We start from the raw sequence: 205,632 nt of genomic DNA, 5'->3' as shown, positions 1-205,632 counted from the left end.
AGTTTTCGTATGACCAAATTTAGTACAGTTGAAGCACTGGATTGTGGGAAAGATATACAGTTCGACAGGCAGTGAGTTGTAGCATGAGAATACCCGTTTTGGTAAAACTTGACCATCAAAAGTTAGGACAACTGTCTCAGAGGGTTGCCACGAAACGGCACCATTAACTGTAACTCTATGATTCAAACGCCGAACTTTAAGCACTTTTCCACACCCAGTGGGCACGGAAATGTTGGACACTATTTCCTCCTCGGACCACTGTGATGGAATACCACGGACTAGGCCCATGCGCGTTACTGTAAATGATGGTATGTATGCTGTTAAATTTTCGTTGTCAAGTTGAGGATTGGTTACAAACAAATTAGCATCGATATGATTTGCAAAAGCCATGGAAATTCTTGTTCTACCAATACGTTTCACGCTGCCATTTATAATATTTTTGAAGCCGTTTTTTACTAAGAACCTACCAAAAGACACCGGGTGCAGAGACGAGTTTGGATCAGTTTGTTTTAATTGAACATGCACCGTAAACGGTGCAACATCAGCTGTTGAAAATAAATTTCTGCCAACTTTTGTTGTTTGAATATCAGAAACTACTTTATTTGTGTCAGTATTTGTTATAGAATGAGCTTGGGTCTTTTGTACAATTTCACACTCGCAAACATATTCCCCACCAGCATTTCGCTTTCTCTTTTTGTTACAATCTTTACACCTCTTATTTTTATATACTTTTCTTTTTAAATCATTTTTATTATTTACAGATGTATCAGTATCCATGCTAGACTCTATTTCAATATTTATACCAACCTGGAGGTTTTCTCCTCCAGGGTCGGGAGGATCATCCTCCCCCATTGTAAAGAATTACAAAAGACTTACCTAATATGAGTGAATGTCACAATATATACAGAAAACAAAAATATTTACATGTAATACTATCTAAAATATATACAAATTACCAATTCCTTGATCTTAAATTGAATTAAATGTACGAGAAACCAAAACACACAACCGCCACGTTTCACGTTTCCCGCGCTTTTTCCTGAGTTGACGTTGCGCTGCGCTTACGCTACCTACCACAGATAAATTACAGCAGTATCCAGACGGGATGATCAAATCGACCGATTTGATCAGAAATGAAATTGGTGTCAATCTTCAATTTAATCACCAATTTTAGATTTATGGGGATATTAGAGCCCTCTAAATTGAAAAAATGGCCCAAAACGAAAATACTGGTGTCACAAATTGGTACTCTTGCGTCGGTCATAATCGGCGGTTTAATTCGGCGAACCAAATTGGCGTTTGCGTCCAAGCGGCCTGATTCGATCGGACAATTTAATCAGATAGGCGAAAAATTTACTCGTCTGGACACGCCTATTGGCCTCTCCAAGCGTCCGATAATCGCATTCGATTTGCGATATATGGCGGCATTTGGTCAATCGATTGAATTCGTTGCTGAGAGTCTAATCTGAAATAATATAACAGATGGATGTATCGGATCGCGACCATGGTCCGGTCCGAGATGGGTCCGAGGCTTGATTGATTACCGATAAAATGAAGTGCGGACGCAAGAATACCAATTTATGACGCCAGTATTTTCGTTTTGGGGTATTTTTTCAATTTAGGGGGCTCTAATATCACCATAATTCTAAAATTGGTGATTAAATTGGAAATTGCCACCAATTTCATTTCTGATCAAATCGGTCGATTTGATCACCTCTGTCTGGACACGCCTTAAGTTTTGTTCGATAATTATAGCTGGTCAAGCAGATCTTGTCAGTAGAAAAAGGCGGTAAATTTGAAAAATGTAGCCGCGAAGGGATATCATCCCATAGAAAGTTTGAATTTCGCGCTTTTTTTTACTGACAAGATTTGCTTGACCAGTTATATAGATTTTTTTTTGTCTATACAGTCTTTGGAAAATGGCGGAGCCATGGGCGGGCTTTACAGCTCAGAGCCACTAGTATTTACACATACATACATACATCACTCAGCACAGGCTCAGTGACCCAAAGAGGATCTTGGCCTCTGACACAAGAGAGCGCCACTCTGCCCTATTCTGCGCCACTTCACGCCAGTTGGGTATTCCGCGGGTGGGTACTAGTATTTAAATAGTTTCAATTTGAAAACGCTTCGTATATCGACATACTTATTTTAACCTTTTCGACGCCGTGTCAAATACAAAAGCCATCACTCGGACGCCACGTCACCGAAGTGTCAAAACTGAAATTGAACTTTATGCATATGCACGTAGGTTTATGACCGATTAATGTCTTTGGCGTTGAACCTGCGGTGCGGATATATCGGTCATTGGCGTCCAGAAGGTTAAAGAGATCATTTACAGGGTAAAAACGGGACCCTATTACTAAGACTCTACCGTCCGTCAGTCTGTCACCAGGCTGTATCTCATGAACCGTGATAGCTAGACAGTTGAAATTTACACAGACGATGTATTTCTGTTGCCGCTATAACAACAAATACTATAAAGTAAGTTAGTAATTCATCATATTATCATCAATGTCAGAATATCCGACGATACGTATAGTGTATGAAAGAAAATACGCTATTTATTACATAAAAATATATTTCACATTAACAACTACAAGCTTAAATGTAATAACATAAGAAAAATACAGCGGAGTTTTCATACCAACTAACGGTATTCAATAGAATGAATTTTCATACAGTAACGGCCCATACAACCATTTCCAGTCGCCGTTACGACGCGGTGTTGACACATCTTGTGTCGACACCGTCTGTTTCGGTCACAATTCCAGTCGCAGAGTCGTCGCCGTGTCGACACAGTTACCAGAAATGGGGAAGGGTCGACACATGACACAAAGTGACATAAAGTGTGGTCGCCGTGTGCACACATTGTTTCGGGTTTGCGACTACTTTATGCCAAAATCATTCGTTCATTCGTTCATTTTGTTCCTGTCAAATGGAAACTGTCAGATGGAAAAATACTTAAATAAAAATAAGTGACATTAATACGCCATCTCTAAAACGGATTACAAGACGTAATTATATATTGTTTGCATTTATATTACAATATGACTTAAATTATTATGGGGAATTAAACTGCTCGAGTGATTTGATAAACTAAGTGTAATATAATCAACGCGCCACCACATTGTTTTAGTTTAGCCGGAAATGAAATTGTTTACTTCTCAGTGCCTGTGTTCATAACTATATTATTTGATGCATTTTTAGTACTTCGATGCGTATACTATACTTAAATAACAGAAATAACGCTTTACATACTAAGAAACTTGTTAATTATGATGTATAAATATGGTTTAAGGCTGAGAAATATTGCAGTCACAAAGTAGTTGCAATGTTTCGACTTTGTGTCGACTCTGTGTTGACACATGACACGCGCTGTCAAAAGTAATAACAAAGTTACTGGTATGTTACTGGATTTGCAAAATGGCTCCTTGTGTTGATTTGCTTTCAGATATTCTCAAAGTGTAAAAATGCCGTGGTCAGAGATGGGCATTAATCGATTAACTGTTTATTCGACTAATTAATGGAATAAAAAAAGTTAATTCTCAAATGTTAATCACGATTAGTTTAGTCGACCTAACATAGATTGAAATTGAATTAATCTGAATATTAATCGAATAAATTATCGATTAAATCTCGATTGAAAGTTGACAGGGGGCCATTTTTGTACGTAAAAATAATAGAAATGTCTTGCATGCAGATGGTAGCAAAACACTTTGTCATAAAAGTCGAGATGGGTGTCGATATATAGGTTTTAGGGAGTGCCGATTTCGAAACTAATGACCATTTTGGAATCCGAAATGGCGGCCATGCACTGTGTCATAAAAGTCGTCATGGATGTCGTTTTATACGTTTTAGGGGGCCCCAATTTTGAAAATGATGACCATTTTGGAATCCAAAATGGCGGCCATGCACTATGCTATAAAAGTCGTCATGGGTGTCGTTTTATAGGTTTTAGGGGGCGCAGATTTCGAAAATGATAACCATTTTGGATTCCAAGATGGCGGCCATGCACTATGTCATAAAAGTCGTCATGGATGTCGTTTTATAGGTTTTAGGGGGCCCCGATTTAGAAAATGATGACCATTTTGAAATCCAAAATGGCGGCCATGCACTATGTCATAAAAGTCGTCATGGGTGTGGTTTTATAGGTTTTGGGGGGCGCAGATTTAGAAAATGATAACCATTTTGGATTCCAAAATGGCGGCCATGCACTATGTCATAAAAGTCGTCATGGGTGTCGTTTTATAGGTTTTAGGGGGCGCAGATTTCGAAAATGATGACCATTTTGGATTCCAAGATGGCGGCCATGCACTATGTCATAAAAGTCGTCATGTATGTCGTTTTATAGGTTTTAGGGGGCCCCGCTTTCGAAAATGATGACCATTTTGGAATCCAAAATGGCGGCCATGCACTATGTCATAAAAGTCGTCATGGGTGTCGTCTTATAGGTTTTGGGGGGCGCAGATTTCGAAAATGATAACATTTTCAATTTAAAAATGGCGGCAATGCACTATGTCATAAAAGTCGTCATGGATATCGTTTCATAGGTTTTAGGGGGCGCAAATTTCGAAAATGATGACTATTTTGGATTCCAAGATGGCGGCCATGCACTATGTCATAAAAGTCGTCATGGATGTCGTTTTATAGGTTTTAGGGGGCGCAGATTTCGAAAATGATGACTATTTTGGATTCCACTTTTATGACAAAATACGTAGCCGCCATCTTGGATTATAAAATGATCATCGTTTTCGAATTCTGCACTGCCTAAAACCTATAAATCGACATCCGTGACGACGCAAGTTATCTTTATTTTCAGATCTAACAAATTGCTACAGAATACAAAGGACAAAAAAGAAGCGAGGAGGTAATGAAACAAGCAAAAATACAGATGATTCCTCAACGCAATTGGGTGATTCTTAAATTGTGTCCAGATTTTTTTTGTCATAAAAGTTTATATTTTTCACATATTACTCTCACAAGTTCCGTGACATTTCGACCTTGTAATTTTTTAAGTAAATGTTTTTGTTTATCTATGAGGATCTCACTAGAATAGTATAATCAAGGTATGTTTATATTTGATGAATGAAATAGTAACGCAAAAAAAAATATATTTGTGTTTTATATTCCTGCCGAAGACTTTTATTTTACCTTTTCCTTCTACACAAGTTTGGCCAAGTAATAAGAATTTAGGGCTCTCAATTTTATTTTGACTTCTACAACAGTAAAGCTACGAGGCCATGTTTGGTATCGTTTTCGTATAAATTCGCAGTACCAAATTTAGTTAAGGTATCACATTGACACCATTCCGAAGTAAAAACATATAAACTTATTAAAATACTTTCTTTTAAACTCCTCTTCACGCTTAAACTGCTGAACAGTTTTAATTTAAATTTGGTACACATATATTTTGAGTCCCGAGACAGGATATAATAAGTTATCTCAAAAATCATCCTTTAAAGGTGTGAAATGAGGTGTAGGGGGGAATTCAGAATTGACTTCTTGAAGTTAATACTGTTTAAGTTTAGGTTTGAAGTCATGTTTTTTCATCATTTTTAACTAAATCAAAGATGTAGACCATCCCAAATTTCATATAAATCGGTTCAGCGGTTATTGATTTCCCATACAAATTTCCACGCCACTTTTCACACCTTCAAAAGATGATTTTGGTTATAAGATCTATCCTATGTCCTGTTCCGGGACGCAAACTATTTCTATACCAAATTTCAACGAAATCGGTTCAGCGGTTAAGCGTCAAGAAGAGTTTCAAAAAACCGGCCAAGTGCGAGTCGGACTCGCGTATTAAGGGTTCCGTACATTAAGTCCGACTCGCGCTTGACTGCACATTTCTAATAGGTTTTCCTGTCATCTATAGGTAAAGAACTATTTTGTGTATTCAGACGGACATACATACAGACGCACGAGTGATCCTATAAGGGTTCCGTTTTTTCCTTTTGAGGTACGGAACCCTAAAAAGATTTATTTTTATTTTGTGGAATGGTGTCAATGTGATATCTTAAATGGATTCAGCACCCCAGATTTATACGAAAACGATACCAAACACGGCCTAGCACCTTCACTGATATAGATATATCAAGATAAAATTGAGAGCCCTAAATAAACTTTCAAGAGCGGATATCTCAAAAACTATTCAACATATCGAAAAAATTGACTGAATAAACTTGTAACAAATTAAATTAACTTTCATTTTGTATAAGTGGCCATGTCGCTGAGATGCATAGTTTCCGAGATATAATCGAAAAACGGGAAAATGGGACCTTCAAAGCCCCCTCTCTCCCCCCCGCTCAAGGGCTACGGCCGGGGACTTTTGATATGTTCACCTCCTAACTTGTCAAACCGAGTTACGGAGTCAAAAATTGTGTTCCGAGCATTTCCCTCTACAACTTTTGGAGCATTCGTTGCCTGACCTAAGTAGCTTATTGAATTTCTTTAAAAACTTTTCTGTAAAAGGTTGACGGGTGTTGGGTGTTTATATGGTTTCGGTCGATTATTATCATTTGCATTGCCCATGATGACTTACTAGAATTACGAGCACACGAGACACTAATAGTAGTTTGACAAACCTTGGTTTTCAAGAGGTATTTTATATTGACATTTGCTGTCACAAATTTGCTGTCAGATTTAGTCGCAAACCGCACGCAAAGTGCACACAAATGTGTCGACACCTTGTTACGGAAAAGTGTAGACACGGCGACGACACTTTGTTTCGAAACAATTCTAGACACATTGTGTGGACTCTGTTACGACACATCTGACATTTAGTTACCACTTTGTGATTCTGCGACTGGAATGGTTATATGGGGGTTGTATGTACGGGTCGCAGTGTGTGTGAATAAATACTGTATGACTCTAAACCTTTAGAAAAGCCTCCGGTTACAAGAACGTGTTACGCGATCAATAGATAATGCATAAACGGTCAATATTACTGCGCAATATTCAAGCTTCAAGCCGCGTAATGTTACAATATTACCCGACACTTCAACGCCGCGTAATGTTACAATATTACCCGACACTTCAAGCCACGTAATGTTACGATATTACCCGACACTTCAACGCCGCGTAATGTTACAATATTACCCGACACTTCAAGCCGCGTAATGTTACAATATTACCCGACACTTCAACGCCGCGTAATGTTACAATATTACCCGACACTTCAAGCCGCGTAATGTTACAATATTACCCGACACTTCAACGCCGCGTAATGTTACAATATTACCCGACACTTCAAGCCGCGTAATGTTACAATATTACCCGACACTTCAACGCCGCGTAATGTTACAATATTACCCGACACTTCAAGCCGCGTAATATTACAATATTACCCGACACTTCAAGCCGCGTAATATTACAATATTACCCGACACTTGAACGCCGCGTAATGTTACAATATTACCCGACACTTCAAGCCGCGTAACGTTACAATATTACTGCGCAATATTACCCGACACTTCAACGCCGCGTAATATTACAATATTACTGCGCAATATTACCCGACACTTCAACGCCGCGTAATATTACAATATTACTGCGCAATATTACCCGACACTTCAACGCCGCGTAACGTTACACTGACAAAATAACAAGGCAATAAAATTGTAAAAATCAACGATCATTTCTATAATATGGAAAGGGAAACAGGATTGCAGGGCATTGTTCGAACACAGAAATAGTTATTTACGATACAAGTGCGGAAAAGAGGAAATTCGAAACGAGTCGCAATAAATTAAAACACGACCGAAGGGAGTGTTTTAATTCGACAGGAGTTGCGAATTACCTTTTCGCACGTGTATCGTACGACATTTTACAGCACATATCGCCCTTTAAACTTTTGATATACGCACGAAAAGTGCTATTTTACGCACTAGTGCGGGAAATAGGACCATATGTACTTTAAAAACGTTATTCAGTGCACGACGTCAAAAATCGCTCCAACATACAGTGCTCTAAAATATCCGAACATGAACTCTAAAGCCTTGACAATAGAGTCGTGTTCAGATATTAAAAACTACTTGTCCGCTCCGATATCTGATGGCCTAACATAGGGTCTCTTGTAACCTGTGCGTGTTGTATGGACGACAATGTAAGTTACGCTAGCCTTGATATTGTTGTATGAAAATACATTGATAGTACCTATAGGTATGTCTTTAGGTATTTTAATAAAAGTAAACAAATGATTTGTACATTTTGGGGTACTTAACATTTATTGGTCAACCAAATACAAAACCCTTCGAGCAACACCGGCTTCCGACACATCGGAAGGGAGGGGCCCAAGCGATATCTCACCGTACAAATCTTTCTGCCATTTTTCGCGGGGGGGAAAGGTGCACACAGACGCACTTCTCACACACTTACATACAAAATCCAATCTGTAATGACGACACAAATAGATAGAAAATGACACACGTCAAAGACAAATCTTGCAAACCTCGATCTCTTTTTGTGTACGGACGAGTGACAAGTGTCACAACACGCACACTAACACATTTTCGTTGAAGTATGTTATTGTATTCTGAGAGATGAGAAGTCGGATTTGTCGCTCGACCGATCCGCAATTTGTACTGAGCGAGCAAAATCGATAAATCCAACAATTACATGAGACTAAAATATAATAATTGTGTTTGAATGTCATTAAACGTATGATATGTAAAAAAATATTACATGTGAAATGTAACACTTTCTTTTTGTAAATTTGATGTCCCCGACCTCTTTTTATAACAAATAACCGAGCAAACAGGCATTTTTGTGCAGCAGTGTTAACGCGCGCGTCTGGACTCGGTCTAGTGAAAAATCCAAGTGCAACTAGTTTTATTACCCGCGCTAGATTAGATTGACGCGCTAATCTTGTACCTCGGCAGAGGGGAAATAGTGCGAATGCCGCCTCCCTTCCGTGTTGCTCGAAGACAAAACCACCTGGAACTGTCCCTGAACGACCTGACTTCAACCTACATTATTTGATCGTGTAATGTTTCCATCTACCCTCAACTGGCTTAAGGAGACATTTGAGGGTAGATTTTGTTTACTTTTTAAATACCTAAAGATACAGAGTATAATCGAGATACTCGAGCGAAGTACAATCATATATATCATGTTTAAAGTAGTTTGTCAGTGTGTTTGAGTTCGAATAACTATTAAAACTTGGTTGAAATTTAGTACATTACGATACAGTGCGAAAAATAGGAAATTCGAAACGATAAATTAAAACACGGTCGAAGGGAGTGTTTTAAATCGACACGAGTTGCGAATTACCTATTCGCACGTGTATCGTACAACGTTTTACAATACATATGGCCCTTTAAACTTTTGACATCGCACGAAAAGTGCTATTTTACGCACTAGTGCGGGAAAATAGGACCATATGTACTGTAAATTACATTTCTGTATCTTCGCTCAGTTCTCATGATTTTTCATGTTCAAACGCTTATTATGAATACATTTTAAAACTTAAATACTAAGTGTTACTACGCGAGCCGACACGACTCATATTCTTGTCTTTTATTTAAAAAAACTGGCATTGCGATACAGCGAGGAAATACCGCCAGCATCCTTGGTACAATGCCTCAAGGGCCTATTTTAGATTTAAGCTAGTTATTAATTTCGTTTAGTAGTACCACTGTATATATATTGTATGTAAATAAATGATTATATATACAAAAAACTGGCTGTATACAGGACGTCCCACGGCTATGCCACATGGAGGGAAAGTACCTTGAATATTGTAGATGGAACGTTTTACTGAAAGAAGACATTATTAAATATATTAAAAACGGGTCACTCACGTATTTTAAGTCGAAAAACGCTCGACATGTTTTACTCCGTTTCGACGTTTCGTGTCGAGCGTTTTTCGACTTAAAGTACGTGAGTGACCCGTTTTTAATATATTTAATATGTCTGTGTCTCACGGAAGTTTTGTTATTAAAGAAGACATTGTTTTAATAAAAAAAAAAAACAATTTAAATTGCATTCATAGATTTTTAAATAATTACTGGTTGAACCGGGAATCGAATCCGCTACACGAGAAAAAAATTACCGTGTAGCTTTATCATACCGATCGAAAGGCTTCATCATAAGGATTATTTTTTGCTAAATAACATAGTGTCAGAAATAAAAGGAAGATGTCGGCCGACCAGGTCCGCTCGTTTAGCAACACTACAAATTATGCATACAACATACATATTACGTGGTTTACATACAAAATAATATCTTATATTACTAAAATTATTGTCGATTATTGCTTGGGAATACATTTTTAAAACCGACTTAAGAATTGGTCCCATTTTGTGACATATTCATAAAACATGGGAATGTTTTTTTTAATTGGTCCCTGATGTTCAATTTTTTTTATAACAGCAACATAAATCTGTTACTGTATTTTTGTATATGTAAATAGATACCAAATATGGTATATCAATAATAATTATGTAAAAAGTAAAAAGGCACGATTTTGAAGTTAAGTAATAACAAAAAACTATATACACGATTTAACGTTACATTATTAACAAAACTTTCATATAAAGTAACGACATAGATACAGATGTTATGCATAATTATTTTCCATCGTATTTTCACGGAAATATACGAACGTGTCTTGCTATTTCGGTCAGTCTCGGTACAAAAAGTACTGAGGTTGACTGAAGTAGCATGACAAAAACGAACGTTTCCGAGAAAACATGATGGAAAACAATTATGCACTACAACTATAGGGTATAACGCAAGCATTCGGCCTCGTTAACAAAAACTTGTGTCATAAACATAGCGTTAAAAGCAAAAATAATTAATTAAAAATGATTTTAAACGATCATATAAGGTCGATGCTTTATTCTATACTTTAAAAAAATTACGTTCATTATTGTCATCAAATCGTAAACGTTTGTATACGATTTATCTTGAAATTACTTTTTTTTTCTCCAATCCTATCGCTATATTATTCTTTGCATACAGGGTGAGCGCCAATAACCCAAAATAGTTGAAACTTGCTAATGATATTACAAGTAATAAATGTATCATCATTAGTGTTATCATTGTGTTTTTATCTAGAAGAAATAAATTACTAGATTTTTGTGCCTCAGCACCTGTACGGCTAGAGTTAGACCAAAAAAAGTCTGCAGCGATTTTGATAGCCCACGCAGTGCAAGTGTTATTTATAAGGCATAATTTCATAGAAGTTTAACGTTTAAAATGACACTTGCACTGAGTGGGCTATCAAAATCGCTGCAGACTTTTCTCGGTCTGACTCTACCACCACCAGTTTTGACATTGACATATTAGCTCGCGTATACGTAAATTACTTTCTATACATCTCGCATGCACTAATATGCGAGTTCTATTTTTTGACTGTATTTAAAATAAATGATTCTGTTAAATATAATGATTTAGGGTTTTTCATTTCCTTCGTAAATTAGGAAAATCTCGTAGAGCACCTAAACAAGTTTTGCCTATAAAAGCATGTAGGCAAAAAATACGCATTACATTTTTTTTAACTTTTAGGAAGGTTAATCTAAGTTAGTTATCGGGCCCACCCTGTATACACGGTGTATATTGGTTGACTACATGTAACTGCTGCGTTTCTTGCGGCTGAAGAGGCCACCGAAGACTCCTTTCTTGTCCTTCTTCTCCTTGGAGACTCCGCTGACGGACAGCTCGGACTCCCCTGACGATCTGCCGGGATACATTACAATATTACTTAAATTACACTATTTGTGTCCATTTAAAACTACAGCTTGGCAAAAAAAAGTAGAAATAAAAAAATGGCAATACTGTAGTGTCGTCCCATTTGCTTATACCGGGTGTGGCCTGTAACACGAGCAAATAATTAAAACATAGATTGTACTCCTCAAACAGTGACACTTTGTTCAACAGCTTTTAAAAATTATGAAGTATTTAGACTCCCTATTTTTCATACAAAATAAATATTATCTTCAATGGACGCCATCGCCACGCCATATCATTGTGATTGACGTTGCTTGTCACGCCATAAACATAACAAAATTCGCAATACATTGCATCTTAGAATAAAGTTTAAAGTGTATTAAAAATCAAACCACAAGTTATTTTTAAAAGTCGCTGAACAAATGTTGGTCAGTATGAGGAGTACAGCCTACAGTTTAATTTTTTGCTCATATTACAGGCCACACCCGGTATATATTGGTTTGAAAGAAACGACACTACGGTGTTGCCACTTTTTAATTTCTACTCTTTTTTGCAAAGCTGTAGCTTTTGCCCGCGACTTTGTCTGCATGGAATAAGCGACAGCAGCTAAAATAGGTATAGCGCCTGGATAATGATAATAGCAATCATTCAATTCGCGCATTGCTTACTTCAATTACTAGGCAATGCATTAACCCTTTCAATTCCACCCCCCTTTGCACTCTCTTCAGGGATGATTTCCGAGATAAAAACTATCCTAATTCCTTCCCCAGGATTCAAACTATCTCTATGCCAAATTTCAACTAAATCGGTTCAGCGGCGTAAGCGTGAAAAGGTAACAGACAGACAGACAGACACACTTTCGCTTTATAATATTATTATAATATTAGTATGGATGTAAATAACCTTGTAGAGGTAGGGTTGTCACTGATATAAAAAATATTTCATTTTAATGATTTTGTTTCACTTTTTAATCCAGCTTTATTTAAGATTATAATAACTCGATTGTAGATCACTTACATAACACTACCCTTTCAGCTCAGTCTCTAGAAATGTTCCACCCTGTATAAATATGTATATTTTTGAAGTGAAAACTTCTTTAGCGGCGCTGTGCACTTTTTGAGGTGGGGAAAAAATGTTAAACTCGAGACAGCGTAAGGCGTAAGACGTAACCCTCTCTTTCTACCGCGCGGCGAAAATGTATGCCTGAGCCTGCTGTTTCGTTAAGGCGGCGCAGGGCGCTTGCGTGACGTCATGTGTGACGGACAATGTCATTGTGTTTTTCTTTTTTGATTTAAATGCCATCTAGTGAGTTTCCCTCAAACTGGTATTAATATAACTGTAGTACTCACAGTGATGTGCTTAGGGGTTTCAAGTAATGCGACGAAATAACGCTAGATGGCGTTAACCTCAATTATACATAGTGGTGCAGACATTTTGCACTAGATGGCGCTGTTATTAATATTTTGAGTTACAATGCCGCCGGCACTCCCGGAGTGCAATCCGTTGTATTTTTGTTTCCACGCCAGTGCAGTGTAGTGTTGCGTTACCTGGAGGCGGGGCGCTGGTCTAGCGCGGGGGAGCCGCCCGCCACGGACGCGGGGCGCTGCGAGCCCGCACCTGCGCCGGCGCCGCCGTACGCTGCAACACAACAACAGGTTAGTCTATAGGTAGTAAACGAACATGTCTATGTGTAGTGATACAAAAAGACAGGAAAAGGTCAGGCAGGTCAGTACTACTAGATCTACTGTAAAAGATTTTACAGTAGATCTAGTAGTACTGACCTGTAATAGTAGATACTATAGTTCGTTTTTTTAGCATTAGAAAAAAGGTAAACAATCTTGATGTCTTTTAATTGAAAACCACGCTTTAAAAATAAGTCACGGCAAATATGTAACAATTATGAATATAGTACAATCATTTATATCCTTCTGCGTTCATAAGTAATAGTTACTGATTTTTAAAAAGCGTTTTTCAATTAAAAAACATGTCAAGATCGCTTACCTTCTTTCTAATGCTAAAAAAAACGAACTATAAGGGCCGATACAGACGTACTGCAACTTGTATGGGAACTGCACGCCAACTGCAACGTCGGCGTGCAGTTCCCATACAAGTTGCAGTCGGGTCGCAGTCGGCCCTAAGCTAACTCTACACACAAATTGTAGTAACAAAATGTATAGGAGCCATTTAGTTTAAAGTTGTCCCCAACACTTTTTTTTCAAATTTGGGTTTTTTTATGTTATTTCTACTCCGAATCATGAGCTCTTTTGATCCTAATAGGAGAAAAAAAGTGTCCCAAAATGTCCATACAATTTTCGATCTTTCCATTCCGTGACCGCCATACAAAGTATATGAAAAATGGTAACGGAATGGAAATAAACACCTTGGGACACTTTTTTTCTCCTATTAGGATAGAAAGAGCTCGTGATTCTGAGTAGAGCATAAAAAATCCCAATTTTGAAAAAAAAGTGCAGGGGCCTTTAAATAAAATTGCCCACATTAGAAAAAAATGCACTATTTATAATCATATTAGCTTAAACGACTAAAGATCAAATTGCTGAAAACCAAAGCTGAAAAACAAAGCACAGACAAGCACACCGCCACCGCAACGAACACACAAACATACATATAGTTATAACGTATAATATATCTAGGCAGAGAGTTGGGGTGGCATGAAAATACGTTAACAAATTATATTTTCCTGCCGGCGTATTATGGATAGCTTTATCCATCTTTATCCACGTGATAAAATAACTGTCACTTTTTAACACCGTGGGATAGAAAGTGACGGACACCGTTTTATATACGTGTAAGATAAACGTACTAGTGCTCGACATGCTAATGCCCAATGGATGACACCTTGCTGTCACCTCTATTGACAATGACTTAAGTTTCAAGATGACATGTACTGGGACCTCGTCGAGCACCAGTACGTTTACCTTAATGTAAGTAAGAAAAAATATCCTAAAAAAATTTACGTATTTCCGTGCCACCCTGTATAAGTCTATAGAACATACATTGAACTCTATGAAGTACATAAAGAAGATGGCTGGATCCTGAATGCATGTAAATATATAAAAAGAATATATTATACTTAAATATTAAAGTAGGTATATTTAAGTAGCCGTAAGGCAAAAAAATGCTCCATACAAATTGATTAACCTCATGTCTGTGAAAAAGGATTTTTAGTCAAAATTTCACGATTTTTTCTGTTTTAAGGATGACTCACGCTAGACCGGGCCGAAGCTTCCGGCGCTTCGTTTTCCATGGAAAGCACCACGTGATCACCGATCAGCCGTCATAGAAAATGATATGCCGGACGCCTCGGCCCGGGCCCGGCCCGGTCTAGCGTGAGTCATCCGTTATACAGCACCACCGACGTTTAAATCCACGATTTTGAACCACACACAATATGAAAGGGTAACATTTTTGCCTTACTCCACAGTTTTCATCCTATACTCTGTATTTTTAGGTATTTAAATAAAAGTAAACAAAATCTACCCTCAAATGGCTCCTAAAGCCAGTTGAGGGTAGATGAAAACATTACATGATCAAATAATGTAGGTTAAAGCCATGTCGTTTAGTGATAGATCCAGGCGGTTTTTGTATTTGGTTGGTTAACCAATAAATGTTATAACTACCAGAAAATGTAAAAATTGTTTCTTTACTTTTATTTAAATACCTAAAGATACAGAGTATAGATCTGACGCGACAGCTGCCAGATGCATCGAGCTACGATGAAAACTGCACATTATACAACATCCTTGTAAATTAACTACGAGTACATATATGTATAACAGATTTATAAAAGAGGAAGAAAGAAGGCTCTATACACTACTTAAGCCTTTACCTCGTAAAGCCCACCGTGCCGAATTTTACTATTACTGAGCGTTTCTTTTATTTTTTACCATTTTTATATATTGTGACCTTTTTTGCCACTTTTGTGTTATTTATAGTCAACATCGCGAGCCCTTTTCATCCTAATAGGAGAAAAAAAGTGTTCTGGTAAAATTTCCATACATCACTTTCCTTTTTGTTACCGCCATATAAAGTTTATATGGAAATGGTAACACAATAGGAAAATAACTCTGGGACATTTTTTTATCCCATTAGGATCAAAAGAGCTCGAGATTCTGAGTGGAAATAACACAAAAGTGGCAAAAAAAGGTCACAATATATAAAAATGGCAAAAAATAAAAGAAACGCTCATTAAAAAAAAGAAATGCTACTTTGTTTTATGAAAGGATCTTATTTGATTGTAAAGTGTAATGCACATTGAGTGAGCCTTATGAGGTTCAAATATACTAATAATTAGCACTAATTAATAGGTACTAAAAAACAGAATGAACAATATGTTTAGAGGAGTTCTGCGTGGAATTCACATTAATGTAATACCTTACATAAGTAATCCCCATTTCTACAATGAAAACCAATTAGATGCATTCGGGTGATTAGGAATATGTACAGAATGTTAGGTAACTTCGAAAATCGCCCTTAATTCCATCAATTTAGAGTCCATTTTCGGATTACTTGACAATTTTGAGTATTCGTATTTACCCGAATATACCTTACCGATTTCTACAATTGGATTTAGGCCAAAGTTAATATTGTTCATATCTGATTAAATATTACAAAAATACTAGTTTGATTAAGTCTACAAAATGTTAGTAATAGAACTAAATCGTTAAACAACCATAATTTAGGCAAAACTGCCATTCAGTCTCCGGCATATCACAAAAAATAAAATAATAATATTAAAAAAATTGTGTTTCTGAGCGTTTCTTTTATTTTTTGCCATTTTTATATATTGTGACCTTTTTTGCCACTTTTGTGTTATTTCTAGTCAGGATCGGGAGCCCTTTTCATCCTTATAGGAGAAAAAAGTGTCCTAAAATTTCCATACATTTTTCAAACTTTCCTTTTTGTTACCGCCATATATGTAAGTATATAGGGAAATGGTAACACAATAGAAAAAAAACTCTGGGACATTTTTTTTATCCCATTAGGTTCGAAAGAGCTCGTGATTCTGAGTAGAAATAACACAAAAGTGGCATAAAAGGTCACAATATATAAAAATGGCAAAAAATAAAAGACGCTCTTCTCACTAATGGTTGGTACTATAGAATAATATTTTTATAAGCATATAAATATACCGGAAACTCAGATTATGGCAAGAAAAGGGTATCTAAGGCAAGCTTAAAAAGGGCTCCCGGCTACCACTCAGGCCTTCAATGTTTCATGTCATAAAGCAACAGGGAGACGAATATGTCAAGAAAAGACTTAGGTTGAAAAAAATTCATGTTATAAATTTCTAGTATCGTCACAGAATAAATAATAGTACTAGGTACAGAAGATTCATGCTCTAACAAAACGCGTCTGTTACGATCAGGACAGATATGGCCGCTAGGCGGCGACAGCGCAACGCGCGGTTTATGGCTAGCCACCAAAATTGGTGTGAGACGGATGTACTTGTAGCTACCTGTAGCAAAGCGACGAAATCGCGGAGTGAGCCACGCCTGGAATCGTTTTTTTGTGAAAAATTAACCTTTAACTTTATTTTTATTATTTTCTGATACAAGTACATACAAAGTCTTGGTTGGTGTGGTATAGTTAACCTTTTAAATGAAATAGCTGTCTAAAATAATAGTGTAATAAGTTTTTGGCAAAAATTTCATTTTTGGTACAAGCTTTTATCGCTGACTGTACTTTTCTTTCCACAGGCAACTAATACTCATCGAGACAATTCTAAAACCCCCAAACGCATTTAGGTTTCGTTGTTTTATCACAGAGTTCCTATGGCCACCTCCTGTCTCCATCATCAGATCAGCTCGATGGTACCATAATATTGCATTGTCACCCGACTTACATATGTATGCAAATTTTCAGCTTCATTGGAAGTCGGGAAATGGGTCTTTAACTTGCAAGATTTGACACGTACAAACATAGTTACATACTTACATATTTCATAAGAGCGTTTCTTTTATTTTTTGCCATTTTTATTTATTGTGACTTTTTTTGCCACGTTTGTGTTATTTCTACTCAGAATCACGAGCTCTTTCGATCCTAATGGGATAAAAAAATGTCCCAGAGTTTTTTTCCTATTATGTTACCATGTCCCCATACACTTTGTATGGCGGTAACAAAAAGGAAAGTTTGAAAAATGTATGGAAATTTTAGGACACTTTTTTTCGCGGGCTCGCGATCCTGACTAGAAATAACACAAAAGTGGCAAAAAAGGTCACAATATATAAAATGCTTGTATAAATACGTTAGCAAAAAGCTTGTAACAAGCGGACCCCATCATGTCGACTACGAAATAACTCGCGTTTTGGTAAGAAAACTGATATATGGAGTTACCACTCTTTCCTTTCTTATATTTCTCTATGTCTATACTGCTAAAAGCTTAATCAAAACCAAAATATTACTTTGTTAATCCGCGACAAGATAACGTCCTATAGTCAATCAGTGCTAACCCGTTATACTTACTTGCGTATTTGCCTGAAGATGCCTCGTAGAGAGGCGAAACACGTGTCGAGTATTATTCTTTTGGTGGTGGTTTGTTATATTTTTTTGCGGTGGGAGGGTGGGAACATTAATTGCATGTAAAAAACCGGGCAAATGCGAGTCGGACTCGCGCACGAAGGGTTCCGTACCACAATGCAAAAAACGGCAAAAAAAAAAACGGTCACCCATCCAAGTACTGACCCCGCCCGACGTTGCTTAACTTCGGTCAAAAATCACGTTTGTTGTATGGGAGCCCCACTTAAATCTTTATTTTATTCTGTTTTTAGTATTTGTTGTTATAGCGGCAACAGAAATACATCATCTGTGAAAATTTCAACTGTCTAGCTATCACGGTTCGTGAGATACAGCCTGGTGACAGACGGACGGACGGACGGACGGACGGACGGACGGACGGACGGACGGACAGCGGAGTCTTAGTAATAGGGTCCCGTTTTACCCTTTGGGTACGGAACCCTAAAAATACACAAGTATAACGGGTTAGCACTGATTGACTAGCACGTTATCTTTTCGCGGATTAGCAAAGTAATATTTTGGTTTTGATTAATATGGATTTCCGCAAAGTAACGCCTGATTCTATTCACTACTAAAAGCTTGGTACGTGTCATCTTTTCTTGACAATTGTCAACGTAGTTGATTTAATGAAAATGGCCAGGCATACTACTTCTCGGCGTCTGGTCGTGACAGTTTGGGTACATTTAAAATGGCAGTTGCACTTGTAAGTAGGGACACAGCTATACTACAGAATGAGAGAAGAATATCGTTATCTCATTCTAACAAATAGCTTTGTCCCTACAAGTAAAACTTACAAGTGCATCTCGGGCCTCACTTCAGTATGCATCATGCACAAAGCCCAGAAGAAATGCGAGAAGGCTAGGCAAAAAAGAAGAGGCATCTAACTGCACCACGAGCAATTTATTTTAGACATCATACTCGAGCGATCATCAGACCCACGTTCTTTCGAATTTTATAAAAAAAAATGGCTGTCTGTAAAGTCGGTTTACGGACGATAACGTCATAACAAAACATTACCATTACATTACGTAACGTTACCATGGAGATCTGTCCACAACGTTACCATGGAGATTTGTCCACAACGTGACACTTTTTCTTGCATGCTACCGGTGTTCATCGATTTATAAGACGTTATCAAGTCAAAAAAATCAAGTTTAATGAGTTGCAAAATTAACTATGCACCGATTTGAATACACAGTTAGAGAGTGTCATTATAACCGTCATATTTTTTATAAAAACTTGACAATAAAGACGACATCGTCGCACTAGGTAATTGCAAATGCCTTATTTATGTATTAAAAATAACGAAGCGATAAAATAAATGAAAGTAATCTTTCTCATAACCACGACCGACAATACATAAGACCTTTCAGAAACACTTGAATTTGATGAAACCTCTATTATAGTTCGTTTCTTTAGCATTAGAAATAAAGTAAGCGATCTTGACATTTCTTTTATTAAAAATCACAATTGAAAAATAAGTCAGAGCAAATATGCTAGAATTATAAATCATATACGATCTTTTACATGCTGTTGCTTTCATAAGTAATTAGAGTCTGTGCGGAAACAGAAGAGTCGTGGATTGTATGCGGCCCAATACATTCCACGACTCTTCTCTTTCCGAACAGACTCTATAAACTAATTTTTGACGTGATAACGTCTAATAAATCGATGAACACCGGTAGCACGCACGAAAAAGTGTCACGTTGTGGACGGATCTCCATGGTAACGTTGTGGACAGATCTCCGTGGTAACGTTACGTAATGCAATGGTAATGTTTTCTTATGACGTTATCACGCAAAATTATCGTCCGTAAACCGACTTTACAGACAACCATATATTTTTTTAAAGCGTTTGTCAAATATTTTAATAAAAAGACACGTCAAGTAATGTAATGTAATGTTTTCTTATGACGTTATCACGCAAAATTATCGTCCGTAAACCGACTTTACAGACAACCATTTTTTTAAAGCGTTTATCAAATATTTTAATAAAAAAACACGTCAAGTAATGTAATGTAATGTTTTCTTATGACGTTATCACGCAAAATTATCGTCCGTAAACCGACTTTACAGACAACCATATATTTTTTTAAAGCGTTTGTCAAATATTTTAATAAAAAGACACGTCAAGTAATGTAATGTAATGTTTTCTTATGACGTTATCACGCAAAATTATCGTCCGTAAACCGACTTTACAGACAACCATTTTTTTAAAGCGTTTATCAAATATTTTAATAAAAAGACACGTCAAGTAATGTAATGTAATGTTTTCTTATGACGTTATCACGCAAAATTATCGTCCGTAAACCGACTTTACAGACAACCATTTTTTTAAAGCGTTTATCAAATATTTTAATAAAAAAACACGTCAAGTAATGTAATGTTTTCTTATGACGTTATCACGCAAAATTATCGTCCGTAAACCGACTTTACAGACAACCATATTTGTTTTTAAAGCGGGTGTACTTTCGTTTGGGCCAAATACCTTTCGCCAAATTTCACTTCCCAAGAAACTTATCGCAATAGTTTCATTTCCCAAAGGAACCTTTAGCAAAGTTACACTTCGCATATAATTTATTTACCGTACCGACTTCTTTATAATAAAGTCCCAGCTCCCTTTATGCAAGTAAGTTATGCTTAATGATATAATGATACATTTGACTAAATAATACTTGGTAAAATGAAACTTGTCCAAGTAATTATTTGCTAAACAATAACTTGCCAAAAAAGACTATTGCTAACTGAAAAATTGCGATAAGTTGTTTTGCCAAACATTTTTTTGGGAAATGATAATTTGGGAAACATAGTTTGGGATGTGATACTTTGGGAAACGTTTTTGGCCCATTCGTTAGTAAACCTTTAAAGCGTTTATCAAATACATATTTGAATAAAAAGACACGTCAAGATTGTTACTACCCATGTAACTAAATAATGTAAGAAAGACAGGTTACTTTGCTTGCAACATAGTGTCGTCAAGATTGTTTACCTTCTTTCTAATGCTAAAACAAACTATAGTACCAAACTGCACGACCAGCACCCTACTCTTACAAGCCCACTAACCCAGCTCGCTCGCCGAGTAGAAGTGTGATGTCTCGACGCCCCAGTTGTTGTTGGCCCTCTCGTGGCCCCACTGGTTGCGGTTCTGGTCGCGCGCGCGCTGCTGGTAGCTGTTGACCAGCGCGGAGACAGGCTGGCGCTCGGCGGCGCCGTGTTGGCGCTCGGTGGCGCCGTGTTGGCGCTCGACGGCGCTATGTTGGCGCTCGACGGCGCTATGTTGGCGCTCCGCGGCGCCATGTTGGCGCTCCGGCAGCGCGGGCGGGCGCTCCGGGGGCCCGGACAGCGGCAACGGCGGCGCGCCGTCGGCTACTAAGTTTTTAGGTTGTGTTTTAGCGCGTATACTTCAATATTACGCCGTGTACGATTGAAATTAACCCTTTAACGGGAATAATCATTGTGGGATATATCCTTAAAATCCTTAATGGTTCCAAATATGTAGTGTTTAATATTTCAGTATATGCGCTTTAAAAACTAAAAACATATAGATGTCGTAGGCCGATCGTAAGATCAGGCAGATCGTAATGTTCCTGTGTAATGTTTTGACGATAGTCACATTAAACCAATATATAGGTAGGATAGGTTCGTTAGGTTGCTTCAGATGCCCGAAGGGCTAACTGCCCAGAAATAGATTTTCACGTTTCACGATATGCCTGATCTTACGATCGGCCGCCGACATAGATAAGCAGTATAAAATAAAAAGAAAACAAACGAAACATAAAGCTCTCATAAGCTCGACGACACAAAAGCAAAAAAATTAACTGAAAATTAATATTTCAATTCAATTAGTATTGTGTTCTTTTAATATTTTTGGTGGCAGCCATTTTAAAATGCCTGTCAAACACAACAAAATGTGCTGGTAGTTTTAACTCTTTCCTGTAATGAAATAGTATTTTATCATCGTTCACACGGTCCCTGGCAAACAAAAAGTCAATCCTTATATTAGGTCATTACCTATGAAATTGGCGTTTTGTTCGGAGAATTTCAACGAAACACGAATTTCCATACAATTAATTTTGCGGATATTTTTTTGATGGCTAATTCAAACCAAACAAAATTTTTCCAGTAATTTTTGACACCTTTAAGGTATGTTTTCAATATCTCCATTTCTTGAAAATTGGTACCATTAGAAAAATATAAGTAATTTTAATACTCGAATCGACAGCACATGAAAAGACCTATTTTCAAGGCTTAATTCTGAACACTTAACAATAAAAAATAACAATTAATTGTATGTAAAATCGTTGTTTATTGAGTGCACTGTAGTTTTATTGTAATTGTGTATGTACTTTTGTAAAAAAAAAAAACTAGGATCAGACTTATATCTATGAACAAAAACGCCAATTTCATAGGTAAGGACCTAATATTACGAGTAGATAAATACAGTCAGCAGCAGAAGTTGGTAAGCGGGTGAGGTGTTCAAAATGATCTTGACGCGACTTTATTGTTAAGAGCGTAGGAGCGTGACAAGGTAATTTTGAACACCTCGCCCGCTTAGCAACCTCTGCTGCATATAGCCAATAACTTTTCGAAGGGCCACACGTGCATAGAGTAATTATAAGTAAAGAGTGGTAACTCCGTACATCAGTTTTCTTACCAAAACGCGCGTTATTTCGTAGTCGACATCTAGCGTCAAGTAGCGGAATATATCAGTACTGCTAGTCGACAATAGATGTCGCGGCGAACAAAAACTCTAATGCACAACGATTTTCAGCTAATATTATAACCGGATTACTCGAAACTCTATTTTCAACTCCTTCTGCTTCTAGTATTAGTTGTAAATTGTTTTAGCAGTACATTTTTCGTGAGAAGCGACACTTGTGCCGTCTGGTGTCAAGTAGCGGTACTGATAGTTCCACTACTTGACGTTAGATGTCGACTACGAAATAACGCGCGTTTTGGTAAGAAAACTGATGTATGGAATTACCACTCTTTATTTAATCCCTCTCCGAATCGCTAAACTTAAGTGGCAGTGGGCGGGGCACATTGCCCGTAGAACCGATGGCCGTTGGGGCGGAAAGGTTCTCGAGTGGCGACCACGTACCGGAAGGCGCAGCGTGGGTGACCCCCCACAAGGTGGACTGACGACCTGGTAAAGGTCGCGGGAGTCCGCTGGATGCGGGTGGCGCAAGACCGGTCATTGTGGCACTCTTTGGGGGAGGCATATGTCCAGCAGTGGACGTCCTCTGGCTGATATGATGATGATGATGATGATTTACTTATATTACTCTATGCTACGAGTATATTCATCTCTAGTTCTTGTTAACACGTGTGTGTATCAGGGATGTTGCGGATGCAGATTTTTTGACATCCGCGGATGCGGATATTTAAAGGCTCACATCCGCGGATGCGGATGCCAAGATTATGTACTTAAAAAACGTCAAATACTACATTTTTAGTATTTCTTATTAAAAAGAAACGATACGTTTAGTATTTGAGCAAGAATATGGGTGCGTTATATTTAATAAACAGTAACTTGGCCGACTTTTCTGGATCTAGACGATTTCGTTATAGGCAGTGGTTATAGGTAATGACGAAATTACCTAGCACTTACGCCGCCGCGACTTGTTCGACATCCGTATCCACATAAGCTCCGCATCGATTTTATGCGGATGCGGATGCAGATGCGGGTGTTGAAAATAATGCGGAAGTTCCGCTGTTGCGGATGCGAATATTCGCAACATCCCTGGTGTGTATGTGTGTGTGTGTGTGTGTGTGTGTACTTACCGTCGCGTTGAGACTTGATGAACTCGGAGTTGACGTCGCGACCGTTGGAAAACCGCGAGCGACCCCACGACGACGACGTTTCAGAGTTTCTGCAACACAAACAAAAACATCACCTATGTGATTAACTAAAGGACCATGGGCAACTTTGTATGGAGCCTGGACCCAACGCCAACAGAAATGATGAGTAAGATCATTAGATAGGTATTTCTATGTACTTCATTTTTTTTTTGGGGACCAAGCGGAATTCCATTGCAGAACTGATTGTGAGATATTGGTATTTTAGCCAAAATGTCGTCACCCTTATTACCTAGAGAATAGAGTCCAAGTAAGTAAATTAATTGCTGCAGGGTAGATGTTCCCGCACCGCCGGGCGAGCACACTGAATGATTTGCCGCGCTCGCCCGGCGGTGGACTCTATTGCCTAGGTAATAAGGGTGACGACATTTTGACTAAAATACCAATATCTCACAATCAGTTCTGCAATGGAATTCCGCTTGGTGCCCATAGAACGAAATGAAGTACAGAGAAATACCTATCTAATGACCTAACTATATATATAAGTATGTATTTATCTATATAAGTATGTATATCGTCTCCTAGCACCCATAGTACAAGCTTTGCTTAGTTTGGGGCTAGGTTGATCTGTGTAAGATGTCCCCTAATATTTATTTATTTATTTATTTAACTCTCATTTCTGTTGGTTATGGGAAACATTGTCTATGGAAATATAGTTTTAAAAAGTATATGTGACAGGCCACCTGTTTGTTTCATATTTGTCTATTGCTAAACATATCTATAGTCTAGTATAGCCTGTATCTTTAGGTATTTAACAAAGAGTAAACACCATCTACCCTCAAATGGCTTCTTAAGCCAGTTGAGGGTAGATGAAAACATTACATGATCAAATAATGTAGGTTAAAGTCAGGTCGTTCAGTGACAGATCCAGGCGGCTTTATATTTGGTTGGTTAATCAATAAATGTTATAACTACCCGAAAATGTACGAATTATTTGTTTACTTTTATTTCAGTACCTAAAGATACAGAGTCAGGCGTGGCTCAATCCGCGATTTCGTCGCTTTGCTACAGGTAGCTAAAAGTACATCCGTTCGGTCCCAATTTTGGGGTTTGCCATAAGCCGTGCGTGGCGCTGTCGCCACCTAGCGGCCATATCTGTGCTGATCGTAACAGACGCGTTTTGTTAGAGAGTGAGTCTTCTGTACCTAGTACTATTATTTATTCTGTGACAGAGTGTAGTGACCGTATGTAAGTTAGTGACGATATTACCTCATAACGACGTCGGAGTCATCCTCCTGGCTGGCGCCGGGCGGCTTGCGCGGCGGCAAGGACGGTAACACTGAAGATTCTGCAATACATAATCATATTTTATTTATAATTTTAAACTTTCTCGTTTTGAACACATATTAACTCACATTTCTGTGGCCCTAGTGAAAAAGGGTACAAGTCTTCCGCGGCTTAGGTGTAAAAGGGCATAAGTGTTACGTGGGACTTACACCCTTCTACACCTGCGCTGCCCAAGACTTGTACCCTTTTTCACTAGAGCTACAGATTTATAGACGGGTCTAACGCGAATTTTATTCAATTACCTTGATTTACCGACGTTCACGTTAGACCCGTCTATAAATTTGAGTTAATATATTATATTTAAAGGCTCCAAATCTCATAGCAAAAGCGCTGGTGGCCTAGCGGTAAGAGCGTGCGACTTTCAATCCGGACGTCGCGGGTTCAAACCCCGGCTCGTACCAATGAGTTTTTCGGAACTTATGTACGAGATATCATTTGATGTTTACCGGTTGCTTTTCGGTGAAGGAAAAAATCGTGAGAAAACCGGACTAATCCCAATAAGGCCTAGTTTCCCCTCTGGGTTGGAAGGTCAGATGATTTAGATTTTAGATTTAGATATTAATTCTCATAATATTAAATTACATTATAAATTATGCTAGACTAATCTACATGAATTTATATTATGGTCGTCATTCATATTTACATAATATTATTTAATAAATACAAATTAAAAAAATGTAGTTCCTTACAAGGGTGCCTGGGTTTAACTCCGGCCAGTAACCGTATCGCACGTTTCTGGAGTATTAATACGTGATTTGCATCCGTGGAATTGCCCCAAATAACCGTACCATATGACATCAAGGAGTGAAAATGCGAGAAATATACGGCCTTCAGTGACTTCCTAGATATCAGTGGTTGTAGTTTTTTTATAGCGTAAATAGCACTACTCAACCTATTACATAGCCCGTCAACATGGCACGTCCAATGCAGATTCGAGTCAAGTGTAAAACTAGAAATTTGGTCTCGTTACACCGCATGGCAGTCGCTTTCGTAAAAACTAGTGCCTACGTCAATTCTTGGGATTAGTTGTCAAGCGGACTCCAGGCTCCCAAAAATGCCAGGATAACTTTTTTTTTTTTTTTTGCTTGCATCGCCTGCAGGGCCTGATTATGCCGGCCAAGCGCGTCAAAAATCCGCCAGCTGTGACGCCGGCAGTGTGTTGGAGCCTTTACGATGAAATTACGCGTAGTATACTTCTAATAGTATTGATTGGCAGCGCCATCTCTCTCGCTAACTCGGTATCACCTGAGACGATCCAGTTAGAATGTCCGAACCATACTGTTCTACCTTAGGGATGGCCAGGGGGCGCCATAAGCCTTCAGTAAGAAGTGCATATACTTGGAAAAATTCGACCTATGCCGCTGTGGCCGAATGGCACAGGCACCTGCCGCGATAGCAGAGGACGCTGGTTCGATTCCAGCCTGGGGCACTGGAGGCCTTGGCCACTTTTTCTTAGTATATGACATTTATTTCAGTTTACGCATAGTATGTTCTAAATACAAACAGGGAGGTCAACTATTGTTACCTATATTCCTCTCCTGTGTGTCGACGCTCCTGCGGTCCTGGCTGGCCCGCTTGGCCTGGCAGTGACGGTGTAGCAGGGAGTGTACTATGTTACCTATATTCCTCTCCTGTGTGTCGACGCTCCTGCGGTCCTGGCTGGCCCGGTTGGCCTGGCAGTGGCGGTGTAGCAGGGAGTGTACTATGTTACCTATATTCCTCTCCTGTGTGTCGACGCTTCTGCGGTCCTGGCTGGCCGGCTTGGCCTGGCAGTGGCGGTGTAGCAGGGAGTGTACTATGTTACCTATATTCCTCTCCTGTGTGTCGTCGCTCCTGCGGTCCTGGCTGGCCGGCTTGGCCTGGCAGTGGCGGTGTAGCAGGGAGTGTACTATGTTACCTATATTCCTCTCCTGTGTGTCGACGCTTCTGCGGTCCTGGCTGGCCCGCTTGGCCTGGCAGTGGCGGTGTAGCAGGGAGTGTACTATGTTACCTATATTCCTCTCCTGTGTCGTCGCTCCTGCGGTCCTGGCTGGCCGGCTTGGCCTGGCAGTGCCGGTGTAGCAGGGAGTGTACTATGTTACCTATATTCCTCTCCTGTGTGTCGCCGCTCCTGCGGCCCTGGCTGGCCCGCTTGGCCTGGCAGTGGCGGTGTAGCAGGGAGTGTACTATGTTACCTATATTCCTCTCCTGTGTGTCGCCGCTCCTGCGGTCCTGGCTGGCCCGCTTGGCCTGGCAGTGGCGGTGTAGCAGGGAGTGTACTATGTTACCTATATTCCTCTCCTGTGTGTCGACGCTCCTGCGGTCCAGGCTGGCCTGCTTGGCCTGGCTGTCGCGGTGCTCCTGCAGGATCTCGGCCTGCGTGCGCGAGCGCCGCTGCGGCTCCGGCGACTCGTTCGAGGACGATGACGCGCTCCTACACAAAACATATAAATAAACATTAGTATGACAACATATCAGAAAAACGATAAACTTGAATTAAATGTACGCGGTAATATATTAACTCGTTCATAGGCACTTTTCGCTACATACGGGTTTTTCCGCGTTATTGGCTACGCTCGTATCACGTAGCTCGCGATGAAATTTTAACCTTTTGGACGCCAATGACCGATATATCCACACCGCAGATTCAACGCCAAAGACTGATTAATAGGTCACAGACCACAGAGCAACATAGACCTACGTGCATATGCATAAAGTTCAATTTCAGTTTTGACACTTCGGTGACAAAGGCAATTGGTCTCACTCATATAAATTGATCCTAAAAACAAACCAGATCGATTGATAACATAAATGAAAATTTGTCATCTAGCCTGATAAAACTATATTTTCGGACTAACCTCTGCAACCTCCTCTTGAGTTCGGCGTTGGGCGAATCAGGCGGCGCGTACGGCGTGAGCTGTAGCTCCGGCGGCAGCGCGGCGTGGAACGACAGCTTGGCCACCCACTCCTGCATGAGCGCGGGGGTTGGGCAGCCGAACAGGTACTCGGCGCCGTCCGCGCACGACAGCCGGAACACGTTCGCGCGCTTCGTGTAGTCGCCGGCCGGGTCGCAGCGGGCCTAAGGGGAAATGCGTACTTAGTTCTGCTAATATTACAAATCCATTCTAATCCATACTATATATCCATGACGGGACGACCTAGACACCTTTCTCAGTAACTGGCCAGAGCAGGCGCTATGTCGGGAGTCGTGGAAGACAAGGGGAGAGGCTTTTGCCCAGCAGTGGGTCACCTTAATAGGCTAGCACAAAAAAATCCATACTATCTATACTTAATATTATAAAGGCGAAAGTGTGTCTATCTGTCTGTCTGTTACCTCTTCACGCTTAAGCCGCTGAACGGCGTTTAGTTTAATTATTGGCATAGAGATAGTTTAAGTCCTGGGGAAGGACATAGGATAGTTTTTATGTCGGAAATCATCCCTGAAGAGAGTGCAAAGGGGTGTGGAATTGAAAGAGTTAATGAATTGCCTAATAATTGAAGTAAGCAATGCGCGAATTAAATGATTGCTATTAGCATTATCCAGGCGCTATACCTACTTTAGCTGCTGTCACGAATTCCACAAAGACGAAGTCGCGGGCAAAAGCTAGTATTACAGATTCGGGAGTAACTCTGTCTGTCTGTTACCTCTTCACGCTTAAACCGCTGAACCGACAAATATGACATTTGCCATGGAGATAGTTTAAGGGCCGGGAATAGACATAGGATCATTCCAAGTAGACGAAGTCACAGAATAAATAATAGTACTAGGTACAGAAGACTCACTCTTTAACAAAACGCGTGTGTTACGATCTGGACAGGTATGGCCGCTAGGTGGCGACAGTGCCACCAAAATTGGTGAGGAACGGATGTACTTGTAGCTACTTGTTGCAAAGCGACGAAATCGCAGAGTGAGCCACGCCTGACGAACTTGCGGGCAAAAGATAGTAAAAAAAGAAGGTATACTCACATTGAGGATGGCCTGCGGTGGCGCGGCGGCCTTGGCGGCGCTGAAGTCCAGCTCGTCCCTGAAGAAGCACAGCAGCTGTCCGCACAGCACGCAGTAGTAGGAGCGCCACGAGCGCACGGTGGCGCGCTTGCCGCCCACGCCCGACTCCTGCTTGCGCTCCAGGTACCCTGCACGGTTACAAAAAAAATAAAAAAAAAATAAAGCGTTTATTCTCAAGCTTACTTACAACTAAATACATGCATTCTTCTGCCAAACCACAGAGCGGTTTTTTGGCAGACGAGGCTCCTATAAGATTATGAGTAAGTCTAAATCAGGGATGTTGCAAATATCCGCATAAAATCGATGCGGAGCTTAATGCGGATGTCGAACAAGTCGGCACAGGAACGTCTTAGCGGCGGCGTGCTAGGTAATTTCGACATTAACTATAACGAAATCGTCTAGATTCTGAAAAGTCAGCCAAGTTACTGTTTATTACATACAACGCACTTATATTCTTGCTCAAATACTAAACGTATCGTTTTTATTAAATAAAAATTACTAAAATGTAATTCGACGTTTTTTAACTACCTAATCTTGACATCCGCATCCGCGGATGTGAGCCTTTAAATATCCGCCTCCGCGGATCTCAAAAAATCTGCACCCCCAACATCCCTGGTCTAAATCCCCCCATGTAAGTTCTTACTTGCACTCTTGTAAGTAAATGTAAACACCTCGTATCAGATTGTAAAATGTAAACACCTTGTGTAAGTGAGTGCAAATGCAAACCCCTCCTGTGAGTGTAATACCCACATTAGTGAAAGTGTAAACTCCTCGTGTAAGTAAGTGTAAACCACTTATTTATGTAAATATAAATTAGTAAACAAAAGTATAGTTAAGCCCTCATGTGTAAGTGTAAACCCCTTGCGAGTGTACACCCTGCGTGTAAGTGCATATAAAAAAAACCGGGCAAGTGCGAGTCGGACTCGCGCACGAAGGGTTCCGTACCATAATGCAAAAAAAAACGAAAAAAAAAAGCAAAAAAAAAAACGGTCACCCATCCAAGTACTGACCACTCCCGACGTTGCTTAACTTTGGTCAAAAATCACGTTTGTTGTATGGGAGCCCCATTTAAAGCTTTATTTTATTCTGTTTTTAGTATTTGTTGTTATAGCGGCAACAGAAATACATCATCTGTGAAAATTTCAACTGTCTAGCTATCACGGTTCGTGAGATACAGCCTGGTGACAGACGGACGGACGGACGGACGGACGGACGGACGGACGGACGGACGGACGGACGGACGGACAGCGAAGTCTTAGTAATAGGGTCCCGTTTTACCCTTTGGGTACGGAACCCTAAAAACAGTGTAAGGGCTGATTTAGACGGCGCGCGAACTAGCATGCTATTTTAGTTACATTGCGGACTGTTGGTTAAATACGTCCAATTCAACCGACCGATCAAAACCCGCAATGTAATGAAACTCGCATGCGAGTTCTCGCATCGTCTAAATGATCCCTAAATATAAAAGCGCGCATTAGGTTACCTTCTATCTCCACGGGGGGCAGCTCGACGTCGCCGCGCCGGTGGCGCCGGAAGCTCTGCGTGCGGCGCCGCGTGGTGAACGACGGCGTGCGCTTCGGCGTCTTCATCACCTGACACACACAACACACACTGCTAAGCGAATGGCGTCAAAATGTCACGTATGTGTTACGGGACAAGGCATACGAAAGGATCATTTTAACAATTATTAATTAAAACTTTTTAGCGCCATAGAAATAAAACACGACTTGGAAACCGCTTTTGTTTTTATTTTTATTTTATTTATTTCCACACATACAAATATCATTACAGGCAGAACCCAATGCGATATTGTTGCAAAAAAAAAAACTCAAACATAAACAGACAAACAAAAACAAGTACATACTACCTATATCTAACAAAAACATTTTTTTTTTTTTTTTACATAACATACTAATCTATTCACTATTATAACAAAGAGTTAATAATGCGTCTTTTGTGAATTCACTCATCGTACATGAGAATAGGTCTATATGCGTGGCTATGAGGTTCAGGGTACGCACGGCGCGCGTCATCGGCGCCTCGCGCAGCAGGTTGGTGCGCGCGCGCGGCACAGCCAGCAGCCCGGGCTGCCGGCGCGCCACGCAAGCGCGCGGAACACAAATACCCACCGACCCCAATATATCCGCATTGTATATCTTTCCTCTAAGCAGCTTAAAGATATATGTAACGAGTGCTAGCTCCCTTCTGACTTTCAGCTGATTGTATCCGACCATGCCTAAAATAAACAATGTCGGATACATCAGCGGATAAAACGGGTAGACACCGTATTGCCTCATATACATATACCTAATAAACTTATTCTGTATCCGCTCTAACATAAAAATATACTTTGCTTCGTGTGGAGCCCATATTTCAGCATTGTATTCCAGCTGGCTTCTAACCAATGCATTATACAAAGATGTTATAGCCTTCATATTTGTGAATCCATTAGCCATCCTTAGTACAAAACCTAGATTCCTGAATGCTTTTTTACAAATATTCGAAATGTGATTTCGAAACGTTAACTCAGTGTTAAAACTAACTCCTAGATCCCTTACTTCTGTGACTCTAATCATTACATCTCCATCTACCTTATAACTATTTTGAATGGGAGTACGCGCCCGAGAGAAAGAGATAGTCATACATTTTTTGATATTAAATTGTAAAAGATTTTTCTTGCTCCACTGTACGACTCTGTCGATATCCGCCTGCAAAGTTTTACAGTCATCCTCACTATTTACCGCCAGGGACAACTTAAGGTCATCTGCGAATAATAAACACTTTGCATCTTTTACTGTTTTAGGCAAGTCGTTTATCATTAATAAAAATTCAAGAGGCCCTAAATTACTGCCCTGGCTTACGCCTGATCTAGTAAAATAAGGTTTCGATCTGTGCCCTTCATATTCTACATATTGCTGTCTGTCCCTGATATAGTCTGCAAAAATAGTCTGCTGTTTGTTTTAGTTTACTTTTCAATACGTGAATAAAGAACATTAATAGATGAATATCGGTATGGAGACATGGGGCTCCGTGGAAGGTTATGATAGTTTTATGAATCATCCCTTAAGGGGGAGTTACAATTTGGTATAAAGATAGTTTTAGTCCCGGGGAAGGACATAGGACAGTTTTTATGTCGGAAATCATCCCTGAAGAGAGTTCAAAGGGGGGTGGAATTGAAAGAGTTAATGCATTGCCTAATAATTGAAGTAAGCAATGCGCGAATCGAATGATTGCTATTAGCATTATCCAGGCGCTATACCTACTTTAGCTGCTGTCACTAATTCTACGCAGACGAAGTCGCGGGCAAAAGCTAGTAATAAAATGTGTAGTGTCACTCACGCTCATGCTCTCGGCGCGCTTGACGGGCTCGCCGCGCGGCAGGCGCTCGAACTGCGGCGCGGGGGACAGCGTCTCCTCCGGGGACGCCGGCGCCGGCGCCGCCTCCGCCGGGCCCGTGCTCACCTGCAAGACCACACAAGCGTTACGACAAGCCCAACGAAAAGTGAAAATAAATCGGGACCAAGGCTCGGAACCGGTTTTTTCGAAAACCCTATAATAGCCCAATTTTTTTAAATTATTTTTGCTCTTTACGTACGACTGAGTCATGTATTTAGGTAACAACTTTGTGTTATTAGATAGTTACATTTAAAATAAAATAATAAACCAATGAACGAAAAAGAACGTAATAATACCGGTATTTTTTGTATGAAGAAAAACCGGTTCCGAGTAGGGAATGCAATCTCGCACCAAGATTGGCGATTCGAAATCTCGCACAAAAAATCTGAACCGAGATAGGGTGTTTCGAGATCTCGACCGTCACACTTTCGAGATCTGTTCCGTTCGTTGACTACACCAGCCAGCAGTTACTGCAGCAAGGACGCAGAGGCGTTGGTCACCAAGGAGAGGGAGGGACGGAGAGGCTCATCGAGCTTGCTCAAACGCACGCGCTGGGACGATACAGGCCGTCGGTCAGAGGCGTATGCTAGGGTGTGCTAACGACCTCCGTCCAGACAAACCTGTTCCGAGCCGGGACGTATATTCGGGCCTACTCGTGTACTCCTCCCATCATCTGCCGCCCCGGAATGCTCAACAGACCCTCCTGCCCGAGACACCGGCGAGCCAATAATACAGGTGGGGAGTGTGGGGCGTGTGCAGTCAGAAGGATTGGGATTGACGGGAGTGGAAGAACCAGACCGAATATCGTGCCCAGTGTATATGGAAGATAGATAAATATTTAGTGTAAATATATAGGACAGTGAGTGCGATTAAGTTGTCTTCAATATTTAATATTTTTGTAAAGCGGCAGGGCTTTCTCCAGTATAGGGTTTATCACGTAGGTTGTGTTATCACAGGACTGTCGTTCTCGTCAGGCTCGGATTCTGTGTCTGTCTCTGGTTGGTCGTAAATCTCAGCTACTTTTTTCTTGATTAAGTCTCTATCCTGAGCTATGGATTCCCAATAGGATTGGTTCTTTCGAGTCACACTTTCGAGATCGAGATTAATCTCGACGAGATCGAGATTTGACAAAGTAATTAAAAATGTTTTATTTTGACCAAAAATCTCAAAGCTCCGTATATAATAATAATTCCGTATATAATACTACTTATTTAGAGTACGTCATGTTTTATTTTGAAGATAAAAACAACAAATTAATCAACATTTTATAAAAAAACAACTTTATTAAAAAAACAAATACGATTGTAGAGTCAGACCGTGAAAAGTCTGCAGCGATTTTGATAGCCCACGCAGTGCAAGTGTCATTTCAAATGTCAAACTTCTATGAAATTATGACGTATAAATAACACTTACGCTGCGTGGGCTATCAAATCCGCTGCAGACTTTTCTTGGTGCTACTCTAGCTCTAATTTGCATGTAATTATGAAAAAGTGGTAATAATGATTTTTAATTTTAAAAAATTGTAAGCAGAGACAGTAACATGCTTAGTTGATATTTTTGACAAGCACTCAGCAACTTGCAAAAAAATGTAGGGTAAGCGAGCAAACATTATAAATAATTGTGACTCGGTACGTCAAGTTCGTCCGATTTTTCCGCACAGAGCGCGCCACAGTGCTTTTATCGTCAGTTCAAGCCGGCCGCACACAATAGCACTGTTTGAACAACATGAACCTAAGGTCAAAAAGATTACTCAAAACAAAGTAATTCACACGGATGAATCTTTCAATCTCGTTCGAGATCTCGAAAATATTAATCAAGATCTTGACCGAGATTGCTAAAATCGAGATTTCCTGTTAACGAGATTGAATCTCGAAAATTTGTGCGAGTTCGAGATCGCATTCCCTAGTTCCGAGCCTCGATCGGGATGACAGATGCTACGAAGTCACGGGAATAGTTCCTCACTTATTGACAGACAAGGGTTACTCCAGCGGCCGGCGCCCCCGGTGCTATTACAGAGAAACAGTGTAAAATGGGCGTACCTGTGTTTCTAATATGGGAGCGGTGTCCCTCCTCCGGAGCTCGGCGATGCGCTCCACCTCGCGCTGGCGCTGCCGCTGCGCGCGCTCCGCGGCCTGCGCGGCCGCCGTGCTAGCGCGCGCGGCCTGCTCCGACTCCTGCTGCTGTTTGTATGTAAGTACCTGTGTTTCTAATATGGGAGCGGTGTCCCTCCTCCGGAGCTCGGCGATGCGCTCCACCTCGCGCTGGCGCTGCCGCTGCGCGCGCTCCGCGGCCTGCGCGGCCGCCGTGCTAGCGCGCGCGGCCTGCTCCGACTCCTGCTGCTGTTTGTATGTAAGTACCTGTGTTTCTAATATGGGAGCGGTGTCCCTCCTCCGGAGCTCGGCGATGCGCTCCACCTCGCGCTGGCGCTGCCGCTGCGCGCGCTCCGCGGCCTGCGCGGCCGCCGTGCTAGCGCGCGCGGCCTGCTCCGACTCCTGCTGCTGTTTGTATGTAAGTACCTGTGTTTCTAATATGGGAGCGGTGTCCCTCCTCCGGAGCTCGGCGATGCGCTCCACCTCGCGCTGGCGCTGCCGCTGCGCGCGCTCCGCGGCCTGCGCGGCCGCCGTGCTAGCGCGCGCGGCCTGCTCCGACTCCTGCTGCTGTTTGTATGTAAGTACCTGTGTTTCTAATATGGGAGCGGTGTCCCTCCTCCGGAGCTCGGCGATGCGCTCCACCTCGCGCTGGCGCTGCCGCTGCGCGCGCTCCGCGGCCTGCGCGGCCGCCGTGCTAGCGCGCGCGGCCTGCTCCGACTCCTGCTGCTGTTTGTATGTAAGTACCTGTGTTTCTAATATGGGAGCGGTGTCCCTCCTCCGGAGCTCGGCGATGCGCTCCACCTCGCGCTGGCGCTGCCGCTGCGCGCGCTCCGCGGCCTGCGCGGCCGCCGTGCTAGCGCGCGCGGCCTGCTCCGACTCCTGCTGCTGTTTGTATGTAAGTACCTGTGTTTCTAATATGGGAGCGGTGTCCCTCCTCCGGAGCTCGGCGATGCGCTCCACCTCGCGCTGGCGCTGCCGCTGCGCGCGCTCCGCGGCCTGCGCGGCCGCCGTGCTAGCGCGCGCGGCCTGCTCCGACTCCTGCTGCTGTTTGTATGTAAGTACCTGTGTTTCTAATATGGGAGCGGTGTCCCTCCTCCGGAGCTCGGCGATGCGCTCCACCTCGCGCTGGCGCTGCCGCTGCGCGCGCTCCGCGGCCTGCGCGGCCGCCGTGCTAGCGCGCGCGGCCTGCTCCGACTCCTGCTGCTGTTTGTATGTAAGTACCTGTGTTTCTAATATGGGAGCGGTGTCCCTCCTCCGGAGCTCGGCGATGCGCTCCACCTCGCGCTGGCGCTGCCGCTGCGCGCGCTCCGCGGCCTGCGCGGCCGCCGTGCTAGCGCGCGCGGCCTGCTCCGACTCCTGCTGCTGTTTGTATGTAAGTACCTGTGTTTCTAATATGGGAGCGGTGTCCCTCCTCCGGAGCTCGGCGATGCGCTCCACCTCGCGCTGGCGCTGCCGCTGCGCGCGCTCCGCGGCCTGCGCGGCCGCCGTGCTAGCGCGCGCGGCCTGCTCCGACTCCTGCTGCTGTTTGTATGTAAGTACCTGTGTTTCTAATATGGGAGCGGTGTCCCTCCTCCGGAGCTCGGCGATGCGCTCCACCTCGCGCTGGCGCTGCCGCTGCGCGCGCTCCGCGGCCTGCGCGGCCGCCGTGCTAGCGCGCGCGGCCTGCTCCGACTCCTGCTGCTGTTTGTATGTAAGTACCTGTGTTTCTAATATGGGAGCGGTGTCCCTCCTCCGGAGCTCGGCGATGCGCTCCACCTCGCGCTGGCGCTGCCGCTGCGCGCGCTCCGCGGCCTGCGCGGCCGCCGTGCTAGCGCGCGCGGCCTGCTCCGACTCCTGCTGCTGTTTGTATGTAAGTACCTGTGTTTCTAATATGGGAGCGGTGTCCCTCCTCCGGAGCTCGGCGATGCGCTCCACCTCGCGCTGGCGCTGCCGCTGCGCGCGCTCCGCGGCCTGCGCGGCCGCCGTGCTAGCGCGCGCGGCCTGCTCCGACTCCTGCTGCTGTTTGTATGTAAGTACCTGTGTTTCTAATATGGGAGCGGTGTCCCTCCTCCGGAGCTCGGCGATGCGCTCCACCTCGCGCTGGCGCTGCCGCTGCGCGCGCTCCGCGGCCTGCGCGGCCGCCGTGCTAGCGCGCGCGGCCTGCTCCGACTCCTGCTGCTGTTTGTATGTAAGTACCTGTGTTTCTAATATGGGAGCGGTGTCCCTCCTCCGGAGCTCGGCGATGCGCTCCACCTCGCGCTGGCGCTGCCGCTGCGCGCGCTCCGCGGCCTGCGCGGCCGCCGTGCTAGCGCGCGCGGCCTGCTCCGACTCCTGCTGCTGTTTGTATGTAAGTACCTGTGTTTCTAATATGGGAGCGGTGTCCCTCCTCCGGAGCTCGGCGATGCGCTCCACCTCGCGCTGGCGCTGCCGCTGCGCGCGCTCCGCGGCCTGCGCGGCCGCCGTGCTAGCGCGCGCGGCCTGCTCCGACTCCTGCTGCTGTTTGTATGTAAGTACCTGTGTTTCTAATATGGGAGCGGTGTCCCTCCTCCGGAGCTCGGCGATGCGCTCCACCTCGCGCTGGCGCTGCCGCTGCGCGCGCTCCGCGGCCTGCGCGGCCGCCGTGCTAGCGCGCGCGGCCTGCTCCGACTCCTGCTGCTGTTTGTATGTAAGTACCTGTGTTTCTAATATGGGAGCGGTGTCCCTCCTCCGGAGCTCGGCGATGCGCTCCACCTCGCGCTGGCGCTGCCGCTGCGCGCGCTCCGCGGCCTGCGCGGCCGCCGTGCTAGCGCGCGCGGCCTGCTCCGACTCCTGCTGCTGTTTGTATGTAAGTACCTGTGTTTCTAATATGGGAGCGGTGTCCCTCCTCCGGAGCTCGGCGATGCGCTCCACCTCGCGCTGGCGCTGCCGCTGCGCGCGCTCCGCGGCCTGCGCGGCCGCCGTGCTAGCGCGCGCGGCCTGCTCCGACTCCTGCTGCTGTTTGAAGGCTTGCTCCACCTACGAATAAAAAATAGTACATTACTGCAGAGGCCGTGAAGTAAGGGATTGCAGGACGAGATTGCGGATAAAGTGAGTCTTGCAATCCCTGTTCCGGCCAAGGATTGTATAGTGCTATTCTCAAACAATGTAAGAAAATATTATAATTAAAATAACTACTAAGTAATCAAGTAAATAAGTTTGTTTGCTTTTTTCCGGTAGCATATTACGCACAGCTAAGTTGGCTTCCTCTCTTAAATTAGGCGGAGTACAGTCCATAATTTCCCTACCGCTCTCGTCAATTGATGTCATTTTTATTTTTGGTGATATAACAATCGGAACGAACGAGAATAAATAAAAATGTTTAAATTGTCGCCTTTTTTTGAAAAAGTTATTCGAGCACCATGTTTAACCGCTTATAAATAAGTACCATAGATTTTGTGTTTTTTTTTTATGTCGCAAGTATGCTTACAGAGAGAGTGGTGGTTGACTGTAATATTTTCTTTGTCAGTCTAATCTTAGTGAGCAAATTTAAAAAGTTGGAGCAGCGGACAATAATGTACGTTTCATACTAACTCCCTACGTTACTTCTTGGCCTAGGTCAAGATCGGAACCAATACAAGTGTATCGACAATATTAAAAGGGATTACAAAATTTGTCATCAGGGGTCATCCATTAATTACGTCACACGTTAAGGGGGAGGGAGGGGGTCAAGAAAATGTGACATATTGTGACATGGGGGAGGGGGGAGACACAAACTTTGTGACGTCACTTTAACTTCATCAGTAACCGAAATTTTTTTTTTTAATTATTTTATTCGCTGTACATTTAAATAACAAGTTTTTAAAACGATAATCGTTTTTATTCTTTTAATTTTCTTTCCTAAGCAGTTTTGGGTTATAAAATTACTAATATTTATATCGTCAAAAATATTTTGATAAAATATTAATAATACTTAGGTACTTACTTAATTCGATTTGGCGATTTCGTAGAAAAAATGTGACGTCACACTAGGGGGGAGGGGTTTGCCAAATGTGACCAAATGTGACAAGGGGGGGGGAGGGGTCAAAAAACCTAGAAATTCGTGTGACGTAATTAATGGATGACCCCTCAGGCCAATAAATGGATGACCCCTTACGAAGTATCGAACTCCAGTTTAGGTACTTACGAGCGTGATCCTAGTGAGTGCCTGGGCGCGGTCCTGCTGCGAGTGTATGGCCTGCTCGAGCTCCGCGTGCCGCGCCAGCAGCGCCTCCACCTGCGCCACGCTCTCGCCCACCTTGCCGTCGCGGACCAGGGGAACCCTGAACATAACAAACAATACTAGATTGTTAACCAAGGGATGAAGGGCACTCATTTCTGTCGAGGTAGTTTGGCGCTCGAACGCAGTGAGAGCGCCAATAGTCCGAGGCTAAAATGATGCCTTTCAGTGAGTTAAACACTCTACTTTTCATTTCGAATACGAGGACAGTAAAATGCATGTGTTTTTTTTTTCAGAGAAAAAGGAACTGGCCACACAGCAGCTGTGTGTAATATTACACGAAACATTTCGAGCTACTTTTGACCCTTTCCTAACTCAAGACCTATCAGCTTCTCTGGTAACTATGTATAGGGCATCTAGATGTTGGTGTTGAAAGGTCTCTTGCTGCCCAGGCCGGCTCGACCTGAGCTCGGCGAGCTCGCAACGTAGCATAACGCATAACTCACTTGTTAGTGATCCAGTTGTCTAGCGCGTCAGCGTCTCTCCTGAACACCAAGGCATCCAAATGCTGATGGTAGATAGTGTCCCTCGCCGCCCAGGCCGCGTCGAGCTGCGCGCGGCGAGCTCGCAACGCCGCCATGCGCTCGGCGACGTCGGCGGACATGAAGTGGCCCTCGCGGACTAGTTTTTCGCCTGTCAAACATAACCAACGTTAATTCTATTGTCAGGGGTGCGAAACTCCTGACTTCGGCCACTAATATTGTTAGTTAACGAACTGTCAAATCGTATGGGTTGCCATGACAACACACTAATAATATTAGACTAATATCTTTCGAGAAATGGGCCCCAGTATGACCAGTATTACAGAAGCGCATACCGTCGGCATAGAGGGCGTTGAAGGCGTCGTCCTTGGCTTGCACCTCGTCTCCCAGCTCGCGGTGCCGCGCCAGCAGCCGCTCGGCGCCGGGCACGTCGTGCGCCAGCTCCGGCGCAGTCACTGCTGCGATCATCTCGTTGGTCCATGCTCTGAATTAAAAATGGAAGTATAAAAAAACAAGTTTATTATGTACGTTAGTTTGGGTTGTGCAAAACAAAAATGTCCAGGTGCTGGTACTGCTGAAAGTCTGCAGCTGTCCAGACTGCTCCAGCTGTTTCTGGCGTCTGGCCGCGCGCGAGGACAGCGCCTCCAGGGCTTCGTGGACATCTCCTAGTGTGTCAATACTTACAGCAGGTCCTGGTACTGCTGGAAGTAGGCCTGCAGCTGTCCAGACAGCTCCAGCTGTTGTTGGCAGCTGGCCGCGCGGGAGGTTAGGGCTTCCAGCGCTTCGGAGACATCTTCTAGTTTGGATGTCACGTGCTCGCGGGCGTCGGGGAACGCTTCACCCAATCTATAAGAGATAAAAAAAGTTAAAAAAGGCGTCACACAGGAGATGTAGTTTTGTTATTGAAACATTTGGCATTTTGCCGAGCATTCCTTGAGGAGGTGTTCACACAAGAAAAGGAGACTGATATGCCACCGTTGTAACTCTATTTTATAAAAGTACAAGTATGACATTTAGCTTACATATAATCTCCCCGATCAACAGAGGGCTTAAGGGGCCCACTGATTAACAATCCGCCGGACGGTATCGGCCTGTCAGTTAGAACAAAATTTTGACAGTTCCGAACAACTGATAGGCCGATACCGTCCGGCGGACTGTTAATCAGTGGGCCCCTTTACCACGAACTACTTCATTCGTTAGTATATTTGCCTAGCTGGAGCGATAGGAGTGATTCGCGTGAGGTGCTCAAGTATGATGAGGCATGATATGTTCTTCTTCTTCTTGCTCAGCGAGTATGCGCCCACTGTTGGGCATACACCTCTCCAAATCTCCTCCAAGCAGCCCGATTTGCTGCTTCTCTCCTCCAGAGTGGGCGTGCAATCTTTTTAATATCATCCTCCCATCTTGTTGGAGGTCTGTGATCTGGTCTTTCTGAACGAGGCCTCCACGCTAGGACACGCTTGCTCCATCTCTTATCATCTCTGCGACATATGTGCCCGGCCCAGGCCCATTTCAGAGTAGCAATCCGATATGTTATTGTGTACTAACCTCTCAGCCTCCTGCGTGAGTCTCTCGTGCTGCTCCTTGATGGCAGCCAGGTCATCCTCGAGCGCAGTGAGCCGCCTCCGCTGCGCCCTGAGCGCCTGCAGGCTGCGGCCGGTGTCGGCGCGCAGCGCGGGCTCCTTCTCCGAGATCCAGGTCACCGTCTCGTCGTGTACTAACCTCTCGGCCTCCTGCGTGAGTCTCTCGTGCTGCTCCTTGATGGCAGCCAGGTCATCCTCGAGCGCAGTGAGCCGCCTCCGCTGCGCCCTGAGCGCCTGCAGGCTGCGGCCGGTGTCGGCGCGCAGCGCGGGCTCCTTCTCCGAGATCCAGGTCACCGTCTCGTCGTGTACTAACCTCTCGGCCTCCTGCGTGAGTCTCTCGTGCTGCTCCTTGATGGCAGCCAGGTCATCCTCGAGCGCAGTGAGCCGCCTCCGCTGCGCCCTGAGCGCCTGCAGGCTGCGGCCGGTGTCGGCGCGCAGCGCGGGCTCCTTCTCCGAGATCCAGGCCACCGTCTCGTCGTGTACTAACCTCTCGGCCTCCTGCGTGAGTCTCTCGTGCTGCTCCTTGATGGCAGCCAGGTCATCCTCGAGCGCAGTGAGCCGCCTCCGCTGCGCCCTGAGCGCCTGCAGGCTGCGGCCGGTGTCGGCGCGCAGCGCGGGCTCCTTCTCCGAGATCCAGGTCACCGTCTCGTCGTGTACTAACCTCTCGGCCTCCTGCGTGAGTCTCTCGTGCTGCTCCTTGATGGCAGCCAGGTCATCCTCGAGCGCAGTGAGCCGCCTCCGCTGCGCCCTGAGCGCCTGCAGGCTGCGGCCGGTGTCGGCGCGCAGCGCGGGCTCCTTCTCCGAGATCCAGGCCACCGTCTCGTCGTGTACTAACCTCTCGGCCTCCTGCGTGAGTCTCTCGTGCTGCTCCTTGATGGCAGCCAGGTCATCCTCGAGCGCAGTGAGCCGCCTCCGCTGCGCCCTGAGCGCCTGCAGGCTGCGGCCGGTGTCGGCGCGCAGCGCGGGCTCCTTCTCCGAGATCCAGGCCACCGTCTCGTCGTGTACTAACCTCTCGGCCTCCTGCGTGAGTCTCTCGTGCTGCTCCTTGATGGCAGCCAGGTCATCCTCGAGCGCAGTGAGCCGCCTCCGCTGCGCCCTGAGCGCCTGCAGGCTGCGGCCGGTGTCGGCGCGCAGCGCGGGCTCCTTCTCCGAGATCCAGGCCACCGTCTCGTCGTGTACTAACCTCTCGGCCTCCTGCGTGAGTCTCTCGTGCTGCTCCTTGATGGCAGCCAGGTCATCCTCGAGCGCAGTGAGCCGCCTCCGCTGCGCCCTGAGCGCCTGCAGGCTGCGGCCGGTGTCGGCGCGCAGCGCGGGCTCCTTCTCCGAGATCCAGGCCACCGTCTCGTCGTGTACTAACCTCTCGGCCTCCTGCGTGAGTCTCTCGTGCTGCTCCTTGATGGCAGCCAGGTCATCCTCGAGCGCAGTGAGCCGCCTCCGCTGCGCCCTGAGCGCCTGCAGGCTGCGGCCGGTGTCGGCGCGCAGCGCGGGCTCCTTCTCTGTGATCCAGGCCACCGTCTCGTCCGCCGCGCGGTCGAACTCGTGCACGCGCCGTGCGCCTGCTAGCGCCTGGGGGTGGGGGGGCAGACAAGTGAGACAGATACTACCAGGAGTGACGGAGAACTATGCAAGTTTTTGGCATAAAAAAAAATTTAGTACAAGCTTCAGTCGCTGACTGTACTTTTCTTTCCACAGGCAACTAATACTCATCGAGACAATTCTAACAACCCCAAAAACAGTGAGTGTTGTTTTATCACAGAGTTCCTATGGCCACCTCCTGTCTCCATCATCAGATCGGCTCGATGGTACCATAATATTCTATTGTCACCAGACTTACATATGTATGCAATTTCAGCTTCATTGGAAGTCGAGAAGTGGGTCAAATTTAACTTGCAAGATTTGACCCGTACAAACATATAGACCGCGGGCCAGGAGCAAATATCGTCAGTCATCGCCTCCCGCTTGATACTTTGCCAGATGATAGTTTAGATGATAATAAAGGTCACAATATATAAATAAATAAATAAATAAATATTAGGGGACATCTTACACAGATCAACCTAGCCCCAAACTAAGCAAAGCTTGTACTATGGGTGCTAAGCGACGATATACATACTTATATAGATAAATACATACTTATATACATAGAAAACAGCCATGACTCAGGAACAAATATTAGTGTTCATCACACAAATAAATGCCCTTACTGGGATTCGAACCCAGGACCATCGGCTTCGCAGGCAGGGTCACTATCCACTAGGCCAGACCGGTCGTCAAAATATAAAATGGCAAAAAATAAAAGAAACGCTCATTATGCGATAACAATTCAATTATATCATTTTTCACAGCAGTAAGTTGAAACTTATAAAAGGACCCGGAAATATAAACACACACACACACACACACACACACACACACACAAAAACAACACACACAACAAGCCAACAACAAGTATTACCTCTTGTCTAGCCAGCGCCAGTTCCCTGAGGTCTTCCCACAGTCCCTTGATATCGTCGACTCGCGTGCGGACTCTGTCGGCCTCCGGCGTGTTCTCCTCCAGCAGGGCCGCGCCGGCCTCGCACACGGCCTCGATGCGGCCCTCGTTCGCTGCAACGCACATTTTTTGTATGGTAATTTTATGTTGTATTATTTTGTGTTGGGGTCACCTGTATGTAAGCCCGCAAGAGTTGTCCGCATGAGCATAGACAGATTGTCAAAATAAATTATGTAGCCACTGTAAAGGACTATGCGTCAAAATTGCCCCAAAACCAACAGAGTTGAGAGTTAGGTCATTAGATAGGTAAACCTAGGCAATAGAGTCCTCCGCCGGGCGAGCGCGGCAAATCATTCAGTGTGCTCGCCCGGCGGTGCGCGAACAATCTGCCCTGCAGCAATTCATTTACTTCATCATCATCATCATCATCATCATATCAGCCAGAGGACGTCCACTGCTGGACATAGGCCTCCCCCAAAGAGTGCCACAATGACCGGTCTGGCGCCTCCCGCATCCAGCGGACTCCCGCGACCTTTACCAGGTCGTCAGTCCACCTTGTGGGGGGTCTACCCACGTTGCGCCTTCCGGTACGTGGTCGCCACTCGAGAACCTTTCCGCCCCAACGGCCATCGGTTCTACGGGCAATGTGCCCCGCCCACTGCCACTTAAGTTTAGCGATTCGGAGGGCTATATCGGTTACTTTGGTTCTGCTGCGGATGGCCTCATTTCTGATGCGATCACGCAGAGAGACTCCCAGCATAGCCCTCTCCATTGCCCTTTGGGTGACTTTGAGCCTTCTTATGAGGCACACAGTAAGCGGCCACGTTTCAGTTCCATATGTCATCACTGGCAACACACACTGGTCGAAGACTTTCGTCTTGAGACACTGCGGAATATTGGACAAAAAGATGTGCCGTAGCTTCCCAAACGCTACCCAACCGAGTCGGATTCGTCGATTAACCTCTTTCTCGAAGTTGGACCTACCTAACTGGACAGTTTTTCCTAGGTATATATAATCGTCTACAACTTCAAGTGTAAAGTCTCCGATTGTAACAGGAGTTGGTTCTACACGGGCATTTGACATGATCTTCGTCTTGTCCATGTTCATCCTCAGACCAACTCGCTCGGAAGCTTTACTGAGGTCATCGAGCATCATACTTAAATCCTCCGTAGTCTCAGCCAAGATTACTATATCGTCCGCAAACCGAAGGTGAGTGATGTACTCGCCGTTTATGTTGATGCCAAGCCTTCTCCAGTCCAAAGTCTTGAAAACATCCTCCAATGCAGCGGTAAACAGTTTAGGAGAAATAACATCCCCTTGCCTGACTCCCCGCTGCAACGGAATAGGTTTCGAGTTCCGGTCCTGGATTCGGACTGACATAGTGGCGTTCTCGTACAAACACTTCAGCACTTCGATATAGCGGTAATCCACTTGGCACCTTTGGAGAGATTGTAGTACAGCCCAGGTTCGAAAACTTTCTCGTAGTCCACAAACGCTAAGCAGAGAGGCAGGTTATACTCCTCAGTCTTCTGTATTACCTGACGGAGCGTATGGATGTGGTCTACGGTACTAAAGCCTCTTCGGAAACCGGCTTGCTCAGGAGGCTGGAAGTCATCTAGCCTGCGTGCGAGACGGTTCGTAATGACTCTTGGAAACAGTTTATAGACATGGCTCAGAAGTGAGATGGGTCGGTAGTTCTTGAGTAGGGCATTGTCACCCTTTTTGAAGAACAACACCACCACACATCTGTTCCATGCCTTAGGCGTTCTCTCTTCGAGTAAGACGGAGTCGAACAACTTCTGAAGGGCCATAAGGACCGGTTTACCACCCGCCTTCAGAAGTTCGGCTGTGATTCCGTCTTCACCGGTTGCCTTGTTGTTTTTGAGCTGTTTGAGAGCCATTCTAATCTCGTACAGGCTGATGTCCGGGATGTCTTCAGTTTGGACACCTCACGAAAATTCTTATATACTCTTGCTCGAAAGGGTTCAGAAAAGGTATTTACGTCACTTATACAAAAAACAATTTACTTATTATCCATACATGTACCCGACGCGTTTTCTGCTAGGCATGCTAGGGTACGAATCACTAGAAATCAGACGACACCTAGCAGTAGCGAAGCTCGCCCTAGGCGTCATCCATAATAGGGTGGATTGTGTAGAGCTGGTGTGTGAGGTAGTAAGACTGTATGCACCTGATGCGCGCGGGCGACTGCGCAGCGCGCGGCTGCTGGCAGCGCCGCCCGCGCGCAGCGGCCTGCTGCGCCAAGCGCCGCTACACACCGCACTCACGCTGCTCAACTCTGTGCTTAATATGGCACCACACATTGATGTGTTCGCATCCAAGTGGTCACAGCTTGTAAAAGAATGTAAACGAATATTTGAATCGCTGTATTAATTAAGTAGTATAGTGTAGTGAATTTAAAAATTAGGTTAAGTAATGTTGGTTAGTATTTAAGATTGTAATGTATTGGCGAACGCTGTAATTACAATTTTTTTGAATAATAAACAATAAACAATAATAAACAATAATGTCGGGTCAGTCTAGCTCTAGAGTCTTCCGCCAGACCAACTTTGGGACTTTTAGTCGATGTGTATAGCTGTCCATAAAAGCTCTCTATCTCACCCAGGAGCTCGGGTCTGGATGAAACGATTCTACCATCCTCAGTTTTTAATTTGGCGAGCTGGCTTTGCCCAATAGACAGATCTCGTGCGAAAACTTTAGAGCCCTTATTCCGCTCGATGGCCTCTTCAATACGACTTGTATTGAATTGGCGCAGATCACGGGTAAGGGACTTAGAGATCCGTCTATTGAGCCGCCGATATAAAGTCGCATCTTCTGTAGATTGTAGAACCATTCTTCTCCTTTCCTCCAAGAGTCCCCGAGTAGAGTCAGAAAGCCTTTTGGTTCTGTTTGTCCGCTGGGCCTTAAAGAACTTAGACCCCGTGCTATGGACAGCTTCCACAAAGCCGTCGTTGAATTCGTCCACATCGCCGCCTAGGCAATCGAAACGGTTTTGGAGTTCCAGCTGGAAGCTCTCGGGGTTTTGGATTTGGACTGCTGCTGGACGGAGCGTAGACCTCATCAGTCGAGAGCGCTCTAACTTAACAGATATATTCAATGTGCCTCTCACCAGACGGTGATCACTTCCGGTTTTGACCATATTGATCACAGAGACATCATTGAATATATGCTTCTTTGTCGACATGATGAAGTCAATCTCGTTTTTAGTTGCACCGTCGGGACTCATCCAGGTCCACTTTCTGTGCTCGCGTTTTCTTTACTTTCGTTTCATTTACTTACTTGGACTCTATTGCCTAGGTAATAAGGGTGACGACATTTTGACTAAAATACCAATTTCTCAGTTCTGCAATGGAATTCCGCTTGGTGCCCATAGAACAAAATGAAGTACATAGAATACCTATCTAATGACCTTACTTTCATTTCTATTGGCGTTGGGTCCAGGCTCCATGCAAAGTTGCCCATGGTCCTTTACTGCCTTCTTTCGACAGAAGATAATACTGTTAGAACGCCATTTGACTTTGATCCTTACTCTTTCACTGATATGTGTAAACTTATTAAATATTAATATTAACGCCATCTACCCGACTATAAATAGGCCAAAGGTATGGTGCAATCTTTTCGAGCGATGGCGCCATAACCTTCAGCCTACTCTCGAGTAGATGGCGTTAATATTAATACTCGTATTTAACAAGCTAACACATATCAGTGAAAGAATAATGATGAAAGTCAAATGGCGTTCTAACAATTTAATCGTCTATCGTAAGATGGCAGAAAATGTACTGTAGCTACATAATGAGGGTTTCCGCGATCGAGATTTTCACTAGATGGCAGCACCGTGAGACGAGAGGTCTTTTTGACAGCTGCTGTCAAAATGTACCAATAAAAAAAAAACATTGTTGGTGGATTATAAAAAAACTCGATCGCGGAAACCCTCATTTACCATGACAGTAACTCTCTATTTCAAATTCTCTTTGTCGACACCAAATCGACCGGTGAATGGACGGTGTGTGTGTGTGTGTGTGTGTGTAGTTACCGTGCAGCTGCGCCAGGAAGTTGTCGAAGGCCTGCTGCAGGGTGTCGACGTGCTCCACGTCCAGGCCGTAGTCCTCGCTGGCGGCGGCGCCCATCTGTTCGCTGATCCACTCCTGCGCCTCGGAGCATTCTTGCACGAACCTGACATACAATTTAAATGGTTATTCCCTAATAAATAAACACACACATAAGGGGTCGTGCAGAAATCATGTGATCATAATCATATTTGGCCTATTTTTGCCAGGCCCACGCGCTCCAAAATTTCGTAAAATAGACTCGCTATTTTGAAGTGTGCAGTGAAGATTTATGTTTAACGAAACCGAGAAAAGGTATCTACTCATGTGGTAGGTATTTTTTCTTAGTTTCGTTCACTGTAGAAAAATACATGTGAGGTCTCCTTAAACCTCCCCTCCCCCAACGTGATCTGTCGTGCTTTTTTCGTGACCCCCACCCACCCTCTCGAACCTCGCGTGATTTGTGCACAAGCCCGGGAACTGGGTACTTACTTGAAGTATTTGAGGCTCTGCTCAAGCCTCTGCTGCCGCTTGGCGGACAGGAGTTTCATCTCCTCGTACAGTTCTTTGAGGGACTCCGCCTGTTTAGATATTTCTGCCGCATCCTCGGGGTCGCGATCCTGTAACAGTGCCAAAATACGATTATTTTTCGCTGTGCGTAATAGTGGCTAACCATTTGGTCATCAGAAGCCTCTATTAGGAGCCCCGACGAAACTTTATACAGAGTGTTCCTTAAACCAACGCCAAGACTAAAAGGGCTTATAGAATAGCTGATGGGCTACAAGAGCAAAGGACCATGGGCAACTTTGTATGGAGCCTGGACCCAACGCCAACAGAAATGAGAGTAAGGTCGTTAGATAGGTATTTCTATATAGTTCATTTCTTTCTATGGGCACCAATAGGAATTCCATAGCAGAACTGAGATATTGGTATTTTAGCCAAAATGTCGTCACCCTTATTACCTAGGCAATAGAGTCCAAGTAAGTAAATTAATTGCTGCAGGGTAGATGTTCGCGCAACGCCGGGCGAGCACACCGAATGATTTGCCGCGCTCGCCCGGCGGTGGACTCTATTGCCTAGGTAATAAGGGTGACAACATTTTGACTAATATACCAAATTCTCAGTTCTACAATGGAATCCGCTTGGTGCCCATAGAACGAAATGAAGTACAGAAAAATACCTATCTAATGACCTAACTCTCAACTTTGTCGGTTTTGGGGCAATTTTGACGCATAGTCCTTTACCCTTCATGAAAATCTTCGAAGGCCGTCAGCTCTCTCTGTGGCGTTTATAATCTAGTCCTTAACGCTAGAGCTCAATATTCAACCTGATATGTTGTCCTGGTATCTTTTACAAAACAATAGGGCTCTCAGAAGGTATTCCTAAGTCCCGTGCGTCCTCCTTAAGTTCATGTTACGAGTATATATAAAAATATACAAAAACTAGCTTTTGCCCGCGACTTCGTCTGCGTGGAATTAGTGACAGCGGCTAAAGTAGGCATAGCGCCTGGATAATGCTAATAGCAATCATTCAATTTGAGCATTGCCTTCTTCAATTATTAGGCAATTGATATGATATGATATGATTTATTTATCTCACAATATACAATGTCACTTAAAATTACACAGTATGGTAAATTTTTAGGAATTTATATTGTGACTAGGCGGGCCCGCGGCTCCGCTCGCGTAAATGAAATAAAGAGTTTGTCTTATGTTTCGTTAATTACCGACATTATTATGTACCTATTCAACTCTGCCAGGGTTCATAACTCTGTGATAGGGACTTCTTATTTGTAACCGTTATTTGGATAAATTAATTCGCAAATTTTTTAAAATTATTATTAATTTTTATAAGCCCAGTCCAGTCAGCAAAAATGTTCATTAGATTAATTTCCGCCTTAAGACGAATTCGGACGACCACCGCCCATATATCGCCTTTTCATACAAACGTAGGTAGTCCCCATTTTCCTTTCTGGACATAACAATACTTACTACGGTGACGCAACGATCCAAAAAGAGTCCTGGGCTCCGATACCAGATCACGCCATGTTTCTCGGTCTTGCGATAGCTCTCGCCAGTCGCTATGGCCGAGGTTGAGCAGGTCTTGAGCAACGACGTCGTTTCTGCGGTACCTAGGACGTCCAATCGGGTGTCTCCCATTTCGTTGTCCCAAGTAAGCTCTCTTCACGGCAAGATCCTCTCCCATTCTCTCTGTGTGCTCCGAGCCACTGAAGCTAAGCCGCTTTGGTCTCTCCAATACCCAAATATATCTGAACACATCCTTATTTCTATGGCAACAAAGTTATATTACGATATATTTGGCTACTTTAGCCTGATCTATTTCATACTGACTGTACATTGGCTTCATGAATGTGTAGTTGCCATTAGATATATATCGTAGCCACCAAGGTCGCTCAAAAATATCTGAACATGCACTTTAAAGTTAAATTATAATTTACATTGTTCAGACTTCAGATATTTGTGAATACCTCATCCACTCCGATATATCTGATGGTGACTTTCAGCAAGAAGAAAAATCTTACCTGGTCGAGTCGTATCGTATTACGCGAGAAAACAGTTTCCAAATTGATTAAGTATACCTATCTCTAAAGTCATCCCTTGAACTGATGGACTTCATATTAAATATTAACGTATCCACTTTGTATTTCTGGCCTATCTCGGCAGCCCGTTCCCCGGACGAATGGCAATGTTTGCCGAAGTCGAATTTCTTTTTGACTTGATGACTGTGAATTCAAATTGACTCCGAATAATATAACTCAAAATAAATTTAAAACAACAAAATACAAATTATTAATAATATGATAATATTAATTTGATTGATGTCATATTTGTCATAAGTCACTCGTATGGGCGTACACTAAGGTTGAGGTTGACATCACTTTTTATATTACTTCGTATAAAAACACGTAGGAATAACTGTATACCAACATGACAAACATAATTTAGATTACTTTACACCGAAACGAAACGAACCGAGAGTTGCCGAGAAATGGCCGATGTTCATACAATAAAGATTTTTATGAAAATTTCTTTTCCTTTTTGTAAATTAAATACGGGTCGAAAGCGGTAGTTTTTACGTTCTAGTTCTATTCCCATATTTAGATAATTGATTTGAACAGATTTTTCTTATCATACGTGCGTCGTATTCGAGAAACGTGTCAAAAACTTTTTTAGAAATTTGTAAGGCGCCATCTCGCTTCTTCCCTCGTTTTTTATCCCGTTCTGGTTGTTTAATTTTATATATATGATTGTTGTGTGTTATTGTGAATTCATTAACTCTTTCAATTCCACCCCCCTTTGCCCTCTCTTCAGGGACGACTTCCGACATAAAAACTATCCTATGTCCTTCCCCGGGACTCAAACCTCTATACCAAATTTCACCTAAATCGGTTCAGCAGCTTAAGCGTGAAGAGGTAACAGACAGACAGACAGACAGACAGACACACTTTCGCCTTTATAATATTAGTACGGATATACAAAAATGTAATAAAACGTTACCGCCGCGGCCTGGGCCCTGGCCAGCAGCGCGTCGATGCTGGGCTGCAGCGCGGAGAGCTCGCGCTGCTGCGCTTCGAGGCGGGTGCCGGCCGCCAGCGCCGAGTCCTCGTCGCGGCCGCACTCCGCCGCCTCCAGCACGCCCGCCACCTCAGCCATCTCGGAGATATATGACTTACCGCAGCGGCCTGGGCCCTGGCCAGCAGCGCGTCGATGCTGGGCTGCAGCGCGGAGAGCTCGCGCTGCTGCGCCTCGAGGCGGGTGCCGGCCGCCAGCGCCGAGTCCTCGTCGCGGCCGCACTCCGCCGCCTCCAGCACGCCCGCCACCTCAGCCATCTCGGAGATATATGACTTACCGCAGCGGCCTGGGCCCTGGCCAGCAGCGCGTCGATGCTGGGCTGCAGCGCGGAGAGCTCGCGCTGCTGCGCCTCGAGGCGGGTGCCGGCCGCCAGCGCCGAGTCCTCGTCGCGGCCGCACTCCGCCGCCTCCAGCACGCCCGCCACCTCAGCCATCTCGGAGATATATGACTTACCGCAGCGGCCTGGGCCCTGGCCAGCAGCGCGTCGATGCTGGGCTGCAGCGCGGAGAGCTCGCGCTGCTGCGCCTCGAGGCGGGTGCCGGCCGCCAGCGCCGAGTCCTCGTCGCGGCCGCACTCCGCCGCCTCCAGCACGCCCGCCACCTCAGCCATCTCGGAGATATATGACTTACCGCAGCGGCCTGGGCCCTGGCCAGCAGCGCGTCGATGCTGGGCTGCAGCGCGGAGAGCTCGCGCTGCTGCGCCTCGAGGCGGGTGCCGGCCGCCAGCGCCGAGTCCTCGTCGCGGCCGCACTCCGCCGCCTCCAGCACGCCCGCCACCTCAGCCATCTCGGAGATATATGACTTACCGCAGCGGCCTGGGCCCTGGCCAGCAGCGCGTCGATGCTGGGCTGCAGCGCGGAGAGCTCGCGCTGCTGCGCCTCGAGGCGGGTGCCGGCCGCCAGCGCCGAGTCCTCGTCGCGGCCGCACTCCGCCGCCTCCAGCACGCCCGCCACCTCAGCCATCTCGGAGATATATGACTTACCGCAGCGGCCTGGGCCCTGGCCAGCAGCGCGTCGATGCTGGGCTGCAGCGCGGAGAGCTCGCGCTGCTGCGCCTCGAGGCGGGTGCCGGCCGCCAGCGCCGAGTCCTCGTCGCGGCCGCACTCCGCCGCCTCCAGCACGCCCGCCACCTCAGCCATCTCGGAGATATATGACTTACCGCAGCGGCCTGGGCCCTGGCCAGCAGCGCGTCGATGCTGGGCTGCAGCGCGGAGAGCTCGCGCTGCTGCGCCTCGAGGCGGGTGCCGGCCGCCAGCGCCGAGTCCTCGTCGCGGCCGCACTCCGCCGCCTCCAGCACGCCCGCCACCTCAGCCATCTCGGAGATATATGACTTACCGCAGCGGCCTGGGCCCTGGCCAGCAGCGCGTCGATGCTGGGCTGCAGCGCGGAGAGCTCGCGCTGCTGCGCCTCGAGGCGGGTGCCGGCCGCCAGCGCCGAGTCCTCGTCGCGGCCGCACTCCGCCGCCTCCAGCACGCCCGCCACCTCAGCCATCTCGGAGATATATGACTTACCGCAGCGGCCTGGGCCCTGGCCAGCAGCGCGTCGATGCTGGGCTGCAGCGCGGAGAGCTCGCGCTGCTGCGCCTCGAGGCGGGTGCCGGCCGCCAGCGCCGAGTCCTCGTCGCGGCCGCACTCCGCCGCCTCCAGCACGCCCGCCACCTCAGCCATCTCGGAGATATATGACTTACCGCAGCGGCCTGGGCCCTGGCCAGCAGCGCGTCGATGCTGGGCTGCAGCGCGGAGAGCTCGCGCTGCTGCGCCTCGAGGCGGGTGCCGGCCGCCAGCGCCGAGTCCTCGTCGCGGCCGCACTCCGCCGCCTCCAGCACGCCCGCCACCTCAGCCATCTCGGAGATATATGACTTACCGCAGCGGCCTGGGCCCTGGCCAGCAGCGCGTCGATGCTGGGCTGCAGCGCGGAGAGCTCGCGCTGCTGCGCCTCGAGGCGGGTGCCGGCCGCCAGCGCCGAGTCCTCGTCGCGGCCGCACTCCGCCGCCTCCAGCACGCCCGCCACCTCAGCCATCTCGGAGATATATGACTTACCGCAGCGGCCTGGGCCCTGGCCAGCAGCGCGTCGATGCTGGGCTGCAGCGCGGAGAGCTCGCGCTGCTGCGCCTCGAGGCGGGTGCCGGCCGCCAGCGCCGAGTCCTCGTCGCGGCCGCACTCCGCCGCCTCCAGCGCCGCCCGCCGCGCGTCCAGCACGCCCGCCACCTCCGCCATCTCGGAGGATAACTATAACATATCGCTAACGTTCATATACTTGGTCAAGCAAATTTTGTCAGTAGCAAAGGCGGCCAGACCTTCCTCAAGAATCACTCTATCGATAGGTGAAAACCGCATGAAAATCCGTTCAATATTTTTTGAGTTTATCGCGAACATAAATACACATAAATAGACAGACGCGACGGAGGACTTTGTTTTATAAGGTGTACTCGTATAGGAGTTGGGAGAATGATTTTCGGGCGGTCGCCATGAGTCATGTATGTACTGTTATAGTGTAAATCTTTTGAACTGAGTTACTTAAAGAGTCTCAAGTATACAATACCATTGAGTGGTAAACCACAAATTAGGATAACCACCTCGTAGTAAAAGCAGATTATAATCGCCTTGAAATGTTAGTATAGATTAACGACTCTATTTCTTTAAACAATAGACTACAAAATACACTAACTAAATAATGGCTAACATATTTTTTTTGCATTTTGCACCAGACTACTTCTCTGTCGTGGCTAAGGTGGATATGACTACAAAAGATTGAATATTATATTATATTTTTAGACCACTTTAACCCCATTCAACAAGGAATAAGGTTAAAAATTAAATATACATGCAATGTACTTCTAACTTATATTGTAAGTAAACTGGTTGGCGCCTACGAGAACAAAAGCAGATAATAGGATTGTAATACAACAATGCCATTGTTAGTACAGGTAAGTTCAATAGTACATTATTGTCGAGGCTCGGAAGTAGCTAATTGCAGGCTGAGGATTCGTATTAAACGGACGACCTTGGGAGTCCGTTTAATTGAATCCAAAGCCAGCAAGTAGCCTTCCAGCCGAGTCATATATAGTGCTTTTCTCAAAAATGGTGCGAGAAATATACATATTTTAGAAATATTTTACAGAAGCAACGTTCTTACGTATATATTTTCACAGAAAAAAGTAGAAACAATTGAAAAAATTAGCTTTACCGCCTTTTTATTTTTTTAATAAAAAAATAGAAGTGTATTTTACTGCCGAAAATACGCCAACCTATTTGAGACAGCTGAATAGTCGCGGTACTCGCGGTACTAATCATCTGTTTGGCTGTTTAATGGGCCTGTGCCTTCATTTGATATGGCCATTTCAACTTTTAAAAAGTTTGGAACTCAACAAATAATGGAATTTGTATGCAACATTGCAGTCCCAAAATCGAGACTGCAATGTTTTTAACTTTTTAATTTTTGACTGACCATAAACTACGCGCTTCGCGACCTATTTTTTAGACGGCAAAGTCGACTTTGCCGTCCATTTTTGAGAAATAGTACATTATTGTCGAGGCTCGGAAGTAGCTACTTGCAGGCTGAGGATTCGTTTTAAACGGACGACCTTGGGAGTCCGTTTAATTGAATCCGAAGCCAGCAAGTAGCCTTCCAGCCGAGTCATATATAGTGCTTTTCTCAAAAATGGTGCAAGAAATATAAATATCATAGAAATATTTTACAAAAGCAACTTTCTTACGTATATATTTTCACAGAAAAAAGTAGAAACAATTGAAAAAATTAGCTTTGACGCCTTTTTATTTTTTTAATAAAAAAATAGAAGTGTATTTTTCTGCCGAAAATACGCCAACCTATTTGAGACAGCTAAATAGTCGCGGTACTAATCATCTGTTTGGCTGTTTAATGGGCCTGTGCCTTCATTTGATATGGCCATTTCAACTTTTAAAAAGTTTGGAACTCGACAAATAATGGAATTTGTATGCAACATTGCAGTCCCAAAATCGAGACTGCAATGTTTTTAACTTTTTAATTTTTGACTGACCATAAACTACGCGCTTCGCAACCTATTTTTTAAACGGCAAAGTCGACTTTGCCGTCCATTTTTGAGAAAAAACTTTTTGGTATACCTGCAGCAGGTCCTTCCTGGCCTGCAGGCGCAGCCCTCGGGCGGCGGCGGCGGCCTGCAGCGCGCTGAGCGCGGCGGCGAGGTCCCGCGCGCGCGCCTCGAGCGCGGCGCCGGCGAAGTGCCCGCGCCGCGCCAGCCCCACCGCGCGGCCGCACACGCCCTGCACCGTCGGCTCTCTGTCAACCGACCATATATTGTATTGTAATAATATATTCCGAGAGGGAAATTGTTTTGGATGTGAAGGTTTGATTTGAGTGATGCTTGATGCTTAAATAATGTTATTTTTCTTATTTCCTCGCTTGTATGGAAAAAAGCACTATACCGTAAAATGGAGTGAGTAGGTGCAAAACTGACATTCAAACCTCGATAACATTTTAGTTTTACATAATTATGCTGAATGGTGTATATAATAAATGTTCCGGACGTTTGTATTTTAGTTTTTATTTTATTTTGGGTAGTTCCATTTCATAACTTTGACGATAAACAGGAAATCCCACCTCACCCCGTAGTCCCTCGTATTTCGGGTGAGTTGGGTTTTCATACAAAGGTGATTTTGGAAGATTGTTGGATCGATTTTTTTTTAATATGAGTATTACTATAGCTCCACTTTAAATTGGAATACATTATTTTTATAGCAGTAGCCTTAAAATCCCATCTCACCCCCTGTACAATGCAAGCATCGCACATTTCTCGCGTCAGCATTAAATACAATGACTTTATAATAATTGCTGTATTTGCGATTACGCCATACATCGATTTATGAAGTAGTTTACGTTTATACGTGCTCCTAGCTAGTACTCATATACCTTGGTTATCAATAAATAAATATACCGAAATCAGTGTTTCCATCAAGATTGCAATCTACCATCAAGAATCATATCAACTCAGATGTACTATCCGTACATCTTATGGTCCTTCGAAGCTATCAGTGACTGTGACAGTGATTTCGTCCAAACGGCCTCCCACAAGCGGGTCTCACCGTGCGGATTGAACAGGCGCTGTGACTCATCCAGAGCCTGACTATATTCATTGTCATAGGAGAACAGCATCAGTTCATCATCGAATATATCAAGATTATCAAGAGACGTCTACAATCAAGCCAAGTAAGAGGAATCTCGAACTTGAAAAATCATCATTATCAGTGCTGCAGCAATTATCATCAATTTTAAATCAAGAAATCAATATCATTATCAAACATCAAAAATTAGTGGCCACAGTATTGTCAATAATTTGTTGATTAATACTTATTATCAATATCTACACCTATCCATCAATAAATCAAAAATCAAGATGAGTTTAGAAAAGGAAATGGAAGCGATTCGCAACGATCAAAATCAGCTCATGGCCAATATGAACAGGCTATTTGAGAACTACAAAAAAGATGGTCCAAGCCGCCGAACTGAGTCTAACATCAATAACAAGTTGACCGGCCTCGACGGATTCTGGCAAGAGTTTCAAAGCAATCATACAAGGTTGGTAGCATTCAAGAACGAGGAATGCACTTATTTTGCTGAAAAGACTTACAACAAAACCAAAGCCTTCTACGAATCAGCTCGGTCTGTATTGCTAGATCATTTGGATACAGCTAAAAGGGCTCCTCTATCACCGAGACCTAGGGCAATCTCACCGAAACCAGCAGAACGTTCAACACACCCATCGTCACCAATGCCCAATTGGTCCGAAGAAAAGTCAAATATTGAAGAAATGCATCCTGGGCCATCAAATCACCAGAGCCGCGACGTCCCTCAAGACAATCAATCTGAGAATCAGGAAAAGACGGCTACCCGGGCTCCAGTCAATCCAGGGTTCGCAATTCCACCTATTTTCAATTTCACTGAAAAACAAAGCGTTGACGCTGCCAAGTTGTCAGAGAAGATGAGAAAACAACAGAGCAACTTCAAGGCCTTCGCGCGTACTTTACATTACATAGACCTCTCCACCGTTAATGAAAAGTGGGAATTAGAAGATTTACTCAAATCAGTCCAGTCTCGTTGGACAACCATTGACACGCTTCACTGGGACATCGACAGTGAACTTTTCGAAGACGACGAAACCTACAATCAAACGTTCTACAAATATGAGAGGAAATTCCAAGACATCAAAAAATCGATCAATTCTAAAATATGGTCTATGGCTCACCGTGAGAAATCAACCCCCGTCATGGACATACCGCCGTTTAGTGGGAACTATCAACAGTGGGTTTCATTCAAGGATCTATTTAATGAAGCCATACATCATAATCGCTCCATGTCCAACGCACAAAAGATGCAGTTTTTGAAAAATAAGGTCAGAGGTGAAGCTGAAAAACTTATTCAACATCTCAACATCAGCTCAGAAAATTATGAGACCTGCTGGGAAATCTTAAACCACAGGTACAACAACACGAAACTGATTTTCACCGCCCACCTCAATAACCTGCTGTCGCTATCAACAATGCAACAACAATCATATCAACAAATCAAGCGTCTACATGACACCACCAACGAGTGCTTAAATGCCATCAGGAACCTCGGCGTGGACACCTCGTCATGGGATCCGCTTATCGCCCATATTTTATCACAAAAGTTGGACGCGGAAAGTCATACGGAATACGTCGAATCATTAAAGAACCCACGTGACTTGCCGACCTTAAAGGAATTTCTAGATTTCCTAGAAATGAAGTTTACATCATTTGAAGCCAGCCGCCGCAAGTTGGACACACCAAAAACATCCCAACAATCAGAAGCATCAAGAAAGCCTTATTACAAATCATTTGTAGGCATAAAAGATTCATCATTATCACAAAATAAATCAAATGATGTTAAATCAAGTTATTATCAAAGAAAACATTGCCCAGTTTGTAATAAGAATCATGGCATATTTAATTGCGAAACATTTCAAAGTGCAAAGCCAGAACGCAAATGGAGCATTATTGCAAGTTTGAATTTATGCAAAAATTGCCTTTACAATCACTACGACAAGGAATGTTTTTCAACAAGTCGATGCCGCACATGCCAAGAAAGACATAATACACTCGTGCATGATGCCTACAGTCAGAAACAAGATACTTCCGATCTACTTAGTAAACGGAAAACTGTTGCAACTATTACGCAAGAATGTAATAAAAATATAGAAGTTTTATTACCTACCGCCCTCATCAAGGCAAGGGCAGTAGATGGAACTTATCACATTTTGAGAGCATTTATTGATCCTGGAGCGCAGATGTCATTGATCACGGAAGCTGCGGCTCAACTTCTACAACTACCCCGAGAAAGCTGTAACGACACTATGTATGGCCTCGGCATTAGTGGAAACACCTGCAACGGCGTAATAAACGTCACCATGTCATCAATGGACTGTGACTTTCAATTTAACGGCGAGTTATTTATCATGAATAAACTCACTCTTCCCCTACCGAATCAAACCTTCGTCAAACCCGATCTGTCGTACTTAAGAGGACTTCCACTGGCTGACCCGGATTACAACATCAGCCGCCCTATCGACATAATCTTGGGAACAGAAATCTACGCTAAATTCGTCCAAAATGGAACCATAATAGAAGGCGATGACCTCCCTGTAGCTCAAAAAACGAAACTTGGGTACATCATAAACGGAAAGGTCCCATTGCCATCGTATCAATGCTGCACCGTCGTCAACAACATGAATGATATCTCGCGCTTTTGGACCATAGAAGACATCAATGAAGCATCAAGTTTGTCATCAGAAGATCAACATTGTATAAACTTCTACCGCGAAACTACATTTCGACAAGAAGACGGAAGATACGTCGTTCGATTGCCGTTGAAGCCAGAGAAGGAAAATGCTCTAGGACGCTCCAAGAACATTGTCATAGCACAGTTCAGGCAACTCGAGATCAAGTTTCGAAAGGATCAAAATATCGAAAGAGAGTACAAGAAGTTTATTCAAGAATACATAAGTTTGGGCCATATGCGCGAATGTACAGACGAAATCGACGGCCCACCCAATTCAACACAAGAGTGCTTCTTGCCACATCACTGCGTGCAAAGGCCTGAGTCAGCAACTACATCTCTTAGAGTCGTGTATAATGCGTCTGCCAAAACGTCAAATGGGACAAGTCTGAACGACATCATGTACAGCGGACCCAATTTACAACACGACTTATTGTCACTCATCATTAAGTGGAGACAATATAAGGTCGCGTACGTTGCAGACATAGAAAAAATGTTTAGAATTATTGGTATAAACATTCAAGATCAAAAATATCAGAAGATCATTTGGAGAGACAATGAACATCAAAGGTTTCGTGAATACGCATTAACGACCACAACCTACGGCACCAAGGCTGCCCCCTGGTTAGCCATGATGACGTTAACACAGCTGGCCAAGGACGAACGCCACAATTATCCTGAAGCGGCTAAAGTCGTAGAAGAGAGTTTTTACATGGATGACCTTCTACACGGCTGTCACGACCTCGAATCAGCGAAGAAAATGAAACAAGATTTGATCGAATTATTAAAATCAAGAGGGTTCAATCTTCGAAAATGGGCATCAAACACGCCCGAACTACTGCAAGGAGCTAGCAAGTCTCAAGATCAGCAACAAACATTCGAATTCAAAGATCAAGAAACAACGAAAACGCTGGGTCTACGATGGCACCCGCAGGAAGATCTATTTACTTTTCAACTAAAAATTGCACCACTATCAAATCAAACATCGATCACAATGACGAAGAGAGAGTTACTGTCAAGTATAGCGAAAGTATTCGACCCACTTGGGTGGCTATCGCCAGTAACCACGAAATTGAAGTTACTGTTTCAAAATGTCATATCAAATGACATCGGATGGAACGATCAAGTACCCCATAATATCAAGAAGGAATGGTACACAATTTCACAAGACCTACAAACTATCAAAGACATCAAAATTCCGCGTTGGCTAAATACCTACAAGAATCAAGACCTTGAACTACACGGTTATTGCGATGCATCGAGGAAAGCATACGCGTGCGCAATCTACTGCCGTGTGATCCGTACCGACAACAAACAATCAACGTCGCCGCCGGTACTGATAGCAGCAAAATCAAGACTCGTACCATCGAAAAAAGCTGTGACCTTGCCGAGATTAGAACTGTGTGCAGCTCTACTTCTATCAGCCCTCATGGAGAAGGTCAAGCAATCCCTATCAGAAAACAAAATCAAATTGGTCTGCTGGTCTGACAGTACAGCTGTTTTGGGCTGGCTAAATGGCGAACCTAGCAAATGGAAGCCATTTATAGCTAACAGGGTTACGCAAATTACAAAAATCATACCGCCGACTTGTTGGAACTACGTCAAGTCCGAAGAAAACCCGGCCGACTGCGCTAGTCGCGGAATCACGACCCAGCAATTACTAAAACATCCTCTTTGGTGGAATGGTCCAAACTGGCTATCATCATACAGTGAAAATCAAGAAAGGCCCACATTCACTACCGATCAAGAGGTTAAAACATCAAAACAATGCCACGCGGTAACATGTAAACAAACAGACGGGGACATTATTAATGAATTAATAAGCAAGCATAGCAACTTGACACATTGCACCCGCGTGCTCGCATGGATACTACGAGTGGCCTCGCGGCGTCAGCAGTTCTCGAGTTACCTAACAGCTGACGAGATAAGAAGCGCTAAAAATAGAATTATCAAGTACGTGCAACAAAAAGAGTTTTCAAATGAAATCATCAATTTGAAAACAAATCAATCAGTGGATTTAAAGAGCAGTATTTTGAAATTAAGACCTTTCCTGGATCAACATGGAATGTTACGCGTTCGAGGACGACTTCATAACGCACACATCAGCTGGGAAATGAAGCACCCTCTTATTATTCCACATAGAGGTCGCCTGACGGAGCTGCTTATAGATCAAGCACATAAAGCTGTTTTGCACGGAACCGCCAAACTCACACACGCCAAGCTACGAGAATCAGTGTGGATTGTAGGAGGTAATAGAGCTACGAAAAATCTCCTACGCCGTTGCATAACGTGCCTTAAGCAGAAACCTCCAAAACTATCACAACTCATGGGGGACTTACCTGAGTCAAGGTCAAATCCATCAAGGCCATTTTATAATACCGGTGTGGACTATACAGGATACGTATCAGTGAAGGCAAGCAAGGGTCGCGGCATCAAAACAACTAAGGGCTACATTGCTGTGTTTGTCTGCATGGCGACAAAGGCAGTGCACTTAGAGCTAGTTTCAGACCTAAGCTCGGAATCATTTCTGGCCGCTCTACGGAGAATGTCCGCCCGGCGTGGAGCACCCCGTCACATCTTCAGTGACAATGGCACAAATTTTACTAAAGCCAACAAAGCAATTAAAAGGGAGTATGAAGAGATCACTGCCTCGCTAGATGAATCATTTTTTAAAGCAATCAGCGACATGAACATCAGCTGGCACTTCAATGCACCTTCGTGGCCCAGCGCGGGCGGCCTATGGGAAGCGGCCGTCAAAAGCCTCAAACATCATCTTCACCGAGTGCTGGGAGAACAGCACCTAACCTTCGAAGAATTTTCGACTCTATTGGCACAGATAGAGGGTTGTTTAAATGCACGTCCACTGTGTGCATTGACCGAGGACCCTGACGACTTGGATTATATCACACCGGCACACTTTTTAGCAAGTGGTCCGACTCTCCACATCGTTGAGACTGAAAGGGACGAGCGTACACGGTGGCGCCTAACACAGAAAATATTCCAAGATATATGGAAAAAATGGCAAACTGAATACCTGTGTCAGTTACAATCACGCTGTAAATGGACGCAACCCAAGCCAAACATTGAAATCGGCGACGTCGTAATCATTCACGACGCAAATTTACCTGCCGGCAAGTGGGCTCTTGGCAGAGTATCAAATGTTCATGCAGGAAAGGACGGCCTTGTCCGTGTCGCTTCAGTAAAGACAAAAAATTCAATAATCAAACGGCCCATCATCAAGCTGTCAAAACTGCCAGTATCAGAAAACGAATCATCAACCAGTGAAGATCAGAAAAAAGATACATCGGCCACGCCCCCTGCAAGACAAACAAAGCAAAGAAAACCAGCAAATTCCAAATTCATTGGTTACATCACTATGGCGCTTATGATGTTTATGTTATTTATATCGCCGGCGCAATGCACTCATGACGTATCACGTTTCAAAGAGGGACAAGGCATTTACTTTGATAAAATAACAAATATGAAATTGGCCCGAGACGAGTGGAAACTTGTAGTTTATTATGACATCAATCCATACTGGGAAGGATCAGAACTATTTTCCAAATACATCAAGCACTTGGAAAATATGTGTCACGCCATCGAACATAAACAACAGTGTAACATCGTACTCAATCAATTGCGACACGCCTTTTCGGAATTAAAATACTACGACAGCATGCTACTCGGTCAACGTGTCGAATCACCACGAAAGAAGAGAGCATTCTTCAATGGCGTCGGCAACCTCGCTCACAGCCTATTCGGCGTGCTCGACGATCAGTTCGCCGAACAATATCAGAAGGACATCGACCTGACCAGAGCTAATGAAAAACATTTGGCACAATTATGGAGAAATCAAACCTCGGTTATAGAAGCGGAAGCCAATCTACTAAAGAGAGTTGAAACATCAATGCAAAATCAGCACAAAACTTTCAACCAACACATAAACAACATCGAGATGAGCCTTAACAAACAGGCTACCGAAATTCAAGAATCAACCCAAATAAATGAAATCACCGTGTCATCAATCATCGCTAATAACATACTCGTAAACCTGAAGAGCATACAAGACACTTTATTGGACACCATCGCTAACGTCATTTACGGCAAATTCAACGTTCACCTCTTGACACCACAACAGTTGAAAGATGAGCTGAATATCATAGCCGGGCAGATGCCAAAGGATTTGACTCTACCCTGCGAAAACATCAACACCGATCTACCCAAACTATATCAATTAATGAAGGTGCGAACAAGAATGACCCGCCAGTACCTTATCTTTGAAATCAAGATTCCCTTAGTTTTTCAAGATGTGTACGAACTCTTCAGATTAATATCAATTCCACGTCAAGTTGGAAAAAATATGATCAAAATACGACCTATAGCGCATCAAGTGGCTATAAATATCAAAAAAGAATCGTATATACCTATGTTGGATGAAACCGTAAAGAAATGCTCGCACTACGATTCTAATACTCTTATTTGTACGGTACAAGGTCCAATTTATCAACTAAAGTCTGACTCACGCCTCTGCATTGCCGATCAAGTTTCAAACGAGTGCTCAGCGGACTCTGACACTTGCCACAACATATGGACGGAACTAAGCACTATGAATACATACCTATTCTTTTGTTGTGACGAATGCACGGCGAGAATCATATGCGGACAGGAGGTCAAGGCCGAGCATCTAAATAAGGCAGGAATCATAACCCTTCAAACAGAGTGCGTGTTAAATGGAGACGCCTTTACCATATTTCCACAGAAGAAACATTCGAACGACATCAAAACACAAGCAACAGTTGTTAAGTTCGACGTGCCCTCCATAAACAACGTTATAAACTTAACAGTACCAGTCTTACAAGGCGAATCAAATGCTCTTGAAAACAATGACAAATATTTCAAGGTCATCAAAGACCAAATCGAACACATGAAGAACGAGGGAGCGCTATCAGACAGAATCAACTACCACGACGTTCATCATTACACAGTAATTTACGTGGTCCTGGGCATAGTCATCGTGTTAGCAGCACTGTACGTGCGCCGCTGCATTCGACGCCGTCAACTCGTCGCGCGCCTCACCCCTTCGTTCGCCGCCGCCGCCCCCCGGGAGAGCGGTCGCAGACCGACCTCGATGTCATCCACATCGCGCAGCTCCATTCCATCAGCGACCGAGCACAACCACAGCGGACAACCCCGTGAGAGACAAGATCATCGCGTCGCGGCAACTGCGCTCAACTCTACAAATACTTCTATGTTTAGGGGATTTACTTCTATCAAATAATTTCAGTTTCAAATTATTTCACTACATCAATCAGTTTTATATAAAAATATCTCAGCATCTCTTATCAACTTCTCATCTCCTGGCCGGGAATATGTACAATGCAAGCATCGCACATTTCTCGCGTCAGCATTAAATACAATGACTTTATAATAATTGCTGTATTTGCGATTACGCCATACATCGATTTATGAAGTAGTTTACGTTTATACGTGCTCCTAGCTAGTACTCATATACCTTGGTTATCAATAAATAAATATACCGAAATCAGTGTTTCCATCAAGATTGCAATCTACCATCAAGAATCATATCAACTCAGATGTACTATCCGTACACCCCCCTTTCATTCCTTCTCTCCCCATTCATAACCCAACTCTCCCTGCGAACCCTACTCACCCCATTTTACGGTAGTTCGTTTTTTTAGCATCAGAAATAAGGTAAACAATCTTGATGTGTCTTTTTATTGAAAGACACCTTTTAAAAATAAGTCACGGCAAATATGTAACAATTATGAATCTAATACCATATATTCTTCTGCTTTCATAAGTAATAGTTACTGATTTTTAAAAAGCGTTTTTCAATAAAAGACATGTCAAGATAGCTTTGTCGGACTCTGCTTCGCATCGTCCACGGATACTCATCCACGGATTACCATTTCCCGGCCTCTGCAAGAATGTACTAATTTATTGGTTTACGAATTGTCATCAAGAGAGAAAAAGTCACTACCATTTTAAATTTATTCAACTCAAATTATATTCTATTCAAAACAGGCTAATGAAAAAAAAAGTAATGAATGTATGCCACACATGAGTGTAAACGTACCGTGCCATCAGCTCTGCCTCCAGCGCCAGGTGTTTCTTGAGCAGCGCCTGCGTCTCCTGCAGCGTGGAGCCGGTGTCCTGCAGCGCCGCCACAGGCTCCACCATCCTAAGTAATGAATGTATGCCACACATGAGTGTAAACGTACCGTGCCATCAGCTCTGCCTCCAGCGCCAGGTGTTTCTTGAGCAGCGCCTGCGTCTCCTGCAGCGTGGAGCCGGTGTCCTGCAGCGCCGCCACAGGCTCCACCATCCTAAGTAATGAATGTATGCCAGACATGAGTGTAAACGTACCGAGCCATCAGCTCTGCCTCCAGCGCCAGGTGTTTCTTGAGCAGCGCCTGCGTCTCCTGCAGCGTGGAGTCGGTGTCCTACAGCGCCGCCACAGGCTCCACCATCCTAAGTAATGAATGTATGCCACACATGAATGTAAACGTACCGAGCCATCAGCTCTGCCTCCAGCGCCAGGTGTTTCTGGAGCAGCGCCTGCGTCTCCTGCAGCGTGGAGCCGGTGTCCTGCAGCGCCGCCACAGGCTCGCGCTTCATCCTAAATAATGAATGTATGCCACACATGAGTGTAAACGTACCGCGCCATCAGCTCTGCCTCCAGCGCCAGGTGTTTCTTGAGCAGCGCCTGCGTCTCCTGCAGCGTGGAGCCTGTGTCCTGCAGCGCCGCCACAGGCTCGCGCTCCACCATCCTAAGGTACAGTACAATTTTTAGCTTAAACACACACAAATACGCAAAAACCGGCCAGGGGCGAGTCGGACTCACGCACGAAGGGTTACGCATCTTACTCAATGTATCTTTGGTGGGTATATAAAATAAATGTTAAATATGTATATAAAATAGACATCAGTCTGCGTCGGATCACCAACGCGAGTGCTCTTTGAAAATGCTTCTCGTTAGCAATCATCGCCTCTATGTATATATATGTATATAATGTGAGTAACCCAATTTAATATATTGAATATGTCAGTGTCTCAATGAATTAAAAACTGAGTTGGAGACCTTTCAAAGAGACTCAGGGACGCAACTGGGGACCCAAGAGCTGGCAGTTACCTCGCTCAACGCTTCAGTCTGGCAATTCAGCGGGGTAACGCAGCCAGCATCTTGGGGACCTTGCCGCAGGGGACTTTTTAGATTTAGTTTAGTTTACTTTTATTTTATTTTAGAAGCTTGTATTTAACATTAGACTGTATTATTTTTGTGAATAAATAGAATAATATTATAAAGGAAAAACACACAATATACAATTAATAAAGTATGTGTGACGTGAACGCACCATCTCATCTCCTCGTCGGCGTCGCGGTCCCAGCGGTGCAGCAGCGCAGCATCCTCCAGGTTATCCCTCCTGATCTGCATCGGCTCCTGCAGCTGCCGGTACCTGCCAAACGAACATTTATAATTAAAATTTTTAACAAGCAGAAACGTCTGCGAACGATGCTTAAGCTTAGAATAAATTTAAAAGTGGAAAAATTACTGTCTTGGTTGAGACTTGAACTCACGGCCTCTGGATTGATACTCCAGCGCTCTGCCATCTGAGCCACCAAGACCTCATCCATAGCCAATTGTCGGTGTTGTCGGTCACGTGCACTCACCGCTTGACAGCCTCGTCGGCCTTGGCGAGTATCTCCTGCGCCATGAAGTGTCGGCTGTCGGGGAGCTGTCGCGCGTTGACGGCCAGTTGCGTCGCCGCGTAGCTCTTGTCCACTTATTACACGTGTACTCACTTAAATGAATATATCTCGTGGTTTAAAAAGTTTAGTCGGCCAATTGTCGGTGTTGTCGGTCACGTGCACTCACCGCTTGACAGCCTCGTCGGCCTTGGCGAGTATCTCCTGCGCCATGAAGTGTCGGCTGTCGGCGAGCTGTCGCGCGTTGTCGGCCAGTTGCGTCGCCGCGTCGCTCTTGCCGGCCACCTGTTGTTCCAGGCGTGTGTGGCGCTTCAGTAAGGCCGTTACGGATGCTAGGTCCTTGCCTGCACAAAGACATATAGTTAGACAAAAACATAAAAAGACAAAAAAATTAGACATAGAGATGGACCGGGAAGTTTAAGTAATATATGTTTTTGTGTTAATAATTACATATTTTAATTGTAATATATAATGTCAATGAGTAATAAAGTAAAGTTCTTGAATTTCTTTATCATTATAATCTAATTTAATGGTCATGTAATAATTAACTACTTATTTAGTAAATAAATAAATACAATAACTATGTACTGTTAGACAAAATATTGTTGGCAATTAAAAATATACAAGCGCCTTTCCGCAAACAAACAATAAAATACTTAGGTAGGTACCTATAATTTCAGACAACAATCAGCTTCATCGGGTTAAAAAAATGCATTTGTATCAGTATGTAGTGCTTAAAAAGGCTACCTATTTAGAACGTTCGTCGTTGATTTTGTTCAAAATATTCAAAGTAACTTTTAAAGTCACTACCATTATCCTGGTCACGGCACCAAATTGTAAATCCACTTATATTACACTCCTAAATTCATTATAGTTGCGCTAGGTGTAATATAATAGAAATAAAGTTCATTTGCTCGTTTCGGAGTTGTAAAGTATAGTATCTCACCGTGATCCTCGCTGAGTAGTTGTGACTCGACGTCATCAAGCCACGCCGTGAAATCGTCTAGTCCTCGCAAGTATATACGGGCTTGGTACGCCTCCTGCAGCCGCTCGCGACGGAGTTTCACTGCAGACTGGAATGGAATCAATCAATCATTTATTGCACCATGGTAAAAACGAGAGGTGTTACAACATTTATACAAGTACCTCATGGACCATAAAAGGGTATGACACACATTTCCTTAAACTAACATTTATAATATTTACATTTTTCATGCAATAAAGCACAAAAAGTAGCATCGTATTCAATGATATAAATAGAATTAAGTACCTATATTACATAATAAAGCTATCTGCGAAGAAATCATTAATACAGTAATACACGTTTCTCGCAAGAAACCATTTCAATCTTTTTGCTGCTGCATAAAGAGGGCTTGTCCTATATATTTGTAATTTAGGCGCGGGTAGCTCAAGTTTGTATTTTAGCCTTCGATTTGGTAGCTGTTTGAACAACTGTATGTTTGTGTAATTCATGTAGTGGAATTCACAAGTCAATAAGGGCTCATTTAGATGGTGCGAGAACTCGCATGCGAGTTTCATTACATTGCGTTATTTGATCGGTCGGCTGAATTGATGTCACCTCAATAGTCCGCAATGTAACTAAAATCGTACACGAGTTCGCGCGCCATCTAAATGAGCCCTTAGGCTGCATTCTTAGACTAAGCTTTGTTTTTTTTTAAACCATAACCATAGTGCTACGTCTGCGAGGCATTTATGCATTTTCAGTGCCAAGTCGATGCAAAATTGACGTCGTCGAAGCCCTATAATCCAGATTTTATAGCAAATTAAATTGGGGATACCAATAGGGGAAATCAAACTGCCACGTTCCCTGCAACTCGATCTCAGACTGACAGACTAAAAGGAAACCGACGACCGGTCTGGCCTAGTGGGTAGTGACCCTGCCTATGAAGCCGATGGTCCCGGGTTCGAATTCCGGTAAGGGCATTTATTTGTGTGATGACACAGATATTTGTTCCTGAGTCCTGGTTGTTTTCTATGTATTTGAGTATTTATATATTATATTATATATATCGTTGTCTAAGTACCCACAACACAAGCCTTCACGAGCTTACCGTGGGGCTTAGTTTCGTTTTCGTTTCCTGTAAAAATGTCCTATCATATTTATTTATTTAAAAAAAAAACCGGGTCTCATAAAAAGGTTAAGGACGAACTAAAATATCGTACAGTCAACTGTAAAAATAAAGGTGCACAAATCATCTCAAAAATATGTCCCATAGCTCTTATGTCAGCGAATTAAGTACTATGGGACATATTTTTGAATAATTTGGCTACACCCATATTTTTACAGTTGACTGTACAAACAGCAACACTCTCAACTATCCATCGGTGAGGTTGACGAACTACCAGGTTGACGAACTGTCAGTTAACAGCGTGGGCTGATGTGGGACGGTACCTGAAGCTCTCGCCACTGGTTCTCCAACTCTTCCACGTGTGTGGAGATCTCCTGGGACGCGTAGTGCTTCGCTTCTGTTAACAACATATCATTTATTTTAGAGCAGGGGTCTTTCTGAGGCGCAATATGGCCCTCAGGTAAAAAAGTTTGGAGACCCCTGTTTTAGGGAAACAAATCTCCCCGACCACATAAGTTCTTTACGCTTGAACTAAGGAATCGATTTATACAGTGCTGCTCAGTAAATTAAAACAATTAAGGGGTCCTCATTAAGTGTACCTTACAAAAAAAACAACGGGTTGCACTCCGGGAGTGCCGGCAGAAGTGAAAACTCAATTACATTGTAACAGTTTTTCGATCAGGTCACGTGTCCTAACGTGACCTCTCGCGAGTTTAACATTTTTCCCCATCACAGAAAGTGCACAGCGCCGCTGAAGAAGTTTTCACTTCAATAAATCCTAAAAATTGCTCGGAGCAATGCTGAGCCGAGCGGACCCGAGTTTGCCCGAAGTCAGGAGTGTCTCCCCACTGGTATGACGACCGTACCTATGAGCTCCTCGCCGCGGTTGGCCACGTCGTCTATCCGCTTCTTGTTGGACGCCAGCTCGGATTCGAAGGCGGCGTGCTTCTGAATCTTGCTCTGAAGATTTGACAGTTCTCTGTACACATAAACACATTATTAGAGATGCCACGAATATTCGGCAACTATTCGGTATTCGGTCTATTCGGCCACTTTGCTGAATATTCGGTATTCGGCCGAATGATGCCTACTATTCGGCCGAATACAGAATATCTGTTGCATCTAACTAAAAAGAAAAATTACACAAAAAAAAACTAGATATAAATATATTTAAAATGTATTCTTGGAAAGTAGCTAAATACGAAGGCATGTTTTTGAGCATTTGTTGATTACAAAATATTTTATTTTTTATCATGGGTCTGATTTGATCGACTCTAAGTACATTCATTAATTCTGTTCAACATAAAAATAAATCTTAGCAAACGTTGTGCTTTGTTGGCGAACAGTTTTCATAATAATTGTGAATCAAAATGTTCGCATGTCATGCCGAATATTCGGTCGCCGAATATTCGGTATTCGGCCGAGAGAGGGGCCGGGACATCTCTAGTGAATATGGTATTTGTCAATTTTTATGAATGGTATCAATCGATCAGGTTTGTTTTGAGGATCAAATGTCTGTAAAGTCGGACCAAGAATAGTCTGCAGCGGATTTGATAGCCCACGCAGTGCAAGTGTCATTTATACGTCATAATTTCATAGAAGTTGACGTTTAAAATAACACGTGCACTGCGTGGGCTATCAAACCCGCTGCAGACTTTTGATGGACTGACTTTATGGGACCCATCGTCATAAAGCAATACAAAAGTTGACAGTTACTTTAAAAAGCTTGTATCCCGCAACGAGTGGTGTATTCCATACGCCGAAATATTTTGTATGATTAAAATTTTAATTGTATTTCTAAGCAAAATTTATCTCAATATACTTCTAAGGTTCTAAGCTAACCACCGTTTAAATATTCGCCCGTATTGGATTTACACACTGTATATGTACTTGGTCAAGCAAATCTTGTCACTAGTAAAAGGCGGCAAATTTGAATAATCGCGGGTTAGCAACATTATTTTCGAATAATTTCAAAATCGCGTGTCATCTGTGTTTTATCTGTGGAATGTGGATCGTGAATGACAGCCATCTTGTTTGTTTACATTCTGAATCGTTGCTATTTCAAGATGAATTTCTGCTGTCACCATTAAATACCGATATATTAAATAAGATTGTGCATGAACTGAAGCAAAGTCAAGGTGCCTACAATGTACAATCAGCTCGTTGATCGTAAGTATTTGTAAAATTTGAGATTATGATAATTATATGTTTTGGTTCGATGTACATTGCTACTTTTCTTAGCGCAATACCGTAAAACGGGGTGAGTAGGTTTCGCGGGGAGCTATGGGTTATGAATGGGGAGAGAAGGATTGAGAGGGGGGTGAGGTGGGTTTTTAAGGCTACTGCTACAAAAATAATGTATTCCAATTTAAAATGGAGCTATAGTAATATTCATAATTAAAAAAAATCGATCCAACAATCTTTCAAAATCACCTTTGTATGAAAAACCCTCTCACCCCAAATACGAGGCACTACGGGGTGAGGTGGGTTTTCCACTTTATCGTCAAAGTTATGAAATGGAACTACCCAAAATAAAATACAAACGTCCGAACCACTTATTATATACACCATTCAGTTTTCACATGTAAAAATAAAATTTTATCGAGGTTTGAAAGTCAAATTTCACCCAACTCACCCCATTTTACGGTACTACTCTTTGAGTGTTGCCCTACTTCACTTTGCTGTACATTGCTACTGACATACTTTGCTTGACAGACTATACCTGTAGTTATGGTCGGTGGCGGTCTGCATCTTGAGCGCGATCCACTCCTGCTCGTGTTCCAGGTCGCGCAGGAACTCCAGCAGCTGCTTGGACTGCTGCAGCGTGACGCCGCGAGCGCGGCACGACTCCTGCACCAGAGATAAATACATACATTTACACACACACACATCACTGGCTCAGTGACCCAAAGAGGATCTTGGCCTCTGACACAAGAGAGCGCCACTCTGTCCTATTCTGCGCCACTTCACGCCAGTTGGGTATTCCGAGGGCGGACAGGTCTTTTTGGGATTCGTCACTCCAGCGGTATCTGGGACGCCCCGACGGACGTTTTCCCCCCGGGTGCCCCACATACGCTCTTCTCACAGCACGATCCTCCCCCATCCTCTCCAGGTGACCAAGCCAGCGGAGTCGTGTGGCTTTGATCTCGCCAATTATATTAGGCATCGCAACCAGCTCCTCATACATACATTTAATTTATTATTATTATTGGGAGCCTATAATGTCCCACTGCTGGGCAAAGGCCTCCCCCCACTTTTTCCAGTCTTCCCGATCCTGTGCAGTCTCTGGCCATTCCTTTAAAAATACATTTAAAAGTGGAAAATTTTATTATAAGCTTAATAGCATCGTCCGCAAACGTTTCTGCTTGATAAAAAATAAAATTAGTATCGGTAGCACATCGTAACTTGATGGCGGCTCAGATGGCAGAGCGCTGGAGTATCGATCCAGTGGCCGTGAGTTCAAGTCTCACCCAAGACAGTAATTTTTCCACTTTTAAATTTATTCTACGTTGAAAACTTAATTTAAAATTGTTATCTACCAGTGGGATGCCATTAGCTGCTAACTCGGAATCGGAAACATATGTGCACATGTACATTGCCAAAGCAAGTGCTAACATCTAGCGTTCTCGTCGGTACGTTTCCTTGTACATAGTAGGTTCTGCCATCTTGTGAGCTACATCGGAAGCATAAACGACACATTTACGCCTTGCGCCAAAAATCTGACAGCTCCTATGCTACCCCCTATAGTTCATGCACGGGGCCTATAACGATGATAGCTGACCTTGAGTTTGTCTCTTCTCGCCAAGATGGCTGCGAGTCGTCGCTCGATGTAAGCTTGGTCGTAGTGCCCTCCCTCCAGTAACGAGCGAGCGAAGGTCTCCAGTTCTTCCACTCGAGCCACTCCCGAGTCCAGCAGCTTGGCGAACTCTGCGTGCTTCCTGATCAGGGTCTCCACGGCTATAATAAAAAAAAAAATTGTATATTATATATATCGTTGTCTGAGTACCCGCAACACAAGCCTTCTTGAGCTTACCGTGGGACTTAGTCAATCTCATCATCATCTTCCTCGCGTTGTCCCGGCATTTTGCCACGGCTCATGGGAGCCCGGGATCCGCTTGACAACTAACCCCAAGAATTGGCATAGGCACTAGTTTTTACGAAAGCGACTGCCATCTGACCTTCCAACCCAGTGGGTTAACTAGGCCTTATTGGGATTAGTCCGGTTTCCTCACGATGTTTTCCTTCACCGAAAAGCGACTGGTAAATATCAAATGATATTTCGTACATAAGTTCCGAAAAACTCATTGGTACGAGCCGGGGTTTGAGCCCGCGACCTCCAGATTGCAAGTCGCACGCTCTTACCGCTAGGCCACCAGCGCTTCTTAGGGACTTAGCCAATCTGTGTAAGAATATTTAAATACCGTCTAGGTTCTCGCCGAGATCGTCATTGTTCAGGAAAGCCTCCTTGGCCGCGAGCCAGTCTTCTGTCTGTCTCGCTTGCTCCTTAAGCAGCTGCAGCTGGTGCGCCTGAGACAAAATATTAACGTCAGTATTGTATGCATTTGGGAGTTAAACAACAAAACAGGCCTTCAAATAAACTGAAAAAGTTAAGTATTTGAGATACATCCATACTAATATTATAAAGGCGTAAGTGTGTCTGTCTATCTGTCTGTCTGTTACCTCTTCACGCTTAAGCCGCTGAACCGATTTATTTGGTATAGAGATAGTTTGAGTCCCGGGGAAAGACATAGGATAGTTTTTATATCGGAAATCATCCCTGAAGAGAGTGCAAAGGGGGGTGGAATTGAAAGAGTTAATGAATTGCCTAATAATTGAAGTAAGCAATGCGCGAATTGAATGATTGCTATTAGCATTATCCAGGCGATATACCTGATTTAGCTGCTGTCACTAATTCCACGCAGACGCAGTCGCGGGCAAAAGCTAGTATATAATAAAAACAAAGATTAGAGGCGGAATTCATGTGAGTCAGCTATACTCTTCTGCCGGTTGTCTATCTCCGTCTAGCACACTGCGAATGTGTATGCCTGTGTGAGGTGCTGCTCTCGCTGCAGCCAGGCCTGGTCGAGGGTCTGCGCCAGCTCGGTCAGCTATACTCTTCTGCCGGTTGTCTATCTCCGTCTAGCACACTGCGAATGTGTATACCTGTGTGAGGTGCTGCTCTCGCTGCAGCCAGGCCTGGTCGAGGGTCTGCGCCAGCTAGGTCAGCTATACTCTTCTGCCGGTTGTCTATCTCCGTCTAGCGCACTGCGAATGTGTATACCTGTGTGAGGTGCTGCTCTCGCTGCAGCCAGGCCTGGTCGAGGGTCTGCGCCAGCTCGGTCAGCTATACTCTTCTGCCGGTTGTCTATCTCCGTCTAGCGCACTGCGAATGTGTATACCTGTGTGAGGTGCTGCTCTCGCTGCAGCCAGGCCTGGTCGAGGGTCTGCGACAGCTCGGTCAGCTATACTCTTCTGCCGGTTGTCTATCTCCGTCTAGCGCAATGCGAACGTGTATACCTGTGTGAGGTGCTGCTCTCGCTGCAGCCAGGCCTGGTCGAGGGTCTGCGCCAGCTAGGTCAGCTATACTCTTCTGCCGGTTGTCTATCTCCGTCTAGCGCACTGCGAATGTGTATACCTGTGTGAGGTGCTGCTCTCGCTGCAGCCAGGCCTGGTCGAGGGTCTGCGCCAGCTCGGTGAGCTTCTTCAGCTTCTCCGGGCTCTGTTCCTCGCGCTGCAGCGCCGCTATACTCTTCTGCCGGTTGTCTATCTCCGTCTATCAAACACAAAACATTGTGAAGATGTACACCAAAACATAGCTCACTCAATTGAAGACATATTTCCATTTATGGTATCAATCGATCAGGTTTGTTTTTAGGATCAAATGTCTATATGGGACCCATTGCATTAAAGCAATACAAAGGTCAGAAATGATAGTTAAAGTCCGACAGTCGTACTTCACTCGCGAAACGCTCCTAACAAAACGATAAGTGAACGTGACGTCAAGGTCACTAAGAGTCCATCTTGAAGTATGGACAAAACAAGAAAATTGCGTTTTTGTCGGTGAAATATTGCGTTTATGTATATAGTTGCTATACATTTTTTTTGATAAAATGTAAGGAATCGAATGGTATCCTTACTTATTTCCTTTTTGGAAGTTCAAAAAAACTTAAATTTTGAAACTTTTAGGTCCTATATTTTTGTATTATTTCAATATCCACATTATTGTGATAAATTGCTCATTTGCTATCTATTTTATAAGATTTTGTCATAAAATTCATCATGTGTCATCTAGCCTATGGGCAGGCGCGGCTCACTCCGCGATTTCGTCGCATTGCAACAGGCAGCTACAAGTACATCCGTTCCCCACCAATTTGGTGGCTAGCGATAAGCCGCGCGTGGCGCTGTCGCCACCTAGCGGTCATATCTGTCCTAATCGTAACAGACGCGTTTTGTTAGAGAGTGAATCTTCTGTACCTAGTACTACTATTTATTCTGTGCTATGGGCCCAGGGTACGTACCTTCCTCTCCTTGTGTGTGTCGAGCATGGCCTGCGCGTCGGCCGCGGAGTCGGGCGCCGCTCCGCCGCGCATGCGCTTCACACTCTCCGACACCCACACCTCCAACTCCTGCGCACACATACAATAACTAATTACCAAAGGCATTATGTATAATTTGTAGATTTCTAATAGGCCCCGACGGCCAATCCTTTGACTATTGTTAAGTAGAACTGCACGCGCTACTTACGTGACTGCATAAAAAATCGTTCGTTCACTTTACACAGGTAATTGAATTACAACTCCTATGGAAATTGCAAGAAGATTCAAAATGAACTAATGGAAACCGGGAAGTGGATCAAATTTAACTTGTAAGATTTGACCCATACAAACATAGTTACATACAATCACAGAGGATAGAGTTATATATATCTTTGATACAATGAAACTAAATACAAAACAAACTATTCTAAAATAAAACTAAACTAAATCTAGAAAAGGCCCCTGCGGCAAGGTCCCCAAGATGCTGGCTGCGTTACCCCGCTGAACTGCCAGAAGCATTGAGCGAGGAAACTGCCAGCTCTTGGGTCCCCAGTTGCGTCCCTGACTCTCTTTGAAATGTCTCCAAAGAGACTCAGAGCGCCAGGACCCCACGGACCCAGGGTCTCAACGCCGAAAGGAACAAAACTGTATTCGGCACCGAGACCGCGATATTTCCCCACCTTTGCATTTTACATACATACATAGGTACATTGCAATAGTTGCCTGAAAATAAATGTTTTCATTCATTCATTCATTCATTCATTCATTGCAAGTTAAATAAAAGCTTGTAAAAAAGTTGACTGTACCTTAAGGCTGTCGTCAAACTTGTGTTCAGCGATGGCCTCGTCGAGCAGCGCGGTGCGTGTCGCGGCGAGTTGCTGCAGACGCTCCCAGTCCTCGCGGAGTGAGGACAGCCGGCCTTCGATCTCCTCGGCGCGCTCTGCATGTCTACGAGTATAACAATGTAGACTGTTTGCTAATACCTTAAGGCTGTCGTCAAACTTGTGTTCAGCGATGGCCTCGTCGAGCAGCGCGGTGCGTGTCGCGGCGAGTTGCTGCAGACGCTCCCAGTCCTCGCGGAGTGAGGACAGCCGACCTTCGATCTCCTCGGCGCGCTCTGCATGTCTACGAGTATAACAATGTAGACTGTTTGCTAATTACCTTAAGGCTGTCGTCAAACTTGTGTTCAGCGATGGCCTCGTCGAGCAGCGCGGTGCGTGTCGCGGCGAGTTGCTGCAGACGCTCCCAGTCCTCGCGGAGTGAGGACAGCCGGCCTTCGATCTCCTCGGCGCGCTCTGCATGTCTACGAGTATAACAATGTAGACTGTTTGCTAATTACCTTAAGGCTGTCGTCAAACTTGTGTTCAGCGATGGCCTCGTCGAGCAGCGCGGTGCGTGTCGCGGCGAGTTGCTGCAGGCGCTCCCAGTCCTCGCGGAGTGAGGACAGCCGGCCTTCGATCTCCTCGGCGCGCTCTGCATGTCTACGAGTATAACAATGTAGACTGTTTGCTAATTACCTTAAGGCTGTCGTCAAACTTGTGTTCAGCGATGGCCTCGTCGAGCAGCGCGGTGCGTGTCGCGGCGAGTTGCTGCAGGCGCTCCCAGTCCTCGCGGAGTGAGGACAGCCGGCCTTCGATCTCCTCGGCGCGCTCTGCATGTCTACGAGTATAACAATGTAGACTGTTTGCTAATTACCTTAAGGCTGTCGTCAAACTTGTGTTCAGCGATGGCCTCGTCGAGCAGCGCGGTGCGTGTCGCGGCGAGTTGCTGCAGGCGCTCCCAGTCCTCGCGGAGTGAGGACAGCCGGCCTTCGATCTCCTTCAGCGCGCTCGGGATGTCTACGAGTATACCAATGTAGACTGTTTGCTAATTACCTTAAGGCTGTCGTCAAACTTGTGTTCAGCGATGGCCTCGTCGAGCAGCGCGGTGCGTGTCGCGGCGAGTTGCTGCAGACGCTCCCAGTCCTCGCGGAGTGAGGACAGCCGACCTTCGATCTCCTCGGCGCGCTCTGCATGTCTACGAGTATAACAATGTAGACTGTTTGCTAATTACCTTAAGGCTGTCGTCAAACTTGTGTTCAGCGATGGCCTCGTCGAGCAGCGCGGTGCGTGTCGCGGCGAGTTGCTGCAGACGCTCCCAGTCCTCGCGGAGTGAGGACAGCCGGCCTTCGATCTCCTCGGCGCGCTCTGCATGTCTACGAGTATAACAATGTAGACTGTTTGCTAATTACCTTAAGGCTGTCGTCAAACTTGTGTTCAGCGATGGCCTCGTCGAGCAGCGCGGTGCGTGTCGCGGCGAGTTGCTGCAGGCGCTCCCAGTCCTCGCGGAGTGAGGACAGCCGGCCTTCGATCTCCTCGGCGCGCTCTGCATGTCTACGAGTATAACAATGTAGACTGTTTGCTAATTACCTTAAGGCTGTCGTCAAACTTGTGTTCAGCGATGGCCTCGTCGAGCAGCGCGGTGCGTGTCGCGGCGAGTTGCTGCAGGCGCTCCCAGTCCTCGCGGAGTGAGGACAGCCGGCCTTCGATCTCCTTCAGCGCGCTCGGGATGTCTACGAGTATACCAATGTAGACTGTTTGCTAATTACCTTAAGGCTGTCGTCAAACTTGTGTTCAGCGATGGCCTCGTCGAGCAGCGCGGTGCGTGTCGCGGCGAGCTGCTGCAGACGCTCCCAGTCCTCGCGGAGTGAGGACAGGCGGCCTTCGATCTCCTTCAGCGCGCTCGGGATGTCTACGAGTATACCAATGTAGACTGTTGGCTAATTGTACCTTAAGGCTGTCGTCAAACTTGTGTTCAGCGATGGCCTCGTCGAGCAGCGCGGTGCGTGTCGCGGCGAGCTGCTGCAGGCGCTCCCAGTCCTCGCGGAGTGAGGACAGCCGGCCTTCGATCTCCTCGGCGCGCTCTGCATGTCTACGAGTATACCAATGTAGACTGTTTGCTAATTACCTTAAGGCTGTCGTCAAACTTGTGTTCAGCGATGGCCTCGTCGAGCAGCGCGGTGCGTGTCGCGGCGAGCTGCTGCAGACGCTCCCAGTCCTCGCGGAGTGAGGACAGCCGGCCTTCGATCTCCTCGGCGCGCTCTGCATGTCTACGAGTATACCAATGTAGACTGTTTGCTAATTACCTTAAGGCTGTCGTCAAACTTGTGTTCAGCGATGGCCTCGTCGAGCAGCGCGGTGCGTGTCGCGGCGAGTTGCTGCAGGCGCTCCCAGTCCTCGCGGAGTGAGGACAGCCGGCCTTCGATCTCCTTCAGCGCGCTCGGGATGTCTACGAGTATACCAATGTAGACTGTTTGCTAATTACCTTAAGGCTGTCGTCAAACTTGTGTTCAGCGATGGCCTCGTCGAGCAGCGCGGTGCGTGTCGCGGCGAGCTGCTGCAGACGCTCCCAGTCCTCGCGGAGTGAGGACAGGCGGCCTTCGATCTCCTTCAGCGCGCTCGGGATGTCTACGAGTATACCAATGTAGACTGTTGGCTAATTGTACCTTAAGGCTGTCGTCAAACTTGTGTTCAGCGATGGCCTCGTCGAGCAGCGCGGTGCGTGTCGCGGCGAGCTGCTGCAGGCGCTCCCAGTCCTCGCGGAGTGAGGACAGCCGGCCTTCGATCTCCTCGGCGCGCTCTGCATGTCTACGAGTATACCAATGTAGACTGTTTGCTAATTACCTTAAGGCTGTCGTCAAACTTGTGTTCAGCGATGGCCTCGTCGAGCAGCGCGGTGCGTGTCGCGGCGAGCTGCTGCAGACGCTCCCAGTCCTCGCGGAGTGAGGACAGCCGGCCTTCGATCTCCTCGGCGCGCTCTGCATGTCTACGAGTATAACAATGTAGACTGTTTGCTAATTACCTTAAGGCTGTCGTCAAACTTGTGTTCAGCGATGGCCTCGTCGAGCAGCGCGGTGCGTGTCGCGGCGAGTTGCTGCAGGCGCTCCCAGTCCTCGCGGAGTGAGGACAGCCGGCCTTCGATCTCCTCGGCGCGCTCTGCATGTCTACGATTATAACAATGTTACGTTATAGTTCGTTATTTTTTTTCACATACTAAAACTAAAAGCAATCGCTGCTTTGTCGATGAAATTATCAATTTTGTTCGTTATTCGAGAAAAACGCTAGTAGAAGGAATAGCCCCTATGACGGAATTAGCCACATTGAGCTTACCTTTTGTTTCAAAACGACACAAATATTCCTGCACCCAATATTAAACGTTGTAGACTACTCGCACAGTTATACTCTGCCTGTATACCTGCCTGTTATACTAGCAGCATGTTGTATGTATCATTATTTGCAGGAGTATGGTTTTTATAACCAAAAAAGCCATACTCCTGCAAGTACTACAGTCAACCTCACTACTTTTTGTACCGAGACTTGACTGAAATAGCAAGACACGTTCATACACGTACATTTCCGTGACAATACGATGGAAAATAATTATGCACTACATCTGTATGTAGAGACAAATCTTGTACTTACTTTCCCTGCAGCGTGGCTGCCCTGCACACAGGTGCTTGATCTTGTCTCCGACAGCGCCAGCCTCAACCGCTCAAAAAACCATACTCCTGCAACAGCTGTTCAATGCGCTCCCGACTAATCTGAACATGACGCCATATGGCCGGTACTCACTTCCTCTGCAGCGTGGCGCCCTCTGCACACAGCTGCTTAATCTTGTCTCCGACAGCGCCAGCCTCAACCGCTCAAAAAACCATACTCCTGCAACAGCTGTTCAATGCGGTCCCGACTAATCTGAACATGACGCCATATGGCCGGTACTCACTTCCTCTGCAACGTGGCGCCCTCTGCACACAGCTGCTTAATCTTGTCTCCGACAGCGCCAGCCTCAACCGCTCAAAAAACCATACTCCTGCAACAGCTGTTCAATGCGCTCCCGACTAATCTGAACATGACGCCATATGGCCGGTACTCACTTCCTCTGCAGCGTGGCGCCCTCTGCACACAGCTGCTTAATCTTGTCTCCGACAGCGCCAGCCTCAACCGCTCAAAAAACCATACTGCTGCAACAGCTGTTCAATGCGTTGCCAACTAATCTGATCATGACGCCATATGGCCGGTACTCACTTCCTCTGCAGCGTGGCTCCCTCTGCACACAGCTGCTTGGTCTTGTCGCCGACAGCGCCAGCCTCAACCGCTCAAAAAACCATACTCCTGCAACAGCTGTTCAATGCGCTCCCGACTAATCTGAACATGACGCCATATGGCCGGTACTCACTTCCTCTGCAGCGTGGCGCCCTCTGCACACAGCTGCTTAATCTTGTCTCCGACAGCGCCAGCCTCAACCGCTCAAAAAACCATACTGCTGCAACAGCTGTTCAATGCGTTCCCGACTAATCTGAACATGACGCCATATGGCCGGTACTCACTTCCTCTGCAGCGTGGCTCCCTCTGCGCACAGCTGCTTGATCTTGTCTCCGACAGCGCCAGCCTGAACCGCTTAAAAAACCATACTCCTGCAACAGCTGTTCAATGCGGCCGGTACTCACTTCCTCTGCAGCGTGGCACCCTCTGCACACAGCTGCTTGATCTTGTCTCCGACAGCGCCAGCCTCGGCCGCTCGGGCCAGATGCCGCCTCTTCAACTCCTGCGCGGCGTCCAAGTCGCGTCCGCGCTCGTTGCTGCTGAAGAGGGCCGCTTTCTTCGCGATGCGCTCCGCGGTGTCTTCCACGTCCCTGGATTAAATAATACATTTAGCGCCACTTGCACCATCCCACTAACCCGTTTAACCGTCAACCCAATGTCAAATTGTACTGGTAACCATGGTAACTCCAGGTTTAACCGGTTAACCCCGGGCATAGAGAAATATAGTAAGAGTGCTCACTCCATACAACAGTTTCGGTACCAAAAGGACTATTATTTTCATAGTTGACATCTAGCATCGAGTAGCGGAATTATCAGCACTGCTAAGTAGCAGTAGTAGTACTGTCAAGTGACAATAGATGTAGCACCGACAGGAAAGTCTAATGCTCAACAAGACTTTCCGGTCGGCCGCTACTCGATGCTAGATGTCGACTATGAAAATAATAGTCTTTTTGGTACCAAAACTGGTGTATGGAGTAAGCAATCTATGTATTTTTTAGGGTTCCGTACCCAAAGGCTATTACTAAGACTTCGCTGTCCGTCCGTCCGTCCGTCCGTCCGTCTGTCTGTCACCAGGCTGTATCTCACGAACCGTGATAGCTAGACAGTTGAAATTTTCACAGATGATGTATTTCTGTTGCCGCTATAAGAACAAATACTAAAAACAGAATAAAATAAAGATTTAAATGGGGCTCCCATACAACAAACGTGATTTTTTACCAAAGTTAAGCAACGTCGGGAGTGGTCAGTACTTGGATGGGTGACCGTTTTTTTTTTGCATTATGGTACGGAACTCTTCGTGCGCGAGTCCGACTCGCACTTGCCCGGTTTTTTCTCTACGCCCCGGGTTAGTGTAATGGTGCAAGTGGGCCTTAGTGTAAGTAAATATGTGTAAGTGTGAGTGTAATATAGAGTGACCTGTTGAAGGCGTGTATCTCGAGCGCGGCGGAGAGCGCGTCGCGGTACGTCTGCAGGGCGCCGCTGAGCGCGCGCCACTTGCGCAGCAGCGCGTCGCGCCGCGCCGCCACCGCCGCCGCCTGCTGCGTCGGCCCCTGACACATACCACACAATCAATAATACTACTGGACAATACATACTGGTTAACACTTTGACTACCGAGAACCCGCCTGGTAGGCACTCGTAATGTTTGCTCAGATGCCGGACAACCCGCCCAGCGGGTTGTTTTGTACGCAGATATAGACGACCGGTTTCTGGGGTAGTGCGCCGTTTTTTGCCCGGTTGCGAAAGTGTTAAGGGAGGCAACAGGGGACCCTCGCGGGCAGCTATCGCGCGCAAAGGATTTCCATCACTATACAGCGCGGGAATGCTGCCTGCGCGATGGACACCTTGCCGAGGGGCCTAGGTTTAGAAGGTAGGTTTTTTTTGTTAGGTTTAGTTTTAGTTATTTTATTTTACAAGGTACTTAATTAAGTTTATATTATTTTCGTTAAATAAATGTATCTTTAGCATTAAAAACTGTACAATACAATACAATACTCTTTTCACCACACCAGCTCGGAAAGGCTTACTTTGCACTTCAAAAACTGATAACAAAGTTGCATTTTATTCACATATGAGGCGAAGTAATCAAATGCAAATTTTGAGTTGTTTTATTATGTTTGCTGGTAGAATTTACTTTTAAATGATGATGTTGGATGATAAATATTTAATAATATTGTAGCAGCCAGTTAGCCGCTACACTAGTAACTTCAGGTGGGCTGGACCCTCGGGGCCGAATGTGGTTCCGAGGGTCCATGCTTCAGGTGGGTTGGTGGTGAGCAGCACAGCAAAGAGCACTTGTAGTAATGACGTAGATATATTGTAAGTTAAGATACAAGTAAGTAAGGTGACCCTCCTTCTCAGGAACCTAAGATGCGTCTATCTCTCTCTTGTCTGGACAGCAGTTTTTATATCGTTGACTATCTTGTTTCCGCCATTAGAGTTGCTGTTCGACAAGACGTGAAGAACGTGCGACTCTAATACGGATGATAATCACGTAATACCATGTACGATGTGTACGTGCAGCTAATTAGGTATATAGATTCCGAAATGCATGTACAGTGATAAGACTGTACAAATATTCATTTGGATTTGATTTTGTTTGATATTTTACATTTAATATTTGCTTCGGGTTGGTGTGGTGAAAAATTTTGTGTTTCACTCATGGGCAAATTTTGTTTAACTCTTGTGCTTTTAAACCCTCGCGACGCTCAAGATTCCATTTACGTGTGCGTGTCCGTTTCATCTTGTTAAATTTTGTGAGCAATTTTTCTTATTTTTTAATAAAAAAATTAGATTTCTTTCAAAATATCGGAGTCATGGGTTCGCCAGGTGTATATATAATTGAGTATTATACTGTTTTTAAAATAAATTATTTTACACCACGCATGAAATAAAGCACCAGATAATTATTATAAAAACACAGATAGGAGTTATTTTCAAACACAAGTTCTATTTAATAAATCGGGTAGAAATATAAAAAGTAGGCGAGTTGACCGTGACGACACGATGTAATGTTTCATATAAATTCCATATTAGCAAATCGTTTCGACAGTTCTAAAAAAGTAATTGATTTGACTAGTAGGAACATACCCTATTATTGTATGTACATGTTACAGAGCGACCAGTATAAGGCATGACACACACCTGTCGCAGCAGCCGGTCGGCGAGCGCGCACGTGGTCTTGACGCGTTGTTCGTCCACTTTCATGTCGGAGTCGAGATCGTCCAGTTTCCGGACGAGCGCCGAGCAGTGCTCGTAGTCGCGCCCTAACTCGTGCGCTTGCACCTGAACACACAACATGGACATGCGTTATAGTACAAGGGATCAAAATGATATATTTCCGTCAAGTGCGTACATTGAATCCTGAATGAAGCGATGGATTCTACAATAGAATTCCGAACGTAGTGAGGGATTCTGAAGTAGAATCCTGAGCGTAATGAGGGATTCAAGTGTTAACGCCCAAGACGAAATAATTTTGATAACGTGTGACACATACAGATTTAACCGATTAACTTCGCGTTAGTGAGGAGTGTAGGAGGAGTTGAAACGACGTACCATCATCTCCTTGTCGCGGATCCAGGCCTCAATCTTGTCCAGATGCTGATTGAACTCCAAAATGTCCTGCGCCTCTTCGAGGCCGCGCCCTGAACACACACATTCACTTGTTAATACATATATTATATATATATTTTAAATCAAATTTCTATAAAGTAATATACCTACTGTGCATAATTGCATGAATTCTATAGTAACTTAAATTGTACTTTTCTTATTTACTCGTAATGCATGTTAATTATAAGATGTAATAATGTTTTGTAAAGATGTGTCCCGCCGAGTTTGTTGCCGGTCCGATATTGGGATACCCTCCTCCAATTGAGGGGGGATTTAAATCTTCTCGAGGCAGAGGTGTAGGGTTGGAGCCGGTGTAGCTTTATTTGACGTTCATAAGCGCATTGGAATATGCCTACTTGAATAAACTATTTTTTATCTTTATCTTTGTCTTAAAAGACTTTTGTAATAATTATAAAACAAAGTCCCTCTCTGCGTCTGTCTGTTTGTGTGTACGTATGTTCGCGATAAACTCAAAAACTACTGCACGGATTTTCATGCGGTTTTCACCTGTCAATAGAGTGATTCTTGAGGAAGGTTTAGGTGTGTAAATTGTTAAGGTTTTGTGTAACCCGTGCGGAGCCGGAGCGGGTCACTAGTATAATATTATAAATGTGAAACTCAGTATGTTTAATTGATTAGATGTTTGTCGTCCAGTGTGCTCTGTCATGCAAAAATAACATACAGGATACCAACTATTTCCAGAAATGCACCCCACGCACGGTTTACCGTTTACCACCTGGACCTGGTAGTCTGCACTCACCTCTCTCCTCTGTAGCCTTCTCCAGCTTCCCCCAGTCTTCCTTCAGCTGCGCCATCTGCTTCTCCACCTCCTCGTCAGGCCGCAGCTGCTCAGCCAGCGCCTGGATCTCCTGGAGGCGCGCGTGGTTGGCGGCCAGCTCGGCCGTGAACGCCTGGTGTTTCTGCAGTTTCTTGATCTTGTCTTCCAGGTCGGTCACTTCGCCTGCAAACGTCGGGAATGTTCAGTGAAAGTCAATAATGAATCGTTTAGGTTTTAGTTTCCGGTAGTGCCAATCCCGGCGAAGACCTGGAAACTTAGGACAAGGTCACCCGTATTCGCTGCGGGGACCTGCCCCAACAAATCAGTAATATGCACCTGCTAGACACATCACATATAGCTTCTATCCGACAAAAACAAACCGGCCGCCCGTATATCTAGCGAGGACCGATTGACTCATACAAAAAAAAAAGTTTCCGGTATTGTTTGAGTTTTAGTTATCGAATTATAAATGTATGGAGTATGTTATACAGAACTTCCGTGAGACGAACCATTAGCGAATGACGTAGTGAGTGTTGTGTGCAACCCATCATTTGACAATAATGCCATAAATGAGGGTAGTTTCTCGCCCCCCTTGCCGCCACCCGAGTCATCGGGCGCGGAGAGCTGCGGCCCGCAGTCTGCGCCGGTCCGTCACCGTAAACGCAAGCTCCTGATGACACTCCTCGGTACGGATTGAAACATGTCGAGCGTTTTTCGACTTAAAATACGTGAGTGACCCGCTTTTAATATATTTAATATATGTTATACAGGTTGTTGTACAAAGTTTTAAGGGGATAAAAGCTGTAATGTTTTTGAACATTTTAGCCATATATGTCTTAGACGAAATTTAGACATTTTTTGGATGAAAATCTAAGCTTTTAAGAGAAAAACCTAAATAAATTTATTTTTTCTATCCATTATTCTGATGTTTGTCAAGCGATGTGAAACGAGCTTTACCTTCAAATGAGCTTTACCTTAAAACGAGCTTTAAAATTTAAAAAAAGTATTTAACTTTAAATCGCGGAGTGAGCCACGCCTGGTTTAGGTTTGAACATGTTTAATTACCTTGCTGGTGATCATTGTGTAGTTTGGCCAGCTTGTCGGCGAGCCAGCCTCGCGTTTCGGCAGCGTCCCGGGCGAACTGCGCGCGCGCGCGGGTACGGAGAAGCAGCTTGTGGCGTGCAGCCGCTGCCTCGTACAACTACACATACAACAGTACATTATAAATATGAAGCAGGGGGTCCCGGATTCGAATCCTGGTAAGGGCATTTATTTGTGTGTTTATCACAAATATTTGTTCCTGAGTTATGGATGTTTTCTATGTATATAAGTATTTATATATCATTGTATATTATATATATCGTCGTCTAGTACCCACAACACAAGCCTTATTGAACTTACTGTGGGACTAGATTGATGTGTGTAAAATTGTCCTATAATATTTATTTATTTATAAATAAATAAATTAAATAAAAATATTTAATTTGATTAATATAAATGTTAAAAACTCTACCATAAAATAATACTGCTTAAATGAAGTCTTAAGTAATAAAAAAAAAAAAAGCATTAAAACTAACTATGAATTAAAGATTTAAAAACTAAACTAAAATTAAAATAAACCTACTTAAAAATTTAACTAATACTTATAATATTATATATAAATTAAATTACATTATTAAATAAATAAATTACATTCCGTTACATTATTTATAAATTAATAAATATTGTTAAGAGAGAAAACACCATAGATCATTAAAAAAAGCATTTTCAAAGCATAACTAAAACACGGAAAACAGGCATTGCTTAAGTAAATCACACTCCGACGCAGTAATGGCGGGCAATCCTCGTCTGGGAGTTAGGGCCGCGCCAATCGCAGTGTGACCATTGACACAAGCAAGCCTCACAATCGGTTATCAATATTATAGGACAATTTTACACATATCGACCTAGTACAGTACGCTCAATAAGGCTTGTGTTGTGGGTACTAGACGAAGATATATAATATACACATATATATATATATAAATACTTATATACATAGAAAACATCCATAACTCAGGAACAAATATTTGTGATAACACACACAAATAAATGCCCTTACCAGGATTCGAACCCGGGACCTCCTGCTTCGTAGGCATGGTCAGTACCGACTAGGCTAGGAGGCCGTTACATTATTGGACCAATACCAACACAACATAACACAAACAACGCACAATACAATAACAACACAATAGAAGACAAGCCTTATTGAGCTTACTGCGGGACTAGGCCGATCTGTGTTAAACTGTCCTATAATATTTGTTGCGGCAAGCACGCGAGTTACAGCCATATTCCAACTTTAAGATACGTCAAATAATAGATATGGCAACGATATAGATTGGATATGTCAGTGTCAAACAAGTGTCTAAAGTGACGTTTTTGTTTGTAGAAACACCATATATATCACTTTTAACACTTGTTTGACACTGACATATCCGATCTATATAGTTTCGTTCGAATATGGCTGTTAACCCAATTTCCTGGTAGATGACGCTACTCGGCACACATCGCGCGTCACGAGTTTCCTGCAGCCTATATAAAGCAGCGGCCTGTCAAGCTTTTTATTTTTTGCAATAATAAGAAGAAAATACAAATAATACCGAAAATAAATTTAGAGAATAATAATGCAACTGACTTTATCTCTATCTGATCTTAAGTTGTAAGATATGGCAGCCATAACAAATAAAACAGTTAAATCGGGCAAGTGCGAGTCGGACTCGCGCACGAAGGGTTCCGTACCATATAAAAAAAAAAAACAAAAAAAAAGCAAAAAAAAAAAACAAAAAAAAAGCAAAGAAAAAACGGTCACCCATCCAAGTACTGACGACTCCCGACGTTGCTTAACTTTGGTCAAAAATCACGTTTGTTGTATGGGAGCCCCATTTAAATCTTTATTTTATTCTGTTTTTAGTATTTGTTGTTATAGCGGCAACAGAAATACATAATCTGTGAAAATTTCAACTGTCTAGCTATCACGGTTCGTGAGATACAGCCTGGTGACAGACGGACGGACGGACGGACGGACGGACGGACGGACGGACAGCGAAGTCTTAGTAATAGGGTCCCGTTTTACCCTTTGGGTACGGAACCCTAAAAATATGTAGCTGTAATAAAAGTGGTATACCTTCTGTCTCCTCTCGTTGATGGCGCGAAGCTCGTCCGCAATCTTCTGGCTCTCGACGTGATTCTGCTGAAGCAGCTTGTCTCCGTGGGTGTTGAGGGTCGTCAGTTTCTCGTCCTGAAAATATTTCATTTTGTAAGGAATTCTACTTGATCATGTTTAAAAATCCGTACTATATAATATTATAAATATTTTATTACACAAACGGGTGTACCGCGATATAATTTCATTGTTTCTACCTTTCTTGTTACGGAAAGACGGAAGTCTTTCCGTGACCACAGCTGGTGCAACTCAGCTGAAACGTCGGAATTAAAGGTAAAAACAATGAAATTATATCGCGGTACACCCGTTTGTGTAATTAAATATGTGTACAAAACGCCAAAGTAAGTGTTATATATTATAATATTATAAAGGCGAAAGTGTGTCTGTCTGTCTGTTACTTCTTCACGCTTAAGCCGCTGAACCGATTTAGTTGAAATTTGGTATATAGTTTGAGTCCCGGGGAAGGGATAGTTTTTATGTCGGAAATCATCTTTGAAGAGAGTGCAAAGGGGGGTGGAATTGAAAGAGTTAATCAATTGCCTAATAATTGAAGTAAGCAATGCGCGAATTGAATGATTGCTATTAGCATTATCCAGGCGCTATACCTACTTTAGCTGCTGTCACTATACTCTGTATCTTTAGGTATTTAAATAAAAGTAAACAAATAATTTTTACATTTTCGGGTAGTTATAACATTTAGTCAAAACCGGGATACGTGGAAAGGGGGGAGGGAGGCCTTTGCCCAGCAGTGGGACACTCTAGGCTCATATAAATATAAAATATAAATATAAATAAATAATAACATTTATTGGTTAACCAACCAAATACAAAATCGCCTTGATCTGTCACTGAACGACCTGACTTTAACCTACATTATTTGATCATGTTATGTTTTCATCTACCCTCAACTGGCTTAAGGAGCCATTTGAGGGTAGATTTTGTTTACTTTTATTTAAATACCTAAAGATACAGACTACAATTCCACGCAGACGAAGTCGCGGGCAAAAGCTAGTTGATAAATAAAAGTGAGCAATCTAAAATGCCGTACCTGTGTGGCAAGTAACTTCTCGAAAGCTTCGTGTTTCTTAAGAATGTTGTCGACCTGTTCCACGCTGCACGTCGGGGATATCTCCGTGCCTGCAATACATTTATTTGTATACACCGTGTTTTTTTTGATTTCCGTTAATTTCAAGGGTGCATTCCTGAGCTTAAATCAAGTAACTTTCTCAAAGACACCGATGTTCTAATTAAGTCCATTTCGGAGATAATCCATAATTTATTTTTTTCCTATAAGGCCTCTACAAGCGTGTATACTTGCCTTAGGGCCGGCTTACATATTGATTAGTGTTTATAATGAGTTCATACATTTGCTACTAAACTTAAGTACAATCTCGGTCGATTGATGTACGAAATGACATTGATATGTCACAGATTTCAATTGTTTGGTTGAGTTAAATGTAATGCCCGTGTTACAACAACGCTATATGCTACATTTAATTACTTTTTAAACAAAAAAAAAACAAAAAAGAAAACAAAAAAAATTTTTTTTTTTGAAAATTAACTATGCCATTTAGTTCTTATAAACGTACTTAACTATACCCCGAAGTTAACGGAATTCAATAAAAACACGAATCTGTATAAATATAACATGCTTATCATTGTCCTATGATTAGGGGCCCATTTCTCGAACACACTAAGTGCCACTTGTACCATTCCACTAACCTGGGGTTAACCGGTTAAACCTGGCGTTACCATAGTTACCAGTACAATTTGACATTAGGTTAACGGTTTAACCGCTTAATCCCGGGTTAGTGGAATGGTGCAAGTGGGCCTAATAATATTAGCCTAATATGGTTCGAGAAATGGCCCTAGGAGCCGCGTCGGACATGGTCGAAATCATAAAATCTTTGTACGTATACATCTATAATAATAATTTCAGCATATAAACGTCCCACTGCTGGGCACAGGCCTCCGCGCCGTGGAGCTTGGCGCGCTCCTCCACCAGCGCTGCACACTGTTCCTCGATCATTGGCACATGTACTCACTAAGAGCGGCCTCCTGTGCCGCGCTGTGCGCGTGCAGCTGCTTGGCGTCGCGCAGGAAGCAGTGCAGGTCGATCAGCTGGTCCAGCGCCACCTGCCGCGCCGCCCACGCCCCGTGGAGCTTGGCGCGCTCCTCCACCAGCGCTGCACACTGTTCCTCGATCATTGGCACATGTACTCACTAAGAGCGGCCTCCTGTGCCGCGCTGTGCGCGTGCAGCTGCTTGGCGTCGCGCAGGAAGCAGTGCAGGTCGATCAGCTGGTCCAGCGCCACCTGCCGCGCCGCCCACGCCCCGTGGAGCTTGGCGCGCTCCTCCACCAGCGCTGCACACTGTTCCTCGATCATTGGCACATGTACTCACTAAGAGCGGCCTCCTGTGCCGCGCTGTGCGCGTGCAGCTGCTTGGCGTCGCGCAGGAAGCAGTGCAGGTCGATCAGCTGGTCCAGCGCCACCTGCCGCGCCGCCCACGCCCCGTGGAGCTTGGCGCGCTCCTCCACCAGCGCTGCACACTGTTCCTCGATCATTGGCACATGTACTCACTAAGAGCGGCCTCCTGTGCCGCGCTGTGCGCGTGCAGCTGCTTGGCGTCGCGCAGGAAGCAGTGCAGGTCGATCAGCTGGTCCAGCGCCACCTGCCGCGCCGCCCACGCCCCGTGGAGCTTGGCGCGCTCCTCCACCAGCGCTGCACACTGTTCCTCGATCATTGGCACATGTACTCACTAAGAGCGGCCTCCTGTGCCGCGCTGTGCGCGTGCAGCTGCTTGGCGTCGCGCAGGAAGCAGTGCAGGTCGATCAGCTGGTCCAGCGCCACCTGCCGCGCCGCCCACGCCCCGTGGAGCTTGGCGCGCTCCTCCACCAGCGCTGCACACTGTTCCTCGATCATTGGCACATGTACTCACTAAGAGCGGCCTCCTGTGCCGCGCTGTGCGCGTGCAGCTGCTTGGCGTCGCGCAGGAAGCAGTGCAGGTCGATCAGCTGGTCCAGCGCCACCTGCCGCGCCGCCCACGCCCCGTGGAGCTTGGCGCGCTCCTCCACCAGCGCTGCACACTGTTCCTCGATCATTGGCACATGTACTCACTAAGAGCGGCCTCCTGTGCCGCGCTGTGCGCGTGCAGCTGCTTGGCGTCGCGCAGGAAGCAGTGCAGGTCGATCAGCTGGTCCAGCGCCACCTGCCGCGCCGCCCACGCCCCGTGGAGCTTGGCGCGCTCCTCCACCAGCGCTGCACACTGTTCCTCGATCATTGGCACATGTACTCACTAAGAGCGGCCTCCTGTGCCGCGCTGTGCGCGTGCAGCTGCTTGGCGTCGCGCAGGAAGCAGTGCAGGTCGATCAGCTGGTCCAGCGCCACCTGCCGCGCCGCCCACGCCCCGTGGAGCTTGGCGCGCTCCTCCACCAGCGCTGCACACTGTTCCTCGATCATTGGCACATGTACTCACTAAGAGCGGCCTCCTGTGCCGCGCTGTGCGCGTGCAGCTGCTTGGCGTCGCGCAGGAAGCAGTGCAGGTCGATCAGCTGGTCCAGCGCCACCTGCCGCGCCGCCCACGCCCCGTGGAGCTTGGCGCGCTCCTCCACCAGCGCTGCACACTGTTCCTCGATCATTGGCACATGTACTCACTAAGAGCGGCCTCCTGTGCCGCGCTGTGCGCGTGCAGCTGCTTGGCGTCGCGCAGGAAGCAGTGCAGGTCGATCAGCTGGTCCAGCGCCACCTGCCGCGCCGCCCACGCGCCGTGGAGCTTGGCGCGCTCCTCCACCAGCGCTGCACACTGCTCCTCAATCTCCTGTGTATCATACAGTTGGTTTACTTCTATATCTTAGGGTAAGCGTGTTGACAGCTTAAGGATAAGGTGTTTATGGCGACAATGTCTAGCATTTCTATTATTTGACCCCTATGACCTATTAAGGAGATTTATTTATTTATCGTACGGCGGTTACACACTGGTATTTATACAAGGAATTCCAACAGCTATGAATGATACATTGGACTTTTTAGATAGCATTACAGAGCCAATAGGCCTGTTGCAAGTAACAAAGAATCATGGAAATAATGGTTTCAAAGAAACATATATGTTAATATGATTCTAAAAAATGGCCTAATCTCAGTATAAACTGAAGGATTATTAAGATATTCAATAAAATAAAAGTGCAAAATTCTCCAATCGGCCATTATTACTGAAACGCCAATCAGAAGCGTTCCAAACAGTGACGTCATCAATCCATAACATATTTCTTAGAGCAACATAGACAACCTCATTGACCGAAATCTATACGTCCTCACCAAAGAGTTCGAAAGGTGCAAAAAAAATATTATTTCGCCACTAAACATTTATTACGTACAATAAATATTATTACACGATATAAAATAGATATCTATTAGTTATTATTTAAATAAAATGCTAAATAATACGATATTTCAACAACAAACTTTTTTAATTATTTGGCTGAATGGAACTATCATTGCCTTGTTGGCTGTCGTAATTAGAAAAAATGAAAAATTAAAAAGTAAAACCGGCGCTCGGTGATTTTCACTCAAAATTTACATGTATCTAAATAATTCATCTTAAACTGCAACCGTGTGAGAGTTTTTGTGTAAAATGAATTATTGTGATAAATTGTTGTAATGTATTTATCATCCCTAATCGTAATATATGGTGCTGAATTAACAATATCATTCGGATTCAAGGGAAATTCGTAACTGTAAGTATGTAAACAATGTCTACCACCCTACCACCAACTAAATAATGACGTCACAAATGGCATGCGAGGCGTTTTCGCGCGAAGTTTAGACTAGCTATAATAAAATGCAATTATCTATGTTAAATCTTATGAGTATAGCTGAAATATTGTGTTTTTCGGAACCAATACAAGTGTACCGACAATAATAAAAGGGATTTCAAAATTTGTCATCAGGCCTATTATAGGAATTCGCAAATAGAAACAGAATATATGATACGCTACACAGTACACGCTATAATAACAAAGCACAATATGTGATATAAGGTATGAAATATATCAAGGTTACAATATATATATATAAACAGAAAAAATACAATGAGCAGCAAATACCGAAGTGAAACATCTTATATTCGTAATTTGGTGAACAACATGGCCCGGACACAAATTAATTCAAGTGCCAGATCACGCTTCATAGCATATCTTTGCCTGCAACATGTTATTTAGAAGCACCGATTGACTAGATTACGCCTTAAATAAGGAATTGAGCAGTTAAAGACGTCAATATCTAGATCCTTCGACAAGTAATTCAAGTTACGAAATAACAGAATAAGTTGGGAAGCAGGGTGTACACTGTACCTGCTCGCTAGGATGGTGCTGCAGCACCAGCTGCTGGCCGGCGTGGAGCGCGTCGCGGAAGCTGTCGTCGCGGGCGTCCAGCTCGGCGCGCACGGCGGCGTGGGCGGCGCGCGCGGCCTGCGCCGACACCGCGTCGCGCACGCGCGGAGCCTGCGCCAGCGCCGCGCGCAGCGACCCCGACCACGACACCAGCGACCGCACCTGGATACAGTACCGATGATGACACATGTTCCATTTTATAACACGTTCACTTATTGACTAATTCAAACAGATTTGAAGTAAAGCAATGAGAAAATACAACCATGAACTTGAATTCTGAAATTTACTAATTTCAACAACGTAACAGACTACAGTGTGTTACAGCAACTGTTACTGTAACACACGAAGTACCTGCTGCCTAAACTGTTGCAACGACAAATACTGTTGCAGCGTTGCACGGCGCGCGTCGGCCGCAGCGCTCAACATGTTCCAAGCGTCGGTGAGCGCTTGTTGCTGCAACGCGATCTGTTGCACGTTGCCGCCGAGGCATAGTAACAGACCACAGTGTGTTACAGCAACTGTTACTATAACAATGACGTACCTGCTGCCTAAACTGTTGCAACGACAAATACTGTTGCAGCGTTGCACGGCGCGCGTCGGCCGCAGCGCTCAACATGTTCCAAGCGTCGGTGAGCGCTTGTTGCTGCAACGCGATCTGTTGCACGTTGCCGCCGAGGCATAGTAACAGACCACAGTGTGTTACAGCAACTGTTACTATAACAATGACGTACCTGCTGCCTAAACTGTTGCAACGACAAATACTGTTGCAGCGTTGCACGGCGCGCGTCGGCCGCAGCGCTCAACATGTTCCAAGCGTCGGTGAGCGCTTGTTGCTGCAACGCGATCTGTTGCACGTTGCCGCCGAGGCATAGTAACAGACCACAGTGTGTTACAGCAACTGTTACTATAACAATGACGTACCTGCTGCCTAAACTGTTGTAACGACAAATACTGTTGCAGCGTTGCACGGCGCGCGTCGGCCGCGGCGCGCAGCATGTTCCACGCGTCCGTGAGTGCTTGTTGCTGCAACGCGATCTGTTGCACGTTGCCGCCGGGGCATAGCCGTTGGAGACGCAAACCCTCTTCTTGAAGGACCTTTAGGAAAAAAAAATACATTTTATTTTTGAAGTGCCTTCTTTAGCGGCGCTGTGCCCTTTTTGTGATGAGGAAAAAATGTTAAACTCGAAACAGCGTAAGGCGTAACGCGTAACCCTCTCTTTCTACCGCGCAGCGAAAATGTATGCCTGAGCCTGCTGTTTCGTTTTTATTCACCAAAGAACTTTAGTCATAACGTATCATAATCAGGCCCCAATTTCACATCGGTGACAGGTGCGACGAATTGTAAAATCACTGTTGCTGACGTCACAGGCATCCATGGGCTACGATTGCCACTTACCATCGGGCGGGCCGTACTCCTGTTTGCCACCATCATTGTATTATTTAAAAAAACTTTATTATATCGGATAAAAACAGATATTTCTCCTGCGAGGTTTCTGACAATTGTCAAAGATTTAGAAGAATTGTAGGTAATTCTTGACAGGTAATGAGTTATATGTCGGAATTTCGTGACAATTGTAGTGTTTCTTGTGACAATTGTCATAAACTTAGCAAGAGAAATATCTGTTTCTTTCCGATATCATAAAGTTTTTTTTAATAATACAATGATGGTGGCAAACAGGAATACGGCCCGCCCGATGGTAAGCGGTAACCGTAGCCCATGGATGCCTGTGACGTCAGCAACAGTGATTTTACAATTCGTCGCACCTGTCACGTTGGTGAAACAGGGGCCAGGTCAATTATTTAAAACTGGACTTTTATATTAAGCAATAAAGCTCAATGTTCTAATCTTGTACGGGCTGAAATACGAGGATCTCACAGTTACATTCTAACTTTATAGCACTCAAATATAATTCAATAAAGCTACATCTTGATGAAATCGCTAATAAAAGTGAACTCTAGTACTGGTGAATAAAACTCAAAATATCATGACCAAATATATTAGTAAAGTAAGGTGTCATTTTTATTTGTAAGCTACAGTTGTAATTTAATTTAATTTATGTTGTTATTTACCATAAGGCACACGGGGCCCGTGTCCAGGGCCCCCATCCTTAGGGGCCCCGAAGGACAGACAGTAACAGTATATTTGACTACCCATAATAAATAGAAGATCATAGAAAAATTAGTTTAATTAGCTTTATATACTGAAATAGATGTCATATATTAAAGTGACGAAACCCTCCAGTGGTGAAGGCCGGATTCGAACCGGCGTCTTTAGCAATCCGGGCTAACGCCTTGAACCCCTGGCCCACGCCGCCATGGCGGAACCCTTCCCAATTTCTCGACTATATGCTATCTTACTAAGACTAGGCGTCTTTGACCAACTATAAGGGCAAGCTAATTTATTAATTAGCTCCCTTTACTTTCCAAAAGCGCCCCAAATTCTTATGTGCTCAGGGGCCCCAGCCTAGTTTAAGACGGCCCTGCCTGTAAGAATGGTGTACCTGTACTTGAGCATCTATGGCCAGTAAGTCGTTCTCAGCGGCATCATGCGCCCTCAGCAGCGCCGCAGCCTCTGGTAGATCTCTCGGTGGCTCAGGGGTAGACAGCTGAGCTCTCTTATCCGCAGCTTGGGCTAAAAGTTCGGTACTAACCTGTACTTGAGCATCTATAGCCAATAGGTCGTTCTCAGCGGCATCATGCGCCCTCAGCAGCGCCGCAGCCGCTGGTAGGTCTCTCGGCGGCTCAGGGGTAGACAGCTGAGCTCTCTTATCCGCAGCTCGGGCTAACAGTTCGGTACTAACCTGTACTTGAGCATCTATGGCCAGTAAGTCGTTCTCAGCGGCATCATGCGCCCTCAGCAGCGCCGCAGCCGCTGGTAGATCTCTCGGTGGCTCAGGGGTAGACAGCTGAGCTCTCTTATCCGCAGCTTGGGCTAACAGTTCGGTACTAACCTGTACTTGAGCATCTATAGCCAATAGGTCGTTCTCAGCGGCATCATGCGCCCTCAGCAGCGCCGCAGCCGCTGGTAGGTCTCTCGGTGGCTCAGGGGTAGACAGCTGAGCTCTCTTATCCGCAGCTCGGGCTAACAGTTCGGTACTAACCTGTACTTGAGCATCTATAGCCAATAGGTCGTTCTCAGCGGCATCATGCGCCCTCAGCAGCGCCGCAGCCGCTGGTAGATCTCTCGGTGGCTCAGGGGTAGACAGCTGAGCTCTCTTGTCCGCAGCTCGGGCTAACAGTTCGGCGACGTCGCGGTGGAAGCGGTGGATCTCGCCGGCGGCGTGCAGACGGGTGCCGCGCGAGCGGATCTGCTCCACCAAGCGCTGCCAGGACTCACTGTGGAAACACACTAATTATTAACTCACATTTATAGACGATTCTATCGACACAGTCACTGGTCGTGGTCGCGGCTAACTAGTGTCCCAGCAAAATGTCAAAACAGAGATTTGTGCAACTACCCTAGTAGTAGTAACTAAATATAACATCATTTTACACGAAAAAGTATATTATTGTTAGTTGAACTTTTTTGTATGTGGCTTATATTAATTTTACATAATGTTAATTAAACGAATGAATGTTGGTTCACTAACATATTTATTTTCAACGTTCTTCTATACGAAAACGACACATTTAATGTAGATGACACTAACGGGACAAAATCAGCGTAACGTTGTGCGTCCTAGGATACACAACGTGACACGTGAAGCACGTGAAGCTGAGTGAGGACCTTTTGGAACAAATATTTATGTTATGTTATGAATGAATAGTTTTGTGTTATTTATTATTTGTGCTAATAAACATTTCTTATTCTTAACGATAAAAGCGTATATGAAAGCGAACAGATCACAAAGCGACACTGCAGAACAGTACCGTATGTGATACAGGACCTCCAGAGCCCCCAGCCGTGTCTCCTCCCTGACAAATGGGTAACACACTATAGCTCCAGAGTAAATGACAGTAACTTTTATACATAGAAGGTAGGATCCTATAGAAGTGGTATACGCGTGCCTCTTTGAGGGACAAAACGTATTCCTCGCGAGCACCTTGTATATAAACAATAGTTATTTGTTTTAAAATAACAACTTTGCCCCCTTGTAAAACGAAATATAAAGTGGCGCTCACCCCAGCGCCTCCTGTCTCTCCTCGATGTCGGCGATGTAGGGGCTCTCGGAGGCCAGCAGCTTCTTGGCCAGCTCCTCGCACTGGCTGAACCGCTCAGCGCCGGACTCCACGCGGTGCCGGAGCCTCTCAAACGAATGTAAATATAATAATGTAAAGTGGCGCTCACCCCAGCGCCTCCTGTCTCTGCTCGATATCGGCGATGTAGGGGCTCTCGGAGGCCAGCAGCTTCTTGGCCAGCTCCTCGCACTGGCTGAACCGCTCAGCGCCGGACTCCACGCGGTGCCGGAGCCTCTCAAACGAATGTAAATATAATAATGTAAAGTGGCGCTCACCCCAGCGCCTCCTGTCTCTGCTCGATGTCGGCGATGTAGGGGCTCTCGGAGGCCAGCAGCTTCTTGGCCAGCTCCTCGCACTGGCTGAACCGCTCAGCGCCGGACTCCACGCGGTGCCGGAGCCTCTCAAACGAATGTAAATATAATAATATAAAGTGGCGCTCACCCCAGCGCCTCCTGTCTCTGCTCGATGTCGGCGATGTAGGGGCTCTCGGAGGCCAGCAGCTTCTTGGCCAGCTCCTCGCACTGGCTGAACCGCTCAGCGCCGGACTCCACGCGGTGCCGGAGCCTCTCAAACGAATGTAAATATAATAATGTAAAGTGGCGCTCACCCCAGCGCCTCCTGTCTCTGCTCGATGTCGGCGATGTAGGGGCTCTCGGAGGCGAGCAGCTTCTTGGCCAGCTCCTCGCACTGGCTGAACCGCTCAGCGCCGGACTCCACGCGGTGACGGAGCTCCTCGAATTTCGAACGCAGGATCTGATGGCAAAAAATAGTATTAAATTTTTAGGGTTCCGTACCCAAAGGGTAAAAACGGGACATAAGAATACGCTCTAAAAGCATCACTTACCAAAGAATGGGACAAAGTATCCTTGGAGCTGCGGCATTTCGTTGAAAATTTTAACAAACGTTTGTGTATCAAAGCGATTTTGAAGACAATTTGTTGCATAAAAAGAGTGTAGTTTAAATTTTTAACTTATTATGTACTAATTACATAAGTACTTAATAAAATGATTAGAAAAAACGTTGTCAAAGTATTTTTGAGCCTTTAGTACCGTTTGGTAACTAAAAATTCGTAACCAGCTTCGAAACGGGAAAGAAATACCAATTCGTAACTGGCTTCAAATTGGGACTTTTCCATTACCGATTTGTAACCACGTTTGGTAACCGGCTTCGAAACGGGAAAAATAAATCCCGGGTTGTAACTGGTTACAAAATGGGACTTTTGATTTACCGATTCGTAGCCACGGTAGGTAACCAGCTTCCAAACGGGAAAAAATATCCCGCGTTGTAACTGGTTACAAAATGGGACTTCAAAAACAGATTTTTGATCAAATGTACAGTCAGCGAGAAATTATCATTAAAACTTAAAATAAACGTATGCAATGACAATAAGTCTGAAGTGCTTTCGTATGTACAACGTTCTAGCCTCGATTTGGTAGAATAAACTCCGATCAGTAACTCTGGCCCAATACGTAACCAGCTACAAACAGATAGTTTTGGATTCCCATTTTGTAGCCGGTTACAAAATTTAGTTACCAAACGATACCATGCAAGCCCAATTCGTAACTGGCTACATACAGGGAATTTTAGATTCCCATTTTGTAGCCAGTTACCAAAGTTAGTTACCAAATGGTAACACGCTGGCCCAATACGTAACCGGCTACAAACTGGGAATCTTGATTCCCATTCTGTAGCTGGTTACGAAATTTTGATTACCAAACGGTACTAAAGGTTTTTGAGCCACCCTGTAAGTAAGTATTGAACTTTCTAGCACCATCGGAGAATCAAAGAAGGTACTAACCAGGAGGTGTTCGTAGTCCTGGCCGTAGTCCTCGCTTGCGGCCGCCGCGAACTGCTCCTGGATCCAGCCCTCCAGCTCCGCGCTCTCCGCCAGGTACTCGTGTCTGGAACATATCACACCAATCAGTAAACGGGATACGAAGATTTTTTTTTGTAGCCTATATTGTGTCTCTATTATATTGTTGAGAAGATGGCCGTTGGGGTCGAAAAGTGCTCGAGTGGAGACCACGGACAAGCAAGCGCAGCGTAGGACGTCCACCCACAAGATGGACAGACGACCTTGTTAAGGTCGCCGGAAGACGCTGGATGCGGGTCGCTTCCAACCGGTACGTATTGAGGTCCAAGGGGGAGGCCTATGTTCAGCAGTGGACGTCTTATGGCTGAGATGATGATAATGATGATGATAATGATTCTATTGTAACCTATATTGTGTCGTGACAGCGGACATGGAAGAGAACAATCTCACACCTGAGGACGCCGAAGACCGGGCAAAGTGGAGAAGATTGAGCAGGAAAGCGGAAACCTAGCGTTTTCCTGGCGCTAAGCCGGAAATGCCGGTCCCGCATTGGCTTATACAGCTACGAGAGACGTTGTTCCTCGCTTACAGACGCTGCATAAATCATCTGTCAAGATGTTAAAGACCTGAATGAAGCCGGGAAAACGCTAGGTTGAAGAAGCCTATATTGTGTCCCACTGCTGGGCAAAGGCCTCCCCTGTCTTTCGCCACACGTCACGGCTTTGTGCATGCTCCCGCCAATGGAGGCCTGTGACGTCAGCAACAGTCATGTCGACAATTGTCGCACCTGTCACTGTGGTGAAATAGGGCCATAGACAAGGAATCCTCTAGACGGACCTTAGAGCAATTATTTAATGAAACCGATGCTGCCAAAAATACAGGGGAGCGGGGGACGAGGTGAGTGAGTCCCGTGCCGTGATTGGTCCGTTCAAAGACACGGACGTCACACAAAGACACTTTGACTCGAAAATGGAGTAAAACTACCGTATATTTGTGGCAGAGGGGGTAGCGCTACTATGCTCTGGAGGATGTCTTGTCTGTGAATAGGGGCCTGTAGTGTTAGAGTAGATAGTGAGCATTAAGGCTGATTTAGACGGCGCGCGAACTCGCATGCGATTTTAGTTACATTGCGGACTGTTGGTTACGTCCAATTCAACCGACCGATCAAAACCCGCAATGTAATGAAACTCGCATGCGAGTTCTCGCATCGTCTAAATGGGCCCAGTGTTTGAGTAGATAGTAAGGTTACCTGCAGACGCTCTCGACGAGCGCGCGCTGCCTCTGCGCGGCGAGGCGCTGCAGGCGCTGCAGCGACTCATGCAGCGCGCGGTGGCGGGCCACCAGCTCCGCGCCCTGCGGGTGGCCGCCCGCCGCCATGGACGCCGCCGAGTGGCCCATCTCCGAGATGATGGCGGCGTACGTGTCCAACTCTAATTCTACTGCCTACAATTTAGTTTTAAATTAGTAAAATATATTTTATCTCTTTCTTACAAATACATAAGTCAAAATGACAGATAAAGACAAACTACTCATAGCTAATTCAGGCCAGTAGCACGTTTATCATAAGCATAATCATTTATTTATTTACAGACTAATAACGCCATTAGGATAAAGCCATATAGAGGATGATATTGAACACCAACAACAGACGGGGAAAATGATTGGACATTTGTTACGACACGATAAGTTCTTTAAAACCATCATAGAAGGCAAGATAGAAGGAAAAAGAGGCAGGGGCAGACCAAAACGTAGCCATGTAGACCAAATAAAAGAAAAATCTGGTGTCGTGTCGTATCAAGAGGTCAAGGCTATGGCTTATGAGAGGGAGAAATGGAAAATACTCCACCGACAGGAGGATACCTCTTAAATTGAAGAAGAACGCCATTAGACTGTGCGGTTTCTTTACCTTGTGTCTCGTGAGTAGCTGAGTAGCGCGGTGGCGGTCTCTGCCGACGTCAGCAGACGACAGGGCCGTAGCCTGAAATTAATACATTTTGTGCTTTTAATATGTATAAACAATAAAAAGATACATTAAATTGCAATAGGTGCCGTGACCAGGATATTTGATTTCATCAATGGCCACTGCATCCCTGACGGATGATTGTTGCAACGCTGTGTTAAAAGCGGTTGAGACGGCCAATGCATTTCCGCCTATGGCTATACAATCCTATCGCTGCACGGCACTTCTTGCCGCATAAGTCGCATGTGTGAGTTTGTTGAGCCTCTGGATCCGAGACCCGGCTACCAGCCCGATGACACCTGTGCCTTTTTTGTCTCAGGTTGTTTTTAACTTTTAAATTTTTGACTGACCATAAACTACGCATTTCGCGACCTATTTCTTTAACGGCAAAGTCGACTTTGCCGTCAATTTTTGAGAAAAAATATATTTCTATTGCCTCCAAGCCTTGGGGATATTAAAGGCCTCTATTTCCCCCAAACATACCTTATCAGCGAGCCAGGAGTCGACCTCTAGCGCGTCGTGCAGGAACTGCTGCGCGCGCAGCGCCGCGTCCAGGCGGGCGGCGCGCGCGTCCGCCGCGCGGCACACTGCTGCGTACGTGTCCTCTAGCTTCACGCATAGCGACGCGATCTGAACATCAAACATGATTAGGTAACTCAATATTCTTTATTGTACCACATACAAAAAAAAAAACGGCTTTTCAATATAAAAGAGGGGTTACGGGTAAAAGGAGACCTCTCGTGTATTTTTATAATACCTACTAGATGAGTAGATACTTTTTCTCGGTTTCGTTAAACATAAATCTTCACTCCGCACTTCAAAATAGCGAGTCTAAATTACGAAAATTTGGAACGCGTGGCATTGACCGGTCGGATGGAAAAATTTCAAGAAAAATACACGTGAGGTTATGTGGGGGAGGGGGTCAAAAAGTAGCCGAAAACACCTCGCGTGATGCGTGCACAACCCCTAACGTCAGCCGCTAACGTTTCTAATATGATCTATATACCTTCTCATCGTCGCTGTGATGCTCCTTCCCGTGCGCCAGCACGCGCTCGATGTTAGGCCTCCGTCCCTTGAGTTCGTCGCGCAGTTTGGCGTGCTTCTTCTGCGCGGCCTGCGCGGCGTGCAGGTCGGCCGGCAGGGCTTCGGAGCCGGCGGCGGCGGAGCGCTCCGCCAGCCAGTCCAGCTCGCCGTCCAGCTCGAGGGCGAACTTGTGCAGTCTGAAACGGGTTTCAGTTTAAACATATGTCTTAATACTCTTAGGGCCACTTGCAACATCCCACTAACCCGGGGTTAAGCGGTTAAACCGTTAGCCCAGTGTCAAATTGTACTTGTAACCATGATAACTCCAGGTTTAACCGGTTAGCCCCAGGTTTGTGGAATGGTGCAAGTGGCTCTTATAGTTCGTTTTTTTAGCATTAGAAAAAAGGTAAACAATCTTGATGTGTCTTTTAATTGAAATAGTTATTTACGATACAAGTGCGGAAAAGAGGAAGTTCGACTTACCTATTCGCACGTGTATAGTGCAACGTTTTACAGTACATATGGCCCTTTAAACTTTTGACATACGCACGAAAAGTGCTATTTTACGCACTAGTGCGGGAAAATAGGACCATATGTACTGTAAAACACGTTTTTAAAATAAGTCACGGCAAATATGTAACAATTATTAATCTAATACGATCATTTATATTCTTCTGTTTTCATAAGTAATAGTTACTGATTTTTAAAAAGCGTTTTTCAATTAAAAGACCTGTCAAGATCGCTTACCTTCTTTCTAATGCTAAAAAATCCTATTTCTTTGCTCCCTATTATAAGGATAAGATTACTTCCTTGCTCAGGTGAGCTGTTGGTAAGGCTGTTGGAATCCGATTAGATGACATAGATCAGGGCTCTCCAAACCCCGGCCCGCGGGGTTCAGCATTAATTGAGAGTGGAACTGTTCCTAACAGCAGCAACCCAGTAGCGTGCACAGAGATTTGGGACTGGGTAGGCAAAATTATATCAGAAAACCGGGCAAGTGCGAGTCGGACTCGCGCACGAAGGGTTCCGTACCATAATGCAAAAAAAGGCAAAAAAAAAAACGGTCACCCATCCAAGTACTGACCCCGCCCTACGTTGCTTACCTTCGGTCAAAAATCACGTTTGTTGTATGGGAGCCCCACTTAAATCTTTATTTTATTCTGTTTTGCGTCCTCGACATGACGTTAAACTGTCGCACACTTTTCACCAAGGTGTGTAACGCCAACTAGGGCATGTTAGGTTCAGGGTCTAGTTGGACAGTCAGCATCAGAGCAGGATGTTGACTCAGGGTGGCGGCGGAGGAATGGCTAGTCCATCAACGGCGGCACCCACGAGCCGAGTTAGTAGGCTCACTGCTCACCTGCCAACACGCACTGGACGAGCGCGGTAGGTTAATCGTCTAAACCCCCCCACAAATATGAAGACACAAATAAAGAAATGGCCCCTAGAGCCCGGCGGTTCGGGTGACTCCGCTGACGACGGTAGGCGGAAATCATCCAGAACTCGGGGTGCGAAGAATCTCCGGGCATTACGAATACCTTCCCGTCAGACAACCTCGGCTAACGATAAAAAGGACTCCGAATATAAATTGAATATTATAACCTATAACACCAGAACTCTTCGTACTGAAGAGAGGCTGATAGAGTTAGAAAATGCTCTCAAAGACATAAACTGGGACATTATCGGCCTTTCTGAAGTTCGCAGAGAAGGCGAGGACACTGTTGAACGGCAAAATACAATATTCTATTACTGCGGAAACTCAGGTGGCTTAAATGGTGTGGGTTTCTTAGTAAATAAAAAATGGAAAGGTAACATTGTAGAATTTATTTCATATTCAGATAGGATCGCAGTTTTGAAATTTAAATTGGATGAAAAACAAATATTGACCTTAGTTCAAACATACGCGCCAACATCAACACACCTTGACGAGGAAGTAGAAGATTTCTACGACCTCTTAAATAGAGCATGTGACGAACATACAACCTGGTTCTTGGTGATTTTAACGCCAAGATAGGCAAAAGGCAAGAACTAGACGACACGACTATCGTTGGGCCTCATGGTCTCGGAGATCGAAACACACGCGGCTCGCGGCTAGTTCAGTTTGCTTTTGGCCAAAGTTTACAAATTTCAAATAGTTTCTTTTTCAAAAAACCTCACCGCAGATGGACATGGATAGCCCCGAACTCTCGCACTAAAAATGAAATAGATTACGTCATATCCTCAAACAATAAAATAATAAAGAATGTACATACAATCAATAACATTAAATTTAGCTCCGACCATCGCCCTCTTCGCGCCATTCTAATTTTCAATAACAAAATTTATCGTCAACAACTGATCCGTAAAAATTTGGTAACAAGACATGATAAAAATTTACTTATAACCCACAAACAAGAGTTTAACATACAATTAAGTAACAAATTTGAAACCCTAGATGATGATAACCAAAACGTAGACAGCCAATATAACAACATCATTAACAGTATTAAGCACGCTAGCAACCAAATAAAACCAATTAAAAACAAACACAAAAAACTCACTGAAAAGACACTAAAGTTAATAGAGGTCCGACAAACATTGCACATTTCTAGAAATAGCCTAGAGTATAGAACAATAGACAAAGAAGTTAAACGAAGCATACGCAGAGATATTAGAAACCATAGAACGAAATTAGTCGAGCTGGCATTAAACAAAAACTCATCTTTAAAAATTGCGAAGGAAGGAGCATCCAGGGGAAAAAGCTGGATAACATCCCTAAAAGACAGCAATGGCACTCGCCAAGGGGATCGAAATAAAATCATGACCATAGCCACCCAGTATTATAAGACTCTCTATTCCGAACCTCTCAGTCAACACCAACCTTCGCCCAATGTAGAAGAAAGCTTCAAGACCATCCCGCCAATTACAGAACACGAAGTATATATGGCTCTTCGAAAAATGAAGTACGGTAAAAGCCCTGGCGAGGATGGGATCACTACTGAAGCACTGAAAGTAGGAGAACAGACTTTGATCCCGTATATCAGCAAACTTTTTAACACAATAATAGCCACTCAAACCTTCCCACAAAAAATGTGTCATTCCAACATAATTCTGCTATATAAGAAGGGAGACAAGTCTGACATAGGAAATTACCGTCCTATCAGCCTTGTCTCCCATCTATACAAGATATTTCTCAAATTAATAGAAAATCGGATCTCGGGAACACTCGACCGTCATCAACCGCCCGAACAGGCTGGGTTCCGCCCAGGCCTCTCCACCGCCGACCACCTACAAGCCCTTAATCAGATAATTGAAAAATGTCAAGAATACAATATTCCAGTCTACATCGCATTCGTCGATTACTCTAAAGCGTTTGATAGTCTTCATCACGATTCCATTTTCACAGCTTTACGCAGTCAAGATATAGATCCTAGCTACATCCAGCTTATAACCGCCATTTACCGAAATAGTACAGCCGCCATAAAACTGCAGTCTTCTGGTCCACCCTTCAATATTCAAAAAGGAGTCAAACAAGGAGATCCGTTGTCGCCGAAACTGTTTACCAGCACACTAGAACAAGTCTTCCGGAAGCTCGTCCCGAGTTGGGGTGATAGGGGCCTTGTCGTCGGAAATAGAAGACTAACTAATCTTCGATTCGCCGACGACATTGTTCTATTCTCCTCGACTGCTTCCGAGCTACGATCAATGCTTCAAGACCTCAGCAATGCAAGCCTCGAGGTTGGACTTCGGATGAACATGTCGAAGACCAAGCTAATGACAAATAGCAGCACCCCACGTAGGATTGAGATAAACGGAGAATCGGTTGCATATGTCCAGGAGTACATTTACTTGGGCCAACTAGTTTCCTTCCAGGCGCGACAAGAGAAGGAAGTCGAAAGACGGACTGAAAACGCCTGGAGGAGCTATTGGTCCATGAAACATCTGATGAAAGGCGATCTTCCCCTGTCACTTAAGCGGAGACTCATGGACATATGCATACTTCCAATTCTCACCTACGGTGCACAAACTTGGTCCTTGACGGCGTATCAGAGGTCCAAACTAGGGGTTTGCCAGCGAGCTATGGAGCGCAGCATATTAGGTGTGAAATTAATGGATCGTATCCGGAACACCACGCTGCGCTCCAGAACAAAAATAGTCGACGTAGCTCGGAAAGCGGCCAAGCTAAAGTGGGACTGGGCTGGTCATGTCTGCCGAATGCCGAGTGAGCTGTGGGCCAAGATCGCCACAGAGTGGCAGCCCAGCTCAAAACGAGGAATTGGCAGACCACGTCGGCGATGGCGAGACGAGTTAGACTCCTTTTTAAGGGAATGGCCAGAGACTGCACAGGATCGGAAAGACTGGAAAAAGTCGGGGGAGGCCTTTGCCCAGCAGTGGGACATTATAGGCTCCCAATAATAAAAAAAAATTCTGTTTTTAGTGTTTGTTGTGTTAGCGGCAACAGAAATACATCTGTGAAAATTTCAACTGTCTAGCTATCACGGTTCGTGAGATACAGCCTGATGACAGACGGACGGACGGAAGGACAGCAGAGTCTTAGTAATAGAGTCCCGTTTTACCCTTTGGGTACGGAACCTTAAAAAATGAGAGCTACTAACTCACCAAAAAAATTGCGTGATGGTTTTCATTTTGTTGTCAAGTCTTTTCAATTACTTCTTTTTGGCTAAACGAAAGCTTCGAAAACGCATCATTTTTAATAGTTTGCACACACACACACCCACACCCACACCCACAACTTTCACAGATAAAATTATCCATTTTTTTCACTAATCGCACTTTATAATTTCCGGCAACTGTTAACTGTTATCTCATAAACTCACCAAAACAAACAAACAATGGCGACCGAATAAAAAATGTAAATAAACTTAACCAAATACTGTAAACGAATAAAAAAATAGTCTCGTTTTTGCACTAAATTACCATAGCAAATGCTACTTTTTAAAATAGTCACGTAAACATCGGAACTATTCGGAAACTTTCGGGCGTCATTCGTTTATGTTTGGTACGAAAGACACTGCCTATTGCGTCTAAATGTGTGCGTTACTTGTATAATTGTGTGCTCGTACTTATAGGAAGGCCCACTACACTGTAACCGCGTAACGACGACTCACGGGGAGGCACACATAGAAAGATTTAGACGGAAATGTTTTCTGTCTTTGCCGTGCAAGGCACGTAGCGGCGCTAGTGCCGCGTGGTGTAAACTTCGTCGCGTAGAATTATTATAGATGATGACTTGATGACAAAGCTTAACCGGTAGATGGAGCGCTTATTAATTTTTAGAATGTTTTAAGTTATATCGATTACTGATAGTACGATCAGGTATAAATTAAATTAAGTAGTTTAAGAGGATAGACATCGGAATTATAGTAGGGTAGGCAGTGCCTTTTTGCCTTTATGAAGTGCACGCCACTGGCAACCAGACACCCTCCCCCGGCGCAAAAACCCACGGTGACCCGCGCGAAATTTTTTGAGGCGCAATATGGCCCTCAGGTAAAAAAGTTTGGAGACCCCTGACATAGATGAACAAATGCTGTTGTTATTCCTATCAGTCTTCAGTGTGAAATCTTCACGACACGCCACGTGTGTCTATTCACGGCTCATCTGAACGGCATTCAGCTCCTACTGGCCAGACAGAGAGCGAGTAGAGAGAGAGAGAGTATGAGCAACTTACTGTAAGCTCTGTGTCAGCTTGTCCCTTCTGGTCTGCGCGTGCGGCTGCAGCGCGCGCACGGCGTCGCGCAGCGCGGCCGACTCGCGCTCGATGGCCGGCGCGTCGAAGTGCCCGAGGGACACTAAGTCCGCCCCCTGGCTGGCTAGCACGGTGGCTTTCTGTTCCCAGGTTGTTAGCTCTTGCTCCAAGGTCTGTGCAAAAAATATGATAGGGAATAGTAGGCAAAGCTCTGCGTAGGTGGCACCACTAGCACGTACAGTAAACAAACCTCATTGACATAAACATCATCAATGACGCATCATGCGTCACTATAGTTCGTTTTTTTTAGCTTTAGAAATAAGGTAAACAATCTCGATGTGTCTTTTAATTGAAAACACACATTTTAAAAATAAGTTACGGCAAATATGTAACAATTATTGAATCTAATACGATCATTTATATTCTTCTGCTTTCATAACTTTACGAAGACGCTTTTTATAAATCAGTAACTATTACTTATGAAAGCAGAAGAATATAAATGATCGTATTAGATTCAATAATTGTTACATATTTGCCGTAACTTATTTTAAAAATTCTTTCAAGTTCTTTCTAATGCTAAAATAATTGGCCAAGCACGAAGTCAAGACTACGGTGTTCAGAGCACCGTACGACACATCCCTAGGTGGTTTTAAGTTTGGATACTTATTGACATCTTTGTCACTCAAACAAATTTGATCAAGATCGGCTTACTTTATATTTCGTCAACTTTACCTTTGTTTCCAAAACCTGTGAATTTTAACTGTCATATACAATACAGGCGGCGTAGCACGGTCGCGTTTTTATCGCTTGTCACCATGCCTGTCACGTTCTAACAAGTATGTTAGAGCAAAAGGGACGCGCATAGTGATAGTCGATAAAAATGGAACCGTGCTGCGCCCGGTCTTCCAAAATTATTTTTTCGTAACAGAACAGTATCTAGACGCTGCTCTCACCGATCTGTTCAAAAATATACATACTGTATACAATTCATACATAAATGTAATGGTACTTAATGAGAAGGAATACTGTTTCGACGAATCAGATACTCTCAGTAAAATCTATAGGTAGATGACGGCTGTTAATAAATATTAAATGACTTTATTATCTCTATACGCTTTACTAACTCTATGTGCGCTAATGTGAAAAAAAAAACACAACGACAGTGAAGAACGGAATTCTTAATTTAAATTTGTACTGATAAACTCCAATAATAAATATGATTCTTACTGAGCACACTGCGATAGTCCATTGGTTGGAAAGCCCGTTCGAAATTTAAACTTATTTGCTTTATTACAAGGTTGCATTTTGCAGATCTTTTACTCTCTCATACTTATCTTATAGTAGGCTATTCAGAAAACAAATGAAATATCTCACAAAAGTAAGTAGGTAGAATTAAACTTTGTATCAAAGACATAAGTCATAAATTTCAATGCCAAAGTTTTAAGTAAGGATCTTTCTCGCTAAAACTACTTCCTAATATGAAATGACCAGTGTCAGCATCAGTTAGCTAGCCCTAAGCAACCAAAGATCAGGCTGCAGTTTAAAAACTAATAAAGATAGAGTTAACCTGATAATTTTCCCGCCGTCTCCATACTTGTTTTAGTTGGATATTGACTGGTCAGCTGCCTGTTAGCTATAGTTTTCGCGAAAATCGACAGGACAGAGGTGAAAAATTTTGTATGAAAACTTGCAACTTTAAATGCATTTTTTATCGAAACTATTGCATTCTAAAATGAAGTCAAAATCAGTCCATCGACTCAATTTTTTGCAAGCTTTCTAATGGTACCTCACACGATTCTTACAATTGAAAATAAAATTCAGCCTAACCCTCTAACCCCCTAAATTTCCCCCTAAAATCAGAAATAAGCAGTTTCGACTTATTCACAGTGTTAGTGATGGTACTTGCCATAACTATTCCAAATTTCAGGTACCTACATTAAACGGTCTTTGAGAAAAACGCATTTAACCGATTTGCAAGACCGAAGTGATCCCATAAGAGCACCGTGAACAAAGTTTTGTACGGTGCTCTAAAAACGAACTATAGGTCGACCACATGGCCTACCGTGAAACACGACAATCGAAAGTTCGTTTTCTGCCTCTCTATCACTCTTGCTTATTCGATCGATAGAGGCAGATGAAGAAATTTCGATTATCGCAATTTCGCGGTAGGCCACCTGTAAACAAACCGCCTTGGTGCATCAATGTCATCAACACAAAAGTGGCAAAAAAGATCACAACATATAAAAATGGCAAAAAATAAAAGAGACGCTCACCTGATGCTGGGTAAGTAGACGTTTGCAGGTGCGCATATCGGAGCCGGTCTCCTCGCTGCGCAGCGCGCGCTCCAGGTCCACCAGCCGCGCCCTAGCGTCCTCCACTGATCTATGACAAAAGAGAATAACTATCAGCAATAGTACATTATTGTCGAGGCTCGGAAGTAGCTACTTGCAGGCTGAGGATTCGTTTTAAACGGACGACCTTGGGAGTCCGTTTAATTGAATCCGAAGCCAGCAAGTAGCCTTCCAGCCGAGTCATATATAGTGCTTTTCTCAAAAATGGTGCAAGAAATATAAATATCATAGAAATATTTTACAAAAGCAACTTTCTTAAGTATATATTTTCACAGAAAAAAGTAGAAACAATTGAAAAAATTAGCTTTGCCGCCTTTTTATTTTTTTAATAAAAAAATAGAAGTGTATTTTTCTGCCGAAAATACGCCAACCTATTTGAGACAGCTAAATAGTCGCGGTACTAATCATCTGTTTGGCTGTTTAATGGGCCTGTGCCTTCTTTTGATATGGCCATTTCAACTTTTAAAAAGTTTGGAACTCGACAAATAATGGAATTTGTATGCAACATTGCAGTCCCAAAATCGAGACTGCAATGTTTTTAACTTTTTAATTTTTGACTGACCATAAACTACGCGCTTCGCAACCTATTTTTTAAACGGCAAAGCCGACTTTGCCGTCCATTTTTGAGAAAAGATATATTTAACTCCGTATAAGATAGGCCCCGTGCCTGAACTATAGGGGGCAGCATAGGAGCCGTCAGATTTTTGGCGCGAGGCGAAGTTTGAAGTTCACCCTCCAACAGGCGCACATACCTCATGCTGGCTCTGTAGAGCGGCCTGCCGTAGCTTGCCGCCCTTGTCCCTCGAGGCGGCCACGAGAGCCTCCCAGGCGGAGTGCACCGCCTCCAGCCGCTGCGCAACCTCCGCGGCGCGGCCGGGGTCCGAGTTCTCTCTCCGACAGGCGCACTTACCTCCTATGCTGGCTCTGCAGAGCGGCCTGCCGCAGCTTGCCGCCCTTGTCCCTCGAGGCGGCCACGAGAGCCTCCCAGGCGGAGTGCACCGCCTCCAGCCGCTGCGCAACCTCCGCGGCGCGGCCGGGGTCCGAGTTCTCTCTCCGACAGGCGCACTTACCTCCTATGCTGGCTCTGCAGAGCGGCCTGCCGCAGCTTGCCGCCCTTGTCCCTCGAGGCGGCCACGAGAGCCTCCCAGGCGGAGTGCACCGCCTCCAGCCGCTGCGCAACCTCCGCGGCGCGGCCGGGGTCCGAGTTCTCTCTCCGACAGGCGCACTTACCTCCTATGCTGGCTCTGCAGAGCGGCCTGCCGCAGCTTGCCGCCCTTGTCCCTCGAGGCGGCCACGAGAGCCTCCCAGGCGGAGTGCACCGCCTCCAGCCGCTGCGCAACCTCCGCGGCGCGGCCGGGGTCCGAGTTCTCTCTCCGACAGGCGCACTTACCTCCTATGCTGGCTCTGCAGAGCGGCCTGCCGCAGCTTGCCGCCCTTGTCCCTCGAGGCGGCCACGAGAGCCTCCCAGGCGGAGTGCACCGCCTCCAGCCGCTGCGCCACCTCCGCGGCGCGGCCGGGGTCTGACTTTTGCAGGGATTGCCCGATCTGTAACATTCACATAAATAAATAAATAAATAAATAAATATTATAGGATATTCTTACATAGATTGACCAAGTCTGAAGCTCAAGAAGGCTAGTGTTGTGGGTACTCAGACAACGATATATATAATATATAAATACTTAAATACATAGAATCAACCATGACTCAGGAACAAATATCTGTGTTATCACACAAATAAATGCCCTTACCGGGATTCGAACCCGGGACCATCGGCTTCATAGGCAGAGTCACTACCCACAAGGCCAGACCGATCGTCGAATCTGTAACATTCACAAACGTTATAATAATAATAATAATAACTCCACGGCCGACTTCGGCCACGGCGACTGCTGTCAACTCCGTTGCTGTCGCTGGTGTGCTCGCAAGTGGCTGATGTAGCCGATCTTGTTAGTAAAAGTTCGCGAACATTGCAGGCATGTGAGCACACCGTTTACATAGTTATAGGGTATTGCCGCAGGTGGTCTGGCTTTTATTCTATCACGCTTGGCATCAAGCTCTAAGCGCCGCTGAGATTCAAAATCGGTTATCTTGGCATTTATTGCAGCCCGCCATTCCGTACGCATGGCTGCCTGCTGCTCCCATCGCGAGGGCTCTACGCCACACTTTTTCATGTGACGCTTAAGCACATCTTTGTACCTAAGGAATTGGCCGCCCTGTTTCCGCTTGCCCTCCTCAAGCTCAGAATAGAAGATGTGCTTAGCCACACGCCGGTCGTTCATCCGCGAAACGTGACCGCACCACCGAAGCTGACGTCGCATGAGGTATACCTCGATTCCACCCACATTTGCTCTACGCAGCACTTCGGTGTTCCGAACACGATCAGACCATCGGATCTTCAGTATCTTACGTAGGCATCTGAGGTGGAATCGATCCAGCATACGAATATGGCGGCGATAAATGGTCCACGTTTCAGCAGAGTAAAGGAGGTTAGGCAACACGACTGCCATGTACACGGAGATCTTAGTGGCCAATTTCAAGTCGTGTGAGCTGAGAATCTTGTGATCTAGCCTACCGAAAGCTGCTGCCGCAGCCCCGATTCTGCTGTTAACTTCAGCATCAAGATCGCACTTGGAGGTTATCGTGCTCCCCAGATAGCGGAACTTGTCAACCTGCTTCAGCTGGTCCTCGCCGAGTCTGACGACCAGTGTCTGTTGACTGAGCACGTCCAGAGACATCACTTCAGTCTTCTTGACACTGATCTTGAGCCCAAATCTGCGGCAAGACTCGTCGAAACTGGACATGAGCTGTTGCATGCCGTCTGGGGACTCAGTCACAAAGCACAAGTCGTCTGCATACATGATCTCTGTGATCACTGCGTATGAGACTTTTGTGCGTGCTTTGAATCTGGCCAGGTTAAAAATGTTGCCGTCAGTGCGATAGCGGACGCGAACACCTTCGGAGCATGTCGATAAGACTTCTCGGACTACAACTGAAAAATACAGCGCGAACAGAGTGGGTGCTAGGACGCAACCTTGCTTCACCCCGCACGTAACGGGGAAGAAGTGCGATTGTTCATCGTCGATAGCCACGCAGCACTCCATGTCGTCATGCAGGAGTCTAACTAGTCTTACAAACTTCTCCGTACATCCAAGCTTGCTCAGAACCACCCAGAGGGCTTCACGAGGCACGCTGTCAAATGCTTTCTCAAGGTCAACAAAACAGAGGAACAGTTGTCGACCTTGTTCTCTGCTCTTCTCTTGTAGTTGACGCACTGAGAATATGGCTTCACAGGTGCCTCGGTCTGGCCGGAAGCCAAACTGGGTCTCTGGGAGCAGCTTTTCGGATACATCCATAAGGCGGTTTAGTAAAACTCTGGCAAAGACTTTCCCGGGGACCGATAACAGCGAAATACCACGGTAAGAATTGCAATCAGAACGGTCGCCTTTGCTCTTGTATAACGCCCTGATGCGCGAGACTTTGTAGTCATGAGGGACTTGTTCTTTTTCCCATACAAGAGCAAAGAGTTTCCACATAGCTGATTGCAACTCCTCGCCGCCGTATTTAATCAGTTCTCCTGGTATAAAGTCAATGCCAGCCGCACGCTTGTTTTGCTGTTGTTTGATAGCGAGAGCAACCTCGTCACCTGACAGTGGCTTATCCAGCTCAACGGCAATAGGGAGTTGAGGCATTGACCTGATGTGTTCTAGATCTGCTGCTCGATCAACGTTCAACAGAGTGTTGAAGTGTTCTGCCCACCGTGTCAATACCTCATCCTTACTTTTAAGAAGGCCTTCGCCATTACAAGGCTTCAGTGGCACTTTTGTAGGTGGTGTGGTATTCGTAAGGTTCCTGATCTCTTTGTAGAACTCCCCTAACTGGTTAGTGTCCACGAGCAACTGCATGTGGCGAGCCTTATCCTGCCACCATTTGTCCTTAATTTCCCTGGAAAGTTTACGCAGACTTATGTTACTCTGCCGTAACCCCACAACGTTTTCACCTTGGCTAGCACTGCCGTGCTGCTGAAGAAGACGACGGTGTTTGCTAATAGCTTCTGTAAGGACCGTGTCATTTTCATCAAACCAGTCCTCATGCTTACGGACTCTTTTGCCCAATACGGACTTAGCAGAGTCTAATATGTGAGATGACACAGTTTTCCAGATAGTATCAACATCTCCCGTGCTCATATCTACTGACATGATTTTTGAACTCAAGGCTTCAACATATCTCTCCCTGGCCTCGCAGTCATTGAGCCTGTCCACATTAATACATACCGGCTTTGTTCTTTCACTTCTACGAGGATAACGGAGACGAAGGCGCAGCTTCGCAATTACAAGTCTGTGGTCGGTCCAGCAGTGAGCGCCCCGCATTACGCGGGTGACTTGGACCTGGGAAATGTCTCTTTGCCGCACGATTGCGTAATCTATTAGATGCCAGTGCTTGGACCTAGGGTGCATCCACGTGTTCTTGTGCTTAGCTGGAAGTCGGAACATGGTGTTCGTAATCGCCAGATGGTATTGCGCACAAAGGCTAAGCAACAGTTGTCCGTTGCTATTCATGTTGCCTACGCCGTGTCTGCCCAGAACTTCAGGAAAAGCTTCAAAATCGCGACCAACTCTGGCATTGAAATCACCCAGTAGAACTATCTGCTCCCTGGGAGGTACGCAATCAATGCAACGTGCAAGTTCCTCATAAAATTGATCCTTGACGTCATCAGATTTATCTAGCGTAGGGGCATAGACACTGATGACGTTGAGGAAGTTTCACAAACGTTATTGTGATATCAAATAGACACGTTTCTGCCCATTGACGTATATCTCAGGGCTGGCCTTACGGGCAATAAGAATGGGGCATGAATGGGGCCAGTACAGCGGTGTGACACCGCTACAACGCGATTGGTTGACGAGTTCGCATCACGCAACTAGTTGCGTTAGACTGCACGATTGGTTCGAATCCGGGAGTGACACCGCTGAACTATTACCATTTTTAGTGCCCGTAACGCCCGTCCAGAGATATATGTCAATGTTTCTGCCAAGTTCACGCTCCACGAAAAGTGGTAGAGTCAGGCTAAGCTAACTCTGCAGCGTGTTTGATAGCGCAGAGTGTGCAATGTTATTTTAAACGTCACAATTTCATAGGAGTTTGATAACACTTCCGTTCTTTCCGTTTATGATAACACTTCCACACTCTGTGCTATCAGACACGCTGCAGAGTTAGCTTAGCCTGACTCTAACTGATGAGTAAATACTTGAAATAGAGTCTAATTTTGATATAACCAGTTAAATCTAAATTTTGACAAGTTAAATCTCTATTTTTGATGTTAAAGGAAAAAATGGAAAATTTTACGTTTCCGGCAGGACTTTAACCCGCTACCTCTGCAATCCGTGCACTTGTATTACACGTATCTGCTTGTTAAAATATTGGTTAAGTAAATCATCATCATCATCATCATCATCATCATTCTAGCCTTCAGTCGCCCACTGCGGAGCATAGGCCTCTCTTCGTGTACGCGACTTATCCCGGTCCTGGGCTAGTCTCATCCAAAAGTGCCCTGCGATTTTCTGAATATCATCCACCCAACGAGCCAACGGACGCCAGGCGCTTCTTTCATCCGAAAGCGGCCACCAACCCGTCAACATTTTGGTCCACATGTCATCACTCTGCCTAGCAACATGTCCCGCCCAACTCCATTTAAGCTTGGTGATGACGTCACCCACGGGCCACGTCTCGCACCTTGGTGCGGCGTCGGATTTCGACATTCCTCACTCGTTCTTGCAGTTTAATGCCGAGCATGGTGCGCTCCATGGCTCTTTGTGCTACTCGTATTTTATGCATCAGAGCCAAGTGAATGCAGTGGAAATGAGAGCGTTGAGAAGTGTGTGTGGTGTGAGATTGCAAGATAGAATTAGGAACAGTGTGATAAGGGAAAAGTGAGGACTGAATGTAGATGTAGTGACAAAAATTGAGAAAGGTATGTTGAGATGGTTTGGACACGTGGAAAGTAGGCTAACAAAGAGAGTGTATAAGGGAGAAGTGGAAGTTGGAGTTGGAAGGGGTAGACTTCGGCGGACTTTCTCTGATCAGATCGGGGAAATCCTGAAGAAAGGCCAGGTCAAGAGCACCCTAAACCGGCGAGCGTGTATGAGGAATGTTATGAAAGTGAAGGAAGCGAAAGAGGTATGTCAGGGTTACGCTCCTTACTGATACGGCAAGTGGAAATCCGTGGTCTCTGCCTACCCCTCCGGGAAATAGGCGTGATTATATGTATGTATGTGTATGTATTTTATGCGTGGTTAAGTAAAATCTCGTAGTTACTTACGCTATCGACATTTCGGAGTTGTTTCTCGTTGGCCTGCAGTTCCGCTTCGAACGCTTCATGTTTTTGCAGTTTACGCTCCAGATTCGCCAGGTCCCTGTTTCAAATAAAACATTATATAAATAAAACAACGGGTTGCACTCCGGGAGTGCCGGCAGAAGTGAAAACTCAATGACATTGTAACAGTTTTTCGATCAGGTCACGTGTCCGTCTTACGAATCTTACGGTCACGTGATCTGTCGCGAGTTTAAATTTTTTTCCCCATCACAAAATGTGCACAGCGCCGCTAAAGAAGTTTTCACTTCAAAAAATTACTTGAGACCCCGGGTGACCCTAGGGCTGGCTCATTCCTAGGTCAACGAATAGGCATAGCCATTCAGCGGGGTAATGTAGCCAGCCTCATGGGCACCCTTCCGCAGGGCACAGATTTGGGGGACATTTTATAGGTGGGTATTTTTTCTATTGTTATAAATAAAAACTTTATCCCGAGGTCGCGGGTTCAAACCCCGGCTCGTACCAATGAGCTTTTCGGAACTTATCAATTGATATTTCCCAGTCGCTTTTCGGTGAAGGGAAACATCGTGAAGAAACCGGACTAATCCCAATAAGGTCTACTTTCCCCTCTGGGTTGGAAGGTCAGATGGCAGTCGCTTCCGTAAAAACTAGTGCCCACGCCAATTCCTGGGATTAGTTGCCAAGCGGACCCCAGGCCCCCATGAGCCGTGGCTAAATGCCGGGACAACGCGAGGAAGGTGATGATTAATAAAAACTTTAATAATATGTAGTGATTGTAGTGGTATTTGTAACGGTGCGTGTAACGAAACGTTACACTACCACCTTTCCTATTGCTACTGGCACATCCTAATTGTAAATTCTCTTTTTAAATTCAAATCCTTCTTCAAATTCCATTCCTTGATTTTTATTTTCAGTTCGATCCAAAACTTCGATCGATAAACATATTTTTATTTTAACGGACTGTATTTCCTACATAGTTTTCTAAGTTTTATTTTATTATAATTGTGATCTAAATAGTTAAGTCAATATGAAAAGTGCAGTGAATAGTGTGCACGATTACCTAATATCTAAGCGTATAAAACTCCAGATAAACCCACATCTTAAAGGCACATAAATTGTGCCTTTTTATTATTTACATTAATAAATACCCACTCGTCCTGGATCCTGCCTTTGATTTACCATTATCCCATGTGAGGCTCCATCATCTGCCCCCTCACAGTATTTAACAGGTTAAATATTGTTACCTGTAGCTCTGGTCTTTAGCTGTCCGGGTCTTGTCTTGTATCCAGGCCTGAAGCTCCTCCGTGGACGCCAAGAACTGACAACAGAGGGACTAATTAGTAGAACATTGATAACCTAATTTTTAGGGTACCGCATCCAAAGGGTAAAAACGGGACCCTATTGCTAAGACTCCATTGTCCGTTTGTCTGCCACCAGGGTGTATCTGACCAGGGTGAACCGTGATAGCTAGACAGTTGAAATTTTCACAGATGATGTATTCCTGTTGCCGCTATAACAACAAATACTAACAACACAATAAAATACCCCTTATAATTTCACTTAAGAACTTAGAATTCTAAAACTATAAATTACATATAAAGTGTATTTACTTACTAAACCTAAACTAACCTATAAAAACTAATCAAGTAACCCACCCCGCATCACCCTCGGCGCAAAGGTGCCCATCACACTTGCTGCGTTACCGCGTTGAAGCGCGATGGACAACCTCTGCGCTAGGAACGACCCGGAGCGGGGGTGGAGACCCCTCTGCTGCAGGCGACGCCCCAGCTCCCCGAGAAAAGTTTTCGCCTCCGCGCACCAACACCCCGATGTCTCCACAAATATAATAAACATTTTCTCAAAAATGGACGGCAAAGTCGACTTTGCCGTTTAAAAAATAGGTTGCGAAGCGCGTAGTTTATGGTCAGTCAAAAATAAAAAAGTTAAAAACATTGCAGTCTCGATTTTGGGACTGCAATGTTGCATACAAATTCCATTATTTGTCGAGTTCCAAACTTTTTAAAAGTTGAAATGGCCATATCAAATGAAGGCACAGGCCCATTAAACAGCCAAACAGATGATTAGTACCGCGACTATTTAGCTGTCTCAAATAGGTTGGCGTATTTTCGGCAGAAAAATACACTTCTATTTTTTTATTAAAAAAATAAAAAGGCGGCAAAGCTAATTTTTTCAATTGTTTCTACTTTTTTCTGTGAAAATATATACGTAAGAAAGTTGCTTTTGTAAAATATTTCTATGATATTTATATTTCTTGCACCATTTTTGAGAAAAGCACTATATATGACTCGGCTGGAAGGCTACTTGCTGGCTTCGGATTCAATTAAACGGACTCCCAAGGTCGTCCGTTTAAAACGAATCCTCAGCCTGCAAGTAGCTACTTCCGAGCCTCGACAATAATGTACTATTAAGTGGGGCTCCCATAAAACAAACGTGATTTTGCAGTTTTTTGCGTAATGGTACGGAATCCTTCGTGCGAGCACCCCTGGTATATCATTTGACAGCAATAATTAAACAGAACGAATCAGCATTGCCTAATGTCAACTTACGTCAATGCTGAATTGCATTATTAAATTATAAATACTAGCTCATAAGTAATTTTATGTTAGAATAATCTTGATTGTTAAGTCCCTGAAACCTATAAAAGAACACCCATGATGACTTTTATGTCAAAGTGCACGCAAGACATTTTGGATTCCAAAACAGTCAACATTTTCGAAACCGGCACTCCCTAAAACCTATAAAACGACACCCATGACGACTTAATGTTTATCAACTTTGTAATAACTTATTGCTGAATAAATATTTTTTCATTTTTTTCTTATTTTTTTTTAAGTTAATAATGTTAACTAGGTTGTCACTCTAGTTTAAATAAATATATTTTTTTAAACTAAATTCTCGTCGTTATCTTATATTGCGCGAGTCCGACTCGCACTTGGCCGGTTTTATAAAATTAGGAATGTAGTAGTGACCTGGTGGTGGGCCAGGTTGGCGAGCAGCGCCTTCCTCCTGCCCGCGGCGGCCGCGTGCAGCGCCGCGCGCCGCGCCGCCACGCCCGCCAGGCGCGCCGAGATGCTGCAACACACACACATGCTTCTTGTAAATTGACATACTTTAACAATAGGGATGACGACACATGTTGAATGTTATAACAAAATCTAGATAGCAAATGAGCCATTTATTACAATAATGTGGATATCAAAGTAGTATATGGAAATAATACAAAAATACAGGACCTGAAAGTTTCAAAATTTAAGTTTGTTTCCAACTTCCAAAGGAACTAAGTAAGGATACCAGTGCTTAACCTTCCAGTGCTACTAGCACGAGTTGCGTTCTCGCGCAACACTCCATACATCGAGCGCGACTTCAAGTATGGACTCGCGCGCGAGAACGGAACTTACGACCTGGCCACGACATTGCGCGCCTGGCTTCGGCTAAGGCAAAAACCATAGGTGAGAAAGAAAGGTCCGATCGCTGTGTCTCGTTACAACCTATGGTTGTCGCCTTAGCCGAAGCCAGTTGCGCAATGTCGTGGCTAAGCCGTTATGCTACACGGTTACGTGAAGTTAGGTATCACTCGACAATAGTTATTTGATTCATTCGTGGGCAAAGATGTTGTTTAACCGCGCGTGCTAATATTGACACCCGAGCAAGCGAAAGATCCCAAAAATTGAGTCTTGAGCGTTGCGAGGGTTTCAAAGCACGAGGGTTAAACAACATTAGCCACCGAGTGAAACACAAATTTTTTCACCACACCAACCCAAAGTAAAATATCAAACAAAATCAAATCAGTACTCACTGCTGAGCGGCGTGGTGCGGTCTCTGCACGAGCTTATCCGCGCGCTGACGCAGCGCTTGTACCCGCTCGGCCGGCGAGTAACCGCGCTTGTAGCTCTCTATGTCGCTTCAGGAATATACTCACTGCTGTGCGGCGTGGTGCGGTCTCTGCACGAGCTTATCCGCGCGCTGACGCAGCGCTTGTACCCGCTCGGCCGGCGAGTAACCGCGCTTGTAGCTCTCTATGTCGCTTCAGGAATATACTCACTGCTGTGCGGCGTAGTGCGGTCTCTGCACGAGCTTATCCGCGCGCTGACGCAGCGCTTGTACCCGCTCGGCCTGCGCGGATAAACGCGCTTCCAGCTCCTCGTGTCGCTTCAGTAAGGCTGATGCTTCATCTACTGACGCCTGTAAAAACGTTTTCAGGTTTAATTCAAAACCTAGAAAAGATAGAACAGCTCAACTTCGTAAAAGGGCCATTTTATTTAAAGTTATCCCCTACACTTTTTTTTCAAAATTGGGATTTTTTATGTTATTTCTACTCAGAATCATGAGCTCTTTTGATCCTAATAGGAGAAAAAAAGTGTCCCAAGATTGCCATACATTTTTCAATCTTTCCATTCCGTGACCGCCATACAAAGTCTATGAAAAATGGTAACGGAATGGAAATAAAAACCTTGGGACACTTTTTTTCTCCTATTAGGATAGAAAGAGCTCGTGATTCTGAGAAGAAATAACATAAAATTTCACAAATTAAAAAAAAAAGATCAGGGGACAACTTTAAAAAAAATGGCCCAAAAGCAAATTCTAAATTCAAGTTTGACATTTTACTACTACTTTACATCGCCGCTGTTACACGCATCACTAACGCTCGCCATAAGCCCCACGAGTGCGAGCGAGAGAGACCGATAAAAATGATTTATGGCCCGGATACTCAGTTCGTATGGTCTTTACTATAGAGCCCACCACAGCATCGTTTAAAGTCTCGACACCCGCCATATCAAACCGCTCAAATCCTGACGCAAGGTGGCTTCAATATAAAAAACGCTTGGAAAGATGAGTGGCAATCCAACCTGCCAAACCCCAGCCTAAATGTCTACGACCCTACCAAGAAGCCGTATGGCTTCTCAGCATCTAGGAAGGAATGGTGGCAACTAAACAGACTCCGAACATGGACGCTGTGCGGACTACCTGTTTAAGTGTGGTTGGCGAAACTCACCAGCATGATAAAAGATAGAGATAAAAAATAGTTTATTCAAGTAGGCATATTACAATGCGCTTATGAACGTCAAATAAAGCTATACCGGCTCCAACCGTACACCTCTGCCTCGAGAAGATTTAAATCCCCCCTCAATTGGAGGAGGGTATCCCAATACGGGACCGGCAACAGACTCGGCGGGACACATCTTTTCAAAACATGATTACATCTTATAATTAACATGCATTACGAGTAAATAAGAAAAATACAATTTAAATTACTATAGAATTCATGCAATTATACTCAGTAAGTATATAACTTTATATAAATATGATAAAAAAAACATATATGTACATGAAATCATACAAATACGTAGCTCTTTCAGAAAACATATCAAATTCTTACAATGCGACTGCGGGGCCCCAGTACAGACTATACACCACATTATACATAGTTGCCCGATACGGAAATTTGTCGGAGAGGCCCTAGACCTTCACTCGCCTAATGCGCACGCGGCCCAAAGGGTGAAGAATTTATATATCGTATTGTTAATATTGTAATTGATAATTAGCGACTCTGTAAATGCCATACGAATAAATAAATTATAGAGCGAGACAAAGCATATACGCAGCACTCACCCCGTCCTGGCTGTACTCCAGGTAGGCCTCGTGCGCGCCGCTCGACGCGTCGATCTGGTCGGCCTCGCGGTTGAAGGCCTGCAGCTCCACCAACTCGCGGAGGCGGCCGTCCTTGACTTCCCAACCTGGTAGAGAGAGAAAGAGCATATGTTAAGGAGTATAGTCTAACCCCCTTATTCGTCCCCGAAATTAGTTTATAAATATGTTTGGGGTAGACAAAGAAATTGCAGCTACCCGTTAAAGATTAATGTTTATTGTCCACGGCACGACACGCAACACTCGCAGTATCCGTACACTGGTCCGAAGATATATCCGCTGGTTCCAACATTTGAATCACTGGTCCCCAAGTAGTCGACAATTTGTACCCGTCCTCTCTATTGAAAATATTAGGAACGTGGGAATTTAAGGTTAAATCAATGAAACTATATCATGGTAGACCCGTTTGTGTAATTAAATCGGTGAGTCATAGTTTTTAGGTATTTTAATATGGTACAATCCAGACTGCCTAGGTATTCAAACTTACTAATGACATCTCGACGGCGATGGTGAAAATTCTGCATGGTTTTCTGACTAGACAAAAGTTAACGCCTTTTTTATATGTTTTATTCTGGAAAACCACTTAAAGTCGTCGTCATAAGGTCAGGTCAGGTCGTGGAAGTTTACCTTTTTTAACCGCTTCCTGCTCGGCCTCCAGGTGCTTGATCTTGTCGGCCACGTCGGCCAGCGACGAGTTGTTGCCCAGCAACTGACGACCCAGCCCGATCACCTCCTTGAATCTGAAACGCAAATAATAATATTAATAATGGTCGTGCCACGCTCTATTGGGATCGATCTATTATCACTGACAGGACTATTGTAGCCAATAAGCCTGACATTGTGATAATAGATCGAACGCAGCGCCGGGCCGTGCTCGTTGACATCACCATCCCCCATGATGAGAATGTCGTGAAGGCCGAGAAGGACAAGTCCAGTAAGTACCTAGACTTGGCTCACGAGATTACCGCCATGTGGGATGTTGACTCGACGATCATTGTTCCGATAGTTGTGTCAGCGAACGGTCTCATAGCGAAGAGTCTCGACCAACATCTTGAGAGACTCTCCCTAGGTGGTTGGATCAAGGGTCAGATGCAGAAGGCGGTGATCTTGGACACGGCGCGGATAGTCCGGGATATCAGCGGCGTGTCCAAGATCATAGATTATAGTTTTTTTTTGTAATTCGACATTAAGAGACCATATACATCTGTAAATAATTGTAATATTCAAACTTCAAACTTCAAATATTTTATTGCCACAAAAAAAAGACTTACTAACTAATACATATATGTACTTAATAATTATTGTGAGGCAATAGGTCTCAGTCTCAGCATGTGCTGTGCCGGTGGCTCAGCGCTGGTTTTCAGACCGAGCCTTTGAGTTGTGTGTCGGTCACAAACAAACAAACAACAAATTCTGGTGGTGCTTGTAGGTACATCAATAGGTAAGTACAAAAAGAAAAGAGAAAGATATTACAATTTTTAACAATCTGGATAAAAAATAAAAAAATTAAAATTATTAAGAATGTACTTATAAAAAAAAAAAAAAAAAAAAAAAACAATATTAGTGCCACAATAATCAGTAAAAAAAAAACTGTATAAAAAATAGTATAAAAGAGAAGAAATAAATAAATAAATAAAGTGCCAGGTGTATGTATAGATATATATATGTATGTATGTATATGTTAGTTTGAATTGATAGTTGCAGTTAGTTTTATTATTATTTATTTACTTCCTTTATTTATTTTTCATCTTAAGTTATGTTAGGTTGTTTATAACATGAATATAAAGTGGTTACTCTTCAGTTTTTTTTAATGTTGACGTGTAAAAGTGCCCTTGTGGCCTATTTGCTGAATAAATGTTGAAGTTTGAAGTTCGAGTGCGAATACGAGTACTCACTCGTCGTCATGAGTCTTGATGTCGTCTTCGAGTTCGCGATGCTCCTTGAGAAGGTGCTCCGCCGTCGCCACGTCTTTAGCCGTCGCCTCCTGTGCCAGTTGCTCGTGCACTTTCTACAACATACACTCAGAGTTATACTCTGTATCTTTAAGTACTTAAATAAAAGTAAACAAAGAATTTGTACTTTTGCGGGAAGTCTATTATAGTTCGTTTATTTTAGCATTAGAAAAAAGGTAAACAATCTTGATGTGTATTTTAATTGAAAAATGCTTTTTAATAATCAGTGACTATTATAATTGTTTCATATCTGCCGTGACTTATTTTTAAAACGTGTTTTTCAATTAAAAGACACATCAAGATTGTCATGTCAAGATCGCTTACCTTCTTTCTAATGCTAAAAAACGAACTATATATAGTTATCCATGCCGTAATCGGCAACGGCGACCCTAGCTAATTACGAGCGTGAGCTCTGATATGGCTGGCAAAGCCGAACTTACTTTTAAAAACTCTGTCGCAGGTGGGGCAGTAAAGTTGACTAGAATTATTGTAAGTATAATTATAGGAGGGTTTCGGCCGGGATTTACGTATCTGACGTTTCGCATCAAGATCAGTGAGACGAGCAATTGAAATTTGGGTATAAATGGATTTGTTATACAATTTCCATTCTGATATTTGACTCCCCATTCCATAAATAACGATACTTTTGCCTAAATTTTTAATTGAAAGTACCCTCAAAAAATACTATAAAAATTTCTACTCAGTAATGTTTAAAAAAAAACACATGCATTTTACTTTCCTCGTATTCGAAATGAAAAGTAGAGTGTTTAACTCGGGTGAAAGGCATCATTTCAGCCTCGGACTATTGGCGCTCTCACTGCGTTCGAGCGCCAAACTACCTCGGCAGAAATTAGTGCCTTTCATCCCTTGGTTAACAATCTACTAAAAATAATGATGTGTGTGTTTAGTACCTGTATCCAGTCGTCGAGCATGGCGGCGCTGCGGCAGAAGATCTGGTGCCCGACCGCGCTCTCGAGGCGCGCGCGCCGCTCGGCGGCGGCGCAGCGGCACCGCTCCCACACGCCGTGGATCTCGCGCTGTCTCGCCTCCACGTTGGCGCGCTCGCTGGGGTACTGCGACTTTACGCTGAGGGAAAAGTGAGGGCGTTCGAATACATCTAAGTTTGCGCAGACTTGGTGGCAACATTTTAATAGTCATATTTATTGACCGAAGCGAAGCGAAGGTCTACGTTTTGACTCGGGCGTTTTGCTGCTGTATGTCCGGATGTTCTCCTCTACAGGTCGCAATTCTTAACCGATTCTCGTGAAATTTTGTAACCGAATTCTATGAGCCGATAATTTTTTTTTGTCGAGCCGGTTTTTGAATTTTTTTCAAAATGGAAAAGTTGTGATAGCTCGCGCTCATACAAATAGTCGTATCGGTATCATAAGAGTGTATTCTTTTTGAGACATGTTTACAGATTAAATGACAAAAAATTCAGAAAATTTATTTCGCTTGTTTCGACTTTTTAAGATATTTAGTTTTTACTTGAGAATGAGTAGCTAAATTTCGTCACCTTAAGTAAGAACCATCATGGCGTATTTTGCAAACGTTCGCTTTTTTTGTTTGCACAGAAGGTCTGGGTTCGATCCCCAGTAATTATATGCTGGGATATAACTTTTTGTATTTTTTTTGCACTTTTCGTATTGTTTTTTTTTTTACTATATTTTCATCGTGCCCAATAAGATATGCTCGCGAGGTCTACAGCTCACAGAGCCACTAGTCTATTTTGATGCTTTGCCGCTTTACAAGTCTTTGCAAACTTGGCTTAAGCTCGGTTTTCCTAGGATAGCGGTGCCGTCATATAGCGGCCGTCTCCATACAATATAATACGGCTAAATATGAATGTCGTCGTATTTTGTATGGAGACGGCCGCTATATGACGACACCGCTATCCTAGGAAACCAGAGCATTAGGGTGGTATTCCACCCGTCCCATTTCTTTGTACAATGATTTAAATTGAAAATTAGATTTAAACATTGTTTTAAATAATGGCAATCATATATTTAAAAAAAATTAAATCGGCGCTTTCTTGGTTAGAAAGTACAACACTATGGGCCACTTGCACCATCCCACTATGCCGAGGTTAAGCGGTTAAACCGTTAACCCAGTGTCAAATTGTACCGGTAACAATGATAACTCCAGGTGTAACCGGTTAACCCCGGGTTAGTGGGATGGTGCAAGTGGCACTATGTAAGTTTAAATGCCTAGCGGGTACTCTATTTATATGAACAAGTACCTGTGTCTTCGCAACCACGAGAGCAGGCTGGGCGAAAAGAAACACCATTACATCTCACATACAATGTTCTGTTTCGTTCGACAACATTCCAAACTATTTTGCTCTTCTTTCATGCAGGTGTACTAAAGGACAAAGGCCTATAATGTTCCCGCGGGAGTTATGGATAGTGAACAAAAAAGCTATAACTCCCTCTGGAGACGGAGCTTTTTATTTAGAGATAAAGGCCCGAGTTCGCAATATTCTTAATTTCTTACCCCCGGAGTTACACACAATATATTTCATCACATTTGCGAAGAAAAAACTAATTTTTAAGCGAAATAATTCATAAATACGGTGACATGCTGCATTCATAAATGCGGTGTGCTGTATATGTCATCTTATGTACACAGTTTACAATAAATAAATACTTTTCTTTACTTTACTTTACTTTACATTTAAAAACATTCGTCCGCCATATTGTCACCCATCCAGATGTAAGCCACGATTGAAAAATGTGAAAAAATGTTTTACACGGCTGTTAAATCACTCAAATTAAATATTTTTAAACATAAACAAAAATATTTAATTATAAACGTCGTATTTTAAAACTAAAACTCATTTATACCTACTTGGTTCGAAGGTAGCCCTAATACTGGTTAAAAGATGACTCACGCTAGACCGGGCCGGAGCATCCGGCGCTTTGTTTTCTATGGAAAGCACCACGTGATCACCGATCAGCCGTCATAGAAAATCGGCTCGGGCCCGGCCCGGTCTATCCGGTCATCCTTAATCCGTCATCCCTCCTGCTTCGACCGGACCGGGTGGAATGCGTTACAAAACGTAAAAAAAAAGTATAAAATACTTACTCGTCGGCGAGCAAGCTAACAGTATGCACTTTCTCCCTCAACGGTTCGAGTTCCCTCTCGAGCTGCGCGTGCCGCCGCTGCAGCGCCTGCACGGTGCGCAGGTCGGCGGCCGGGGCTCCGCCGGCGGCCAGCTGCTGCTCCTTCTCGCCCATCCAGTCCAGAGCCTCGTCGCAGGTGCGGCTGAACAGCTCCACGCTGGAAATTAATAAAAAAAAATTATAGGACATTTTTACACGAATTGACTAAGCCCCACGGTAAGCTCATGAAGGCTTGTGTTGTGGGTACTTAGACAACGATTTATATATGTAATATATAAATACTTAAATACAAAGAAAACAACCATGACTCGGGAACAAATATCTGTGTCAGCACACAAATAAATACCCTTACCGGGATTCGATCCCGGGACCATCGGCTTCATAGGCAGGGTCACTACCCACTAGGCCAGACCGGTCGTCAATATACTGTCATCATCATCATCATAACTTAAGAGCTTTGCTCTTGTCGGTGGAGAAATCGCAACTCATTTATTTCTTGTGCCAGTCTTTTAATTTCCTCATACGATGCATTATTTTTTATTTGGCTGAGATAAGTAATTCTAGGTCCATCTCTTGTTTTTTCAATCCTGTCTTCCAGGATCTTCAACATTTTGCATACATTTTTCTTTTATCTAATCAAAAATTTTTTACTATATATTTTAGGGACATAGAACTTATAGCCTTTTTTTTTACCTGGACGCGCCTTCTAGACTCTTCTCCTTCTGCTGCTTAAGCCTGAGCAGTCTATCCCATTGCTGCCGCAGCTGCTGTCTCCTGGCCGTGGCCTTGCCGGCCTGCCCGTGGGCGGTGGCCACCAGCTCCTCGGCGGCAGCCTCAATCTGCTCCAGGCGTTTGGAGGCGGCCGATAGGTCCGTTACGAATTTCTGGAATAACGGTTGAAATAGATAACGTTTATTTCATAACTAAGATAACACATAATCTAAACATCAAAACTATAATTAAAAACTTAAATATATATATAAACTAAATATGTATCAAATAAATGACCTATTGAAGCCCGTCCCGGGCTGCCCCGATGCAAAGGTGCCCATGAAAGGAGTGAGTGCTGAGACGACGAAAGACAGAGGAGAATGGAAGAGAAAAACATGTTGTGCCGACCCAACATAACGTGGGATAAGGGCAGGGAAAAGAAGGAGACTCTATGACATCGGTTACACGCTAATTCTGGAGTCAGTTCAGTCCATCATCCTGGTCAGAATGACGAGAGAATTATCGTGTAACACTCGGACTCATGGTCTGGACTGATGAAAATTTTATATTTTAGATAATATTCGTCAGTCCATTTTGAATGACAGAAAACTGATAGGAGACTGATCGTGTAACCTGTTTGTGTCATTCTCGCGTCAGTCACCATATTAGACAGGACTAAATGACTGTGTTGCGTTCTGTGTCCAAACGGCGACTGTGCCGTAATTTTATCAGTCTGTTGTCAGTCTGGACTGATTGTCTAACCGTGTCCATTTTCCATCATTCTGGCATCAGTCAAAACTCGAATGGAATGATGGACGGAACTGACGCCAGAATTAGCGTGTAACCGATGTCTATGGTCTGTACGGTCGTGGTGGACCAACCTCGTACTTCCTCTTGGCGGTGCCCACGCTCTCCTCCCCATCATCAGCTCGCAGCATCTTCTCCTTGTCCTTGGTACACTTGAGTGGTATGAGTGTACCCACCTCGTACTTCCTCTTGGCGGTGCCCACGCTCTCCTCCCCATCATCAGCTCGCAGCATCTTCTCCTTGTCCTTGGTACACTTGAGTGGTATGAGTGTACCCACCTCGTACTTCCTCTTGGCGGTGCCCACGCTCTCCTCCCCATCATCAGCTCGCAGCATCTCCTTGTCCTTGGTACACTTGAGTGGTATGAGTGTACCCACCTCGTACTTCCTCTTGGCGGTGCCCACGCTCTCCTCCCATCATCAGCTCGCAGCATCTTCTCCTTGTCCTTGGTACACTTGAGTGGTATGAGTGTACCCACCTCGTACTTCCTCTTGGCGGTGTCCACGCTCTCCTCCCCATCATCAGCTCGCAGCATCTTCTCCTTGTCCTTGGAACACTTGAGTGGTATGAGTGTACCCACCTCGTACTTCCTCTTGGCGGTGTCCACGCTCTCCTCCCCGTCATCAGCTCGCAGCATCTTCTCCTTGTCCTTGGTACACTTGAGTGGTATGAGTGTACCCACCTCGCACTTCCTCTTGGCGGTGCCCACGCTCTCCTCCCATCATCAGCTCGCAGCATCTTCTCCTTGTCCTTGGTACACTTGAGTGGTATGAGTGTACCCACCTCGTACTTCCTCTTGGCGGTGTCCACGCTCTCCTCCCCATCATCAGCTCGCAGAATCTTCTCCTTGTCCTTGGAACACTTGAGTGGTATGAGTGTACCCACCTCGTACTTCCTCTTGGCGGTGTCCACGCTCTCCTCCCCGTCATCAGCTCGCAGCATCTTCTCCTTGTCCTTGGTACACTTGAGTGGTATGAGTGTACCCACCTCGTACTTCCTCTTGGCGGTGTCCACGCTCTCCTCCCCATCATCAGCTCGCAGCATCTTCTCCTTGTCCTTGGTACACTTGAGTGGTATGAGTGTACCCACCTCGTACTTCCTCTTGGCGGTGTCCACGCTCTCCTCCCCGTCATCAGCTCGCAGCATCTTCTCCTTGTCCTTGGTACACTTGAGTGGTATGAGTGTACCCACCTCGTACTTCCTCTTGGCGGTGTCCACGCTCTCCTCCCCGTCATCAGCTCGCAGCATCTTCTCCTTGTCCTTGGTACACTTGAGTGGTATGAGTGTACCCACCTCGTACTTCCTCTTGGCGGTGTCCACGCTCTCCTCCCCATCATCAGCTCGCAGCATCTTCTCCTTGTCCTTGGAACACTTGAGTGGTATGAGTGTACCCACCTCGTACTTCCTCTTGGCGGTGTCCACGCTCTCCTCCCCGTCATCAGCTCGCAGCATCTTCTCCTTGTCCTTGGTACACTTGAGTGGTATGAGTGTACCCACCTCGCACTTCCTCTTGGCGGTGCCCACGCTCTCCTCCCATCATCAGCTCGCAGCATCTTCTCCTTGTCCTTGGTACACTTGAGTGGTATGAGTGTACCCACCTCGTACTTCCTCTTGGCGGTGTCCACGCTCTCCTCCCCATCATCAGCTCGCAGCATCTTCTCCTTGTCCTTGGAACACTTGAGTGGTATGAGTGTACCCACCTCGTACTTCCTCTTTGCGGTGTCCACGCTCTCCTCCCCGTCATCAGCTCGCAGCATCTTCTCCTTGTCCTTGGTACACTTGAGTGGTATGAGTGTACCCACCTCGTACTTCCTCTTGGCGGTGTCCACGCTCTCCTCCCCATCATCAGCTCGCAGCATCTTCTCCTTGTCCTTCATCCACTTGTCGAAGTCGTCGCACTCGGCGAAGAAGCTGTACAGCTTGATCGCGTCTTCGAGTTGGGCGCGCCGCGCCGCTGAGAGGGTCAGCAGCTCATCTGCGAGATTAATAATGAATAGTTATTTACGATATAAGTGCGGAAAAGAGGAAATTCTAATTACCTATTCGCACGTGTATCGTATAACGTTTTACAGTACATATACCCTTTAAACTTTTGACATACGCACGGAAAGTGCTCTTTCGCGCACTCGTGCGGGAAAGTATGACCATATGTACTGTAAACAATATACTTCAATATAGTTGCGGTGTCCGAGGCTTTTCATTTAAGTAAACTTGAATGTAATAATCTGTATAGTTCGTTTTTTTAGCATTAGAAAAAAGGTAAACAATCTGGATGTGTTTTTTAATTGAAAAACACGTTTTAAAAACAAGTCACGGCAAATATGTAACAATTATGAATCTAATACGATCATTTATATTTTTCTGCTTTAATAAGTAATAGTTACTGATTTTTAAAATGCGTTTTTAATTAAAAGGCATGTCAAAATCGTTTACCTTCTTTTTAATGTTAAGAAAACGAACTATAGTACATATGAACGGGCGACCCGCGCGCGGGCAGCTTTCTCGCGCAGAGAATTGCAATCGCAATCGAGCGCGGTATCGCCGCCTGCGTGTCGGGCATCCTCCCGAGGGCGCCAAATTTAGACAGGCATTTTAAATTTTTAGTTTTAGTTATTTTAACTGTAGTTAGTTTTAGTTTTATATTCCTGTTTGTATTTTCCATTCGTACATACCATAGTCCCGCTTGATGTCGGCGATCCTCGCGCCGACGGCGGGCGGCTGCGGGCCGGGCGCGCGCGGGCGCGGCGCGCGGCGGGCGGCGGCGCGGGTCCGCCGCACCGGCACCACCTGCTTCACCAGCACCGTCTTCTTCACGCGCTGCACCGTGCGCACCTTCTCCGGCCGACGCACTTGCACCTGGAGGGAACACTTTATTATTACTATTTTATACAAGATATAATAGAGAGCTTTTCAGTGCTGAGTTGCCTAAGTGAGGTACGACATTGGAAAGCTTGATTGTGTCACTATTGTATACAATAGTTTTTCTACGAGTCAACAAAAATAATACTTTTAACTAGTAGAATCATATAGGTAAACAAACCAAAAGTATACAGCTAAGATACGCGAGCAGCCGCGATACCTTCATACTCGTACGCGCCCCGGCCGCCGCGGCCCGGCGGGTTGGTCAACGATACCTTCTCGTAACTCATGAGACCCATTAATTTTTTCCACATTGTAAGGTAAACGTACTAGTGCTCGACATGCTAATGCCCTATAGATGACACCTTGCTGTCACCTCTATTGACCATGACTTAAATTTCAAGATGACATGTACTGGGACCGCGTTGAGCACCAGTACATTTACCTTTTAATAACTTACCGGTACAACTCTCAGTTCGATCTCTCTAACATAGTTGGCGGGCATGAAGCCATCGGAGCGATCAGCCTTCCTCACCGACCAACAGTCCGGGTTGGTCTTGTTGATGAAATAAAGAACTTAGCTAAAACACTCACCGGCACGACCCTTGGCTCGATCTCTCTAACATAATTGGCGGGCACGAAGCCATCAGAGCGGTCAGCCTTCCTCACCGACCACCAGTCTGGGTTGGTCTTGTTGATCAGGAACATCACCTCGCCCTTCGCCATCGATATGCCTTGCCCGGTGAACGCGTACAACGCTTTCACCTGCGAATAAATTAAAGATCGTAAATGCAAATAAAAAAAAGTGCAAGAATAAAATAGAAATAACAAGAATTACAAATGTTAGTAATAAAAAAATTAAGTCGTCATTGTAAATTTTTTTTGAACGCCAAACGGCAAATCAATTTGCCGTGCCACTGACGCCACGGGGGTAAAATTTAGTTTAGTGAATAAATAATGCCAACCTAAAAGTGGGGTGTTTTTCAGTAGATTTTCATCAAAAAACGATCGACGTCATATGCCGTCTTTGTCACGATTTTGCGATGACGTAAATTGCCGTCTGTGGCGTTCAAAAGGTTATAAAAGAACACCGTGTATACCTGTGGGACGGAGCGCTCCTCGGTGACGGTGCGGTGTTCTAGCCGCTCCACCTCCTCCTCCTCTCATACTTCAGTAGGGACGAGGCGGGACTCGTTTACCCATTCCTCCTCCTCGAGGGCTGCTGCTTCTACCTCTGTTGGCTGTTGAACAAACACCGTGTATACCTGTGGGACAGAGCGCTCCTCGGTGAGGGTGCGGTGTTCTAGCCGCTCCACCTCCTCCTCCCATATTTCAGTAGGGACGAGGCGGGACTAGATCACCCATTCCTCCTCCTCGAGGGCTGATGCTGCTTCTACCTCTGTTGGCTGTTGAACAAACACCGTGTATACCTGTGGGACAGAGCGCTCCTCGGTGAGGGTGCGGTGTTCTAGCCGCTCCACCTCCTCCTCCCATATTTCAGTAGGGACGAGGCGGGACTAGATCACCCATTCCTCCTCCTCGAGGGCTGATGCTGCTTCTACCTCTGTTGGCTGTTGAACAAACACCGTGTATACCTGTGGGACGGAGCGCTCCTCGGTGACGGTGCGGTGTTCTAGCCGCTCCACCTCCTCCTCCTCCCATACTTCAGTAGGGACGAGGCGGGACTCGTTCACCCATTCCTCCTCCTCGAGGGCTGCTGCTTCTACCTCTGTTGGCTGTTGAACAAACACCGTGTATACCTGTGGGACAGAGCGCTCCTCGGTGACGGTGCGGTGTTCTAGCCGCTCCACCTCCTCCTCCTCCCATACTTCAGTAGGGACGAGGCGGGACTCGTTCACCCATTCCTCCTCCTCGAGGGCCGGGGCTGCTTCTACCTCTGTTGGGAGCTATTGAAGAAAAAAATATCGTTTAGTATGGGATAGCGCATATTTCTTAAATATACCGGATTTTTATTTGTTTAAATAAGTCGGAGTCAAATATGAGTTTACCTATTTCTAAGTAGTATATGTAATATACCGGACGTCCCACGGCTATGCCACGTGGAGGGAAAGTACCCTGAATATTGTACATGGAACATTTTACTGAAAGAAGACATTATTTTAATTTAAGAGGCCGGTATCGATTTTAGTCCGATGGCATAAGCAGTAATAGTATTTTATGCAACTGTTGTTTAAGAGAGGTCAAAAAAGGCGAGTGGCGTGAGTAACAATTTGAGGCGAAGCCGAAAATTGTTAATAAAGACGCCACGAGTATTTTTTGACTCAGTTAAACAACGTTGCATACAATACTTTTTCTACGACCAAGCACTTACTTTGAAATAAAATTGTAAATTTAACAAATATTTTTAATTCAAGAATTAGCAAAAATGGAGGGTACAGGCGGGAAAAGAATGAATGAATAAAATTAAAAAAAATGTCTATGGTTCACTTATTTGTCAGAGATGACATTTAAAATACGGTTGGCAACACTGTATTTCATTCAATATTTTTTAAGTGGTCATTACACGAAGTATCGTATAATCGCCAAAAAGATACTGCGTGTATGCACGAATTCTTTTTTGGGGGATAGACTAAAGACTTGTCTTGACAACTATAAGGTAGGGTTTTAAAGGTGTGTGCACGACCCTTTAAATGACAAATAAAAGTACGGGAGTAGAAAAAGGCTTTAACATCGGAGCTAGAAGCTTTGATTTCATCGTACAGCCCGCATTTAATACTCGACTCTTAGAGGCAATTTGTTGTTTAATGGAAAAACTGAACAATTAAATGGTTAAAATAAGATGAGTGAATTGCAAAAAAAAATGTACGTGATCAAGCGCAGTTAAGAAGCTGTGATTGATTAGTCTTAACTAAATTGATTCATTTGTGTTACAAAAATTAACTATGTAAATTGTATTAATAGTATTTATTGTACTTAATTCGTACACATATAAGTCTATAGCATACGCTAACACACTTTCATGCATCTAACTTAAATAGAAATGGCTTAACTGTCGTAACACAATGGAATCAATTAACTTTAGAGTAATTTCAGGTGCTTAACTATGTACAATATTTTTGCAATTCACTCAGATAAAATGTAAAGTTACTTGTAAAGTGAGTATCCCAGCGCTCTTCAGCCGTTCAGCGTGTGCGCTCAGCGCGTCCAGCTCTGCGCTGTAAGCCCTGATCTCGTCGTGCAGCGCCTTGTGCCGGGCGAGCAGCGCGGCGGCGGACGGCGCGTCGCGGCCGCAGTCGCTGCTGGCAACCAGAGGGCGCTTCTCTTTCATCCACGACTCCGACTCGTTGGCGTCGCCGTAGAACTGAGAACATAAAACATTGTTGAGGAAACCTTATACAGCACGGATATGACAAGACATCCTCCAGACTGAGCATAGCGCTACCCCCTCTGCCACGAATATACGGTAGTTTTACTCATAGTCTAATAAAAAGAGTGACAAAAGCCGACGTCACAATAACATATAGCGCTATCGCATATTATCATATAGTACTGTCGCATGATGGCGTAGGCTTGTGTCAGTCACGTGACCACGAAAAGACGGGAAGAGAGTACCAGGCGGAGTATATTATTTTCACCTCAGCAGCACGAACAAGGGTACTTTGCTTCTTAAAAACAGTGAGCAAAATGCGATTTTGCTCACTGAGTCATTTTGTCTCACTCAGTGAGCAAAATCGCATTTTGCTCACTGATTGTGTCTCACTCAGTGAGCAAAATGCGATTTTGCTCACTGAGTGAGACAAAATGACATTCAAGTGACCTTTATAGTCATTTCAACATGCGGGGTCTAATACAAGTTCGATATGCTTGGGTTCTATTATCTCTGTCCCTCTAGGTATGTTCTCACTGCTTAGGGTGAAAATTTTTGTGTACTACACGAGATCAAAGTTATTTACATCTCGTGCTCTTTTGAATCCCTTACTACGCTCAAGATTCTAAATTAGATTCACTCGCTACGCTCGTGAATCTATTATAGAATCTTTCGCTTGCACGGGACTCAAAATAAGTACTCGAAGAAATATCAAACTTTGATCTCTTGTTGTACAAATAACTATATACCATGGTTTTACTCCATTTTCGAGTCAAAGTGTCTTTGTGTGACGTCCGTGTCTTTGAACGGACCAATCACGGCACGGGACTCGCTCACCTCGTCCCCCGCTCCCCTGTATTTTTGGCAGCAGTGGTTTCATGAAATAATTGCTCTAATCTCCGTCTAGAAGATTCCTAGTCTATGGGATATCGCCGCTATACTTACTCAACCTCGTATATGCAACACTCATTTGATGACAAAAACACCCGTATTCCGAATGAAAGAAAAGCGACATTTCCATCAAATGATTGTTGCAGATATGAGGTTGAGTAAGTATAGCGACGATATGATGGTCGTTCTTGTCTTGACAGCGTGATAAAACGGTGTCCGTCACTTTCTATCCCGCGGTGTTAAAAAGTGACAGTTGTTTTATACGCCTGCAGGGTGTTGCCTATAACAGGAGCAATAAATTAAACTGTAGGCTGTACTCCTCAAACAGACCAACATTCGTGCAGCTACTTTAAAAAAAAACAACGGGTTGCACACCGGGAGTGCCGGCAGAAGTGAAAACTCAATGACATTGTAACAGTTTTTCGATCAGGTCACGTGTCCGTCTTACGAATTTTCAATCTGTCGAATCTGTCGGTCACGTGACCTGTCGCGAGTTTAACATTTTTTCCCCATCACAAAAAGTGCACAGCGCCGCTAAAGAAGTTTTTCACTTCAATAACTTATGTTTTGATTTTTATTACACTTTAAAGTTTATTCTAAGACGCAATGTATTGCAAATTTTGTTTATGTTTAAAGCGTGACAGGCAAGATTACAGTGTACATTGAAAATAATATTTAATTGGTATGCTTGGATACAAGGATGTCCATACCTGATGTGCTTCGGCGGCGTCCTCAAGTTGTTTCTCCCTGGCGTCAGCGAGCTCGCGCAGCGTCGCCCACTGCTGGGCGAGCGACGCCAGGCGACGTTCGATCTCGGCACTCTTCGGGTGCTTCGCGTCGATTAGGCTGCGAAGGATATTGTTCATCATTATATTCCTGGTGGTGGTGGTGGTTCTTGGTGGTCCTGGGTTCGAATCCCAGTAAGGGCATTTATTTGTGTGATGACACAGATATTTGTTCCTGAGTCATGGTTGTTTTCTATGTATTTATGTACATATTTATATATTATATATATCGTTGTCTGAGTACCCACAACACTAGCCTTCTTGAGCTTACTGTGGGACTTAGTCAATCTGTGTAAGAATGTCCTATAATATTTATTTTATTTATATTGCATTTTATTATATTTTACAGTAAATCTAGTGCTCCATTACGACACCCTGTGCTAAAATAAGCACAGTACATAACTATGTCGAAAATTTAAAGGGCCATGTACTGTAAAACGTTGTACGATACACGTGCGAATAGCTAATTCGTATTTTTCGCACTTGTATCGTAAATAATTATTTATCATCCTCTTTACAAGTCTATTAGCCACATAATATATTCATTATTAATTGAAGAAACAATAGACAAACGAAATACATAGTTTTAATAACAACTTTTGCCAAAACCAGGCGTGGCTCACTCCGCGATTTCGTCGCTTTGCAACAGGTAGCTAAAAGTACATCCGTTCCACACCAATTTTGGTGGCTAGCCATAAGCCGCGCGTGGCGCTGTCGCCACCTAGCGGCCATATCTGTCCTGATCGTAACAGACGCGTTTTGTTACAGAGTGAGTCTTCTGTACCTAGTACTATTATTTATTCTGTGACAAAACTGTTAAAAGTACTCTTAAAGCCAAATATTAGAATAAGGCTGCATTTTTAAAATACTTCAGTATTAGCATACGTTTAGAAATCATTAACATTAACAAGCATAATTCGGTTTTATTTAATTATCAATAAGCCCTAAAACGCCGCAAATATGCTGGTCTCTCTAACAACCACATATTTGCGGCGTTTGCGGTAGAGACCCTAGCCGTGGAGCAGCGACGCCCATATCCTTTTCCAGAAAAAAAAAATACTGGTGACCTCACTCATTCCTAGGTCAACGAATAGGCATAGCCATCCAGCGGGGTAATGTAGCCAGCCTCATGGGCACCCTTCCACAGAGCACAGACTTGGGGGACCTTTCATAGGTGGGTATTTTTTCTATTGTTGTTTAATTTTTAAGTAGGTTTATTTTAATGTTAGTTTAGTTTTGTAGGTAGTTTTAATTTTAGGTTACATTTATATTATAACAATAATCTAATCTAAATTAAGCAAACGACACTTTTCCCTCGTTTTCCCCTGAATTGTTTATCGTAATGATTAGTCACCTCTGTCCCTTGGCGCGGTGCCGCTGCGACACGTGGTCCCGGGCCCGCAGCTCGGTCAGCAGCGCGGTGTGCTTCTGTCGCAGCGCCAGGACCCCGCGCAGGTCCTTAGCGGCCACGTCGGCGCGGCAGATACGCTGCTTGTCCGTCACCCAGCCTGGAGGACGTTGTTATTAGTCACCTCTGTCCCTTGGCGCGGTGCCGCTGCGACACGTGGTCCCGGGCCCGCAGCTCGGTCAGCAGCGCGGTGTGCTTCTGTCGCAGCGCCAGGACCCCGCGCAGGTCCTTAGCGGCCACGTCGGCGCGGCAGATACGCTGCTTGTCCGTCACCCAGCCTGGAGGACATTTATTTATTTTTTATTTATTTAGGCATTAAAACACTCGTGTGATGCTGTTATTAAATTCACTCCTTTCGTTTCATAAATCCACATATTTAAGCTTTATTGCACAAACACAGGAAAAATTTACAAATGGCGGACTTAATGCCTAAAGGCATTCTCTACCAGTCAACCATAGGGTCAAACAGAGACAAATGTTGGTGCAGGAGATACATAACTTATAAAGAGAAATGTAACCGAGAAGTCGAACATTATTGTATATAAACATAATAAGATAAACCTACAAAATCGTGATAAAATACGAATACTTATATGATGTACAAAGATAAACTAATATATTACTACATAAAAGATGGAGAACATTATTTAAATTCTTCTGACAGAAGATGCTTGCGGAGTAGTCCTTTGAAGACAGATTTATTTTGTTCATTAACATTACAAATTGAACACTAAAATTATTCACATAGTACAGATCTTATTAGTTATTGTTTTATCAAAGAGAATAGAGTGTATAGAGGCGGATTGTCAAAGTAAATTATGTAGCCACTGTAAATTTACTGCCATCTTTCGACAGAAGATTAAAATTGTTAGAACGCCATCCTTATTCTTTCACTGCTATGTGTCAACTTATTAAATATAATATTAACGCCATCTACTCGACTGTAGGCCAAAGGTATGGTGCAATCTTTTCGACCGATGGCGCCATAACCTTCAGCCTACTCTCGAGATGGTTTGCTAAAAAATTGGGGGAATAAATGTTAAGCTTAACGTTATTTATTAAGGTTATGAACGTTATGGTTGTTAAATATACACACCTTCTTCTTCGTCGTGGTCTTCGAGGAACTGGTAGAGGTTTCTGGCATCTTCCAATCTCGCCTTGCGGTCTTTGGCGGCCGCTACCAAACTGCACATAAATAAATCATTAAATAGGTACGAGTACATTGAAAAACACAAACAAACACTGTACAATACCATAGTGTTTGTTTATAGTTTTCACATCACCTATTCGGAAAAGGGCTTTTTCTTCCCCGCTAGAAGGGATCAAAGTGGCACTTTTCCTCCCTGCTAGGGGGGATCAAAGTGGCACTTTTCTGTTCTAGGACACTGTTTTTGTTATTTTTTGCATTCTTTTTTTAGCTTGAATAATATTTTGAAACATAATAATTTGTGTCAACACTAAGATTTTTTTATTTTCCTCATAGTTGATGTGAAAAGCAGTATGTGTCACACGGTATCAAAATTATTTCGTCTTGGGCGTTAACACTTGAATCCCTCATTACGCTCGGGATTCAATGTACGCCCTTAACGGAAATATATCATTTTGATCCCTTGTAACACAAACTACTATTTCATCACGACTCTTCCTAGTCCCACATTAAGCTTAATAAGGCTCGTCTTGTGGACTAGACGTCTTATTGCTATGGATCATGTCATGCGGTACGCGAGTTTGCATTAGGCACTACTTACTGTTCACCAGGCCCCTATTTCACCACGGTGACAGGTGCGACAATTGTCGTCAGCACTGTTACCGACGTCACAGGCATCCATAGGCTACGGTAACCGCTTACCATCAGACGTGCGGTGTGCTTGTTTGCCACCAACATTTTAATTAAAAAAAACTCCATTATGTCGCCAGTAAATAAATACTTATTTTGCGAAGCTAATGACAATTGTGACAAGAAACACGACAATTGTCACGAAATTCCGACACAGAACTCATTTCCTGTCAAGAATTACCGAAAGTTCTTTCAAATCTTTTTGTCAATTGTCATCATCATTATCATAAACTTCGCAAGAGAAATACGCTTTTTGCCGATATAATAAAGTTTTTTTAAATAATACAATGATGGCGGCAAACAGGAATACGGCCCGCCTGATGGTAAGCGGTAACCGTAGCCCATGGAGGCCTGTGACGTCAGCAACAGTGACATTTGCCGAATTGTCGCACCTGGCACCGTGGCGAAATAGGGGCCAGATGGCGCCTGACTTGTAAAGACTTGTTTCCGCTAGAAGTAAGTATATTAGTATGTATCTTTAGGTATTTAAATAAAAGTAAACAAACAATTTATACATTTTCGGGTAGTTATAAAATTTATTGGTTAACCGACCAATTACAAAACCGCCTGGATCAGTCACTGAACGACCTGACTTTGACCTACATTATTTGATCGTGTAATGTTTTCATATACCCTCAACTGGGTTAAGGAGGCATTTGAGGGTAGATTTTGTTTACACTTTTTTAAATAACTCAAGATACAGACTATAGACGACTTATTGCTATGGATCATGTCATGCGGTACGCGAGTTTGCATTAGACACTGCTTAAATGTCCAACAGATGGCGCCTAACTTGTTTACTGCAGGAGTAAATAGTAAGTACCTGTCGTAGCCGTCCTGCAGCCCCTGCAGGCGTGCCGCCAGCTCCTTGTGCCCCTCGCCCTCGCCCTGGCGCGCGAGCCGCCGCAGGCTCTCGTGCAGCGCGCCCAGCTGCAGCTCCTGCAGCGCGTGCGCCTGCAGCAGCCGCTCCACGTCCACCAGGTGGCGCCCTACTGCCTCAGACTACAGGTACCTGTCGTAGCCGTCCTGCAGCCCCTGCAGGCGCGCCGCCAGCTCCTTGTGCCCCTCGCCCTCGCCCTGGCGCGCGAGCCGCCGCAGGCTCTCGTGCAGCGCGCCCAGCTGCAGCTCCTGCAGCGCGTGCGCCTGCAGCAGCCGCTCCACGTCCACCAGGTGGCGCCCTACTGCCTCAGACTACAGGTACCTGTCGTAGCCGTCCTGCAGCCCCTGCAGGCGCGCCGCCAGCTCCTTGTGCCCCTCGCCCTCGCCCTGGCGCGCGAGCCGCCGCAGGCTCTCGTGCAGTGCGCCCAGCTGCAGCTCCTGCAGCGCGTGCGCCTGCAGCAGCCGCTCCACGTCCACCAGGTGGCGCCCTACTTCCTCAGATTGGAATACGGCCTGCAACATAAATAATAAATCAATATTACAACGACATTCTTACACAAATTGACGTGACGTGGTACCTCTACATCTACACACATACCTGCATGTCGGACAGCGTGCCGCGCACCGTGTCGCACTCGCGCAGCAGCGACATGAGGCGCGCCAAGGCCGCCAGCGAGGCCCTGTGCCGCGCGAGCAGCGCCAGCAGCTCCTGCCAGCGCGCCAGCACGGCCTGCTCGGTGACGTGGTACCTCTACATCTACACACATACCTGCATGTCGGACAGCGTGCCGCGCACCGTGTCGCACTCGCGCAGCAGCGACATGAGGCGCGCCAAGGCCGCCAGCGAGGCCCTGTGCCGCGCGAGCAGCGCCAGCAGCTCCTGCCAGCGCGCCAGCACGGCCTGCTCGGTGACGTGGTACCTCTACATCTACACACATACCTGCATGTCGGACAGCGTGCCGCGCACCGTGTCGCACTCGCGCAGCAGCGACATGAGGCGCGCCAAGGCCGCCAGCGAGGCCCTGTGCCGCGCGAGCAGCGCCAGCAGCTCCTGCCAGCGCGCCAGCACGGCCTGCTCGGTGACGTGGTACCTCTACATCTACACACATACCTGCATGTCGGACAGCGTGCCGCGCACCGTGTCGCACTCGCGCAGCAGCGACATGAGGCGCGCCAAGGCCGCCAGCGAGGCCCTGTGCCGCGCGAGCAGCGCCAGCAGCTCCTGCCAGCGCGCCAGCACGGCCTGCTCGGTGACGTGGTACCTCTACATCTACACACATACCTGCATGTCGGACAGCGTGCCGCGCACCGTGTCGCACTCGCGCAGCAGCGACATGAGGCGCGCCAAGGCCGCCAGCGAGGCCCTGTGCCGCGCGAGCAGCGCCAGCAGCTCCTGCCAGCGCGCCAGCACGGCCTGCTCGGTGACGTGGTACCTCTACATCTACACACATACCTGCATGTCGGACAGCGTGCCGCGCACCGTGTCGCACTCGCGCAGCAGCGACATGAGGCGCGCCAAGGCCGCCAGCGAGGCCCTGTGCCGCGCGAGCAGCGCCAGCAGCTCCTGCCAGCGCGCCAGCACGGCCTGCTCGGTGACGTGGTACCTCTACATCTACACACATACCTGCATGTCGGACAGCGTGCCGCGCACCGTGTCGCACTCGCGCAGCAGCGACATGAGGCGCGCCAAGGCCGCCAGCGAGGCCCTGTGCCGCGCGAGCAGCGCCAGCAGCTCCTGCCAGCGCGCCAGCACGGCCTGCTCGGTGACGTGGTACCTCTACATCTACACACATACCTGCATGTCGGACAGCGTGCCGCGCACCGTGTCGCACTCGCGCAGCAGCGACATGAGGCGCGCCAAGGCCGCCAGCGAGGCCCTGTGCCGCGCGAGCAGCGCCAGCAGCTCCTGCCAGCGCGCCAGCACGGCCTGCTCGGTGACGTGGTACCTCTACATCTACACACATACCTGCATGTCGGACAGCGTGCCGCGCACCGTGTCGCACTCGCGCAGCAGCGACATGAGGCGCGCCAAGGCCGCCAGCGAGGCCCTGTGCCGCGCGAGCAGCGCCAGCAGCTCCTGCCAGCGCGCCAGCACGGCCTGCTCGGTGCGGGCCACGCCGTCGGCGCCGTGGTACTTCTCGCGGACCAGCTCGGCCGCCATGGCGGATAGGTCCTCGAAGCGTTCGGTCCTGGACAAACATCAGATTGTTCATGGCTCAGGATTGGAAGGAGTGACATTCATTGTTGAGGGAAGCCCAAGATCTTCTTTGGATCGCAGATATTTTCATTACAAAAAACAGTCTTTTCTTGTAGTTGGACTTACTAATTTAAGTATAGTGGTAATAATTTAAGACTCCGTAGAGCAAAATCAGCGAAAAATGCAGTCACCGTTTAGACGCTAGCGTTCACATCTCTTATAAAAAAAACCGGACTAATCAGTTTTTTCCTTCTTCCTCTTAAATGCAACAGAGAAATTCAATCGTAAATGTAAACTTGCGTAAAATTTCCATACATTCGCCATATATGTCAAAAATTTGATTCAGATGCCCGGTCGGGCTATTTCCGAGCAGACATGTCGCTGAACGCAGTCAAATGACAGTTACTTTTGACAAATATATTGCCAGGAAATCATGTACGTATACGAATGACAGTACCAGTGTAAAACTGTGTTCAAAATAAATAAAGTAAATAAATAATGTCACACGGAGATCTAGATTTTGACTCATTAAAATTTTGATTTATTTTATTCTCAAGTCATAATTGTTCTTAAAAAATATAAAAAAAATATTTAAAAAAGTATGGATACAACCGAATTGGTTTCTTCCTTATTCACTTAAAATGAAAATAGTTTGAAGATGTGTTGTGTTTGTTTGTGTTTATGTTTATGTTTTTCTCTCCCTCTACCCCCTGCAAAAGTCACACAAACCAACGGTAGTATTAAAGATTACATATCGCACACAAAAGCGTGAACTCAAGGAGTGAGGGGAGGGGCTCCACATCCGTACGCTAATTGTATCAAATCTCAATGTATACACGATGATTTTTAATCGGTGATCAGGAGTAGAAAAATATTAATATCTAGCCCAAATTAAACTTATTAGGTTAGGTCACGCGCAATTATCTCATTGTTTAATCAATTAAAAGTTAAAACATAATTAAAACTAATAACCACTAAACACATGGTTATCCTACATGAAGTAACTACGATCAGGGATGTAACGGATGTGGTTTTATCTGAACCGAAAACAGATGTTTTCAATTTAGTTTAACGGAACCGAAAACGGAAACGGAACCGAAAACGGTAACGGAACCGAAAACGGAAACGGAACCGGAACCAGGATCGGAGCCTGACTTTTTAACGACGTAGTCGTTTTCCCCTTTCTAGAATAAACCTTCAGACAAAGTTTACACTTAGCCGTGTCCCCACTAACTTCATCAAAATAGTTCCAAATCGAACTTGATTTCGGCTTCATTGTGCGTTTTTTTACACACTAACATTCACCACACACACTACCGCGTGGCTCACTCCGCAATTTCGTCGCTTTGCTACAGGTAGCTAAAAGTACATCCGTTCCACACCAATTTTGGGGAAAGCCATAAGCCGCGCGTGTCGCTGTCGCCACCTAGCGGCCATATCTGTGCTGATCGTAACAGACGCGTTTTGTTAGAGAGTGAGTCTTCAGTACCCAGTACTATTATTTATTCTGTGACACTACACACAGTCAGTATACAACAGAACACATACGATTTTAATTTTAATAACACGAATAAAACAAAGTATACAAACAAACAACAAATAAGCGTAGCACGTGGCAAGCGGGGCGATGAGCGAATGACTGGTATGAACGTTTGTTTTTGATGTACGCCGCCGCCGCGCGAAGCATTGACATCCGTTATAACTTCCGTTTCAAACATAACGGAACCGGAACAGAAACGGATGTGTAATACCAAACGGAAGTTCCGCCTTAACGGAAACGGAACCGGAGCTCCGTAACATCCCTGACTACGATACGTCAAGTGCCATCGATATGGCTGGAAATTTGACAGATCTATGACTTTGTTTATATTTTTTTTTTGTTTTTTTTTTTTACATGGAGAACCAACAGCTATAACTATGCTAATAACAACATCAATAGTGACACAGAGCCAATTATAGGATCTCACATATAGCAACATGTTAATATTTAACATTAAGTTAATATGCATATGACAATGGCAATGACAAGTTATTACTCATAAATTATCAATTGCCATTAAGTTTGTAAAGAGGCTATAACTCATAGTTACCGATTAGTAGGGTGACAAGGATATTAGGATAAAATTGATCTAATAATTAACATTATGACAATAAAAACAAGTTTCTTTCCATGTAATTACGACTTCAACGTGATCTACATCAATTACTGAGTTAGAAAAAAATGTTCCTGATCACCGATTAAAAATCATCGTGTATAGCGAAGCGTATCATCGCCCGCACTGTTAACTGTCCGTGGGTAAACCTTATTACAAAATGCATAAAATCCATGGAGAGTTAAGAGTGTTGGTGTTAGTACCTGGCGAGGATGTCTGCGGAGATGGCTTCGTGCTTCTTGACCGTGGCGTCCACCTGCGCCAGGTTGGACCCGTAGCGGGGGTCCGATAGCACTTGGATCATCTCCTTCAGGTACCCCTTGCGGAGCACCGACTGTCAACATAACATACAATATATATATCTTTCATAATTAAAGGCGTGTCCAGACGAGTCAATTTTTCGCCAATTTGATTAAATTGTCCGATCGAATCAGGCCGTGCGGACGTAAACGCTAATTTGGCTCGCCGAATTCAACCGCCGATTATGACCGATATTACCGATAAAATGGGGTGCGGACGCAAGAATACCAATTTGTGACGCCAGTATTTTTTTGCAGTATATTTTCGTTATGGGGCATTTTTTCAATTTAGAGGGCTCTAATCCATACTAATACTGTCTGTCTGTCTGTCTGTCTGTTACCTCTTAACGGTTAAACTGCTGAACCGATTTAGTTGAAATTTGGTATAGAGATAGTTTGAGTCCCGGGGAAGAACATAGGATAGTTTTTATGTCGGAAATCATCCCTCAAGAAAGTGCAAAGGGGGGTGGAATTGAAAGAGTTAATGAATTGCCTAATAATTGAAGTAACCAATGCGCGAATTGAATGATTGCTATTAGCATTATCCAGGCGCTATACCTACTTTAGCTGCTGTCACTAATTCCACGCACACGATGTCTTTATTATAATTCTGTGGCTCCAGTGAATAAGGGTACAAGTCTCGGGCAGCGCAGGTGTAAAAGAGTTACACTTATGCACTGGAGGCCTTGGTCATCCATCGTATAAAAAAAAGGAACCTCGACACGAAAAGAAGAAGAAGTATATGACATTTATTTCAGTTTATAAAGAAGACAAGTTTATGAAAGTTGAGCACGACTTTTATGTGCGTGTGTGTGTGTGTGTGTGTGTGTGTGTGTGTGTGTGTGTGTGTGTGTGTGTGTGTGTGCGTGTGTGTGGAGTTACCTTGGTGTTGAACTTGTAGTTTAGTTGCTCGAGCCTCTGCTGGCGCAGCAGCTCCGTGCGCAGCGCGATCTCGCGCGCGTGCTCCGCCTGCGGACCAACTCATTAATATATACATATCCGGGGACCATTGACGTATAATATCTAAGGACGGGCCTTACGGGCACTAAAAATGGTACTAGTTCAGCGGTGTTACTCACGAATTCGAGCCAATCGTGCAGTCTAACGCAACTAGTTGCGACCAATAGCGCGCGTAATGCGAACTCATCACCCAATCGCGCGCGTGATGCGAACTCTTCAACCAATCGCGTTGTAGCGGTTTCACACCGCTGTACTGGCCCCTGTCATGCCTCATTATTATTGCCCGTAAAGCCAGTCCCTATACAGCCAGACTAGATATCTATGTCAATGCCGGGGACTATATGGGTACCTAATGATTCTCCGATAAACTTTTAGCAGATCATCGATTCGCCGACAACGATTCGCCGAACATCGTTTCGCAGAGTCATTTATTTGTCAATGTAACTTCTGGTCAACTAACGTTACGTAGACTCTTGGTTCACATACCGTTCAGTTTGCTTCTGTGTAAATTCGCAGAACGATTATTGGACGATTTCCATTTGGCAGAGTAATCGTTTCGTTTAAGCAATGTTTAGTCGAATAACGTTTCACATTTTACATATAAGTCGTTATTTTCGAAACAAAAGAATGAAATAAAATATTATCATTTTTTAAGTAAATGCGTTAAGTATATGTATATAAAGTTACGAAGAAGTTAGCGAATATGTAGTGTCAAACTCGTGGTAAGGCTACAGTTGCACTTCATGAAATTGGTGGATTTCAGGAGGAAATGCTTGAGTTACTTTAGAAAATACCGAAATCATAATGCCTTTAAAAATTTAGGGGTTCCGATCAGATCAGAACTAAAATTATTATGGGAATACCTCGCGGGTAACTTTTTTCAAACAAAAAAAGAATAACTCAAATCGGACCATGGGTGCTGGAGTAATCGCTAAACATACTACTTTAAAAAAATCATCATCATTATCATCAACAATCATCATCATCAGGTGCACTTCATCAATAATTGAAATCTCACCTTATTTTATAATTTTTTTTAGCATTAGAGAGAAGGTAAGCGACGTTGACATGTCTTTTAATTGAAAAACGCTTTTTAAAAATCAGTAACTAAGTATTACTTATGAAAGCAGAAGAATATAAATGATCGTATTAGATTCGTGAATGTTACATATTTGCCATGACTTATTTTTAAAAAGAGTTTTTCAATTAAAAGACACGTCAAGATTGTTTACCTTATTTCTAATGCTAAAAAAACGAACATTCAATATTAATGCCAAATGAACATTCGACCTATTGTGTTTCGACCAATGGTTTCTCGGGTAATTATGACAGTTACTAAATGATTATTCTACGAATAGTAAATATGCGTATCAATGTTCTGCTTATTGACTACTCTCGCAAACGACTATTATGCGTAACGAGATTCGGCGAATCGTTACTCTGCTAAACAACCCGTCTGCGAATCGTTGTCGGCGAAACAAAAATCGGCGTATTTTTTTTCGGAATATCAATAGGGCACCGACTATATAACACAGATCGATCTAGCCACACACTAAACAAAGCTTGTAAATATATACCCATACCTATCTAAATAGGTTTAGGCCCAGTTCTACAGATTTCTATTACAGATTTCTATCTCTACAGATTTTCAATTTTACAGATCTGTAGAATTGGGAATCTGTAGGACTGGAAATCTGTTTGACTGGGAATCTGTAGAATTGGGAGTTAGTGGAAATAGGAGTCTGTATAATTGTGAATATGTAGAACTGAAATTTCGTAGAATTTCAATTATGTAGAATTGGGAATCTGTAGAATTGTGAATATGTAGAATTAAGATTCTGTAAAATTCAAATTATGTAGAATTGGGAATCTGTATAATTGGTTATCTGTTAAATTGAAAATCTGTATAATTGGTTATCTGTTAAATCGGGAATCCGTAGATTAGAGAATCTGTAGAATTGGGAATCTGTAGACATGGGCCTAAACCCTTAGATCATAGATAAAATCCATAATTCAGGAACAAATGTTCGTGTTAAACACACAAATAAATGCCCTTACCGGGATTCGAACCCGGGACCTCCTGCTTTGTAGGCAGGGTCACTACCGACTAGGCTAGGAGGCCGTTGTATAAAAGTGGGTATTGTGTAACGAGACCAAAAAACAACACATTACTTCGATTCGAGCCGACAGGCGAGTGCTAATACCGATCGAAACACTCTAGAGAGTCTAGAGTCTAGAATAGTAATTTTATACAGAATAGAAAAATAATGTCTCGTGAAGAGTTAGAGCTTGAAATACTTCGTTGAAATCTAAAGATTTTTTGGGTTACACAGACACGAGTAGATTTTATTGATCAAAAGGGCAAGTACCAGAATTCAATGACAGTCTTTTCACGAACATCTTACGAGTATATGGTCAGTCACATACAAAAATGTTTATTTGACAACCAAACCATACATATCGGGACGTCTGGCGAGCCCTGAACTATGCCGAGCCTGTATCTTGGGACCCTAAACTTGTTCTGCTGCACCATCCTGCTATCCCAGTGCCAGTATAGTTGGTACCTGCTCGAGGCGCTGCCAGGCGCGCTCCAGGTCTTGTGGCAGCTGCCCCTCTAGTGGAGCCCACGCCTCTCCCACCAAACTCTTGTTCATCGTGTTGATATCAAAGTATAGGGCTTCGATCTCGGAACGCTCCTTGTACCTGTACAAACAAATCAAAATACATTCTAATCAGGTTTGCAAAATATGTCGTCGTCCATACAGTTGTGTGACGATCAGATAACTTTAATGCACAAATCTTAGAGCATTTAATAACTGGAGTGGCCATTAAGAGCTTACCCCTCTGCCGAAAAACTTGCACAATTGTGCAAACTTTTGTATGGACTGACATGGCTATTTGTACGTGACGTTACATAGCAATACATTTGACGTCCCCTCCCCCGCAAAAATCGGCAGACTGTTTCGTAAAGAAAATGACAGCTATGATATCTCCAGTTACTAAATGCTCTAAGGCAGAAATATAAGATCCGCCGAAAGTCACATTTAGTAATTACATTACATTTAGTAATTAGAGGACACTAAGCTGGGTGAAGGATGACACGTTAGACCGGGCCGTGTCCGGGCCGGAGCTTTCGGCGCTTACTTTTGACATGACAGATGACCACGTGATGCTTTCCATATAAAACGAAGCTCCGGCCCGGACACGGCCCGGTCTAACGTGAGTCGTCCTTGAAGTGGGTATGTAAATAATTTTAGTACTACAAACCGAATAAAAAGATTAACATTGTTTTTTTATTCAACAAATCAAAAAAAAGATATAGGTTTGTATGTTGAATACCCTCAATCCTTGTAGGGAAGTGTAGTAGAAGAGGAAGATCCTTAGTCCTAATCATCCCGAATTTTTTTGGACATGTTTGAATTATTATGACTGTATTTATCCCGAAATTAAAATAATCACAATTGGGCAGTTCTCGTCCCTTCAACTCTTCGATCTTAATTATAATAAACGTCACACTACATCACACACTCACTTTGGGGGCTTTTCCACAGTCCTGTACTGCTTAAACGCCAGCAGCAGCCTCTGGATGCCGTCCAGTGAGTTGGGCAGTTCACGACCGTTCAACTCTTCGATCTTGAGCCGGATCCACTCGAGTACTTACTTGGGGGGTTTCTCCACAGTCCTGTACTGCTTAAACGCCAGCAGCAACCTCTGGATGCTGTCCAGTGAGTTGGGCAGTTCACGACCGTTCAACTCTTCAATCCTGAGCCGGATCCACTGGAGTACTTACTTGGGGGGTTTCTCCACAGTCCTGTACTGCTTAAACGCCAGCAGCAGCCTCTGGATGCCGTCCAGTGAGTTGGGCAGTTCACGACCGTTCAACTCTTCGATCTTGAGCCGGATCCACTCGAGTACTTACTTGGGGGGTTTCTCCACAGTCCTGTACTGCTTAAACGCCAGCAGCAACCTCTGGATGCTGTCCAGTGAGTTGGGCAGTTCACGACCGTTCAACTCTTCAATCCTGAGCCGGATCCACTGGAGTACTTACTTGGGGGGTTTCTCCACTGTCCTGTACTGCTTAAACGCCAGCAGCAGCCTCTGGATGCCGTCCAACGAGTTGGGCAGCTCACGGCCGTTCAACTCTTCGATCTTGAGCCGGATCCACTCGAGCAGCGTGGTGACGAGGCGGCTGTACTCCGCCTTGCGACCATCGCAGTCCATCAATTGGCCAATGATCTGAAATTTGAAAATGAATATTTAATATCGTCAGCCTAATTCCTAATGACATCTTTTACCCCTTTTCTTTTTATCTATATAATAATAATATTAAGATGAGAAATGAATAAAGAGTATATAATAACCTTAATTCAGCCTATATACGTCCCACTGCTGGGCACAGGCCTCCTCTCATGCGCGAGAGGGCTTGGGCTATAGTCCCCACGCTAGCCCAATGCGGATTGGGGACTTCACATACACCTTTGAATTTCTTCACAGATGTATGCACTATGCAGGTTTCCTCACGATGTTCTCCTTCACCGAAAAGCTAGTGGTAAATATCAAATGATAGTTCCTATATAAGTTCCGAAAAACTCATTGGTATGAGCCAGGATTTGAACCCGCGACCTCCGGATTGAAAGTCGGACGTCATATCCACTCGGCCACCACCGCTTCTTTATGCCAATTCGTAAATTTTTTAAACAGTTGTACGACTATTCTAGATAGAACTGGGAAGTTGGCACTCGCTGGTGACACTGGTGCGTTGGGCCTCCAGACAGTGGACAATTTTGTCTATCTTTTGTTTCTCTGTCCCATTCTTTGGTAAGTATTGCTTTTAGAGCGATTACACTTTTGTGTTTAGTAGCACAGGCCCTTGTCTCTAAGATTGACCGCAAACTATAATCCATTGGATTTAGATCAGGCGAGTAGGGTGGCCACTCTTTTGAACTTATGAATCCGGGAAAAAAAGGAGTGGTGCAAAGATAATTTAATGCAACACTTACCAAAGAATGGGACAAAATATGCTTCGAGGAGCTGCGGCATTTCGTGGAAAATTTTAACAAACGTTTGCGTTTGTGTATCAAAGCGAAATGAGGCTATTTTGAAGACAATTAATTTTCGTTGCATAAAAAGAGTGTTGTTTTAATTTTAAATTTATTTTGTACTAGTTAAGTAAGTATGTAGCGATAAGACCGCCTGTTGTTACCTCTATTGTCTCTGTTTATGTTATTGTTCATTTATTGTAAACTACGTGTATGTGAGGTGTGCAATAAAGAGTATTGTATTGTATTGTATTGTATGTACTAAATATAATTGATAAAAACTTACGTTGGCGATCCTGCGTCCGCTCTTCTGCTCGTTCTTCATGCGCGCGAACGTGTGGTAGTAGCTGGCCACGTACGTCATCACCGACTTCTCGTCGGGCCGGTTGATGTCCACATCTGAAACATCATCATAAATATAAGACTTAGTTAGACTCTTGTCGGTGTCGCTCTCTCCGTTTGACTCTATCCAGGGCCGCCTCCTTGATTTCCTTATACGACATTACAGCTACCTTTTCTTTTATTCGTGTTATGTAGCTTATCCTCGGCCTTCCCCTTCCTCTCTTGCCTGCAATCTTTCCTTCTATACCCAGTTTTATATGGAGCATAGCGTTCTATGGATGCGAAGCATGGACCATGACACAAAAAGACAGGGAACTAACTAGAAGCGTTTGAAATGTGGTGCTGGCGGAGAATGGAAAAGATCAAATGGACAGAGAGAACCACAAATGAAGAAGTGTTAAAAAGAGTAGGAGAGAAAAGGCAACTGTTGAGGACAATAGAGAGTAGGAGAGAGAAAATGATTGGTACCTTATACAACATGACGCTTTTATAAATAACATAATAGAAGGAAAGATTTGTAACATGGGGGACAAAATATTGTCTTCGGTTACCGCGATAGTTACTCATGAAATAAAACTATTGAAACGGATTATATCCACCCGTCACCCGTTGACCACGAACGCTGTAAAGGGTTCGAAACGTCGGGATGTAGTATGAATTCAATATACGCGATATAATCCGTTTCAATCGTTTTATTTCATGGGAAGTTAAACTTAGTTCACCTTACACACAGTTGTTCTACTGTGGTATTTAGTCCGCCTTTGTGCTGTAAGGTGCAAGTAGTAGGGCTCATTTAGACGATGCGAGAACTCGCATGCGAGTTTCATTACATTGCGGTTTTTGATCGGTCGGTTGAATTGGACGTAACCGACAGTCCGCAATGTAACTAAAATCGCACGCGAGTTCGCGCGGCGTAAATCAGCCTGTAGAAAGAGTATTACGCACACGTCTTTTTGCCGTAACAATCCGCGGTTTTTAAACCGCGTCTAGACACGGCGCCGGAGGCACGTTTCAGTCCTTCACAACTGAGTAGTACGTTGTGCCGTCCGATGTTTAAAGGATGACTCACGTTAGAACAAGCCATGTCCGGGCCGGAGCTTCCGGCGCTTACTTTTCTATGACATGGCAGGCGATCACGTGATGCTTTCCATAGAAAACGATGCGCCAGAAGCTCCTGCCCGGACACGACCCGGTCTAACGTGAATCATCCTTTACCGCGTCGTGTTGCTCGGCACGGTTCGACCACGGCGCCGCTGACACGCCGTACCGTGGTCAAACCGTGCCGTGGACAAGAGGCCTAAGGTGTTCCCTTTAGTGAAACAAATGTTAACAAAAAAAACAAAGAAAAAAAAACTCGATCCGATATTGTACAGTCAGCAGCAGAAGTTGCTAACGGGCGAGTTGTTCAAAATTATCTTGACGCGACTTTATTGATAAGAGAATACGAGCGTGTCAAGGTGATTTTGAACACCTCGCCCGCTTAGCAACTTCTGCTGCTGACTGTATAGCATCAACTCAGTTTCAGCACTTTCAACTCATTTGACAATGACTACAATGACTTACCCTCAGCGTCAAGCAGCTTGGGGATGCCGAGGTTCTTGTGCGCGACCTCGAAGGCGTGGTTGAGGGTCTCCACTGGACTGGGAGGTCCGCCCAGCGGAACAGATCCCTACAAGATGACAATGACTACAATGACTTACCCTCGGCATCAAGCAGCTTGGGGATGCCGAGGTTCTTGTGCGCGACCTCGAAGGCGTGGTTGAGGGTCTCCACGTGGTCCTGGACTGGGAGGTCCGCCCAGCGGAACAGGTCCGGCCTACAAGATAAATAAATAAATAAATATTATAGGACATTCTTACACAGATTGACCAAGTCCCACAGTAAGCTCAAGAAGGCTTGTGTTGTGGGTACTCAGACAACATCGTTGTATCGTATGTATTTAAGTATGTATACATATTATATATATCGATATATAATATGTATACATATTTAAATACATAGAAAACAACCATGACACAGGAACAAATATCTATGTCATCACACAAATAAATGCCCTTACTGGGATTCGAACCCAGGACCATCGGCTTCACAGGCAGGATAAATATAAATAAATTACACTGATCGACTTAGCAAAACTAAGTAAAGATTGTACTATTGGGTACTCCCTTTGGTTCCCATAAAGTTTTAAGTCATAATGTATTTTTTGTCATATTATAATTTAGTCATAAAACTAAAAACCGTTAATTTTTCAGGATTTTCGTAAGGTTATCCTATAGATATGTTAGGTTAGGTTTGTTTTATGGCAATCTTGAAATGTGACGCGTTTCTGAACCAAATAAATTATGACTAACGAAAATGCGGGCGAACAATACATTATGACTTAAAACTATTTGGGAAACAATAGAGACCCACTATGGGTAATAGACAACGGGTACTTAGGTATAAGGTACCTACTTCAATTGAAAAATACTATATATACTTATACACAACTCTCGAGTTTCGTGCAATGAAGTTTTAACAAACATTTAAGACATGATAATCTAAACATTGTAAATCCCAAATAAGTTATCCTGTTTGTCGATGTCTGCGGTGGACGCATTGCTGCATTTTTGCCATTTTTATCGCCTGTCACTATGCCTGACACTTTCGCACTTACATATGCTTGTTAGAACGTGACAGCCATGGTGACAGACGATAAAATGCGACCGTGCTACCGACGCAGGTTAAATTTAAGTCTATGAAGATCATATTATTCATGAATAGGTCAAGGTCACAGTGTGAAAGCCACCTGCGCGCGTGTATTAGGGCATTGAACCCGAGCCTAGAGCGGCAAGAGTCCGAGAAGTTGCGGATGTGGACTCCTTGGTAGCCGCTAGTCTAAAGGTCAAGGTCACCTGTGTGCGTGTATGAGGGCGTTGAACCCGAGCCCAGAGCGCCAGGAGTCCGAGAAGTTGTGGATGTGGACTCCGTGGTAGCCTAGCCGCTAGTCTAAAGGTCAAGGTCACCTGTGCGCCTGTATGAGGGCGTTGAACCCGAGCCTAGAGCGGCAAGAGTCCGAGAAGTTGCGGATGTGGACTCCTTGGTAGCCGCTAGTCTAAAGGTCAAGGTCACCTGTGTGCGTGTATGAGGGCGTTGAACCCGAGCCCAGAGCGCCAGGAGTCCGAGAAGTTGTGGATGTGGACTCCGTGGTAGCCTAGCCGCTAGTCTAAAGGTCAAGGTCACCTGTGCGCCTGTATGAGGGCGTTGAACCTGAGCCCAGAGCGCCAAGAGTCCGAGAAGTTGTGGATGTGGACTCCGTGGTAGCCGCTAGTCTAAAGGTCAAGGTGTCAAGGTAACCTGTGCGCGTGTATGAGGGCGTTGAACCCGAGCCCAGAACGCCAGGAGTCCGAGAAGTTGTGGATGTGGACTCCGTGGTAGCCGCTCGTCTTGCGTTGACACCACAGCAGCAGGGCGTCCTTGGCCGACTTCTTTTCGGAGGATTCATTTTCTTCGTCCTGTACATAGATTTAAAGTGTTATCCTCTATTTTTAAAAATATTGCATGCCTCTATTGCCTCTTTGAGTCATGAACGAGTATCGTCGGGCGTGGCTCACTCTGCGATTTCTACATAATTTATATAAACTACACATAATGAAGAAACAATAAAATAAACGATAGATGCCTCGTAGAGAGACGAAACACGTGTCGAGTATTGTTCTTTAGGTGGCGATTTGTTATATTTATTTGCGTATTTACTTTTGCGGTGGGAGGGTGGGATCATTAATTGCATGTAAAAAATATGCAAGTAAGTATAACGGGTTTTAGCACTGATTGACTGACTGATCTTTTCGCGGATTTATTTTGGTTTTGATCAATAAAAAGTTCGACTCTTCGTAGTTCCATCCAAGACTTTAGACTCACCACATCGATCTCGATCTCCTGGATCTGGAAGCGCAAGATGATGGTCCACACCAGCCCGAGGATGAGGCGCGGGTTGCCGTCCACGATGTCCTCGGCGCCGATCGACTCCAACCGCACCTGTCGACGTCAAGGTCACAATGTTCATTTATTTTATTTATTTATTGCACGATAACAAAATGTACAAATGGCGGACTTAATGCCTTGAGGCATTCTCTACCAGTCAACCATTGGGTCAAACAGAAAACTTAGTGCAGGATTGTAGACAACGAGAAGAATTATGAATCACAAATCAGGTTATTCTAAACAATATTCTAATTATAGACTTACACATATAAAGATAATAGCAATATAAACTTACATATATACAAACATGCATGCATACATACATACATAAACAAATATGTTATATTATGTTATGTACCCAAGAATACCAAACTAATGTTGTGTACTTAATTATTACTTATTTATTTTCCATTGTTAGTCCTAAGATATATTATAAAAATTGTATTCTCAAGTAAGCGAATTTTGTAAATTATTTTTGAGAATAAAGTTCTTAAACCATAAAACCATAAACCATGGAATACAAGTAAAATGCGGATCATTTATCTTTAAGCGAGTTAGAGAGGTGTTTACGTAACTTGATTTTAAAAGAAAATTTAGTTTACTAACATAATAGGGAATATTACGCAAAACTCTGCGTAGAGGGCGTCACTAACACAATCACATGCCCTACCGTGAAACACGACAGTCGAAAGTTCGGTTTCTGCCTCTCTATCACTCTTGCTTATACGATCGATAGAGAGGCAGATAACGAAATTTCGATTTTCGCGTTTCGCGGTAGGCCACCTGTAAACAAACCGCCTCGATTCATCAATGTCATAGTAAAAACTTGTCAAAAAACTGTTCAAGGCAAGTTACTCTATGGTTTACTAAACAAATTAGTGCTGCACTCTGGCGGCAGAACATTGCAGTAACACTCCCTATTTCACACCATGCACTAAATAAAGCACCAGATAATTATTAGAAAAACATAGATCAAGTCAAGTGACGCAACGGAGCCACGCTTTCCAATGTTTATCTTGTATTTTGTTTTCATGTATAAGTATTGTTTCTTTGTATTGTACATATTTTATTTTGTAGTTTCACAGTGCCTTGGTTATACTGTAATGGTGTGTTACTTATTTGACTAATAAAATAAAATAAATAATAGACAGCAGGCATTTTTTGGTATAGTTTCTATTTAATCAATCGGATAGAACTAAAAAAAGTAGGCAACTTGACCGTGACGTCACTTGTGCAGTTTTCATATAAATTTCATATTAGCAAATCGTTTTGCAGTTCTAAAAAAGTAACTGATTTGACTAGTAGGAACGTACCCTATTTCGGCGGTCCCGTGGGAATCTGCCGAGTCCTACACCACACCAGTGTTGTTTTTTTAATGTTTTTTTGTCTTAAGTCCGACTCAAACTTGACTGCAGACTTCTTACAGGTTTTCCTGTAGGTGAAGAACTAGGTATTTGTGTATTTATTTCAATCATTTAGAGTCTAAATTTTAGACACAGTAGTTTCGGAGACGATAACTTCTAAACTATTTATTTATCTTATTTATTGAGGTACGGAACTCCAAAAAGGTGTAAACTTTTTGGAAAATAAATTATTTTTATTTATTTTTTAAATACTTTTACAACATAGTGTTCAGTAGGAGTCGTACAATAAAACCCGACTCGCACTTGCCACATTCCTGGAAGCCTAAGAACGTCAACAGTAGGGTTTCCTCTACTACAGTATATTGTGTTTGTGCAGCTGTCTGTACTAAATAACCCGTGAACATCATACAATAGTAGCGCTTCGTGTAAATAATGACGCATAGTGTCACAGTAATTGTACTGACTAAAATCAAGGTCCTCAATCGGTCATACTCAGCCCCAGCTGATATGTATCTGTGTCTTGAAAATGCTGGTTGTGCAATGGAAAGGCAGGCTTAACCAGAACTGGGGCCTTAAGCCGACCACTGACTAACAGGCCGCCGGACGATATCGGCCTGTCAGTTAGAACAAAAAATTGACAGTTCCGAACAACTGACCGGCCGATATCGTCCGGCGGACTGTTAATCAGTGGTCGGCTTTACCATGATGTCCTTATTGCGCTTCTGTTTAGGACCTAAACTGAATTGCTAAAGGACGGAGCTGTATAAGTCACCATCATGGTAAGGCCCCAGTACTTAGTCCAATTCTAAACACCCTCTCGGCTTATCCTCTGCCTACCTCTAGTACGCTGTTAACAGTAAGGTAACAAATGTCTAAAGCTACCTAGTTTAATTATCGAGGAATGCGTTGCGCAACGCAAGGTCTCTGATAACGAGATAGCGACCGCTGATGAACGACTTAACGTCATAAGACAATCGGACTCATTAGTACAAGATTAGTAAGTAAAATCATTCGCTATCCGTTTGAATCATACCGAATATGTGGCTACACGGATTTGTTTGACGTGATTATTGAATGTCATAATGTAATGATTGTCAGATTATCATTAGTCATAATTCTGAAACCGTTAACTGTTCAAGATTTTCGTAAGGTTATCCTATAGATAGGTTAGGTTAGGTTTGTTTTATGGCAATCCAGAAAAGTTACGCGTTTCTGAGAAAAACCAAATTATGACTAACGAAAATGCGGACAAACAATACATTGTGACTTAAAACTTTATGGGAAACAATAGAGACCCGTGTAGCGACATCTGTGTTTAATTAAGGAACTAACGTCTCTTGCTCCGCCAGGTCCTGAACAGGTCTCCCACAGGTCGCTCCAGCAGGTGGAGCCGCCTGGTGGTCACCGGAGAGAGACCCACCTTAGTGTGCAGGAAGCTGAGGCTCTTGTTCACGTTCTCAATCTTGTGCACCCTCATGCGGCCCGAGTTGGGGCGGGGGAGGCGCTCGCCGCTGATGACCCCCAGCAGCTCGAGCCGCCTGGTGGTCACCGGAGAGAGACCCACCTTAGTGTGCAGGAAGCTGAGGCTCTTGTTCACGTTCTCAATCTTGTGCACCCTCATGCGGCCCGAGTTGGGGCGGGGGAGGCGCTCGCCGCTGATGATCTCCAGCAGCTCGAGCCGCCTGGTGGTCACCGGAGAGAGACCCACCTTAGTGTGCAGGAAGCTGAGGCTCTTGTTCACGTTCTCAATCTTGTGCACCCTCATGCGGCCCGAGTTGGGGCGGGGGAGGCGCTCGCCGCTGATGACCCCCAGCAGCTGGAGCCGCCTGGCGGTCACCGGAGAGAGACCCACCTTAGTGTGCAGGAAGCTGAGGCTCTTGTTCACGTTCTCAATCTTGTGCACCCTCATGCGGCCCGAGTTGGGGCGGGGGAGGCGCTCGCCGCTGATGACCCCCAGCAGCTGGAGCCGCCTGGTGGTCACCGGAGAGAGACCCACCTTAGTGTGCAGGAAGCTGAGGCTCTTGTTCACGTTCTCAATCTTGTGCACCCTCATGCGGCCCGAGTTGGGGCGGGGGAGGCGCTCGCCGCTGATGACCCCCAGCAGCTGGAGCCGCCTGGTGGTCACCGGAGAGAGACCCACCTTAGTGTGCAGGAAGCTGAGGCTCTTGTTCACGTTCTCAATCTTGTGCACCCTCATGCGGCCCGAGTTGGGGCGGGGGAGGCGCTCGCCGCTGATGACCCCCAGCAGCTGGAGCCGCCTGGTGGTCACCGGAGAGAGACCCACCTTAGTGTGCAGGAAGCTGAGGCTCTTGTTCACGTTCTCAATCTTGTGCACCCTCATGCGGCCCGAGTTGGGGCGGGGGAGGCGCTCGCCGCTGATGACCCTCAGCAGCTCGAGCCGCCTGGCGGTCACCGGAGAGAGACCCACCTTAGTGTGCAGGAAGCTGAGGCTCTTGTTCACGTTCTCAATCTTGTGCACCCTCATGCGGCCCGAGTTGGGGCGGGGGAGGCGCTCGCCGCTGATGACCCCCAGCAGCTCGAGCCGCCTGGTGGTCACCGGAGAGAGACCCACCTTAGTGTGCAGGAAGCTGAGGCTCTTGTTCACGTTCTCAATCTTGTGCACCCTCATGCGGCCCGAGTTGGGGCGGGAGAGGCGCTCGCCGCTGATGACCCCCAGCAGCTCGAGCCGCCTGGTGGTCACCGGAGAGAGACCCACCTTAGTGTGCAGGAAGCTGAGGCTCTTGTTCACGTTCTCAATCTTGTGCACCCTCATGCGGCCCGAGTTGGGGCGGGGGAGGCGCTCGCCGCTGATGACCCCCAGCAGCTGGAGCCGCCTGGTGGTCACCGGAGAGAGACCCACCTTAGTGTGCAGGAAGCTGAGGCTCTTGTTCACGTTCTCAATCTTGTGCACCCTCATGCGGCCCGAGTTGGGGCGGGGGAGGCGCTCGCCGCTGATGACCCCCAGCAGCTGGAGCCGCCTGGTGGTCACCGGAGAGAGACCCACCTTAGTGTGCAGGAAGCTGAGGCTCTTGTTCACGTTCTCAATCTTGTGCACCCTCATGCGGCCCGAGTTGGGGCGGGGGAGGCGCTCGCCGCTGATGACCCCCAGCAGCTGGAGCCGCCTGGTGGTCACCGGAGAGAGACCCACCTTAGTGTGCAGGAAGCTGAGGCTCTTGTTCACGTTCTCAATCTTTTGCACCCTCATGCGGCCCGAGTTGGGGCGGGGGAGGCGCTCGCCGCTGATGACCCCCAGCAGCTGGAGCCGCCTGGTGGTCACCGGAGAGAGACCCACCTTAGTGTGCAGGAAGCTGAGGCTCTTGTTCACGTTCTCAATCTTGTGCACCCTCATGCGGCCCGAGTTGGGGCGGGGGAGGCGCTCGCCGCTGATGACCCCCAGCAGCTCGAGCCGCCTGCGGTCACCGGAGAGAGACCCACCTTAGTGTGCAGGAAGCTGAGGCTCTTGTTCACGTTCTCAATCTTGTGCACCCTCATGCGGCCCGAGTTGGGGCGGGGGAGGCGCTCGCCGCTGATGACCCCCAGCAGCTCGAGCCGCCTGGTGGTCACCGGAGAGAGACCCACCTTAGTGTGCAGGAAGCTGAGGCTCTTGTTCACGTTCTCAATCTTGTGCACCCTCATGCGGCCCGAGTTGGGGCGGGGGAGGCGCTCGCCGCTGATGACCCCCAGCAGCTCGAGCCGCCTGGTGGTCACCGGAGAGAGACCCACCTTAGTGTGCAGGAAGCTGAGGCTCTTGTTCACGTTCTCAATCTTGTGCACCCTCATGCGGCCCGAGTTGGGGCGGGGGAGGCGCTCGCCGCTGATGACCCCCAGCAGCTGGAGCCGCCTGGTGGTCACCGGAGAGAGACCCACCTTAGTGTGCAGGAAGCTGAGGCTCTTGTTCACGTTCTCAATCTTGTGCACCCTCATGCGGCCCGAGTTGGGGCGGGGGAGGCGCTCGCCGCTGATGACCCCCAGCAGCTGGAGCCGCCTGGTGGTCACCGGAGAGAGACCCACCTTAGTGTGCAGGAAGCTGAGGCTCTTGTTCACGTTCTCAATCTTGTGCACCCTCATGCGGCCCGAGTTGGGGCGGGAGAGGCGCTCGCCGCTGATGACCCCCAGCAGCTCGAGCCGCCTGGTGGTCACCGGAGAGAGACCCACCTTAGTGTGCAGGAAGCTGAGGCTCTTGTTCACGTTCTCAATCTTGTGCACCCTCATGCGGCCCGAGTTGGGGCGGGGGAGGCGCTCGCCGCTGATGATCTCCAGCAGCTTGAGGAGCCGCCTGCCGTCCGCCAGGTCCGTGAACAGGTCCTCCACCTCCATGCGGGCCTGGAAGAATACAGATTTGTTAGTTTTTGGGGTTCCGTACCAAAAGGTGTAAAACCGGGAACCTATTACTATGGGGTTGTGCACCAACCACGCGAGGTGATTTCGGCTACTTTTTGATCCCCCCTCCCCCTTAGTGATATTTGGTTTTTGGCTACCCCCTTTATTACCCCCTACTACCTTATTCATGATTTTCTTAATCGACATAACCCTATAAAGCATTTCTAATAGTCTAATTCCAAGCAGTTACCAGTTTCGACCACTTTAGATGATTATGATCATGGTATAATAATATACTCCGCCTGGTACTCCATTCCCGTCTTTTCTAGGTCACCTAACTGACACGGGCTTACGTCATCATGCGACAGCGCTATATGATAATATGCGATAGCGCTATATATAGCGGCCATGTTGTTGTGACGTAGCCCCGTGTCACTCTGGGAATGGAAGACCATGTTTTATTAGACTATGATTATGATACAGTAATTATTAAAATCTGTCATGAGTCACATCTCTACACATTAATTAATGTGTAGGTACTTTCGAAACTGTATGACAATTTTAACTTTTAACAACTTACGTAACTAATGTAGAATTATCTTATATCCTTTAAACGAGCAATTCTTGTATATTTATTTATTACGATGAAATTTGCTATATGGGGGTTTTCGGGGGCGAAAAGTCGATCTAGAGGCTGGCGTCCACTAGACTCGCCGAGGCGAATCGAATCGAATCGCAATAATTCGCCTCCTTTATTTTCTATGCAACTGCGTCCATTGACGAATAGCCGCGGCGCGCCGATTCGACTCTCCGCGCGTATTGCTCGTAATTTAATTTCTGCGGCTACGCGTTTCGACTCGACTCGGCGAGTCTAGTGGACGCCAGCCTTAGCCAGGTCTTGTCTCTGGGAAAACGCGCATTTTTGAATCTTTATATGTTTTCCGAGCAAAGCTCGGTCTCCCCGATATTGAGATAATAATGCCACAAATAACTTAGTGATTAAATGTTAGCAGAAGCGATGAAGTCATCTCGACAACCGCATAAGGTCAGGTCACGTCGAAACTAGATAGGTAGTTAGGTAGATAGCTTGCAATTATTATTATTATTTACAATATCGTACATTCTGAGATAAGGGATGAGTAACGCCGGCGGCAGTGATGATAACATCACTGGTAATAATACCAAAGAGAAGTTGAATTTAAATTGTCGACTAGCAGTACTGCTAAATTCCGCTAATTGACGCTAAATGTCGACTACGAAATAACTCGCGTTTTGGTAAGAAAACTGATGTATGGAGTTATCACTCTTTCTTTACTTATATTACTCTATGCAGAGAGTTACTGTCATGATAAATTATGTAGCTACAGTACATTTACTGCCATCTTTCGACAGTCGATTAAAACGGTTAGAACGTCATTTGACTTTGATCATTATTCTTTCACTGATATGTGTTAACTTGTTAAATATTAATATTAACGCCATCTACTCAACAGTAGGCTGAAGGTTATGGCGCCATCGCTCGAAAAGATTGCATACCATACCTTTGGCCTATAGTCGAGTAGATGGCGTTAGTATTAATATTTAATAAGTTAACACCTATTAGTGAAACAATAAGGATCAAAGTCAAATAACTTTCTAACAGTTTTATGTTCTGTCGAAAGATGGCAGTAAATTTACAGTGGCTACATAATTTACTTTGACAATCCGTCTCTATACGCTCTATTCTCTTTGTTATTACTGTATTATGTCGGGTGGAGCCGAACGAAGGACTTTTACGCAAACGGGGAATTGTTTAGGCTACGGACTTTATACTTCACTTATTAACTAATCACGTTAATATTATATTTCTAACCATTTTTGAGATACAGTTTGTTAAAAATTAGTGCGAAAGTCTGTATGTTTCAACCCTATCAAGTAGATCCTATTGAATGACATGAGTTTTTATTTCTCGCATGAATGTAAACATTTTTATACTCGCTTGACGATTATTGCATACGATAATGTCATACGATTTCTCGCCCCAAAACGTGCGAGAAACTCGCACCATGTAAATGGGCCTTAATCTGAGTTTGTTTACCTTTTGTAAAAACGAGTTGATCCATTTCGTGAAAGTTTTCTTTTGTAAAAACGAGTTGATCCATTTCGTGAAAGATTTTCTTTTGTAAAAACGAGTTGATCCATTTCACGAAAGTTTGTAAGCTGAGTTTGTTTACCTTTTGTAAAAACGAGTTGATCCATTTGGTGAATGTTTTCTTCTGTATGTGTAACCGTTCTTCTTGTAGGGCCTTGATGCGGCCCTGCTCGAACTTGAGCGCGTCTTCACGCTGCGTCATGTTGCTGCGCTGCTGGACGGCGGCCGCGTAGCCGCCTGGCTCATACTGCGGCCCTGGAAACATATACAAAATAAATAATTTTGCCTATATAAGTCCCACTGCTGGGCACGGGCCTCCTCTCAAGCAGGGATGTTACGGATGTAGATGTTTTGACATCCGCGGATGCGGATGTCAAGATTAGGTGCTTAAAAACGCCAAATATTACATTTTTAGTCATTTTTATTTAAAAAAAAAATGAAACGTTTAGTATTTCAGCAAGAATATAGGTGAGTTATATTTAATAAACAGTAACTTGGCTGACTTTTATAGATCTAGACGATTTCGTTATAGGTAATGACGAAATTACCTAGCACTTACGCCGCCGCTAAGACGTTCCTGTACCGACTTGTTCGACATCCGCACCCGCATAATATAAGCTCCGCATCGATTTTATGCGGATGTCGAAAATAATGCGGAAGTTCCGCGGTTGCGGATGCGAATATTCGCAACATCCCTGCTCTCAAGCACGAGATATGTATTTTATGGTAAATTATTATTGAGCATAAATACTAGCATAACTTAAAAGAATTTACATATGCAAAGAAATTATTCGCCCAGTTGAGTCTCTGTCTACTTCTATGCTAAATAATTATCATTTGTGTCAGATGTTTTAAGCAGCATCCCGGTTACGACACTTGCGTTCGCGGCTGTAAAGTATGCTAAATATATATTTGATAAACCGTTAGTTTTATTTCTGGTAAAAAAAAAAAAACGGGTTGCACTCCGGGATTGCCGGCAGAAGTGAAAACTCAATGACATTGTAACAGTTTTTCGATCAGGTCACGTGTCCGTCTTACGTCTTACGAATCTTACGGTCACGTGACCTGTCGCGAGTTTAACATTTTTTTCCCCATCACAAAAAGTGCACACCGCCGCTAAAGAAGTTTTCACTTCAAAAATCAGAGGACATTTGAAAGTTCTCGTTGCACGTCTGTAGGTGTGGAAACATACCATATTTCCTGGTGGGCTGATAGTCCTGGTAGGACTGCACGCTGACGTTGCTCAGGGGGCGCTGCATCTCAGTGCCTCGATCATTTGTACACTACACTACACTTAACTAAATCTTTGGTTTCCTATCTGTACAGTAGATTGAAAAGTTAGATCTCTCTTTTATACTTCTTGCCAAGTTGTAAGTCTTTTCTGTCAAATAAGATAAGTCTAAGTATACTCAAAAGCTTTGAAAAATGGTCACGTAGTACGAATTTTTTCATAGAATGACACCACTGTAGTTTAAAAAGAATTAAAGCGTTTGATTTTCCCTAACCTAATACTATTACGAGGTATTTAAGTACTACTAGAAAACCATATCTTTTTATCGCCTGTCTATTATAAATTTATAACTGACCGTTTTTACCGTGCCGAGTTTGCATACTAGCTTCGACCCACAACAACACATTTGACCATGTTCGACCTTAAACCATTGTAATAAGATTCATAATTGGTCATTGAACGTCGATGGTGGTACAGTTAGGTAAAGCACCGATCCAGCGACCGTGGCGATGACCACACGTGTAAAATCAAAACGTTTTGAACACATGTAGATCTTATTACCATGCAGCAAGGTATAATCATGGTCAGTAGTATGAGTACGCTTCATAATTGTTGCTTTTGTGTTGTGCCCACGTAATGTGCCGATGGCGAGGTAGATGGCCTTAATATCGATATTTAATAAGTTAACACCGTATCAATTAAAGAATAACCTAGGATCAAAGTCAAATGACGTTCTAACAGTTTCAATCTTCTGTCGAATGATGGCAGTAAATTTACAGTGGCTACATAATTTACTTTACAATCCGTCTCTATACACTCTATACTTTGGCACAACGAATCGAATATGTTAAACACGGTGTTATTGTATATATTAATATATTTGTACAACATAAACCTACGTTTATGTACAGGTTTGAGTAGCCAAGCGTCTCTCAGTCAACATAATTTGGGATGCTCAAACAATTCAAAACAAACTTGTAGTGCTAACATTATAAACGGACCATAGGTGGGCCTTATGCCCTTGGAAATAAGGTTTAAGATCTGTCAATCAACAGTCCAGACGACGGTAGTATGCGCAAACGCAGAATAAGCAAGTATGGTGGCTAATGCAGGTCGATGAACTGGTTTTTGCACAATGCTCAATTTATTTAGGTATTTCAAGTTTATTTCATCCTGTTTCAATATTATGTCAACAAACGAAAATCTAAAATATTTTCGAATCGTTCTACTAAGCCTACAGCGAAGCCAACAAGAAGGCTATGGCCCGATTCGAACTTTAAGACGAAACAGGAGCTGAGTTTTAAATATTTTAGGTAAATATACCCGTCTCGCTAACGGAAGCGGCACCTAAAAGTAGTGCGATTTAAGGACAAGGCGAAAAATCCTGCGTAAAAATCTCAAAAATCGAGGTTTCGTACTCCTCTGTTTCCTCCTCCAAAACTTAACCAATCGTAACCAAATTTGGAAATCTAAATGATTATGAAATTATCTGTGTCGGACCGTTTTGCTTTTTTGGCTAATTGATATCAGTTTTGAATGCCACTCCTCTCATTGCGGCATAGTCAATTAGGCCATTTTGGCCAATTTAGAAGGGCTCTAGCGCCTTAAAAAACAAAAATATAAAAAAAAGCAAAACGGTCCGACACAGACATTGACAATATTAATCTGTGTTGAAAAAGTCATTGCTCTAGCTTCAAAAACCACGGAGGAAAACGAGGAGTACGTTTGTATGGAGAAATGACCACTCCCGTTGGCTCTTAAGATATGTCACTTAATAGATCTAGAACGGATATGGATTAGATATGTCAGTGTCAAATGTGACTTTACTTCAAACAAAAACATCACTTTCGACACTGACACATCTAATCCATATCGTTTCTAGATCTATTAATTGACGTATCTTAAAGTTCGAATCGGGCAGCTAGGCTCGTCACAGACGCAGCGATAATATATCGGCAGATACCGACAGATATCTTAGCTTAGACTGCAAGGGTTCCACTCTCAATGAATGCTGAACCCTAAGGCTCCAGCCTAATGTCCGGCCCGCGGGAGCTGTGGGCACTCGCTTTGGGTGTCGGCGGGCAGGATTGGAACGCGTATGGCCGGATTTGGCCTGCGGGCCGGGGTTTGGAGACCCCTGGCTTAGAGTATCGCTAAACACCACACGCACCAACGATACCAAAATATATATCGCTCTCTGTCTAGCACCTACGTTGTGAGATAAGACGAAATATACTGAGCGATATATCTTGAAAATGTGGCGATATAATAAGTCCTAAGCGGTGGTGGCCGAGTGGATATGACGTCCGACTTTCAATCCGGAGGTCGCGGGTTCAAATCCTGGCTGGTACCAATGAGTTTTTCGGAACTTATGTACGAAATATCATTTGACATTTTCCACTAGCTTTTCGGTGAAAGAAAACATCGTGAGGAAACCTGCATACACCTGCGAAGAAATTCAAAGGTGTATGTGAAGTCCCCAATCCGCATTGGGCTAGCGTGGAGACTATAGTCCAAGCCCTCCCGCGCATGAGAGGAAGTCTGTGCCCAGATGTGGGACGTATATAGGCTGAATTATTATTTGTATCTCCTTAGATAACACGGGCCTATAAATCCCGGTCTTTTGATAGGCTTGCGTGGGGATATAGATCCAACACGTAGAGGCCCTTTGGAGAGCTTTAATGTCATGTAGAACGCCTGCTGGAACCCGTTCACAGGCGCAACAATAGACACCCATGAACCGGTCTCAGCAGGCATTGGGACTATTGTAGAAAAAGTGAACAGTACGCCGGCCTATGGATTGATGTTTGGGTGGACAATGAGACTGGGCTATTGTAAAAGAGGTCCGGACACCTGCCATAACAATGTTAACACCGTCATCGAGGCAGGCGGTGACTCGCCGCTGACTAGATGGGCCCCTGAAACTGCCGTCGTAAAGACGACCAGGAGCAACACCGGTGTGAGCGGCTCAGGGGTGTCGAGAGGTGTGCGCCGCTTTCTACCCAGTGGCTGTTACCAGACACTGTGCCAACTCGCGTCTTATGCATCTTTCACTTCCACCCCTGGAGCATATAGCTCTAGCGACTCCTCTCTGGACGGCCAATGAAGGTAAGCCGGAGCTGAGAGTCTTGCGGGTCCCCTTGGGGTCCACTCCGACCGACGAAGACACGCCGGAGACGGAGACCCTGACCGACTCTCGGGAGCACTCGGGTCCGTGGGGTCGTTACTCCCCAACAGCTCGCCACAAGCTGCCCTGCGGGCTGAATTATTATTAGTTTTTTATAACCCACTAGGCCAGACCGGTAGTCATACTCGTATAAAAGTATGTAGATATATAAAAACAGTTTATTCCACACTCATTAATGTCAGAGTCCGTGTGTACTACGGAGTGTTTGTTATCATTTACATATACGCGTATTTGTGCTGATAAGGAGTGCCTCGCCTTAAGTAAATACACTATCTATTACCTACATAAATATATATCAGTTCGTACCTTCGACTTTAAACAGCATGCATGAGTTTTTATGCTATAATTAAAGTAAACGTACTAGTGCTCGACATGCTAATGTTTTTTTTTTTTTTTTTATTATTATGAAATAGGAGGCAAACGAGCAGACGCATCACCTGATGGTAAGCGATTACCGCCGCCCATGGACACCCGCAACACCAGAAGGGTTGCAAGCGCGTTGCCGGCCTTTAAGATGGGAGTACGCTCTTTTCTTGAAGGTTTGTAGGTCGTATCGGTCCGGAAATACCGCTGGCGACAGTTCATTCCACAGTTTGGCTGTGCGAGGCAGGAAGTTTCTGGAGAAACGCACAGTTGAGGACTGCCAACCATCCAAGTGATGAAGATGGTAATGTTGTCGCGTAGGGCGATGGCGAAAAGAAGCGGCAGGGATTAATCCGAACAATTCCTCGGAGCACTCCAGGTTTTTTTGAAGTGAAAACTTCTTTAGCGGCGCTGTGCACTTTTTGTGATAAGGAAAAAATTTTAAACTCGCGACAGGTCACGTGACCGTAAGATTTGTAAGACGTAAGACGGACACGTGACCTGATCGAAAAACTGTTACAATGTCATTGAGTTTTCACTTCTGTCGGCACTCCCGGAGTGTAACCCGTTGTTTTTTATGCTATAAGCTATAATTAAGGTAAAAGTACTAGTGCTCATCATGCTAATTTTTTGTTTTTTTTTGTGTTTTTGTATCTGTATTATTTTTATATTATTATTACAGCTTTTTGTAATTCGACATTAAGAGATCATATTCATCTCTAAGTAATTGTAATACGTTAGTTTGAATTCGTAGTTGCAGTTAGTTGTATTTTATAAAATTGTTGATGTATTGTTATTATTTTTGCTAGTATGTAAATTCAATGTTGACGTGTTAAAAGTGCCCTTGTGGCCTATTTGCTGAATAAATGTTGAAGTTTTGAAGTTTTTTTGACGCTAATGCCCGTTAGATGACACCTTGCTGTCACCTCTATTGACCATGACTTAAGTTTTAAGATGGCATGTACTGGGACCGCGTCGAGCACCAGTACGTTTACCTTAATTCTTTTTTCAATTTTTATGTGATTTACAAATTAAAGACCGGTCTGGCCTAGTGGGTAGTGACCCTGCCTGTGAAGCCGACGGTCCTGGGTTCGAATCCCGGTAAGGGCATTTATTTGTGTGATGAACACAAATATTTGTTCGTGAGTCATGGGTATTTTCTATATATATAAGTATGTATTTATCTATATAAGTAAGTATATCGTCGCCTAGCACCCATAGTACCTAGGTACAAGTTTTGCTTAGTTTGGGGCTAGGCTGATCTGTGTAAGATGTCCTCAGATATTTATATATATACAATACAATAAGAGTAGTGTATATTGCACACCTCACATACTCGTAGTTTACAATAAAATATGTACAGTAACATAAGACAGTAGAGAAAGACAATAGAGGTAACAACAGGCGGTCTTATCGCTTAAGAGCGATCTCTTCCTGACAACCTTTTTTATTTATATAAAATTATTTTCTAAGGTATGTGTATTAGTATGTTCGTCCGATCAAAATGGGCTAACTATGCTTCCCTTATCTTCGTAATTAGCGATCGCGTCCGTTATGCAATGCGCGTGCGCCGGTGCAGGCGATAATAAACCTTACTCACTTGAAATAAGGTTGAATAGAGCTGTTAGCCCCAGTAACGGTTAGGTTACTCGATATTGATCCTTAGACCGTTTGATATAAGGTCGAATATACATAAAAGTGAGCACATGTAGAGGCTTTATGAATGCGAATGAAAAATTAAGGGCAATGCGTGTACGGTTCTTAATTTTAGTGCTCAAAATAGCTACGTTCAAAAAGCCTAATGACAGAACTTTGAAAGTCAATATGTCTAGTGCTCAAAATAGCTACGTATAAAAGATTAAAGACAGTACATACTTTGAAACTCAATATTTCCGAGAACGTTTCCTTTTTACCCTGAGTCGACGAAGCCCCGCAACGCGGGACTCCTATTTCTGGCCGGTTTGCCCTTCGGGCATCTGAACCTAACGAACCTAACCTATTGATATAGTGTGACGTCCGTGAAAACATTACACTTTGGGGAAAAAATCGTATAGGTACGTAGGTAGGTTAGGTAGCTTCACATGCCCGAAGGGCAAACCACCCAGAAATAGAAGCGGGGCTCCGTCTATTTTAGTTGTGAAGGAAATGTTTTTTTTTTTAAAGAAACAGTCGGACCATGGTTTCGTACATTAGACTTATTAAACTAAGGTCAGCTAAACTTGGGACAAAAATCGTTAGAAATTTCGCAATTAATAAGCTTTAGGTAAAGTAATCTCAGGGGAGGCAACTACTGAAATTGTAATAAAAAGATTGTTTGCATCTATTTATTTAAGTACCTACCTAAAGAAATACACTATAGACTATAGCCACATCACGTGTTATATGCTTGATTTGTTATTACTTATCACAATTTCTCGAGTTCTCGAGGCATTGACTTTTTTTTCCCGTTTCAACACAGGACAAATTTCTCGAGATTTCTCGCCTCGAGAAATCTCGAGCAGAAACCCTAGAGGCAAGTGTCCAACCGAGCGAGCGTGCTCATGAATGGCGTTGTTCACGTCGTCGTAGTCGCAACCACAACGTCCACATATCAACGTTCTCAACGACCTCGGCAGCCGGCGCGGCGCCACTCACAGCGGGAGACAGTGCCCTGTTTATCAGAAGCTTGTAACTTGTAATACAAGTGGAAGTCCCTTTCTAACAAAAGATGTCAAAAAGGGACTTCCCCTTGTATTACAATGCAAGTTACAAACTTTTGATAAACATGGCACTAGTGTTTTCATTCGATAGCGTGAAACATATAAAATTAGACTTAATGCAAGTAAACGCGTAGGTCACGTCACTCTATCGAATAAAATTTACACTACGGGTACTGTGCCATGTTTATCAAAAGTTTGTAACTTGTAATACAAGTGGAAGTCCCTTTTTGACATATTTTGTTAGAAAGGGACTTCCACTTGTATTACAAGTTACAAGCTTTTCATAAACAGGGCATAGGGGTTCAGATTTAGGGTTTGCACCAAACCGCCTGTCACCGTTAAAGTGTTCGCTAAATTTTATTTTATGGGATGTTCACTGTCGAGTAACGTTGGCCAGTCCGTCACCTTTAGTTATTGCAACCGGCTCTAAGGCTTTTTCACATCACCTATTCTAAAAAGGGCTTTTTCTTCCCCGCTAGGAGGGATCAAAGTGGCACTTTTCTTCCCTGCTAGGAGGGATCAAAGTTGTACTTTTCTGTTCTAGGGCACGACTTTTTCTTTATTGCATACTATTTTTTTTGGTCAATACATATTTTGGAACATAACAATTTCCTCATAGTTGATGTGAAAAGCAGTATGTGTCACACGGTATCAAAATTATTTCGTCTTGGGAGTTAACACTTGAATCCCCCATTACGCTTAGGATTCTACTTTAGAATCCATCGCTTCATTCAGGATTCAATGTACGCCCTTGACGGAAATATATCATTTTGATCCCTTGTAAATTGTAACACAAACTACTATTGATAATGACTACTTGTTTTACTAATAGTGTGTTCGTATGAAATACTTCATGCCCGCTACAACTGCGCCCGCACGCCCGCACCAAGGTCACGCCGCCACAAGCCTTGTATGGGTTTAAATTTAAACATGGAATCATACAGCGTTCCGAATTCGAGCCGCAACGGTCGGCGGGTTTTTTGTGGCGCACGAGGCGCGGGCGAACGTTAACTGCCGAAAAAATACATATTAGCATTTCTTTGTTTTGACTTTGGAGTTTTTTAGGTTTGCTATTTTTAATTAGAAGATAAAAGGTACATTGTTTTTCTTTCATAATAGGATTTTAATCAAATTATAATAAATAGATGGTCAAGCAAATCTTGTCAGTAGAAAAAGGCGCGAAATTAAAATTTTCTATGAGACGATATCCCTTCGCGCCTACATTGTTCAAATTTGCCGCCTTTTTCTACTGACAAGATCTGCTTGACCATCTATAATTATGTACTTTATTTGATAATGACCAGAGAGCTGGCAGCTTTCTGTTGCAGCGCATAAATATTGCCATTCAGCGAGGGAATGCTGCGCCATGTAGATGTATATTAATTTAGATTCGTTTTTAATTTTATTGTAAGTAATTTCATAATTTAAGCTAGTTATTAATTTCGTTTAGTAGTACCACTGTATATATATTATAATTAATTAATTATGAACCTACGGAACTTGGTTATACCTACTTAGGTACTCATAAGGTAAAGAGGAGTTTTACCTTTAGATACGAGTATCATTATTTATTTTAACAAATTTATTTTAATATTTGCTACTAATTTTATAGAAACTAATGATATCTTTATCGGTCGTTTAATTTTATACATTTATATATTTTTTTGTCACAATCAGGTAACTCAAAAGCGATTAATATATTTTTAATATTACACACATGTATATCTTCCTCATTGATAGTGTTCATTAGAATTCTCACGCTCGATGACGTCAACTTCAGTGAAACGCCGGTACCGGTATTGTACCTTCAAGGTAAATTAATTGGTATCGGTATGTAATCTTTTGAAATATGCGCGTAAGGAATGTTAAGTAGTTATAGAATTAATATTAATGTTTTTTTAATAGTATTAATTTGTGACGTTCCACGGCAAAAGATACCTTATGGCGGCTGGCGCTTACGTCGCATAGCGGCGTTAATAATAGCGTAAGCGCCAACCGCCATAAGGTACCTTTACCCTTAGGACGTCACATTTATATACAATTAAACGAAATAACCAAAATATTGATAAAATGCCTATAGGTACATTGCTGGCTGATATAAAATTTTCGCATTACTTATATATAAATATACAAATATCTGAGAACACTATATTCTTAGGTTTTAAAAATATATAACTTTTATATAATTATAAATAGGTAGTTTTAGTCTGTAATATAGTCTGTGTGGGTCAGATGGCAGTCGCTTTCGTAAAACTAGTGCCTACGCCAATTCTTGGGATTAGTTGCCAAGCGGACTCTAAGCTCCATTGAGCCGTGGCAAAATGCCGGGACAACTCAAGGAAGATGATGAGGTACCTATAGTCTGTCTAAAAACGGCGGTGAACGCGAATTTGACAGCTGTAATACATGGTGCTGTGGCCGTGCCAAGCTATAATGTTTGGCCTTTCATGTGTGTGCATGTGGTGGTCAAAACTTGGGGGGGGGTTCGAACCTCGGTTGTGCTTTATAATTAACAGAAGCTGCTCTGTAGAGCAGAAAAAAATGTTCTCGAAATAAAATGCTAAAATATGACTAAAAATTCGACCAGGAACCTAATCATACAGACACGAGGTTCAAGTTGTGACAACCAGAGTTACGGCCATTGACGTATAATATCTAAGGACATCACAGGAAATTCAGGCAACGATTGCTCCCACTCCACCAAAAACAGAGCCACATGGCGACGGATCGCAAGAGCTGCGGTGGCGCAGAAATCGACCGTGACATGACCACGACCACTCTGCCAAGAGTGCACGACTAAGAAGGAAAGAATCTAAGGACGGGCCTTACGGGCACTAAAAATGGTACTAGGTCAGCGGTGTCACTCACGAATTTGAGCCAATCGTGCAGTATAATTAATTAGTTGCGACTAATCGCGCGCGTGATGCGAACTCATCAACCAATCGCGTTGTAGCGGTGTCACACCGCTGTACTGGCCCCATTCATGCCCCATTCTTATTGCCCGCTAGGCCAGTCCTTAGATATTATACGTCAATGATTACCGCATAATGTACGGAGCCGGTAAGCGCATCTACATCAGACTTTACCATTTTTCTTAGAATTGTATCTCTCCTATATTTATAGCTTCTAAGTCAATGTTAATAATTAAATTCACATCCGCAAATAGCAAACAGAAAAACCGCATCATACTTCCGCATGACAAATCTGACATTCCTGACAATGATTCACTAGGTACGTCTGTGTGTCGGTTCATCAACTAATCGTTATCGTTATTGTTTTGACACTATTCACCTCTTGTTATCTAATTGGTTAATTTGGGGAACAACTGTTGAAAGTAATTTGTGGTTACGTAACTGGTAGATGTGCAATTTCGTAAAAAATGAGTAAAAAATACATTATTATTCTACTAATTGTAACCACGTTACACCCATAGGCCTTTCAATCAAAAAGACACTACCTCTTGTCTGTGATAAATTGATAATAATCCTGAGCGAATGTTGAAATAAATTTTGAGAACGATTATTTTCAGCTCTATACAGCACACAGAGTGAGTTAGGGAGTGTATAAGGGAGATGTGGAACTGGGAGTTGGAAGGGGTTTACCCTCAGCGGACTTTCTCTGATCAGATTGGGGAAATCCTGAAGAAAGGCCAGGTCAAGAGCACCCTAAACCGGCGAGCGTGTATGAGGAATGTTATGAAAGTGAAGGAAGCGAAAGAGGTATGTCAGGATCGTAGCAAGTGGAAATCCGTGATTTCTGCCTACTACTCCGGGAAATAGGCGTGATTATATGTATGTGTACAGCACACTGCACAGCACAACCGAGGTTTGATTCTACGCCCACTGTTTTTGACAGTATTACACACATAGGTAGGTTATTCTCAGTCAGTTAAATTTTTTTCCACTTGGTTTTCATGATTTCTTAAGGCCAAGCCACACCGGATGCGTGTGCGTAGACGTGCACGTGCACGTACGCGTCCCGCTGTGTTGTAGAATACGAAAACTCATAAGAGAGGACACACCGCTTGCGTGACGTGTGCGTGACGTGCGCGTACGCGTGACTTGCACGCAACGCAGCTCCGACGAGACAAACCGGCTGCGTGCTGCGTGCACGCGTCCACGCAGCGGAGCGGCAACGTCGCTTCGTTGCGTGCAGTGATGACGTTGTGTTTAACTGCGTTCCCTATGAGAGGGCGAACCGAGCAGGTTCGGACACGCACAGCTCGGTGCTGCATAGGTGCTGTGCGTGTACACGCGCAGCTCGCTTGTATTTATTTACAACTCGGCCGGTGCGCGTGCTGGTTTTTAATATGGATTCAGTGATAAAAGAAAAACTAATTAATATATTCGTCAATACGAATGTATATTTACAACATATAGCACAAATATTCCAAAGAATACGTCGTAACTTTAGTCTGTCAAGCTATTTCCGTTAGTAATCAAAAGCGCAAATTTAAAGTAGGCGTGAAAATTTATCAGCCCATAGAAAATTTGAGTTTCGCGCCTTTTTCTACTGACCAAGTACGGTGTTTACTACTGAATATTTTTAGACACAGTATTATTTTAAGTGTCTATTTTCAAGTGACATTTTAGCATTTTTTTTAGCATATTTCAAAAAACTTTGGCATAATTTTGGCATAATCTAGACATTAGTCTAGCATTTTTTCATAATCCGAGTTGGCAACACTGTGAAGGTTGTTGTATTGTGAACTTAATAATAATATGATGTACTCTGAATTATCTCGATTCAAATATGAGACATTTTTTCCTCTAATTGCAATGGCCGCATTCGGTGAGCTGCTTCCATTTGCAACAGGAGTATAATAAAATAGAATACCATTTATTTCAGTATAAGTAACAGTATAATAACATGATGTACTGTCGCAGGAGTATTTTATTTTACTGCACGCATGACCGAGCTGCAGCGTGCGCTTGCGTGACGTGTACAGCACACTGCGTGGCGTGCGCTGCGTGTGCGTGACGTGCGCGTCACCCGGTGTGACAGGGGTGCTGCGCACGTCTACGCTTACGTCGACGCACACGTGCTGCACACGCAGCCGGTGTGGCTCGGCCTTTAGTTACATTGAACAGGAGTAATCTAATACCTTTGAACGAGCAATTCTTGTATATTTATTTATATTTCGGGGATCTCGGAAACGGCTCTAACGATTTTGATGAAATTTGCTATAAGTATGGGGGTTTTCGGGGGCGATAAATCGAACTAGCTAGGTCTTATCTCTGGGAAAACGCGCATTTTTGATTTTTTGTGTTTTCCGACTTTTCCGAGCAAAGCTCGGTCTCCCAGATATTGTTGTTTATGTAAAATATTAATGTGTTTTAAACATATACAATAGGTACAACTACTAAGGGGATTTAGCTAAGTTTTTTACCCATAAGCCTTTGGATATAAATAACGAAACAGCTTATTTGCAGCGTTGGTCGCGCGCGTGCGCATGTAGCATTCATTCTACTCATCCTCCACTAGATAAGCGGTGACGTCACATCTCATATCTTATCCGACCCACTTGGAAGATAACTCGAAACTTGTCGATGCATTGCTTGCATTTCCTACCAAATAAGGGGAAAGGGGACGGCCCCTTTTCCTTACAGTCGAGTTCATAAATATGTATACATTCACCTTTATCCATGGCAATAATATGTATACGCGATTAGGTCGCGTTTTCATCTAAACAGTCAAGATTTAACAAATACATATGTACAGTCGCCATCAGATATATCGGAGCGGCCAAGGTGCTCACAAATATCGGAACACGCCTCTATTGTCAGGGCGTTAGAGCGCGTGTTCAGATATTGTGAACACCTTGGCCGCTCCTATATATCTGATGGCGACTGTACTCGTTAAAAGGTGATTCGTTTTCCATACAAAAAACAATTGCGTTATATTAAGTAAGTAATTACACACTATTACTACATAAATATGTGCGCATCTGTCTACTTTCAAATGTTTATTTGCGCTAAATCGATAGTAAAACTTAGTTTTATACAGAAATTACGCAAAAAAACGTAATTTTGGTATTGCATTGAGAAAAAAAAACGTTTTTTCGCGTGATTTCTGTATAAAACAAAGTTTTATCAATTTACCGCAAATAAACATTAGAAAGTAGATAGTTTGCGCACATATTTATGTAGTGCCTAATAGTGTGTAATTACTCAATATAACGCAATTGTTTTTTGTATGGAAAGCGAACCACCTTTAGAACGAAAACGTTGAAACTTTAAACTTTGTCCCGGGTTAGTGGGATGGTGTAAGTGGCCCTAAGCCATGACCTAAAGTAATTTTATAGTAAAAGTGTAAGAAAAACAAACAATTCATAATTGTAAATCCCACAATTTAGAATTCACAGATAACCTAATTTAGTTTCAATAACTCTATTCAAAGGCTCAAGGTTTGCTAAAGGGCAATGGAGCGAAGTATCCTGGGTGTCCGAAGATCCGACAGGGTGAGGAACACAGAGCTTCGCTCCAAAACCCGAATCGTCGATGTTGGGGTGAAGACCGCCAGGCTAAAGTGGGACTGGGCTGGACATGTCTGCCGGATGCATGATGACAGATGGGCCAAAATAGCCACTAGCTGGCATCCCCAGGGTAGTCGAGGCAGAGGCAGACCGAGAAAGAGATGGCGAGACGACCTGGATGCATTCCAGCGGGATTGGCGGGATCTTGCTCAGTACAGGGAGGGTTGGAAAGGAAGAGGGGAGGCCTTTGCCCAGCAGTGGGACACACACATAGGCTAATAAAAAAAATAAGTCTATTCAAGTCGGTACTTCTAAAACTAAAGTAAGTAACTTCCGGGATGACTAACGGCCGAATTTTTTCAATAATCACATGCGGTACCCGGCGGTCATTGGCGTTTTTATGAGATAATAATGGGATAAACGTGGCCTTGAGAATAACTAGTTTTCGACCTGTTCCAGTTTGGCTATAGGTATGGTTTAAGCTTAAAATAACCTTGGAAATAAGTTCTTTTTAGTGTAAGTATCCGAAATTGCTAGCCCAGAAACGAAGCAGCCATTTTATTAATATAACGTATTTTCTCATATTTTGTAGCGATCGTAGCAGGCTATTGAAAGTGAACATAAGATGCAGTAATTTACGCTTACAGTTACAGATAAGTGCCAGTCATGTGGACTGTTTTTTGAAGTCAAAAGTGTAAGAAGAGTTTGTCCATATAGGTACATTTTGTCGCTGTATACGTCCTAACAGGGTTTTAGACTTGGCAAAGGTGTAAGAGAGAGATCAGCTGCAATGCGGCGAAAGCCGTTACAGACGAAGACACAACACTCACTCACTGGACACTTATACACACTGTATGACTTCACAATTTATCCGCATAAAGCATATGTAATGTAGTTTCCTTTTTCTATTAATATATGGGGCATTATCTATGAAAAGGGACCTTATTGTCGATGGCGCTTACGCCGCACAGCGTCGCGCGGCATTGTATTTATATCGGAGCATCGTTAATAATGGCGTAAGCGCCATCGACAAAAAAGGTCCCTTTTCATAGATAACGTCACATATAGCTCCTGAGCATTCGCTGAGTTCATAAATACCAATAGATTCATATCTATTAGCCTATTAAGCACAGCGAATCCTCATAAACTAGATCTTAAAGACTTGCAAACTGCTTATTCAAGATCATCACACGTAAATTCCATTTTAAAATGCTTTACGTATGTAAACGTGCGTATTGTGAAATATTGCAAGAAACATTTGAATGTTAACGACCTTATATATCCAAAATTTGCCATTGAAATCTGAACCTATAGTGTAGGAAATAGAGTTCATTTTACGTTGTTGGAAAATTTTACTAAACAAAGCAAAAGCGACTCTGTTCCAATTGAATAGGATTCAAATTTCATCGAACTGAAGAGGTACCATATTTAGGACCTTGGGCCTTAGGAGGATATAACGTTGTCTAAAATTTTCGCAATATGCTTACTATTTCATACGCGTAAACGTATGAAGTATGTGTACGAAAACGTGTGAAGAATTTTGCCGTATGTTTGTCACGTCACGTATGTAGGTATAACTTTAGTTTCAGATGTAATACATAATTGTTTTCCATCGTATTTTCTCGGACACGTTCGTATTTGTCATGCAGCATGCTACTTCAGTACTTTTTGTACCGAGACTTTTTGTACATTTCCGTGAAAATACGATGGAAAAGAATTAGGCACTGCATCTGTAATTATATTAAGTTAACGTCTCGCGTCTTTTAAATGTCAAATGCCTATGAAAATATGAAGTATATAATGGCGCTACTACACTTTGTTGCTGCAAAATCTGTGTGAAATTAGGTGTAGAATAGTGCAGACTGACTCTTGTTAATGTTGTCAGAGTTTAAAACACAAAAGTAAAGTGAAGCAAAGATAAAACTTTATCTATGTATCATGTTGATATCAATTGATATAAAATTATAAATAATTATATGATTTTTTCTAATTATGTGAATTTAGAATCAACTCCTGATTTATTTAAGGTGTTCTTCGAATAATTATTTTTAAACACGAATGTGACGGCCCTGGAGTTTCCAGCATCCATAGGCTACATTGAGTGCCAAAATGTAGGTACGCTTTTTTTTAACCGACGTGGTATAAAAAGATGGCAAACGTGACCATAGTCCATATATTATTATAACGTGATAATAAATAGGTATATTATACCTATCCATCTAAAACAGGACTAGCGCAATGAAAACAGGTTACTTTGCAAGTAAATATCCTATTATTTCGATTAGACGAACACGAGGCAAAATTCACAAATATAACGCTACTTTTAGGGTTCCGTACCCAAAGGGTAAAACGGGACCCTATTACTAAGACTCCGCTGTCCGTCCGTCCGTCTGTCACCAGGCTGTATCTCACGAACCGTGATAGCTAGGCAGTTGAAATTTTTACAGATGATGTATTTCTGTTGCCGCTATAACAACAAATACTAAAAAGTACGGAACCCTCGGTGGGCGAGTCCGACTCGCACTTGTCCGGTTTTTTAAACATATGGGGCATTATCTATGAAAAGGGACCTTATTGTCGATGGCGCAGCGTCGCGCGGCATTGTATTTCATATCGGAGCTTCGTCAATAATGGCATAAGCGCCATCGACAATAAGGTCCCTTTTCATTTATAACGTCACATATTCATAAAACTATAACAGAGGTGAACATTCAAATTTCCGGAATGATTCTTTTATTTGGCAATATCACTACACTACATATGCTTATCACCTTTTCACATCACCTTAAACAACACAATATCAATAACTGACGTACTGACGGCACTATTATAACTTGATCAGTAATACTGACGTATTGACAGCACTATCATATCTTAATCAGTAATACTGACGTATTAACGGCACTATTATGAATTAATCAGTAATACTGACGTATTAACAGTGTACATGCGCGCGCGCCGGAGGTCGGGGGCGGACTGAAGCCTGACGCATCGTTTCCGTCATACACGAGATAATTGGGAGAGGGTTGGGGACCCCGCGGTACATTTTAAAACGATTAAGTTAGCCAATTTTACATATATGTAGCAGCATATACAATTTTTATATAACAACAAATAATAAAAAGTACGGAACCCTCGGTGGGCGAGTCCGACTCGCACATGGTCGTTTTTATTTTATATGGAGTGGCTGTTGAGTAAAATGTTTGTAACAATTTTTAGGGTTCCGTACCTCAAAAAGGAAAAAAAGAACCCTTAAAAGTAGGCTCATTCGTGCGTCTGTCTATCTGTCTATCCGACCAACCCCCCCCCCCCCCCCCCCCCCCTTAGCTCCGAAACTACTGGAGCTAAAATTAAAAAAAAATACACAATATAGTTCTTTACCTATATATGACAGAAAACGAAGAACCGACTCACGCTTGTCCGGCGTAATAGCGTTCCGCGTGAAATGCGCGAAAACGGTAATGAGCCGACCGGAATGCTGCGCGCGCGACTGACTCCAACACACCAGTGCGGATATGATGGTCATTCTTGTCTACGTGACAACGTGATAAAACGGTATCCGTCACTTTCTATCCCGCCGTGTTAAAAAGTGACAGTTATTTTATCACGTGGATATTAAAGATGGATAAAGCTGAAGATATAATACGCCGGCTGAAGGAGAATTTAGTTTATCAGCGTCGCCTAGCTGCCTGTTGTGCGGCCACATATCAAAATTTATGATTATTGGATATTCGATCTTAATTAAAAATATAAAGTTACATTTTTATTTTTTTTAGCTTTATGGTGCAATAAAGCAGGGGATTCAAACCCCGGCCCGCGACGCGTTACAATTCAGCCCGCCGACACCCAAAGCGAAGAGCCAGGCTCCAGGGGTTCAGCCCTAACAGCAGCAACCAGACCGGTGGCCCGCGCGAAAGTTTCTGAGCGCAATATAGCCCTCAAATAAAAAAGTTTGGAGACCCCCGCAATAAAGGATAATTATGTAATACTTTTCTTACTTAAAGTCTAGCCCTAACCCACCACTACCAACCAACTCTCTTCATATATGTATTTTTTGTTCCTTGTTTCAGTTTAAATAAACTTGTTGTTTCTTTAAAAAAACCGGGCAAGTGCGAGTCGGCCTCGCGCACGAAGGGTTCCGTACCATAATGCAAAAAAAAACGAAAAAAAAGCACAAGAAAGAAAACGGTCACCCATCCAAGTACTGACCACTCCCGACGTTGCTTAACTTTGGTCAAAAATCACGTTTGTTGTATGGGAGCCCCATTTAAATTTTTATTTTATTCTGGTTTTAGTATTTGTTGTTATAGCGGCAACAGAAATACATCATCTGTGAAAATTTCAACTGTCTAGCTATCACGGTTCGTGAGATACATCCTGGTGACAGACAGACGGACGGACGGACGGACGGACAGCGAAGTCTTAGTAATAGGGTCCCGTTTTACCCTTTGGGTACGGAACCCTAAAAAAGTTGTTTCCTTTAAAAAAGTTGGTGCCCTAGTGGCCGGATTCCAGGCCCGAAACTTGCGACTAGGTGTAAAATGTGTTTGGTGTAAGGACAATATCGAAAGTGCCTTGGTTCGAACGCCAACTGAATCATTTCTTTGTTTTCACTCCCGCGCCACTTTCCGACCGCATTACATTCGCTCCACCACTCGAGTGCGCAGCGACCAGTGTATCGTGGTATACATTAGTGATGTGCCGACTATTGATTTGGCCGACTAGCCGACTAGCCGACTAATCGGCGCTCGAATGGCCGATTAGTCGGCCGACTAGTCGGCTAGTCGGCCAAATCATTGGTTTCGTATCGTTCAGGTGAAAAACAATAGTTTTACTCCTTTGGTTGCGCTATTTCATCATATTAGCTTGGTGTTCTTTACAGCTTCAAAGACCTATCACAAGAATTCTCGTTCAATCCCTGTCTTTCTTTTATTTTGCGATCCTGAGCAGATCGTCAGTACAGCTTGTAAGAGGTATTTCCAAGGCTCTATTTCCCGTACGTAGTCGCCAGTAAGAACCTATCCCCTGTGGTCAGCGTCGTTACGATCAACGTGCCCTGTCTAAGTCTCTAAATTTTGCAATAACATTAATAGTTCGCCATGGCTCCACCATAAAAAAAAAAACAAATCCATACTATCCATACTAATATTATGAAGGCGAAAGTGTGTATGTCTGTCTGTTACCTCTTCACGCTTAAGCCGCTAAACCGATTTAGTTGAAATTTGGTATAGAGATAGTTTGAGTCCCGGGGCAGGACATAGGATAGTTTTTAAGTCGGAAATCATCCCTGAAGAGTGCAAAGGGGGGTGGAATTGAAAGAGTTAATGAAATGCCTAATAATTGAAGTAAGCAATGCACGAATTGAATGATTGCTAATAGCATTATCCAGGCGCTATACCTACTTTAGCTGCTGTCACTAATTCCACGCAGACAAAGTCGCGGGCTAAAGCTAGTACTGAATAATAATAAAATTATTTAACCATCGAACTTGCCCATGAAATTACACGAGAATCAGTTGAGATCGACCTGTAGAGGAAAGCACCATTCCACCAACATACGATAACGATCAAACGGTCAATTATATGAACAAAAGTTTTCGTATGCACCCTGAATAGGTATTTTAGTAAAATAGACATAAAACATATGGTAAATATTGACTGTTGATTTCTTTTTTTTCTGTTTTTCTTGCACTAATAAAGTGCCGACTAATCGGCCATTTTTGCCGACTAGTCGCCGACTAATCGCCGACTACAAATGTGGCCGGATAGTCGGCTTTCCCGACTAGTCGGCTTTCCCGACTAGTCGGCGACTAGTCGGTACATCCCTAGTATACATATCTATTATTCCTATTAAGGCAGTTTGCTTTCCATACAAAAAACAATTGCGTTAATATTAAGTCATTACACACTATTACCTGCTATTACTACATAAATATGTGCGCATCTATTTAATTTCGAATGTTTATTTGCGCTAAATTGATAGTAAAACTTTGTTTTATACAGAAATCACTTATTTTGGTATTGCATCGATAAAAAAATTAAACGTTTTTTGTGTCATTTCTGTATAAAACAAAGTTTTACTATCAATTTAGCGCAAATAGACATTCGAAAGTAAATAGATGCGCACATATTTATGTAGTAATAATAGTGAGTAGTAACTTAATATAACGCAAAAAATTGTTTTTTGTATGAAAAGCGAACCGCAACTATGTACCTCTGACTCCTAATAGCGAATAGTTCTAAAGCGGCCTTGTTAAGACGAAACAGGAGCTGAGTTTTAAATATTTTAGGTATTTATACCCGTCTCGCTAACGGAAGCAGCACCTAAAAGTAGTGCGATAAGGACAAGGCGAAAAATCCTGCGTAAAAATCTCAAAAATCGAGGTTTCGTACTCCTCTGTTTCCTCCTCCAAAACTTAACCAATCGTAACCAAATTTGGAAATCTAAATGATTATGAAATTATCTGTGTCGGACCGTTTTGCTTTTTTGGCTAATTGATATCAGTTTTGAATGCCACGCCTCTCATTGCGGCATAGTCAATTAGGCCATTTTGGCCATTTTTGAAGGGCTCTAGCGCCTTAAAAAACAGAAATATAAAAAAAAGCAAAACGGACCGACACGGATATTGACAATATTAATCTGTGTTGAAAAAAATCATTGCTCTAGCTTCAAAAACCACGGAGGAAAACGTGGAGTACGTTTGTATGGAGAAATGACCACTCCCGTTGGCTCTTTCTCCGACACTAGTTCCGCTGGCTGAGCGACTAGTTTGGTAAACGGTTGGAATGATCGCAAAGCATCGGCAGCCCGCGCACGCGCAATGCGTTTAGTATTACCTGCGACCAGCTGGGAAAGTTTACATTGCTATATAATGCATAAAGTTATTTGACAAGACAACCTTATAATCTAGTGACTTTGAGCTGGAGACATCGCAAACTCTCATAGCACCGAAATTTTGAAAATATTCCAAAAACGGATCGACCAAAAATTAAATAATTAGGTATCGAACTGCCCACAGACTTTCAATAGAATCGGATTAGACATGCGACACGTAAAGGAGTACACCCGGATATACATCATCATCATCATATCAGCCAGAGGACGTCCACTGCTGGACATAGGCCTCCCCCAAAGAGTGCCACAATGACCGATCTTGCGCCACCCGCATCCAGCGGACTCCCGCGACCTTTACCAGGTCATCAGTCCACCTTGTGGGGGGTCAATCCACTAGTACCCACGCTGCGCCTTCCGGTACGTGGTCGGTGGTCGCCACTCGAGAAACTTTCCGCCCATTGGGGCCTTGTGGGCCATCGGACTCGGATATACATTTGACCATAATTAAGGAAAGAGTTTAAGGTATTTTCCAGTAATTGAATTTAACTCGCAATTTTAAACAACAGGAAATTGAGGTGGTTAATATAAAACTGATATTTGCCTTAAGGACAATAATAACTATGTTAGTATTATTTATAGACATGAGCAAATATGTACGTGTACATGCCTTCCTTATCAAAACCAGCGTGGTATGCTACTGCCGGGAGGCGGGACTCCCTCTGGTCGCATAACAACTTTTGTCATATTTTTAATTGTCATAACACTTTATGTATAAAATCGTAAGTTATAAAAATCTTTAGTCAGAATTATCCTGAGCATAACTGGGTTTTTGTCATAAATTAGTTATGTCATAATTTTTGTAGTCATTAATTTAATTCGCATAAAATTTTAAGTCATCTGCTTGATATCCATAATTATTTTTCGTTCGAAGTATTGCAGTGCATAGTATTAATATAGTCATAAAAAATTAAGTCATATATTTAGTGGTCATAAAAGAAACTAATCATAATAGGTAGGTTAGGTTCGTTAGGTTGCTTTAGATGCCCGAAGGGTAAACTACGCAGAAATAGGAGCCCCGCGTGAGCGGGGCTCCGTCGAATTAAGTGTTTGGATGGAGATTAGGGAAAAGGTTTTTTTCGAGGAGTTGTTGAGAGGCTAAAATTAGTTTCTTAAATTATTTATGTAAACCATTATGGTTGAAAATTATTATGCTACAAAACGTTATACGTAAAAACCTTATAAATATCGATAAATATGCTTTTAGCTGGTATGACATTTGATTCATTATAATCAAAACCTATATGCACAAAAATGTATGACAACTGCTGAGTATGTCATCAAATATTATGGCTAAAAATGTATGACACAATATAATATGACTTTTCATTTGTATGCGCAATGATGATTATGACACAAGTTGTTATGCGCATCAAAGATATGACCTAAACTTGTATGCAACCCAATATGGACCCCCGGGAGGCACGTATTTCTCGTAGTAATACATATTATATTAATTAACTGTTACCATACCTACAAATGAGTTAAATGATATGTAGACTTATGTATTGTAATTTTTATACTTCTTCTTCTTCTTCTTCAAGTGCCATCTCCATCTAGGAGGTCGGCGACCATATGTCTATAAGTCTCTCTATGTTCAGTCATGCGAATTTTTTTATACATAGGTACTTATTACCTGAGAAAAACGCAAGGAAATCGTCTCACAGCTACGTTATTTTCTCCATTTCTTTAAAACTATCCTGGAGGGGCGAATAGGACACAAATGAGGTAGAGGAAAACCTACAGGCAGTTACTTAGATCAAGTGAAAGAAAAAGTTGGGGTCGTTTCATATCAAAAAGTCAAAGAGCTGGCGCAAGATACGGAAAACCGGAAGATCCAAAAACCTCCACGGAACCCCTACAATGAATTGCTAAGTTACTGTCGGCAAGTTTAAAATGAATCATGCCATTTTTGGCTTTTAAATAAGAGCCCATCAACGTGCACACTAGCGCCATAATCGTGATTATTTAAATTTTACGACAGGAATTTAAATAAAAGGGGGCCGCTACATACTGTATTGTGTATTTCAGTAAATACCTTTTTTAAATACCTGTCGTTAAATTTAAATAATCACGATTATTTAGCAGTGGCGCTAGTGTGCACGTTGATGGGCTCTTTCCATGCTCTAAGCTTAATACAAGCTTCAGAAGTGAAGCACGGAACCCCCGTGCTGTATAATAAGTAGGTAACTTACTGTCGGCAAGTTCAGAGCCACATGTGCGACAAGGGCCCCACGTGCGGAGCACCCGGCCGCTAAATATAGACAAGATTGGTTCAACATTCCATACCCATTTCCTCTTTGCACCCCTCGTGAACCAAAAAATATTATTGCAAAAAGATAAGCTCTGCCAATAGGGAATATTAGGGAAAGCTCTGCGTAGGAGGCACCACTAACACATACAGTAAACAAACCTCATTGACATCATCAATGACAATCATGCGTCACTAGATCAATCACATGGCTTACCGTGAAACACGACAATCGAAAGTTCGGTTTCTGCCTCTCTATCACTCTTGCGTATTCGATTGATAGAGATGCAGATAAAGAAATTTCGATTTTCGCGTTTCGCGGTAGGCGACCTGTACGGTTACCATCAGTTTGTCACTGACATAAACGCCGTCGAGAACGTAATTTACTTTCTATACATCTCGCTCGCACTCGCATATTAGTGCAAACGGGATGTATAGAAAGTAAATTACGTTCTCGACGGCGTTTATGTCAGTGACTCATAGTCTAATAAAACATGGTCTTCTATTCCCACAGTGACACAGGCCTACGTCACAACAACATGGCCGCTATATATAGCGCTATCGCATATTATCATATAGCGCTGTCGCATGATGACGTAGGCTTGTGTCAGTTAGGTGACCTAGAAAAGACGGGAATGGAGTACCAGGCGGAGTATATTATTATACCATGTCAGTGACTAACTGATGGTAACCGTACTGTAAACAAACCGTCTTGGTGCATCAATGTCATAGTGAAAACTTGTCAAAAAACTGTTTAAGGCCTAGTACGTATAAGTTACTCTATGGTTTACTAAACAAATTAGTGCTGCACTCTGGCGGCAGAACATTGCAGTAATACTCCCTATTGTCTATTTAGTAGATTTATCAATAAACAGACCAAGAAAATAAAGAATACTTATTAAGGTGTTTCAACCCACGGTCTAAACGCTAAATAACATAAAACATAATAGACGGTTTTGTTATGAGGCCCACAATTTTATTGGAATATCGTCATAAAATGTTCTAAGCCTGTGTTGTGTAACTTCTTCTTATCGTGTGAAGGGATTATAATTAAATAATATTTTGCTAATATCTTGCCACCTCTAACCCCCGGGGGGTAGCTCTTATGAGGTCTTCTGTAGTGCACATAGATAGAGAAGAGTAATAAAATAAATTCGCGATGGACCCGGTTGTAAATGCGAATTAGCTTTGAATCGACTGTATTCGATAGAGGGTACTAGAGCAATGCATAATTGACATAATTGTCACCTGCAAGGCCGCGAGGTCAACGGTCGGCCGTGCGGCGTGCGCCGGCGCCGGCTGTGAGCTAACCAACCGAGTGATCCACTTAAGCAGTCGTGATTTGACGACACGGTCTAACTAGATCGTATACAATAGTTTAACCAAGGTATAGCGTGTATTGTCACCGCACAGAATAAATAATAGTACTGCCGTACATACAGTCTTTGGCGTTGAACCTGCGGTGCTGATATATCGGTCATTGGCGTCCAAAAGGTTAAATACCTAAAGATACAGACTATAGGTGCCGCTCTATTACAAAAGTTCGTTACTTAGGAAATCTTAACACACAATTTCAGCATTTATTGCCCATGACATCAGCTCCATATGTTGGCACAACCTTATTTATTCACTCCAAAATGTTAAACACAATCAAATTTGTACTTTATCCCACAGAGAATAGAGTACAAAGGTTTTGTTCTAAGCGCAATTATCTTGTATCGTTATCTGTGGTGACGCAACGGCTTTTTGTTTCCATTTTTGAATTGAAACGGTTTTTTTTTTTCAAGTAGGAATGTTAACAATGATGTCGTTTTACTTTTTGTTCTCCTCATCTGTGGGCCCTTCTCGTAATGAACGCATTTATGTAATGACTTTAGACTACGAGCATTAATTACTGGTTTCTGTTGTTTATTTGAGAGCTTTAAGTTGTCGCGTCGTCACTACTAATTCGAAACATGTTCGAAACCGTTACTTAATGACAATGAAGGTATAGGTGCATATATCAAGCTAACTATGCCGTGATCATAAAAGTTATCTGCCGCTAAGCACAATATTGACACGGCCAAGGTGACTGGAGCGTCTGGTGTCCTAGATAACCTAGGTACTTCAGAGTTTGCTGTGGCTCTACAATCTTGTTTGTGATTTTGGAACGGGCTACTGAAGGTTATTGCTGTTTACGATTTCCGAGATAACTTAAGCGGAAAAGTCTTCGTCGTGCTCTACCAAGTCTACCACCTCCTGCGGACTCGCGTTTTGTGTGCGATCGATGTGGCAAGAAATGCCGCGCTCCTATAGAACTTTATAGTCATCAACGGCGATGCGGGACCCATAAGCTGTACTGTAAACTACACTCCTCTGTTCTCTCCTATCATCTTTTTACTCCTTCTGTCTCTTTCTCGCTCCTTTCTTACTTGGCAGTCGCGACACTGATCCCACTCATGCCACAAACTGTAACTGGCCCCAGGCGCGGCCAAACAGTGTAAGCAATGTTAAAAAAAAAAAGAAAAAAAAAGGACCCCATAAGCGCCGTAAAAAGCATCTACAACAGATGATGTGGCCAATGATGAGAAAAGGACCTTCGATTTGGGATGACTATGTTTGAGTGACTTTTCCTTTGAAATGTTTTTTGGAGAAGTACGGTCCCAGTACATGTAATCTTGAAACTTAAGTCATTGTCAATAGAGGTGACAGCCAGGTGTCATATATTGGGCATTAGCATGTCGAGCACTAGCACAGTCAGCAGCAGAAGTTGCTATGCGGGCGAGGTGTTCAAAATTACCTTGACACGCTCTTATCCTCTTAACAATAAAGTCGCGTCAAGATCATTTTGAACGCCTCGCCCGCTTAGCAACTGCTGCTGCCTGTACCACCACCTTGTATAATATAAAGTACAGTCGCCATCAGATATATCGGAGCGGCCAAGGTGTTCACAATATCTGAACACGCACTCTAACGCCCTGACAATAGAGGCGTGTTCCGATATTTGTGAGCACCTTGGCCGCTCCGATATATCTGATGGCGACTGTACAACACGAGACTGTAATAAGATTACCGTACGTGCCTCCGCGAGCAAACGCGAACGTGCTAAACCCAATAAAACAACATGGCGAGCGCTTAATAGGAGAAAACTATACATCAGCACTGAATAAGTAATAGTACTACCAAATACATAATAATATGTAACTCCGTATAAGATGAATAAAGTCTAAGAAAAAAACGTGCCTCGGAAATCAAGAAAAAGTCATTCTCGGATAGATGGCGCACACACCTTTGGCCTATGGTCGGCTAGATGGCGTTGACGACACCGTTTCATATTTAACAATTTTAACACATAGGTATCAGTGAATGAACATGGGTCAAAATGATATAAAAATAATAAAATCATTTATCCATACATATAATTTTTTTCGATAGTTTTATACGTTTTCATTTTGAGTTTTAGTCGTATGTCGATAGATGGCAGTAAATTTACTGTGACTACAAAATTTACTATGACAGGACCCCTCTATACTATCTATTCTCTTTCGAATCATGATATCCCTTTCCAACTTATGGTACTATTCCTTTCGACTATTTAGGGTTGTCAAAATTCAAGCAATTATCTGTGGTCGTGCACGAAAAGGGACGTCAAGTTGTGCCAACCCTAATAATTGCTCGGAGCAATGCTGAACCGAATGGAGCCGAGTTTGCACGAAGTCAGCAGTGTCCCCCCCACTGACTAACAGGCAGGTCGGTATATAAATATTTGATTCCCGTGAGTGACTGAAACCACTTTTTCCCTATGTTTGCTGCGGGGTACTTTGGCTAAGTAAGTCAAGTAAACAAACTGTTTTACATGTTTCCTTTTCCATTCCATATGTGACGATATCTATGAAAAGGGACCTTGTTATCGTTAGCGCTTATACCATTATTAACGGTTCTCCGATATAAATACAATGCCACGCGACGCTGTGTGGCGTAAGCGCCATCGACAATAAGTTCCCTTGTCCATGTCATAGATAATGCGCCATATTATGAAGGCTAAGTCTAAATTATTTACTATTATTTCCTAAAACCTACCTGCAAATGAAATATCTTGAAAAAGGGCTAATTTAGACGATGCGAGAACTCGCATGCGAGTTCCATACCATTGCGGGTTTTGATTGGTCGGTTGCATTGGACGTGATCCGTCCGCAATTGAAGACTATTGGTTACATCCAATTCAGTCGACCAATCAAATACCGCAATGTAATGAAACTCGCATGCGAGTTCTCGCACCATGTAAGGGCTGATTTAGACGGCGCGCGAACTCGCATGCCATTTTAGTTACATTGCGGACTGTTGGTTACGTCCAATTCAAGCGACCGATCAAAAACCGCAATGTAATGAAACTCGCATACGAGTTCGCGCATCGTCTAAATGAGCCCTAAATGGGCCTTAAAGAAAGTAAAATATACTATACTATACGACCTTTACGATGGCGTCATTTGACCTTGAGCCGATCTGTCATCGTGACCTCATGATGTCAGCTGGTGACTTCACCTCATCTGTTTACCGACGCCAGTGTGCGCCGTGATATGATAACAGTTTCATTTATAGCACGATATTACAATGTAGAAACGATAACGTAAAAAATCGGCCAAGAGCATGTCGGGCCATGCTCTGTAGGGTTTCCTAGTTACCATTCTGTCAAAATAGGCCAAACGGGGGCTATTAGTAAATATCTTAAGGGGGTACCTTTGCAGCGCTTTGTATTTACGTGTTTTTACTTAGAAAAGAAGATTTTTTTGCAATAACTCAAAAACGACTAGACCGATCATGTTCGCTATAGTTTTCGTTGAAAGTATTTATTAAGCTCTTATTTCACAATTTTTTTCATATTTTTTGGACCCGTGGTTCAAAAGTTAGAGGGGGGTACACATATTTTTTTTCTTTCGGTGCGCATATTTCCGAAAATATTAACTATACTATACTATACTATAATTTAATTTTTAATGTAATGTATATTTTAATCTTATGTTAATATAATTTGTATTGTTGTGTAATATTATGTGTGGACCATTGTAGTCTGTGAATAAATAAATTGATTGATTGATTGATTGATTGATATCAAAAAATGGTTTTAGGAGACCATTATTCGTTTTGAAAGACCTATCCAACGATACAGACATGGCGAAACTATAAGGGTTTCTAGGTGACTACGAAACCCTAAAAATGTATATTATGACAAAGTTAAGACGAAACAGGAGCTGAGTTTTAAATATTTTAGGTAAATATACCCGTCTCGCTAACGGAAGCGGCACCTAAAAGTAGTGCGATAAGGACAAGGCGAAAAAGCCTGCGTAAAAATCTCAAAAATCGAGGTTTCGTACTCCTCTGTTTCCTCCTCCAAAACTTAACCAATCGTAACCAAATTTGGAAATCTAAATGATTATGAAATTATCTGTGTCGGACCGTTTTGCTTTTTTGGCTAATTGATATCAGTTTTGGATGCCACGCCTCTCATTGCAGCATAGTCAATTAGGCCATTATGGCCATTTTTGAAGGGCTCTAGCGCCTTAAAAAAACAAAAATATCAAAAAAAGCAAAACGGTCCGACACAGATATTGACAATATTAATCTGTGTTGAAAAAATCTTCAAAAACCACGGAGGAAAACGAGGAGTACGTTTGTATGGAGAAATGACCACTCCCGTTGGCTCTTAAGACGGAGGGTTCACCAGGTATTCTATGCCACATAATGTTAAGCAGGGGTTCTAACGGTTCTACTAGCATCCTTTTTAAAAAAAATATAGGTTTTTTGTTGTTGTTCACATACACAAAACTTAATATACTTAAGGTTCCGTCACACAGGCGCGTTTTCCGGGCGGTATTTAAATAAAAGTAAACAAACAATTTGTACATTTTCGGGTAGTTAAAACATTTATTGGTTAACCAATCAAATACAAAAGCGCCTGGATATGTCACTGAACGACTTGACTTTAACCTACATTATTTGACCATTTAATGTTTTCATCTACTTTCAACTGGCTTAAGAAGCCATTTGAGGGTAGATTTTGTTTGCTTTTTTTAATACCTAAAGATACAGACTATAGAAAGGGATAGCACGATTCGACCCTGAACCGCTGTCAAACTTCGAGTTTGTAGGAAGTGTCCTCTCTGTACGGTAGTACTAATTTATTCTGTGATACTTATGGTTGATTACGATTACGAAGAAATGATACCAATTTTGTGGCTCTTCTGTGGAGTATATTTGACTTATCCCATGGTTTTAAGCTGGAAACAAATTATCGGACGCGGCTGACGGGCGCGACATAAAAGTGTGCACAGTGTTCGGGACGTGGCTTGCGGCTGACAGGAACATCCAGCGCGCCAGATTTCTGTCGGATGTCCGAAGGCTCAAGGTCAGCACAAGGTTACGTCCACGGCTTACCTCCGATAGTTTGCACAGTTCAGTGTATATTCATTATCTAGGTACCTATAAGTCGCGTCTGTGAGCCGCGTCCGATAATTTGTTTCCAACTTTAACATGGCTAAGAACTTAAGTGGTCGAGTACCTATACTTAGGTACTAGAATATGTATAGCCATCAATGAGGTTTTCCATTACGAGTCGATAATGCCACAATCGCGAGGTGAACGTCTGATAACAACTGTTTACATTCAATAAGTACACTCAGCATCACGGAAATCGCACACCTTAGTAATTTAGTATGGTGCGAGCGATTTTGAGCGATTCTAGCTCTTAGTGAAATAGTTTTGCCTTATTCAATTTGACATCGTTTAAAAGCTACCGTTACTAAAATCGATGACATGGTTCCTAAGAAGAGATCGTCGTATGTCTTATAGTTTCAGATTTTCCCATACTGACCGATCTAAATGGGCCCCTGTATAATAATTAATAAGCTTACCGAGGTACCTGATGTAATATTGTTAACAACCTGACATGTAAGATAATAAGTTTGATCAATAAATTACTGATTCAAAAATTGTTCGTAAGGATGTTGATAGAATAGTCGATATTTAATTAAGCACTAGGGGGCTATTCATAAATTACGTCATTTCAAATTAGGGGGGGGGCGGGTCTGGAGATCGGATGATGGTAGCATGACGTAGGAGAAAACGGGGCCATTGGAAGCATTTTTGGATTTAAAATTTAATTACTAGTATTTAAAATTGACTATTTTCCATAATTTACAGTATATATATGCGTGTTGGCTATAACAGGAGCAATAAATTAGACTGTGGGCTGTACCTACTCCTCAAACTGACTAACATTTGTTCAGCAACTTTTAAAACTGATGCTTTGATATTCTACACTTCAAAGTTTATTCTAAGACACAATTTATTGCAAAATTTTGTTATGTTTAAGAGGCTGTGTACGATTTTAGTCGCAAAAATGTAAAATTGATAGATTTTGACGAAGAAATTCTACACTTTGTGCTACCTAATAGAAATTATGACTTTGAAGTAGTGTAAATGAAAGTTAGACGAAATCAATTTTCTTCAAAACAGGTGACAATTTCTTTGAAACTCGACTTAATTTCAACGTAATTTTGATACTTAAACAATCGACAACATTTCCTGAAACTGTTCTTATACATCATTAAGTATAATTTACCACCATAATTTTTTAATGAATTTTTAAAAACTGCCCCTTCTCGTCATGTATTACCGGTGACGCACGCTCGCGACCTCATTATTAAAAGTCAAGATGGGAAGACGTGCTAATAGAAACCAATATTTGCTATTTAGATATTACGTAACAAAAGGTGTACACTTTCAACGACCAAATCCATCAATTTCACATTTCTGCTCTAAAATCGTACACGGCCTCTTAAAGCGTGACTTGCAACGGCAAAGACACTGATTACAGCGTACGAATGAATTGCAAAAAAATTGCACATAGTTTAGCACCTGTAATTAGGATAAAGTTAATTGATTCCATTGTGTTACCACAGTTAGGCCATTTCTATTTAAGTTAGATGCATGAAAGTGTGTTAGCATATGCTATAGACTTATATGTGTAAGAATTAAGTACAATAAATACAATTTACATAGTTAATTATCGTAACACAAATGAATCAATTAAGTTAAGACTGATCACAGCTTCTTAACTGTGCTTAATTACGTACAATTTTTTTGCAATTCACTCGTACATTGAAAATAATATTTAATTCATATGAAAAAGGGAAAATTTTATGATTTTATAATTTTTTAAAGTTGTTAGTCAAAGGTCATATCATTTGAGGAATACAATATAATATATGGTTTAATTATTTGCTTGTGTTACAGGAAACACCCGGACCCCGGTATATTATTACAATAGAGCTGAAATGTTCCACACTCCATGTTATGGATTCTTGCATCTAAAAATGTTGTTTGTGTAAGCATGTTGCAATAACAACACCTCAAAACAATCACATGCATGAATTGTTGACATGGCAAAAATTCAATGACATTACAAACTTCAAGACCACTTTCAATAGTATTTTATACAATCGTGATATAATAGAGAGCTTTTCAATCGAGTACCTGTCTAAGTAAGGTCAAGATTGAAAAGCTTGATTATATCACTATTGTATACAATACTTTTTCTACGCGTCAATAAAAATAATACTTTAAACTAGTAGAATCATACAAACAAACCAAACCAAAAGCTAAGATACGCGAGCAGCCGATGGTGATATAAAAATTGGGCATTTTGCGTTCTAGACTGTTTGCGATGTAGACTAATTGCGATTTAGGCAAAACAACACACTAGTCATTTTGCGTTTTAGACCATCTGCGGATAACCCAAAATACCCAATTGCAGTTTGGTATAAGGAATCTTAATTCAAGAATTACAGTCGACGAGTAGAAAAAAGTTATAAACTATCTTAAAACTCTATAAATTGTTAGGAATCTCAATATCTAGGTTAAGCTTTTTTGGAACGCTAAAGCAGTCGTAAAGACTAAAATTTACATTTCAACACGCAATTCACAATCTAAATGCAAATACGTATTTAGCAAAACAAGTTTCCATATTAGTGCCCAAACTGCGGAATTAGAGAAACATCTATCGGAGTTCTTGGAATGAAATTGAATTAACCAATTAGAGCTTTATTATTGAGATGTGCCCATTCCCAGAACGTACATTCTATATGTTATACGTACGTCTTCACATAAGTTAGACGTCTTCTACCCACTTTCTTTAACACAATAACTTTCGTTTCTATGCTAAAGTTGGCCGAAGTGAGTACAGAATAAGCAAGATTAAGTAAGAAACCCACCTTAGACCGGCGAAAAATATCCGCGTCTTGAAGCAATCCAGTTCGCAATCCACAAAAAACTAGCACACACACAAACTTTTTAATGAGCACTTTTCCACTACAAAACTACACTGAACACGTAAGGCACTCAGATGTTAATGTTAAAGTCTTTTTGCGCGTTCCTCGCTTGATTAGATGTGTTTTATTAGATTAGCGAGCGCGGCGTGTAAGATAGTAACTTTATGAAGTCGTGTCTACTCTAGTGTTGAGATTTGTTGACAGCACCTTGCCTCCAATAGGATGCGAGCAGTCCGCGTTGGGCGCATGTGTTGAAAGGTAATCCGCGACAGTTTGAGGAGACCGTTTTGTAACTCATTTCCAAGTTCCAACTGAAAATTTTGGCTACAAATATAATGACCACCAAAAAATACTTTGGTACCCTAAATAAAAAAATCATGCTTACCAAAAAAAATTACTGAACACCAAAAAAATAAGGCCTAAAATTACAAAAGTACCACCGTTTTAATTACGACTGCACTTCAAATTGTATTCGAATACCAAATATATTGAATGATCACCAAAAATCATTAATGATCACCAAATCTTGAAGACCAAATTAATGCGATATTTTCACCTAAATAAACCACTATGATTACCAAATAAAGTAAAATGATGCCTAAATTACTAGCCCCTCCCGCTCAACCCCCCGTACCCCGCACCGCATACCTACCTAACCTAACCTACTCTTCTAGTAACATACTGAAATGCTACTAGAAAAGTGGGTTAGGTTAGGTTTGAACTGCGACCCTTACAGAAAAGAAATGCTACTAGAAAAGTGGGTTAGGTTAGGTTTGAACTGCGACCCTTACAGAAAAGAAATACTACTAGAAAAGTGGGTTAGGTTAGGTTTGAACTGCGACCCTTACAGAAAAGAAATGCTACTAGAAAAGTGGGTTAGATCAGGTTTAAACTGCGACCCTTACAGAAACGAAATGCTACTAGAAAAGTGGGTTAGGTTAGGTTTGAACTGCGACCCATACAGAAACGAAATTCTACTAGTAAAGTGGGTTAGGTTAGGTTTGAACTGCGACCCATACAGAAACGAAATGCTACTAGAAAAGTGGGTTAGGTTAGGTTTGAACTGCAACCCATACAGAAACGAAATGCTACTAGAAAAGTGGGTTAGGTTAGGTTTGAACTGCGACCCTTACAGAAACGAAATGCTACTAGAAAAGTGGGTTAGGTTAGGTTTGAACTGCGACCCATAGAGAAAAGAAATGCTACTAGAAAAGTGGGTTAGGTTAGGTTTGAACTGCGACCCTTACAGAAACGAAAGGCTACTAGAAAAGTGGGTTAGGTTAGGTTTGAACTGCAACCCATACAGAAACGAAATGCTACTAGAAAAGTGGGTTAGGTTAGGTTAGAAAAAGATGACGAAGTGGATTAATTAATTTAATAGGATAACGATATATTAAATATTTGCACATTTTTAATTAAAATGTGGTTACAATTTTGGTGGTCATTTACTATTTTTGGGTTTACAATGATTATTTTGGAGTCATTTGCTTTAATAGGATAGCAAGATTTAAAAATTTGGTTAGAATATTACGTTAAAATCGAGTTCTAATTTTGGTGGTCAATTACTATTTTTGGGTTTACAATGATTATTTTGGTGTCATTTTATTTAATAGGATAGCAAGATGTAAAAATTTGGTTATCATTTCACATTAAAACGGGGTTTGAAATTTGGTAATAATTTACAATTTTTGGGTTAATAATGATTAGTTTGGTGTCATTTCCTTTAATAGGATAGTAAAATGTAATAAAATTGGTAATCATTTCACATTAAAATGGTGTTATAATTTTGGTGATCGTTTATTATTTTAGGGTGGTAAAGTAGATTTTTTTGGTATTAAATTTTATTAAATCTGGTGATCAGTTAAATAGCAGCCGAAAATTTTAGCAAGCTTCATGGGGCTATTCATAAATTACGTCATTTCAAATTAGGGGAGGGGGGGTCTGGACAGCGGATGATGGTAGCATGACGTAGGAGGAAACGGCGTCATTCGAAGCATGATTTTTGGATGATTTTAGGGGGGTGGGGGGGGGGGGTCAAAAATCGATAAGGTAATTTATGGACAGCCCCTATGTATTAGGTAGAGATAGACCAAGAAAATTGTGCAGCGAATTTGATAGCCCACCCAGTGCAAGTGTTATTTATACGTCATAATTTCATAGAAGTTTGACGTTTAAAATGACACTTGCACTGCGTGGGCTTAATTGGCTATTAAAATCGCTGCAGAATTTTCTTGGTCTAACTCTACGAGTAGGTATCTTGTCAATAAAAACTAAAAAGGCGATCGAATCATTTTTAAACTTCCGTAAGGAATTCCAACTTGATTGTGTCTTCTTAATTTATTGATCTAAGTAGAGATAACTATCTTTATTTGCATCCAATGCATATATTTATATTACATACGAGTAGAATACATAGTAACTTATATGCACATGGGCCCTGGTAGGGTATCGCAAAAATATTAGTAAGTAAATTCCGTGGAAAATAAAAATTAAGTACAATCAAGTTGTTTATAGTTTTATCAGCCTCTGCCCGCGACACTTTCTCCTAGATGTCGTTAGTCTATCTGTATCCTCTTACTCCAACTCTGTTAGTATGGTTAGTACTCACATCTTGTAATAACTTCATCCCTCATTTTACTTGGCTAATAAGGATAGGTATACTCATTCGATTTGTAGCTGGCCCGAAGCCTTTCCTAATCATTTGTCTATTGTTAAGTAAATCGCACATTATACTCGTACTAGTAGGTACTACAGTTTTACTTATAATCTGTCAAGCCATTACCGTTACGTCAGTAGAAAAAAACGGCAAATAAAAAAATGTGGCGCCAAAGGTTATCGTCGTGTAAAAAAAATCGCGCCTTTTTCTACTGACCAAGTTGTTTGACCGACTATAGTTATAATATTCCCTTAAGGGGCTACCCGAGGATTTCATCGATTTTTGACCAGTTTTGAATCGTATCTCCTTTTTTTGCACTACAGATAGAATTATAAGACAAACGGTTATCGGTTTTTCAATCTTTTATCTCCGGTTTAGTCCACCGGATTTTGAAAGAAATGAATACTTATTTTTTTATGAATTTTTTAAACATTGTCTAAAAAAACACTTTTTTCGTATCTAGTTTGCAGTGAAGGATCTTACATGTACGAAATCTACATATTTGGGTTCGTCTTTGACGTCTTGAAAAACATGTCCAGGGTTTTAATTTTAAACTAATTAACACTAAAGTTCAAATATCTCAAAGACAATGAACTTTGAAGTAAATATGGGATACTATATTGCTTAAAGCCATTGCTGTTAATATAATAAACTATAAAAAACATTAGAAAACTAAGGGATTCAGATCGAAGGTCATTGGCGTGGGGTAGCCCCTTAAGGGAACTTAGGTAAGAGCCCCTTAGGTACTAAGGGAAATTCAGTAGGAAATAAAACTCTGTTCTTCTAGGTTTATAAAATAAAATAGGTACGTCTATACTCTATGCTTATAATCAGCGGTATGTATAGATGGTCAAGCAAATCTTGTCAGTAGAAAAAGGCGCGAAATTCAAATTTTCTATGAGATGAATGAGATGATATCCCTTCGCGCCTACATTTTTCAAATTTGTCGCCTTTTTCTACTGACAAGATCTTCTTGACCAACTTTATTTATTAATCCTGACCAGTAAAAGGACATAATTTCGAAGAATTAGACCAAGCTAAGTTGGCAGCAATTTTGATAGCCCAGAATGTGCAAGTGTTAAGGTCATAATTTCATAACCGTTTAAAATAACACTAGCACCGTCGGGGCTATCAAATAGGCGGCCAACTTACTCGTAGCTTAGTCTAACTCTATTTACAAATTGTATTATTTAAAACACTGCACTTTATAAAATAACTCCATTTGACAGATGTCATAATACGGTCTACTAAAACGCACCACCTGTCACCGCGTCCCGCGCGTGCAACTCGGACCGCGTCGACCAATCACTGCATTCCAAACATACTTTCCCGCCGCGCGAAACCGGTCGCCACGCCTTCCCACTCTCCGCTCCATTTGCCATTCCTTTCACGACCTATTCTCTCTTCTACGAATCCATTGATTCTTTTGCTCTTGATTTTATTAATAGCTCTTCTTTGACGCAGCAATGGATTGTGTTATAGCTAATATGCTTAATTTAAATTGTTTTTAAGTGTGACATAGTACGTAAGGTAAGAGGCTTGAAAATGCAGATTAGTTCTTGATGAAGTGTGGCTAATTTCTGTTATTTTAATACCTACCATTACTACAAGGTTAGATAGTTTGTGTAGATCGTATGATTTTGTACTGTAAAGCATATTACTTCGTCTTACTACTTTACCTACCGTTTTAAAAACAAATACCTATGACGTCATGAAATCAAGGTTTGGTCGATGACATAATGCTTATCAACAATCAACATTCATAACTCTTCGCCTCGGGCTAAACAAAATAATACTTTAGTTTATTCCTCAGAGTAAGATTCAATCTTATTTTCTCATTTAATATAAATATGTATAGCATATTCAACAGACTTCAGAAAAAAGAGAATGTAGGTACAGTCGTTCATAAATATTGTATAATTTTTTTTTACCATATTGCAATGGATTATGGTGAAGAATAGTACATTGTGCAACATGGGGCGTAAGTTGAATATTGCAACGAGAGTAAGTTAAATCGCGACGGCTTGCCGGAGCGATTTATAGACTCGAGTTTGCAATATTATTACGCCCCGTGTTACATACAATGTTTTTCATCACACTTGCGATACAAAAAATAAGTATAAAGACAAAAAACTGTTAATTATGGGACTAGAAACTTCATAACTCCCTAGGGAGAACGCTTTTTCTATAACTCCCGCTAAACCTGCGTGCAATTCCACATTTACTGAGCGAGTGTGATGAAAATGTAATTTATGAACTCGACTGTACTACACCTGTTTATTGTTTAATAAGTTACTTTGCAAAGTGCGCCATGATAACTCACAGACAATACCTAGTTCTGTAGACCTATAAAATAGTCCTCATTCTGAAGCGCTTGCAAAGCAATATATCGTTATCTACATAAAAATGATATGTCGCAAGTAGCAAATTAAAAATGAAATATATTATTTGCTATATAGGTCTCACGAACACGACGAATTCATAAATTTTGTAAAGTGACCCTTAAGGTCTGTCCAGACGGGGACAATTTTTCGCCAATCTGATTAAATTGACCGATCAAATCAGGCCGTGCGGACTTTTTTTTATCAGATTGGCGAAAAATCTTTCCCTGTCTGGACAGGCCTTTAATAAGGCAAGGGGCACTTTATTATCACCATGATTTATACTTTCAATAATGCGTGATTTTTTACTTGTAAAACATAAGTACAGTCACCTGCAATAATATGTAACCCTTCGAAGGCCGCAAGAACATGTGACACGCTCTTATGGCTCTACAAATAAGATCGTGTCAGGTATTTTTTGCGCCCTTTGTTGCTGTAACCAAGGCTCGGAACCGGTTTTATTTCAAAACCCCGAAATAGCCCAACATTATTAATTATTTATTGCTCTTTACGTAGGACTGAATCATGTATTTAGGTAACATCTTCGTAATATTAGATTGTCCCATTAAAATGAAATAATAAACCTAAGAACGAAAAAGAACTTAATAATACCGGTATTTTTTGTATGAATAATAAACCGGTTCCTAGCTTTGGTTGTAACATATTATTGCAGATGACTGTACCTACCTACAAGGCTTGGAACCAGTTTGCTTTTCATATAAAAATACCGGTATTATTACGTTCTTTGGTTTATTGTTCCATTTTTAAAGGGGCAATCTAATACATAATACGAAGTTGGAACACATGATTCAGAATTACGTAAAGAGCATAAAATAATTAAAACTATTTGGCCATTACCGGTTTAAAAAACCGGTTTCGAGTTAGGTATATGTAGGTAGGTATATGATTTGGGAGTTTTCAATAAAATTCAAGTTAATATCAAATATTTATTAGTGTCTTTGGTATTCATATCTTAACGTGGGAACAATAATTTACAATTAATTACATAACATCTAAGCAGTCAAAAATATCAGGCAAATGCATTTCATAAATAAAATAAAATATAAACACTACAGCCTTTTATATTAATCACAAAAATATAACACAACTCGTGAAAAATCACAAATACAAATATATCATAAGATTCATATGACGTACCTACTACGCAAAAGGCTATAGACTCGTTTGGGGTTATTTGCAACTGATTGTACCTTTACCTATTTACTCATACATAATAGACAGAGGATCGAGGTACATCCGGAAAATAATGAAAGCTTCATAACGATAATACCACTGGGGCGACACTCCTCCTTTCGGGCATTCTCGGCTCCGTTCGGCTCAGCATTGCTCCGAGCAATTATTAAGAGCGCTCTTACAAGAAAAGTCGAAATAATGCAAAATTGATGATACTAGTCGACGAAATTCAGGACTTTGCGCTCATTATTAGAAACAATGAGTACTTGTTCCAGTAAAAGCGTCTTCTTATCTTTATAAATATCGTTGTAAATATTAGAAAAAGGACTTATTAAATTAGTAATGATTTTTTTTCTGATGGTCGTTTCCGAAAAACCCCGTGAAGCACTGAATGGCGAGCTCTTATTTGGAAATGTTGAGAATTTTACTCCGCTAAACCTGGCTATTTTGTATTACTAATACCCTGTACTTTAGGCATATCAAACTATATTTTTCCTACATACGTTTGAGAAAGAGAAAATCAAAGTAAAACGAACTCGATTTTCTCTCTGAAACAAGTGTCGATTCCTACGAAAATCTACTTAATATCGAAGTCATTTTCATACTCAAGCAATCTGCAACGTTTGCTTATACTGTTGGTATACATTAGTGTTTATGAAATTCTACTATAATTTTTTGGCAATTTTTTGAAAACTACTCTATATTACCGATGACGCGCGCTGCGCCAGCTCAGTGCCGCGGCAGAGCTTGTAGAGGCAGGACGTGTGTCGGTCGGCTCCGCACATTTTCAACGGCGACGACGAGGTTTTTTATCATTGTGTGCGGCGGGCGCCGTGTAAAACGCTATACTGTGTGCGTGTAAACCGCAACGAGAGACTTTGATCCTAGCACCGTTTTTATAGTATTATAATTTATAATGGTACAGTTTAATAAACTACCGGACAGGATTAAAAATATTTGAAACGACCTGACATTCTATATGTATTTATTTGACTCAAGATAGTACTCAGGGTCTGATGATGGAGCCGGAAGGTGGTCACCGGTACCAATCAACCATGCAACTAAACCACTTCGTGTTTAGGCTCGTTTTATTCATCTCAACAAGATCTTTGACACAAGATAGTACTCAGGGTCTGATGATGGAGCCGGAAAGTGGTCACCAGTACCAATCAACAATGCAACTAAACCACTTCGTGTTTAGGCTCGTTTTATTCGTCTCAACAAGATCTTTGACTTAAGATAGTACTCAGGGTCTGATGATGGAGCCGGAAGGTGGTCACCGGTACCAATCAACCATGCAACTAGACCACTTCGTGTTTGGGCTCGTTTGATTCGTCTCAACAAGATCTTTGGCACAAGATAATACTCAGGGTCTGATGATGGAGCCGGAAGGTGGTCACCGGTACCAATCAACCATGCAACTAAACCACTTCGTGTTTAGGCTCGTTTGATTCGTCTCAACAAGATCTTTGACACAAGATAGTACTCAGGGTCTGATGATGGAGCCGGCAGGTGGTCACCGGTACCAATCAACCATGCCACTAAACCACTTCGTGTTTAGGCTCGTTTTATTCGTTTCTACAAGATCTTTGACACAAGATAGTACTCAGGGTCTGATGTTGGAGCCGGAAGGTGGTCACCGGTACCAATCAACCATGCAACTAAACCACTCCGTGTTTAGGCTCGTTTGATTCGTCTCAACAAGACCTTGGACACAAGATAGTACTCAGGATCTGATGATGGAGCTGGAAGGTGGCCACGGGTACCAGTCTACCGTGTAACTGAACCACTTCGTGTTTGGGCTCGTTTGATTTGTCGCAACAAGATCTTTGACACAAGGTAGTACTGAGGGTCTGATGATGGATCCGGAAGGTGGTCACCGGTACCAATCAACCATGCAACTAAACCACTTCGTGTTTGGCTTCGTTCGATTCGTCGCAACAAGATCTTTGACACAAGTTAGTACTCAGGGTCTGATGATGGAGCTGGACTGTGGCCACGGGTACCAGTCTACCATGTAACTGAACCACTTCGTGTTTGGGCTCGTTTGATTTGTCGCAACAAGATCTTTGACACAAGGTAGTACTGAGGGTCTGATGATGGATCCGGAAGGTGGTCACCGGTACCAATCAATCATGCAACTAAACCACTTCGTGTTTGGCTTCGTTCGATTCGTCGCAACAAGATCTTTGACACAAGTTAGTACTCAGGGTCTGATGATGGAGCTGGACTGTGGCCACGGGTACCAGTCTACCATGTAACTGAACCACTTCGTGTTTGGGCTCGTTTGATTCGTCGCAATAAGATGTTTGACACAAGATACTACTCAGGGTCTGATGATGGAGCTGATGATGACAGACAGGTACCCGTCGCCACCTTCGCGCTCCATCATCAGACCCTGAGTACTACCTTGTGTCAAAGATCTTGTTGAGATGAATAAAACGTGCCTAAACACGAAATGGTTTAGTTGCATGGTTGATTGGTACCGGTGACCACCTTCCGGCTCCAACATCAGACTCTGAGTATCACCTAGTGTCAAAGATCTTGTTGAGACGAATCAAACGATCCTAAACACGATGTGGTTTAGTTGCATGGTTGATTGGTAATGGTACCTTCCAGCTCCATCATCGGACCCTGAGTACTGTCTTGTGTCAAAGATCTTGTTGAGACGAATCAAACGAGCCCAAACACGAAGTTGTTTAGTTACATGATAGACTGGTACCCGTGGCCACCTTCAAGCTCCATCATCAGACCCTGTGTATCTTCAGTGTCAAAGATCTTGTTGAGACGAATCAAACGAGCCTAATCATGTTACTACATGGTTGATTGGTATCCGTGACCACTTTAATCATCATCAGATCCTCAGTACCAGTTCGTTTTTAAACCCTCGTTGATACAAACTTTACAACCTATAGGTACCAAATGCAATGACGAAACATGTAAATAAGCGAGTAGGTACCTATAATTTCTTTCGAGTAATATACCTTCATAAGTACAAGTATGGGGCTATTCATAAATTACGTCGTTTCAAATGGGAGGAGTAGGGGGGTCTGGACATCGGATGATGGTAACATGACGTAGGAGGAAACAGATTCATCCGAAGCTTGATTTTTGGATGATTTGAGGGGTGGGGGGGGTCAAAAATCGTCAAAAATAGATGACGTAATTTATGAACAGCCCCTATGT

General features: G+C 43.7%; 1 protein-coding gene across 1 annotated transcript; it reads right to left on the bottom strand.

Moving 5' to 3' along the window:
* Positions 1-9,987: 9,987 nt before the first annotated feature.
* LOC134803416 (spectrin beta chain, non-erythrocytic 2) lies at positions 9,988-180,640 on the bottom strand. The gene is made up of 86 exons (XM_063776235.1): positions 180,553-180,640; positions 165,006-165,131; positions 163,896-164,068; positions 161,518-161,685; positions 155,936-156,052; positions 155,372-155,529; positions 153,736-153,851; positions 151,980-152,092; positions 150,703-150,890; positions 149,219-149,357; positions 146,577-146,663; positions 145,599-145,729; positions 143,012-143,234; positions 141,368-141,558; positions 139,426-139,514; positions 138,454-138,607; positions 136,847-136,982; positions 135,027-135,239; positions 133,678-133,824; positions 132,512-132,682; positions 131,731-131,914; positions 130,861-131,033; positions 128,234-128,424; positions 127,503-127,697; positions 125,330-125,504; positions 124,362-124,474; positions 123,094-123,206; positions 122,431-122,555; positions 120,863-121,002; positions 119,790-119,892; positions 118,044-118,117; positions 116,788-116,881; positions 111,861-112,015; positions 110,393-110,501; positions 108,102-108,292; positions 102,417-102,630; positions 101,894-102,040; positions 101,357-101,428; positions 100,700-100,893; positions 99,436-99,538; positions 98,245-98,390; positions 96,560-96,794; positions 94,380-94,553; positions 93,420-93,620; positions 91,726-91,888; positions 89,118-89,206; positions 88,031-88,144; positions 85,933-86,068; positions 84,850-85,050; positions 84,033-84,121; positions 83,622-83,762; positions 81,894-82,027; positions 80,882-81,067; positions 79,237-79,378; positions 75,379-75,486; positions 74,496-74,633; positions 73,282-73,387; positions 72,642-72,817; positions 71,583-71,710; positions 69,727-69,839; positions 69,184-69,257; positions 67,717-67,843; positions 66,940-67,114; positions 66,419-66,520; positions 65,723-65,833; positions 55,355-55,529; positions 53,291-53,479; positions 48,153-48,280; positions 47,648-47,787; positions 43,557-43,705; positions 42,459-42,667; positions 40,203-40,364; positions 39,854-40,002; positions 39,483-39,669; positions 38,944-39,079; positions 37,635-37,796; positions 32,677-32,778; positions 30,821-30,929; positions 29,299-29,465; positions 28,190-28,410; positions 27,620-27,765; positions 25,275-25,353; positions 23,991-24,079; positions 21,270-21,575; positions 13,221-13,311; positions 9,988-11,682 (listed from the first exon to the last, which is right to left on the bottom strand). The coding sequence occupies exons 2-86, from the start codon at positions 165,070-165,072 to the stop codon at positions 11,571-11,573; spliced, it is 12,363 nt and encodes a 4,120-aa protein (XP_063632305.1). The 5' UTR covers positions 165,073-165,131; positions 180,553-180,640; the 3' UTR covers positions 9,988-11,570.
* Positions 180,641-205,632: the final 24,992 nt, after the last annotated feature.

This window comes from Cydia splendana, chromosome 26 (genome assembly GCF_910591565.1).
Source record: "Cydia splendana chromosome 26, ilCydSple1.2, whole genome shotgun sequence".
Taxonomy (NCBI): Eukaryota; Metazoa; Arthropoda; class Insecta; order Lepidoptera; family Tortricidae; genus Cydia; species Cydia splendana.
The sequence above is the reverse complement of the archived record's forward strand: the minus strand, read 5'-3'. Positions and strand labels throughout refer to the sequence as shown.

Bases quoted from the DNA above. Each gene is read 5' to 3' on its own strand.
- LOC134803416 (XM_063776235.1), bottom strand. From the start codon at position 165,072: ATGCAGCGCCCCCTGAGCAACGTCAGCGTGCAGTCCTACCAGGACTAT. The intron at 149,358-150,702 runs GTAAGTACTCCA...TTGTTTGTACAG, and splicing joins ACAGTGGAGAAACCCCCCAA to GTACAAGGAGCGTTCCGAGA. The intron at 25,354-27,619 runs GTAACATAGTAC...TATGTATTGCAG, and splicing joins CACACAGGAGAGGAATATAG to AATCTTCAGTGTTACCGTCC.